Source organism: Tripterygium wilfordii, chromosome 12 (genome assembly GCF_013401445.1).
Source record: "Tripterygium wilfordii isolate XIE 37 chromosome 12, ASM1340144v1, whole genome shotgun sequence".
Taxonomy (NCBI): domain Eukaryota; kingdom Viridiplantae; phylum Streptophyta; class Magnoliopsida; order Celastrales; family Celastraceae; genus Tripterygium; species Tripterygium wilfordii.
In genome coordinates, this window is record NC_052243.1 from 10165342 (window position 1) to 10451950 (window position 286609).

The 286609-nt window shown below is 36.4% G+C and overlaps 24 protein-coding genes, 1 long non-coding RNA gene and 2 other non-coding genes across 44 annotated transcripts; 13 read left to right on the top strand and 14 right to left on the bottom strand.

Moving 5' to 3' along the window:
- The first annotated feature begins 1267 nt into the window (after nucleotides 1–1267).
- On the top strand, nucleotides 1268–3241 carry LOC120011348 (probable cytochrome c oxidase subunit 5C-1). The gene is made up of 2 exons (XM_038862446.1): nucleotides 1268–1420; nucleotides 2777–3241. Exon 2 carries the CDS (start codon nucleotides 2784–2786, stop codon nucleotides 2979–2981), a length of 198 nt encoding a protein of 65 aa, XP_038718374.1. The 5' UTR covers nucleotides 1268–1420; nucleotides 2777–2783; the 3' UTR covers nucleotides 2982–3241.
- A 1954-nt stretch (nucleotides 3242–5195) lies between these two features.
- On the bottom strand, nucleotides 5196–18284 carry LOC120010088 (polyribonucleotide nucleotidyltransferase 2, mitochondrial-like). Of its 3 annotated transcripts, XM_038860782.1 has the most exons (16): nucleotides 17854–18284; nucleotides 16994–17149; nucleotides 16732–16902; nucleotides 15906–16031; nucleotides 15668–15829; nucleotides 15417–15536; nucleotides 14589–14726; nucleotides 14346–14508; nucleotides 13275–13400; nucleotides 12827–12957; nucleotides 12282–12501; nucleotides 12092–12175; nucleotides 11325–11404; nucleotides 9489–9632; nucleotides 7392–8081; nucleotides 5196–5797 (listed from the first exon to the last, which is right to left on the bottom strand). In XM_038860782.1, the coding sequence occupies exons 1-16, from the start codon at nucleotides 18187–18189 to the stop codon at nucleotides 5693–5695; spliced, it is 2952 nt and encodes a 983-aa protein (XP_038716710.1). In that variant the 5' UTR covers nucleotides 18190–18284; the 3' UTR covers nucleotides 5196–5692. The 3 variants fall into 3 exon arrangements, with proteins under 3 accessions (XP_038716710.1, XP_038716711.1, XP_038716712.1); XM_038860783.1 differs by lacking the exon at nucleotides 15668–15829; XM_038860784.1 differs by lacking the exons at nucleotides 15668–15829; nucleotides 15906–16031.
- Nucleotides 18285–18891: 607 nt separating this feature from the next.
- Nucleotides 18892–20550, bottom strand: LOC120011310 (glutaredoxin-like). The gene is made up of 4 exons (XM_038862399.1): nucleotides 20409–20550; nucleotides 20224–20312; nucleotides 19336–19434; nucleotides 18892–19217 (listed from the first exon to the last, which is right to left on the bottom strand). The coding sequence occupies exons 1-4, from the start codon at nucleotides 20462–20464 to the stop codon at nucleotides 19138–19140; spliced, it is 324 nt and encodes a 107-aa protein (XP_038718327.1). The 5' UTR covers nucleotides 20465–20550; the 3' UTR covers nucleotides 18892–19137.
- Nucleotides 20551–36503: 15953 nt separating this feature from the next.
- LOC120010053 lies at nucleotides 36504–41328 on the bottom strand. 2 transcript variants are annotated; one of them, XM_038860736.1, is made up of 9 exons: nucleotides 40979–41328; nucleotides 40119–40454; nucleotides 39713–39746; nucleotides 39276–39494; nucleotides 38624–38713; nucleotides 37380–37445; nucleotides 37193–37284; nucleotides 37059–37106; nucleotides 36504–36945 (listed from the first exon to the last, which is right to left on the bottom strand). In XM_038860736.1, exons 1-9 carry the CDS (start codon nucleotides 40987–40989, stop codon nucleotides 36834–36836), a joined length of 1008 nt encoding a protein of 335 aa, XP_038716664.1. In that variant the 5' UTR covers nucleotides 40990–41328; the 3' UTR covers nucleotides 36504–36833. The 2 variants fall into 2 exon arrangements, with proteins under 2 accessions (XP_038716664.1, XP_038716665.1); XM_038860737.1 differs by having other exon boundaries at nucleotides 41099–41327.
- Nucleotides 41329–50304: 8976 nt separating this feature from the next.
- On the top strand, nucleotides 50305–54516 carry LOC120010063 (tRNA (adenine(58)-N(1))-methyltransferase catalytic subunit TRMT61A). 4 transcript variants are annotated; one of them, XM_038860755.1, is made up of 4 exons: nucleotides 50305–50633; nucleotides 52630–53101; nucleotides 53539–53783; nucleotides 54014–54516. In XM_038860755.1, exons 2-4 carry the CDS (start codon nucleotides 52653–52655, stop codon nucleotides 54247–54249), a joined length of 930 nt encoding a protein of 309 aa, XP_038716683.1. In that variant the 5' UTR covers nucleotides 50305–50633; nucleotides 52630–52652; the 3' UTR covers nucleotides 54250–54516. The 4 variants fall into 4 exon arrangements, with proteins under 4 accessions (XP_038716683.1, XP_038716682.1, XP_038716684.1 ...); XM_038860754.1 differs by having other exon boundaries at nucleotides 50305–50629; XM_038860756.1 differs by lacking the exon at nucleotides 50305–50633 and adding an exon at nucleotides 51576–51825 and having other exon boundaries at nucleotides 53920–54059.
- A 9060-nt stretch (nucleotides 54517–63576) lies between these two features.
- Nucleotides 63577–65879, bottom strand: LOC120011481 (transcription factor MYB34-like). Its single transcript, XM_038862605.1, has 3 exons — nucleotides 65650–65879; nucleotides 65373–65502; nucleotides 63577–64475 (listed from the first exon to the last, which is right to left on the bottom strand). The coding sequence occupies exons 1-3, from the start codon at nucleotides 65780–65782 to the stop codon at nucleotides 63710–63712; spliced, it is 1029 nt and encodes a 342-aa protein (XP_038718533.1). The 5' UTR covers nucleotides 65783–65879; the 3' UTR covers nucleotides 63577–63709.
- A 2026-nt stretch (nucleotides 65880–67905) lies between these two features.
- Nucleotides 67906–77222, bottom strand: LOC120010149. Of its 2 annotated transcripts, none has more exons than XR_005470826.1 (5): nucleotides 76893–77222; nucleotides 76029–76704; nucleotides 68603–68809; nucleotides 68500–68519; nucleotides 67906–68408 (listed from the first exon to the last, which is right to left on the bottom strand). It is a non-coding gene; the product is annotated as an uncharacterized LOC120010149 (long non-coding RNA). The 2 variants fall into 2 exon arrangements; XR_005470827.1 differs by having other exon boundaries at nucleotides 76029–76677; nucleotides 76893–77221.
- Nucleotides 77223–81708: 4486 nt separating this feature from the next.
- On the bottom strand, nucleotides 81709–89519 carry LOC120010819 (DEAD-box ATP-dependent RNA helicase 14). 2 transcript variants are annotated; one of them, XM_038861701.1, is made up of 9 exons: nucleotides 89362–89519; nucleotides 87336–87677; nucleotides 86947–87099; nucleotides 86722–86790; nucleotides 85904–86173; nucleotides 84821–85171; nucleotides 84403–84680; nucleotides 83200–83553; nucleotides 81709–82548 (listed from the first exon to the last, which is right to left on the bottom strand). In XM_038861701.1, exons 2-9 carry the CDS (start codon nucleotides 87651–87653, stop codon nucleotides 82218–82220), a joined length of 2124 nt encoding a protein of 707 aa, XP_038717629.1. In that variant the 5' UTR covers nucleotides 87654–87677; nucleotides 89362–89519; the 3' UTR covers nucleotides 81709–82217. The 2 variants fall into 2 exon arrangements, with proteins under 2 accessions (XP_038717629.1, XP_038717628.1); XM_038861700.1 differs by having other exon boundaries at nucleotides 87336–87679; nucleotides 89348–89518.
- A 5861-nt stretch (nucleotides 89520–95380) lies between these two features.
- On the top strand, nucleotides 95381–105073 carry LOC120010629 (peptide deformylase 1B, chloroplastic/mitochondrial). 4 transcript variants are annotated; one of them, XR_005470889.1, is made up of 9 exons: nucleotides 95381–95694; nucleotides 95874–96012; nucleotides 96557–96749; nucleotides 98552–98662; nucleotides 99445–99507; nucleotides 100001–100133; nucleotides 100862–100899; nucleotides 104515–104633; nucleotides 104844–105073. XR_005470889.1 is itself a non-coding variant. In XM_038861420.1 (7 exons), the coding sequence occupies exons 1-6, from the start codon at nucleotides 95478–95480 to the stop codon at nucleotides 100127–100129; spliced, it is 852 nt and encodes a 283-aa protein (XP_038717348.1). In that variant the 5' UTR covers nucleotides 95381–95477; the 3' UTR covers nucleotides 100130–100133; nucleotides 104515–104633. The 4 variants fall into 4 exon arrangements, 2 of the variants coding, with proteins under 2 accessions (XP_038717348.1, XP_038717347.1); XR_005470890.1 differs by lacking the exon at nucleotides 104844–105073 and having other exon boundaries at nucleotides 100001–100147; XM_038861420.1 differs by lacking the exons at nucleotides 100862–100899; nucleotides 104844–105073.
- Nucleotides 105074–106090: 1017 nt separating this feature from the next.
- Nucleotides 106091–106162, top strand: TRNAP-UGG. The gene has a single exon. It is a non-coding gene; the product is annotated as a tRNA-Pro (tRNA).
- Nucleotides 106163–106385: 223 nt separating this feature from the next.
- Nucleotides 106386–107239, top strand: LOC120010079 (50S ribosomal protein L12, chloroplastic). Its single transcript, XM_038860771.1, has one exon. It carries the CDS (start codon nucleotides 106455–106457, stop codon nucleotides 107010–107012), a length of 558 nt encoding a protein of 185 aa, XP_038716699.1. The 5' UTR covers nucleotides 106386–106454; the 3' UTR covers nucleotides 107013–107239.
- Nucleotides 107240–111562: 4323 nt separating this feature from the next.
- LOC120010858 (serine/threonine-protein kinase ATM-like) lies at nucleotides 111563–115600 on the top strand. The gene is made up of 2 exons (XM_038861753.1): nucleotides 111563–111719; nucleotides 111922–115600. Exon 2 carries the CDS (start codon nucleotides 111960–111962, stop codon nucleotides 115260–115262), a length of 3303 nt encoding a protein of 1100 aa, XP_038717681.1. The 5' UTR covers nucleotides 111563–111719; nucleotides 111922–111959; the 3' UTR covers nucleotides 115263–115600.
- A 1361-nt stretch (nucleotides 115601–116961) lies between these two features.
- On the bottom strand, nucleotides 116962–120219 carry LOC120010317 (universal stress protein A-like protein). Of its 2 annotated transcripts, none has more exons than XM_038861088.1 (4): nucleotides 119897–120219; nucleotides 118006–118127; nucleotides 117584–117702; nucleotides 116962–117507 (listed from the first exon to the last, which is right to left on the bottom strand). In XM_038861088.1, exons 1-4 carry the CDS (start codon nucleotides 120072–120074, stop codon nucleotides 117432–117434), a joined length of 495 nt encoding a protein of 164 aa, XP_038717016.1. In that variant the 5' UTR covers nucleotides 120075–120219; the 3' UTR covers nucleotides 116962–117431. The 2 variants fall into 2 exon arrangements, with proteins under 2 accessions (XP_038717016.1, XP_038717015.1); XM_038861087.1 differs by having other exon boundaries at nucleotides 117004–117281; nucleotides 119897–120218.
- Nucleotides 120220–123522: 3303 nt separating this feature from the next.
- On the top strand, nucleotides 123523–123617 carry LOC120011636. Its single transcript, XR_005471081.1, has one exon. It is a non-coding gene; the product is annotated as a small nucleolar RNA snoR1 (small nucleolar RNA).
- Nucleotides 123618–124151: 534 nt separating this feature from the next.
- Nucleotides 124152–126782, bottom strand: LOC120010397 (cinnamoyl-CoA reductase-like SNL6). The gene is made up of 5 exons (XM_038861186.1): nucleotides 126438–126782; nucleotides 126016–126197; nucleotides 125173–125367; nucleotides 124606–124759; nucleotides 124152–124491 (listed from the first exon to the last, which is right to left on the bottom strand). Exons 1-5 carry the CDS (start codon nucleotides 126703–126705, stop codon nucleotides 124193–124195), a joined length of 1098 nt encoding a protein of 365 aa, XP_038717114.1. The 5' UTR covers nucleotides 126706–126782; the 3' UTR covers nucleotides 124152–124192.
- Nucleotides 126783–128929: 2147 nt separating this feature from the next.
- Nucleotides 128930–132570, top strand: LOC120010410. 4 transcript variants are annotated; one of them, XM_038861204.1, is made up of 8 exons: nucleotides 128958–129078; nucleotides 130014–130104; nucleotides 130567–130614; nucleotides 130703–130749; nucleotides 131591–131657; nucleotides 131733–131776; nucleotides 132055–132115; nucleotides 132199–132570. In XM_038861204.1, exons 2-8 carry the CDS (start codon nucleotides 130102–130104, stop codon nucleotides 132247–132249), a joined length of 321 nt encoding a protein of 106 aa, XP_038717132.1. In that variant the 5' UTR covers nucleotides 128958–129078; nucleotides 130014–130101; the 3' UTR covers nucleotides 132250–132570. The 4 variants fall into 4 exon arrangements, with proteins under 4 accessions (XP_038717129.1, XP_038717131.1, XP_038717130.1 ...); XM_038861201.1 differs by lacking the exon at nucleotides 130014–130104 and having other exon boundaries at nucleotides 128930–129078; XM_038861203.1 differs by lacking the exon at nucleotides 130014–130104 and having other exon boundaries at nucleotides 128930–129078; nucleotides 132061–132115.
- Nucleotides 132571–138325: 5755 nt separating this feature from the next.
- Nucleotides 138326–139542, bottom strand: LOC120010551. The gene is made up of 2 exons (XM_038861335.1): nucleotides 138804–139542; nucleotides 138326–138483 (listed from the first exon to the last, which is right to left on the bottom strand). Exons 1-2 carry the CDS (start codon nucleotides 139540–139542, stop codon nucleotides 138446–138448), a joined length of 777 nt encoding a protein of 258 aa, XP_038717263.1. The 3' UTR covers nucleotides 138326–138445.
- Nucleotides 139543–143417: 3875 nt separating this feature from the next.
- On the top strand, nucleotides 143418–154298 carry LOC120011132 (probable phospholipid-transporting ATPase 8). The gene is made up of 11 exons (XM_038862191.1): nucleotides 143418–144295; nucleotides 145629–146983; nucleotides 148453–148563; nucleotides 148644–148920; nucleotides 149136–149224; nucleotides 149297–149405; nucleotides 149482–149691; nucleotides 150236–150361; nucleotides 151492–151590; nucleotides 152030–152221; nucleotides 153452–154298. The coding sequence occupies exons 1-11, from the start codon at nucleotides 143912–143914 to the stop codon at nucleotides 154049–154051; spliced, it is 3552 nt and encodes a 1183-aa protein (XP_038718119.1). The 5' UTR covers nucleotides 143418–143911; the 3' UTR covers nucleotides 154052–154298.
- Nucleotides 154299–163235: 8937 nt separating this feature from the next.
- On the bottom strand, nucleotides 163236–167193 carry LOC120010128 (endo-1,3;1,4-beta-D-glucanase-like). The gene is made up of 7 exons (XM_038860832.1): nucleotides 166927–167193; nucleotides 166634–166655; nucleotides 165320–165446; nucleotides 165036–165126; nucleotides 164635–164724; nucleotides 164010–164110; nucleotides 163236–163628 (listed from the first exon to the last, which is right to left on the bottom strand). Exons 1-7 carry the CDS (start codon nucleotides 167072–167074, stop codon nucleotides 163488–163490), a joined length of 720 nt encoding a protein of 239 aa, XP_038716760.1. The 5' UTR covers nucleotides 167075–167193; the 3' UTR covers nucleotides 163236–163487.
- A 1885-nt stretch (nucleotides 167194–169078) lies between these two features.
- On the bottom strand, nucleotides 169079–177606 carry LOC120010243. Its single transcript, XM_038860976.1, has 14 exons — nucleotides 177307–177606; nucleotides 176528–176672; nucleotides 176330–176397; nucleotides 176108–176161; nucleotides 175909–175992; nucleotides 175742–175827; nucleotides 174563–174643; nucleotides 173178–173308; nucleotides 171642–171683; nucleotides 170639–170715; nucleotides 170471–170561; nucleotides 170315–170396; nucleotides 169479–169551; nucleotides 169079–169336 (listed from the first exon to the last, which is right to left on the bottom strand). Exons 1-14 carry the CDS (start codon nucleotides 177393–177395, stop codon nucleotides 169168–169170), a joined length of 1272 nt encoding a protein of 423 aa, XP_038716904.1. The 5' UTR covers nucleotides 177396–177606; the 3' UTR covers nucleotides 169079–169167.
- Nucleotides 177607–192511: 14905 nt separating this feature from the next.
- LOC120011266 (L-aspartate oxidase, chloroplastic-like) lies at nucleotides 192512–198767 on the top strand. Of its 2 annotated transcripts, XM_038862342.1 has the most exons (9): nucleotides 192512–192554; nucleotides 192720–192760; nucleotides 194620–194766; nucleotides 195139–195496; nucleotides 195915–196157; nucleotides 196398–196454; nucleotides 196550–196630; nucleotides 197016–197077; nucleotides 197611–198767. In XM_038862342.1, exons 3-9 carry the CDS (start codon nucleotides 194630–194632, stop codon nucleotides 198629–198631), a joined length of 1959 nt encoding a protein of 652 aa, XP_038718270.1. In that variant the 5' UTR covers nucleotides 192512–192554; nucleotides 192720–192760; nucleotides 194620–194629; the 3' UTR covers nucleotides 198632–198767. The 2 variants fall into 2 exon arrangements, with proteins under 2 accessions (XP_038718270.1, XP_038718271.1); XM_038862343.1 differs by lacking the exons at nucleotides 192512–192554; nucleotides 192720–192760 and adding an exon at nucleotides 193946–194290.
- Nucleotides 198768–208064: 9297 nt separating this feature from the next.
- Nucleotides 208065–215131, bottom strand: LOC120011561 (protein farnesyltransferase subunit beta-like). Of its 2 annotated transcripts, XM_038862707.1 has the most exons (14): nucleotides 214894–215129; nucleotides 214721–214807; nucleotides 214222–214327; nucleotides 213731–213766; nucleotides 212482–212564; nucleotides 212332–212385; nucleotides 211939–211990; nucleotides 211146–211210; nucleotides 209834–209890; nucleotides 209553–209625; nucleotides 209330–209416; nucleotides 209065–209254; nucleotides 208856–208989; nucleotides 208065–208465 (listed from the first exon to the last, which is right to left on the bottom strand). In XM_038862707.1, exons 1-14 carry the CDS (start codon nucleotides 215013–215015, stop codon nucleotides 208232–208234), a joined length of 1380 nt encoding a protein of 459 aa, XP_038718635.1. In that variant the 5' UTR covers nucleotides 215016–215129; the 3' UTR covers nucleotides 208065–208231. The 2 variants fall into 2 exon arrangements, with proteins under 2 accessions (XP_038718635.1, XP_038718634.1); XM_038862706.1 differs by having other exon boundaries at nucleotides 212332–212564; nucleotides 214894–215131.
- Nucleotides 215132–224732: 9601 nt separating this feature from the next.
- On the top strand, nucleotides 224733–229941 carry LOC120010552 (serine/threonine-protein kinase STY13-like). The gene is made up of 7 exons (XM_038861336.1): nucleotides 224733–224786; nucleotides 224982–225252; nucleotides 226515–226636; nucleotides 227511–227707; nucleotides 227868–228042; nucleotides 229020–229154; nucleotides 229372–229941. The coding sequence occupies exons 1-7, from the start codon at nucleotides 224733–224735 to the stop codon at nucleotides 229576–229578; spliced, it is 1161 nt and encodes a 386-aa protein (XP_038717264.1). The 3' UTR covers nucleotides 229579–229941.
- A 24260-nt stretch (nucleotides 229942–254201) lies between these two features.
- LOC120011411 (homeobox-leucine zipper protein HAT5-like) lies at nucleotides 254202–257027 on the top strand. The gene is made up of 4 exons (XM_038862519.1): nucleotides 254202–254474; nucleotides 254839–254972; nucleotides 255431–255670; nucleotides 256267–257027. Exons 1-4 carry the CDS (start codon nucleotides 254387–254389, stop codon nucleotides 256645–256647), a joined length of 843 nt encoding a protein of 280 aa, XP_038718447.1. The 5' UTR covers nucleotides 254202–254386; the 3' UTR covers nucleotides 256648–257027.
- Nucleotides 257028–259372: 2345 nt separating this feature from the next.
- On the bottom strand, nucleotides 259373–273838 carry LOC120010069 (methyl-CpG-binding domain-containing protein 9-like). Its single transcript, XM_038860760.1, has 10 exons — nucleotides 273160–273838; nucleotides 270410–271088; nucleotides 269149–270234; nucleotides 268365–269051; nucleotides 267723–268028; nucleotides 266755–267090; nucleotides 265116–265214; nucleotides 263874–264308; nucleotides 261083–263374; nucleotides 259373–260460 (listed from the first exon to the last, which is right to left on the bottom strand). Exons 1-10 carry the CDS (start codon nucleotides 273618–273620, stop codon nucleotides 260158–260160), a joined length of 6684 nt encoding a protein of 2227 aa, XP_038716688.1. The 5' UTR covers nucleotides 273621–273838; the 3' UTR covers nucleotides 259373–260157.
- Nucleotides 273839–278999: 5161 nt separating this feature from the next.
- On the top strand, nucleotides 279000–283640 carry LOC120010233. Its single transcript, XM_038860958.1, has 6 exons — nucleotides 279000–279277; nucleotides 281420–281703; nucleotides 281883–281989; nucleotides 282150–282282; nucleotides 282398–282592; nucleotides 283078–283640. The coding sequence occupies exons 2-6, from the start codon at nucleotides 281437–281439 to the stop codon at nucleotides 283354–283356; spliced, it is 981 nt and encodes a 326-aa protein (XP_038716886.1). The 5' UTR covers nucleotides 279000–279277; nucleotides 281420–281436; the 3' UTR covers nucleotides 283357–283640.
- Nucleotides 283641–284629: 989 nt separating this feature from the next.
- LOC120010553 lies at nucleotides 284630–285034 on the bottom strand. Its single transcript, XM_038861338.1, has one exon. It carries the CDS (start codon nucleotides 285032–285034, stop codon nucleotides 284630–284632), a length of 405 nt encoding a protein of 134 aa, XP_038717266.1.
- Nucleotides 285035–286609: the final 1575 nt, after the last annotated feature.

The following is a 286609-nucleotide window of genomic DNA, read 5'->3' on the forward strand; positions in this document are numbered from 1 at the left end:
CAAACATAGCGGTGGAAGCTATAGCCACGTAGGCTTGAAAATAAATACATAAAATAAAAATAATTGACCAAAGTCATACTAAGAAAGCCGTAAAGTTTGTGGACGCGGAGTCTGTGTTTGATGAGGGGTGGGTGTGAATCTCTCTTCTTATAGTCTTCATGGTCTTCAGTGATGACCATCATCTCTTGTTTTCCTGACATGATCTTGACCTGTTATGTCGTGGTAGATCATGGAAAACTGTCTTCTTTCTTATTGTTTGAGTTGCTGGGTCAAAACTCTTCATAACCACAACATCTTCAAAATAATGGAGATCATGTTGAAAGTCTCAAGTCATGTCCCTTCTTCAAATTGGATATGAGATTACTAGGAACCTGTTGAGCATATTCATACTATCTTAAAATATTTTCTTGTAACTTGTCTTTAATAGGTGTTACTCTTACCTATGATCTAATAATTTCATTTCTTATTCTATATTTTCTAGTGTGACCACACATCCAATAAAATATTCACATTTCTGTTACATGTATTTTTTGGGATATGTTGTTTTTTGATAGCCGAACACTCAAAACCATACATCATTTACGGTTCATATAGCTGACCTATATAATTTTTCCTTCAACCTTAAGGGAATCCTTCGATTGCATAAAATTCTGGATACACTCTTTATCCATTTTTAATCCTAGTGACTACATCATCACTTATGTCTTCGTTTTTAAAAGTCTTACTTTTTGTTACTTTTTTTCCACCTAATTCGATGGCTAGTTTGTTTCCTTGTCTATTGCTTACTAAACTTACATTTCATATATTCTGTTTAAATCCTTTAGACTCTATTGCTTGTCTGCATGTTTCGAGTATTCAGCTAACAAAGTATTTTAAAATAGAATAAAACAAACTTAACAATAAATACCTAGATTTTAACCTTCTACACAAACCATTCTCAGATAATCCTGATTTTCAACAACTAACTCCTTAATTTCAACTCACATAATACCAAATTTTCTATAAAATGAACCAGCATTAACATAAAATCCCTTATTTCAACTCACATGATATCAAATTTTCTATAAAATGAACACGCATTAACATAAAATCCCTTTATTCTTAGCACGTGTTCGCTGGTGAGCGAATTTTCTTGGCTATTGGTGAGTCCAATAACGGCACGTGTAATTAAGTGATTGGAGGTATTTTTTGGTACAAACTTCTGAAAAAGACATGGTAACCGACTTAACGCATTTAGAGGATGTGGAACAACGCCGTTTTGTACCCGTCTTGGGTTTTTCTTTCTGTTTTTTTTGAAGAAAGTCTTGGGTTTTTCGAGAGCCATACCTTTGGCTTTATCTTCTCCTCTTCTGTGGATTCTTCTGAAATATCTAGTGTTTCTGCTTCGTCTCAACTTTGCCCACCCTGAACAAGGACACAGGTACGGTGGCATCTGCAATTTGATTTCCTCACTTATCCCAATTTTGCTCATTTGAAGGTTTTTGAGCACATTTTCGACTTGTTTGGAAGTTTTTGTTTTTGGATGAATAACTTCTAGTTTGTATATGTAGCTGCTACCTCGGCAGGTAAATCTATGATGAAATATATTAGTGGTGTTTCTGTGTAGTTCTAGCGGTATGTATGCAAAGGAAAACTCCGATACACAGTCTTACCCATATATATGCATGTCTCATTTTGCTCATCATTTACAAATTAGGAAAGATATAATTATGATGTAAATCGCTACTTTACCATTATTACCGTGCATAATAGGAAAGTTAAATGGTAATTCTGCATGTCTTGATATGGAAAATAAAGAAAACAAATTGGGGGGGGGGGGGAGCACGTTCCCCCTCTCAGACTGCATAGAAGATAATTATATTTTGTTGTAATATGAGACTGGTTTCTATTTGCTTACAAATGTTGTTACTAACTGAAGAAGTTGTTCTAGTTTGTGCATGTAATTAAGCATAGCAGGTTCTTTATTCGACTAGCGGTTGGTGGATAATCAAAGGTCAGGTAGTTTAGAAATAGTACTTGGCCTGTAATGAGCAAGAATCTCTTGCGGAAAAATGGACCACTTAAAAAGTTGACTTGGGTCATACTGGAACAATCATGTGACGATAGAAATGAACTTAACTAGTTTTACTATAGCTTCGTCATAGTTTTATCTCGGTCAAATAGTTGCTATAAATGTGAAAAAAGTAGTAAACAACCACCTTGCACAAGGCTCCTGTAGTGTATGGGGTTTGTGAAACACATGAGTTGTATAAATGCAAAAAAAGGGAGTCAAATTTCAACTGCCTATGCTTAAGATTAATGTTATTGGGCAGCTTAAGTAGGCTATGAAATTTATGCAAGACAACCATATGGCAGTGTTTTCGAGGAAGATTAAGAATTATACTATTGGCCTGGAAAGGGCAATTGTAGTGGAGTGAAATCTTGAGTCGAATTCCTTTGGATGTGATATTTTGTTAGTATGTTGAAAGCATAATTGAAAAGCTTTTGTGCATTGATATTACACTCCTCTTGATGTCACATGATCTTTATTTGGAGGGCTTTGTGAGGAAGAGAGGGAAGCATGAAAGCTTTGGTTGTAATCTATGTCCTGTATTCTATGATTTTTCTGGTTTGACATTGCCTAGATCAATATTGCTATATTAATCTGCATGACCCTCATTTACTTGCTTGGAGTTCAAAAGTATGTATTCTTGATGAATGAATGCAAGATGTATGCCTTCACCACCTGTGTTTTGACTTTTGAGGAAATAATATGGTTGTAATGTGTTTCTTACAGGGAAAACATGCCTGCTGCTCATAAGATTGCCCATGCTGCTGGTCAGGGCCCAAGTGTGGTTAAAGAACTATTTTACGGGTTAACTCTCGGCCTTATGGCTGGAGGGTTGTGGAAAATGCACCAGTGGAATACCCAAAGGCGAGTCAGGGAGTTCTATGACCTCCTCGAGAAAGGGGAGATCAGCGTTGTGGTCGAAGATGAATAATGTGTTTATATTGTGCTCCCAAGAAATGTGAGATCACTGTTGTTGTGTAAGATTTGTTGGTGCTGGAAGACATTACCTCTTGATATTTTTTCCTTCAGTGTTTTCACCTGGTGTTCATGTATAAGATAAAAGGTGTTTTCAACTGGCGTTCTGTATAAGAAAAAAAGTGGTTTTCCTTCAGTGTTTTCAATTGTGTAAGACATTTTATCGTATGTCTGTAAAGGGTCATTAATGTATAAGATATTACCAAGTCATGACCTTAAATTTTTTCAAGCTTCAACTGGTGTTCTCATCTACTTCTCTGTTCACAAGATGCATATCAAAACTAAAATCAGTTGAAGATAAAGACGAGATGGTGATTTTAGAGATTTTTTTGCTTTCATTGAGGAATCATCATTGATATCAAGTAGGATTGACCAAAACAATCGAGGCAAACCGAACCAACGGTCAAACCGATCGATTGGTCGGTTATTGTTAAATATATATTAGTGAGAATCGACCAAAAAATCGATCGAATAACTAAAAAAATCGACCAAACCATTAATAACCGATCGATTGGTCGATTAAATTTATGTTAAAAAACTGGTCGAAATCGACTGTGGACACCCCTAATATCAAGTGGTTGGTCATAAAACCAAGATACATAAAATTGAAACATAATTTGATGATCTTTGAGGAGGCTAAAGAAGATTGTCTATAATTGTTTCCCTTGAAAGAGAAATATGGGTACCAAGTCTCTCTCAAAGTATGCACTTTGAATTGCAACAATAGATACTTGATTGATTATTGAGAAAGACACTTATTTGAGCGTTTGAGTGTCCCTAGGTCACGAAGAACCGCCCACTCTTGTTCTTTGTAGGTTGGAGATTTCGTCATTTACGTCACAGTTTGGATCCCAATTGCTTACGTGTGGGTCGTGTAGATTTTGGTGTCGTCTGTGGGAAACGAGTATTTTTCTGGTGAAACCTCTGAGCTGCATCATGACAGAAACACCAAAGCGAGAACAAAGGTTGGAGGCAGGCCTTCCGAAGATGGGGAGAGGTAGGGAAGCCAGTTGGAGAAAGATGAAGACATGATTTTTCTAGAGGGAGAAATTGAGGAAGCAGTGCGTCGTAAGCAAAAAAAAAGCTCTAGCAAGGGCAAGAGGAGCTCAAGGCAATCATGGAGGAGCTTCACTCAATCAAAGGGACAATCGTCGTACGAGCATCATTAAATCAAGATACCGAAGTAAGGGTAAGAGAGTGGAGCATCAGGGCCGAGCAGTCCCAGGTCCATGAGAGCATGAGTATTGGAAGAACTCGTAGAAAGAGGAACCTTACCCAGAGGAGAATGCAAATGCATTCCCCTACTGCAATGAGGATGCGACACTGCTATGTGTCCCTGACTCTGGAGAGACCATGAGATTTGGACGTGGCACAGGTTGACATCTCAAAGTTTGAAAAGGTTGTGAAACGCAAGGAAGACTAGTGAGACGAGGTGGGGGCAAAGGCATTCCCCTGCTACAAGGAGAATGCGATGCCGCTCCGCGTCCCTAAGCCCGGAGAGACCACGAGATGACAAGTTTAGGACGCGACGTCAATCTATATCTCAAAATCTGGAAAGGTCACAGAACACAAGAAAGACTGGTGACACGAGATGTGGGCAAAGACATTCCAATGTTGTAAGGATGATGCAACACAACTCTACGTCCCTGAGTTTCGAGAGTCCACTAGACGACAGGTTTTGGACGCAACGTCGTTCTGTATTTCAAAAATCTAGAAAGATCACGGAACACACTGAAGACTGGTGAGATGAACTGAAGGCAAAGATGTTCCCCTACTACAAAGAGGATGCAACACCACTCCGCATCCCTAGGGTATGGTGAGACTACAAGACGACAGGTCTTGGATGCGGCACCGGTTTACATCTCAAACTCTAGAAAGGTTGTGGAACGCGAGGAAGACTACTAAGACGAGGTGGAGTGCTCAGAAAATATCCATATGCTCACAAAACATTTTAAAGCTTTCCTATGTAGAGGTTATAAGGGTCGCGGATCGTTTGAGGGGAGAGGAAAAAAAAACTACTTTCATTGCCGAATGTATCAGAAATCCAAGTCCATCTGCTAACAAAAGCCACCAGGCATCAGTAAATTTGGCACCGTCTGATACTCTTCTTTGATTGCGACAGCAATGGAATTAAGTGTCCACTTCGACAGATGCAAATACCACATATCAATAAAATAGCAATGGGATGTCAAAACTTTCCATGGAAATATATTAGACCTAACAAAAATTTACGGTTAGAGTTGGAAATAATGTGTTAAATTTGGCTGCCAAAGCATTGAAACATCTTCACATATTATGTGGGGGCAAAGCCTACACAAATTCTGCTTGTCCTCGATCACATTCACTACCCAAACCTTGTGCACAAGAGTTGTTTACCCTTTTTTAGCTATTTTCAAAGCATGACGGTGGTCCGTAAAGAACAAATTTCCATCTGAGAGGGACATTGATGCACCCAAGTCCAAGATTAGCCTTCTCAAATCAGCTTTGATTCAATCAAAGTCATATCCGGTAAAAGGTAGGTAAAAATTGAAGGGAGCCTCATCCAAATCCACTCAATTCGCCAGTATCATGTCATTCCCTCTATGAGCAGAGAATTCAATCAAAACGTGTGTCCTCTGGCCTTTATCCTTGTGATGTAAATCAAGGAATTGGGCAGCCAATATGACACTACTCATCGTTCACTGAAGACACAACAGGAACTCCTGAGGTAGAAAAACTTGAACACTGAACTCGGAGTTCATCACCCACCTCAAAGTGGTTCTTGCCATTTTTCTGCAGGGCAAAAAATGAGGGTGGTCATACTTTAACCAAAACAAGGATTTTGCATCAAAGAGAAAAAAAGGCGTGAAGAGAGCTTGGGTAGGCGATCCTTCGGTTCAGCAAAACAAACATTAGAGTGAAAAGCTTCAGACAGAATAGACATCAACATTTAGAGGACAATAAAATTACAGTTAGATTGATAAATTAAGAAATGACATTGTTACACCAAACAAAACTGTTTTATTTATGCTAGAAGTTGCCAGAGGAAAGAAAAGAAAGAAAATATTTATAAAATTAAGAAGAAAAGAAAATACAAATATCAAAATGCAAAATGATTTTACAAAATGAATTTGATTGACTAGAATCTTACACCATTTGATGTCATTAAACATATTAAAGAAGAGAAAAATACTTCTGCACGAGAACAGAACGTGTCAGAATGGAAATCTATTGCGTTATATCTCCAACTACATACATACACAAACAAACAAACAACACATAGGGTGGGGACGTAAGAGTCTAGATCTTTCAAGTCTAAAACCAAAGAAAGGGAAGATAGTCATAAGGATCTTCAGTCACAATACAGTTATTGCGGATCTTTCCGAAGGACAAACATTACCATGTTTATGCTTGAATAACGCTTCATATCTGTTTTTGCCAATAGAGAAACAATACAATCTTGAACATAAATTAAGGCTCTATCTATACTAGCTAGTCTAGTTGCCACTTTTGACTATTCCAAACATGCTTCTTTAGGACGCAGAGGGCAAAAGTCTTGTATACTAAAGATGTATCATTCTACATGCATAAGGCTACTACAGCTTTCATGCGTAGCTCAAATATATACAACTTAAGTAGCGGCTTAAGAGAAATAGTTGAGACTATTCATTTGACCACGTAATTTGGAAAGAAAACTGTTTTTCAAAGAAAAAAAAAAAAGAGACTAAATGTTTAACTTAAAGGACAGATGCATACACAAACTTTTGAAACTGGTTCACGGGTTAATTCCCATGCACAAGGCTCCCACAACAGAGATGGGGTTGGGAAAGGCAAAATGTATCCAACCTTACCCCCGCATTGCATAGACTAGTTCCAGGTTTTAAACCAGTGATAAGGTTGAGGTAAAACAATTTACCTCCAGGCTACGGCTCACCCTAACCTTTTTTTTTTTTCCCTGTATTCCGTATAATCAAAGATAGTGGACTACGAAAGTTCAATTTCGGATGTCATAAACCTTCTGAATCGTAGATACTCTGTGACTATGGAGAACCATCCTGTTATCCTCCCTTCTGTCATCACTAAATTTCATCATTCAAAAAAACATATTATTTTCTCTTATTGTGACGTATGTGGAGGGAGTGAGAGATCAGAGAATACTTACTCACATTAATAAGCAAAACATATAAACCAGAGGCAGCACCTAAGGCTCTAACTTCTAAGAACCTCATGCATTTCAAAAAAAATCAAGCACCTGTCAAAAGCATATCTTGACAGTTGACACTACTTACCATAACAAAATAAATGACATGTTGTTGTTAGTCGAAACAAATGATTACGTCATGGGACAAGCACTTTTAACAATTATGAAACATTGAGAAGAAGATACCTCAAATCGATACATTGCAAGTATCCCACCTCCCAAATCAAGAACCAATCCTCGTTCACGAATTTCATAGACCTTGGCATTAACCTTGGTTCCAATCTTAAGCTTTCTAACAGTAACAGGAATCTCCTCTTCAGCTTCTTTATCATTTGAATTAGCACTGGCTTTATTTTGTGAAAATTTTGATTTCTTCTTTATTGTAGATGGAAATAAATCAGAAATTGAAGAGACTGAATCCAACACAGAGCCTTCAGTTGGCGACTTTTTTGGCTTATGATTCCTCTTTGAAGCATCATAAGGTTTAGGGGTCATTTTAGAACTTCGACTTAAACCAGCACATTTTTCCTCCTCATCACACTCAGCAGCACTCCGAATCAAAATTGTCGGTGTTGAGGTAGAAGCTGTTTCACTGAGTTCATGTTTACCCTTTGGAATCCCTTTTAGCATGGATTTATGTTCTTCTCCTCCATCAGATATGTTATCAACTGATGCAGATATGTTATCAACCGATGCCCAAACATTAGGAGCTTCTTTGTCAGTAGGGGCATTTCCTTCAACCACATTATTGGACTCAGATCCTGGTCTTGGTAAAGCTGCTTTAAGGGATAGTTTAATGTTACCACGAACATCCTGTCCTATGCACATCAAAGAAAGCTGCTGACCAACAGAAACCACATCTGAAATCCGAGAGACCTGATGAAGGAGGATCACAACACATGAAAATAACATAATATGGAGACAATTCAAGACTGCTAGCAACCAATGGGCCAAAATTATCTAAACCACAAATAAATAAATTGATCTACCAGGTGCAATAAACACAAACACAATCCAAAAGCACAAGGTAAAAACTACAGAGCGGAAGGATGCCGTATCTACTGCTTTCCAAAATTCTTCACTTATTCTTTTTCAACAGCAAGTTCAGCCTTTTGTTGGAGCACTTTGCTTGAAAGAAAGCGCTTTCCTAGCGTCGCCCTTGTCCTGGGGGCTCTTCGGCTGGGGAGGGGCTTAACACTAGTATTCCCTTGCATTCAAACTTAAATTAATAACTCACAAATTTGACTTAGAATTTTGGTTCAAATATAGTAGATCAGCATAGATATCTCTTCGTCACCTTCAGTGATGAAAAGTATGTTCAGTTTGTTGATTGTCCGGTGATATCAAATTTTCTTTTCCCAACTGTTGTCACATTATGATACCATATTCCAGATAGTTACATTTGATAAGTGGAAAGGGTATGTATCATCATCTTTATAAAAATAATAAAATAACAAAAAATCAATTTGATTGAAGCTCGAAGCCCAGAACATTTAAGCACCATTTTGAGCAAATCGTCATCTGTTTTAGACACGTGGCAGCTTCTTCTGCCCATTTCTTCTTTAACTGGGATCAGATAATTAAATCCTTATATAGCTTTCCCTGTATATGCTTTCTTTCAGTACCCTATACATTTGAAAGTATCAAAATATGATGGTTTGGTATTAGCAGTTGCCAATATTGATGTGAGAACATATTCTTTCCTGAGATCATTTACTGGAAATAGATTGCAAGAAAAGAACACAAGAAGACACTTGTCCTTTTTTGCCCTTTCACTAAGAAGACACTCACCAAATATCGGCCAGTAAGTGAATCCATCAAGGCAGATATCATGTTGCCATAACTACAAAGACAAAGTTTAAGATTATCATAAAGTTCTAAGGATCACCAAATAACTATGTCCACCATCTAGGGGCATGTTTCTGCACGTTAGATTTAAGACACGGTACATGAAAAATCTAAAATTTAACTATGGATAGATGAAGACCAGATGAAGACCAATGTATATATTGTTAGGCATTAATTATTGGGTCTTCATGTCTATAGTCTGTACTATCATCTATTTCTCAATATTTTTGTGCTTACAGTTATCGAAACCAACAGAGATTAAGACAAAATGCTTAAGTCTAGTCTATGTCAATTTCTATCGAATTATATTATGCCAATTTAAGAATCACGCACAATTTCGATAATATTACAAGAAAGTCTAAAGAAAATATGCATGTCATTTGGAAGGGAGGGATGGAGAATTGGAGACCAATACTCCACCAATTTGAAACATACCGGTTCGTGTGACAACTCAGAAACGTGTAGCAGGCCTTGCTGGCCACCATTAAACTCTATAAAGGCGCCATATTCTTTGACTGAAGTCACTACACCTTTGTATATCCCACCTATTTCAATCTCACAGCCAATGATAAAATCAACCTGAGGAGTTAACAAAAACTGCTTAAGGCACTTAAAATGACTGACAACAGCGAAATACTAGCGAGTACATAATGCATAAGAAATGTTTAAACGCGCATAATGCAAGAGTCAGCTCTTAGTAGTAGTCAATCCTTAGGATTTCAAACAGGTCGAAGGTTCGAGTCCTCCCACACACTAAAGTAACAAGCATTAAAATCAATATACAACGTTCATAAAAAATGGAGTCATCAAGCGACTTTTACATGGATAACCAATGACATGGTAGTTGGTAATACGCATCTTCATGCAAAATAAGATAACTCTACCAAACAAAAAAAACCTATGATAACAAATATCTGGTTTGTACAGAAGTTAATTTACTGAAAGGAATAAACAAACTAAACTTTTTGAAAGCAAGAAAAACTCCAAATCCAAGTTTCAAGAAATTCCCTACAAACTATATACCAAATTCATGCCCTGCATTTTCAAGGAACTAATACAATCACCATTAAGATAACAAAAAGGAGACCGATAAGGAAAGACATTGACATACGACAATTGGCTACAAAAAGAATTTTGACCACAAGAGTTGGCCACAAAAATTGATAATGACAGCTTATTAAGAATATTAATATTAATTCAATGCTAAATTCAAACATGCCTTAGTGCCTATGAAACTTTATACCATAAAGTATGTATAAATAAAGTCATCTCCACAAAAACCCAACAAGAAATGTGAAGGCCAACCAAGCATGTCTTCTACAAGAGCATTCTGGAAGGCTAAGAGACACATCTTGGAAAAGCTTTAGATGGAGGGTTCAATACTATTTTATAAATGCTTCCCTGCCATCGAAGGAGCAGCCTCTACGATTTGTTAATCTCCTTGATATTTCTTGATGCTTTCATTTTTTGTTTCTTTTGCTTTTAGTATTGTTCAGACAAAGGTCCAGTGATAGAGTTGCAGGGGTACAACCTAGAGGTTACATGTTCAAATCCTAAAAACATTCTCTCCACATATTAGATAGAGATAAGGTCTACGTACATCCTACTTGTCCCCGACACCGCCCACTGCGGGAGCCTTCTGTACGGGAGTTGTTTACTCTTTTACTTGGTTTTTTTAGTATTACACTGAAGGGTACCCCCTCACTATTTAAATAGTCTATCTCCCGCACTTGTAGTGATTTATCATTCAATGAGTAACTGAAACTGGCAAACTGCTTTAATAATTTTTTTCTTAATCTTACATATACTTAACGTATTAATCATTTAAATCCCATTGAAAGCCAACTGCAATTTCGCGTTTTTTACTGCACATCCTATCCATGCATGTGTGCAATACGCCTGAATACGTTTGATACCCATTTGAACCCAAGAAGGCCTCAAGTTCTTGGTCCATTCATGTATGTGAAGCTTCACTTGTACCTCAACAACATCAATACCATGCATTTAGATGAACAAAATTCTGAAGCACCTCAGTAAGTGAAACTTCTACTGGTAATTTTTCTTTATGAGTAATAGAGGTAAGCAAGTAATGATTGAGACTTCTAAAAATTCTTTCTAACCAAATAGGATAGTTTCATTACATTTAAAATCCATTTTACTAAAAAAATCATCAAAAGATATAAAACATCAAATTGCCTCAAAGAATATCACCAAGGGGACCGTATTGAATGAAGCACAGTTTAGCAGCATCTCAGTAAAAGCAAAAGATACCTTTTCTTGCACTTTTTCCATCACAGACTGGTTTTTAGCGACAATAGTAAGTGTCCCGTCGCTTACAGACATACGTGCACCTGGATTATCAGGGCAAACAACTTTATCAGATGAACATGCATTTATCAAAGTATATATTGAATTTTAGCAATCCATTCAATTTAATCACATGCATGCATTAGATGTAATGCATTAAATGTAATCTAAAACTTACGTTACACCTAATGTGGTGTGGGACTAGGATAGAAATACTTGATTGATATCACAAGCCATTCTAATGTAATATCACAACACAACTTGGCAATAAAACAGTAGCATCACTGTAGATTTACCAGGAAAGAACTTTGCTTCTTGAAGGACAAAAAAAATATTGATCCCACTAATCAACCATAATTCCGTGTCCTAAAAAAGATGTAAATGTTTCAAACAATGATACCAAGGTCTTGCATATGGCACATAAGTTGGAATTATATGTTTTTGAAGGAAAGTGACTATTAGTGCCAAAGGGTGGGTGGTTCAAACTAAGTCAATCAACCATGGTCCAAATGTAGGTATTATTACAGGAAAAACAGAAAACTCAATTAAAAAAATCATTCCTAGTCAACTTCAGAGACCACAAAAATACGAAACAGTATTAAGGAATAACCACAAGGTACGGTGGAGTGACCAAATTACAACTCATTGATCCAAAGACCCTCTATAGTGGACAAGAAAGCTTAGCAATCTACAACAATTCAATGAAAAACATACATAAGTTTGAATGAGACCTGTTTCCTCTTCAATTTTTCTCTTAAGAGCACCAAGAGGACCAATCAAGCGACGAAGAGCATCATTGCTATATTTAAAACTAGCTGCATCATGAATCAAATTTAATCCAAAAACTAAGATTGAGTCTTCATAGAAAAGTTAACTATATTAGATCCAAATCAATGCATCAATGGATGTCGAAAACCCAACCTAACCGCGGGGAATTTCTATTAACATCAGTACGAGGTGCATTAATTTCTCGTTCCATGTGCTCAAGAATTTGAAGACGACCTTTTCGTGCCGGCTCTAAACTCTCACATATGATATCTAAAGGTATTCCAGCAGGTTTTATATCTAATTGAATTGCCGTAATTCCATTCCGTGTGCCTGCAATTTTGAAGTCCATGTCTCCAAGATGATCTTCCAGACCCTTAAAAAATTACATTTTCATTAACTTGCAGAAATAAGATGACACACATTGGTAAAGGCCAAAAGTAGACTATAAACAAGTACCAAAAAGCAATTAGAAAAATTGATCAAGTGAATTTGCCACTTAACAAATAAAGGTCTAAAAGTTTGAATTGACCAGATATAAAAAACAATGCAGAGATATAAAGAAGATGAAGAGCAACGGTTCCTAGAATTTTTCAAAGACTGAATTTTGGCATTTTACCAGTACCTGGAAGAGTACTTCACATCTTGCAATAGGAACACATTAGGTTAAAAGCTGAAGCCAGCAAAGGAGATAATCTCACCAAAATATCAGTCAATATACGATAGTCCTTAATTTCGCCAGTGGATGGATCAAGTTCACTGATAAGACCTACTGAAACACCAGCTACATGTTCTCGTAATGGAATGCCAGCCTCCATCAGAGCCATACTGCCTATAATAAAAGAAAAATGCATGTCATTCTGACTGATTCACAATTATATGTAACTAATCATCTTATCACAATAAGTATTTGAGGACAAAGGAAAAGAACTTTTAGGTCAGTCCATGAAACTGACATAAATCCAAAATTTTGAATCACTCCACTGCGAAGAATATCAAATTTCTCCTAAGAGATGCTAAAATTCATAATTAATTCTAAAGCTAAATAAATAATAAGATGGTAAGATTCTCAGTTCAATTGCAAACAACAAGCACGAGAAGAGTCCAAACAATATATAGTGCGAACATCTAGTGTAGTATACTGTATACCTCCACATACAGTTGCCATTGAAGTTGAACCATCCGAGGCCATGACTTCTGAATTCACACGGACAGTATAAGGAAAACTGTCTTCAGGTGGCAAAACAGCAAGTAAAGCCTTTTCTGCCAGGGTTCCTGAATATAGAAGAGAATTCAAAGTGTCAAACAGACAATTTGCATTATGAAATTTTGTACACCTTAAAGCATATTTATGACTCTGTGCAGCATACGCCATACAGTAAGGTACTATAGAGTATAGACTATGTTTATACACCCTGATGCCTAGTAAATAGACAGAAGAGGAAGCAAAAGCAAATAAATTTTTTATCTCTAATTTATTTTGTTGTAAAGAAAAATGATACAGTACACAGCTCCCAGATTAATGGATTGCTATTTTCTAGTGGAAAAGTAAACCACAAGAAAACATTTTTTTCCACAAAAAACAAAAAACACTAAACAGGAGTAATACCAGAAATCAGATCTGCAGAAATTGTTTATCACTTTCATGACAACTCTAGATCAAAATGTAAACAGTTGCTAGCCCGGGTTTCTTAGAGGTGATGAAAAGTTCTCTAGATAACCATCCAAATAAAGTCGGGGAGCTTTAATATCTCTATCCACCGTATCTTTCCATAATAGCGTTCAGGTGCTGCTAGTTTTATGTTTCTTTATCCCTTCATTGTTTTATCAATGAAGAGACCACAGTTTAAGAGCCGTCTTAACTTAAGAGGAAGATGCCTCAGTAGCCTAACGCCTAGCACATCTTTAGGGAACCCTTAATTTCAATTGCTTTGTCTCTGAATCTTTTGGCAAAGTAATGAGGTTTGGCCGTAGGATGAATGCCATCTCATTTTAGGGAACAGTTGAGTTTTCAACCCCAAGATGATGATGATGGTATGAATTTTTTTAAGGCTGAATTGTAGTTTGGAATTTGGACAATACAGACTTTTATCGAGACTATTCCTAGACCAATCAGACCCAAGACAAAACTAGCTCACCCTACCAACAGTAATTGCTTCTTAAAATTGTCAAAAATTGACCTTATAATGAAAAGAAATAACATGGTGTAAATTAGTTTACCATGTCCAACTTCACGCCTGTTCAAGCCACCTCGTTTACCAACTTCGTCAATACAGAACGGCGGAAAACTATAATGAAGCATGAAGCGCTTTGTTGGGGGACCAACCAGGGAATCCAGCCGCTGAGCATCTCTAGGTGCCCCGAGTGTCACAGTACAAAGAACCTACAACACATAGTGTTTAAATATATGATCAGGATTAATTCCCTCTATTTGCTTCAAAATTAAGTTTGTTTTTTCCCAACCTGTGTATCTCCACGAGAGAATAGGGATGAGCCGTGCAATATAGGTAAGTTCCCAGCTTCACAGTACAAAGGTCTAACTTCATCCAGACGTCTACCATCAAGTCTAATTTCTTCCACGAGAATTCTTTTACGTACCACCTGATATTTTTAGGAGACGTGAGAAATTGCAAACCTCAAGAGATTGAGAGCCAAGAAAGAAATTTATGTACAAAATAGAACTGACAAAAAGTGGAAATACCCTAACTCTACAGATGGGCAGTCCAATTACTACTCTTTTTTTTGGTAACAGAGAATTCCCCAGCAGCACAAGATGCCCACCAAACAGCTGGGTCAGCCCTAAACTCAGGCTCTCAACCCAGCCCACTCCACGCTAGTGACAGGAAAGACCGGGACAAAGCCCGTGCGGGAAATAACGCCGAAACTACTGGGTGCGGGAGTTGACCTTGCAACCTCCCGCATTTGCAAGAAGTTACAACAATTAACTTGACCATCCCAACCAAGCTTCTTTGTTGTCGAATTACTACTCCCTCACAAATATGACAAAACCTAGTTGACAAATTATGAAACTAGAGATTGCTCAAGCCAATAGTACCAGATGTGTAAGTCACCGCATACTTGACTTTACTATCTAAATCAAGACATGGTGGTTTCTTATGTCGAGATACTAACAAAAACAGCTGAGGAAAAAAGAAAAGATGGACAAAACCCCATAAATATTCTTTTGTTGAAACTTGAAGTCCCATCGCATTAATATAACAGTTATGTAAAACAAATTATGAGGAAAGTAAATATTATGGATCTACATTTAGATTTTCATTGGTAGCCCACCTTTTTCCGTACTGTGTCCACTGCCTTTGGAAGAACGTTCAAGCTGTCTTCATCACATTCTTCTTCAAGTACCTTTTTCACATCTTGTGCAATCTTATCTAAGGCCTCTCCTCGTTCAAACTGTAAAATTGATTATCACATAAACATCAAACTGAGATACCATCAATTGATGCTGGTATACTTGAACTGTTGAACAACACAGGATAACACATCCCGGACCAAAAATAATAATTTCTGAGGATAGTATATACTTTGCCGTAGGTTGGATCCGTAAAAATAGATTCAATACGTGCTGCAGCCAAGTTGCCAACTTTTTCCAATGTTCTTTCTGACACAATAGACAATTTATAATCCTTCTTTAGTTTACCAGCTTTAGTAGCAAGTCTGATTTGTGGTTCAATATATTTAACGGCCTGTATGTAATAAAAGGATATCAGACCATCGTAACAATAAGAATTTGTAGAAGATGTGAGAAGTCTAATGATAAACCTCAGGATGAGCCAATCTCAAACCAGCTTTTAAATCTTTCTCTGAGATATCACGAGCTTGGACATCTATCATTAAAGTTTTGTCCCTAGTACAGGCGTATACTAAGTTGAGATCACTTAGGATAAGCTGCATAGCACCAATATTCAAATGTTAGATCGAGGTAAAAATGTTACTGTGTAGTTTTAGATGAGAAGTCACTTGGAGACAAATTCTAAAACTCAAACATCGGGTAAAGCAAGTACCAAAAAAAAGATTCAGAAAACTATCACATTAGAGATGATACAGTAAGCACCCCAAAAAAATCAAATCACCCAAAAATGTAAAAGAAATTGAATTTCATTTTAGGGGGAACTGGAAGGGGAAATAAGAAAAAATTTTGTTTTCAATAAGGGAAAACTAGAAACTGTTAAAGAAGCTAGCACACAAACCTATATCATCCATAGGTTGAAACGTGGGAGACCCCTCATAAACAAGGACAAATAAATATGGAATTTGACTACAGGGAATCACATAGAAAAATTAAGTTAGAGTTTGTGAGGCAAATATTTGGAAGGATACGTGAAATCATATCGTGACTCAACCATACACTAAAAAACTTAAAATTAACGCACGGGCTCAAAGAGATTCTGAAACAAGCATTCTTTCAAAGGTAATCAACTTATGTAATCGTTAAACTTGGACTTGTAAATGTAGAAGCAATCAAGTATGACCCTGGAGAACCTATGAAAAAACTGAAAACATTGTCACTATTTTCCGGAATTATAATTCGTTCCAAATTAAAGTCAGAAAATAAGCACTGCAAATCAGAACTTGTGTCGAGTACTACCTCGTCCATGGTAGGGTTGACAATAAACTTCCCACAAATCCTTCCAATGCGAATCATCCCAATAGGGCCACCCCATGGTATATCAGACAACATAAGTGCAGCAGATGTTGCATTAGCAGCCATTACATCAGGATCTTGTTGCCCATCTGAAGAAAGAACACTTGCCATCACCTATGAGATAAGATATAATCAATCAAAAGACAATAACAAAAAGATGCAGGGAAGGAAACCTGCAAAAAAAGCCAAGGCAACAACAGAATACCTGAACCTCATGATAAAACCCAGGAGGAAAGAGTGGCCGTATAGGCCGATCAATTAGACGACCACATAAAAGTTCTCGTTCCTTTGGTGCACCCTCTCTCCGCATAAATGTAGTTGGAATTACACCTTGGGCAAATTGCTTCTCTTGATAATCAACCTAGCAAAATTCCAAATGCATGAATAATTGAAAACCAAAGAATGGTCAACACAGAATTCCTGAATACCAGGATAAAAGGGAGTGTCTTAAAAAATAAACAAAGGGTTCTAAGAATATCATCAAAAGTGCAATATTGGCCATCTCCGATGGCATGAATTCTGAGATTCTCTTACATAGCAATTTCTTAATTAAAAGAGCGAATTATCGTTTTTACTTTTCCTTATGCAAGTAAAAAGAAGCTTGCTCACCTCATTAAACCACTATGTGAAGAGCATATAAGTGCAATGATTTAATCAACTGATAAATGGCTCAGCTAGGAAATGAAACAACTCCTCAAAAACTAGTTTGGATTGGCCAATATTTTACAAACAGACACACGCATGTGAAATATTATTTCTTTTCCAATCATAGTACCAACTCTACCATTAATTTCTAACATGAAAAACACATTTATAACGTTAACCCTGTATCATATAACAGGGCTTACTCCACTCCAAAAAGAAGTCACAGTGAAGTGTCAATTTTCTCTCCAAATTTAACCAACTTTAAAAAAAAAGTTTGAAACTCTTCATTTATGCTGAAAAGCTAAAGATGACAGTATAAACACACAATTTATTTAACTTGTACGATAGAAAACTCCAATCATATATACAAGGGGAAAAAAAGAAAACACAAAGCCGTAATCAAAAAATAAATGAACTAACTGTGAGAGGCAAAAAATCGCGAACAGCATCTCCCCTGCCAGCTGCAACGGTAGACAACACCTTAGTCTCCTCCATGCCCAAAATAACAGAGCCGTTAGCAAAGCGAGCAATTTTGCCAGTCTCGAGGGTGATTAGGTGCGACCCTATCTCGAACTCCTCCTTGTAGGTCTCCAGCAACTTGGTGCCAGCGCTGAGAGAAGACTCTGAATCGGAGGAGGAGGGCTCGAAGCCGAGGCGACCGCTGCAAATGGTGCGGAAACGGAGGGCACGCCATGTAAGAAAGTGAGGGAGAGAATTGAGGAGTGGATTTTTTATTCGGGTCACTATGAAGGACATTGATCGACAAGTTGAGATCAGAAAGAGAGAATGAGAGGGTGAGAGGAAGAGGAAGAGGAAGAGGAAGAGAGTGTTGAAGAGGGTTTAGGCGCGAGAGAGATGACATGGAGGGTTTAGGGTTTTAGGGAATTAATGAATTATAGAATATTCACAATTTTTATTTTTCTTTATTTCACTATTTTTTTTCTTATTTATCTTTATTAAAACAAAATTTACCCCAAAATAAAAGGCTAAAAATCATTGGTTGAGATTATTTCTAACTACAGCCCTCCAATAAAAATTATTAAAATGATACTTCATTTAAGCATCATGGCACGTTTTAAAATTATGATCTAATGTGATTTGGGGCTGGAAATTAAGTATCATTTATTAAGAACATAAAACGGTGTCATTTCCTCTTGATTTTTATCATTTTTCATGTTTTGTTTTAAGGTCAAAATGACTATTTTAAGTTTTATTGGTCAAATAGCAATCAATGGATTGAGGTTGCGGGACATTCCGTGATGGATGCAATTTCCGATATCCAAATATTGTCTGGTCCAGAGTACATCTACAAGTTTTCTTACCTTCATCTCACAATTTTATTTGAAAGATATTCTTATTTTCTCGAATCTTTAATTATGAAAAAAGAGTACACATCTTATCAAAAACAACATACTGCAAACTCATGGAGCTAAGTAAAGATCTCAAGCAAATTCCAAAGCAAGGATAAAAGTAAGCCAATTTTACTGGGTCTACCATCAAGTCTCATTAAAACATCAAGTCTACAGAGTTTATATCCGAAAACAATAAACTGGACTTGCAAAGATGTCTCCTATGCCGATAGCCTCCAGTTGGTAAATTATGTCATTTTTCCTATTCAGGTGTATTGGTCTTCTCAAAGGCGCCAATGAAAAAGATAAAGCCACCATTTATTGCTATTATATTCGAACAGATAACGAAATCCTTTCAAGCAGATGGCTTGGCAAGAGCTCCAGCTTCAGTAAGGAGAGAAATCAGCTTTCCTTGCTGGTGCAGGCCTGTTGTGGCTGCAAAACAGGATATTCATTAACTAGTAACACAAGCATAAAGGATATAAGGATATACAAAGGTCTCTAAGCAACATTGCACACATCATAACAATAGTACAAGGGATTAGAATCATACTGTCACAGCCACCAATGTGGTTTCCCCCAATGAAAACATTTGGCACAGACCGCAGTCCAGTCCATTCCAAAAGAGCGGCTTGCATTTCACTTCCATCACCTTTGAAAAAATGATCACAAATATTATTAAGTAACTGGATCGGGTATCCATTTTCACTTTCTATGCAAAACAAGGGTAGTGTCCACTCAATAAATTAGTAGAAAGACATTGTGCATAATTTTTTTTATCTCTCTTATTCAGAGATGAAGTACTAATTCTCATATACAATATCAGATGATCTGATTTTCAAGAAAAACAATATACCATGTAGAATTGAAATTATCAAGAGCGTATCTGCAAATCCATTGACAAAAAATAGCCAGTGTATCATGTTGGAAGCCTTATGACTAAATTAACAGCATCGCAACTTCAAATCAATTGTACAATAATCAACAAATTCAAAGGTACTACCAAAGAAGGTTTCAGTCTATATTAGTTGTCCATCCCTAAACTTAAAAACTTGCTTACTTGCTTCTAACCTGGTCATATTCTCATTTGCACCCAAAATTTTATTTGTTCATCTGCTACTATGGAAGATACAAGAGGTTCTCCCACAACCCAATAAAACATAATTTAGAGTTCCACTATACTTGGGAAGTGAAATCTGTGATTGACTAATCAGATCAATCCCCCATCAACCATAATGAATAAAACTCAAAACAAAGCCAACACTGAAAGCCCTAATTCACAGGAAACAATAGAATTGACAGCAGATTCATCCTCCTCTACTAAAGAAAGGGTTTAATTCTAAGGAAAGCCCAAATGTTACAACCCTACCAAACAAATTATGCTTAAAGATACATGTAAACACAAATAGATAAATAAATCCAGAGAGGGACAGAGACATACTTTCAGTGTCCAGCTCGACGGTCATGAAGGAGGCTCCAACTTGCTGTAACAGATTCTTCACGCTGAGGCAGTAGGGACAGTAGGCCTTGCTGTGACACATAATTTCCAAAATTAATAAGAAATCAACAAATCATACACCATGTACGTATATAAAGAACCAAGAGGAGAGGAGGGGAGGGAGAGACCTGAAGACGACGACGGGATTGGCAGCAACAGTCTCCTTCACCTTCACTGACGCCATTTTCGATATTTCGATTCAAGCTTCCACCGTAGAAAGAACACCAAATCGAGATACGAGAATTGATTCGTGGCACCATTTATAGGAGGGGATAGAGGGCAGAGATCCGTCATGCTGTGTAGTATTGCACGTGGAATGATCTTGGCCGTTTATTTAAAGCTTCGTTTGATAGAGTGATTGTTGTGATTTTCGACGCTAGTTCAAAAAAAGTTGGCTCATAAGCTGTGAATTGGTTGGCGACAGGGGTGGAGAAGAGAATTTTCATTAGGGGGCAAAAAGTTGGTAGGGATTCGGGGCAATGCCCTCAAAAATCTTTTAGGGTTATTTACTGAAAAAGTAACTAATTTTTCATTGATTATATAACAAAATTAAAATGAAAAATAAAAATATCACGGACATAAAGACCACGTATTTACAAAAATCTCAACCTCCTCTGGTCCTTAGTCCTTGGGTCTCAATCCCCTCGCAGTCGCACTCGAATACGAGCCACAACACTTGCAATAAAATGGTATTGTTTAAAAAAAGAAAGAAATGTTGGTAGGTTTAAAAAAAAGGTAAGAAATACTAGTAAAAGGAAAATAACAGGTTTAAAAAGAAAGAAATGTTGGTAGGTTTAAAAAAAATGTTTGTAAAAGGAGAAGAAATGCTGGTAAATACCTCCTCTACTCCTCAATTCTTGGGCATCAATCCCCTCGAAGTCACACTCGAATACGAGCCACAACTCTTGCAATAAGATGGTATTGTTTAAAAAAAGAAAGAAATGTTGGTAGGTTTAAAAAAAAGGGTAAGAAATACTAGTAAAAGGAAAATAATAGGTTTAAAAAGAAAGAAATGTTGGTAGGTTTAAAAAAAATGTTTGTAAAAGGAGAAGAAATGCTGGTAAAAACCTCCTCTACTCCTCAATCCTTGGGCATCAATCCCCTCGAAGTCACACTCGAATACGAGCCACAACTCTTGTAATAAAACGATAGTGTTTAAAAAAAGAAAGAAATGTTGGTAGGTTTAAAAAAAATGATAGTAAAAGGAGAAGAATAGTAGGTTTTTAAAAATAAGAAATGTTGGAGTTTAAATTCAAACTCGATACTGTGCATCAAAATAAAGCATGGCTTTCCATTAGACCACATAGATATAATCTAAAATATAATGCATAAAAAATATATAGTAATGTTTTTTCCAAAATCCATGGGGCCTAGGCTCCCCTGATCCCCATGTGGCTCTGTCCTGGTTGGCGATGATGGTAGCTCATAAACCGTGAAAATTATTTTATATTTATTATTAAAATTATTTTTTCTATAAATTTAAATTGGTTATAATTTAGTAAAATAAAATAAAACAAAAAAATTTTACTAGCTTATCAAAGCAGAATCGCTCCACCAAACAGGTAAGAATATTAGAATTCAAATAAAATTGAGATGCCAAAGACTAAAGCCAACGTATTGTGACAGATACAAGTAGATACGTGGATGGAGTAAACCCTAATGAGGACAAGAAGAAGCCTCTCTGAACAATTCACATGACTAATTGAGTTGGTCAGTCCCTCAGCCGGAATACAGAGAAAACTAGAAGAAAGAACATACTGTGAAGGAACACCTTCATTTCTGATATCATTTCACTAACTGCAATTCACTAAAACATGCATTTATACTAAGTTTTTAACCGACTTAAGCTAGTATAACAGTTGCCACATCAGCAGAACTTGCGACTAATGAATAAAGGTCATAACACTTACAAAGTCATGTATTTTGATATGAAAATTATTGTTTTATGTGTGGACAATATTCTTTGTGTCAGCCGACAGAGTAGTGCAGGTACTAAAATATGTTGAGAGTGAGTAGGGTAGTAAGATATGGGATGAATGAACAATTGAATTGTGGGAGTTGTCAAGATGTAAATGTTATTTTTTTGTGATTGATAGATAGGCCTTGTTACAGCTCAATTTCTTACGTTTCAAACGTATCAGATTGGTCACTAAATGAACTGAGTTAATCCACAGGTTTTCTTTTGTTTAGACCAGTCAACATGCTGATCTATCATATTGACCAAACATTTATCGTTAATGTAATATCATGGCATGTACGACAATTTGACGTGTACTGTTATCGTTAAAGTTATATAATGTGGATTAAGGTTTTTTTTTTTTGTAAATCAGTAATGTATTAATAAAAAATAGTTACAAAGTACAAGGGGCATACCCCAAGGTTTAGACCAAAAGATCAAAACGGGGGATACCAACCTGTTAGAATAAGGCCACCACCCCAAGCCAAAAAGAAATATTGAAACTCTAAATGAAATCTTGTGTACAAGCAATTCAAACAAACCCAATCAAGTGTAGGATCAAGGAGGCAAATTTTGTGCCACAGCAAAATAAAATCCTCATCTGGATCTTGCCTCTTCTTGGCCTACTGCCAACACAAGCCAAAATGTGTGGATTAAGGTTGCAAGAGGATTGGCGCGAGAATGAAATTTTGCACAGAAAAAATCAGAGTAAACTGAAATTACTCCATGTCATACCTCTTAACACTAAATCGATGTTCATTTGTTGGCTGTGCCGTTGAATCTCCTTCGATTCGGTCATGTGCTGAACTTATTTTGCTAGAGATTATCACCAAGCTAGCGAACACATTGTTGCTCTGCCATCTAGTTGCAGCGAGTCACTGATCAACACAAAACAACTTTTGGTAAGTAGATCGACACTGTATTGTAAAAGTTGATGCTTCGTTCTGCATTCTTGGGATATCTATATGTTGATTTATTTTTTAATCAGTATATGGGTTTGTTTAGTCCAATGTTGGTGGTTGTGCCATGATAGTTAGGGTTTGTTAGAATAGTATTTCTTTATACACTGAAAAAATTGAGTAAATGTAACCTGTGTCGAAGATAATGCTAGTTAGGGTCACCCAAATTTGTTTTTTGTCTTCAGAATTTTGAATATGATGTCTCTGCTTGTGGTCCATATATGCATGTCACCTTATGGACAAACTTTGTCTTTTTAAACCGTCCTTTTATGTTGTTCTGTTTTGGTGTTTAAACTACAGTCTTTATCATGACATGTGTTGCAGGTGTTATCGTTCAATATGAGTTCCGATAATCATAAAAAGGAATGTGATTGTTGTTCTGATCGTAGTGATGAGGTTGATGATGGCAAATTTGAGGAGTTGCTAGATGACTATATGACCAATAATGTATAAAAGGAAAAATACTAAAGACAATGAACAAAATAGTAAAGAAAGTGAAAGACTCGTGAAGAGTGTCAACGGCATAGTTGATGAGGAGAATGGAGATAATGAAGAGGATGAGGATAATAAAGAGGATGGAGATAATGTAGAAGAGGGAGAACAGGGAGATGACAATTCGAGCTTAGATACAGAAGACGATGATCCAGGCTTTAGGATGATTTATGAATATGATGAGCTTGATAGTATGGCCTCTTCTAATGATGAAAATGGAGTTAGAGTTTGTTGAAAAGAATGGTGAAAAAGGGATCAAGTTGTTGCTGTATTTTTTTGTTATAGAGTTGCAATTGTCCGGACACCACAAGTGGTCGTCCAGGTGTCCGAATAGTCGACGTTAAATCAATCTCGGAGATAGTTTTTATACATGGCTGTCCGGACAGCTGATGAGCACCAGCAGTTGTGACGAATTCCAGTCCAATTTGGTTTCGGGTTTTTGTAGTTCTTTTAGGTTTTAGGTCAACCAAAACTCTTCCATATAGTATAAATAGGTTATAGGTTGTAAACCCAAGGGGGAGAGAACACAAAACAAGAGTTAGACATATTATTCTTTTTGCGGCAACCCTTTGACAACTTTGGGGTTTTGTTCATCCGTTTTGTTTGGGAAGAGTGTGAGAGAGTTGGTTGTTATTCCAGGTGAGATTTTGGGTAATTGTTGGCATATAGAACTTGTCTCTTGGAATTCTTTGTAATCTTTTCATTCATATTGTTGGTTGCTATATTTGACGTAGCAAAGTTTGAAGGAGAGAATGGGTTTGGTCTATGGCGTGTGAAGATGCATGCGCTTCTGAGACAACAAGGGCGTGCGAAGATTTTGGATGCGGTAGAGGCAGCCAAGTTGACCAAGGAGCAAGTAACAGAGATAGAGGAAAAAGCTCACAGCTTGATCCAGTTGTCTCTTGCAGATGTGGTGTCATGTCCCAACCCTCAGAGCGTGAGAGAAAGAAAGAAATGACCCAACAATGCCACACACAAAGACAAATCAACAGAAAATCGGACAGCATCTCCCCATAAATTGGAGAATGCCACCTTGAGAATATAAAGAAAATCTCAACATAATATGATATTCAGACAACATCCAAACCAAAGCCCTCAGGCCCACAACCAACTCCATACAATCCAACACAGGAGTCCTAACCTTCCAGGACACCCTCCTGGTCCTCAAACTGAAATCCAGGAATACATGCTTACAATGCATAAACAATCAAATCAAACTAAACATGGCATAATTAATGGCCAAAATACATGTGAGTCAACAGTCCAAGCCACCACGGTCACACCCCCTTCTGCTGATGTGAAGAATCCACATTAGAAATAAACTTACATGAAAGGATAAAGATATAGAGGGTTTGAGTCGAATGCCCAATAGGGATATAAAGAGTATAAATAAATGTTGAAGTTTAAAGAAAGTAAATGCAGCACTATGTCAATGAGAAAATATGCACCCGGACCATCCAAGCGAACCTCCAAACTCACCTCCAATGATCAACCAGCAGCAACTCATCATTCTCGAGCATTTACAAGCACCAGAATATCAGGCACAAGAGTCCCAATCACGGGGAACCCTCTTGTCCTAATATCCTCTCAAGAGTCCCAATCACTTGACACCCTCTTGAGTCCATAATCACATATATCCGCACAAGAGACCCAATCACAAGGAACCCTCTTGGCCCAATATCACAAAAAACCCTCAATCCACCAACACCTAACGTGAAACACCTGAGTCCATACCCGATGATCCACTATGCCGCTAATAATGCACAAAAAGAATGCAATGTCCACATACATCAACATTTCATGAAGAACATTTCAAACATGTCAAACAAGCTTGACATTTCCAAGGTTTCATGTACAATGAATAATTAACTATAGATATAGCAAATAACAAGACTAAAATAGGGGCTCGGCTCTCTTTGGAACAAACAAAGAGTAGTCCAAATGAACTTACCAAACCAAACAAATAATATGCGATAACCAAGAGGGGAAAATTCAAGGCACTTTTACGAAATTTGAAGAATCCAACAAAAAAGGGGGAAAATCCCTACCTCGATACCAATCCAAAATACTACGCGTCTACCATATCACCTCGATCACCTATTACAATATACCAATATAATACTAGTCAACAATATTCACACTTACATGTTAGTCCAAACTACCATTTTGCCCTTCACCAAAATTACCAAAATATCCCTAGTCAACTCTAGTAAATTATGGTCGTTTACTTTGGTCAACCTATCCCATAATCAACATGTTTATATAAACATAGATTAACTAAATGTTATTTGCTATCATTATTAAATAAACAAACGATATTCAATCATCCAATTTACTCTAATTCAATTTCTAGTATTTCTAGATTAATCGGTTAATACGCAAGACTATCCAATACCCCTCAAACTCGTCCCCCACCAAAATATTCGAGTCCACTATTCGTGGTCTACCATTAGTATATTTATCATACTCAATAACCCAATTTATCAAAACTATACTCTGAATTAATATTTATATCTGTACGTATATGGTTTGCATACGCGTATTTCGACATAGTTTTGGTGGAGTCATATTTGTCAATCATAATTATGTATATATATATATATATTCCAATTACCCAAATTTCTTCTAAATACTAATTTCAACCTCTTAACAATTTGTACATTCAATTTAGTCCTTATTGAAAATTTCACTTTAATTCATTTTAAAAGTCGGGGTATTACATGTGGTGCTCAAGGAGGTCTTAGACGAAGGGATAGCCAAAGGGTTATGGGACGAGCTTGCGAGCTTGTATATGACGAAGTCTATCACTAACTGGTTGTATCTGAAACAACAGTTGTATACTCTTAAGATGGATCCAGGTATCTCTGTACTTAAACACCTTGATAATTTTAATCAGATTGTATTGGAGTTGAAGAATATGAAATTCAAGGTAGACGAAGAGGACCAAGCTCTTATTTTATTATGTTCATTGCCTCATCGTATAGTTCCTTTGTTAATTTCATGCTTTATGGATGGGATTCGATCAAATTGGTTGATGTTAAATCATCTTTGAACTCGGTGGAGTTAAGGACCAAGTTGAATGGCGAGGGTAGTGATCCGCAATCTGTAAGACTGTTTGTTAAAGGTGGTAGTGGTTCTAAGAAAGGCCATGGTAAATCTGAAAAAAGTGTCAAGTGCTTCTATTGTCATCAGTTTGGGCATATGAAATCAAATTGTCCAAAGCTCAAAGGTCACAAGCAAGCTACAAATGCCCAAACAAATCTTGGTGAAGAAGATTTGTGTGATGTTCTTTCTGTTCCAGGTCCACGTGTTCTCCCCAAAAAGGAGTGGAATCTGGATTCCAAAAGTGCTGTTCATGTGTCCCCTCATTGGGATTTGTTTACTACCTATGAGTCAGTCAAAGGTGGTAAAGTTTTGTTGGGCAACAATAAGCCTTGCAAGATTGTTGGAAAAGGCTCGGTTCTGATCAAACTGCATGGTGGAGCTGTTAGAACTTTGGATGGTGTTTATCATGTTCAAGCTTTAAAGAAAAACCTTGTATCGTTGAGTTGTCTTGATTCCATTGGCCACCGGTATTCTACTGAATGTGGAGTTTTGGAGGTCTGTAGGGGATCGGTGCATGTGATGACCGAAAAGAAGATTGATGGCCTTTATGTTCTTTAAGGTGGTGCGGTTGGTACCAAAGGTGTTTCAAGTGGTGTTTCAGGGTCTCATAAACTTGTGAAATTTTGGAGGAGACGTTCAGATTCTCAGAAGCAGGTGGAGCTTCCGATGAGAGAAACAGTTGGAGTGTCAAAGTGTACTCAACTTTAGTTTGTGGCCGAGAGTTCCTAAAGAATACAGGTCAATGGTTCTTTGATGGGAGGTATAGCTTCGAAGTCACTTGATAAGGCGGTGAATGTCGAGGCAAGTGAGGCTAGTCAGCAGGCTTTTATCACTATAGGTGAGGTTCTTGTATCGATTGGAGAGTCCAAAGATGTCTTGGGCGTCGTCAATTTTCGTCCCTAGAGAATGGGGGGCTTTGTGGAGAAGGCAACTGTTGGAGTGTTCACTTGGTTGAAGAGGTTACTTAGTTTTAAGTTTTCGGCTCTCTTACGTTTGTGTTCGGTTTATTTGTTGGTTCAGAGTTATTTGATTCATTTGTCACCAAGTTGGAAATTGTTGAAAATAATGGTGAAAAACGAATCAGGTTGCTGCAGTATTTTTCTGTTGCAGAGTTGCAACTGTCTGAACACTACATATGGTTGTCCGAATAGTCGATGTTAAATCAATCTCGGAGACAGTTTTTATACATGGCTGTCCGGACACCATAAGTGGTTGTCCCGACAGCTGACGAGCAGCAGCAGTTTTGACGAATTCCAGTCCAATTTGGTTTCAGGTTTTTTAGTTCTTTTAGGTTTTGGGTCGACCAAAACTCTTCCATATAGTATAAATAGGTTATATGTTATAAACCCTAGGGAAAGAGAACACAAAACAAGAGTTAGACATATTATTCTCTTTGCGACAACCCTTTGACAACTTTGGAGTTTTGTTTGGGAAGAGTGTGAGAGAGTTGGTTGTTATTCTGGTGAGATTTTGGGTAGTTATTGGCATAGAGAACTTGTCTCTTGGAATTCTTTGTAATCTTTTCGTCATATTAGTGGAACTTTCGTTGACTTTGCCCGAGGATTAGGTAATTTTCTAGACCTCGTTAAATTTGTGTCTTGCTCTTTTTCTTTATTTCATTTCTACATTATTGTTTTGTCAAATTGAGTCATTCTTATTCACAACAGAGTTCATAAGAAAAGTAATCAAAAGTTCAACCCTAATGATGTATCAACATAATGTTATGCCAACTAGTGGATCTAGTTTATGGTCTTGGGTGACTGGTGACGTGGTTCTCCCACCTAAAGCTAAGGTTGTCTTTGGGAGACCAAATATAAAAGAAGAAGATTAAAGCACGATGAGCCGAAGACTAAGAGCAAGCTTTGAAGACGGTATCCTAAGCTAAGGTGCATGAAATGTAAAAAATAAGGGCGTAACAAAAGGCTTACGTAGACTAGAAAATCAGGTAGTAGCCTATTACATTTTTTATGCATTATCCATTATATCAACAATATTAATTTTTTGACTCCTAGAGAACTGTTGGAGTCTCTGCCTCTATATTGTAACCTCTACAACTATAGAGCCTCTGTCAGAAGGAGTGTCATTGTTGGTACCTATACTCCAATTACGTCAAAAATGGCTGTGAAAAGACCAACAACAACTGAGATCTTAAGAGTTACAACCTTGGGTTCAAGATACGCATTCATGCTCAATGCAATGCAAGAATCAAGCAATCGTGCTTCAAAGGATGTTTGAATTTTGTTTCTGTGATGGGTTAATAAATGCTATTTTAATGAAGTGTTTGGTCATTTGGGTATGTTATGGTTCATAGTATGTTTTTTATTTCTGGAATAGTGTTTAATTTGACAATAGAAGACTTTTTTCAGACTTGATGAATATGGTATGTATGGATTGCTATTTGTTCGAATTGATTTTTATGCATTGTCTTTGTTTGAACTCAGTGTTCTAAGAATTTTTTATACAAAATCAATTTTTCAGTGATTATTTTATCACAATTAAGAAAAGATAACAAATGCAGTTAGTTGATCTCACAGCTGTCATGAGCATACTGTGCCACATGTAATTGAGAGAAATTCACATAATTTCCTCATATGCAATGTTAACAAATGCAGTTAGTTGATCTCACAGCTGTCATGAGCTTACTGTGCCACATGTAATTGAGAGAAAAATTCACATAATTTCCTCATATGCAATGTTAGTTGGAAAAGCGATTTTTTTTTACTTTGTTTTTTATCGTGGAACGACTCAATTCATCCAATGACAAGTTTGTTATGCTTAGAACGTAATGGACTGAGTTGTAACAAGACATATCTGTTAGTAATCAAAAGTAATATTTACTTTAATATTGAAATCACAAAGATTAAAATGGATAAACAAGGATAATAATATGAGACATATCGCATCATGCCTGGTGTGTTTGTGGCTAGGGATGGCAACAGGGCTAGGGCGGGTATGCCATCCCCATCCTCGTCCTCGAACCCTATCCCCGCCCCCTTGAGATTTGGGGATCCCCGACCCCGATGGGGACGAGGAACCCCCTAAACCATTATTGGAGCAGCCCCCACTATGGGACTTGGAGCATTTCCTGCTGATGGAGCAGCACCTACTGTTGGAGTAGTCCCAACTGATCGATTCTCATTCTCCATTACAATTCTGGAACATAAATCATGTGAAATAATTAAGTTAAAATATATCATTGTCAATTTGTCATGGCTACATGCTACTATTATTGTCTTGCAAATCGGAATACAAATGATTAAATGAAAAGCAAATCAGTAACCTAAATAGAGATAGGACCAACCGGGCAAGTAGCAGTCGCAGAACTTGAATAGAAAGAGACAGAGACGCTGAGTTGATGAATTGATTCGAGCATGAGAAACTCGAGTTATTGAGTATTTGACCTAGTCGACATCGCACAAGTCACAATTTGATTTCATTATTTCAATTTCCAACTCATCCGATTATGTAGAGTTTATAGTATACTTTACTTAATTACTTTTGATGAATTGAAATGAAGTATTGAGTATATAATTATATATAATATGGACTTGGAGAGCATATCATATTTTTCATTATGAAAAATATAAGAAGATAAGTATATTAAATACAAATTAATATTCCTATACATATGTACAGTATATTATATATTATATATCTATATAAATATAAATTCTCTTATGCAAACGTTCGCCATTTAATAACTTACGCACTCCACTCTTTTAAAGTGAAATGACAAGTGGGACCCACTGCTTTGGGTCCCACATGTTTTAAATCAATGGTTAGATTGAGGTGCATGAGTTAATATAACCTGCAGATGTCCGGATAAGAGAATTCATGTTTATATAAATATATATTTATTTATTAAAGTATTAAGTTCGGGTCGGGTTCAGGGTCGAGTATGGCATTACCATACCCTACCCGTCCCCACAACAATTTATTCGGGTGGCACCCGAACCCGTATCCGAAATTTCAGGTCCCAACCCAAAATTTTGGGTCGGATTCCCACGGGTCAGATTGCCATCCCTATTTGTGGTTGTGTGAGAGTGACATTTTCTACAGCTAAGGTTTTTTGTATAAACAATTTTGTTATAAAAAATACGAAAATGATATGTGTCCCTAATTTTCCCATCCCTAAACTTCCCTAATCTATGTGGCTGTACAGCTCAACATGCCACATAGATATCCAATTAAATAACCAAATTGTCAATTAAGTAAAAGATATAATTAATTCTGTAATTTCTGTTTCTCTCTCATCTTTTTTACTCTTGCAGTTCTTTTCTCTCTCTCCTTGGGCTTCCTTTTTTACTTTTGCAGCTCTTTTTCTTCTCTCACATTATAGCCGCAGGTCATCACACGATCTAGCTTTATCGGCTGCAACGTCCGAGAGCAAATCATTGAGAATGTGTTTGAGCATAATCATGTTGCGATCTTGTTAACGGTCATGGGGCTGCTTTGGCACTTTGACTTGAATCCACATGCTTCTGAGATTACTCGATCGAGGTGATGCAGGCCAAACCAATGGATACATGAAATTACGGAAGTCGCCACTAGTAAAAATCAATTTCGATGTTGTTGTTCAATAGACCACTCAAGCATAGAGAGACTCGGCAATCACCATCACTGCAATCAAGCACCTCACTTGATCAATCAAGGGAAATTGAACCGATTGTGGGCATGACTGGGTTTGTCAATTGGGCTATACGTGAAGTCTGTCCATAGAGTTCTAATAGTTTATCAAAGCAGTTTTTCCGTATGTGTTTAATGATGTGTGTTGAGTTAGCTGATAAAACTTACAAATACTAACAATATTTGCTATTTAAGCATTAGAATCAAACATTCATTCGCACTAAAACTAAACGCTTGACAACCATCAAACACCTTGTAACAACCAACGCCAAGTTTACTTGCCAGTGGCTTATTACATTGACAGTGTAATTAATTATATTCAAAGTGTAATAAGATCCTGCCAAGCTTACTAAGTCACCAATGTCAATTTTATGCACAAGCGTCTTATAATATTGACTGAGTAAAATTTATATATAAAGTGTAATAAGTCTCTCCAAACAAAATAAGCCAACACTGTCAAATTTACTCACGAGTGACTTATTACATTTGACAGTGTAATTAATTACATGGACAATGTAAATGGTTACATTCTCTAATTTGATAGTGTGATAAGCTACTCTCAAATTTGTTTGCAACGTGCAAAATGGAGAAAGTGTTTTAGTACGATGTCCCAATTGAAAAAAATGATATTTAGTTACGTTATTGCAACTAGACAATGTAATAAGACAATGTCCTTTTGGGATGCTTTGCCCTAAGTAGAGACAGTGTCTTATTATAGTGTCCCAATTGGACAGTGTAAATAATTTGATAGTGTAATAAGTCACTGTCAAGTTTTTTTGCATCGTCCAAAATGAGAAAAGTGTCTTAGTACGAGGTCTCAATTGAAAATTGATATTTAGTTACACCGTTGCAACTTGACAATGTAATGAGGCAATCCCCTTCTGGGATGCTCTGTCCCAAGTGGAGATTGTGTCTTATTATGTTGTTCCAATCGGGCATCGTAACTAGTTACATTGTCCCATTTAATAGTGTAACAATACACAACATAGTATGATGCAAATCAAGTCTGCAAAAGAGAAGTAACGTAGTCTGTGATGACAAAGCACTTGAGGTGGCCTGAATTCACAGGCCGTACAAACTCTCAACGAAGATTTGGAGCTTGAAATTAGGTTTTGTTGAAATTCGGAAGCACTTGTACAAGCAACAGGGATTTCGAGCACTTGTATGTGCGGTGGATTTCAAGCATGGGTGAGGGTTTGTACAAGCACCATGGATTTTCGGTATTTGCGGCGGATTTCGAGCTTCGTCAAGAAGAAGAAGATTTGGGAGGTGAGGGTTATTGAAATTCGAAATTATGTCTTTGTCGCCACTAGTTGCAAGTGAAATTAGGTTTTGTTTTTCTTTTTTTGAAATTGTCATGTCAGCTTGCAAATGTGGCATGCCACATCAGTTATGTAAGTTTATGGATGTATTATTTATGGATGTGTAGTGCTTCCCTAAAAAATATTAGTCTCATGTAATTTTAACTCAACATTTCATTTTGCCTTAACAGGCCAGATCTTGACCCATTTCTACAACGAAAAGGCACTAAAAAAACTCAGAAAGCCCAGATCGTTTCCACCATTAATTTCGATTCGATATAGGACCGTACTTTCATAATGCTTATTCGATTTGCAGGTGATGTATATTCTCAAATGGATTTGGATAAATAAACCCCCTATTTTAAACCCCTCCCCTAGGTTGTCATGTCATGTCTCCTCTTTTCTTTTTCTTTTTTTTTTAATATATGTCATCTCACTCACATACACATATATACAGATATATACATAAATATATATATATATATATATATATATATATATATATATATATATATATATATATATATATACACATTTATTAATTTAAATGCTTTGATTAAGATTTTCTGTTTGGTTTTTTTAATTATTATTTTTCTTTTTAATTTTTTTTAAAGAAAAGAGAAATTATACTTTTTTGATATTAATTTCATAATTTTGTAAGACATAGACAATAATTTATTCAAGCACATGAATAAAAGTTTCGGATGAAGATTTGATGAATCCATATGAGTGCATGTACGCATCTAATCGTTCCGCATACGGAGTCGCCCATGCAGCTGCACAAGCATGCCTACAGTGAACCCATTCAAGTGTGATGGGAGGCATTGGATAATTCATTGTCAAACCAACTTTGACGTAGTGATTACCATTTACGTGCCCTATAGCGATGGCAACGCGTTGATAGGGTGATGGAGGAGCTGCACGTAGTGGTAGATATGTCCAACTCTCTGCATGATGAAGAACATGCAATATCACATTGTATGCAGAAGCAATCAATAGACCCATGTCTGGCATTGTCATCCAGTGCTCAAATGGTGCTGCAACATCATTTTGAAAAAAGTTTAGTGAGTGCTTAACACTGTATGCCCTCTCTTCACCACCAAGTATTTCAACATATTGTTTCCAAAATGCGTCCAACTCTGCCATCAGGTTATACCGAACATTGGTGGCTTGCATTCCAAACTCTGCCATCAGGTTATACCGAACACCGTAGTCCACATGCAGTAAAATGCATTCCAAACTCTATTGTCTTGCATTGATGGCTTGCATTTGGTTAAAATACTTTGATAGATTTGTCATCTACAGAGTAGTTTCAAAGCCTCGGGAAATACATTAGCATAGGCTTTCTATCCATAACGATGGAGAGGGTTATCCGTAACGATAACCCTCTCTATTTACACTGAGTATTTGCAAAAAAACAACAATAACAATATAATTTACATCAGTATATGTATTTACCTGTTCACTTGAACAACTTGACAAGTGGTAGTCGAAAATATCACTCAAGTAATCCATATCCACAATTGGTTCACTCTCTTTTTATCTCAAAGATTGACTACTTTGAGTCTCTCTCTCGTTTTTCTCTCACACACTACTACTATCTCTTGCAACTTCTTAAAATACTCTGCGAACTCTTCTCAATTTATAGATTTCTTACGTATTACTTGCATTGAATGCATGCATTTCTTTCGACCGTTCATATCTTAGCTTTGTCAAACAAAGATTTTAACCAAGACTTGGCTCCACACGCATGCAAGATCATGATTATATACATGTATGTCTCTTCTTTTTTTTGTCTTTTCTTCATTTAATGTACATGTGTACACATATATGTATATGTACACGCCAACAGAGAATATATTCTCTGTTGGCGTGTACATATACATATATGTGTACACATGTACAGACAGAATATATTCTTTGTCTACAAACATAATATATTCTCTATTCAAGACATAGACAGAGAATATATCACTCTAAACTCGTGCAGATATAAATGATGAATGGATCAACATTTCACATGCTGCAGGATTCAAACCAAAAATAATAAAATGTATCTTTTATTTACATAAAAATTAAAAGGGATAATAATAATTTAATAAAAAACCAAAAATATTAATCAAAATCAAAGCATTTAAATTAATAAAAAAATTGGGTGAAAAAAAATACAATCAAGAATGTGATATTTTTCTTTAATATATATATATATAATATATATATATATATATATATGTTTAGTATATGTGTGTGTATATATATATCTATATATATATGTCATCCCGCCCAACTCCCGTAACAGTATAAGATAGTAAGTAAGGGCATGTAACAGTATTGGTCTTTTTAGTTGTCTCCATAGTGAGAGTATCAGTATAAGTGGAAGTCTCTTTCTCCTCGGTCTGAGATTCCTTGGATGTGGGGCTAGGTGATTTCAGATAGCTTTCTAAGGGGTCAAAGAAGTGACTAAGCAAAGCAGGTGAGACGGAGAGATGACATTGACATTTATTTTTTTTATTTTTTTATATGTGAGATAAGGTAAAGACAATGACATGACAATTCATGATAACTAGAGTTTAAGAGAGGAGGGTTTAAAATAGAGAGGGTTATAATAATGCTACCCTTCTCAAATCCATGTTCCGGAAAGACAAAGAGGAGAGCGATTGTGAATACCGGGAATCTAATGAAAAGAAAAACCAGATTAAAGAAAAAGCAAAGAGGGGAAGCGAGCGAAAAGAAAGAATCTCAGTTCCGATCAAATAGTACGTTTTGGGAATTCAAATCTTTTCTTATTATTTCGATTCATTTCTTTTTAAATATTCCTCTTCAAGGCACATGAAATGCTAATTTGCTCATATTTGTTCCAATATAATTAACGTTTAAGGTTTGGAGCTCATATTCATTCCACTATAATTAATGTATAGGGTTTGGAGCTCATACACATAATATAATTACCGTTCAAAATTTGGAGCTCATATTCGGATTTCTTAGAATTACTAAATCCTAGCTTTGTTTTTCGTTTCACTCTAAAGCAAAGCGTTTAGGCTTGTATCTGGAGTCCCTTTTGGCAGTTCCACCACGAATTTGTTCCAATGTACTTACAAGGCATTTGGTTGGCATTTTGGAGGAGGAATGAGGCTGGCCGATGGTGAGAATCACTCATTACCTCGTTTGGTTGAGTTTGGGAGGGTGGAATCTCAAACTCATCCCACTCTCATTCCCTCCTTATGGAGATTAGCTAAGCTCATTAAGCTCATTAAAATGATGAGCTTGGCTAATCTCATAAGGAAGAATGAGTTTGACACTCGAAAAACTATTATATCCCTTAAGAAGTAATCACAACCATTAAATTAATCTACTCCTATTTTCTTTTTATGTACAAAAAATTGGGTAATATAAAAATTGTGCAATTAAAATTCTAACACTCATACTCACTTTTCATTTCATACCAAACATAGTAATGTTGATCTCATACTCACCGCACACTCGTCTCACACTCACACTCACTGGATTAACAACCAAATGCCCCGTTAAGGTTTACGTTTTGGAGCTCAAATTCGTTTTAATATAATTAAGATTTAAGTTCGGAGAAGATTTTGAGTCAAATTTTTATTAGAATGTTTTAAACCCTCCCTCCTCAATGCTAACACCCCTACCAAACATAACTAAATTACATGTCCCTTGGGGGACATAAGCTTGACTTCACCATCACAAACACAAATACTCAACAAACTATGATACAATCAAGCTTATCTTTTTTTTAAAAAAAAAAAAAACCCTAGAATGCAATGAAATCTTCAATTCGAAACTACTTATCTTATACATTGGTAATTACTCATGCCATCAAGACTTGGTCACAACAATAACAGTAACAAGGCCCCCTCACAGGGTCGGGGACATACATGGCTGTTTCAAGGAATTAAATTTGTGACTTCTAGGTTGCACCCCTACATCTCTACCACTAGGTCACATCCTCACATGTTTATCGCTCAATATATTACCGGGAAAACACCTTGAGGTGCAAAAAGGAAATGTTTCGCCAACCACTAGGAACTGTGGAAGAAACTGAATCCAACTTTGACATGGCACAGAGTACTACAGGCCAAACAACTGTCATCTTCACCAATGATTAGATGGAGGGAACCATTTCCAGAGCAGGTAATGCTTTGTTCTCACAATTAATGCAAATAAGCCATAGCACGGAATATGCAGCAACGCCGTCACTAAGTACCTGCAAATTAACAATCCCATGCATTATCAGAGAGGGTAGAGCAAAAATGAGTAAAGATGGTCCAGACTAGACATATGGAGCGCATAAAGTAACAGATGTTTGAAGTAACTTACCATAATGGAGCATATGGGGATGATAAGTCAAGGAATGGGTAAGGCCACCTGTAACCGAGAAAAATGATAACTACTCGATGCTCAAACCGAATTCCTAAGATGTTGAAAGCCAAATTGAAAAAAAAAGAAATTACCTAATTGAGACACAAGCATGAAGAATCCACTGGAAAATGGTGAAAGCACTCGTCCACAAGACAAAGTAAGCAAATCGAAACCAAGGGAAGGGCTGAAAGGGAGTTGAGGGCATTAATTTCAGAACAGTTACAGAAGGAAACAGCAGAAAAATAGGTGCTAGGAAAGAAATTAACTGATACAAATTACCAGGCAATTCAAAACTGTATCGCCGAGGATTAAGACAGCATTGAGCGTATGCATATTCACTGTCATCTGATATAAAGGGGAAAACAGGGGGGTTATTCCAATGCAGTGTATCACAAGCAACGATATCAACAAGACATTGAATATTTATAACAAGGATAAATAAAAATTAGATAATATAAACATCAAAAAAACAAGATTTACGATTAAAAATGATTGGCATGATTATGACATGTTGAATGATCTCAATCACAAAAGACAGACTAAAAGAACATTTTATCACTACTAGATGCTTCTAGAGCGAGGAGCAGTGCAATTAAGACCTAAGGCATTTTTCATGAAATCCAGTCTTTTGCTATCATAAAAACTTTTGCATGTAGAACTACAAAAGGAGAATCAAGTGAAGGCATTGATAAACTCTGAAGGAATTGCATTGGATCATCAGTTATAACACCAGGTAATAACCAAACTGAGTATCCTACAAAGGAGGGATGAAAAGAAAACACGTCACATACCAATATGATATCCCAGAATTAATAATGGCCCGGAATGTATAAGAGCTAGTCTAAGCAGTAAGCACTGATTCAAGTAAGTGCTAAACGTAAAAGCTGGATAGAAACCTAAGTATAGTAGAAATTGAAGAGCATTCTACTGAATATAAAAGCATCGAATAAAATGGACATAAACTAAGAGCACTCAAAATGAGTCAAAAGACAAATGGACAGAACCCCTGATAATGACCTATAAGAGGGAAAAAAAACAGATATCAAGAACATTAAAAGCACCATCATTCTTACTCTCGGAGTCCAATCAGATGCCAAGGAGCTAGAGTGTTTCAGGAGCCCCAACGTCAAGTCACACATATGCATACGGTACAATTGCAGATACATTTTCTGCCTAAGTAGAACTTGGCAATGCGAGCTTCCAAAAGAATAGTGCAGTTAATAAGTGATCCAATTCAGGATGGTCATGACTAGATGACATCATCAGCAGCACGTTGACCAACTCCCAGTCATTAAAGAAAATAGTACAGTAGTCTTGCACTTCAATACAACACAAAGACATTTCGAAATAACTAAATAAATAAAAGATGAATTTTCTAGTTGCGCCATGTAATAAAGCAAGAAATGAACATCATGATTGGTTTCTAACAAACTTTCAAAAATGATACTCACACACTCAACAATAAGCAACAAACACTAAAACAAATATAAATTGAGGGCTAATTTAGAGCATAGGTTACTTACGAAACTCAGATCATAATCTTTGATTGTAAGAAATGGATATATAATTGACCAATATATGCAATCTGTTAGCATCACTGCCCCGGCACTTGTCTGTTTACAGTAAATCAAATAGAGGGCATACATAAGTGACCTGTGAATGTGATTAACCAAAAAAAATGACATGGGAAATACGAATTTTGATGTAGGAATGCAATGTAATGGATAGTTTGGATGAGAGACCACATGCCACATTTTAAGAATGAAGATCCCAGTTCAGTAGATCAGGAACCATCAAGTGGTTGATTTCTGTATGCTCTTTAGAGACATTCCTCTGTCCACGAACTACAGTAGGGTTCGCCAGACATGTATCTTTTACTGACACAGAACTGCTTATTGAAAAAAAATAAAAGAGTGGAAGGCAAGGAATAAAATTCCAGCAATAAGAAGCTGGAAGGCAAGAAGAACTATGATGGAAACTCATTAATGAAAAACCACGTGACTTCTTATTGCAAAACCTGTTGATTGCAGCTTCCAAGTCTCTCTATTACAGTGAACCTACTACTTAAATTGGCAACTTATTAATGGTCAACTACATGTCTTTACAAGCAAAATGTGTTTATTACATTTATAGACTCTCCATCACAGTGAACAAGCCACTTGAAATTGGATCTACCTGGAATATAACTTGAAAGACATAACTTGAAGTCCGTATTGCTTGAGAAACATGGATTTCTTCATCCTTCCTCACTTCAGGTACATCTGTTCTTTCCTGGCATGTCAATGGTGTGTAGTATCCTTGCTCTGCATCTATGCTGACATGGTGTTCATTAAGATCCCTGCTGCTTATTTTGTGATACTGGAAACAGCCATAAATGGAAAGCAGTGCCCCAAGCTAAAAAGGAAAGTTTTAAGTCATAATGACATTGTGATATTGTCAGCAGAGATCAAAGAATAAGATGAAGGAACATCTATGCATCCACAAAATGGAAATGTTTTATTCAAGCAGAGTAAGCATGTGCAATTATTAAGCAAACAGAATACATGTGAGTTTGTTTGTGTGAAATAGGAAGTTTTGGCAGAAGGGTTTAAGAGAGGGATCTCGAATAATACCCCAAAATATATGGTAACCAAAGTAAAAGTCCACCTGCAAAGCACCCCAAAATCATCATAACTTCAAATTAGGAGGAAAAGAGGGGAAAAAAAAAGAAGAAGAGCATTTCACGGTCAACTAGGGATCCAGAATCAAACAGTCTACTAGCCAAATGATAGGAAAATATTCAAAGCACGGAAGAGCAACAAACTCACATTAAGCTAGTGATTAGTCAACTTCAATATCAAATGGAAGAAAAAGGCAGTGTAAAATAAGAATCACAAAGATAGGAAGCTGAATTGAGAATCTCAAAATGACCCTATTAGATGACCAACTAAGACTAAGAAAAGAACCAAGAGCTGAATATTTTCCTAATTAAATACTACTACATGATGATGGTGAGTCTAGGGATAAGAGGTAGCTCACTGGGTATAATAGAAAAATATGCTCGGTGCGCTAATTAGAACTTTGTCGACGAGTGATGCAAAAAGCCAACAGAACGAAATGACTCGGAAAGCTAACAACCAAATGGGGTGAATTCCCCTTAGACAAGGCCTCCATGCTTCATCAATATGCAAAGCATTAATTGCTTCTTGCTGAGCTTTTCCCTGCTCAGATTTCCGATGGTTCTGACCTTCATATTTCCCTATTACAAACAACGCTAAAATGGTAGGTGTAAGAACCCATATTGCACATAGCAAGAACCTCCAGTTCAACCAATAACTCAGGGCTGTCATATCTGCACTAACAATAAGTTGCATCCTGCAGAGATATAACAGAGTCAATCTAGATTCATCGATCATAGACCTCTTTAGTATTTAGTTTCACATTGTTATGCGAGGAACAATAGAAGGACTAAGAACTAATATTGAACACAGTGAAATATTAGTCCATAGAACTTTCTTCCTGTATTTTATATTCTGAATTTCCGATGAAACAAAAATGCCTTAACATTAATATTTAATGCAACCAATTCCTCCATGAAGTGATTGAATCCATCATGCCATATGCCCAAGAATTTCGATATAAGCAACGTGATTAAGATAGCCAATGCAAAACGTCTGTTGCAGCATAATCAAAAGCAAAATCAAAACATATGCCAAATACCCAAACAGGATAATTTCTTAAAGCAATGATAAACTACACAATTTCATCATTCGATTATATTTATATCCAGACCCATTATATATTTCAAGATTTTATGCTCTCTCTTTCCTTCATTTCCTCACAAACAAAATAGATATGTACAGGAAAGGAAAAAGGAAAGAAAGAGAAGGGTTACTTACAGAGCATACATATATGCAAATGTTAATTGGGTCTACGATTTGGAAATTAAGATAAAGGGGCTATGTCCGAAATTCTTTACAGGGGCCGTCATTTAGTGAACAAGAAAATCAAAATCATGCCTGTAAATTTCTCATGGGAAAGTCTTCGGTTAGGTTTTCTTCTTCAGCGGGACGATAGATGTGGAATTGGGTGTAAAGATTTGAGTGAAGAGGAGAAAAACATGGGTTTGCTTATCCATTGCATCCGCCTCTACCCAGTATCTCCGGGCGATAGACTTGCACTGATGTCATGAGGGACCCTTGGAGTTCGGTGCATTGTTCTTCACTTCTTCTCCTCCTTTTCTTTATTATCTTTTAATAGAAAATATATTTGTCTTTTTTTAAATGTTTCTCTTGAACAAATTTTCATAACATCCCAAATAAACTTCCTCTAAATTATATAATATAATAATTAAGACTTCGTTTGGAGCTCTGTATAAAATAATATAATTTTACTATTCAATGTATAAGTTAATCATTGCATAAGTGAATGTATAATTTAATCATATGTAGTGTTTGAAAAAAAACTGTTATTAGGCTTGTATAGTATGATTCTTATACAATACAATATTTGGTTTATGGTTAGACAAAATGATCGTATAAGATATGGGGTAATATGTTTGAAGTTTGAACTATCCTCAACTAAAACAATTACTATTTTTAAATTATTTTTTTCTTTATCATTTTTTATGAAAAATTAAAGATAAGAAATCGTTAGATTTTTGTGACTAGTGTCGCTAAATTTTTTTTAAAAAAAGTATGCAATGTATAAAATGGTAAGTGGATAGGTTTTTTTTGTTGAGAGGGTGTTTTTGTCATTTGTCATGTTATTTTTTATTCTATATGCTACGTATAAAATTAAAACAAGTTGGAGGTGTTTTAATATTATATGACATGCATTGTATAAGAGTCTCATTTTGTACAACATTATACTATCCTAAGTTTTTTAAAAACTACCAAACACCCGATAATTTCATTAAAGGATAATTTTATACTATACGGAGTCTTATCCTCTATTCCAAATGGACCCTAATAGCTTTATATTTTTTATAAAACTATATAAATATTGAGTTAAATCCGTGTAACTCACGGGTACAAAATTATTTTATGATAAGAAAATCACAAGAAAATTATTTACTTAGTTATCTGTTTATTCTCTTTTGCGCTGGACATGAGATGAGCCATTTCTGGCAATTAGGGATAGGAATGTTTGTGTTGTTGATGATGATGATTCAATTAAAATTATCAATGTGTTGTTGTACCGTTGTTTTAGATACAATTTATTCGTGAGAGACTTCGTCATATACAAGCTTTTTAACTTGTCTCATAACCCCTTAGTTGTTTCTTTGTCTGCGACCTCCCTGAGCACCGCATCCACAAGAGATAATTGAATCACACTATGCGTCTTCTTGTCCATCTCTATTACCGTCTCTTTAGACAATTTGGTTGTCTCTCTTCTGCAACCAAAATTTTCGCCAAACCTTGTCATAAAATTGCGTGTATCTTGATATGCCACGACCTAAAACCATTTTCTTCATCAAACTTTTCAATCTCAAATTTTAAGCTATTGAACGTTCATTCCGATACCAATTGTTGTGAATTAAAGACAAAATTCATATGTAGAAAAATATGTGGAAACAAAATAAAAGGAAGATACAAGATTTAACGAGGTTTGGAATAACTTGCCACGTCCTCGAGCAAAAAACGACGAAGAATTCTACTAATATAAAGAAGATTACAAAAGAGATGAGTTCTTGAACTCAAAAACTAATCCAAAATCCATTTCTTTGGACTCTGACACCACACCTCAAACTCTTCTATCTAGCATTCTAAAAGATTCTGTCTCACCTCTTAGAAAGTTGCACAAACCTAAAATCTTATAGGTTACACAAAACGTAAGAGAAGGAGACCCAAATTCCAACTCAAAACCTAATAAAATTCTGATTTTATTATTAAAAAAAGCAAGACACGTGGCTTCTTCGAGGAATGGCAATATAGTCTAATGTGAAAATTTAATTTTGAGTCGAAAACTCCACGGCAATGTCTTTGTGCATTTGTTTAGTTGATTGATTTTTTGATAGAATAATTCATCTTAAGACATGAGTCTATTGGACTCCGTCTTAGATAGGGATGGCAACGGGGCGGGGCGGGGGCAGATCATGGCTGCCTCGCCCCCGCCCCGCACCTCAATGGGAGCCCCCCGCCCCGCCCCGCACATCGGGGAAACTCTTTCCCCCCGCCCTGCCCTGTTACAATCCGCGGGTCTCTGCCCTGATCAAGGGCCACACAAATCCGTCCGAACTCGACCCGACCCGACCCGACGTAACATATACAAATAATGAAATAAACACCTAAAGTCTTCAATAAACATACAATCAAAATTACTACAATCCAAGCATCCAAAATAATCATCATACTACTTAATCCAAGTATCCAAAATAAACTTACAATCAAAGTTACTACAATCATCCAAAGTCCAAACTACTTAATCCAAGCATCCAAAATAAATATTCAAACAAAACTACTACAAATATCCAAAGTTCAAACTACTTAATTCAAGCATCCAAAATAAACTACTACAATCAAAGTTACATAATCCAAGCATACAAAATATACAAGTTCAATTAAATTAAAGTTACATCACCCAAAGTCCCAAACATCCAAAATAGATAAGTTCAAGTCTTCAAGACAATCAAATAACATCCACAAGCATCAAAAAAAATCAACCAAGCATGGTTACATCACTAGCTTCTCCTTCTTCATCATTACAATCATCAAGAATATTTTGAATTGTGCTTCCATCCATTGGTAGTTTTTTTGATGAAGAACCTAACACCAAAAACATATTACAAAATAAGATAAACTCAAATAAATAACTTCCAACTAATTTACATATTAATTTTACATACCTCTATTTGTAGAGATTTCATTCCATAGCCAATTTTGAGCACACATCAATGCCTCTACGGTCTTCGCATGAAGTTTATTATGGTGTGGACTCAACAATCAACCACTAGTGTTGAATGCAGACTCTGAAGCAACCGTAGAAACTGGAATGGCAAGAATATCCCGTGCAATACGTTGCAAAGTGGGATACCTGGGTCCATTAGTTTTCCACCAAGCCAAGATATCAAAATCATTAGACCGAGGCAATACATCATCCTCAAGATAGTAGTCCAGCTGCATTTTCACATTTCCAATTGTACCCTTTTTTCTACTATTAACAAATTGGTCAAAACTTGCAAGAGAGTCTTTCTTGACCACATTTATAATACCAGATGATGTTTCAGAAGAGTCACCATCCTTGTCCATATTTTGGGAACTATATTCACGCATCAAATCCTCACAAGTTCCCTTAATCATCCTAATTTGATCATCTCCCTTACCATAAATCATAGGAAAGTAGAATTCCAACAACATCATCTTATATCTAGGATCTAGGACAGTTGCAATACCCATGATCCCACTAATGACAACTATTACAGCATTAGGACTCAAACACCACTCCATCAATGCTATTTTAATTTCACAAACTTTTGGAAAATAAGAATTAGCGGTAGGATATGTGGTACCTGAGAACAATTCAGTCACATTGAAGAACAACTCTAGCTTCTTGCAAATATTTTCTACAACCTCCCATTCTTCCTCGCTTGGCATGCAATCATAGGATGAGTCACATTGTTTTAAGCGAAAGAAAACATCCTTGTACATTATAGCAGTAGACAACATCATATATGTGGAGTTCCACCGAGTCTTACAATCAAGTATCAATTCTTTATCTTTTCCCATATGTAACTGTAGTGCTGTCTCTTTAAATTTTTGTCTTCTCTTTGTCGATGTTGTCCAGAAAACAACACTATCCCGAATTTTTTCAATTGCTCCCTTTATTACATCCAACCCATCCTGGCCAGCGACGCAGCGAGACTACGAGAGTGAGGGTTTGTCGGTTTGGGGACTTTAGGGTTGTTATTTGTTAAGGTCACGACTCACATTGTCTCTTACTCTTAGTCAATACTCAATAGCCACTTACTGTTAGGTGAGCTGGCAGTGAGTTAATTGAATTAATTCATAATTAGATTTAAAATAATGACTTAATACTAATAAGTATTGATTTTTAATTTTATATTACCACTTAGGTCAGTTAGGTGAGTGAATGAGTGATGTTTTGATTTTAAATTTTAATTAATGAATTAATGACTTAAGGTTTAGAGATTATTTATATTGGGTTAAAATTAGGATTTAGGGTTTAGTGATTAGGTTTAGGGTTTATGGATTATTTAGGGCTTAGGGTTTAGTGTTTAGGGATTATTTATATTGGATTAAAACTAGGGTTTACTGGTTTAGTGCTTAGGTTTAGGATTTAGGGTTTGGTGCTTAGCTTTAGGGTTTATGCATTTTTTAGTGCTTAGATTTAAGGTTCATGGATTTTTTTTAGTGTTTAGGGTTTACGGATTTTTGTATTGGATTAAAACTAGGGTTTAGGGTTTATGGATTATTTAGTTCTTAGGGCTTATGGATTATTTATATTGGATTAAGACTAGGGTTTAGGGTTTTAGGGATTATTTATATTGGATTAAAACTAAGCATTCAAATGTCTATTTTAACAATATTAGTTTATTACTATATTAGAATGTGTTCAAATCAAGTCAATTTTAAGTTAGGTTAGGGTTTAGGGATCTTAAATTATTTTTTATCAACATCAATTCAATTGAATTAAGAGTAGACCATATTTAATTTAAGAATTTTTTTGAAAAAAAACTACATTAAAAAAACATAAGGATCATATGTTTTTATCAACATTTATTCAATAATCAATCTAATTAAGAGAATAGGAGTATTGTAATATTATGTTTAGGGTTTTAAGGTTTAGGTACTCAGGTACCTAGGTCTAAGACTTACCAAACTAGTTAAGGGATTATTTTGATTTTAATAATGATGTCAAATTAATATATGTTTAGATAAACAAATATTTATCTATATTATAAAAGAAATCTTATATATATATTATGTACATAAACAGGTATTGCGAGGCGGGGGCGGGGCGGATTACGGGGCGGGTGTACGGGTCGGGTTGGGTCGGGGCAGATTGGGAGGCATACCCGCCCCCGCTCGGGTTGAAATTATTTGTCCCCGACCCCGCCCCACACAAGTCTCGGGCCGGGGAAAATCTGTGCGGGTCGGGCATGAATTGCCACCCCTAGTCTTAGAGCAACTCTAATGAGAGTTGTTAAATTAGGTTGGTATAATTGAATTATAACACCTTTAATAGTGTCAAAATAGATTGATAAAATCTTTATATTACAGTTGAAATTATTATTACCCTTCCTTGCTCAATGCTTCCACTTTGGTTTAGCCTCTTAATCTTACTTAGACATCCTACAAACTTATCGCACTTCTTGTTGATGTCAGTACAATGAATTTTCATAGATAATTGAATAAAAGGAACTAAGGTTTCTCTATTGTCCTCAATAAACTTACATATCCTCCCTAAAAATGTATTTGATTATTGATTGGCTCCGAGGATGATTTCTTTTGTTGTGTTGAGATATGCTACCACGATTAAAATTTTTAATTTTTGATAATTTCTTCTCTTTTCTAGTACCATCTATGTTGAAATTTTCTGTACTAAACGCACGAATAAAATTTGCTTCATCACTAAGAGTGATTGGAAACTCGTCGCACATCAACATATGCTAAAATGATCTATCATATGGGAGATGATCCATCTACACAAGTTGAAAGAACACAGTAACACATTTACAAACTCATGAAGATGTCTCTGTAGATAGATGGTAACAAAATTATAGAAGGTAAATAATCAAATCAAACCAAGTTAATAAACTAAAAACTATAAGTCAAAAGGCTAGACTATGTTATTGCTTCTCTGATCACCTTAGTACATGTTGACATTATATTACAAAAAAATTACATTTTACTAAACTATGGCAAAGGCAATACACATTAATGATACAATTTTCTAATTAAAATATAGCCAAAGAAGCAGCACATATCTAGAATTCAGGTGAATGAATATTTCTCACCAAAAAAAACTGATATTGATAATTCTTATTTAATGTTCCCAACATCTCTACGGTATCTACAGAAAGCCTCTTTGGTCATTTTGTTTTATAGTTTAGATATCTAATATTTCGAGAAAAATATACTTAAATTATAATGTAGAGACCACTCAAATCACACAATTATTAAACTTCATTGGGCCATAAAAATCCATGCACATAGTTTGACTAGGTTTAACCACTATACAAAACACTCAACATAACAATCAAATCAAAATTATCACAAAAACCTTGAATCAAACCTGAAGTCTTATTCTTGGCTAGATCACCAAAGGCACCTAGAACAATAAGAGAGAGACACCTAGTATCGGGGACAATCTCATACTCTTTAGCAAACAAATTGCTCTCCTAATACTCAACCATTTCTCCATTAACCACTGACCCATATCAAGATCGATTTTAAAAAGAAAATCCAAACTCAAAAGTCATGGAGAATGGAGATCGAGATTTAAAGAACTATAAATTAGATCTAAAGCCCTCCATGGTAACTGTTGCCTCATCTACATCCATTGCATCTTATCTTAGGATCCTTTTGGTTATTCCTACATTGTAATGTTAATGGATGAATGGCATACTAATGCATTATACAATATTTGGTTAAGAATTTAGATAACAAAAATGACATGTAGCCCTTGGCTTTGGTAGCCCATTGCACCCCATGTCTAGGTGGCATGTCCAATCAACAATCTTATGTGGACAAATTTTAAATTTTAAAAATTAAACACAAATATTTTCTCTATCATCTTCTTCATCATCATATTTCTTGTTATCTCCTATCTCTCCTAGTTTTCTCCTCTTTTCAGCGACTATCGACCATCGATATGGGTCGTCGACCTACCGATCTGAAGCGCTGGATCACCATGACTCATCCCCAACCTTCGTTTGCTGCTAACAGCCACCTATTTCGTCGGAATCTCGCATTGAAGTTGCAGCAAACGAAACTTTTAGAGTTCGATCCTGCTACCATAGGGCACCCCTTTGTAAACCACCACCACTGTTGAACTTGCCTTGACGAGCTCTACATGTTTCAGCACTTGGATGACCAAAATAGTTGCCGAAAAGTGAAAACTCATTTGTAACTTGGTTTAATCCAATTTTAGACCATTAATTAGGTATATTTTTTGTTTTCCCTTCACGTTCTGAATGTATAGATGATTTTATTGTATAATCTATTAATTTTGGTGTCATTCTACTGGTTTTACTATGAGACAGATGGTTATTTCATTGTTTTTTTATCGTTATTCCATTGGTTTTAATCTGAGACAGATGGTTATTCCACTAGTTTTAATCTAAGACAGATTGTTAGTCTATTGTTTTTAATATCAGATAGATAGTTATTCCATTATTTTTAATATTAGACAGATAGTTATTTCATTAATTTGATGTCATTCCACCATTTAAAACAATGATTTAGTTTTTTTTTTGTTTCTAATTTCATTTCATTGATTTTTGAGTGTTGATAAATAATTTTTTTATGGATTTCAGTTACGATATGATGGTTAATAATAAAGATATTATGTTGATGGATGAATGAGGTCGTTGATAGGTTGAATAACAACAACACTAAAGTGGTTGAACGAATAAACAATGTAATTCAAATAAATCTCAGTGAATTTCAAGTAAAAAATAATGATTTACTTATTCCACTATTTTAAGTTAATGAAATAAGCATTGCTTTGGGACGAAATTGAGTGTAATAAGTTATTACACTGTTTTAATACAGTGAAATAACCATTGGTCTAAGACAAAATTGAAAGGAATAAGTTATTCCACTGTTTTAATTCATGGAATAAACATATGTCTGAGCCGAAATTCATTGTGTTTTGATAGCACAATCCATAATTCATTGTTTTTTAAAAGCATAGTACATAATCTATTGTTTTTTGAAAACACAGTTCAAAATCGATTATTTTTTTGAAAGCACGGTTCAGAATTCATTGTTTTTTTGAAGTAAATGTTTAGAATCCATTGTTTTGAGTCCAAAATCAATTTTTTTTTAAACTAAAATAAATTGTTTTTAGTGCAGAATATACCTTTTGAAATTCCATTGTTTTCGAAACAATGGAATTAATATCCGCCCGATAAAACCCATCGACAATGGATCTTGTTAGAAAGAGCTTTATGCGCTGATTCCATATATATATATATATTTCTAATTTTACTAATATGTATTTTGAGAGTTAAAACATTTTAAAATTTCTTTTAAGAAAGAGAAAAAAAAATCATATTACAAGATTGCCACGTCACATGATGAGTCAGTGTGCCACATGGGATTGGCTACATGGATTACCTAACACTATTGTTTAGATAATAACATTAGAATAATAAAAATGATAGGGATCCAAAATTTCTGGTGTCCCAAATATCTCAAATATATTGTGTGCAATGAGATGATTTGTGTGGGTTGTTCCATTTAAGTCGTAAATAAAGTAAATCATACACAATATATTTGGGACTTTAATTTTGGGATCCCTATCATAGTTGTTAGGGTAACTGTATTACCCGTGAATGAGATTTGATATAAAAATAAATAATTTTATTAGATAGTGTTATGTATTATGAGATGGACACTAAGGATGTCAAAAATATATGTACCCATCAGATACCCACATAACTCGCCCCAATTCAAACGGGTACGCCCATTTAATTAACGGGTCGAATACGTACTTGTATTTTTATGGAAAAGTTGTCGAGGCGGGTACAAGGACTAATTTGTCGAAATTCAACCAGCTCCATACTCTTACGTATATACTACATATAATATTTATAGTTTATTTATATATATTAGTTATACTAAAATTTCTAATTCACCTCACCTTATTTGATATTCTTTTTTTGGATGATTGTTAGTTTAAAACTTTATTTGTCATATTTATACGTTCAAAATTTTTTCTAATTTATTAATTTTTATATTTACTGTTAAAGTTGACGGGGACAGGTAAATTGATAGGGTTTACACACCCTAACGGAAACGAGAATGAGACAAAAATTTAAATATAACGGAGAGGTTAAAGATTTATCTAACAAGAATGGGGACAGATAAAGGTATCTCCGCCCCAAACCCGATCCATTGACATCCCTAAATTTAGCCTAATGATAAAGGAGAGATGTGAAACTTTCTATCGTTATGGTGTTCTAATATATTATTTAATAAACTACATGTCTAATACTTTAATGATAATTAGTTTTCTAATATTTTATTTGATACTCTCCCTCACCCTCCCGTCTCTGACCTGCAAAACCCTAATCACTTCCGCCCGCCGTTTCTTTTTCTTCTTCATTTGGTACCAGGTACCCAATATCCATCTCTTATCTCGCGACTCTCTCCCTACCAAGCTACCTACATCTACGTCTTAGGTACGCAATCTTCATCTCTTATCTCGCGACTCTCTCCTTACAAGGCTGCCTACGTCTCCGTCTTTGATCAAAATTCAAAAGTCATGTTTCCATCGTGAGGGCTTCGATTCAGGGCATTGTTCTTGACATCACAGTGACTTGTTTTGGAAGGTGCATATGTTATCGTTTCATCATACAAGTAGGTATTTGGATTTTTCGTGGATTCCAAGTTCAATTTTAAGACAAGCATAAAGTATTTGGATTTTTTTGTTGTTCTGTTTACAACTCTAATTTACTTGCATCTCATATTTTTTATTTCTAATTTCTTGCTTGAGATAGAGAATTTATAATTTCTTCTACGTGAGATAGAGTTTGATGGAAATTGTAATTCGTCCATCGTAAAGTTCATTCAGGACATAATTTTATGATTGTTACTAGTGTTGTCCAAAAGACTTGTCGATGTGGTATGATAGTGATTGGTGTAAACCATGCAATAGATTTACTATAACATGCTTACAAGAATATATGATTGGTGTAGTGATTTTTTATTTTCTAGGTAGGAAACTTGGACACTTGAATTGTTTGTGGAGCTGCCATGTGTATAATCTGAGGTTTCTTAAATTTCTTATTTTCGGTTTACATCAAAAAAATCGAAACTTTTCGATTTGGTTTGTACTAAATTTAGCTTTATTTTCGGTGCGATCGGGTATGAGATTATGTAAGTAATCTCAAACAAAGTGATGGACACGTCATTTTAAGAATTTTAATGTATGTAAGTAATATTTTAATGTTGTACATTGTTGAACTGAAATGCTGTAATTTGTCAAAAACTAGTATTTGAATTGGTAAAACAGAGAATCTGTTCATTAGGATGGATTGACTCATAGATAAATTCATCGTACATCCATCGTTACAAAAAAAGAAGTAGAAGATAATTCCATGATGTACATGATCATGGTCAATTTAAAGATTTTTTTTTTTTTTGAAAGAGGATCTTGGACCCATTTGTATTAGATAAGAAACCAATACAAAACCACTGCCCCGTGGTCAATTTAAAGAGTTGAACCTGAGCTCATTTCAAATTTATAGATTATTTCAAAATTTTATTCCCAATTTAGTTTTTAAAATAATAATAAAAAATAAAGAGAGAAAAAAAATTATCCAAGCGGAGGGTTTAGGCCTTTAGGGTTATCATGTAGTCTACCCAGGCGCAGCTATATTTCGATCTCGCTCCCTCCTCAACGGTCCAGAAAGTTCCAACCCGATCCAAAAGTGACCGATTATCGACTTGAGAGGCATGAAGGAGGAAAGCAAGAATAAACCTGGAACGTATGGGGTAGCGAAAAACGTGTATTTGGCTTGAATTGTAGGGAAGAACTGAAGAGACAACACTAGGTGGGTTAATTTGCTTCACTTGTTCGCGTAAGCTATCACTGTTTGTAAATTTTGGCACTGCAGACTCTGTGTTATTGAATCCCAACACACGATGGATGACTAAGTAGTGCTTGATATTTGATAACAAAGGATGAACTCTAGTTGAAGCCAGTTCACTCTGTGTTATGGTTCGAGTGGGAAGCAATTTTGGGTGGAGGGAATGGGAATGAATTTATCTTTTTTTCTGCAAAATTTGATTATGAGAAATAAAGAGTGTAAGGCGAAAATTGATGAAGTAGGGTCTGTCCATATAGCTAAAGATTGTGTCTTTACTGTTGTTGCTAGCCCACACATGCTCTGATGCTCCCATGGGATTAGCATTAGCAATCATGCTTTTTGTTTGGCAGTTTAGGGCTTTAAGTATCAGCTTTACCAACATTTATTGTTTTGTTTCATATATCATGAATGCCTTTTCAGCTCATACGGGGCGTCTCTCCAATACATATGTGACATAGGCATGTCAATTGAGATCTCTTATGTGTTTTTGTGAAGTATTTTGCCCCTTCAGTTCTATCAATGTTTTTGGGCTTCTGGTATTCTTGCATTCTAATGTGTGTGTGAGGAGTTCTAACTTAGAAGTTTGAGAATGTATGTTTCACCTTTCTAATGTGATAAGCAAAGGATTACATTTACTTCTGTTTCATAGTAGTTTAAGACAAGGTTGATAAAATTTTGAGTCAAAATTGGATGTGGTCTATTGCATTTAAGAGAATGCAATTCTTGTAGGTATTGTTTGTGCCTTGATTTCTGTTTGTTTCTTGGCAGATTTTTTTACCTATTATTAAGAGATGTTGCCTAGTGATTCAACCAAGAAGCTGTCTTTTACTCGTTGCATTAAAGATGGAGATTTAGTTGTTGTCTATGAGAGGCACAATGTGATGAAAGCAGTTAAAGTATGTGAGACTGCAGTACTCCAGAACCGTTTTGGTGTCTTTAAGCATTCGGACTGGATTGGAAATCCCTTCGGATCCAAGGTGTTCAGCAACAAGGGTGGATTTGTTTACTTGCTGGCTCCAACTCCTGAGTTGTGGACTCTGGTTTTGAGCCACAGGACCCAGATTCTCTATATTGCAGACATTAGCTTTCTCATCATGTATATGGAAATAGTTCCTGGTTGTTTGGTTCTTGAGTCTGGAACTGGAAGTGGATCTCTAACGACGTCACTTGCAAGGGCTGTTGCTCCTACAGGACGAGTTCATACCTTTGATTTCCATGAGCAACGGGCTGCCTCTGCTAGGTAAGAAAATCTAGTGTTGGATTTGAATGTGCATTTAGCTGTATGTATTTCCTGAAACCTACGGAACTTCAATATCAAGTCCAGAATTGCGAAAACAAGTATTCTTGTTTGGTAATTAAATATGAAGGAGCTTGATATCTGACTTGCTTGTCTAGCATTTTAAAGAAGTATGAATATTAGCAAAACCTAAGAGCCCACATGGTTCTATGCCTTTTTTGAAATTTTTATTCAGGATGTTAACAATTAAAACAGCTGAAACCACATCAAATTTAGAGGAGGAAGAAGCAATGCTTTATTTAGAATTAAGCGGGTTGTTTTCATATGCTTCATTTTACAAATGAAGTCCGGGGAGGGTTTTTTAGGGCAAGAAGATCTAACTACATTTCCCTGTATTTTGTTGGATGTGAGTCTAATGCCATTTTTCTTTCTTTTGATAGGGAAGATTTTGAGAAAACAGGAGTGAGCAACTTAATCACTGTGGGAGTTAGGGACATTCAGGGTGAGGGGTTTCCAGTAGAATTTTCTGGGTTGGTTGATTCAGTTTTTCTGGACCTACCTCAACCTTGGCTGGCCATTCCTTCAGCTGCAAAAATGTTGAAACCAGATGGCATTTTGTGCTCTTTCTCACCTTGCATTGAGCAAGTTCAACAGTCATCTGAAATGCTCAGGTCAAAATTCACAGGTATGCTGATATTCTATCAATTCTTCCATAAAATAGCAATTTGTTTTTTGGAATAGAAAATCATACTTCCAAGAAGCTCACCCCTCCATCACCCCCCCCCCCCCCCACCTCCCTCTCTTTTATATGTGAATGGTAGTTCTCAAGACAATTTCTAGTCGGTCAGTTCAGCGGCAAGTCATATTAAATTGAAATTGATGGATTTGGTGAACATATCTTGTGCTGGTATGTAGATATTAGAACATTCGAGGTGCTCCTTCGTAGTTATGAAGTTCGGGAAGTGAAGAATTTCCTTGTAGATGAAATTGGTTCCCCAAAGTTTCCTCCACGCAAAAGGAGACAGTGTTCAAGAGAAGAAAGCAACGCGCAAGGGAGTTCAAGTTCTTCAACCATCATGGCTAGACCATGTGGTGAGGCCAGAGGTCACACTGGCTATTTGACTTTTGCAAGACTTAAATGCCTCTTTTGAAGTCACAGTTTTGTCCATGTGGTCGTCGGGTAGAGTAGTATTGTACCAATGTGTTTTTCCATCAGGAAACACTCTATTTGCATCCAACATCTTGGTCACTATTTGGCCTTTTTTTAATGATTTATATGGTTTCTCGGGACCCTCATGACTCGTGTATACTTTTGTAGTGGTTTAGCTTTCTGTTAGTCAGGCATTATGATACTCTGTGTGGACACGCCCTGTTTTATTAAATGTTGGAACAGGTAAAAATTTTTTGAAGAATTTACAACAAACTCTAACCTGCTGTCATGGAGGGTGGCATTTTTTTTTTTTTTCCCCACTTTTGGGTGCTGTCATGGAGGTCTACTTTATTCATACAAAGCCCAGGTTTCTGATAAATTATATATAAGTGTATTTTTAGAAAATCTGAAGGAGAGGGTGCTGCAATGGTGGGTTACTTTATTATTCCTGATATCATATGTGCCTTGAATATTTCATTGAATTTCAGTTTTCATCCATTTAAATTGCATATGTTTGCAATAAGTCATGAGTGAGACTACTTCGTTTTTCCAGGTTGAATGGGGTTTAATATACCCCATCTTATCATATCCTTGACATTGATATGGAAATAATTGAGTGAAGACAATATTGTCTTATCCAAAATTCTTGACATTGATATGGATCAAACTGCACAGATCAGGTACCCCAAGATTGTCAACAAAAGACCAAGGTCTCTGATTTGCAACAGTGTCCCACATTTATGTTCCATAAAAACTTTGTCACCCATTCATTTTTGCGACGGCTAAACCATACTTTATACCTTGAAGTTGTAACTCTTTTTTTTATTTTTTTATTTGTCATACTTCAAACCCATGAAATTGTAATTTTTTGTCATACATGAAAGGAAAATGAGATATGATCAAATTGTTGCTTTATATCTTTGATTTATTTTGATCATATGTTTTAATTTAACTATTGTTATTGAGATTGAGTATTTGCATTGGGAGAAGTTTTTAGGGTGTGATTCTTCCATATAGCTTGCTTGCTTGCTTGTGTTCATCATCCTTATCTTATTGTTTAAGGATGTGGAAGGTTTAAGTTACTTCGGCACACTCGTTCGCCCCCAGTAGGTAGCTCCAATCAAGCTTGTACGCGTCAGAGAACATCTTCGAAGTTTGTTGGATGCCGCTCCTACATTTTGGTCAGCGCCCCTATGAACCACCCTCAACAGGGTGTGGTTGATAGATTGATTTGTGATTTTCTGCTGATGGCCTCCTGTTGCCCTTTCCGAAGTGCGTCTATTGAGACTAGTTATAAATACTCTCTTTTCTACGACCCTAGGCACCTCTTTGCAAAAATTGAAGCTTGAGAGAGCTCTCCAAAGCTAGGTTTGAGGTCCAATGTGTTCTAACCATCTACCACACAAATCTCTTGAGACATGAAGATTTTATGTTTGAGAGTATGCAAGATTATATAGAGAAGAGGAAACTCATTTCTTTGTTATGTGTTCTTGAGAGATCTAGAGAGTTTTTTTTTTTTTTTTTAAATTTAGAAGTTTTTGTAGTCAATAGCATCTTTGTGAGCTCAAAGGGTTAGTGGACTGAGAGTACCTTCATGAACTAACCGCCTGTTTGACAAGGCGGCTACCCCATGTCAAATAGGCAATTTTCGCCAGCAGATCCGCTTGGCGTGGATCCCATGCCAAAAAACTGCTGCTTTTTTTTAAAAAAATTTAATGTGTGGGTCCTATACTTATATTATAAAGTATTATTATTTTACTCATGGGACCCACCTAAAATTAAAGTTGTAACATTATTTAATAGTATACCTAATAGATTTTTAATATAAAAGTTGTGTTTAATGATTTAAATATAATTATATTTTAATAAAAATTATAAATTAATTATATTTATGCATTTATAATTATTATAACATTAAATTTAATATTGAAATAAAATAATTAAAATTTAAAAATACAAATAAAATATACTTTTAAATTAATAATTATACTTCTAAATTAGTAATTATAATACAGATAAATATCTTAATTTTATATAAAAATATTTAATAATGTATACCTAAAAATAATATAAATAAAACATATATTTATTTCATTAAATTTAATATTGAATTTACTAACGAATTTGATATAAAATTTATAAATCTAATATTATAATACTTTAATTCAACAGCTTTTCTAACATCAGTTTTTAATTCACCAAACACCTCACAACATATTTCACAGCTTTAAGCTCAACTTTTTTTCTACCGCATTTCCGCTAGCATTGAAAATCAATCTTTCTGTTCTACCAAACAGAGCCTAAATGTAGTTGTAGATCGATGATGGCGTTTTTGTGAGCTTGAGATCCGTGTACGTTTCTCTTCTTCAACAGAGCCAAGTTAATCGAGGAGTCGTTTGGAGCACCTAGGTGTAATTACTTGTCTAGGATTGTTCTAAGGTTTTTGTTTGTATACTTGTCTCATACAATGGATTTAGAGAGGGTAATTATTCATAGACCAGAGATTTTTCTTTATTGTTCGTGACAAAGTGGGTTTCCCATTGAATGGTATGCTTTGATATTTGTTTATGCTTCCACTTGAATTGGGGATGGGAGGGGCTCCAATTCTCCCCCAAAAATCATGATTTTTGTTTTTGAAAATGACATATTAGAGTTTAGGAGTTAGAAATTAGTGTTTAGGGTTTAAAATTTAAGGTTTAGGGTTTAAAATTTAGGGCATAGAACTTAATTTTTAGTATTTGGGGTTTAGAGATTAGGATTTAAGGTTTAGGACTTAAAACTTAGTATTTGGATTTTTTTTTCCCCAAAATCAACTATATTCTAATATTATGAACATCAAAATACATAATCACACATTTTAATTCATGATTTAACATAGTTTTGGGGGAGAATTGAAACCCCCTATCCCTTCAATTGACTCGGTTGTGGTTATAGCTTGCTATTGTTGTGATTGCCCATTGACTATTGTGATCGTTTGTATTAAATTGAAGAATCGGTGGGAATTGTCGTTGTTGGTATTTACTGTTTGGATTGGATTTGATTTGTGTTACCAAGTATTCCGAAGTGAAGAAAAGCTACATGTGAATATTAGACTTGGAGAACTATCATTTTCATACACCATAATTATGTTTATTTGCGTTCATGTATAAAACGTCAGTAGACACTGGTGCTGAACTCAGTTGACTAACAATTTGTGTATATTTCTGTCCAAGATGAGAAAATCTTCAGTGGTTTGTGCGCATCACATCATCATGCTAACGTGGTGCACACAATCCACTCAACACGCGACACATGAAGGCTTTTAATCCCAATCAGCAAAGTTCAATTTCCCAATCAGAAGAGAAAGATAAAGTATTGTTAAATTAAATATATTATCCTCTCTCGGTCGAAGAGACCGAGCTCTGCCGATGAGCCGAGGGCAACGACGACCAAGAGCAATGGTTGTGACGACGAATCTCTACAAATCTAGATTAGAGTGAGATGGGTACTAGCCGGGAGGATTCCAAACTCTTTTTTTTCAGTGTCCAATCTTTGTTAAGACCTGCAAGATTCGTGCTTTTGCTTCCTCTGTGGGTTGTGGAAACTCAATTTTGCAATCCAATCGACCAGAACACATAAGGGAAAGGTCCACAATATCTGCACGGTTTGCAAGTAATTCCATTTTTCTAATCAGAAATTTTAAAAAAAAAGAAGCCATTTGAAGTGCCAGATTGTTACTAGCCCTTTGAAGTGCCAGTTTAACATCTTCCGATCTTGATTGGCCGGACGAGGAAGACAAGCCAGTGACTCAGGCAAATCAATTGATATTAGAAAATCGACCTTGTCCCAAATTCCGATCTTGATTTTTTATTCTTCCATACCTTGGTCCTTTCAACAAATTTGTCCTTCGATGAAATAAGAATGGCGATAAAGACAGATCTGATAGATGCATTTTGTTGGAATATTTTCTTACCACGTGTTGAGTTTTGAGTGGTTTGTGCCCACCACGTTAGCATGATGACGTGGTGCGCACAAACCACCGAAGATTTTCTCGTCCAAGATGCGGGGTTTTGAATAATGCGAGCAGCATATTTATGAGTTGTATAAAACACCGATAATTTAGCACAAATTATCCAAAAAAATCAGCATTAATTTCACAGTTGAGGGTCGAGTCATGTTTCTTTGTCACACAATATTATTCTAGTAATGTAAAAAAAAAAAAGACAAACAGGATGACTCGAGAGATAAATAGGTTTAATTATCAAATAATTTCATCAAAACACAACCTGAATATCATTTCAGTACATCGATAGAAAAGAGAACCTGTAAAATATTTTATGTGTTATATGAATATTTGGTAAAACACTAATTCAATTTTGATACTAAAAAACTTTTTGGCTTTTGAATTGCTAAAACTAGTACACATGGATTGTGCCTCTCCACTACTCCACCCTTGTGAGGAGAGGACTCAAGAAATATTGCTCTCTTTAGGGACCAAAATGGGCCGAGGCGGGCTTTAACAGGCCCTTGGTTCTGCCCGTTCTAGTTAAACTCGGCCCGAGCCTTAAAAGGCTCCAAAAACTCGAGCTCAGGCTTAGCTCGTTAGAAAAGAGCTCGGCCCATTGAGCCTGGTCCGTTTGTAGGCTTGATCATAAATATTCAAAAAAAAAAAAACCTTGTAAAAATGCCACAAATAAAATCCAACATTAATACAAGTAAAATTACTTCAATAGCAGTCAACATTACATAAAATCCGTAAGTAAACTCCAAAATAATGTACGAGTCAAATACTTCATAAACAATAACAAAATCTTTAATTAAACTCCAACAATCCTTCTTGATTGTAAGCAGGCTTGAATCTCCATGTTTTGAAATGAACTCTGAACCTCCAAAACTCCAACCTAGCAAGTAGCAAAGTAGCAATTAGCCAAGTGAATTTGGTAACATGATCCATATCAATCAACCTATGCATTATCATGGGAATCTTTGGTAAAAGGGAGACCAACTTTCATATGTACATGGAACAACCATATTCAGTATTTACAAGCAAATCATGCAGAGTCCAAAACTCAAAAACCTAAGGAAGAAAATCAATATCCAAGTTAAAAACACACCCACACACACAGTGTTCACATCACTTGTGTTTAGAAATTAAGACATAGATATACTTATGTTTAGAAACTAACCTTCAATGCATGACAAACTGCTTCTATATCTTAATCAAAATTTGGCTTCTCTTTGATTGTTACAAGTTCTAGCATAGCACAACACGACATCCCATGATTTTCAAAGACTGGCAAGGCAATTTAAAAATTACAATAAACCCATTGCAGGAAATCCCCATTTGGGTTTTTTTTCTTACAAGTTGCTTATGTATCACATAATCTAATAGTATTATACTCACCTAACTTTTATGGAACATTGAGAACAAACTCTTCATCCTTTTCTTCTTTCAGCAAACAAATAGAGAAAACAATCATCAATTTAAAATGTGAGGTTTTAAAACTTAATATTATAGGAAGTTCAGTGATATGAAATGAAATGATCACCTTACGCGATTTCTTCTTTAACCCATGAAGATTTCGTATCCAATCACCTCCACACATCAAACCTTCAACAGTTGTTGGTGCTAAATTAGCCCAATATGTGTCGATAACTTTACTACCTACACTGAATGTAGCCTCTGAAGCTACTGTTGTGATGGGAATAGCTAGAACATCTGAAGTCATTTTTGACAAAATATAATACTTTAGGCTATTTACCCTCCACCAACCTAAAGCATTCCATTTTCCTCTTTCTTCTTGATAACATTTATAAACAACTTCTCCTAGGTAAACATCCAAATCAGATTTTGTAGGGGGAGCATTTTCAGTCATGTCTACAAACTTATCAAATTTGGACCATCCAGAATTAATATCAACTGTAGAGTTAGAACCAACATCATCTCCCTGAGATTTAGAAGATTTCTGACTACTACCTTCCTCGTTGGTTGAGGCAAAATTAGCTACATACTGCTCATACATTTCATATAAAACGAGTTTAAGATCGAGAGAAAAAATACCTGATAAAAGGCCGAGAAATGAGAGCTCAAGCGATTCCTTATTTTAAACCACACAATTTCAAATTCACCAGTCCCCAAAAAAGCATCTGTCGTAAATCTTTATGAGGAACAAGAAAAGGAAGCTTCTATGTTAGCTAGGAAGCAAAAGACTTATGCACTGATAGATGCAAATGATGATCATGCTAGTTCTTCTGGTACGATTGCTTCTCTGCCCATTAGAGAAGACCCACAAAAGAAACGTTTCAGGAAGAAAATCGAGACTCAAGAAGATGTTTTAGGGTTCCTTTGCTCTCTCGACTCTCGTTCTCTCTGCTAGAATTTTTTTCGTATAGGAGCAATTGGCATTACAAGGCCAGAGCCCATGGTAAGGGTAAAGGTAAAGAGATTATGGTTTAGGGAATTAGGGTTTCTTGAATGGGCTTAAACAATGGACAGTCTGTTTAGGCTGATATATGATGTATAAATATACATATGTGTATATATATATACAGGCCCGAGGTCTTACGGGCCGGACTTCTCCAAGCCCGGGCTTGGCCCTAAATATCAAATGAGCTTCCCATTAGGCCCGAACTCGGCCCATTTGACTTACGGACCGAGCTCAGGCCGAGCCTAAATAGGGCCTCCTGTGAGCCACCCGTGGGCGGCCCGACCCATTTTCAACCCTACTCTCATATATATATATAATGAATTCTTTTATGAGATACTAAAATGAGATCTTAAAATGGAGTCCTAATTTTTAGCATTCAAAACTTTAAAAAAAAATTGGAAAAAATATATTTATATATTGATCGGTCTTACGAACCCAACAATACATATTTTTATTCAAAACAAAAATCAAATTCAACATAAAAAGTGCATGATAATTCTGAATTGTTAAATATAAAACAAAAAATATTTCATACACTTTCTAGGTTGCATTTGAATTTTGTTTTAAACAAAAATTATATTATCGGGTTCGTAAAACCGATCAAGATACAAATATTATTTTTTCAAATTTTTAAAAATCATTTTGAACACTAAAAATTAGGAACTCATTTTAATACCTCATTTTGTGAATTGATAGATTTGGATTTGCAATTAGTGATATCAAATCTTTCATATCTACAATAAAAACTATCATAAAAATACAAGTTTTTTTATCCAATGCATGCGTGTCATTCGCTTATTGAGTGTGATGATTCCCATGTTTTCATTAATGGCGTGCTGGTTGCAACAGCCAGATCTAACATCATATAAATGTCGGAGCATTGAAGATGGGGTGCTGGGGGTCGGCTGTAGTAAAAATTACAGCAGACCCCACTCTAGCACTTTTGGAGCATAAATAATTTTTTGTTTAATTTTTAAAAATCGTAAATATGTAATATTCGATCTAACGAATCCAACGGCATATTTTTTTGTTCAAAATAAAAAACAAATTCCTCGCGATCGAGACATCGAATGTTTAGTGTTTATATCCGACGGTATAAAATTGTCATGTATTTTTCATGTTTAATATGATTTTTGTTTCTAACAAAAAATATACCATTGAATTCATTAGGAAGAATACTATATATTTATTATTTTTAAAAATAAAAATAAAATTTTTTATTAACTTAAAATTATATTACAATGGGACCTGCTGTAATAAAAATACACCCCGCCACCCATTGAAGATGTGGTCCCTGTCCCTTTATGTTGAAAGATTCTATGAACTTTCCAGCACTGCAAATGTCATAGTCATGCCAAAAACAAAAAAGACAAAGTCAGCTTTTTTTTTATTTGGGAATTTCTAAAGACACTTACCCTATTCACTACATAAATCCATCCTACACCTTACTATCTCTCTACCAGTACTGTCCTGAAATCTCCCATCGTCGTATGATCACAAAAAGCGACAAACAAAACAAAATTATACTAGTACTGTCTCTCTCCCCCTTCTTTGTCTAGGTCTGTCTTATAAGGACTCCTGAGTTGGGACACCCTTTTTGACTGTTCTAATCCTACCAGACTATTTTGCCCTACACTTTTGCGTTAAATTACCAATATCCGGACACGTAATATGAGAGTAATTTTATTAACATATTATGTTAATTTTAAAATGTTACCAATTTGAACAATTTCACTAGCATTTCTATTTCTATTAATTTTATGTCCTTAGTATTTCATTGTCATTTCCATTTTATTCATCACCCCATTAATTAATTATCTTTATTTAATAAATTAATTAATAATCTTTATTTTATAAATTAATTAATTACCTATAATTTATAAATTAATTAATTATCTTTATTTTATAAATTAGTTAATTATCTTTATTTTACAAATCAATTTTTATTTATAAATACATTTATATGTCTCTGTCACAACTAAAATACATAATACTCATACACGTAATTTGTCACAATATGCTACACAACATAAATGTTATCAGCAAAAGTTTAACCAAACACTACCAAACATTTTTACAGCATATCCGCTAATAAAATTATCCAGCATATCTGCTACTTTCCAAATATTTTATCAAACTAGGCCTTAATATTATCATTTGGTTGTCAAATATACTGAGGAAAGAAGAGAAAATGAAAAAAATAAAATAAAGTAAAATATAGTAAACACCGTGATGAATCTCGAAATGAAGAAAGAGAGAAAGAAGAATAAGAAGTAATCATATTTCTATTCGATTATGATATCAATTCAATTCTTTTAAAGATAAAAAACTGGATATATATTCATATACTCACTTTATGAGTAAAAGAAATAGACGTCATTAAGGCATTCGAGAAAATTTCTTCCTTATTCTAAATTTATTAAATTTTCCTTATATAATCAATTCTATAATTCTATAACGGTCTTGTCCATGTGGCTTGCATGCAGAGATTGTAAGGACTTTCTAACTCCGGATTATAAATACTAAATACTAATGATAACATTGATGATTTTCATGCACAGAAAGAGAGAGAAAGAGAGGATTTGCTTTGTTTGGTTCCTCCTCTGGCCTTAAATTTTGTTAGTCTAGAGAGAGAGAAGTAGCCTTTCTTGGCTTTTTAACTTTTTCTAAATAGGTATAAACGTAGAGTGGGTATAAATAGCAACACCCTTTTTATTTTTATATTTTGGGGTTTTTTTTTTTTTGCAACTAGACTAGTTGCCTTTCACAAGAAATTAACAAAAAATAATAATAAAAGGGAGACCCTCTATAATTTTAGCTTTATGATAAGGGGTGGCAAAATTTAAAAGGCTAATGAGGAGAAATACATGTATACATATATACACATAAAATTGATACGGAATGGGCTTAGGAATGAGGTAGGCAACTAGACTTAAGAATTAGGATTTTAAGACTAAATTTATATGGAATAAATTTAGTTTTAACTTTTGAGCGGCTCCTGCTTGAGTGCTCGATTCTTAATCTAAAATATAAGTTATAACTATTCACAATTAATCATCCAAACAAAGAATACTCTTGTTGGCAAGTGCCAAATAGCTCATCTGAATCACATCTTGGGACACAATCACTATTCGACTCCAAATATAGTATCGACATTGGTGACTCGATGTTATAGTTAACATCGGAAACGCCGCCGATGCCGCCGCCACCACCGCATTCGCTATCATTGGTACTGAAAACTTGCCAATCATTTAATAAATCAGGCGAATCACTTGTTTCGATATTATGACCATCGCTCCGAGTCCGACCAACTTCAGCTGATTTATTAGGCAGCGTTAAAATGGATTTTAGTGTACTAATCCCAAGCTGTGGCGAGCCGAGCCGCGTAGCCATTTTGTTAAGCAGCTTAGCCGAACCCGAAGAGAATACGGAGATCCGTGATTTAAGGACCACATCAGGGTCAGTATCGTCATTGCAGTTAACACCACCAGCGCTGGTGGTACTAGAACTGTTTGATGACAGCACTGAGTGGACAGCTTCGAGACGTCCAAATGGCGCGAGCTTTGAGGCAACTTTGTTGATAATGTGGGCCGACCTTGAAATGGGCCTGGAACAAGTGGACGGGAAATAGTTGGTCTCACGTGGGGAAGATCTGACAGGAGTCACGTGGTTGGTAGTAACATCAGAAGTGGGCCCAGTGGGCTTGTGTGTCGTTGGATCGATACGAATCTCAGTCAATCGTTTCTTAAGATGCGTGTTCCAATAATTCTTGATCTCATTGTCAGTTCGTCCCGGTAAACGGCTCGCCATTACCGACCACCTGCACAAAATCACAGATTCTTTATTGCGGAAAACAGAACACTTTAAAATGTAGCATAAATAGTAATATTTATATAATAAAAAATTATCTTACGTAGATGCTTGTAAATTATATCAACTAACGCACTACAATCTCATCATTAATTTGAAATATATGGAACCAAAAGCAATGATCCTCATTTGTCATTTCACTCATTTACACTCTCAAAAAGTATGCGTAAGTTAATATAATTTACGAGTGTCCGCATAAGAGAATTCATATTTCTATAATATCAATAGAGAATTTTTAAGGGGAAAAAAGATCTATTTCTAATTTCGCACTTGTTTATAATAATAATATTTTCCTTGGATTGGATTATAGAGTCAAAAGTGAAATAATTGTTTTAAAAAAAAACTATTAGATTGTAATTGCATCGTTTTGGAAAACTAAATCATTGAAGGGTAAATCTCTGTGGTTCGAGTCATTTCGAAGTACGTCTGTTGTAATTCCAAAAGATTGAGAATCATCCTATATACTTAGCCTTATCTCTTGTGAAATTCTTTTTATAGCACCTTTCATGGTGGAAGTGCTTTTTTTGTTTTTTTCCGTCAGAAAGTACACCTAAGCATTCTATATTGCCATAAGAAACTAAAAGTTTTACCACCAATAATTTTCCCCCTCCGACCTCCTTATTTGGCAAAAACAAGGTTGTTTTCAAACTTCGCATTGATCGGTCCAACAAAATATAAATTAAATGAAAGAAACTTGTCAGAGATAAATCCAAGTATAAGGATATCTATCAAAGTTTTTGAACCACTGTGGATACGTTTAAAAATGACCTAAACCACAAGAGATATCTGTAACATTTACCCATCACGAACAAAATTTCAAATCAAAAAAAAAAATAAAAATTTTCACCTGTTGCCTAAAGTAGCATGAAGGTTGATAATGGTTTGCTCTTCATCTGAACTGAATTGCCCTCTCTTAATGGTTGGACTTAGGTAATTAGCCCATCTTAGCCTGCAACTCTTACCGCACCTCGAAAGACCTACAAACAAAAGAAGTGCAAGTTTAAACACAAATATATATATATATATATATAATCTTAAAAAAATATCCCTCATTTTAATGAACTTCAATTCATGTGACACGTGAAATATCCATTGATTAATAAATCGATCGAGATGAGAGTGACCTGCTTTATGAGGCAAGGTGCGCCAGCCTCCCTCGCCGTGCTCGCTGATGTAGGCAACGAGTTTTTGATCTTCATCGGGTGTCCATGCTCCTTTCTTCAGGCCTTGTGCATTGCAACACGGAGTCCTCCCCATTGTGATCGATCGATCTTCTTGTCTTGTTAAGACACCAGCATCAGCACCACCAATCAAGTGAAAGCAGCAGCTACGCTAAATGGGAGCACGACTAGACCATTTATGCATGCATGACTACCCAAAAATGATTGATTTTGATGCCTAAATAGAGGCCGGGGTGACAGGAGATGCACCATTTAATGTCTTTAATTTTCTAAACGACAGAATCATTCAATCATGACTCTGAGTGGGGTCCGTACATAATTCATTTAGATATGGGAGACGTGTAATAAACTGATCCAATGAGTTTGAAATAGGGGAGAGATAGGATAATTTCTTGATATATAGTCTGTTAACCCACATAAGCTAATTTATAAACTAGTTTATAAAGCTCTAATAAGCTACAAATAATAAACTTCAAATCGAAGTTTATTTTAGAGTTTATGTTTGTTTTTTTCAATTTTTTGTGGTTCTTTTTTATTAAGATAACATTATATATAATATTATAAAATTTTTTTTTTGATCTTTTCAATTAAATTTAAATAGATATTTTTTTTATAGTAAGTGTGTGTTTGACAAAGTGGTTGTGTTAATTTTCAACACTAACTATTAAGTTATGGGAAAAAAACTGAGTTTAAACCTCTGAAATAAGTTATGAAGTGTTTGGTAGAGCTGTTAACTATTGTTAGCAGGGGCAGATCTATGCTTAGTCTAGCCCACCCTCACATTTTTAAAAAAAATTACCATATATAATATTAAATAACCAAATTTCAAATTATATTCACTTATTTAAATTTTTCTAAAAATTTTACAACAGGTATGGTTAATTTAAAAATAATAATTATTGATTGATATGCACTCATAATCATACAAGTGAACAAATATTGATTGCTACACACTCATACATGATGATAGAGGATTTCAACTCAATGAAAAATTGTTTAGCATAACTTAAATGATTATTTATTCCAGTCACTTTTTAGTATATAGATTTTGATGTTTAATTTTAAGTACTATATAGATATTTACTTAATTTAAGGACTAAATAGATATTTACTTATTCTCGATAACTTTTCATTAAATGCCCTAAAACAATTTTCGGGGCACTGACCCCGAACCTCCGTCAACCTTCAGCTCCCCTCTCATAAATTCCTACATGAACTGCTAACCAAGCCCACCAAATCCATTTCCTAGATCCATCCCTGGTTGTTAGCAGTTAAGTTGTGTAAAATATATGTTGTTTGTATTTTCTTAATTTCATTTCAATATAAATATTAATTATTATATTTATTTCATTTTATTAAATTAATCTATTTAATATAAATATAAATATATTTAATATTAATAATATAAATAGACAATATATAAATATATTTAATAAAAACTCCTAAACCCACAACAAAAAAAATTTTAAAAAATATATCCATCATGTTTTGGCGTGGGTCCCACGTAAAAAGGAGTGGGACCACCACAAAAAACAATACCTTTTGACTTGGGACCCACACTAAAAGGGCACTGCCCCAGAAAAAGCTCCTTTTGACTTTGATAGCTTTTTTTGGGAGGGTGATACCGCCCAATGGTACCCTGTGTTTGGTGAATCGGATCCGCTCACCAAATAAGGCCAAGTTAACTTATTTTTGACAGCTTATAAGTTAGATTATTTTGATAACAAATAAGATCTGTCAATCAGAGCTATAATAGGATAGCTTATGCTATAAATTTCGTACAACACCTGACAACTTATCTCACAACTTATATAAATATGTGCAACCTCACAAGTCTCAAAGCTTATAATACTTTTTTAGTAACGTGAAACCCACCCAATTGTCTACCGAATAACTGCCTAGCTAGTAAACAGAAGATCCCACAACCTCCATGGATTAGTTGAAACATGAGCCGAGGCCCAATATAAGAAATAAAGCAGAGTAACATTCGTACACGTTGAGATAAATTGAGATAATGGAAAAATTCATAAAGTTGAACTTACAACCTCCGGCTTATAATACCTAAATACTAAAGTAAGAAAACTCAGCATTAATCCCCTTGTGTTAGAGAGCCAAAATTACATTATTACATTGTTAATATATATATATATACACTAGATCGTAACCCCCGCGTTGCTGCGAGATCTTTATAATAGGATAATAACCAATTTGCACCTAGATTTAATAAACCTGAAGACAACCAAATGTAAAGTGATAAATTTTCGTGTAAGTAGCCCATAAATAAAATCGGATGACAACGACATGTTGAGCAACAAATTTTCGTGTAAGAAGCTCATAAATAACAATCGAACACTACGTAGAATATGGGAAAAATTCACAGGTCAGCCTGTATCAAAGATGCATGCATCTTGTATGCATCTCGTATGTTCCTACACATCACCGTGGGACGCTTGCAGATCGTCGACGGTTTCACGTTCTATGAAGGAATCTGCAGATTCTGATGCTGTGTGGAGGACTTTTCTGCCCTCTAATTGTCAGGACATAGTTTCCAAATCATCAGCTTCAACATCGTCGCCGTTGGTTCTTATGCCTAAGAAGGAGCTTTATTTCTACCTGTGCCAGAATCCCATCTTCATTGGGGTTACACTATTCCTTTCTTATTTTACTTACGTTGCTATCAGATTCATTAATAAAGGCAAATCCTGCATGACAACTAATGCAGATTGGTTACGGTCTCTAGGACGAACAACAAAAGTAAAAGGAACCCACTTTGGATGTCATAATGATGTTTACCTGCTCATCGTCTACACCAGCTGCACAAACAATAAAGCAAAAAAATTATCAAACGAAATTAACCAAGTTTTGAAATTTAAACAAAAGAAAGAAGTAAACATACTTAATAAAGATTTCACTTTATTGCTCTGCAAATGTCCAATAAAATGTCACTCGATATCCTTCGGAAGTTGCAATTTTTTCTCAAAGATCATCCAAAAACTCAGAATCCATATTCAACAATTTTGAACTCAAAGCAGCAGTTTTGAACTCATAGGTGATAAAATTCACAGCCAACCCAAGGCCTCCAAACCTTCCAAGATCGACCATCCTCCATATGATAATCTTCATTACAATAGAAAAGCTGACACAATCAGTAAATTAAGTTGTGTAGAATGATATTCAACATTCCAAAAAAAATCTAATAGTCACCACCAATAAAAGAATTCCAACTACCATTCAATACGAATGGTTAATCACTTTCACGTAAGTAGTGCAGCATAGCCGGATTCATTATAAGTGAAGACAAATTTAGTTACTACCGTAGAAATCCATTTATTGGGAGCCCTATAATTTTTTTTTCATGAGATTGGTGATGATTGAAGGATCCCTAAAGGTCAAAAGCAATCCCAAAACATGATTGATCCCAACACATGTGAAAGTCATGGTATTATCTAGTAGATGAACCAAGTTTCTCCAACAGCAAACCAAGACATATGAAGCAAACAATAGCTGAATACATAGTTACATACCTGCAAAGCTAAACCCGAAACCCTAAGCTAACTATGCACCATGTGCAATCTGAAGATGGCCTCCACACTTTTAAGTACTCCTTGTTGGAAATATAGCATGCAATAATCAATTTATTAATATTTATATTGCATGAAGAATGACTAAGTTACAAAACAGTAATATTAATAGAGACAGTAACATAGCATATTGTATGCATATCACAATAGCATATATGAACTCAAAAACTAATGCTTAAATTAAAATACCAAAAACCGTAAACAGCTGGATAGGAATTGTGGGAGCGAGGTACGCCTTTTACGAATCTCCTTAAAGAGAAATGTCCCAGCCACTGGTGCTAAGCTCTCCGGATAGACCCTTCCCAAGATACAACACTCCGCAAACCACTAGTAAGCAGCACTTTAACACTAATGGACTTAGACGAACCAATTTAGAAGTACACTCTCAGACAGATGATGACAGAGAAGCAGAGACTTAGAAGAGCAGAATAACAGAAGAAGAAGAGTTGTTGTACTGTGAAAGCCGCTGCCAAGCTCTCCTTATATAGGAGAGCCCAGCAACCAAAACTTAGAAAAATCAGTGAATAATCATTGATTTTTAGGCCAAAAATGTTGCAACCACTAGCTCATATTTTGGGTTGTTACGACTGCTATTTGACCAGGTCAGGTGCAACAAGACTTGACCAAGTCATGGGTTGCAATTTCGGGCTTGACTAGTCCGTATTCAATTCAGCATTTGGGCTTCTCTTTTACCAGCTTGTAAAAGAGTGCAAAAATATAAGAAATTGTTGGGTCAAGTAAGAACCCAAGTCTAAGCCCGCGTAAGGGCTTGGCCTTGCCACGCCCGATCGACCGGCCGATGCATGCGCGCGTGTGTGTTTTAGTCCAAGCTCATAATGTGGAGTCTCTCACTCCTACAAAAGCTTGGGTGCCCTTAAGCCCAAAGTCTTACTACAACACTTGAGCTTATAAACTACACATCCACATGGTATTTTTTCAATATGGGATTTCCATACACACACTTATTGCATTATGTTCACCATGCTCATCATGATCACTTTGGAGTCTTTTTACATTCAACCAAAAAATGATTTCGTCACACTAATTGCTCCAATTTATTGTCCTTATAACAAGAATCAATTGCCCATAAATTTCATTCAATAATTATTATTGAGCTTTCAATCAAGTCTTTTGCTCCCTGACCTTGTTTCTTTGCTATTTGAAATATCAGTACAATAGTGCCCTGTATTGTATTGATAACATATAACATGATAGACATCAAATCAATGATCATCTTCATGTATCAATAGACCAAAATAACAAAATAACAACCAATTATAGTAGGCTATCACCAAAATTTAAGCATTCTTACCAAAATGGCTTCTCCAGGTAAGATGGCACTCTGATTTGCGGTCAAAAAACTTTGGGATGTGGAGATAGAAAGCATTGAAGAGCGAATAAAGAAGAAGAACAGTAAATTACTTAATATGCATAGAGTTTTGAAGATGATAAAACCCGTAAACTCCATGAGAGGCCTTTGGTAACCAATCTTCTCAAAGAGAAACAAAAATTTTAACGCTAATCATCAAATAAAAGAGAAAGTTAAAGGGTTTTTTTTGGAAAAGTGGCACTTTTCAAAACTTATTTTTGAAATCTAACCCAATTTTTTAAAAACATGAAATCTAACACTTTTTTGAAAGGAATTGTCCCAAATACCCTTATTCCACATTGTATTTGACGCTGTTAATCTACGATTTTTGCCTCATTCGATCGCCCCTCTACACCTGGTTATTCATGGATATGTTTTATTTAATTTTATATTTGTGCTTCGAGTTTACAGTGGTTAGGGTATGAATTTTTCAATCTAGTAGTGCTTAGGGTTTCGAGTATTCATTCGAGCAGTTTAGGATACTTTGTGTGCTATGTTCCAGTATTTCATATTTGTTGTTCGAGTATTTTGTTGTATTTGTTCGAATATTTCAGATTTGTTGTTCGAGTATTTCGTTTTATTGTTCGAGTATTTCAGATTTGTTGTTCGAGTATTTTATTTTATATGTTCGAGTATTTAAGTTTTCTAACTTTAACCGTCCGTAACTTTTGATCCGCTTGTGTGTTTCCTTATTATAATATGTTTCCGAGGACTGATTTTGAAGACCTAAAAGTCAATTTGGGGTTTACTCTAGTTGAGATTCAGAAAGAGATTGAAAATGCGTCATTTTGAATTACATGTTAGAGTAATTGTAATTATTTATTCGAGTAATTGTAATTATCTGTTCGAGGATTTCAGATTTGTTGTTCGAGTATTTTGTTTTATATGTTCGAGTATTTCAATTTTTGAACTTTGATCGTCCGTAACTTTTGATCCGCTTGTGTGTTTTCTTATTATAATATGTTTTCGAGGACTGATTTTGAAGACCTAAAATTTTATTAGAAGTTCACCCCAGTTGAGATTCTGAAGAAGATCGAAAAGGCATCGTTTTGAAGTCCAACGGAGTTAATAAGAGATGTGAAGAATATTTTTTTGTTATACATTTTCTTGTTCGAGTAAATGGTGTATATGTTCGAGTTTTACAAATATTTGTTCGAGTAAATAGTTTATATGTTCGAGTAATACATTTTTTTTCTAAATGGAAATGGTGTATATGTTCGAGTAATACTATATTTGGTTCGAGTAATACAATCAACCGTTTCATATGCAACTATGTGTTATAGAAAAATTTCATGACCACCTCATTCGATGTTTGATCAATTCCTGTAATATTGTATATCTTCTCCAAAAAATCATCATAGAAAATTGGCTCATTCACTACTAAACATTTCTCAGTAACACCAATGAATTTATAAATTCCTCCTGAAAATTCTCAGTCTTTGCCGTATATAACAACAAGGTCAACAACACTTATTTTTGTAAAAGAAAATGTAAAATTCATTTAGAAACACTTTATAAATCCAAATACTCGAACAGATGATTACAATTACTTGAACAGATAATTACAATTACTCTAACAGATAATTCAAAACGACGTCTTTTTGATCTCTTTTCGAATCTCAATTGGGGTTTACCCCAAATAGACTTGTAGGTCTTCAATATCAGTCCTCGGAAACATATTATAGTAAGGAAACACATGAGCGGATCAAAAGTTACGGACGGTCAAAGTTGAAAAACTGAAACACTCGAACAATAAATCTGAAATACTCGAACAAATACAACAAAATACTCAAATACATATCATCAATGACTCGAACAAATAAACTATATACTCGAACGTATAAACTATTTACTTGAACAAATATTTGTAATACTCGAACATATACACCATTTACTCGAACAAGAAAATGTATAACAAAAAACTGTTAGACTTCAAAACGACTTCTTTTCGATCTCCTTCCGAATCTCAACTGGGGTGAACCATAAATTGACTTTTGGGTCTTCAAAATCAGTCCTCAGAAACATATTATAATAAGAAAACACACGAGCAGATCAAAAGTTACAAACGGTCAAAGTTGGAAAACTGAAATACTCGAACATATAAAACAAAATACTCGAACAACAAATCTGAAATACTCAAACAATAAAACGAAATACTCGAACAGATACAACAAAATACTCGAAATTGGACTCCTAATTAAACTAGAATTAAAAAATTGGAAACATAAAACGTGCAGAAACTTAATTAACTCAGTTGGACTACAAAACGATGTCTTTTTAATATCTTTCCGAATCTCAACCGGGTTTATCCCCGTTGACTTTTAAATACTCGAACAAGAATTTTAAAATACTCGAACATATATAATCAATTACTCGAACAAGAATTTTAAATACTCGAACAGATAACATCAAATACTCGAACAAGAATTACATGTATTTGTTTAAGTAATTACATATATTTGTTTGAGTGTTTGCCTTTGTATGTTCGAGTACTTACATGCTGCACTTTTCAGTAGTGAACTTCACAAATCCAAACTCCTTTGACTTGCCACTCACATGATCAAAGAAGTACTGTAATATCCTGGTCTAATTTTACACTATTCATAGTATCTTCTCGTGGTGGTTGAGGTGGAGGGAACCTCTGTGTTGGTGAACCGGTATTTGAAGGAGTAAAAATTAAATTGTGATAAAATTATAAAAATATTTTTAATAAATGGGGAATTTTAAAGGAAAATTTTTAAAGTAAGAATTACTTAAATCGGATTTAAATTTGATTTGTTATGAATTTTTGAAGTTAATTATAACAATTTAGTTAGGGGCGTTTTTGACAGATGGGTGTTTTTGGTAAGTCAAAGTTATTATAAAAGAAAACTTAAAATCAAAAAAAAATAAAAATTCTTACGCAGTTTTTTCTCTTCTTCCTTTTCTCTCTCCCGTACATCTTTGTTACTATTCATTTTCCGAGTCCGACGACGGTGAGCGACACCACCGGTACCAAAAGAAGCGTATTGACGAGACGAGTATAACCCAACTTGAATCACGTCGATCGGAGTTGTGGTTAGGGAGATATCGGAGTTTGAAGTTCCGATTTCCTCGGATTTCTTTTGGTCGATCCGGCCGATTCCGGCAACGGTTTGACGTGTTTCAGGTACCTATGAGTTTATCTCATCGAGTTCTTCAATTTGATATAAGATTTGACAGGTTTGGGTGGTCGGATCGCCGGCGATGGGGTTAAATGGGTTTCCGGCGAGTTGACCGAGTCAGGCCGAGTTGACTCGGTCAACCGGCGAGTTGACTCGGCTGGGTACTATTTGACCCGATTTGACCCGGTCGGGTACTATTTGACCCGGTTACTGACCCGGTTACTATTTGACTATTGACTTTGACTCGGTTACTATTTATACGTTGACTTTGACCAGTACTATTTGGCCGTTGACCATAGTTGACCGACCGTATTTTTACCGTATTTTCATATATCGTGTTTTTCGGTGTAGACGGTGGTCACGATTGAGATTCGGAGCGGGTTAACTTTTCGAGGTAGGGGTTGCCTGGGACGCGTGCTTGGTTTTAGCACTCTCATTTCCAGGTAGGGGTTTCCATTCTCTTGCATGTGACTTTAGAGTTCCGGTTTTAGGGACTCTGGTGATATTATGGTTTTGTCGGTTTCCAGGGGTGGAAATACGACCTGTTTGCATGTTGATTTATATTCCCTGTTATATATATCATTGTTGGTATGTTTTCTGAGAGTGGGGTGATTGGAGGTGTTGGATGAGGATATGGATGTGGATGTGGATGTGGATTGTGGGCCCATATAGGCGCCCAAATGATCGGATATGGATTTCTGATGGATGATATATATATACATATACAGACCGGATATATACCGGTGGACCGTCTGAGATGGGGTGCATCACAGGGGACGCCCTCTGGTGTAGGCTATGCTATCGGGATACTCGATCCTCATCCAGTTTCGGTGTAGACCTGGATTGAGACACCCTACGGGGATTAGGGTGGGTCCAGGGGTGATGGATTGTTGGAGATTGATGTGGTGATTACAGTGTTGGATAGCCTTATCGGCTACCATTTCACTTGATTGGATTGGTGTATGGATTTCTGGAGACCAGTGTGGGTGGTTCTAGTGTTGCTTGGCCTTATCGGCTATTGTGCTATTTGGTTAACTTACTGATGGATGTATATTTCCTGTATTGCATACTATGCATTTCATTTCTGGATTTATCATTATTATTTATGGATATTGGCGTTTCCTCTCTACGCCCTACTGAGCTTTGTGGCTCACCCCTCTTCTTTATCCCCTTTCAGGTGAGTTGGATGTAGGTGATGGCGGTCAGCGGCGGGATGCGTGAGCTGGTGTGTAGCCTTGGGCTGACTCTTTAGTGGGTGTGGGGACTTTTGATATTGTATTTTGTATATATTACTGGGTTTGATATCGGGTAGATATATTTTATTATTCCGCTGATGTATTCATACTCCGGTATTTCAAGTGATTTAGGTGGTGGTATGTATGATATTTTGGGTTCAGTACTGGGTATTATACATTGTGGGAGCTAGTATGATTATTATTATTACAATTTATTTTATTGAGTTTAATTGTATGAGTTGGGATCAGGTTCGGGGGACGGGGTGTCCCCTGCCGGTCACGTTCCTGTGGTATAGGTACACTTCGGTATACCTTAGGAGAGAGGGGCGTGACAAGTACAGAGCCAAAGAGACCTTCCACGAATGAGTGACAAACCGATAGCCATCTGGGGAAGGTGAGAGCACGTGAGAGAGGCAAGCAACTATTCGAACATATATATGTAAATAGTCGAACAAATAAACAACTTACTCGAACTTTTGTATAAAGTTGGAACTCGACATAACCTCCTCAGAGGCTCAAACCCTAAATAACCTATTCGAAAGAAGCCCTAAACTGCTTGAATGAATACTCGAAATCCTAGGCACTACTAGATTGAAAAACTCAAACCCTAACCATTGCTAACTCGAACCACAAATATAACATTAATTAATACATACCAAGAAATATTAGGTGCAGAGGGGCGATCGAAAGAGGCAAAAACCGTAGATTAACAGCATATTTGAGGATGAAAACTATCGGAGCGAAGCGTAGCGTTGAATACGATGGAAAATGGTGCCGAGGAAACATAACAAAAGTGAAAGAAGAACAATTTGAAAGGAGATGTCGCAAGAAGGGTTTGGGTTTTAATGGAATAAGGGTATTTGTGACAATTCCTTTCAAAAAAGTGTTAGATTTCATGTTTTTAAAAAAGTGGGTTAGTTTTCCAAATTCGTTTTTCAAAGGTGTTAGTTTTCCAAAAAACCCAATAAAGAGATGTAAGGTGTAAGAAACTTACATTGATTCCAGCGTTTGATCCTCAAATCTTTATGTTCAAAGACCCAAATCTAAATTCGGGCTTTCAATTGAACAGATCTTCATGTTCACAGGCCGGTACATGAGATCTGCCAAAGTACGTTCAAAGCACAATTGTGGAAAGGAAAAGAAGAATTCATTCGAAGCATCAGATTTGCAAGATGCACGAAGTATGCTCCACCAGCTTAGGAAATTAGCAAGAGCAGAATTTCAATATTCTGAAATGTAAACACAATCGTGGAAAGGAAATTAGCAAGTATATATGTTTTAATTGATAGCATTGTCGGTTGAAAAGAGTCCCTCCATGCTTAAGCGACATCATTATAACCACCACCAGAACAATTCATAAGAAGAGAAGTCATATTACGCAAACATAGTTGAAAAAGTTCCTTTTCACCTAGCGTAATTGCGTAAATTGAAGACCCCAGCTAGAGAGTAACCCTAATCACTCTACCCAAATGATTAGAATCGAAACAAAAGAGAAAGATATAGCGACCTAATCGACTGGAAAACCATACCTGGTGATGATCGAAGAATAATCAAAAGGAAAACCTAGAAAACCATACTTGGCCACGATCATGGATTTGAATAGAGGCTATTGGAGAACAAAAGAACCATGATCGAGTAGACCGCTGAGGGAGGTAGCAAAGAAGGAAGTCCTCGTGATGAGAGAAAAATGATCAAATAATCAAATAATCAAAGAAACTGAAGAAAAATATCAAATAATCAAAGAAACTTATTTAATTGAAGAAGCTTATTTCTGGGTTTTCTTGCTCTGCTATTCTATCTTACACTATGGTTCCCTCTCAATTAATTAAAAAAGAAGCACCATAATTTGGACACAAACCTGACAATAGCTTTTAAAGCATTCTTTGCACTTTGAAGGAGAGAAGCCCACGCGATGATGAAGCCCAGCTCCACCGTACACTCATGCATCAACCCTTAAAATCAATGATCTGATCTTAACAAAGAAGAAAGTGAGAGGAAAGGGGAGAGGAGAGAGCTTGAAGAAACCTGGGAACCACACCGTTCACCCGTACAAATACATGAAAAGCAGATACATGCACCTACAGATCGAGCGTTCGTGAAGTTTCTGCTATTTTCTTTAGTCTTATTCAAGCTTTTGGTAAAAAACAACCGAAGACAACGTCGGTTTGCTTGGATACACAATGGAAAGGGCACCAAAACGATGTCGTTTTGTTCGCCAAGGACCCCACAAAAAACCAACCACTCTTGTGAGCAGATAAAAAGTGTCGGACTAACCGTAGAATTGCGCGAAATCTTTGGATTTTAAGAGTATAGTATAAATATATTACGTAAACGTTTCATTATTAACAAGTACTAGGCCAGATGGTCAAAATAAGGAAAGAAACATTGAAACAAACTAGTATTAGTGGTGAACCCGCGCGGGCGATTGTTTATATTTGAATATGAAGCTTTAAAGTGACAGTTGATTAATAATTTCGCATTGATAGTTTATATTACAAATTATTGATCCGAATTTTAATTTGAAATTTAAATACTTAGCGTTGTTTTTAAAAAAATTTAATTTAGTTATTTTAAATACACTTTTGTGTAAAGATATATTCTAAAGAAAGATCACCTTGACAGTTTTAGCTCGGTGATTTGTAATTTTTTTAAAACTAATAAAATCACATGCAGTCAAATATAAAGCTGAATATGAATTTTCATAGTGCTGGTGCATTTTAAAAAACCTTACACATTATTCAACAATAAATAAAAATAACTATTTAGTTCTCATCTATCTCACTTATTTCCCCATTTGCACGATCATCCACTAAGGAATTATCTTCTACGGGATCATCCTGTATGAGATCTCCTAAGAATACATCCTCAACTGGATCTTCTTCATCATCAGAGTTTTCTTCTTCGGTGTCTCTTTGATGTCCCTCTAATATTTTCATGTATGCTTGCATCTCATTTAGGTTAGATATCATAATATGGTTATGTTGATGCAAGCCATCCCAGGACATTTTGCATTTGTACGAAAGAACAATGTTGTTCCTGTTAGATGTTTTACGTCTAGATTTCCTTGTTATTCAATATCCACAAGAAAATGTAACCCTTCATTTGTTAGCTGATGTATTTTTTTCCTCATTTTCCATATGTCAATGTGTCGTGCAACTTTTTTTTGTCTTTAGACAGTTTAAAAATATTTACACAACTGCGGACCCCCAAAAAACTCATATTATTCTTCAATTTTTTTATTGAAAATGCTATAAATAGTTTATTGAATTGTATAAAAACAATAAATAATGTATTATATGTGCACCTTTGCCTTATTGATCCGTAATAATTTGGTTGTTGTCTGACAACTAATTCCATGATTTGTAGGGTCAGACAATAATTTGGTTGTTTTATTGAAGTTGTTCATTTTTCTCATGAAGTTCTTGTAGTATCTCTTAGAACTTTATTGTGATCCTGTATGTTTTTATGTGTTATTTTATATCTATATTGTGAATACGTTTCATTTAAGCTTGTATCCTTTTGTTTTTCTATGTAATTAATAGGTGATAATTGATATGACTATTTGTTTTATTATTCAATATGATTTTAAAATTATTTGAATATTATTAATTGTATGTGGTTGTGAGTCTTAAAGTTATTCAATATATTTTAATTTAATTTTTTCTTTTGTCCGTTACATTTTGTTTTTGTTTTTTTAAATAATTCTCATCACTCAAGTTACCAATCATTCCCTTCTATTAGGTTTGATTAGAAAGTGCAACCTTTAAGTTGCGGCATCCTGATGAGAACCACACCGACCCACAGCCACAGACCAACCCCCCCTTGCCAACCAAAGCCCAACCGACGCCCTTTCGGGCCGGCTGTAACCAAGGCCCATGGGCTGAATCCCATGAAAACCTTGGCTGGTAGGTTGAGAAGACCATGCGCTTATAATCTAGGTTTGGTCCTCCTATTTTAACGATGTGGGATCTCATCAGACCTCCCCCCTTGGGGAGCCGACGTCCACGGCGGCTACGCTCGCCTGGCGGCTGCACTCGCCTGGCGGCTACGCTCGCCCTTCAGACGGCAGCCCTTTCCCGGACGGCAGCCCTCTCCGCAAACGTGAGTACCTCTCAACGAGAGCACCAATGATGAATACCACACCGGCCCACAGCCACAGACCAACCCCGCTTGCCAATCAAAGCACAACCGACGCCCTTACGGGCCGGCTGTAACCAAGGCCCATGGGTTGAATCCCATGAAAACCTTGGCTGGTAGGTTGAGAAGACTATGCGCTTATAAGCTAGGTTTGGTCCTCCTATTTTAACGATGTGGGATCTCATCACATCCACGCGGCGCTGGAAATTGCGGAGAGGACTTTTGAATCCTTCGTGTGTGTATATATTTATTGATGATTGATTGATGATGGTGGATCCTTATAATAAAGTTGGTTAGATTTCACAATCATTGTTTGATCTTTATTATTGTATTAGCAGATACATATATATTTATTGATGATTGATTGATGATGGTGGATCCTTATAATAATTCTCATCACTCAAGTTGCCAATCATTCCCTTCTATTAGGTTTGATTAGAAAGTGCAAGCTTTAAGTTGCGGCATCCACGTGGCGCCGGTAATTGCGGAGAGGATTTTGAATCCTTCGTATGTGTTTGTATATATATATTGATGATTGATTGATGATGGTGGATCCTTATAATAAAGTTGGTTAGATTTCACAATCATTGTTTGATCTTTATTATTGTATTAGCAGATACCATCAAACAACCTAATTACAAAAGAAATTATAGCATAAAAAAAAAGTAAATTGAAAAATCCTAATACTTACTATTACCAAACTAAATTGAAAAGTAAAAGAGAGACATTATTATTTAATAGGCACAATAATTGGAGTGTTAAAACATTTAGTAGGCAGTCCTTAGACATGTTTAGGGGGATTGAGGGGAGGTCTAGTGTTAAAAAAACACTGGACTCCTCCGGTGTATTCCTCTAGCCGTCGGATTAAATCTGACGGTTAGGAAAATAATCCCTCTTTTCTAAATCATTAATGCTCTTTCACATTTCTTCTTTGTCACAGCAAAGACAATCTCTGAAAACAAGTAATAAAAAATAAACAAACAAAAAATATATTAATTTCAAATCGAGAAATGCTAGAAGTGCAGAAAAAAATGGAGAAGAAAAATGTGAAATATATCGCATGCCCCCTTGCTCGAATCCAAAGATTCCATGGAAGGAGACGATAGGATGGAGATCTTCAACATTGGTTGTCGTCATCGTCGTAGTTATGCCTCTAGCCACCTCTTCCTTGACCACAGGTTTGAAAAAACCTTCAATCCATGCCTGAGAAAGATCACCAGCAACAGCAGTGCTGAATCTGTAAAACGCATAAAACAAATGAACCACCGAGCCCATGAAAAAGCGAGGCCTTTTCAGACCCAAAGAAGAGAAAACAAAGAAGGCTCTATCTTGGAGAAAGTTGGATCTTGGAAGAAGAAAGTAAAGAGAGAGATTGAGAAGAAAAGAAAAGGAGAGAAGACTTCGAGATTTTTTTGATTGGGAAAGGTGTTAAAAAATAAAAAATAAATTATTTTGTTAACCGTCAGATTAATCTGACAGCTAGAGGAATGCACCGAAAGAGTCCAGTGTTTTTTAACACTGGACCTCCCCTCAATCTGTTTAAGGAAATCCCAAACCCTAACGAGAGTTCAAAAGCCCAAATGATGGTCAGTAGTGGTCAGTGGTCACAAGCTTCAAAATTTTCAAAAGTCATTTTGACTATCCATCTTGTCACAGCAGAACCAACGCCTTATCAAACAGCAACTAAAATACTCCTTAATCCTCCAACTCCAGCAAGAAAGTCATGGTTGACAACCAACCTGCACAAAAACCAACACCAAAACATATAACTAGCATCTGAAACACAACATGGAATATCCACAAAATACTACTCGATTTAAAAATATTATATTCCTCTCATTAGCAAATGACAGTAACTAAAACAATACACTTTTATTTATCAGGGATCAACTATACACCAATAAAAATGCAGGCAAGAATGCAATCAAAAAAACGTGTTTTTGGGTGAAAATGCATTGCTACAAACATGACAGACAATTGTAACACTAATTAACATACCAATAAGACCACTCTCTGTAGCCAAATAAATAAATTAATAGACACAGGACAAATACACAAAACACATATAGAAATCCACAGTAACAGATACAAAGAAAGATGATAAAAGAGACTGTACAGAGAGAGAGAGAGACGGCCTGCCCACGGTGCAAGAAATTTTGGATGACTTCCCAAACTTCACAGCTTCGTCTTGTATCTGCGTAGTCAACTCCCTCGTCGGTTAGTGCCAGGCCCAACAGCCATCCGGATTTAAAAAAAATGATAAACATTAAATGCACCCCATTTTTTTACTAAATATACCCCACTCTAGTGTGTTTTTAAAGAGTTAACGAAATGTACTTAGTAAAAGATAGGATGTAAACGCAGGAGCAGGAGCAACCAAACAAACAATCAAATCGTGGCACATAACCCCTGCCCGTACAAGTAACTAACAAATTCAAACCCGACATGCAAGTAAATCCTGAAAGGCTTCTATGAACTGAAAAATTCAATAATCAATAGTGCAGCTTATGCTGATCCAAAAAAAAATAAAAAAAATCTGCACCAACAATCTAGAATACTTCTTGGGAAAAATCAGTAGCAAGTCTCCACAAGAGTTACCAACTCTATACAATTTAGTACTCAAAAAGGAAGGGAAAAACTACACTCCAACAACACAAGTTTTCTGTCAATGTTAAATTTACATTTGCACCCGCACATGTCAATGTAATACATGGTACTAGTTCTAGTTTAGTAAAGATTACATTAGACACAATTCAGTAAGCTGATTTTCCACCTATTAGCCAAAAAGAAGGGGAAACCAACAGTAAGATACTTCCACCATCCAGATCTCCAAAAGGCAGAAATCACCCAAAAACCAAAATTTGCGTTTGGATTACCCTACATCCCTCACTATCCAGTTGCTCTTCCCCACCTGACTACCTCCTTCCCTTTTTATGAAAAGGGGATTAAATCCAAAAAATACATGCCAGTTAAAAACGTGATCATTAAAAGTAGTATTAGTACAACCAGGTAACATTCGAAGAGTAAAGGATCCATCTGCTCCCCTCTACATACCACCCTCAACTGGAGGTAAGAGGCCATCACCTTCAATTCTGCCTTCCTCTTCTTCATCCCCAAACTGTGGCCGGTCAACAAATCCCCCATCATCTTTTTTAGGACTCCATGATTTTGCAGAATTTCTGTAGTCCTTTGCATCGTCACTTTTGTATGGTGGCACCAGATGGTTTTGAGCCATTGACCGGCCCCCTTCCATCATTGCCTGGTGGAAACTCCGCACTGGAGACCGTTCCCGTTTGGATTGAGCCCCGTCAAACCGTTCAGGGCTCCTACTGCGACTACGGCCTCTATCATTACCACCAAAATAACTGCGGTCATACCTGCAAGTACATAACACAAGGCCTTCATTAGTATGCATCTCAACATCCTTGGTTCTAATTTCAATAGAGCATTTAAGCATTTCAAAATCACATGAGACATCAACAATTCAACACTAGGTCATTAACAAAGAAACAAGTATGCAAAATGACATTTGACTGAATCTTTTGCTTGGCACTTGATTCTTACACACTTGGTATTTCCTTATAGAAAATGCATCATTCATTGAAGAAAGGGGAAGGATAGAAGAACCCTCTTACTGTATTTGTATCTTCTCATCCCATATTTTCGACATTCATTTGGCTCTTTCACATGATGTTGTCAATCATCTGGTCATAGAATAGTGTGTCAACCACGTGATCAAATCTTTATTTTCCACAACTTTGGGAAGATGTACTTGTCTTTTCTACATTTTTTCACATCTAATCTAACTATGAAGTAGTTTCTGCTTTATTTCTTTCCTTCTTACTATGAAGTATTTTCAGTGAATATTGTGAGAATTTGCTCAAAGCCAAAGATAAAATACAAGACAAATATTATTAAACTAAACGGAAGAAAAACATCAATACAAGCAAGAAAAAAAACCACCATCACATTACATATCAGGGAAATTCAAGTTTGAAAATTCAACAAAGAAACAACATATTACATACCTATCGCGGGACTCACGGCCATATCCACGACCTCCACCTCTTTCTGCCCTGCCAGAAGAGTAACTTGAACCCCTTCCACCATAACCAAAGTCACTTCCCCCACCATGGCCTCCATCACCAGAAGCCCAACGCCTAGCCCTTACCATGCCACCACCGCGAGAAGCCATTCCACGAATTTCTGAAGGGACTTGCTGGTTTGCCCCTTCCAAAACTTTGATGAGATCTGAAGCATGTTTTGCATCCTGGTCACTGAAGAAAGTGTAAGCCACTCCAGTGGCACCGGCCCTCCCAGTCCTCCCAATCCTGTGAACATAGTCCTCAACTCCAGTGGGGAAGTCGTAGTTGACAACAACCCTGCAAAAATATCAACCCCAAATGTCGTAACCAATTTACCATATAAATATCTTCACCAATTCTGAAAAGATAGGACTACATGAATAAAGCTAACTTTAAATGAAAGTGGAGGGCATATTATAAACGTACTCATAGTATTAGAATAAATCAATGGAAGCAGCTAAACTTCGCTTAAATGCTTTCTACTACAGGATGTCTTAAAATCGCTTAACAGAAACTTTAGAAAGGGAATAGCACCAAGGAGAGCCACTGATTGCAAACACAAACACATAACAGAGTACATCCAGAAGAACATGCTATTTACAATGGTTGGTTTGAGTCAAAAGACACTGTACTAAATATCTGAAATGCCAAAATCCACATCAAAGATTCCTCTCAGTTGAAGGCGCTCATATTTTTAAAGAACTAATAGAAGAGGTTCATCAGAGCCTTGCAGGAAGATGATACTACAGCCAACAGAATCCTTGTATGTGGGATAACAAATACTACTCTGATGACTTAATTTTTTCTAAGTAGTACCTTGCTTCACTCAGGCAGAAACTTCAACTTCCAAGGAATGAAGTTTTAGATTAAGTCAAAAGATTTTATGAAAATCTCTAACACCTAATCCACTAAATAAAAATAAGGATTTTGACCTTGTAAGCCCTCTACAACCATCTCTTGGGTATATTCCACATTCCACAACCATGTTATCCACTCCATACTTGAAGCAAAATATAAAACAGAGATTAACACTCGACACCATCAAATAAGGAACCCAGAACATGATCGTCCATAGGTGTCCATGAACTGACATGTCTAAACATTCCAAACATCTACTAGAACTTCCTAGAAGATGGCTAGTCCTACCTGATGTCCTTTACGTCCAGTCCTCTAGCAGCGACATCAGTTGCAACAAGCACTGGAGATCTCCCAGTACGGAATTGACTCAGCACGTAATCTCTATCAGTCTGTGACTTATCTCCATGAATGGCTGCAGCTCCAAATTGACGGGTAAGGTTGCGAGCTAGTTGATCACACATTTTCTTGGTTGAACAGAAAATAATTATCTTTGACCCAGGTTCTTGAGACCGTAATATTTGCTCCAGCCGTCTGTGTTTCTCCATGGGTGGCAGTACCTCGATATACTACAAGAAAAAAGGACACTCTAGTAACTTAGTCAATAACCCTGTGTATAACAAACAATGACGTTAACAGAGAATTGCCTGTCCAAGGGGCTTAAAAAAGTACCAATCCATAGAAATTCTTTTAAGATCAGAGTTTGTACCTGCGTGATCGACTTATTAGCCACGAGCTCATCGACATTCCCAATATTAACCTGAACAGGATTCACAAGCAAATCTGCTGCAATTTTCCGAACTTCCTTTGGCCAAGTGGCTGTGTACATAAGAGTTTGGCGACGAGCAGGCACCTCCTTAACAATCTTTCTTATCTGAGGTTCAAAACCCATGTCCAACATGCGATCAGCCTCATCCAGCACAAGGTAAGAAACTTGATGAAGGCTAACTCTCTTCATCTCGAGAATATCATTCAAGCGGCCAGGAGTAGCGACTACAATATCAGTTCCTCTATCTAGATCACGTAATTGGGGACCCTTAGGTGCTCCGCCATAAACACACTTCAACCAGTACAAAACATATATGTAGCATCAGAAACACAGCATGGAATATACACAAACTACTACTATTTTCCGAACATCGAAAACTTAAAAAATAATATTCCTCTCATTAGCAAAAAACAGTAACAACAAAAATACGCTTGATTCATCAGGGATCAGCACCATTCCAGAATTGCAAAGTATCAGAGAAACAACACTACCATCCATATCATTTTGCAATTGGGGTTAGGGTTACCAAAGTTTTAGTCCTGTTTTAGCAGCTCTCCGCTTTTTTTCCATTCCTTTATTGGTGGTTAGGGTCGGAGAAAAGGGTTGAAATTTTTTTAATAAAACTTTTATCTTGGCAGTCATTATTATTTACTTCCTAAAATGCTAGCAATTTCAAAACTCCACTGCAGCATGGAAGGGACTAAAAGAACAGGCAGGAGGGTTACATTGTTCTAACTGCAAATTAAGGAAGATATGAGGTATGCCCGTAAAATTGCAGGCAGGAATATTATTAAAAACAAGTGACTTTGAACAAATGCATTACTTAAAACATGAGGGAGAGAATTGTAACCCTAACATACAGCAAGACCAGCTCTCTGTAGCAAAAAAATATATTAAATATAAACACAAAAAACACATGGAAATGCAAATTAAGAACTACAAAGAAAAATAATAATTGACTTTTTTTTGTGTGTGAGAAAGAGAGAGGGAGAGAGAGAGAAGACAAAGACATGCGCAACGCACTGTGCAAGAAATTCTTGACGACTTCCCAAACTTCACAGCTTCATCTTGAATCTGGGTCGCCAACTCCCTCGTTGGTGACAACACCAACACAGTTGGACCCATCTGAGGGTTATTACGGCTGCGCTTGAGATTAATGAATCCTGGAATTAAGTAACCCAGAGTCTTCCCAGAGCCAGTTTTAGCAATGGCCACTATATCTCGACTTTGCAAAGCAACAGGCCATGATTGTGCCTGAATTGGAGTAGGGGCAGAGAAGCCAGCATTCTGTACCTGGAAAAGGCGGAAGAAAAATTCCAGTAACACCATAAGCGAGGTACTGGCTTCAATATTTCTGGTTTGTATTCTTTAGACTCATATAGGAGTGGCTAATGGCAGAAGAAGCATCATCCCCCCCTATGCAGTGAGCCAAGGCTTGCGATGCAAGCAACAGCAGGAGGAGGCCTCTTCTTCCGTTTGGACCGTGGCAGACTGAATCATCACCAACAGCAGTCCTGGCCACGAACTTGGGTGATTCGGAACGCCCACCACCAAAATTGGTCCACCATTCACCGCTCCAAATAATAAGCAAGGCCCCCAAACAGAGGGCACCACAGCGTACGACATTAGCTCCTCACAGGAGCAAATATCGCACCTGCGACAAAAAAAAGTAAAGATAGCAAAAAAAGAGTAACATAAGTCTAAATCTTAATATTGGTCCTCCATCAGTTACAGAACTTTTTACAATAATAGTCCATAAGTTTGGCAACTTACTTGGACACTGAGCTATCAATACAAGATCAAAAAAGGAAAACAAGAAAACAAAATATATAAGCCAGTACCTCTCGAAGAATCTCAGGAGGAAAACCAGTGGCTTCAAAAGACGTAAAAGGGGCAGGCACTTCACCTCCCTGTCAACAGAAGTAGTGAAAAATCATCAACATTACAAATAAGAGAATAAGAATGCAGGGCAAAAATATAAATAAGGGGAATACACCTAGCAACAAGAACTTGGCAATCCACAAAATAAATAAATTCTAAAACACTAATTACTATTAGACACTCACAATAACAGTGATTTCGTGCCGACGACGATAAGCCTCCACAGATAAACTACTTCCTCCATCCGATGATCCATACCCTCTAGTAGATCCTCCATGTACAGCAGCTATAGTCCCATTTGCATCATTGTGAGATTGAGTTAGTCCGCCCCTCATACCCTAGTGGGGAAATTTTAACGGAAAAAACGTAACAATTAATAATAAGTGTGGAAAGGTATGAGAAACACAGCTGGCAGAATCAGTTGAGGTGGAAAGAGGTATAATATTCATAAAAGAAAGCCCAACCAGAATATTCCGGTAATCTACAGTTAAATTGTGCACAAAAATTCAATTCCATGTCAAGCAAGGATCAGGAAGAAAGCATAATGATTTTGTTTACCGCAGATTGCAATTACCTGATTACCCCTTGAACCTCCCTCAAATTTTGACCCAACATCTTTGTCTCCATTATACCTATCATCTTCCTTTTCAGGAATGTAGCCCCTGTATTGTCCTTGAGAAGATTGCTGAACTTGAACTGAAGAACTTACAGAAAATGAGGAAGGTTTGAGTGGCACAGCCGAGCTCATAGGCCTCTCATATTGAGTGATATTGGTCTCTGGATTCCAAAAGTAAATATACCCAGTTTTACCGTCTACTAGACCTCTCCATGGCTTGGGAAGAGTAGGATCCTCTGGAGCATATCGAATAGAGGCCATTGCAGTAGAAGCCATAAAAAATATAGCACAGATAGAATACTGTCACCACAATAATGGGAAAGATATAAGATGATCTATGCTCAATAAAGAAATTCATCTAAAAACCTAATGAGAATAGTCACAATTTAACCAGCGAGTAGCTAGTAAGACTCCACATGCACATGCATATATTTTAAAGTAGGGGATAAAATGCAAATACATTAACAGTTTGCATAAGTCATTTCTACCCTTATGACCTGGGAAGAGAAACTACATCCTATGCCCCAAAATTGTCAGAATAGGTACAAATGAACTCATGAAATGCACAAGGCGTTTAAAATAAGGAAGCAATAAAAAAAAAAGGAAATGGCATAAAAAAAATGCAAGGAAAATAATATTTAAACAATGGATAAAGAATAAGCTGCATGATCAGGAAGAGTAAACATGCATTTATGGAGCTATATTAAGAGGTTGGCATTGCAAGCTTGACCTGTATCATGTTTGGAATGAAGAAATAATAGGGTGCACATACCCTACTACAAAGACGAATAGTTTTTCAAATCCATGCTATCAATGACATTGATCTGTGGCTATTACTTACACACAAAGGTTAGGTTAAGTTTTTTAGTTTCACTAGCTTCTCCACGTAGCTATTTGTTCCTAAGGCTGCTAAGTGTCCAAACTTCACACATTTGCTTGCATCTGATTGAAAAGTTTGGATATCCAAATATAAAACATTTGAAATTTTAACACCATTTCCTCCCAAAACTCCAATGCAAACGTTCTTCACAGTGAAATAAAGCATAAGATTAGCAAAACCAAAGGGAACGAACAGTTAGACTAACACCAAAACAGGGAGAAAAAGAAAAGAAAAAAGGAATAAATTCTCAGTGTCCCAAATCCAAGTCCTTCATTATTGAGCTAGACACTTTACAGTTTACAGCCTAACTCAAACCAGCATCAGTATTGTCAATAATCAAATAAGGGGGGAAAAAGCCTCTACAAAGGCTGCAAACTTCTCTAAATGTTAATTTAGTTCGGAAGGCATGGTTCAAATAACACCTAATTCCAAAAATTGAATGTGACGCAGTCAAGCAAATAGTGTTGTAGTTTTCAGATGATATCAGAACCAACATGAAATACATAAATATATATCGGACAGTATAATCCATATATTTCTGCCTCTTGATTAAAAGTTTGGATATCAAAAAATACAGCATTCAGAATTTTACAAATTTCTTTCAAATGCATTTTTCTTAGCAGCCAAATAAAGCCTAAGATGAGCAAAATCAAATGGAAACTGACAATAAGACTATGAAACCAAAAATATATTAAAAAGGAGCACCAACTCCCACGTATAATTTCTGCACGAATCAGGGAGCCCATAAATTTCTACCTCAAAACCCAATCATCCATCAATGAATGAGCAAGCAACCTTAGAATCTTTTAAAAACGCCGCAAAACCTAACTAGTAATGAAGTTTTAAATGCATGATTGAAAACTACACAGAAGTCCAAAACACAATGGTAAAACAACTCGTTCTGCACAAAAAACCTAGAATCGGAACTTAATTCCTTCTATTTAGGAAATCGATCTTATTTGAGCCCACATACTGACATACATACCCCAAACTACACTATATTCGGTTAGATCGTGGACATGCAAGCCAGATTCAGATCAAAGAAATGTCAGATTTAGATTTCTTCGAACAAAAACCGAAAATCATAAATGGGAAGGAGAGTACCTGGCGGCGTCGATTGGGTGGTGAAATTGTCGATGCTAAGAAGTAGAGAAATTCTGTCGTTATGCTGAGTTCGTCTCCCAACCTTCAGCCCTCGCAGCGAGAAACCTACGCTTTCGGAAGGCAAGCAAGCCGAGAGAGAAAAGGCGGAGAGAGTTGTTATAGGAGGAAAGCTGAAGATTTATAGAAAAGAACAATAGAGAGGAAATGACAACTGTACAAGAAACAGTAGCTGTGGTTAGGTTAGAATTTGACCATTGTTGGTTCAAGCCGTACTATTCAACTCTTCAAAATATATGTCATGATTTTTTAGACAAAAAGGTCTTTTCATTCCTCACCTATGGAGTGAGTTTCATTTTAATCCCTAAGTTTTTTCTCATATTTTCATTCCTCAAATATTAGACAGTACTATTTTCATCCTTCAAATGCGATTGGGGTCGGGAAATGCTTACGTAGTACCTATGTGGCACGTCGAAGAAATTTGATAAGACAAACAATAAGATGTCACGTAAGATTTTTCCGTCGCTGGATTTATTCGAGAGATAAACGGGATACTTTCCCATAGTTGAGAGATGAAAAAGGGAGAACAAAAGAAGTTAAGGGACGAAAATGAAACCCGACCAATAATTGAGGGATGAAAAGTATCATATTGACGGATTGTTTATGTTGGGTTTTTATAAGAGTAAAAGACACTAATACCCCTATGTTATATATCTAGAGAGCAGACCAAACCAAAGGACCACCAAAACCAACAAAACAATTCAAATAACAAATGGAAAAACTTGCTGCCATCAACAGCTCACAAAAATATTGTTGAACCTCTCACGAGATTTGGTCGTCTTCTTTGTTCAGCGAGTAGATGTGAAGATATATAGCTTTGAAGTAATCGGATTGAAACGACATCAAATACTCATGGTTGCCTGAGTCTGAGTCCGGGGTACATGCAGTCCCCACTACAGGCAGTGTTCCATCACACCATCTACTTTAAGGTTTTTAAATTTAAAAAACAGTGTAGGTCTCACACGATTCAATACATCAGAAGGCGATGCTGAAAACTACAGGAAATTGCAAGGATTTCCCACGGCAAGTGCTCGACTGGCCTGAGTCCAGTCTTAATAAGTTCACACAAAAACCAATCAAGTAAGTGGCAGAGGAGCTAAGCGATCTAAATTTCATATCATACCAGGAAGAAGTGAAGTGCATAATATAATAAATCAAATCTCCTAACCTAGTGAATGCATTTTCTACGCCAAATGACTCAGGTTTTGACTATCCCAAAGCAGACTACGAAAGGGCAGACTGTTAAAGTTGGTATTGGAGCTGAGGCCCTGGGTTGTAGGTGTGGACTCATGAGGACGTGAGCCTTTGAGAATGGGATATTGTAACACCCGACTTGAGTGGACGGGAGCACAAGTGTATGCAATGTCAAGTTTGATGGTGCTGAGCGAGTTACCGAGTGGTGAGGGGCTCAGTGCTCTAAATTCCACATTGCCTAAGGAAAAAAGTAAAGCGCATAATATAATAGATCAAATCTTAAATTCGTTTTCTAGGCCAAAGGTACGGATTGGCCAAAAGCAAACAATATGCACCAGGCTTAGGCAGGGGTGGGTTGTGACATTGCTTCTCAATGATAAACAAGGACAAATTCATAAAAAAGACAATCACAACCCAGAACAAGTTAGGGACATAGTAGATCGTATTTTATAACAAGTTATAAACCCTTTATGGAGAACACTAAATTCCAGGACCACCAAGAATACGGCTCCATTGGCACAATCTCAGAATCCACAAAACAACTTTTCCATCGTATGATCAGTTCCTTGGACATAAAAATATTGAAATAAAGCACACAAAAACACCAAAATCCCCTGCAAACTACTACTTTCCACCAAGGACAAGGCATCACCACAAAACGCCAAAACAAAACCCCCTATCTCCTCTCTGATTCCCCATAATCATCAACCTATAGATAGAGGTCAAGAACCTTACTTGTCACCTTACAGAAAGAAAGAAGCAATTTTAGACATATAAGGAAAAAGGAAGGGCACAAAAATATGGTAGAATATGCAACTATGAAGCATGAAGTCACACCAAAAGTGAAGTGGCAAGGAGAAGCTAAGGTATTTGTAGGAAAGAGGCCTAAAACATGTTAATGTGAGAGCAGATAAATTATCAAGACCCCCACTTTCAAACTTGGTTATCAGCTTCGAGTCAGATACCATGCCTGAAGCAACTATTATGATCTCTGTACTACTTAAACAAAACAATAGATTAGGCTGAAGATGATGGAATTATTCTATCTACTCATCCATGTCAGACTGCCAAATCGGGTCTAAGATGAAGGAGAATCAGGTATAGGTGACATTCTGGTACTGACTTCAATAAAATAGCATACAACATATGCCTTGTCCAGAAACTATTGCACTTCTTTTTAACGATCATTTTCCCAGTACAGAAGCATATACTTGAAAATTTTCTGAGCTTGCAAGCCATTGTATGTTAGCAAAGAAAGGGGAAAAACCGAAATTTCATCCCTACTAGTAATTTCATCTCCTTATCCTTATGTATATTAATATATTGCAGAAACCTCTATGTCTAATGAGTCTGCCCTGACTGTGTTGAGATCTTAACATTTTGCTAGGCTGACACCATCTAACAGCCTCATTGCTTTTGACTGCAGGGAGGCTCATGCTTAATACAAGGAGTTATGTTCTCTAATATTCAAGTTTCTGAAGTACAAACTCCATACTACTAGACAAGAGCAAATGCCATAATGAATCTTCAGTTGTGGCAGTATCATGCATAAACTATGTAAATATGAAAGGAACCTATAGTGCAAACCTTTACACTTTGCTTGCAGGGACAGCATGCCATGCACAGGCATATCTCTAGATACCATCCAGTAACAAGCAGTTCAAGAGAGTGAAAATTCCAATGAACCTTTTCGTTGGGAGGTATATGAAGACCTAAGAACTGCAACTGTCCCTCCATTAGACTGTTTAGAGTAGGGCAAGACATCCATTGCCGGACCTCGTAAAACTCAGAATTCCTGCTGAGTTTAGCCAACATTTTTATGCATACACGTCAGATGAGGATGGCACAATTTCTCCAATGCTACTCAAAGCATAGCATGTATCAAGGTCTTCGCCAACTTATGGCGAACCCTAATTGTCTTGACCAATATTTTGCTTGCTAGGGTTATAGCGATAAGTATACAAATTAGTCTATTTCCAGAACCAAACCACATATGAATGCATTCTTGCAAATTTTGAAACAAATAGGAGTTCTGTGGTCGCCAAAATTCTCTAGAATGAAAATGTGAAAGTAATTTATAACCATATAGATAAATAAGTAAATAAAATAGCCAAATTAGAATAATCAGGTTTCTAAAGGTTCAAGCAACCATAAATTAGGTTGGTTGAATGGGATATATATATATACAAAGTCTTAAATCAAAGTCAAAGAAATGAGCACCTAAAAGAAAGAGAAATCATATTCCCCAAATTTTATACAATTTTCTAATAGGAAACTAAATCTGACATTTCTTTGATCTGAATCTGGCTTGCTTGTCCACGATCTAACCGAATATAGTGTAGTTTAGGGTCTGTATGTCAGTATGTGGGCTCAAATAAGATCGATTTCCTAAATAGAAGGAATTAAGTTGCGATTCTAGGTTTTTTGTGCAGAACGAGTTGTTTTACCATTGTGTTTTGGACTTCCGTGTAGTTTTCAATCATGCATTTAGAACTTCTTTACTACTTAGGTTTTTGCGGCGTTTTTATGGTTGCTTGCTCATTCATTGATGGATGATTGGGTTTTGAGGTAGAAATTTATGGGCTCCCTGATTAGTACAGAAATTAGACGTGGGAGTTGGTGTTCCTTTTTAATATATTTTTTTAGTTTTGGTTTCCTAGTCTTATTGTCAGTTTCCATTTGATTTTGCTCATCTTAGGCTTTATTTGGCTGCTAAGAAAAATGCATTTGAAGGAAATTTGTTAAATTCTGAATGCCGTATTTTTTGATATCCAAACCTTTAATCAAGAGGCAGAAATATATGGATTATACTGTCTGATATATATTTATGTATTTCATGTTGGTTCTGATATCATCTGAAAACTTCAAGACTATTTGCTTGGCTGTGTCCAATTCAATTTTTGGAATTAGGTGTTTTTGGGACACTGAGAGTTCATTTCTTTTTTCTTTTCTTTTTCTCCCTCTTTTGGTGTTAGTCTAACTGTTCGTTCCATCTGGTTTTGCTAATCTTATGCTTTATTTCACTGTGAAGAACATTTGCATTGGAGTTTTGGAAGGAAATGGTGTTAAAATTTCAAATATTTTATATTTGGATATCCAAACTTTTCAGTCAGATGCAAGCAAATATGTGAAGTTTGGACACTTAGCAGCCTTAGGAACAAATACCTACGTGGAGAAGCTAGTGAAACTAAAAAAATTAACCTAACCTTTGTGTGTAAGTAATAGCCACAGATCGATGTCATTGATAGAATGGATTGGAAAAACTATTTGTCTTTGTAGTACGGTATGTGCACCCTATTATTTCTTCATTCCAAACATGATACAGGTTGAGCTTGCAATGCCAACCTCTTAATATAGCTCTATAAATGCACGTTTACTCTTCCTGATCATGCAGCTTTATTCTTTATCCATTGTTTGAATATTATTTCCCTTGCATTTTTTTTTGATGCCATTTCCTTTTTCTTTTTGTTTTTGTTGCTTCCTTATTTTGAACACATTGTGCCTTTCATGAGTTCATTTGTACCTTTTCTGACAATTTTGGGGCATAGGATGCGGTTTCTCTTCCCAGGTCATAAGGGTAGAAATGACTTATGCAAGCTGTTAATGTATTTGCATTTTATCCACTACTTTAAAATATATGCATGTGTATGCGGAGTCTTACTAGCTAGTCACTGGTTAAATTGTGACTATTCTCATTAGGGATGGCAACGGGGCGGGGGCGGATCATGGTCACCCCGCACCTCCAGGTGGTGCCCCCCCACCCCTCCCCTCATGTCGAGGCGACTTTTACACTCCGTCCCCACCTCGCGGATTCCCATGCCCCGCCCCGCCCCTATTCAACATTTTTGAAAATTGTAAAATTAAATTTCAACATTAAAGTGCACATCCTAGGTTTTGAACTTGATACTTCTAGGTGGTAGAGTAATGGACTAACCAACAAACCAAAGCTACTTTTATGTTACACTTGCCAACTAATTAAATTATTATCTTTACATACCACCTATTATATTTTTAACTCAATTAAATAATTTTAGTTTTATTTAATGGGTATTGATTTTAAAATTTATATTATACACTTCTATAGTTTTAAATTGTTTAATTTTATACTTTATTTTATAAAATCTTAGGGTATATGGATTTTTGGTTTAGTGCTTAGGTTTAGGGTTTAAGGCCTTTAGGGTTTTAGGGTTTAGGGTCTTTAAGGTTTTTGGGGTTTAGGGTTTAGGGCCTTTTGGGTTTTTGACATTAGGATTTAGGAGTATAGGGTCCTATTTAACTTAAGGTCCTATGTTTTTATCAAGATCAATTCAATTGACTTAGGAATAGAGACTAGAGAGTCATATTTAACTTAGGGTTTAGGGTAAGTTGACATTTATTTAATCTAATTAAGAGTATGATAATATTATGTTTAGGGACTTAGTATTTAGGTGTTACTGTGATTTTAATAATAATATCAAATTAAAATATGTTTAGACAAATAAATATTTTTTTATATTTTGTTATATATATATGAACATCTATAGCGGGGCGGGTTGGGAGGCATACCCGCCCTCGCACAAGCCTTGGTTCGGGGAGAATCAACGCGGGGCGGGTCGGATCGGGGACAAATTGCCATCGCTAATTCTCATTAGGTTTTTAGATGAATTTCTTTATTGAGCATATATCATCTTATATCTTTCCCATTATTGTAAAAATTATATTTCTAACCATTTTTATTAAATATAATTTACATTTTTATTTAAGGAAATATAAAGTAATTTTTTTGCAGAAAAACCTATATGTTCTAGTTATAGGCCTCTTACATTCGAGCCTGCAAGGCGAGGGAGTCCAGTGACTACTACTTCTTGCTACTCTGCACTTCACTCATGGTTGTGACCATGGCTTGGGCGACTTGGCTCCATTCATTTTCACTATCGCCTATTCTACTTCCAGATCTCTCTCGTCATACGTTTGGTGCCTTCAATCGGTTGTCTTCGACAATTTCGTCAGCCTCCTTGTGGAATCGGAAAAAACCTTATGTGTTGGCGGTTCGTGCGCAGGCCAGGCGTGGCTTCTCCCCTCTAGAAGATGAAGTAGCTTCTCGTAAGATTAATATGGTTTTTGGCTTAGGATTCTTGTTCAAGTACAGCGGTTTAAATCTTTGATTAACTCTTGTTTCCCTGGTTCTCTATTAAAATTAAGGAAATGAGTAATGGTTAACTGAAGAAAAAAGAAGAACGTCATTTCTGTATGAGTTCTCACTATTGCCTTTTCCCGTGTAGGTGATGTTCTTCACTTCGAAGCACCGCTCACAATTGTGGAATATCCGGATCCTATTTTGAGGGCTAAAAACAAGCGAATTGACACATTTGATGACAACTTGAAGAAGTTGGTTGATGAGATGTTCGACGTTATGTATAAGTAAGTAACTTTGACGTCAGTGATTGTAAATATGTAGCAGAAATGTTTGTATGCTAGTACATCTTGTAGATAGGAGACATTTAATATATGCTCAGATGTTTAGATGTCACTAAATATTGCAACCTATAGTTGTCCATTAATATCTGTATCTTTCTGATCAGAGCTTATAGATATCACTATATCAATATAATTGAGAAGGAAAATGTATTTTATGAGAGAAATTAAATTAACAAAATTGAAAATTCTAAAACATATATTATTGATTTTGTGAGATACCTTTATGTACTTCATTTGTTCCTTAATGCTTTCTGATTTTATTTGTATTTCTCCATCATCACTGGGTAAATGTTTTGAAAACTGAAATTCATTGTTTTGTATGTTTTTTTTTTAAACATGATGATTTTGTATGCTAGTTTATTCTTCAAATTTCACTAACTTGGGATTAATGCTTCGTGACTAGACTCTTTCCCTAGTTAGTTGCTTATTAAGAATCCTTGCTATGTACAAGAGTGTGAACAATTCTTGATGGCTTCCTTTTTAACAGAACCGATGGTATTGGCCTCTCAGCGCCCCAAGTAGGAATTAATGTTCAACTTATGGTATTCAATCCAGTGGGTGAGCGGGGCGAAGGAGAGGAAATCGTACTGGTGAATCCAAGAGTTAATAAATATTCAAAGAAAACATTGCTCTACAATGAAGGTTGCCTATCTTTTCCTGGGATCTATGCTGATGTGGAGGTATTTATATATGCTGATTCTTTTCTCATTCTCTCTCTTATTGAGTCTCATTGAATGTATTCTGCAGAGATGTTACTTTGTGTTTGCACATCTATTTGTTGTGTGCTAGATTTCTTCTCTAATCAAATTGATGATGCATAATGGACTTTCTATGAATTTTAAATCACTTGTGTGTGGCATTTAAATGATGAAAAAGAAGAGCTTGGAGGTTTGTACTGGTTTTGATCATTTAGAATACATTGATCTCAATGTGGACTTGAATTCAACTTACTGAAGGACCTGTGCCTTTGCTTCCACGTTCTTTTTCTTCATTTGCTTTTTTCCTGTTTCTTATTTATTTCGTGTAAAATTGATTTTCTATCTTGTGGATACATGTATGTGCTTTATGTTGACTCATAAGATTGATCCAAATGATCAAACTAAGTTTTGTATTGATGCTAAGTATGGGTTGGAACTATATGCGTGGATTTCAAAGGAAGAAAGAGAATATTACGGACTGGGAGTGCCATAAAACAGTGAGGTAGGGTGAATGGATCGGCATGCTTGATTCTGGAGGACCATTAATATAGTCTTTTATAAGTTAGTATATTATTGGGTCTCACGATACTTAGCGTAGCGGCGCTCATTGTTGTCCAATCTAAACATCAGAGAATTAATAGATGCTGCAATAGACCCAATAATATACAAACTTATAAAAGACTATATTAATTGTCCTCTTGCATCAATGCTCTTTTTTACTTTTAGGCAGGCAGTGGAAGTTTGGCCTGGTACATATCATTAGAGTGGCTCCTTTTAGAGTTCAATTCCCTAAAACAACCTAGTTGATGAGGAATAACAAAATTTAGAGTAGTTTTGTGCTAAAACAAATTGGATTATCCTTTTAACTAGAGAAGCTATGGATTTGGATTTGGGAATTAGTGATTTTCCTAAGGAAAAAATCTTGAAACAAGGATTTCCGAAGTTAAAGTGTATTATATGGCTCTTTTGATGAAATACGGGGACTGCAAGTTCGAGTAACATAGAGCAATGAAGTTAAAGTGTATTCAGTAAATGTGAAATATCTATGGTGAATAGGTTTTTGTTTTGGAAATAGGCAGGGTAGTTAAATAATTAAAAAAAATTTCCATTATTCTCAGGCTGGGATTGAACTTTTAAATGTGATGGGGTGTCAGAGGTAGTGGCTTGTACAGTTGAAATGAAGCTTGGTGCTTGGACATTAGAACAAATGAATAAGAAAGGAAGGAAAGAAAAAAATTGTTTTGAACAATAAGAAAAGTGGGGAAAATAGAAGAAATTTGTGGGTTTGATTCTCTTCACCATTGGTGGGTGAGATTTGAGGAGAGGTGACAGAAGAAACTTTACTATGTGGAGTGGAATCTTTGTCTTGGCTGTTTAGGGATAGCTAAAAGCTCTTCATATTTGGGAATATAGACCATGTTGATATAAATACGGGTATCTTCTGGATGTAATGGACTTGGTGTCCAATATAAGATTTGTAATTGGTAAGCAGCCCCTTGGTGCCCTTTCTGATAAAGTTTATCATTCAAAAGGCGGGAAATATTTTCTGTTTATTGGCTTAATTAGTGTTAGTTAAATGGTTGCTTTCAACTTCATTTTTCTGTGGTGCCCAATAATTTGTTACCACTATTGACAGTCAATTAATGATTGGATATAACAAACGCAATAGAAGATTTGTTCTTTTGTGATCTTAGTTCTGTATTTGGGTATTGGGGGGTTTTGTCTTGGTTGCTGCAATGTGATCTTTACACCAATCTAGAATTTATCTCATTTTTCACTTGCAGAGACCAGAAACTGTTAAGATTGATGCACGTGACATTAATGGGGCAAGATTTATGGTGAACTTTTCCGGTCTTCCTGCGCGTGTCTTTCAGCATGAATTTGACCATTTGCAGGTACTTTCTCCAACATAAATGTGTATTATGTCTTGGATTATTGGAGTGCCTGGAATAGGAAAGTTATGAGGAATAGGTTATATATTAAGCCGTTATGAATTTTGAATTTTATTACAGTTTTGTAAAATAAGATGTGGGTGCAAGATCAATAATATTTTCTATTTTGTGTGGTTGATTTCAACAATTTCATGGAATGTGAGATTTTTCAACCTACTTTCAGATCTATATCCTCTAGAAATAAGCCAAGGATGGGGCGATGCTTCATTTCTCTGAGCAATCTAGCTTAGTCTTTTAAAAATTAATAGCTTGACCCTGTCTGCACTATAAGTAATGCATAAGTCTGTACCCTATCAGAAACTTAGTTTGGTTTTTGCTTATCAAATAGAGCAATGTTTTAGTTATATTGTGTCTAATGCTGGAAAATGTTTAAAGTCGCCTTGCATTTTGTAATTTTTGTGAGACATCACATTTATGGTGTATTCACAAGTCGAGTTTTCCTCTTATGTGTATCTATAACAATGAATGTTGAGGAGCACAGCTGGTTTAGGATTGGCTCCTTTCACCCTGCCTAAGGGGTTTGAATCCCCATATCTGTTGAACAATCAAAAAGAAAATTTGTTATTGTGAATGTTAAGGTGGAAAAAAATCTGGTTAAAGCTTCTAACTAACACTAAACTAAATGATTTTTTATAAGTGCTCAAGTAGCTGATGTTTTTAGTATTCTTATTATAAATCATGCATATTCGCCTTGCCAAGTTATCTACATATCTTATGGATTTCAGGGGATTCTTTTCTTCGATAGAATGTCAGTACAAGTGCTTGACAGTATTCGGACAGAACTACAGGTGGGTACATGCCTAGTTAATGGTTTAAAATGATACTGGTGATTTTTGGGTGCTTCCTAGTATTCAGGGTATACTCCTCAGGGTTGGGTTCAATGAGGCCCTACCTAAGAGAAGTTCCACGGTTATCAAGCTCAATAATCCCACAAAGAAAATACCTCTACCATATGCTTATTTTTATCTTCGCACTCTCTCTGCTACCATTTGAGTGCTTAATTGAACTTTGAAACCAGACAAATATGTGCATCACATTTCTAATGCTTATAATTTTATCCCGTGACTGAAGATTAACATGACAACAAAGCAATCTTTAGTAACTTTTGTTGCCATAGTTGAGTATACTTGCAATTTGCTTTTTTAAGAGAATTTAGCTCTGCCAATATTCTTATTGGCATATCATTTTTAAGAAGTGTTGAGTACAAAGAGAATGCTGTCTTATGTTTTGCATTGACAAGGAAATATGTAAGCATATTCGTATTGCTGACCTTGTTGGCAGGCATTAGAAACGAAGTATGAGGAAAAAACTGGTTTGCCGAGCCCTGAAAAGTTTGAAGCAAGAAAACAGAAGAAGGTTGCTACCGGGTTTGGAAAACCAAAAGCACTTGTGCAACCTTCCACTCAGTGATCAGGTTTCACATAAAAAGTAATATTGTTAGCTAGTACTCCATTGTAGAGCATTAGACACAATGATTGTTGAATTTTTTAAAGAAGCTTTATTTGCAGCTGCACAGATTGAATATGTAATCAATTGAACACTGTAGTTGCAACAGATGGCTTACATGCTATTGATGTTGTATCAATTCATATATATTTTATTATCCCATATGTTGGCGGTGAATTTTCTGTGTCAAACCTTCTCATTATTTAATGTTTTATCTTCACAAAACATTGTAGAGATGGGGAGTATACTTCGGAATGATTCATGAACGTGAACCTTGGATTCTCGTTTTGTTTGATTATTTCATTCTCCACATTTTGATGTGAAAGGGTTAGAAATAATGAAGCAAAGCTGAGGAGAGAGAAGGGATAAGGAATACAGAATCTAATGTTTTCATCACAAGTAGATTTTGTCTCTTCGAATTTTAAATAATATTTCTAAGAAGTGGAATAAAAATAGAAGAGAATTGGAAATGCCTCACTTTTCTGTATGTCTTCATAATAAATTATAGGTGTGAACTTAGCGGGTGTTACGCTTTTTTAGGAGATCTTTTGCATATTTCAACTCTGTATCAGTCTGTGCTTGTCAAAAAATGGATTGACATTCACATATATGTCATTTTCAGTGATAGTTTTCAGTTTTAAAAATCGGGTTATAAGAAATTATCCCAAAGGTTATTCCAAAACGTTACCTGTGCAGGATGGCTTGTTGAGTTGCTGTTAAATGCTTTTACAAAGGTACATTTTCTTGACATGATCGTGTAACTGGCTTATTCTGGACATGTCACGTGTCTTGTTGTTGATAATTTAATGTTTTGCCAGTCATCATGAGTGACTCTACTTTCTTATTCTCCATGTTTGTGACTTTGTTCGGTTACTCTATTTTCTAATTTGTGTTTTGACTTCATTTCTTTCTCCCGTCTCTTGGGACATTTCTCACTCTTATAATTTTGTTCTCCTTGCAGTTGAAAATTTAGTTTCCTATTAGAAAACTGTATAAAATTTGGGAATTTGATTTGTCTTTCTCTTAGGTGCTCATTTCTTTGACTTTGATTTAAGACTTTGTATACATATCCCCTTCAACCAGCCTCATTTATGGTTGCTTGACCCTTTAGAAACCTGATTATTCTAATTTGACTATTTTATTTACTTATTTATCTATATGGTTATAATTACTTTCACATTTTCATTCTAGAGAATTTTGGTGACCTCAAAACTCCTATTTGTTTCAAAATTTGCAAGAATGCATTCATATGTGATTTGGTTCTGGAAATAGACTAATTTATATACTTATCGCTACAACGCGAGCAAGCAAAATATTGGTCAAGACAATTAGGGTTCGCCATAAGTTGGCGAAGACCCTGATACATGCTATTCTTCGAGTAGCGTTGGAGAAATTGTGCCATCCTCATTTGAAGTGTATGCATAAAAATGTTGGCCAAGCTCAGCAGGAATTCTGAGTTTTACGAGGTCCGGCAATGGATGTCTTGCCCGACTCTAAATAGTCTAATGGTTGGACAGTTGCAGTTCTTAGGTCTTCATATACCTCCCAACGGAAAGGTTTGTTGGAATTTTCACTCTCTTGAACTGCTTGTAGCTGGATGGTATCTAGAGATATGCCTGTGCATGGCATGCTGTCCATGCAAGCAAAGTGTAAAGGTTTGCACTGTAGGTTCCTTTAATATTTACATAGTTTATGCCTGATACTGCCACAGCTGAAGATTCATTATGGCATTTGCTATTGTCACAGTAGTACGGAGTTTGTACTTCGGAAACGTGAATATTAGAGAACATAACTCCTTGTATTAAGCCTCGCTGCTGGCAAAATTTATGAGGTTGTTAGATGGTGTCAGCTCAGCAGAATGTTAAGATCTCAATACAGTTAGTGCAGACTCATTAGATATAGAGGTTTCTGCAATATATTATATACAATTGGACAAGGGATGAAATTACTAGTAGGGGTGGAATTTCAGTTTTCCCCCTTTCTTTGCTGACATACAATGGCTTGCAAGCTCATAAGATTTTCAAAGTATATGCTTTTGTACTGGGAAATGTATAGTTTCTGGGCAAGGCATATGTTATATGCTATTTTATTGAACTCAGTACCAGACTGTCACCTATACCTCATTCTCCTTCATCTTAAACCCGATTTGGCATGCCTGACATAGATGAGCAGATAGAATAATTCCAGCATCTTCAGCCTAATCTATTGTTTTGTTTAAGTAGTATAGAGATCATAATATCTGCTTCAGGCATGGTATCCGACTCGAAGTTGATAACTAAGTTCCAAAGTGGAGGGTTGGATAATTTATCTGCTCTCACATTGACATGTTTTAGGCCTCTTTCCTACAAATACCTTAGCTTCTCCTCGCCACTTCACTTTTGGTGTGACTTCATGCTTCATAGTTGCACACTCTACCATATTTCTGTGCCCTTTCTTTTTCCTTATATGTCTAAAGTTGCCTTTTTCTTTCTGTAAGGTGACAAGTAAGGTTCTTGGCCTCTATCTATGGGTTGATGATTGTGGGGAATCAGAGAGGAGATGGGGGTTTTGTTTTGGCGGTTTGTGGTGGTGATGCCTTGCCATTGGTGGAAAGTAGTAGTTTGCAGGGGATTATGGTATTTTTGTGTGCTTTATTTCAATTTTTTATGTCCAAGGAACTGATCATAAGATGGAAAAGTTGTTCTGTGGATTCTGAGATTGTGCCAATGGAGTTGTATTCTTGGTGTTCCTGGAATTTAGTGTTCTCCATAAAGGATTTATAACCTGTAATAAAATACGGTCTATTGTGTCCCTAACTTGTTCAGGGTTGTGATTGTCTTTTTTATGACTTGTCCTCGTTTATCATTGAGAAGCAATGTCATAGCCCGCTCCCTGGCTGAGCTAGGTGCATATTGTTCGCTTTTGGCCAATCCATACCTTTGGCTCGGAAAACGAATTTACTAGGTTAGAAGATTTGACCTATTATATTATGTGCTTCACTTCTCTCCTTAGGCGATGTGGAATTTAGAGCACTGAACCCCTCACCACTCGGTAACTCGCTCAGCACTATCAAACTTCATTGCAGAGACTTGTGCTCCCGCCCACTCAAGTCGGGTGTTACAATATCCCATTCTCAAAGGCTCATGTCCTCATGAGTCCACACCTACAACCCAGGGCCTCAGTTCCAATACCAACTTTAGCAGTCCTCTCCTCCGTAGTCCACTTTGGGATAGTCAAAACCTAAGTCATTTGGCGCAGAAAATGCATTCACTAGGTTAGGAGATTTGACTTATTATACTATGCACTTCACTTCTTCCTGGTATGATGTGAAATTTAGATCGCTTAGCTCGTCCGCCACTTGATTGGTTTTTGTGTGAACTTATTAAGCCTGGATTCATGCCAGCCAGGAGACTTGCAATGGGAAATCCCTGCAATTTCCTGTAGCTTTCAGCATCATCGTCTGATGTGTTGAATCGTGTGGGAACTACACTATTTTTTAAATTTAAAAACTTTAGAGTAGATGGTGTGATGCAACACTGCCTGTAGTGTGATGACAACGCAATTCATTCCCCTCATTTCTTTCTTCTTTAATTGAAGTTTGTTGAGTGACTTAGGCCATTTATTTTAAATACAGATATGTCCTTTGTGGAGGCATTATTTCCTCTCGCCTTTGTAGAATCTTCTTGTTTATGCTCCAATACATACGCATCTCATTCTAACTTCATATAGAAATGCCTATGGCTTATGTTGAAAGCCAGTTACATATGTCATACTGTTAAAAAATTTTAGTTTAACATCTGTTTATTTTAAAATGGTGGTGTTGCGAATTTCAATGCTTTTCTTTAGCTAGTGGTAAATCTTTGTACTGCACTTTTCGATGATATCTCTTTTATATTTACTTTTATTTATTAGGAGGATATATCCAGCCTGACTTTAATTTTACATACTCACGACAAATGCTTTTCCATCGCACTTGTGCACTGTGATGAGTCTTAATGCAGCTGCATATTGCAGACATACATTTTCCAAATATTGACTTCTGTTGATTTTATTCCAGTGCTCTCATATTTGATTATCCTCTGATTGATTATCCTTTTGTGTAATTTAACGACGTTGTTCCATTCATATCAGCGATTTTGACGTTTAGTAATTCTAATCATCTCATGCATTGGGGATTTGACTACCAATAGTTCCAATTCTCTAATTCACTACGTTTGTGCCTGTGTTATCTGGTGTTCAAAAATTACAGTGGGGTGATTTCGTTTGAGCTGTGGTCAACTCTTATGCTTTACGTTAAAAGAAAAAAAAAGCTCTTATTTTGCCTTTTTGCCTTCAAGCAATGTATTAAACCAATGTTAATCTGGCTACAGGATGAGCTGAGGGAGGCTGTTTTGCTTGTATTTGCCAACAAACAAGACCTTCCCAATGCAATGAATGCTGCAGAAATAACTGATAAGCTTGGTCTCCATTCTCTTCGTCAACGCCACTGGTAAGTACATGTGATTTTACATGTATCTGGGTAATAAGCAATATTACAGTTGAAAACAGTACGAGCAGTATGGAGAGTTTTGAGATTAGGCAGTGATATGGATGACAAAGATTCGTAATTTGGGAAAACTGATTCAAACAAAAAATATTAAGATAAAAATGAAATGGTGGCACTCAAATTTCCCTGATGGATATTGTGATCGACTCTCAGGTACATACAGAGCACATGCGCTACTTCTGGGGAGGGTCTTTACGAGGGGTTGGATTGGCTTTCCAACAACATTGCTAGCAATGCTTTGGACCTTAGAGGGTAGTTCCTCATTTTCTCCGGTGACTATTTATTGTTATTGCACAATGGTGGTTTAGATTCACTTCTACACATAATATGTAAGTGCTATCTGCTTTAGCTTTATACTCTTACCAATGAAAGACCTGTTTGTATGGGCACTGGATCATCATTTAGCATTCTGTCTATAGCCTGTTTTCATTTTCTAAATTTTTCTCATTTGATGCTTTAAATTAGGCTACAACCAGATTTTTAGATGTAATATAGATTACTTGATTGCTCCAATTGAATCTTGCACCATAGGTGAATCCCTAGTGTGAAACATAGTATTGGGCAAAATGTAATAGGCCTCCATAAAAAATGTAGTAGGTAGATGGAAAAATTACCAGGTCCCAATGAGAAAAAAAACCAAGCCCAACATTGAATATATGATTCTTGAGCATCGACTAGAAATATACATAATAAATACACGAACACGAACAGATGAACTCCAAACCACCGCTGCTTAGGTATCCCCTAGTGAGTTCAGATTTGCACCTTGTGCAACTTAGAAGTAACAATCGAACTTTTGCTCCTTAATCCCAACGCTTAATCAACACAATAATCATGGGAGTCAATCTTAGTTAACCCCAACAGTGAAAGTGGGTATAGATCAGCAGAAAGGGCAGGTGTGGGCAATTGAGTCTAATCCTGTTGAATGACTATTCGTTCCAATAAAGATTGCTTCTTTTTTTTTTTTTTTCAATAAAGATTGCTTAGCTCTACACAACCACTACACAAGCTATCATCACACACATTCCATGTGATTACTTCCGTGATTTGCATAACTCAATTACTCAAAACTTGCTAGAGAGAGGCAGAGTACCAAATCCCTATAATTATATTTTTTTTAGTAACTGAAAACTTGCGTAGTCACAAGAGTATTGCTACCACTTGAATCGAATTCAGGATCTTATGATTCTGTATGGTTTGACCCAAAGAGATTTACCACTAAATTATCACTCAAGCGGTTTCCTATAATCGGCCTTCATAAGGCATTTTCAAGACATTATTTTATATGAACATATGATAAGTTCACATTACAAAGGAAGCAAACATGTCTAAGAAATAACTAGCCTTGTTGCGTAGAAAAAAGCACTAATAATAATACTTCTACTTGAAGTAATCAAAACGGGCGTTTGGTCTAGTGGTATGATTCTCGCTTTGGGTGCGAGAGGTCCCGAGTTCGATTCTCGGAACGCCCCATTTTGTTTTCTGAATTTTTTTTATCGTACATACAATACACGAAATACCATCTATGTCCCCTTTCAACATTACATGAAATGCTATCTATGCCCCTTTTCATCAAAGCGTTTCTGCCTTTCTCGAACATAATCCGACTTCTCTTATTCATTTGAGAAAGGACAAAGTGGTCCAAAAAATATCCACGAACCTGGAACAAGAAAATCGTCCATAAAGCTTCAAAGTTGAAAGGCCTTATCCTAATCTCCTGCCAACACTCTCTCGCTCTCTCGATTCCTGAAACCCGAAGATAGAATGGCGACGACTCTCTCTACAACACCACCACTCACTCTCCGTTCCTCTTTCCAATCTTCCCCTCACGCTCAATCACTAAAGCCCTCTCTCCAATTCCCCTTCACACACACCGCCACCGGCCTCTCCCACCGCCTCACCCATCTCCGCCCTATTGCGGCCGTCGAAGCCCCTGAGAAAATCACGAAGCTTGGCGATGAGATTTCATCTCTCACCCTCGAGGAGGCCCGAACCCTTGTAGACTTCCTCCAGGACAAGCTGGGCGTTTCCGCAGCAGCATTTGCCCCTGCGGCTGTGGTTGCGGGCCCCGGTGCTGCTGAGGCAGCACCCGCTGTGGTGGAAGAGAAAACGGAATTCGATGTGATGATTGAGGAGGTGCCGAGCAACGCTAGGATTGCGGTGATTAAGGCGGTGAGAGCGTTGACGAGCTTGGCTTTGAAGGAGGCCAAGGACTTGATTGAAGGGTTGCCAAAGAAGTTCAAAGAGGGAGTTTCGAAGGAGGAGGCCGAGGAGGCAAAGAAGCAGCTTGAAGCGGCTGGGGCTAAAATTGCTATCTCTTAGAGATTATGAGGGTAATTTGGGGTTAATTTTGTATTCTACTTTCATTTTTAGGGATTATTCTAAGTTTGATGTTGTTTAGTGAAATACAGTGGATGTGTTGAATGCTCAAATTTCAATGTAATTGAATCAGAATTGAAGTCAATGCTTGCTGCTTTTGATGTTTCTACTCTCTTTTGAATCTGAATCAGTGGTAGTAGTGAATGATATGTCTGTAAAACTTTTTGGCATGTCAAAGATTGTTGTTAGTTCTTGCTGAAAAGGTTTCTCCAATATCTGTTGCCACTTGATGAACTTAAGTTAGTTTTGCCACATAGCTTGTGGTGAATGTTGTGTTGCTCTATTGTTGTAATGGTTTAAAGCTGGTTGTCAATCAGTTGTAGTTGCAAATGTGGTTTTTAAACATTTTTAGCTTGTCAAAGATTGTTCATTCATGGGTGCGTGCAAGCGTCAACTCTTGTTGCAGTCTAGCCTTTTGTATTCTATTCATACTTCAAATGATATTGCTGACTGCAAGTTGCTTTGTATGAAAATATTGCCAAGAAGGTTGATTTTGCAAATCTCTGAGGTTCGATTCAGTTGGTTTCTGTATGTCTAACTTTGGGAGTGGAGTTTCATCTCTGTTTTATCTGTAAATGTGTTATGTTTTACTAATGTCATGGAGAAAGGCTATGTTTGATAATAAATTTGATGCACATGTTGTGGTTTGATTATTTGCTAGTCTGCAAAAGTTCAGCTGGCTGGTTCTAAATGTGAATGGTCATTCTGTCATTCTTTGTAGGTAACTCAAGATAATGAAATGCAGTATCTGCTTGTACTGAAATGTGGTGCATTCTTTTTGGTTGTACTACTATTTAAGGTTGTAAACTCTCATTAGAAAGGGTGCTTTGTTGAATTATAATAAAATCAGAGATCCTCTAACCCTATCTCGTTCAGTTTTTGGTATATTGAACAAGTAGAACTTGTCTTCGATTACGAATTCGCTTTGTTCTACCACGCACTGCGTTAATAACACTCTTGGATATCATACTTGTTAGAAATGATGTCAGATTAATGGTAAGTTCTTGAAAGTTGACACTGCTTACTTCCATAATTTGGTATATCATATGCAAATGTTGTGGTCAATGTTGCATTGTTTTTTAAGTTGTGATGGTTCAAGCCCTGTGAAAGAGTGGTTTCTGTCTTTTTAACAAAGATTTAGTATAATCTGCAAAAATAATTTCATAGAGTTTTCTAATTTTCTTCCTATTTTGCCATACCTTTGAATGTATCATATATTCATATTTGATTTGCTGAATCATATTTTTAACTATGGAGCTTTGTGTATCTAGATTAATGCATTTACAAATGTGTATAATATGTCCGGTACATTGTAGGGGCAGTTTCAACATATTGCGATCCCCTTCCATGTTTATTCTTTGCAATTCACCTTTTGCAGTTCATTGTGTGAAGCAGGAAAAGAGATACTGTTTAAAAATTTTGGTGATTAGGCTATCGGTAGTGATTGGCATTCTTCCCGGAAGAGAGGGATGAACAAATTGTTCTCGGTTGGTAACAATGATTACATGGTCGAGAGGACGTCTGTTTCTGCGCCTCTGCCGGCGTCTTTGGATCACACACACTCTTGAAGCTCCGAGCAATTTTGATGAGCACTGCGGCAAAAAGATTTGCCGAAACTTGCAGCATTGGCGCTCATCCATCAAATACCTCACTCATCGTCCCAAATTAGCAATTCCGATGATCGAATTAAAGAAATCCACAAAAGGCATTTCTGTCCAAATCATTTTTTAAAGTTAAATAAACAGAGAAGGCAAAAAGTGTTGATGCAGATGATATGATTGGTAATCTGATACAGTATTAGTAGAATATGAAATATGTAAGATAGAGAACAGTGACATTTTATTTGTATTTTAAGGGATCTATTAAGTTAAACATGCTCTTACTCTCAAAACCCACGTCGTCTCTTCTCTGTATACTCAACAACAACAGAGTACAAGATACAAATCAATCACTCCTCGACGTCCCCCAACCTTCTATCTATCTCTACTATTATATCAACAATTTTCCTGAGTATTTATTGTTTATCTATGTTATTTCTCTGCCTTTAGGTCTCCGTTTAGTATCCTTGCTGTCCCTTCGAAAATTACAGCTGCTTTGGAAGTCCCTCTTGAACCTAGGGTTCCTCAAGTCTCCTTGGGTAGTTTATCTTCCTCGATGAGTTTTCTTTTTCGTATTTCTTACTTTTTTTAGTTTCTCTACATCGACTATTGCTAGACTTTTTTTTTTTTAGTATCTACAAGTTTTCAGAAACTATTCTCTGACTATGGAAGTTTCAGATATGGAGAAATTGATTGATAAATTGGTTTGGCGGAAGACGAGATCTTGAAGAGAAGTTTTTAGAGCAAGTAAAGGAAAAACCTGTTGCAGATTTAGTCATGTTGTAAGTTTTTTGGCTGATTGGCATCTTAGATCTTCACCACCGGAATTTCTTTGGTGGGAGAAGAGAGACTTTGATGGATACGACTTCCTTGGATTTGTATATATCCCGAGGAGGCTTAACTACTTAAGAACAAGCTTTGACTGTTTTCTATGCGACTGCTCTCCATGGGTTCATTCCTTTGGCCGATTGATAACTTTGGTTCGAAGATGAGTGATGCAACCTTGTTGTTTAATTCTCCCTCCAAGCTTCTCATGTTTGTTTCGTCAGTATGGCTACATCTCGGCACAATTATGGTCATCTTTTGTGTGAAGTGGTATTCTCTAATCCAATCCAAGTCGTTTATATTGGTTCTCAGCTAGTTGGATTCTATCCAATTAGCATTTTCAATCCCAAAATGGTGGAGGGTAAAGAATCACACTCCTTGTGACATGCATTTTGAAATTTTTTTTTATGTTAGATTTAAAACTTCAAATTCTATGTTTTTTTTCCTGCAAGTGTAACCACTTTATTAGAATTATATTTTTAGTAATACAACTTCATGCCTTAAAAAAAAGGAAAGAAAAAAACTCAATCATCCAAAGTATTTTGGTTTTATAAAAAGTTAATGCTAAAACCTCCTGGCTAAAAAGTTTTTTGCGGGCTATGCATGAGTAGATTTATTCGGTGCACATGATGACAGAGATGTCAGAATAAAAAAGAAGCTTGTGATTCGAACAATATTTGAAATAGTCATTGAAAATTTCTATCGAAGACTCTCGAGTAAAACACCTCAAAGGCTCAAAGCCGGATGTCAAGTATTACTAAAAAAAAGTTGTAATATGCACTAAATGTGATTATGATAATTGATTAATCAATAGCTTATCTCTTGGATGTGGACAACGGACAACCACAAGCATTAATTTACCCTAAAAATCTTGCATTTTGACGGGCAAATCAATTATGATAGAGTTTCCAACAATTATTGTTATACTGCCTGTTTGGCAGGGCGACTCCACAAGTGGGGCCGCTTTGTGGCTCTGCCATGCCAAACATGCGAATGGGAGCTTCTTTTGTACAGCGGTAAAAACCGTTGTACTGTAGCTTTTTGACGTGGGTCCCACGCCAAAAAGCTGCAGTATTTTTTAATTTTTTAATATGTGGGTCCCACACATTTCAGGTAAAAGTATTACTATTTTATTAATGGGACCCACTTAATTGTGTTTAATGGTTTAAATATAATTATTTTTTAATAAATTAATTATATTTATGCATTTAATTTTATAGGTGTTTAATTTTAATACATAATGATAAATTAAAAAATACAATAAATGTGAGAAAATTAAGTTGATTAATTAAAAAATACTTCAAATTAATTTTAAATATTAATTATATTTGATTAATTAAATTTATACTTAAAATTAATTTTAATAAGAATTATATTCATTAGATTACTTTTAATATAAATATAAAAAACTAATATTATAATACTTTATTTCAATAGTTTCCGTTAGCCTCAGTTTTTATATCACCAAACACCTCACAGCATATTTCACAGCTTTAAGCTCAGCATATTTTTCACAGCATTTCCGCTAGCATTGAAAATCAATTTTTCCGCTGTACCAAACGGAGCCATAGTTATTTTAAGTGTTAAGTTGTAACACAAGATTTTATTCCAACAACTAATATTTCTATTGTTGAGTTAGAACACAAACTCTTATGTGTATCATGTGAAACACATAGAGTTAACAAATTCACTTAAAATATGTGCGTTCAAATCAACAATTGTGGCAATTAGGGGATACCAACGACTCGGGATCTTTGTCATTTTCTTATCCTTATCGTAAAGATTAAGCACATTTGTCAATCTAAAAAGAAAGCTGCCTTTTGTTTGCGTCATCCTCTTTTTAGAACATGTACGCGCATTCACCCTTGATCCGGTTTCACAGGACTCGAAACAACAAAATCGAAGCGTACACGTAGACAGGCTATTATGTGATGGCGAGTATGTTGAATTAGGCTACACTACGCGGGTCAAGTATTCGATGCTGCCACCGTGGACGCCACCGCGAGATAGTAGACAAATAAATGAACCTCAAAATTGAAAATTCTCGCGGCTAATACGATATTTTCGTTTCCTTGTCTCGATATTTTAATCCCATCTTGTGGAAATCGTTTCGTCTCTGTCTGTTTTGGGGGAAGTGAAGAAATAAACAGAATTATTTTCCATAGCAGAACCAGAACCAGAACCAGAAGCTCGAAAACCCTAGACCTCCCTCTTCGTCTTGTTTAAGGTAACCTCTTCTATTCCCCCAAATCTCATGATATTGCTTTTTCTGAAATTCTTATGCTTGATTTTTTGTCTTGGTTTTTTTTTTTTCTGTTGTTTTATCTTTACCTCTTGAGTGCTCTTCACGATAGCGGAGAATTCCTTCGAAGTGTTGATTTTGACGTTTATTCTTTTTGTTTTATTGATTTTTTGTGTGAAATATACAGAGCGGCTGATTTTCTCGAGAAAGTGTTTTTCCCAGAAAATGGAGGCAGTTGGGAACCAACCGAGAACCCGTAGTGGTTCTACTGCACCGAATTCTCACAACACAGACACTAAGCCCCTTAAAGAAGCTTCAGAAACCTCTATTTCTGCTGATTCTCGTGATTTCCGTGGGATTACACAAAAAAATGGAGTTAGGGTTTCTGTTAATGGAAAGGACGTTACAGCTGGTGGATATTTGGAAGACTCTGAGATGAAAGGAGTTTCTTCTTTGTTGAAGATGCGAGGGCATCAAGAAGAAGGTCGACGCAGTGGTGAAAATGGTTGTGCTATGGACAAGAATGATGAGAGTAAAGTAACCGGTGGTGATGGTTTCCCTGGAGAGGGCGACGTTTCCATTGTTGTTTCTCGGGCACAAGTTGGTGTAGAAGAAAGAAGAGGTTGTGGTGAAAGAGAGAATAGTGAGGATTATTTCAACGCAAAAGAGAATTTTGAGGAGATGAGTGAGGGTGATGATGAAGATGGAGAGGAAATTGATGATGATGATTATGACGAAGATGATGGTGGAGTGGATAAATTTAAAGTGGGTGATTTTGTTTGGGGCAAAATTAGGAGCCATCCTTGGTGGCCCGGGCGGATATATGATGCATCTGATGCCTCGGATTATGCATTGAAGATGCAACGGAGGAACAAGATTCTGGTGGCGTACTTTGGAGATGGCACATTTGCTTGGTGTAAGCCCTCTCAGTTGAAGCCCTTTGATGAGGAATTTGAGAAGATATCAAGGCAGAGTAGCTCTAAGAACTTCATTCACGCGGTAGAGGTGGCACTGGATGAAATTGGCCAGCTTGTGGAGTTGAAGCTTGTTTCTTATTTGATGAAAGAAGGGTATTCCGGGGGCTGTGATAGACCATTGGCAGTGAATTCTGGAATCAAAGAAGGAGTTTTTGTGCCTGAAGGTGGAATTGAGAAGTTTATAACTGATTTTCTTGAACCGGCAGAATTTCTTATGCAATTGAAATTAATTGCACGGGTTGGTAATGCGAAAAGTATGCTTGAGTTCACTGTCTTTAAAAGTTGGCTCTCTGCTTTTTATGGTGAAAAGGGGTTTTGCCAATGCCCAGTTTTCCGAGAGCCGCAGCTAATTCCAGGCCTTGAAGATAACATGAAGAATACGGAAGTCGGCATGATTAATGACAGTGAATTTCAAGTGTGCATCCCAGGGCCTGTTGAACAAGACTTGCTTACTTTGCCTGGGGGCACAAGATTTGGTCAAACCAACCAAACCTTGTTGCAAAAGTGCCCAGGGGTTTCAGAGGGTCAGCTGTATCATAGAAGGAAGCAGAAAAGTATAGCTGAAATCATAGGCATGAATGTTGAGGTTGAAGATGAGGAAAGAGAATTGGCTAAAGAGAAAACAAACTCGAACAAACTGGCATCAACTTCCAAGATGAAGAAGAGGAAAGACAGCGTTGAGGCTGATGGAGATGATGCCAATGATTCAGCTTCTGTGCGAAAGAGGAAGAGGAAAGCTACAAAGCTTTCAGAATCTCTTTTAGCTACAGAGAGCAAAGTGTCTAACATTGATCATGATGGTAGTGGAAGCAATGAGGGAACTGTAAATCCTTCTTTGTCGACTGGAACTGGAAGAAAGAAGAAATCCAGATCTAAAATTGACTATGACGGTGGTGGGAGTAAAGAAGAAACTAATGTCAATCACATCTCTACTGAGGACAAAACAAGTGGAGGTTTAGGTGTTGCAAGTTATCATGCCAAGGCCAAGGAAGAAATTGAGATGGAATCTTCACCAAGAGAAAGGAAGAAAAGCAGGTATCTATCCCCTCCTTACACAAATCTTAATCAGGGTCAAAGAAAGAAAGGCAGAGAAGCAGAATCCTTAAAAGTCTCTGAGGAGGAAGTGGGTGAGCGAATGAATAGAGTTGCCACCCATCTTATTGGGTTCCCCACCATTAAGAAGTGTAGTGGTGACGATCAGGAAAACCTGTTTAAAGGCGTTGATATTGCAACTCCTCAGTCATCGAATCAGGATCAGTGCAATATCATTGATCCAATGAGCATGAACGTATCTGCTAATGAAGTTCTATCTGGAATCCAGTCCACTGCTCTTTGTCCTCAATATCTGAAGGAAAATAAGTTTGTAGACTCGGACATGGTTTACCAATTCTTTTATGCATTCAGAAGCTCAGTTTATCATGATGGATCCAACTACCATGATTACAACTATCTACAACCAGGTATTAAGAGAAAAGCTCAAGACAGTGGGGCTGATACACCTGGAAAAGACCAAAATGAGAGCGATCTCAGTTCCCCTGAACGTGAATGCCAGCATAAGAAGATCAAAAGGACTGAAGATGCAAAGTCAAAGCCTAGGAACAAACCAGCTGCCAGCTTAGCAGATGTTGAGAGGAATGAGAAGGAAAGTGATGTGAAAGCTTCAATTGCTGTGCTGTTTGTGACATTTGGCGAAGGATCCTCTTTACCATCAAAGAATGACCTTATTAGTATATATAGCAAGTTTGGGGCCCTGAATAAAGAGTTAACGGATGTGCTGTGTGATAATTTTTGTGCTCGGGTTGTATTTGTGAACGCCTCTGATGCTGAAGCAGCCCTCAGCAGTTCTCAGTTGGTCAGCCCCTTTGGAGCTGACACAGGCACTTTCCAGCTGTGCTATCTCTCGCCTGATGTGGACGAGAAAGGTGCTCGTGAAGCAGATGTGAAGACAAAGGAGAAGGAATTTGATGTGGACAAACAATCTTCTAATTTAGCAGATACGAGGACTAGTGAGAAACCCCGTGAGGAGGATTCTGGAGCTGCTCTTTTTGTGACATTTGGCCCTGGGTCTTCTATACCTTCTAAGAATGATCTTGTCAACATATATAGCAAGTACGGGGTTCTGACTGAAGGTGAAACGGATATGTTTTACCAGAATTTCTGTGCAAGGATCGTCTTTGTGAGAACCTCAGATGGGGAGGCAGCATTTAACAGTTCTCAATTGGTCAGTCCTTTTGGATCTTCAAGGGCCACTTTCCGGCTTCGCTATCTCTCTTCGGCATCTAGGGCTAAGGAACTCATGGAGATACCAAGTGCAAAAATTTCTCCTTCACCCAAAAAGGAGGTCAAGACCCAGGACAAGGCAACAGCTCCACAGTTATCAGTTAACGAGGGGTTGCAGTTGAATTATATCAGGCAGAAACTTCAGTTGATGACCTCAATACTGGAGAAGTCAGATGAAAGATCATATCAGGAAACAAAATCCAGATTGAAGGGTGAGATTAAAGGCCTCTTAGAGAAGGTGAGCGCAATGGAGGGATCTTCATCATCTTAACTTGGGCATTTGAAATTCTCATCAGGTCTTTTAGTTTCCCTTTTATAAATATCCATCCTTGTGCAGTCGTAAAAATAATTTGTTTGACTTTATCTAGGGTATGTGATTATTTAGGGAATGCTGTCATATGGATATGTTAGTTTTGTGTTGTAGCTTCTATATCAAGTTGCATATGCTTATCCCTTATAGAGATCAACTATACTCGTCCTGAACTAGTCAGTTAAATATATGAATGAATAAAGATAGTTTCATTTAGGGGGGGAAAATTACAATGATTTGTACATGGTTTTGAGGATGCAACTCTAGTAAATTGATGGAGTTTAAATCTGTGTTTTCGACTTGTGTTGGCAGGAAGCAACTCTTACTTCTTTCATTTCAATTTATTTTACCTATATTTGATCTGGGTTTGGCATTCCTACTAGTAACTTTTATGTGCACACATCAAGGACGGGGACAGATGGTGAAAACGAAGCTGGAAATGGCCTAAATTCTGAATCATTTCCCTCTGATTCGTTGGCGTTTGGCAGTCCCTTTCTTTTTTTTACCCTCACTCTCTAGGTTCTGGCAGCACATTATACCTTTTTTTGACATTTGCTGGATTTTAATGACAGTTAACTAGCTATTTTGCCACCTTATTGTTGCTAATGAAACCGCAGGGTAGCCAGGCGTTATATGCTGTTGTTTTTTGGATTTGTTGTTGACTACTTGTTCGTCGTTGTCTTGAGAATGCTGTGTTTTTTCCTTTTGTTTTTCTGGGAATGCTGGTTTTCCTTTTGATGGAAGGATGGTATGTTTTAAAAGTGGAACAGTAACCAGAGAGATTGAGTTACAGTTATTGAACGTTTTGGAGAACTATGCCTGGGCTCTTGCTATGTCTACTTGTGACAAATTTGGTGAATGACTACCGAGAGGTCCAAGGATTGGATTGAACGACTGGGCAACTTCGCTCTGGCTTGAAGCAATATTTGCGTTGGAAAATTAGGAGCAGCATATGACTGGTTTGGACACATTCACTACATTGTCAAACTAGCATTACTGGGAATTAGAGCTGAATTCGATTTCTGAATTGGCAGGAGCTTCAGTCATATTTTGGAGTACCAGTGGTTGCTTGAAGATGGTTTATTCAAAAGAATATTCACAAATGTCATTAAATCATTTAGCCAAATACTGATTTTTTTTTGCCTAAAAATATACTCATGTTTCCTTGGAATTTACACCTACAATTTTTTTGTCGGAGTTTAGCATAAACCATATGCCTTCGGAATTGTGTGCGGTTGCTAACACCTTTCTGATGTGCGAGGCATAATCCATTAAGTTCATGAATTTTTAACAATAATCGTGTGTTAGGAAATTGTGAAATGTGAAATCTGAATATTTCTGATGTGCAAGGCATATTTTGATAGTACCGGCGATTTTCTTGGACTGATTTTAAGTGAGGCCAATCAAGGAATCAAGAAAGCAGGGTACGCCATACATGGCAAGGAAAGATGCGGATCCTTTTTGACAGTACAGCTTTGTAGCGGTGTATTGTGCAAAGGACGTACCTATAATATCATATTTTTACTCCCAAATTCACAGTATAAAGAGAGAAATTGGGAAAATTGAGTTCTGGTAAAGAGTTAATCCAGCCGTCTCTTAGGAGGGTATGATATGGAGACATATGCGGACGTGTATTTCCAACCTGACAAATGAAAGCATCTTATCCAACATTCCAACTGAATTTTAAAAGACAAGGATATGGTTCGCCCAAAGCTAACCAGAAAACATGCCATCAAGGAAAGAACAAAGACTACATCACACTATCGAATCAATTTGCTTCTACACTATTGATGTTTGATAAGATTACATGTTTCTGGTGTTTCAAAGTCCATGAACACAACAAAAACTAATAAACTCAAATCCAGAGAGAATCAGTCATCAACAGGGTCTTGAGGAGTTTCATCCGCACTACGCTTAATGGTGATTACTGGGCACTCAGCATGCTTCACACAGAATTCACTCACAGTTCCAACAAAAACCCTGTTATAACAATTTAGGAAGGAAAAAAAATTGTTGGATGCATCACCAGTGGTTATCCAAGTAAAGCCAACTTCTGCCCAAATCACAAAAAAACCTCCTCGCTTGACCAGTATGGCTATAAACTGGTATACTGGTATTGATACGGTAGATTCAACCAGTGTTCCAAATTTCTAACTTCAAATTTAAAATCAACAAGAGAGCTAGAACCTTGATTCCTGGCATCCCCCTAAACATAAAAAGAAGTAGAATGCAAATAACTGCAAAGACCAGGCATGTTCATAAACATAACATAACGCACATACCTCTGAAAAGGGCCAAGTCCTCGACTTCCCGTAACAAGAAAATCCGGATGAACTCGTTGAACCTCATAACAGATTTGTTCCTTGGGATCCCCTCTTTTAATCCATGCCTCACAAGCAACCTGCGGAAGTGTAGGCATTAAAAAATAAAACTTCCACCCAATATTCACTGCAAACCTAGGGATAGAAAATGTGATCAGTTGAAAATTTTCATTCAGAGGTCCATTCTACAAAAATTAAATAGATTTTCCTCTCATGTTAATAGTTCAAGTTGGATAAAACTATTTTTACAGGCAGCTGTATGTGTGTTTATTCATGTGTTTGCAAGAGAGTATTGCCACTGTGCTTGCAGTAGATAATAAAATGAATGTATGAGAAAAATTGTGAGAGAGTCAGTCATGAGACTTCTGGAAAGTAACTAATACCCCAATTTCATGGCATCGATTCACAAAGTACTCCAGTAGATGCAGCCCTCTAGCCCTGTCCCTGTACTTCATGCTTTTAAAATCTTCAGGGGATGCATATAGACTATCCATGTCATCAAAGCCTAGAGGAGAATGTAACAAAAAATCATCAAGTACTTTTGTTTTATATACCAGATGAAACAAGGAGCCACGTAAAGTCAGGAATTTCATACATATAAAACAATACTAGTTAACTTCCACAGGAAGTCAGCAAAAACATTATGCACGCTGGACCGCAGTGACGAAGTAGAACAGCACTTAAAAATCCATTTAACTTAACCTCTAAGAAGCAACCAAAATTCGTCTCTTAAAATCCATTGCATACAATCCTGAGGTCAAAGAAATTCTGAAAACGCATTAATCCAGAAGGATTTGGCAGAATTTACAGTAGAAGCAAACAAATCTCTGTTAAAAGGTCCAAGAATGCAATTAATTAAAAGCAAAAGTAACCTATGTACAGAGAATTACGAGCTAAAGTGACTCTTCCACTTCAGCACCAGTAAACACGCAAAAAGCGAAAGTGGGTAGACAGTGGGTAACAAAAGGAAGCAATTATCATATATGAACTGAAAATTTGTGACCAGATCGAGTACAAGTGTCATTAATAGATGAGAAATCATGTCCTTATTCTAACCTCAGCCTTAACCCCAGTTCACTTGTCCTTTTAGCACCTTCATGCTTAGTAATAAAACCACTCTTCATCGGTGCAAATGTGCAATAATTACTTTCAGAATGCACAAAGTTGTCAAAAACAAATTTCCTTTTTTTTGTGAGAAAATCATACAAGCTTAAGTTGCAATAGAACTCCACACACTCAGTAGTAAACAAGGAATCAACAATCCAAAGTAGCTAATTAAACTATAATTAAAAGGATAGACACAATCTCAAAACTGTAAAAGAAGTCAAATGTAGCACATATGCAGAAGAGACAAAAAAATTTCTAAGTTCAGTGACAATACTAAGACAAGCCTGAATACATAAACCTATACACACACCTATGCAATCAACATTTGCAACAAATTTTGTAAAACATCGTGGTAAACATAACCAACAGTAGCAGTTGAACTTGCAAACAATCAAGTCAACCAATGATTTCCCCAAAATCTTCATTCAGCACACATGATATTGACTGATTTTCTTCAGAGACAAATGAAAATGTACTGTATTTGTAAGCTATGCTTATTTATAAAATACGAGTTCAAAAATGAAGTGGTAAAACAAAAAGGGAAAATGTATGCCAATGATCACAGCCTACAAACTAAATGTAAATTACTACCTCCCCATATCTTCCTTCCCTATTCAATGATTAAAAATCAGACTTCTCATTAAATTCAGAAAACACTCTCTCTAGGATCATTGCTGATGGAGTACAAAATTTACATAAACCCTTCGCTTGTTGACAACAAAATGTGCCAAGCATGAATCAGCTCATTTTTCCATTTTTATCAAGATCTATTTTTCCTTCTCTTTCGTTTCCTCTGATTCTCGATAACTGCTGCAAACAGAGAGAGCACCAATATCTACTGAAAACAGTAGAAACTAGAAAGCATCAACGAGGGCAAAAGCAACCCAAAGTTTATACCAAATTAAGAAATGATCCACCATGTCACTTCAGATTATCCTTGACAACAAATTTTGCATTTCCAGCAAAATCCAGTCACGCTAAGCTGATTTCCCAAAAAACAGTACAAATATCAAAGGAATCGAAAATAAATGTCTCACAAACCCTAACCAAACAGCACAGTACACCTTCACATACTCAGAAAATTAACCACAAACACCATCATAAAAGGTGGCAATGACAGACAGAACACAGTTTGCGTGCAGATATAAATTGAGAGAGAGAACTAACCATCTTCATCGGGGACTTGGACGTGGAGAAAGAGAATCTTGAAGCCAGAAGTGTTCGAGCGAACGATCTTCTGCAGGGTCCAATCGAGAGCTCCTTTGCTACTAATGGAAGGGTGCGGATAGCCCTTGATCGTTGACTCGTTCACAGCAATCATCAATCGAGTAGGCTCGCCCTCCATTTTCAACTCTCTCGCTAGCGATTCAGCTCTTCTTGAGTTTCTTGTTTCCTCTTCCGGAACTCTCCCCTTGTAGAGCGTACGTTTATGGGGCGTATTGTGTACTCTAGTGGCGGATAGCCGACAGTGGATAGAGAATTAGAGATCAACGTTTTCTGATTTGCGCGTCGACTGTTGTGGACAACGGGCAATTTAAAAGGAAGCGTCGTCGTTTAACCAGAACAAATGGCGGGTCATGCTGAAAACGTATTCATAAAGCATAATGCATATGTACAAATTTGTAAAATCAAAACTACTATTCAAAAAGTAGGTCTTATCCAATAAATTTTTGCCCATGAGAATCCACTATAATTATTAGTTTTCAATATTCATTTTATTGAATATATATCATTTCTTATGAATTCAAGTAACATTGTTTTAAGTTTTTTCTATTCACTTTCTACTCTTTGTTATACAAATTCTTTCGATTCTCTTCCTCATCACACTGTTATTTTTATGATGTATATGCTCATAACATCTTAAATGGTTTCTTTGAAACTTATCTTCAATTGATGATACTCATATCTTATATCAAATAATCTAATTTCTTATATTATATTCCTTCACATGGCCACACGTCCAAAAAGTATTTGCATAATAGATACACTCAACAATTTGCATACTCTATTGCCGAACAAGTACATAAAAATTTCATATACAAGTTCGATAGAAATTAAACTCATAATCTCTAAATAGGAAGACTCACATAATCGTGGCTAGGAATTGATTTCTATAAAAATTGCAAACTTGATCATACATTTGAGTTACAAATCAATCATCTTGATCACAAATATTCGCCCTCTTGTTTTTTCTTTTTTGATTAAAAAAATTATAAGTTTTGTTAAAGTCTCACATCGTTCGGTGAAGGCCAAGCAATGTAGTTTATAAAAATAACCCAACATAATAAATCTTGAGGTGCCTTTTAGAAGGATAAAGTCCCACACCCCTTGAGTCCACAATGTGGACAATGCCTCAACTGGTTTGAGCCAAAACCTTTCTCTCACCTTCTTCTTCTATTTCTTCATACGTACTTCAATTATAACATGTTATCAGAGCATATGCTTGATACTAAAAAAATAATCTCTACTTGTTTGGATCGTCTATTGGATTTTTCGGATGTCCTTATGACTAGACCACCCATAAGGCGAGGGGTACTAGAAGGATTTTAATCCATAAGGATTATAACCCCTGTATAGTCCATTTGTTAGGTCTCGAATGACCGAGCACACAAGTGTGGGGGGTGTTAAATTCGCATACCTCTAGGTGAAGGTAAAACAATGTCGTTTATAAACACAACTCAACATAATAACCCTTGAGGCGCCATTTAGAAAGACAAGTCCTATGGACCTTGGGCCTAAAATGTGGACAATATCTCAAGTGCTTTGGGTTAAAATCTTTCTCTCACTTTCCTCTATTTCTCCCTACTTTCTTCAAATTGTAACATTGTTATACCACCTTCCTTTTCTGATTTGAACAGCTTTATTTGAATTACTGTGTTGGTCTCCAATGAATATCTTTTCATATAGACAAGTTTATACAATAAGAAAGGGGACTCAATCTTCAATCTCATGTTGGGGGGTTAAGGATTTTACCAGCTAAGCTATCATTTTCTCCGGCTAAATGAAAATTTACTTTAAAGAATAATATTTTGCTGATTTGATTTTTGGTGTAATAGAAGTGGGACTCAACATTGATTTTTGATGGAATTGTGAGTGTGGTATGAGTGTGTCCCATGTGTTGGAGCCAACAAAGAGGACACCAATCTTCCCTTCCCTCATGTTGTTCTCGATAAAATTGGGACAACAAAATTGTTCCATTGTGCACACTCTTGTATCCATACCCTATTAAAACTCCACCCATGTCCCATTAGATTAGCACCATTGCAAGTGCTCTTTAGTACTCAATTATAATTATATTTTCCATCATATACCTATATATTTTTATTTTAAAATTTAGTAAGTTTATTTGCTATGCAAGGGTTGAGAGTGCTCATGTAAGATTGAAGCATCATCTTGGATCAAATAAGTACAATTTCGAAGAAAATTGGGCAAAGATAGATACACTACTACAGCTACAATTCACAGAGGTGAAAATGTCTTTTGAGAGAAGTTTGACTATGGTGCACATGACTTCAAACCATCATAATACAAGAAATTGATAGGGTTTTTATCGTTGCACTAGAGAGGATAAGATTGAGCCACAATTATCTGCACAAAAAAATTGAACCTGGTGTGTCGATTTTTATCTCCACATTGCTACTGTTGCTAACCTTATCTAATCTGACCTCTCTCCACTTTCATGTATCAAACCGAAGTGTTTCAATGCTTTTGGGCTATCATTGGGCGGACATCATAGTGTAGTGTTCCATGTTGCCAAATCAAATTGATCTTTATTTACAAAAAGAAACTCTGCCTCTGCTGTTTTTCCACCCTTTGAATAAATGCCAATAAGAGTAGTCGATACAAAGCCATTAGCAATAGTACCATTTTTTATTGCATGAACATGAATCTGGCTACAGAGATGCAAGCCTTCCATATATGAGGAGCAAGCCCCGAGAACACTTGCCAATGTGAAATGATCTGGTCTTAGACTCTTAGTCCATTCCGCAATAGATCAATAAACAGAGTTAACGATTCATTTTCCAATCCACCTTGAGCACAACCTAATATACTCGTATTCCAAGAAATTGAATTCGTCTTTCCCATGTTAGCAAACCTGCTTCTTCTTGGTCAGAAATGAATTTTGAATTTGGTGTGGAGAATCGGTGGCAACAATCGTCTGGGTAGTGGTTAAATCGGTAAGAGAGTGTGAGAATGAATGTGGAGTTAAAGAGACAATGTGTGTGTAAACTTAACAATAGAATTTTTAATATTTTACACATCAATGGTAAATTAGTCTTGTCACTACAATTTTGTGTGTAGAATTATAATTTTTTGCTATAAACTTGTCAAAAAATTGATGTAAATATAGTGTTTTTGTGGTGTATAGATAAAATTTCCCTATCGAAATAATTTAATTGGCTCGTAAAAAAGATTAAAAGCCCAAAAGGCTCGCGTGTCCCACTTCTTCTGATTAAGGCCCAAAGACCAGATTGTTACTTAGTGGGCTATAAAAAGGACTAAAAGCCCTAAAAGTTAAATCTATAAATACATCACCACCCATATCTTATCTTAAGCATGTTCAAAAATCAAAACCCTAGCGCATGTAGCCGTCGTTGCCTCTGTCTTCCGTCTCGCGTTCAAAAGCTTTCGTTTTTGCTCTTTTGATCTCTTTGTACTCAAGATTTTCTTGTCGAGTAAATCCAGTAGGGAATGTTTTCTGGTTATGCATACATTCGGGTTTAAGATTGATGGGAACCATCTGGTTGCCGTTTTTTCCCCCCTTTGAAAATTTGAATCGAATCATCAATCAGGGCGTTGATGAAGAGTGCTTTTATTCTGACACCTCTTGTATGAGAGGAGTCTTAAACAGACTCTTCTTTGAGCACAGATAGCAACTCTCTGAGCCCTCTTTTATGCAGTTTTCTGTTTTTGTTTTTTTTGTTTTTTTCAGTTTTAATCTGATTGAGTTTTCATTATGTCCCTTTAATTAGTTGGAATTGTGTTTTTAATCTATTACTCTGATTTATAATTTTCTTTTTTTTAATAACTACTGAGAAATATGTTTCTGAAACGAATCTTGATATAAATGATTTTTGTGAATGCAATTTTTGAATCACATTGTCTGTTTCCTACACGGTTGATTATTTGGGTATTCACTTTCTCAAACTAAATATGTTATGATTCAAGTGGGAAGGTGAGATAGTTTTCTGAAAAAAATTTGTGTCGGGAGGATAGAAATGTCAGGTACTCACTCTTTCAAACTAAATATGTTGTGGGTTCAAGTGGGGAGGCGAGATAGTATTATGAAAAAGTTTGTGTCAGGAGGATAGAAATATCCGTAAAGATACTTTAGAGCAGACGATGCATCCACAATTTATATCTAGGACTTGCAAGTCTTAGTTTTGAGAAATTGTGAGCTACACTAGAATACATTGAAGACTTGTAATGAAAAATGCTTCTTGTTTTGTTATTAACATGAAATCAACTCTCATTGTGACAAGGTTTGAGAGTTCTTGACATTAGATTGGAGAGCTTCCTGTTTGACAAGTGAAACCTCAATGGTGTATTACCAAATTCACTCCCACATATCCTGTTTACCGGCAGACCCATTTGCTTAGCCAATTTTTCTGCCTCCTCTTCTTCATCTATTACTTGATCATAGCAGATAAATCTACCAACAGCCCTCCTGTTAGTTGCCTCAAAGACACACAAATGTGCCTCTGCCAATCTATTCACATCCACTGTCGCTAGCAACCCATCTGAAAACATTTCCCTTGCACCTGTATTTACCCATCATTGCTTTAGTCCCATGGCGGAGGCTTGAAAAGGATTGGTATTGATCAATAATATAAAGGATAAACTACAGATGCATGAAAAAGATAACATAATAATACCTTTTAGGTAAGCTATTGATGCTGTTGAGTTTTCATGAAAGAACTTGGGACCTGTAATGAGACCTGGACAGATGCTGACCAAGCTTAAACCCTCCTCCATGGCTATACTCCATGCAGCTCTCTCTGCCTTCAGCTTACCTAATGCGAGCCAGAGCTGCCAGATTTCAAAAAAAAAATGTCATGAATTAGGTCTTCATCTCATGATGAGTTTCCCTGAACAATTATGCAAGTGCTTGCTGCTGCTTCTTTTTTTTTGATACACCAAGTGCTTGCGTTTTTTTGGGTTAATGGCGCTTGCAGTAGAATTCTCTGTCATAGACATCCAGTCTGATTACCAAATCAAAAAAGTATGTGGATTCTCATCACAGACATCCAATCTAATTATCAAATTCAAAAACTAGTAAACATACATTGACGTCTGTTATACCATAAAAAATGGGGCTTCTGCTGTCCACTTATTTTCTCATATCTTTGAGTGACAAAGGTTGCAATGATCAAAGATAACTCTATGGCATCCACCTTATCACTAGGGATTGGCAGAAGACATAATTTGGAGGGGCCATGTACCTTTTTGTTTAGGCAGACTGATTCATCACTCCAGCACTCATGATCAACCACTGGAGAGAGGTTTTGGCGGCTGCCGTCTCTCCATAGGCAAGCCAAAAGTGAAGATGTGAGCACGCATTTCTTCACTGAGGGTGTTCTTGCGCTAGCCTTCATCACATTCTCGCACACCTTCGCTTCAATGTCAGCGATGGACTTCTGTACAACAGAATTTTATCATTAGAGAGGTGAAATGCACAAGTTCACATTCCTGCTGGCAATAGAAATAATTTTACTGGATTTCTATAGACATCGCTGTCTGAATTTAAAGAGTAGTAGTTGATTGTTGAAGCACCATAAATTTTTAGTTTCAAATCACGTACATGGTTACGCGTGAAAGATGAGCCTGAAGTGATTTGGAAGTTAGTATTAGTGTAGAAAAAAAGAAAAAAAAAGGCCTCACAGAATTGGTTTTTCTTATAAATCACGTTGTTTGGTGTCTCGTATGGTGTGCTCTCCAAGTGATGTGGGAATATGGAATTGACCCTTTTCTGCTTTTGTGGATTGGGTTATGTTAGACTTAACAAGTGTACACATAGAAACTAGTTCAAATGGATCGAGACATAGCTCCGATACTATATAAGAACTTGTAGAGGTATCGTTCACTTTGGGTTTAAGGCTAGCACGACTTTGTCCTTATTAAAAGAGCCATCTACTATTGACTATTGAGAGGTGTTAGATCTTAATTTTCTCTCAATTTTCCGATGTATGACTTATTAAAGGGGCACCTTTTCGGTTTATGCACGGTGACATTAATTGTGAATTGGCAGTATTAGATGATGGAGGAAATGAGAGAAAGAGACTCACAGTGTAACCAGAGACACCGGCAGAATCAGCAAATGCAGAGGTGTGAAATACTCCACAACACCCCTCAAATGCTCTCAATAAGCTTTCAACTTCTGTCAAATTCCCAATAACTGGCTCCACCATATTGTTATTTGGCCTTATCTCCCCAGATATTTCCATCTCCCTCAGTTTCTCTATGTCCTCTGTACTTTTCAAACCAAATCCCATATCGAACTAACAGAAAATCTTATAAAAAATGGAAAAGATAAAAATCCCACAATTGAGATTTCAGTTATCTCAATTGTTAAGGTGTATGTATAGGATTTAATGTGTATATGATGAGCTCCACATGCACATTAAATCCTATGCATACATCTTAGCAACTGGGATAATTGAGATCTTAGTTGCTGGAATCTGTAGCTGAAATGACAATTTTAACGAACCTTGGTTGTCGACGAGGGTTCGGACGGAGTAACCATGACATATGAGTTTGTTTACAATGGCAAGGCCTAAGTAGGAGACGCCACTAGTGACACAAACAATCTTCTTCTCCTCTTCACAATCATTCACTACTTTGGATGAAACTCGCCAGTCCTTCAATTCTTCCTCATCTTTTCTCCAGTGGACGCCGCCACCGGCGAATGCTTGCAGTGCGCGGTGGTGGTCTTCTAGGTCCGTCCCCATGATCTCCTCTGGCCGCACAATCCTCATTTTTCTGAATGTTTGGAGGAAGAAGAAGATAAAAAGACTGGAAGGAGTTTTCGAGCTTTAAAAGCTTTGCACGATTATTAATCTACAACTACTCGCCCATGCAAGCGTTTTATATTTACTGTCATTGCCAGAAAATAGATGCTTAGCCGGCTCGAGTATTTAATCAGCTTGACCAGAACACAAATTTATTTATTTTTTTTAAATTTGCCAAGACGATTATTCAACACTACAATCAAATTGTCTACCTAATCTAAGAAAAAAAAATTATCTACAGCCCAGCCATCAAAATTAGCTACCGGTCACAAAAATCGAAAATGTCTATGCAGAGCTGAACTAAACTTGTATGTTAGGGACATTAATGTTTAATTGATATTTAGGGAGGAGCTATGGTGAGCTACTTGTAGAAAGTTCGTTTTACAAAAATACAATACAAAACAAATAGAGAATTAACTCTCGTCATCACACCAAAGTAGGATTAAAAATAACAAACTTGCATCTGCATAACCAAATCTATGAGTTCGAAACCGCATCCAAAATAAATCTGATTATTTGAGGCAGTATCAAAGTAGGTCTGAAAACAGAAGCAGATCCGATTGTAGATCACAAAAGACCGACAATAATCATTATATCTTCTTCATTGTTACATTGATGTTGCCAATCATTAAATACACATGTAGAAAACGTAGAGAACTCAAATTATTCGACAAGCACACTAAGACTACCCCACTAGAAAGAAAGAAAATAAAGGAGGAGGCGGAGAAGTATGATCTACACTTCCTCCAATCTGACCGCCAACGAAGAGAGTTTTGGAGGAGTTGAGAGAGTTTTTTTAAAAGTTGAAAGCTTTGAAATAAACTTATTATATAATGATAATGACATGCAAATTAAATATTAATTATGTGTTTTATTATATATAGGGGTGGTCGAGCATAGTTTTGAATGAATTTTTTGCTTTTAAAAAAGAAGCTTATTGGTCTTCTAAAAAAAAGAAAAAAAAAGCAGCTTATTAGTAAAAAAAAAAAAAAGTTCCAAAAATAAATTGCCGAGATTTGGAAAAATGGCTCGGCGTCGGCTTGGACCGCTTAGTTGAAAATTCAGGGAGTCACGCGTTGAGGGACCGGTATACACGTGATTTCTAGCAGGTTAGTTTTTGTGCACGAGAACACACCACGAGGGTAGCTGAAATAAAATTAATTAAAGTAGCAAGTCGGCGACACAAAACTAAAACTTCTTGGCGACCGACGAATGTGATTTTGCAGGGAACAGCGTGTCTCTCCCACACGTGTGAGTGATGAGATTGATTCACATTCAATTATGAGTTATGGCTCGTCTGTCACATAGTCCAAAAATGGTCTACGTGGAATAATACAAGCCACTTTGTACACCAACCTCCACATACGCCGCTCTGATAAGCTTTTTATTTATTTTTTTCAGGCTTTTTTAGTAAGTGCTCTCTCATACTACAACTTTATATCACATTCGATTTTTTTAATACTTTGTGCAACTCTCATGAAGATAACATGCATAAAAAAAATATTTACTTCTTTTTTTTTTTACATAAAAAATTATCCAACTTCAAAGTTGGAATTTTTTTTTAAATAAAAAGAATCGAATACTTGTTGTACCCAATAGTACTGATACTTTATGATGTATTCAATAGATTCTGAGTTCGATTCTCACTGAGAATGTCAACAAATTGAGTTTCGACCAAACTTACATTATTGTCAGGAGATAAATTTTTGTGCGTAGAGATTTGAAGATTTGAGTTTAGGCTCATATCGAATATCTAAAGATAAATTTACATGGTGTTGTTCTCACAATCACTAAAAAAGAGGAAGCTTTTTGCTTGTTGTAAATATAAATAAATATAGAACTTAATTGATCAATAATTATGAAATAGAAAAAGACTAGAAGAGAATACTTCGTTATTGCTTTTCTTACTCCTTCAACAAATCCATTACATGTATTTATATACAAAATAATATCAAATGTCATTGAAGTATTAATTACTTATTAAAGACTAAATTAAATGTTATAATACATTCAATCTTTAATGAAGCGTTTTAATTATCTTCATGTGGGTCATCCACATTAAATGTTTCATAACATTGCTTAAGTTGTTGGATTATTGTTCACTTAATGCGGGTGGGCCTTCTGTTCTGATGAAGGCCTCAGATACAACCTAAGGCCCAGCGGACATTAACAAGCCCATTTTGGATTTGAATCAGAACATTGATGTCTTGTTCGCAAAGAAATAGCGACCACTTCGTCTCCGAGTGACTGGAACCCCTCTCTCTCTCGCAAACAGTAGTAATGGGCAGTAGAGCTCCATCTTTTCCTGTTCCCCACAAGAAGCTCACGTTGGAGATTAAGGTAAAAGAATTTTGCTTCCTAACTATGCTTTCGTTTTTTGTCCTGGTGTATACAACAGCTTACTTTTCTTCTTTTCTTTGGATTAATCGATCCGCGAATTATTTATGGAGTCATTTGACTGAGAATCTAAAATCAGTGCTGAAGTTATTGCAGAAAATATGATTTATATGTTTGATTTTTTGGTGTTTTGTTATTTTCTCTCTTGCGATTAACTTTACAGGTCTTGATAGACTTCTCCTTCAAATTTCAAACTGTAATGAACTAATAATTGTTTTCGTTTATAACTGTTGATTCCGCATCGATGCAATGTTTATATAGCTGCCTCTTTGGCTTTGTGATCTGATGCTACCCGTATGTACAGTTTAATTAATTAAGTGGTTTCTGGTAATCAAGAAGTTATATTTCCCAGTTAAGTAAAAGTAATGAACTAATGTGTACGTAGTTATGCGAGATATTCTTTTTTGATGCATAGTTTTATGGGCTATTTGAGTGTAAGAATCTGGATCAGGGTGGTGTTAGAGAAATTGATGGTTTAAAGCAGTTTTAACCATATCTCACTTTTATCTCTTTCAGCATTTTTATGGTGTTTCTCAGTTTGAACAATTTGTTAGGCGGCCATATATTGAGGCTTTTGTGTGTGTGTGTGTGTGTACTGTCTTACTAGTAATGGTAACTTATTTTTCATAGAAAAAGTTTTGTTGAAAGGCACCATGGGGGGGACTAAACCAAGGCGTTAAGAGTTACCTAAAGACAATCTATTGATGGTTTACATAAAGAAATATTGTTTCCTTTGCCTTACCTTGGAGTAATTGTATTTGGCCGCTGGTCTTGTATTTGCAAGAAAGAAGATCTCATTGCTCAAAAGCCATATTATACCTCTCTAGAACTAGTCCACCAAGTGGAGAGGGGATTAAAGCAAATTCTTTTTTATGCAGTTGATGTAATATTAGGTAGCAGAAGCCAGAAGCATCTAAACGTCTCATTTCAAGATGAAACCATGTTGAAGTCTCTTACTATCTCTCAATGGTAATTCAAAGTATTTCCAACATTGAGAAGAGGGTTAGTGAAAACAAATAATGTTGTTTAGTTATGAAGATATTTCCTATACAGCTCTATGGTTAGATCATTTAGTTACATAATGCAAGAAGGCAATATCGCACATTGTCACCTAGTTTGTTTAGTTGGTTGCTCCTCACTCCTCAGCCAATAATAGGTAAACAGGGTTGGTTAACGCAATAACACATTTTCCCACAAATTGAAATACCTCACATTGAAGGGTGTAATCTGGAGTGCTTAGTCTGAGGCCAATTATAGGCAAATAGTTCGTATCAACTCAAAGGTTCATATTTTTAAGCTAGAATATTTGAGTCTGTTGGTCAGAATGGAGTTGTTGGATATTATCTTATTTTGTTCCTTATCTACATTTCCATATCCTTAAGATCACTTTGGATGTGTAGATTTTCTGAGCTAGTTACTTCTTCCTGGCAGGGAAACAAAACAGACATTGTCATTTCCAGTTATGATGACTATTTCCTTGTAAGTTTGAGACTCTGATCTGTTTAACAAGTATATATTCATCCCTATATTTGTATGAACACTTACAAGGTTATGAAGTACTTCTCAGGTTATTGCCACTCAAATAGGAAGTATGGGGACAGTAATACATGCAAGGTCTGCTTATTTGTTTTGTGAAAGACTTATCTTCCTTTGTATGTTCAATAACATTTTTCATCTGGTCAAAATTTACTTCTGTGTGACGAAGCCACAATCACTGGTTTTAATTTGTGATGGTTACCAATCTGTAGACTTCAAGCTTTGGCTTATATAATGTGGTGTTGAAGCAAAAATCCAGCTTTGTTTTTTGAACTGAAATCTGGCATGATAGTCTTACAAATAAGAAATGAAGTTTGAATAAATGAATTAGATTTGATTATGGCAGCTTTAGTCTAGTGCTAACTTTTTAGATCATTTTGGGCATCTTGGTAAATTGATTTCTTTATGGTGCTACATATTATTTCCATGGGAGAAATTCCATTACTCTATCTCTAGACTTATTGTGCTCTCTCTTAGAAGAAGCATTTCATTCTAGTTGGAGCAATCCTTTAAATTCTGTCACGTTCAGTTCATTGATAACTATGTTCCAAACTTCTAATCCCTTCTGCTCTTTTACACTTTTTGGTCAGCCTGAGTTGCAGAAGCATTTGTACTCTCTCTCTCTCTCTCTCTTTATATCTATGTCTTTATATACCAATGGTTCCTTAATTATAAACAATAATGTTTTAATAGATGTGAGGTCCATTAGCCGTATGTATTTCTAGGTTAATAAAGTGGTAACAGGAAGAAAAATAAGTGTTCAAAGTTTTTGTTCCGACTAAAATGCTTTTGTATGAGATGAAAGTGAAACGTAACGATTTTTTATTGCCATTCAAGGTTTCCAGGATTGTTTTACCATTTTTTTAGTGAGAATCCTACCAGGAAAAGTGGCTGAGATATGGCTATGTTTCATTTGCAGTAAGGAGGAAGGAATGTCAATCCATCCAACTTTTGATGTATCAGTAGTATTGGGCAAAAGAGAAGAGGTATGTTGGCAGCCACTCTTGAGCCATTTCTTTAGATATTGACTTTGCTTGATTTGACAAATGCAATCTGTGCAGCCAATGCTTGTGGCTAGCGCTCAACAACTGATTGAACACATAAGGTATGCCTTGAAAGTATAGAAGAAAATTATGTTTATTCAGAACTATGTCAGAGAAAGACCTTTTATGCTTTTATTGGTACCAACATGTTGTTTAAACCATGGATGTCAATTGTGTTAGTAATCAATATCCACTCCTTTTTAAGTTTTCTGTGAAAATTTTCACTATAGTTTGCTTTTGGATGTCCATCATTATGGATCTCATAATTGTCTAAAATGATCATTTGCTCTAAGATCATCAATTTATTTATTCAGGGACTTATCATTCTTTGTTGTGTTAGCAGCAGCTCTGGCTCATCTAAGCAATTGGTGTTATCTCTTGGCCTTAAGGACCATTCTCCGGTACTTTTCCTTATCTTCTTATGTGTGTGCGCTTTTTTACCTACAAGCGAGTCTGAATTGGATGACATTCATAATGTTCACAGGAGACTCTGAAAGGGATCGTTTCCACAGTGATTGAAAATAGTTTCTGGTAATAAAATCTTCTGTGGAGAATCATATTCACAGATTTTTGTTGACCCTCTCCTACATCAGCTCTGTCAAGTTTTGGTCCAACAAAAATGGCCGCAGTATTAAATGGCTCTTACGATTAACAATTTATAGTCTGGGAGAAATGAAACTTGTGCATTACTATCTGGAAATTGGAAAGTATTGCCGCTCATGATTTGTATGCGGAGACTCTCTTTTTAAGTCCCAACTTACAAAGAAGATATTTTACCCTACTTTGGAACTTAAGAAGTTGTATTTCCATGATTAGCCATAGATGAACATACACAGACACTTCTAAGTTCCAACAATCTTAGTGCATCGATATGCTGTTCGATTTTTAAAATTATGAGCCATTACAAAAATTGTTTAGTGTACCCAGCCATAGCGCAGGGTTTTTTTGGTTTTTAACCATCCAAACCTAAAACCATCGAAAGAAAACCCGTTTTGCCATCCACATGCAGAAAATGGAGACTACCAGGGTCCCAAACTCTTGAAGTAGCACCAATGACTTGGTGTCGATGCCTCCTTGATCCATGAATGAAGCATAATTTCTGCTGCAAAGGAGACAACCTGGATGTGTTCATGTGTTCTTTTTCAAGACCAAGTTAGTACCATACAAATTATCTTGATCAACAAAAGGACAAAACACATGCAATATGTGCTCCAAATATCCTTCACTAGAAGCACATTGTTTGATCAACAGCAAGCTCACTTCTTGGGAAGTCAATAAACTTACGGTGATGACACTTGCCTTCTGTAGTACTTCGTAAATGACCAAATATTGAATGCATATCTAGTGCTTGAAAAGCCCATGTCCAGTACAAGTTACCCAAGCTATTTACCATGTCACATTCTCTTTGAAGGACAACATAGAAGAATAGAAAATGATGGTAATTATCAAGCATTTTTAGCTGACTTTCAAAGGGGATCAATGAACAAGACCTGTTCGTTTGCTCCAGAGAAGCATAGTGTTAACTTCAGTTTCAATCCTCTAACTGTGTTCAACAACCATTCTTCCAAGCCAAGAAGGAGTAGGCAATTTGATGCCCCAAGCAAGACTAGTAGAATGGATTTTCACCAAGTAAAATTTCACACAACATAGTTACATAACAAAGGAGCATACGACCATGTTGTGTTGAACTAGACTTAAAACCAATTTTTTTTGTAACTTGTCAGCATTGCTAGTAAAGCATTCAACAACTGTGGTATGAACAGAGTTTTTACTAGGTCTGTGTCCCATGAGGAATTGCTCCACTTAGAGGTCCACCGTCTTCTCTCCAAATACACATGCCAAAGAAAGAGTTGATGGTGCCTTAATGACATAAAAAAACATCCATCGAAGGAACATGAAGACCTTGAGCAAGTACGATATCTGATTTGCCGCCTTTGTGTGAAACATCCATGTTTGCTTTGGCCTAGAATTGATTACCCCCATGTTAGACAATTGACACATCTGTCTCACGTATAATTTCATATTTATGGGCTTCACATTTTGATTGAATATTCGCCCCCACAACTTCTTCATGAGTCTCAGTCATTAGCCCATTGTGTTCAATAATATCGAGAACCTCTGAAACCTCTTTCGGTTGGACTTCATGTTGTGTCACTCCATCACGGTTGTCAGGAAGGTTCTTCAATAACATGTTTAATTTATCAGTCATAGCACCCATTTGATGAGTCATCTCTTGAGTCATGGCCTGGAGCTATTCAAAAATACCTCGGTAGATACCATCTTGCTACTGCTATGATAGTATTGGGCAGTCATATGAAGCCATTGTGCGCTGATTGCTAGTCAATGAACTAGACTCTCCATATGTCGTGGTCTTTGAAGCACAAACTCGTTTTGGCATTTCGTCAAAAAGATTTTAGGCAATCTGTTGAGAAAGGCAATGCGTATTGATTTTGGAGGCATAGCCCCCTCTACCACTGCAACCATTAAGACTTGGTTTCTCCCCTCGGGATTGGTCATATATGGGACACACCCACCTTCTTTGTAAACTAGAAATTGGTGATAGTAATGAGCTTTGACATCTTGATCGTAGGAATATCGTCCGTCATATTGAGAGTAGCTATGCCCATTTTCTCGAACCCCTCTACAAACTGACCAGCCCAGTAGTCCCTATCATCGCAAGCTCCCGATTGATCGTACCAACAGGTTCCACCATAGTTTGAAACAAGCTCATCATCTTTATAACTACGTCAGTCGTCGGGCTTGGGATCGTGAGCAGGATTACCCCATTTGCTCATGGCCTCTGATACCACTTGATGCATTTTTGGGTCAGACCATCTGTCGGACACCTAGAGTGTGCTGCTGAATACTCGCAGCAGCAATCAAAAATAGAGAAAGGAACCCCAACAACGTAACCTCAACACCATAATCGTCACTGACCATGGTAACAAATGAAGCAACATTTCACAAACCAACTAATCTCCAACAAAAACAAGCATATTCATAGATGATAATACCGAAAATCCAATAAGAATGTGAGTACACCACCAGGATATAAAGAGATTGTAAGATCCTTGGGGAGAACCTCGAATATTGATTAACAATCGTGCAAGAGACAGAGATACCGACAACTAAAGAAACTAAGAACAACTACAAATATTACCATATTCCAAAAGCTACTTCCCCCAACCTCAGAATCCCCTTTTGTATCTCAAGAAGGAGAAGATAACTATTATGGGTCTGAGCCTTAAATCTAACCCAACCAAGTTGTTCCAATTTTCAAACCCCATCAGGTTTTAAAAGCATAAGCCCACTGCATCACATTGCCTAGACGGAGACATTTGCCATACATGGTATAGGATTACCATTTTAAGGTCGACCAAGTTCAAGAATTTTTAAGAAAAACTTGAAAGGAATACCAACTTGAAAGGAATATTCAAGAGAAGATTGTTTCGTATCACGCTTTATTTTTTTATCCTACAATCACTCTTATACACTTGATTACCCTTCAATCACTCCTATACAAATTATACAAATTGTTGACTTTGTAACACAAATCATTGACTTTGAATCAGTGATTGATTATCCTACAATCACTCTTATACAATTGATTACCCTTCAATCACTCCTATACAAATTATACAAGTCATTGACTTTGTAACACTTCCCCTCAAGTTGGTGCATAGATGTCATGCATTCCCAACTTGCCCAAAAATCTTGAGAACACCTGATTTGAAACAGCCTTCGTGAGAATATCGGTTAGCTGATCTTCGGATCGTATCTCAGGTACCTCTGCAATTTTCTCATCTAACTTCTCCTTGATAAAGAATCTGTCTATCTCCACGTGCTTGGTACGATCATGTTGAACCGGATTATGAGCAATATCACGTGCGGCTTTATTGTCGCAATATAACTGAATTGGTTTGCTAGGTGGATATCCCAAATCACTCAGGAGAAATCGTAACCATAATGCTTCACATATTCCGAGCGCCATTCCTCTATATTCAGCTTCCGCACTTGAGCGTGCAACAACATTCTGTTTCTTGCTTCTCCATGTAACAAGATTACCCCCAACAAAGGTGAAGTAACCTGAAGTGGACCGCCTGTCATCTACTCCTCCAGCCCAATCAGCGTCAGTATATACATTTATGCTTCGATGGTCTTCATTTTTAGTGAATAAAATACCCTTTCCAGGAGCAGCCTTTAAGTACCTCAACACACGCATCACTGCATTCATATGTTGCTCTCCAGGGTTATGCATAAATTGACTGATAATGCTTAATGCATATGCAAGATCTGGTCTTGTATGTGCTAAGTACATCAATCTTCCTACAAGTCTTTGATATCTCATTTTGTCAACAGGTACTTGATTAGGCTCAATGCACAACTTTAATCCTTCTTCCACCGGTGTATCGGCCGGCTGGCACGCTGACATACCAGTTTCTTGTAGTAGATCTAAGGCATATTTTCTTTGTGACAGAAAAATTCCGTTGTTAGATCGAGACACTTCAATCCCCAGAAAATATTTCAAGGGACCAAGGTCTTTCATTTCAAAGTCCTTGGACAAGTAACATTTCAGAGCCTTTCTTTCCTCAGGATCATTGCCTGTAACTACCATATCATCCACATATACGATCAGTGCAGTAATCTTACCTTGTCGTCTCTTTAAGAATAGAGTGTGATCTGAATTGCTCTGTCGATACCCAAACTTCCTCATAGACTTAGTGAATCTTCCAAACCATGCTCTTGGAGATTGCTTCAACCCATACAATGATTTCTTTAATCGGCACACCTTTTTACTATGTTCTTCTGGCATCATGTATCCTGGTGGGAAGTCCATATAGACTTCTTCAGTCAACTCTCCATGTAGAAAGGCGTTCTTCACATCAAACTGTTGTAATGGCCAATCCAAATTTGCAGCGAGAGATAATAGGACTCTGACTGTATTGATTTTGGCTACTGGTGCAAATGTTTCAGTATAATCAATCCCATAGGTTTGGGTATATCCTTTTGCCACTAATCTTGCCTTAAAACGTTCAAAAGTACCATCTGCTTTATACTTCACAGTATAAATCCATCGGCATCCAACCAATTTTTTTCCTTGGGGACGATCAACAAGTTCCCAAGTTTTATTTTTCTGTAATGATTTCATCTCCTCATTCATCGCGAATTTCCATCTTGGATCGGCTAAGGCTTCCTGCACACTGTTAGGAATAGATACAGTAGATAATTGATTTACAAATGACTTATTTGATTCTGACATACGATGAATAGACACATAATGACTCATGGGATATTTAACTCGACTAGAAAGTTCAGGTTCATATGTGGGTTTAGGAATACCTCTTGTGTGACGGAGTGGTAGTTGTTTTTTTGGTTGTTCAGACAAGTTCTTAGGAATACCTGAAGCAAGAGATTGGTCTGGTGATTTGAGGGAGTCCATATCATGGCTTTGGTCCAAAAGTGTATCACCACTTCCACTAATATCCAAGTCACCTATATCACTACTTTCAATTGTCCCACTAATATTCATGTCACCCGTAGTAGACTTATCACTTGTATCAGTAGTTGCATCCACACTAACATCCAAATTCTTATTACTCTTATCTGTAGCTGTATCCTTGCTATCATCTAAACTCAAGCCACCCTTTTGGTTATCAATGACAGAAGATTCCTCCTCATTTCGCATGCGAATATCATAGTTTAACGTCTGGACTTCTTCTTTGTACTTCCCCTGAATGTCAGACTCAGATGAGAAATACATAGAGTCTTCATGGAATCGAACATCCAGTGTAATAAACATTTGCTGAGTTGGAGGGTGATAACATCGGTACCCCTTTTGTTGTGATGCGTAACCAAGAAATACACATCGTAAAGCACGAGGTGTCAACTTGTTACGCTGATGTTGTTGTAGGTGGACGAAAACAATACAGCCAAAAACATGTGGAGGTAAGTTGATCATAGTTGGTGCCTCAACGGCTTCAAAAAGAGTCTCTGATGGAGTTCGAAATTCAAGAGTGCTTGAGGGTACTCTATTAATCAAATAAGCTGCCGAGGTGAGAGCTTCTCCCCAATAAGACAAAGGCATATGGGCTTCAATTAATGAGGCACGAACAATCTCCAACAGGTGACGGTTCTTCCGTTCAGCTACCCCATTTTGTTGGGGTGTATAGGGACATGCACGCTGATGAACGATGCCGTGAGTTGCTAAATATTGTTGAAGTTCAGAACTCATGTATTCGCCGCCATTATCACTACGGAGAACCTTGACCTGTGCATTATACTGTGTATGAATCATTTTATGAAACTTTTGGAATAGCAAATTCACTTCACCTTTGGTTTTCATCAAGCACACCCATGTCATCCGAGTGCAATCATCAATGAATGTAACAAACCAACGGGATCCACCCAAGGTAGTAACTTTGGAAGGACCCCAAACATCCGAGTGTATGATCATAAACGGAACTGAACTTTTATTGAAACTAGATGGATAATAGGCACGATGGCTCTTTGCAAGTTCACAAACATCACAACGAAAACTAGATATATCAAGTTTTGAAAACAAACTCGGAAATAATTTCTTTAGGTAACCAAAGGAAGCATGCCCAAGACGACGATGCCATAACCATACGTCAGAGTTCTTTCTCTGGTCCTCAGAGCTATCCACTATCAAAGAGTGACGCAACTTATCTGAACTTGTTGACACCAAATCCAAGTAATATAGCTTCCCTCGCCTAACACCACAACCAATCGTTTGCTTCGTTCGGATATCCTTAAAAACACAAAAGTTAGGCCAAAAAATCACAACACAAAATAGGGCAGCGGTTATTTGTGCAACTGACAATAGATTGTAATCCAAAGATGGCACTATTAGAACAGAATCTAAATTCAAGGAATCAGTAAGAGACAAAGATCCTTCCCCGATAACTGGGGCAGGAGTACCATTGGCAGTGGATACAAACTTTTGGGAGGATGGTTTGAAAGGTGAGATTTGTTCAGAATCAAATGTCATATGATCTGTAGCACCAGAATCAATTATCCATGTACTATTAGAAACAGATGCAGAAATATTTAAAACCTTACCATCATTACCTGCTGCTGCTATTAGTGCTGAGGCCTTTGTATCAACATTCTTGTCATCATCTGGTTGTGTTTCAACTAGTGCAGCGGTTGAAGTTCTTTTAGGATTCACCTTCCTTGAGTCACGTGTGTGATCCCACCATTCTGGATATCCCACAATTTCATAGCAACGGCTTTTGGTGTGACCTGATGCTCCGCAATGAGTGCACTTGTAGCTAGACTTGTCGGCACCATTGATGCCCTTTGGATGGTTGGACCGGGATCGATCTGGTCGACTTTGATGAGGTCGATTTCGTGCCACCATGGCAGAGGCTTCAGAATTTTCGGGTTCTCCATTCATAGTTGCACGGCGGTGTGATTCACGACGAACCAGAGCATAACATTCTTCTAATTCTGGAATAGGATCCTTCCTCAAAATTTCACCACGGATTTGGTCATATTCACCATCTAATCCGGCAAGAAAGATGTGTACCCTTTGTCGCTGAACAGATTTCCTATAAGATTCAATGTCCTTCTCACTTTCCATAATCACCTTATCACGATGATCCAACTCACCAAAGATTTCAGTTAAGTCTCCATAATACAACGAAAGTGCTCTACCATTTTGTTTGGCAGAGAAAGCCTTTTGGTGTAAGGAGAAAACTTGTAACTCGTCAGTTCCATCAAAAAAAGCTTTAGACAAAGCTTTCCAAATTTCTCGAGCAGTAGGCAAACGAATGTAGCGTTTCATGATTTCAGGAGACATGGACATCAATAGCCATCTCTTAACCTTCTGATTATCTGCATACTATCGCTCGTACCCATCATCAGATTCATTCGGGGCTGTGGTTTTTTCACGGATATAGGAGAGTTTCTCCCTTTCGGCAATATGCATCTCTATCAATTGAGACCATACATCATAATTTGATTCAGTGAGGGTAATTCCAATGTTGAAATTACCATCGGATTGGACAATCACTTGAGGGGATTTGAATCCAGCTAATTCAAGGGATTTTGATCCAGATGATTCAATCTTCTCGGCCATTATTCGGTAGTGGTGGTGAACGGATTTAATGGTGGTTTTGGTGTTCTTTTCGAGTGGCTCCGATACCAACTTGAAAGGAATACCAACTTGAAAGGAATATTCAAGAGAAGATTGTTTCGTATCACGCTTTATTTTTTTATCCTACAATCACTCTTATACACTTGATTACCCTTCAATCACTCCTATACAAATTATACAAATTGTTGACTTTGTAACACAAATCATTGACTTTGAATCAGTGATTGATTATCCTACAATCACTCTTATACAATTGATTACCCTTCAATCACTCCTATACAAATTATACAAGTCATTGACTTTGTAACAGAAAATCATGGAGGGAGTACCACCCAACATAGTTTTTAAACCTGACCCGCGCATCGAACAATTAAGGTTGACGATTCAAGGGTTTCGAGCTTCAATCGTGTTATGATTATAATGGAGGTTGAAGTGTTGAACCGTATATTTTATAAATAATAAAATAGTAAAATTTTTGTTATATAGTATATAGTAATTAGTAATTTAGTATATACTATATATAGTATTGATAAAAATATATATATAATTATATAATATATACTACCAGTACCATATAAAATATATAAGATAAGAAAATTAATAAGTTTTTTAATAAATTACTAATAAAACACAATGCAAAAGAATCCCTAAAAATTAGATGGTGGAACAAAACATAATGTAAAAGAATCACTAAAAATCAAAAAGAGAGATATATTGCTCTCACTTCTCTAGTGTCTCTCTCAACCAATCTCCATCTGTAACATTTCTCTCTCTCCAACCACTCTTCACCTGCAACCTCTCTCTCTCTTCATTTCTGTAGACGATGCCATAGATCTAGTGATGAGAAAGACGACGATACTACTTTTAGATGGTGATAAGGAAGTCGTGGAGAAGCACTAATGGAGGTTGGTGGTGGTCTTGAAAATCTATAAAGGTGATACATTTTAAAACAAGGGAAGAGAGTGTCAAATTTCCAAAAAATTGATTTTGTTTAGGATTATCACTGAGAATAGTGAAGACATTTGATTTTGTAGAGTAAGATATTGATTTTGTTACAAAAAATTGATTTTGTTGCAAAAATTGATTTTGTTTGGGAATCGGTTTGTAAATTGTAGGCCAGATATCGTGTAATTATCAACCTAAACAATGTAATCAAGGCCATATGTTGTGTAATTATCAACCGAAACAATGTAATTGTGACCTGTGTAAAATGAGACAGTTATATCTTCACAGCTTGGTTTGTTTGGGTTGGTGGGTCGCTGCGAGTCTTTCATGTTGTGGCTTTGGTGTTTGGAATCTTTGATGTTCTGGGTTTGTTTGTCTTTGGTGCTTGTGTTGTTTTTGCGTCAAAGCTGGTTGGGGTGCTCTCCTCTTTCACTAGACGTTCAAATCTCTATTAAATAATTACATTATTTTAATGCGTTATTACACATTGATAGCTTTAAGTACATTATTTCAATGCGTAATTACATTGATAACTTTTAATTACAAAACAAGTGAATAATTATATTATTCCAATGCGTAATTACACATTGATATGTTCAATTACATTATTGTGATCATACTTACACAATTCACAATATATTGCTTTAACATCGTAATTAAAAATTATTTTCTCAAATCAAATATCTATTCGAAGTAAATAATAACATTATTTCAACGCTTAATTACACTGATAACTTTTAATTACAAAACAAGTGAATAATGACATTATTCCAATGCATAATTACACATTGATATTTTCAATTATATTATTGTGATCATACTTACATAGTTCACAATATATTGCTCTAACATCGTAATTAAAAATTATTTTCTCAAAATTATATAACAATCTATGAAATTATACAAAAGACTGAGTTAAAAACATACAAATATCAATGTGAATTTAATTTGTTATCTCTTTTGATGCACTTGGCAATATATATGTTACATTGTTTGCAAGTCCAATTATACTTGATAAATTTATAATTTTTTATTATATTGTCTTAATTATATCTCATAAACAGTCTGAATGATTATCAAACACCAGTGGATAAATTACATTATTTCAATTTGGAATTACACATTGATAATTTCTAATTAAATTATTGTGGTCATACTGACACATTGGTTTATGCGTTGGCATGACTCTCATGGAGGAGACATAATAAAGTACATTTGAGTTGCAGATAAGTTAGAAGGAGAGAGAAAAAAAAGTAAATTTGAGTTGAAGAAAAGTATGAGAGAGAAAAGTAAATCTGACATAAAGAGCATCCACAATGAGATGATTTTAAAGTGCTTGAGATGATACTTTCTTGATAAATTAAGCGCTAGATGTTCACAATGGATACTTGAGATGATACTTTCTTGATAAGTTAAGCACTAGATACACACTTGTGATAAAAAATGACACTTGAAAAATTAGTCCATACTTGATCTTTGAAGTGTTGATAATTGATGAATAGTGAAGAGAGAGATGATGAAAAAGGAAGAGAGATGTGATGAAAAGTAAGAGAGAGATGATGGAAAATAAGAGAGAGATGATGAAAATGAAGAGAGAGAAAATAAAGAAAATGAGTATAGAGTGTTGGAATGTATGGAGTGATGATGAATAGTATAGGTTGTGGGACCCAATCACCCAATTAAATTGTGCCAAGTAGCACCACTGTGGATGCTCTTAAGCATGATAGTGCAAAATTAAATTAAAGTTGATATTTTGAAACTCGTGAGAGAGATCATGAGAGAGAAGTGGAGGAAGAAAGAGAAAGTGTACATGTCTAACAAAAGAGTTGGAGTACCGAGAGGAATAAGCGGGAGGAACGAGCGAGAATAAAAGAAGTTGCGGGTTTTGTCTGACAAAATATCTACCTGACATCTGATATGTACAGCTAGGTAGATTATGAAGTTTTATGGACCAAAATACCTATGGAAGATTAACATTTTCCTCGTGGAATTCATCCACTCATCTTGTCGTGTACCTTGGTTTTGCATGTTTGTAGGTCCTACAAAATTGACATCACTAGGATTTACGTCGGTCACGGTCAAGGGAGCCCACACACTCACATGCACCGTCACCAAACTACCGAGGCCTTCACCGATGCGCATTTAATATTTATTTAATATTTCATTAATAATTCTTAATGCCATGCTTACCCAAATTCTGTTATTTTATATAAATCCTTTTTTTTTTGCTTAACTTAATCTTCTAATAAATCAGCAGATAAATCTAAGAAAACACACGTAAATCAATTAATTCTGAGAATAAATCTAGCTTGCGTATTCTTACATTGGTTATTTTTCTAATTATTTATGTTTTTGTTTTAATTTTAATTTCCAGTATTATAGGATTTTGCCTTGTTTACGTAAAACCTACGACGTACTACCACTGTGTGTCCGTCGTCCAATGCCGATGCATCAGCATTATGTGTACGGTCAATATAAAGCCACGTCTTCCGGAAGATCTTACGTCAGCCATCCCTACATTTCGTCGGAACTGCAAAAGCATTAATCCGGTACTACGACTTCTGTTTGAGCTCGCTTTAGTTATTAAAGCGGCAAACCCAGCTACTCACAACGAGACAATCTCGCGCGCCTCATCTCGCTCGCTCTGTCTACAAGGAAGAGATCTCTGTAGCTTCTGCCGAAAGTAAGGAATTCTCGAACGCTATGTAGGGTTTTGAAAAGTTTCTTGGCGGCCTTATTTTACATCACATTATCGCTTTCTGAAATTGTATTGAGTTTGTTTGGAGACGAAGTTAAGTACTGAAAATCTGTTAGGTTTTTGTTTTCGATGATATGTATCGGAGCATTCGAGGCTTACGTGCTTGTTCTTAAGTGATGGTTCATTGCTTTGGTTGAACGACAGTATAGAGAAAACGATTACGTGCTAGTGTATTCCACGTCTCCGTTTTTGTCTTTTGTCAATTTTTATTTTCACGTTTCGCTGATTATGTAGTGGGGAAAGGGGGGATGTTTCTCGCTGGGTTGCCTTTTGATTTTACTGGAGAGTGATGAGTCCTATGTGGATGCGAGATTGCGAGGGGATTTTGATATTTCTTTGATTATAGAGTGGTGTATGGGGGTATAAGCTGGCAAGATGACGAGGAGGGGGATACATTTTAGCAAATTGTATTCATTCTCTTGTTTCAAATCGTCCTTTAGAGATGATCATTCTCAAATTGGGCAAAAGGGGTACTCCCGGGTAGTGTATTGTAATGACCCTGATAATCCTGAGGCTGTTGCCCTCAACTATAGGGGGAATTATGTATCTACCACTAAGTATACGGCAGCTAATTTTATTCCCAAGTTTTTGTTCGAGCAGTTCAGGAGGGTTGCAAATATATACTTTCTTGTTGTAGCTTGTGTTTCATTTAGTCCGTTGGCACCTTATTCGGCGCTTAGTGTTCTTGCACCTTTGATTGTGGTGATTGGAGCTACAATGGCCAAGGAAGCTGTGGAAGATTGGAGGAGAAGAAAGCAGGTAATATTTGAATTAGATATTTTACATTGTGCAATGTTGGTATAATTTTCATTATGCACATTTTTTGTCCTTTGCTTTTTATGGCATATCAAGTTTTTGGATATATTCTTCCTTGTTCACTTTTTTCCACCCATCTGTAGTGTAGAAAAGCTACATCCTAATGTGGCTTACCAAATAGCTAGTTTGTCTTTTCCTTGTGATGGACTGGGCACTGCAGGTTGGCTAGTATTAACAAATTATAATTATACAATGATAAACTTATTTATAAAATTGTTTAACGAGCACAAATTTCTGGCTGTTAGGAATGAATTTCATACAATGTTTGTTCTGGTGGTCCATAGTATCGTAATGTTTATTCATTGATCTTGTATAGCATTATTTTCATTCAGAGATATCATGGGCAGCATTTAAGCTACGACCAGAACACCTAGGGCATGTTGCATTATATATTTGAGGGTTGGAAAGATATTTTCTTAGTTCCTACTCAGTTGTTCACACTACTTGTAGATTTATAACACATATTTATGAGTTGTTCCTATCTTGTCTTGCTAAATAATTCGAAGATTCGATATCTTTAACCTAAAGAACCTTCATAGAACTTGATGCAACCATATGGAAAATGTTTTCATAGTAATATTTTATCGAACAGTTGCCTTAAGACCTCTGTTTAATTTTAGTGGTGTATGAACACTTCTGCACAATCATGTTGCTAACTTCTGACATATAATCAGAGGGAAGATGTGTGAATGAAGTTTGAAGAGGTTTCTTTAATGAGTTAGAGAGAAATGTAGTATACTACCCTATACTTCTTTCTTTGAAGGTGTTATTGATTATTTGTAACTTTTTTAATAATATATATATAGATATATATATTTTAATATAGTATACTTCTTTATTTTTTTCGCTGCAGCAAGTGGTTCATACATTCCAAAAGTATTCACATAAAATTTTTTTTAGGTCACCCGTCAGCCTAATAGGGTAAACTATATTCATTACTGAATTGAGATTTAAGGCTGCTCCGCATTCTAAACTTATTTTGCTTAGTGGTTTCCCTCAATTGGCATTTATTGAGCTAAATTTCTATGCAGTGGAAGGATACATCTATTTTTAGTTTAGGACCCATCTTAGATGTAATTTTGACCGAAATTGAAATGAAAACGTTAAAGTTTTGCCTGGATTTTTTTTAGAATTTTGTTGTATCATTATGCTCAAGTGCGCTAGGTGTTTTCTTGTTCTTTAAATGTATTTTGATGTTATATTTTTAATCTATTTATTCCAACAAAGGTCTACAAGAACTCCTATATGACATGCATTGGAACTTCAATGGTTTCAGGACATAGAGGCCAACAATCGAAAGGTTAAAGTTTATGGTAAAAACCATACTTTCTACGAGACCAAATGGAAGAAACTCCGAGTTGGGGATATTGTTAAGATACAAAAGGATGAATACTTTCCTGCTGATCTGCTTCTGCTTTCATCAAGCTATGAGGACGGAATTTGCTATGTTGAGACTATGAACCTTGATGGAGAAACTAACTTAAAATTGAAGCATGCCTTAGAGGAAACATCTTCTCTTCGTGATGAGGAATCATTTAAGAATTCTGTGATCAGATGTGAGGATCCAAATGAAAATTTGTATTCCTTTGTTGGAACACTGGAATATAATGGAAAATCATACCCACTTTCTCCGCAGCAGATTCTTTTGAGAGATTCTAAGCTGAAGAACACTGATTATATCTATGGTGTTGTTATATATACAGGGCATGACACAAAAGTGATGCAAAATGCTACAGATCCTCCATCTAAGAGGAGTAAGATTGAGAGGAAAATGGACAAGATTATATACATCCTTTTCAGTACGTTGATTTTGATATCATTTATTGGATCAGTGTTTTTTGGTATTGAGACTGCTAAAGATATTAGTCATGGAAAATATAGAAGGTGGTATCTGCGTCCAGATAATGCGACTGTATTTTATGATCCACATAGAGCATTGTTAGCTTCATTTTTCCATTTCTTGACAGGCCTTATGCTGTATGGATACTTGATACCAATATCATTATATGTTTCTATAGAGATTGTGAAGGTGTTACAGAGTATTTTCATTAACCAAGATCAGGATATGTATGACGAGGAAACAGATAGGCCAGGTCATGCTCGCACATCTAATTTGAATGAGGAACTTGGTCAGGTTGATACAATACTATCTGACAAAACAGGCACTTTGACCTGCAACTCCATGGAGTTTGTCAAATGCTCAGCAGCTGGAACTGCCTATGGCCGTGGTATGACAGAGGTAGAGAGGGCTTTGGCTAAGAGAAGAGGCGATGGACCATCAGTTGTTGATGATACTTCATCCGATATACAAGGCTATGATGGCAACAATGTTGACTCTGGGAAGTCAATCAAGGGATTCAACTTCAGAGATGAACGCTTAATGAATGGGCAGTGGATTAATGAACCTCATGCAGATGTCATACAGAAGTTCTTTCGAGTGTTGGCGATTTGCCATACAGCAATTCCTGATGTAAATAAGGAATCAGGTGAAATTTCTTATGAAGCTGAGTCACCAGATGAAGCAGCTTTTGTCATAGCTGCAAGGGAGCTAGGCTTTGAGTTTTTTGAAAGATCACAGACGAGCATTGTATTGCATGAATTGGATCCTGTGAGAGGTAAGAGGGTTGACAGGTGAGCTTTAGGAAACCTTTTTTAATTTTTTTTATTTAACAGGAATAAAAGTTTGCTGAAATGCCTTGTTCAATTTATGAAATCATGTGAACCTTGATTAACAGCTTTGTTGAATATAGCTAACTGACCTTTCCAAGTTAGATCTGCAAAGCAGATTAATGATACTTCTAATTGCCTCGTCTTTGTGGTTGTGACTTGTGAAAGACACTGATAGTTTCTTTTTCACCTCCCAGTTACTTGACTTTTTTCTTTTTTCTTCGAATTTGTCTCCTTTGCACCTCCCTTGGCACTTTAAAATGCCATGATTGAATTAAGGTGTAATGGTGTATCATGTGAAATGTATGTCTTTTATTGTCTATTTGTTGAGGTTTTACTATACTGATATTGAGGTTCTTAACTTTATTACATCATACAATTTAAATTCTTTGAGGACAGATTGCAAGTGCATCTTTGATAAAGAAACCAGGTTTTTATTACAATCATGGGATCTGGAAGTGCTTCTGGTTGAAAATAGTGAGAGAAAGACTAGAGACTTGATATTGAGTTTGTGGAAATTGGTTTTCTTTTCGTATTAGAGTTTTATAGTCATCATATATGGAGAAGAGGTCAAATTATCTCAGGTTGTTTTTAAAAAGTCTGAATTTGTCAGCATTGAAAGAGCATAATATGCACCTTGGTACATGTTAATGGTGTTTTTCTCTGTGGGGTGTTTTTTCCTCAGGGGTGGCAAAATGATTTACGGTTCTGTCTATCAAGCTAAAGTATCTGAAAGTGCAAACCAACTATAAAGCACTAGAGTTGAACTTATGGAAAATTTGCATAACATGTGGCTGGTGCAATCTAGAGGTCATATGTTCAATTCTTAGAAATAGTTTCTCCACATATTATGTGGGGGTAAAACCGGTGTACATTCTGCTTGTCTCTGACCCCGTCCACTATACGGGAGTCTTGTGTACAAAAGGTGTTTACCTTTTTTTACATGAGACATCCTAGAGGCGAACATGTGGCCCGGTGGTAGAATTGCAATGATACAACCGGGAGGTCACCGATTCAATTCTTGGAAAGTCTCTCCACATATTATGTGAGGGTAAGGTCTTCGTACATCCTTCCTTTTTCTCACCCGTGGGATCCTTGTGCGTGGGAGTTGTTTACCCTTTTTTATTATTATTTATTTATAGATGTATATGTGGCCCAGTGGTTAAGTTGCAGAGGTGTAATTTAGAAGTCACGGGTTCAAACCCTGTAAAAAGCCTATCCACATACTATGCGGGGAAGGCTGCGTACATCTTACTTGTCCCCGACCCCTCCCACTACAAGAGCCTTGTGCACGAGAACTGTTTACCTTTTTTGTATGATTTTACACATGTTTCTGTTTGCAGTTAGGTGCCTCTAGTTTGCATGCTTCATCCTTCCTCTATTGTTCTCTTAAACCATACTTGACCGTCCATGTGAATTGGTTTTATGTTCAGAGTGTACAAGCTTCTTCATGTCCTAGAGTTCAGTAGTTCTCGCAAAAGAATGTCTGTCATTGTGAGGAATGAGGAGAATCAGTTGTTACTTCTTTGTAAGGGCGCAGACAGGTTTGTCCTAAGCATAGACTTTGTTTGAACTTATGAAGTTGTGAAAATGGTCCATTTGATTAATTTTCGCCCCTTTATAGTGTGATGTTTGAAAGACTTTCAAAAGATGGGCGGCACTTTGAGGTGGAGACCAAAAAACACATCAAGAGATATGCTGAGTCTGGTTTACGAACCTTGGTAGTTGCATATCGTGAACTTGATGAAGATGAGTACAAACAGTGGGAACAGGAATTCCTTAAGGCCAAAACTTCTGTGACACCAGACCGAGATGCATTAGTGGACGCAGCTGCTGATAAGATTGAAAGGGATTTAAGTCTTCTTGGCGCTACAGCTGTTGAGGACAAACTGCAGAAAGGGGTAGATATCGAACTTGAGAGCTTCTTTTATGTGAAAAATATTGTGATTGGAGACCCATTCTTATCCTATCAATCATTAGTCTGCTACCATTACTTCTCCCATAATTGTGTTAATTATTCTTAAAAATGATAATCCAATAACAAGTTGAGAGTACAAGACTTGTTAATTTAGCCTCCTTACAAATGAAATAATTTGGTACTGCTTTTTGTACATAGGTTCCTGAGTGCATTGACAAGCTTGCGCAGGCTGGAATCAAGATATGGGTCTTAACTGGAGATAAGATGGAAACTGCAATAAACATTGGGTAAAATGAGAAATACCGAGGCTGAATTATTCTTTTTGGAGTACATTTTGTAAACCTCATAATTCTAAACAGGTATGCATGTAGTCTACTGAGACAAGGAATGAAGCTAATTGTGATCACGCTAGATTCCCCAGACATTGAAGCTTTGGAAAAACAAGGTGATAAAGAAGCTGCTGCTAAGGTACAGATATAGAAGTTGATGTCATAACTCATAAAATTTTCATTCAGGTTCGACGCTGACATGTTGATCATCTTAGGCTTCGCTCAACAGTGTAACAAAACAAATACAAGAAGCTAAATCTCAACTTAGCTCTATCAAAGAAAGTTCAGACGGAAGTGGATTGGTGATTGATGGCAAGTCGTTGTCTTTTGTGCTGGACAAGAAGTTGGAGAACCTGTTTTTGGAGCTTGCAATTGACTGTGCTTCTGTGATATGCTGTCGGTCTTCACCGAAACAGAAAGCACTTGTAAGTATCATGAGCGTGGTCTGATTTTGGCTTTCACATATCTAGTCCCTCTAAATTCAATGTCTATGCATTTTAGTTTTTTTCCCTGAAAAAGAGAACCCACTGTTTTGTATTTTCTTAAACCCAATGAAATACAGGGAGCATGTGCATGTGAATTTGCAGGGATAATATATGTTTAAATTTTGACAAGCTAGGGTATCAATTTGAATATAAGCAAACTTATTTTAGCTTTAAGTGAAGTAATTACATCACTAATATCATGTGCAATAGAGGTAATTGAAACATAACTGATACTAACTAATTTTGGTATGATTCAATATAGAGACGCATGACCTATCCATATAGAAGCAAATAAATTTGATGGACAATTTAAATGAGCTAACAAGGAAGATCATGGACTTTATATATTCATAATAAATATCTGCCTCAAACATTATTTCTCACTTTAAAAAATATTTATTCACAATATGAATTTGATTTTCAAAAAATTTAGTTTCTCCTAGTGGCATCCATATAATCTAATGGAACTGTAGGATATGTGCAGGTAACAAGGCTGGTCAAGACGGGAACTGGTAAAACGACATTAGCAGTTGGTGATGGGGCAAATGACGTTGGTATGCTTCAAGAGGCTGACATTGGCGTTGGTATTAGCGGCGCCGAAGGAATGCAGGTATGATTTCTATGTTGGTGTATACTTTTATCATTTTCACGATTTCTCAGCCTAGGAGCTGGTTCTACAATAATGTGCTTGATGCCTTTTCCTATTGATAACATACATGTAACATAATACTTGCATGGTTGCATGATAACATGCATGGAACATAATGAAACATCCATTTTCCATGTTCTTTTGCCCTCACAAAAAATTTCTTCCACCTAGATGTTTGTTGGAATGATAAATGTCCGATTACTGAAACATTTACCAGCAAATGGTCGTTGATCTTACAATTCGTGAAAGTAAACTCTAGGCTGGAGATGTTTTATGAATCCACTACAAAACTAAGATTAGAAAAGAGAAAGTGAAGACTGTATCCACATCCCTTTGAAAATTTCACTTGATAGATTAATACTTGCAGTAGCCTTTATGGCTGGAACTGGTGCTAGGTTGATGACTGGTTGGCTGGCCACATTTACCTTTGATCCCTTGCTCTCTCTCATACCTATCTTTGTCAATATTCTTCTTTAAGTTTCCCTTACTGGATGTTTTTTAGTGAGTTGAGATTATGTGTTTTTTCTGAAGTTCTGTTGTAGCCTTACCAGATACTTGTTACTATATTTAATCATCTTTTTTTTTTCTAGAGTGGTTAAGACTTAAGAGCTGGAGGGGGAAGCAAATCTAGAAACTCGTGTTGTAAGCTGATGACAGTGATATTCCCTTGGTTTAGATTTCACATTACCATTGTATGAAGTGGCAGTATTGTTGTAAGCTGATGACAGTGATATTCCCTTGGTTTAGATTTTACATTACCATTGTATGAAGTGGCAGTATAGAAATGCAACGATATCTAAGAAAGCCTTTTCTCACTATCATCATAAAGACATCAGGGAGAGAGGGGGATGATGAGGCAAATATTTGTGTGGACTGATACTCCTATTTTTATTCCTCTCTCTACATGCTAGGTCTCCTAAAAATTCTTAATCCTGTTATTACTTTGAGGAATCAGTAGCCAGCTGCATATTAGTTTATCATATGACATTGTAATCAAATCCTTCTGCACGCAGGTTTGGTATTATCATTCTTTTATTAATACTTTAGCTGGAAACAACTTTTGAAATTAAAGTCGGTTAAAAATGGTGCAGGCAGTGATGGCAAGTGATTTTGCAATAGCTCAATTCCATTTCTTGGAACGGTTGTTGCTGGTACATGGCCATTGGTGTTACAGGCGAATAACCATGATGGTAAGTTGGTAACTCCTTGCCTTGATGTGCATTTATAGCCTTTCTAGAAAGTTAATCTCACTTAAACATTATGCTAAGCATGTGGAGAAACCGTTATTGCTCTTGCTAGTTCAAAATCTTTTTATCTTTTCTGTTCCTATACCATCTTAAGATTCTTAACCGTCTAATGTCACAGTTTCAGTCTTTTACTGATGATAATATTAAAAAGAGAGATAAATTTTGAATATTTCATTTTCTTTTTTCATTCTCTCCTCTAAATTCCTCTTGGTTGTTGGGGTTAAGCTGCTTGTAAGACCATGGTTTTTAGTCTTTTGGGGACAGAAATAAGCCCATCATCCAAAAAGCTCTTTGTTACACATCCAGAGACAGTTAAGTAAGAATTATCCGTAAACCTGTACATCCATACTTAAAACATATTTCATTTTATTGGTTGGTGCAGATATGCTATTTCTTCTACAAGAATATCACATTTGGGTTTACCCTATTTTGGTTTGAGGCCTATGCTTCGTTCTCGGGACAGCCTGCTTATAATGATTGGTACATGTCCTTCTACAATGTCTTCTTCACATCACTCCCAGTCATTGCTCTCGGCGTTTTTGATCAGGATGTTTCTGCACGTCTTTGCCTAAAGGTATGCAGTTTTCTCTTGCAAAGATCTCTATGTTTGATGACTAATAAAAATAAATTAAGAAATTAGTCTAAATGTTGAAAAATACAAGCAGCTTTGTGTGAGATGAATGGTGAATCATGGATAGTATTAGGTGCTTCATGGTATAAATAAGACCTGCATCAGAAGATCCAATATAGAAAGGTCAATTGACGGTTATCGACAGTGGGAAAACTATTTGAGGACATGTTCTAGCTTCTAATATGCTATATGTAACTATTATAAGATAAGTTTAATTTCTGTCAAGAAAAGTCTCTTGTAAAGTTCATTTCCTGATTAGGTCTCTCATAATGGAAGTATTTATCTCTTGTTGTTGCTATTTTCTGCGTTATGTATGTTTGGATATTACTATTATTATGTAGTGTCAAAACAACTCCGACATTTTTCCTTCTGTTACAATGCCCCTCCAACTATTGTCTACTTTAGTCTTTGAAAATAGCCATAAAAGTTTCAATTTCCCAATCCATGAAAGTCTTTATGAAATTGCCTCCAATTTGTATTTCCCTTGTTCATTTTAGGGTATTTATTGCCAAAAAGGAACAAATCTGGGAATTGATTTCAAGGATGGATTGCAGTATCGCACCAAATTGTCCAAAAATATTGTGATTAGCCAATTCCCTTCCTCCTTGCCTTATTTTTCTCCCAATCACCTGCTCTAGAAAGCCCACCTTTTATAACATTACAATCAACCTAACAACAACCTATTTTCCCCAAATTGAATTGGCTTTGTTTACAAATCTTCATTTACAATTTCCTCGGAGTGCTTTGTCAAAGGTTTTAAATGATTTAATATCCAATTGCCCCGGCTTCTTTAATCTTTTAACACTATTCCAATTGAATAAGTGGTACTTCCTTTCTGAAATCTATCCATCCCAAATACTGCTAAGGAATATTCCTTGGATTCCTATGATCTGTCAAAATCATGTACAACTCCATTTCCTAATTTGCTTCAAGCCTCTGGTATTAGAAGTTTAGATCAGTGTGTACCTGTTTTGCGTGGCTGAAAAATGAGTTCTCCGCGATAATTTGTCACAGCTTTGTCATAATCTATTTTCTTACTGATTGAAAAGTTTATCATAATATACAAAACTCTCAAAAAGTGAAAATTTAGGTTTTAACTTATGTCATACGACCATTCCATTAAGCTAAGCAGCAGAAGGCCTATTTGTTGATATTGCTTGATCTGATTTTCAGCATCCTTTATTATATCAAGAGGGAGTACAGAATGTCCTCTTCAGCTGGCTTCGCATATTTGGTTGGATGGGTAACGGAGTCCTTAGTTCCATCATTATTTTCTTCTTCACGACGAACTCCATGATTTATCAAGCCTTCAGGAAAGATGGTCAGGTAGTTGACTTAGAAGTCCTTGGGGCAACAATGTACACATGCGTGGTGTGGGCGGTGAATTGCCAAATGGCTCTTTCCATCAACTACTTCACTTGGATTCAACATTTTTTCATCTGGGGAAGCATTGCCTTCTGGTATATTTTCCTAATCATTTATGGTGCTATGCCTCCCTTAATATCCACAACAGCATTCCAGGTTCTGGTGGAAGCATGTGCTCCAAGTGTTCTATATTGGCTTGTCACCGTTCTTGTCGTCATCTCCACTCTACTACCCTACTTTTCCTACAGGGCCTTTCAGTCTCAATTTCGACCAATGTACCATGATATCATACAAAGACAACGATTAGCACGCTCGGAGACTGAAATTTCTGCTGCAGAATTGCCTGCCCGGGTCCAAATCAGAATCCATAATTTGCAGGAAAATTTGAGGTCGAGGAGCTCTAGTTGACATCTTTATGATTAGTTCTCTTAAATCACCTCTTTTCCTCTTTCAAGAGTTCTGCATATGCCGTATTGGCTGGTAAATTTTTTTCATACAGGTCTAGAGGTGTATGAAGAGATGTCTTAACAGTTGTTCTTTTTATGTAAATTCTTTCTCATGTATATTAGTGGTCTGAAGCTGATTATAAGTTATAGTCCCTTTTTTTTTGTCCGAATTGTTATTTGAACTGTCCAAATATCTCACCTCCGAAGTCTATTTTGCTTTTCCATAATGTCCAGGTGAATGAAAAGTATGTGTCGTGTATACGTAAGCACATAAACCCAATAAGTTTTAAGAAATCGGTAAGATTGATCCATAAGATTGTACCATCTTGTCAAATTTGAGATTTTGGATAGATTCGGATCATCTTGGCTATCTATGATCTTACTATCTAGATCGCAATTTTGACAACTATGCCAATGACCCAAAAGGTTCTAAACTAATTAAATAACCAACCCAATCCAACCCAATTGACATAAACGATCAAAAGCCTAAAACTAAAAATTAGGGCTAAATCAATTGTCCCAACTCCTAAATTTGTTAGTCTCTCATTGCCTAATGTCGCATTGGACAACTTTGAGCGAGGTTCGGTCCGTCCACCGAAGTTCTAGAGAGATGTTACATCGTTGTTGTGTTGAGGTGTGGAGTAAATTCTACTTTGGTGCACTTGTGACAGATTTGGCCACTCGAGCGGGCGCCATTCTATACTTGTCGTCGAGTTAGCAGCTGACGTTATTTAAGTTGTGAAAAATATAGTATCTATTTAGGATTTGACAAATACACTTGAAAGGAAGGAGAGACGGACGACTCTGGTAGAAGAGTGATAGGCAACCTATAATCTTGATCCTTGTGATAGTAAAACCTAGCAACCACATTGGACGTAGCTTGTTAGGTCGAATTGACCAAGTGAACCACTATAAATCTCTCTGTTTTTTTCTCTGTTGTTCTTTTTGGTTTTGCTTGTTTGTAATTTTGGTTTTTTCTCTTGATTATCTGAAATATTGGTTTGGTTATTATCTCTTAAAATGATAGTCAGATTTAAACTAGGAAGTGTATTCATTTTTTCTACCAAATCAAACCCACAACCACAACCACCAGAAAATAATATTTCTTCTCCAAATTAAAGAAAGCTCAAAGCCTCCAGAAATCCATTATTTAACTTCATTTTATAATTTTTTTTTTTATCTTGGGGCTTTTTTATTGGTGATTGAGATTCTTTGGACTTCTTGTAGTACTTATCTTCATAGATAGAATTGGTAAAAGTTTCTATTTGGTATGATTCTAGATGGCCAACCTATAATGACTAATGAGCGATCTGAGAGATTCATTTTGCTGGCAAGTTCAATATTTTTAATATTAATTTTTCTGAAAATAATGTGTACTCCCTCGTGCACCATGTAATATAACATGCTAACTTAATCTCGCCCATTTTGCATTTTTAATTTTTTTTTAATCGAGAACGATATTTTCAAAGTTTACCATTTGGAAATCAGTTACACGTAGAAATTATCACCTAATGATATAATAAGTTAGACTCAAACTCAGCGCATGACCACAAGAGTATTGCTCTTAATGAGAAGCTAATTCAGGATTTCCCGAGTCCGTATAGTTTTGGAGTAGGAGAGATTCACCAATTACTAGACTATCACCCAAGAGATTAATCTTTTTGGGTCCAAACTGTACATATGTAATACAACAATACATGATCAACCAAAACCTAATTATAATTATTTTTTATCATATATATATATATGTATGATAAAACATGAAAAATGTATAATAATTTTGAATCGTTGGATATAAAACAAAAGACATTACATACTCTTTTCAGGTTACATTCGATTTTTGTTTCGAACAAAAAGTCTATCGTTAGATTCGTCAGACCGATCAAAATACAAATATATTTTTCTAAGCTTTAACAAAAATGTTTGAACCCTAAAAGTGAATCATAAAAGTTAGAACCTCACATTAAGACCTTAAGGGATAATTCCTCTAATATATGTGTATGTATGTATGTTCATATATATGTACAAACTTGTTTATTGTTTCTTATAAAAAATGGATGAGTGGATGTGATGGGATCTCGGATATTGTGTCGTGTTTAAATTTAACATGGTTTCATTTATGATTCGCAGTTGAATTTCGATCTCATACAAAAGGGATTGCTTAATGGGGACATGCACGTTATTCATGTGACCCATCCACCGCATGATCTTCATATCTTACTTCCACAATCTCTCAGATATAAATTCACTACTTAATTCCTTATAATAATAAGCTTTGTGCTTTGCGATCTATTAGCGAAGAACATAGGCCAGTCCAAAACTCCAAATACTAAAATTTGAGCATAACCAAATGACACATTTACCATATAATATGTAAATAGGAAAATAAAATTCCAACCTAACAATTACGAGGGGATTTTCACTCTCTAGGGATTGTGGGCTCGATTCTTACTATGAAAGTACTATGTATTTGTCTAACGTGCATGATTTGCAACCTATTACATGGATTCATAGATTTTTTACCTATTACACACTCAAAAGTAAGGCAATAGTGAATTAATCTTTCATGTTATCACTTTTTAGAAAATTACAACTAAGAACTCGTTAAATATGATTATTGATTGAATCTTTCATTCCTTCTCTGGAGATTGTGGGCTTGATTCTTACTCAATCCGTATATAAAAATGTTATGTATTTTCCTGACACGCATGATTTACAAGCTATAATGTTGACTCATAGATTTTACCTATTACACACTCAAAATTAAGGCAATGGTAAATTAATCATCCATTTTTTCACCACCTATAAAACTACAACAACTAAAGCACTCGTCAAATATGATTATTGAATTAATCTTCCATTTTATCACCTTCTAGAAGATGACAACCAACCACTGGTTAAATATGATTCATACGCGCAACTCCTCTAAGCTCCGGCCTCTCTCTAACAGAACGGAACTCCTCCCACTCCCCTCAAATCAAGACAAAATTGTACAGTTTCTCCAAATGCAGAAGGAAGAAGAAGAAGAAGCGTCTGCAGTAGCGATTTGTCCAAGCTTCAATAGCTACTCGTGTGACGGACTTGCAGAGGTTGCGGCTCGAGTACGGACGGAGGCGTCCACGTCAAATCAACAACTGTACGATGAGGAGGATACGTTTGAGTTCACTACGGATTTCGATTTTTCGTCTTCGATGATGGCTAGCCAGATCCGGCCGGTTTTTCCGGTCTTCAATCGGGATCTCATGTTAAGCGATTATTGCTTTGGCGATGAAGATGATCTTCATTGGAATCAGGATCATGATCGGGATACAGATTTTGGGGCCGGTGATGTAGAAGTGGAAGACGTGGCAAGGGCTCGGCTGTCGTTGAAGAATATGTTTGTGGATGAACCTGACCATTCCTCATCGTGCTCTTCATCGGAGGCGGATGAGCTCGACGAGGTGCCGCCGGGGACGCACTGCTTCTGGACACCGAAATCTCCATCACCTTCTCCGTTGCCTGGGAGATGCAAGAAGAGCAACTCAACAGGATCGTGTTCAAAACGGTGGCGGTTTCGAGACCTGCTTAAAAGGAGCATCAGCGACGGCAAGGCAGGCTCACTGGTATTCGTAAATGCGGAGGGAGAAAAGAGAACGAGGGTCAAAGCATCCGCCGCAGCAACAGCAGGAGGCGGCGCATTGAAAATAAAAGTGAAAGGAGAGACGGCGGCTGCGGCTCATAAAGCGATTTATGTGAAAAATAAAGCTGCAAAGGGAGGTGACAAACGACGGTCTTATTTGCCGTACAGGCAGGAACTGCTGAGCTTCTTCTCTCACAAAAATTTTCTTCCATTTTGAGTCCTGCAGGTTGGGTTTTTTGGGACAATTACTATAAAATATGGGGTTAATTAAGTAGCAAAATGCTCTCAAATCAAAATTTTATTCCAATAGGTTCAAAATCAATAAATGAATAAAATTTATTTCATTTAAGGATATATTATTTAAAATATTTTCTTATCAAACGTACTGCGTCAAGCTTGTTTTAATTCTAAATTTCAATAATCAAATATTTTATGTGGCGTGGTTATGATTTGACAACAATTATTTACTCGTTTGAATTCCGATGGGGACAATTTTTATGGCATTCAAAAGAAGAAGACTCAAAAACCCATAAAATTGTATTTAATACATTTTCGAAGATTCAAACATTTTAAAGGCCAAATGAGGCTCTCAAAGTTTGCACATCAGAGTTGTGTTTTTTACATTACTATGTTTGACGTCAGTATGTTCAAACAATCATAACTCACTCGTTTGACTTTTGAGCTCCGATTGAGACGATTTTTATGACGTTTGAAAGAAGACTCGAAGACTCATAGAATTATGTCTAACATAGTTTAGGATATTCGAACATTTTAAAAGTCAAATCAAGGATAAAAGTTTACTCGTCGGAGTTGTGTTTTCGACGTCAATGTGTTTGAACACTGATGTCAAATTAAAATAAGTTTCTTTTTGACATTATCAATTAACGCTTCTAGGGTGTTTGGTACTATAGCGGGTCCGTTTGGTAAAGCGAAAATATTGATTTTCAATGTTAGCGGAAAGCTATAAAAAAAAACTGATCTTAAAGCTGTGAAATATGTTGTGAGGTGTTTTGTGAACTCAAAACTGACACTAGCAGAAAAACTGTTGAAATAAAGTATTATAATATTATTTTTTATTTTTATATTAAAAGTTCATATTAAATTTAATCTAATAAATATAATTCTTATTTAAATTAATTTTAAGCATATTTTTTATCAAATAAATATTATAATATGATACAAGTGGGAATAATAAAACATTAGAAATTTTTTTATATCAAAACTGAAAATGTTAATTAGTAAAATAAATTGTAAATATTAATTAATTAATTAGTACAATAATATATATTATTAAAATTGTAATAATATATATATATATATATATATATATATTACTGAATTACTGATAATATAATATGCTAAATGTAAATTTATTACATTTATTATATTTTTTAATTTATCTTCATGTATTAAAAGTAAAAACGTATAAAACTAAAAGTATTTAAGTAGAAATATTTTATTTGTATAAATGTTAAATTAAAAGTATTTTATACAAATAAGAGTAATAAAACAAAGGAGACATGTGGGGTCACACGGTAAAACTCTAATCATCGCATGGCCCCCATCTGACAATTTTAATAAAAAAAGAGAAAAAAACGTCAAATGCTCTTAGACGCTGTGAAAGTACTCCTTTAAGGAGCTTCTTTTTCTGCAGCGGAACCGCTGTAATGTGTGCAGCGGTTATGCTACACCGTTTGGTGCAGCGGAATTGCACAATAGTGCCGTCAGTGGAACCGCTTTAGATTCCGTTGCATCAAACACACGGAACATCTCCCGTGAGCTTATATGCTCCAAAATAAGTTGTATCAAACATGCACGAGTAATGTGTTATGCCGATAAAAGATGATCAAATCGTCAATCGGAAAAGACCCAAATCCTTGTTGTATGCCACGCATCACAAGTTTCTTAACATTCATAGGTTAAGTACATTTTTCGTCACTAAAAGATTTTTCAAAAGAGAAGTGGTATCCCCACCCCCCAAATTGGTTATCCCACCCCCTAATAATTGATTTTAATTTTTTATTATTATTTTATATATGTAAACAAGTAAAAGGTAATTTACATGTTTCACGTACTTGTCAACTTGATTTGATTTGTCTCTGTCTTTTATTTGCCTCTGTCTTCTATCTCTATATCTGATTCATCAGAGAATGTCATCAACGGTGATGATGGCAATTGGACTACAGTATCACGAGATATACTATAGTATATCACGATGGCATTTGGCTGCTACCTTTAAAAGGCCACTTCTTCACTCAACTTCCCTTGTGGTCCGTTTGATTGCATTTTCGTGTTCGATTGAGCTACTTTTCAAGGTTAGTCTCCGTTTTTTCTTTCCATTCCTTTGTTTCTTAATGCGAAGTTGCATGCTTCTAGTTAAAGTTATTAGTTATATTACATTTATCATCTTGCTACTCGTAATGTTATCTTGTTTGAAGTGAAACCAAGCATTTATAACTTTTTCCATCGTCTCCTATGCTCTGTATATTTTGATTTGTGTACCGTGTGTTCACTTTGAATGACTTTAGCCTACAATAAGCATGCTGAGCCAAAAAAAGTATGAACTTGATAGGTTACCAAGCTAATTCATTATTTTCGTTTGCTTGCTCCTATACATTGACATTTGTTTTCTGCTCGTATATACAAGTTATATATTTCTTACCCAACCCATTTGTTTTTGTGCTGAGTAATTCATGTATATTTTTTCCAATGTTTGCAGAATTCAATTGCTTAATTTGATTAATCAGTGTGCTTACAATAATCAGTATGGATCATCCTAGAATTTGGGTCGAAGATTTAAGATTATCCGGTTCCAATGAGGTAAATCATTGGTTTATAATATTTTATAATTTTTCAAAAAAAATAGTAACATAATTTTTATTATTTGCAGCATGATTTTCTTAGGAATGAAATACAACAAGAGAAAGAAGTTGATGTGATAGAAGAAAATGAAGAAGAATTTAATATCGACACAAAGATGAATTTCTCACTGAAATGGTATATTCGTATATGAATTTGATATAGGATTTGTGAATGCTAATCACTTCGTTCAATTGATATTGACAGATGGTTACCCGATGCCTTCTATTATGATTTAGTAATTTAGATACAAGTATGATAATGCAAATGAATGGGTCACTCCGTACAGAGGACAACTTGCAGCATACATTAGATGTACCCGCTAATCTACATTGATGAAATGTAATAAGTTTGCTTTAATTAATTGATGGGGGTGGGAAAATCAATAAGGGGGTGGGAAAACTAATTTCTTGAATGAGGGCAAATGCAATAAGAAACAATTTACTGGGCCAACATTTTTGTTGGCCCGGTCCCACCTCTATTACACAAAAAGTCAAGTCAAACACGTATTCTAATACAGCCACATCAGCAAAACACAAATTTCTATACACTTTTTCTTCCCACACACTTTCTCTTTCCACCCAACCCAACAACATTCCATTCCTCCATATTATCCACAACAAAACTACACCAAAACATTAAATATCAATACATCCACATCAGCAAAACACTTATCCCAATACAGCCACATAAACAAAACACATTTTACAATACAGCCACATCAGCAAAAGACAACATCTTTGTTGGTCCAATACCACTTCACCATTGCATTTGCCCTGAAAATCAAATGTCAAATCACAGCAATTCAAAAGAATTAAATATCAAATCTTATATAAAATAATAATAAAAAATTAAAATCAATGATTAGGGGGTGGGAATGTGGGATAACCAAATCAGGGGATGAGAATACCTTTTCTCTTTCAAAATTCAATTTAGTCAATGAAAGTTCAAATGTTGCGACTTAGTAATTAGAAGTTCGTATTTGTTCCAAACTGATTACTCAGGCAGAATTTGAGATTTTCGGTCAGCCAACCCGCTTACCTGACGAATTGACCATTAATTACAATTGTTGAAGATGATTCTGTGGACTGACATATGTCACATGGATAATCAATATTTTTCAAAAAAATAAAAAAAATCCATAGAAAACCCTAGTCATCCTCTCCCCCATAAAAATTCATGAGGTCATAGTTCTAGGGCCTGTTTGGGCAACAATTTTAACTAGCATTTATACTACTTTGTTTGCCAAACAACAATTTGTGGGCACATAATCCGAGAGTTTTTTCTAGAGCATTTTATACTACTTTGCCAATGTTACTCCTAACAAACATTTGTATAGCATTTGACTTTCATTCTCTTTTTTATCCTCATTAATGGCCGTTATTCCAATTTTACCCCTCATATTAAGGAATAGTTTTATTAAAATATTTTTCATTTAATAAATTAATTGTTATTAAAAATTTAATTAATTAATTTATAATTTATTGGTATCTTTAATTTATGTCTAATATACCCTTATTTGAGCTAAGTTACGAACTTGACTCTCACCTCCAGTTACTGTCTTGCTCGTACTGAATAAATAAATTAAATTGGTACAGTTACCATCTTGCTCGTCCTTCTCATTTAATAAATAAATACATTAATTAATTAAATTAAATTAAATTGATAATTGATTAATTATATTATTTAATTATTTGTATGTTTGGATACAGCGTATACAACTAAAATGTATAATACCCCTGCACGTAATTTATCACAATATGCTATACAACACAAATGTTAACAGTAAAAGTTCAACCAAATACCTACCCGGTATTCAAGCTGCATATCTACTACTTAAATTGTCCAGCATTTTTGCTACCACCATTTTTGCTGGTATATCGGCTATTTTACAAATGCTCTACCAAATTAGCCTAGAATCTCCATATGAAATATCGATTAATTATGATCACAGATATAGGGACGAATTGGGATTATTTTTATTTGAGATTGTTTAGAAGAAAAAAAATACAATGCAACCGTCCCAATATTGTAATCCATTTAAATCCCAATCCAATTACGCGACATGTGAGATACCAATTGACTATAAACATATAGAATCTCCATATGAGACAAAATAGTCAACGATTATCATCTTATGTTACAAAATAGTCAGTCGCATAGATTTAACACAGTTTCGATCAAGAGTCCCACTGATGTGGAGTGTATTCCAATGAAGGCTAGAACCATACAAATGTAATCCTCCAATATTGTCCACATACAAACTCATACGTGTTTGTTTGTTGTTTTTGTAGGGTCACTCTTCCAACATATTCGAGTGGTGTCTAGAGACCATGAAACAGTCACCACACAGACAAACAACAATGAACAAGCCAACCCTCATGTGTTACTTCCAATCTTACAACTAATAGAATCAACAATTTTCTACATGGGAAGAACTTTCAACAGATAACCTGGCATCTATCTATCAACAGTTACAAAGATGTACATGTCCAAAACACACAGTTACTTAATTTGTTGGGAACTCTTTCTTTGCTAATCGAGAACAACTCAGCAAACCAATCTTTTAGACAACCCACTAAGTTCACACTCGGGTTGCACTAGGCACGCGCAAACCCGTCCGACATATTAGTCGGGTCAAATATGATAACCTGTAGAAATGCAGACAAAACAACCAAACCAACCATGGAGGAGCACATATTAGTCCCAGACTTATTTTCACAAGTATTATTATTGCACACAGAAGGATACTGAGAACAGCCCAGCTCTATCTATCAATGTCGAATCAAGCATACACTGAATACAATAGAAGAATAGGTGTTTCCTAAACATTTAACTCACATCATACACGAATTATTCTTCCGACTGTTCCAGACCTCATAGGGAATCCATGTAAGAGTGGTATCGCCTCGTTAGTTCCTCATTTAACATATTTGCTGACCCAATGCAGCATGTTTTGATGTGCCTCCTCTGCAGCACTCACAACTGCTGGATCATCGACATCGTATCTCACGGTCCAGCCATGTGAAACGTTGGGAAATACCTTGACAAAGCTCTCAACCTGTAATAAGAACAAATATCATCATCTCTGTCCCCAAACTAATATTGAAATAATTAATAAATATGGTTACTAGTTATGGCAAACAACTATACAATGCAAGTCATCATCGAGCCCTTATCCTAAAACAATTTAGAGTCTCCTATATGAATCCATAGGAGAAGTTACATAATGATAATAAGAATGATAGTTCTAGCATATAATAGCGCTTTCTGTTATTCATACCAGCCGCCAAACAATTTGGGATGATGATAATGATGATCGTCATTATCATCATGTTTCGGCTTTACTAATTAGTAATTACTGATAACCCAGAAATAACTTGCACATCAAAGCACTATAACTAAAAAAAGGGGGGGAGGGGTGGTTGCGAATGTTCCTTACCTCATTTTTGGCAGCTAAAACCTCTTCAAATTGTTTCAAGAGAGCCGGTGGAGAGAACTTGTCATGCTCAGCTCCAAGTATAGCAATGGGAACCTCAACACCTGAAAGTTAATCCAAATCAAGTCAACTGAACAAAGGAGGATGGTTACCTCCCTCATCCTTGACCAACAGAAAACCTTGCATATTAATACATAGTGGCACACACAATTTCGACTTAGATATTTACTGAAAGACTATGTAAAACTGCAAAATCATAATTTGAAACGATCATATTAGAACAACAAGGCATTTAGGAAAAGCCTCTACAGGTCAAAAAAAAAGTTACTGATATACTTCGCAAAAAAAGCCCTTAAAGGCTTAAACCCACCACAAAAAAACAGGAAAAAAGAAACACAATGAAGTCGGTGCTTCTTTGAATATTAGGATGAGATGGAAGCATAAAAAAAAAAGCGCAAACCAGTGAGCTGCTTGTATAGCGAAGGAAAATTAATGCAATAAATTTTCACTAATTCTCATATAGGTGCATGTAGCCTACTCCAACATTTTTTGCCATAAAGCCCGTGATGATGAAGAAACAAGTGTGCCACTGAACGTAATATAGTTCGGAATGGTATAGAGTTCATACCCTTGATAACATCTACAGTAACCATTGAAGGATGTAACATCAATGCAGCTTGGATAAACTGAGGCTTCGCCAATTCAACCACTACCTTGGCTGAAAGAAACCAAATAAAATCGCATTAGCCAACTCAGCATGGCTAAATGGGTGCAAGTAAAGATACATAAATTGGAAATATGACTGGCTGAAACTAATTTGTGTTGTGCAAAAATCATCCAAAATAAGCATGTGTAATGATAATGGAGCTATTAAATGTTGGGGAATAAAATCATCAAGATATATCGAGTCTTGATTCATCACAATTCCACGCTGGGAGCCCAGATAGATGTAAACACCCAAAAATTATGTATTGGAGCTACTAGAAGTCTAGAACAAAAGTAGAAATAACAGTAAAAGGTACATCTCACCTCCCCAACAAAAGCCTGCTGCCCCAATGGCAGACACACCCTTACTCTTTAAAGCTTCAACTACTAGCTTTGTATCTTCTACCCCTTTGTCCTGTAATAAAAGTGGCATGAGCGGGCATCAATGTATGAAAAGTAACTGTACGTGACAATATATAAATCATGGCTCTATATATAGCAAGTAATACAAACACAGGCCCTCTAAAGCAAATCCGAACACAAAAATGCTTCCAGTAAAATCAAATATATAAACAGTTTCAGTTGTGTATCACAAGTCGAGAATGAACCGGTCCATGGTCTTTTATCCAAACTTGTACGGGCCTCTCAGGGATGTCAGCCACGTAGGGATCCCCATAAAAGAAGTCTGGAACCACCACATAGAATCCAGCTGCTGCAATCTTGTCCGCAAGCTTCCTTTTACAGCAGAGAACAATATATATATATATATATAGTGAACAAGATATTAGCAAACTATTTGTCACAATTAAGTTATCATAGCAAACTATATTAAAGTTTCTCTAAACCAAAATAACAAAATTCTGGAGGAATGCAAATCTGCAACTCAGCAGTCAGCATCCTGAAAATAATGCTTCATGATAAATGTATTAACATTATTTACATCACAGGATAACTCACAGCAAATCAAATGAAGGAAGAAATAAAATATACAACACAAGCTTGAGAAATCAAAATCGACTTCCCCTCTATACTATATGTACTACTGTAATGTTGGACACCCCAATAGTTTATCATAAATAGCTAGTGGTTTTACAAGCAGTCTGTGTAACGACTCACCACTAACTCTATCTTTTTGACATAACGACCGTTTCAAAATGCAACACTTAAGGCTTCATATTCTTTTTTATCCTCTTAACTCTTTTCCAAAGGCAAATACAAATAGTTCATATATAATTTAAGGCTGAAGTAAATGAACAGCAACGAGTGCTACTGCTAGCTCTCAGCACAACATATCTAATTACGCAGAAGAATAGAGCTTTATTAGTCCATAATAGTCAGATGCGGTTCAGAAAAGCCTAAAAGCTGACCCATATTTACCAACTTGAAGATCAATGAACGACCCACTTCGATCTAAAGTGTGTGCAGAAATCTAAATCTTTATAAAAATTAAAGACAATAAATTTGGAAGGAACTAAGACCAAAACAGTTAAGAAATCGAAGTAGCGCATAAATAAAGCCAACTTTAGCAACAGCCTGGTACATCACATTGCCACCTTTTGGTTTTGTATTACTGGGGTAACAAAGTGAATATCAGAATATCTCAATAAGTAACAAATGAACAGATAAAGTAACAAGGATAAACAAATCAGAATACTTTTGTGGAACTTCCACAATCATAAATTCCTAATACCTGTCATCAATTAGAGATTTAAAGGTAGTAACCAAATTTTTTGAAAGGAAAAAAAAACCACGACTTCTCAGCTACAGTTCCAAAATAAAATGTTAGGCCAAACCACCACACCGGATTGAAACAAGGTAGGCTGTTGGGTATGCGAAAAAACAAACATGTAAAGCAAATCATTGTACCAAAATAACAAAAACCACCAATTGACTGAAGAAAATCGGAAAGAGAATAACCATACCTTAACTTTGGAGCTTCATATCCTATAGTAAGATGAAAGGGGAAAAAAATTAGAAAGATATCTTGATAATAGTTACATAAAAAGTCAAGATCTACCAAACGCACCCCAAAATTATCAGCAATATTTCATAAAAATTTTCAGTTAAACAAAGATACTCTTAGGGATGTCTGTCTGTAATTGAAGGAAAAAGAAGTATTTTACAAACTGCCGATAAACCCAAGTGAGTAATCAATCTTGAAGAAAAGAGAATCACAGAGACAAAGATGAAGAACGAGAAATGGAAAGGCTTTTACCAAAAACATCGGAGATAAGAAGAACCGCGCGGTTGGAGTCAGCAGGACCAGTGAGATAGGTGTCTAGGCCTCCAAGCTTCTCGACGTGACCTGATCCACTGCTTGGGTTCAGTGCTGGTGGGTTTGTACAGCATTCCGGTCCAGACATTCTTCGCTCTCTTAGTCGGAAAACCAAAACACACACTACACTTTCTCAAAATCGGCAGATCTCCTTCCTATACGGATGCATTTGATAGATAATTGTGACAGTAATATATGTATCATCCATAATAAATGATAACAGATATAGTGGTTGAAATATTGATTGGTGTTTGATTGTATTTTTATTGAAGTTATATATATGTTAAAATTGTTATGTAAATTAAGTGTTTTAATGGGTTTGAGGGAAAGGAGTGGTTTGAACTAGTTTAAGGTTTTTTAAGAGGGAAATTATATAAAAAGACGTGAAAGTATATCATTGTCTTTTTATGTGGTAAAAGGGTCATATTATTAATTATTTGAGAGGAGAGGTTACATTTAAAAATATCTTATTTACAGGGTCATTTTTTTTAAAAAAACTCTTTCTTAAAATGGGCAAATCTTCATATGGGTGCGTTTGGTAGATAATTTTGATAATAACATATATATTGTAGATAAAAAATTGGAACAGATATGGTGGTTGAAATATTGATAGGTGTTTAGTTATATTTTTATTGATAGCAGCTATGTTATATGTATTAAAATTGTTGTGTAAATGGCGTGTAGGGATAATATGCATTTAAATTGTAACATATGTAAATAAATAGAAAAATAAATAACAAATATTTTCAAAAATTAAGATAAATAATTTTCAAAATAAAAATTAAAAAATATATATCGTGTATGGTTTCAGAAGACTCTTTTGACTTATCAAATTGGGCTTCTATACATTATGGCATAAACTGATAAACCACAACAAATAAATGAAAAATAAATACTCCCTCCGTCCCATTTTAATTGTCCCCTATTCTTGGGATGTCTCAAAATGCATTGCCCATTTCAATTAATTAAAATTAATTTCATCCATTTTTCCTATCTTATCCTTATTTACCCTTAAATTGAAAAGCTAGAGGAGCTCAACAGTCAACTCAATAAATGAGGGTATAAATGTCAAATTGAAGGGGAGTAATGCAATTTCTTAAACTGTGTGTAAAATTGAAGGGGACAATTAAAATAGGAAGGAGAGAGTATTTTTAAAGGAAATAAAAATAACAATACAAGAAAAGCGAAGAGGAGGAAGTGATAGGCTGTGAAAGAGAGAGGTAACCGCGACACCATCCACGATTGGTTGGGGGAGGAAAAGAGAGAGGTGAAGAAGATGAGTATTTTCGTCAGTCTATTTAAAATCAATGATATATTTAGAAAATGGTGTCCAAATGTCTCAAAATTGTCCAAAATTATCCAATTTGAAAAATGACAGTATTAATATATGGTTAACAGATTGTCTCGGTTTTCGAGACATAAAATTGTTGTTTGGTGAGTGTAAAGTATTTATCGTTAAACAACAATAAATTGTTGTTCAAAATGGTCCACCAAACGGGGCATTAGTACGCTATCTCATGGAAGTAAAGTCAAATAGATTTCATGGAACCAAGGTCTTTCTTGCTCTATCAATTTGCTTTTTCTTGACTTTCTCGGTAACCAATCAGACTCTAATAACAAGTTTTTTGTTTTCTGTTTTTACATTATCCTTAAAGAAAAAAATGTTGATAGGATTGTTCTAACATGAATGTGATTATTTTCAGAGCATTCGTGCATGAAGGTTACGTTACAATCTTACAAATCTACAATGCGATCATTTGATCTAGATGATTTGGCATTTTCAGTTCTTTTTATTTTATTTTATTTATTTTAAACTAATTGTTTATAAATTGGTCCACATCAACAGTAAAATAATTTTATTAATTCTAAAATCTGTCAACTAATCTGGTCATTTGAAATAAATTCGACCTTTCAACTATTAAGCTGCAACGTTTGAACTTTCGATCACTAAATTGAATTTTGAAAAATATTTGAGTGATGAAAAATGCACGCACCCCTAACAACTATGGTCAAAAACAAGTCCGGGAAAAAACGCCAAAATAGCCGTTTGGTTTAAGCGAAATTATTTTCATGGCTATTAGCTCCCAACTCATGAAAGAACATGCACCTCCTTATCAAATCAAATATAAATTTGGTTCTGAATCCTATTAACGAAGTAGAACAAAAAAGGAGAATCAGAATTTACAAAATCTTGGCCAAGGGTCTCAATTCCTTAGGTAAGCCATCAAAATTTCCAGCATTTACATCTGATTGCAACATGGGTCTCTTCCCAATTTTCCAGAGAATGCCCTCTGCTAAATGCTCCTTGCTCGGTGTCAGCATCACAAAATTTGGATCAGCTCTTTGATAGCTGAAAATCATGAGGATAAAAAATAAAAAAAAAAACTCAGTAAAGAATATATATCATTACTCTCTGGTAACCTTTATATGAAAATGCTATATTTTATTAGACAATTGACAAAAGGAAAAGAAGAAGAAGAAGAACAAAGAACCTGGCTTGTCTAAGGTTTTCAACACGAATGCCAAATCCATACGCAGTCTTTCCAACTGTTCGATCTCTTGTAGCTGCAATCAATGGGATCAATCACGATAATTGAATGAATTCCAAGACGTATATCAAAAACTAAATGATGCATATGCAATACATAAAAACCAAGAGGAATGGCAGGATCACATCTATGCCTTTAAGCTGTATTCTTAGCCGATCTGGGAACAGCGCTGGAAAGGTGTTTATAATGTCCTTGGTCCAAGAATACTTTACAGCAACTTCTCAACGGCATTTGCCATTCATATTATGCAACAAAAAAAAAAACCCAGAATCTAATATCCATATTTACATGCCAACATATTATCAGAACACGTCGTCTTTACAGAAATGAATCCAAAAGTCATTTTCCTTGCTGTTCTAGTGAAGTTACAAGGGCATAAAATAAAAATTGGAAATTCTTAAATGTACTTTTTAATAGCATTTAACCTTGGCCTCTAATCTTAAACTCCCATTCATTATCTCAAACCATCACTCGGAACATTCTCATATTCATAAGCTCCGACTCAAATTATTGAATCCGATTTTCTGACCATATGCTAGTTTGGACTTCTGAGAGCAGACAAACTCTAGTCATGGCTGCACCAACTACCAGTGCATTCAGCCAATGTCGGCAATCATTTCAGTAGCAAGTAAAATAGGTAATACCCAAAAAGAAAAGTAAAATAGTTAATCAATGCAGTCCCATAATTACTTAACAATTGGCTAAACACTTCTCGCAGCATGTTGGGGATTATAAAGAAAAAAGTTGTTGCCGACTCATGAAAAAATCAACCAAGTCACCTGAAATATTGAAAGTGAAAGAAGGTTTCCACCATGACTTGAATGCCAATGCTACTGTTGAGCTGAGAGGTCCTATCTTCCCCTGCAAAGACAATGGAATTTCCGGAGTAATGACATTGGATACTACAAGTTAATACACCACATGTTAGGTATTACCTTTAGTAAAAAGTTTTTATTGGCTTGCCAGGATGCAGCTACTTGAAAACTGGAATCCGGGATATCCTTTGATGTTTTCACATCATCGACCCTTAGAAAAACATTATCATGTTCATATGAGACATCACCATAACAGATAGGAAATTTAATTTTGTAGTTTAGAATTACCTTGTCTGTAACTCAAAGCCAAAGTCTATATAATTTGTAATTCCAACAATTTCATTTTCTTCAAGGGGGTTCTTCACCTTTTCAGTTGAAGCAGTTCAAGGCTTTCATGAGCACTTTCAGAGAAAAAAAACACGGCAAGAAAATAACAACGAAAAGAAAAATAAAATAAAATCAATCATTAATAAATTCAGATCACTTTCTGATAGCATGGGATCAAAATAACCTTACTACAAAATCAAAGATGCTTCCCCTAAACAAATGGCTCATTATAATTTCAGTATAATGTTATATAAACAGATTGCTTTTCTTCAAAAGCTCTCTATTAATTTGTAGATCATTCTAAAGAGTGGTTGGAAAATTTTAACCATATGATAGGTAGATGCAAAGAGGTGAATTTTGAAACTAGGCCTTAATTCAAAGCGATGTGAAGATGAAATTTTCATTTCAATATTGATTGAACCACTCAGCAGCACATTGACATCAACATGCAAATTGCAGAAGAGATCCAAGGGATTCTCAATCCCAGATAAAAGATAGAGCCTAGCTTATGCATTACAAACATTGTCAACAAAATCTTCTCCATGGATGATAAAAGTCGGTGAAAGGGCATTATGGCATCAAGATACAAAATCTATATTTTCAATTTTATCAGTACATAGTACATTCATATTATCCCGAATTTAACAGGTGAATATAACTATATGTTGCCACCACAACAGAAATTGAAATTTGAATGTCATTTGCCAGATATTTTACCTTCACATGGGAAATAGAACAGAAGAGGAAAGGAGATTGACAAGAAAATTTTGTAAGCAAATACACAGAAGAGATTGTACGCTAGATGCTACACGACAAACTATGCACTATAGTCTATAGCATTGCCAAATGACGCAGCAACCATCAAGAATCCATATGGCTCAATTATAAAATATATTTGCAGGCTTCTAAATGCAGTACATCATGATACTTTTAAGAATCAATATGAACAACCAGAGGAGCATACCCGTCTCTGAACGACCACATGTTGATAAAATGAGGCAATGAACTGCAGTTCAAAAATAACTTCTGAGAATTCAGGGCAGTGCATGTAATATTATCATTATTCATTAGCATAATGCATAATAAGCATGCAAAGATAAACTTAAATGGCAAGAAATTCAGAAAGTGCAGCGGAAATTCCACTTCAATACGCAGAACAATCTAAAAGAAAAGAGATTATAATACGGTATGAATTTAAAATGTGTCCATCCACGGAACATCGACTTCCTTAAGATCCCACTTTATGCTACTATAACGCAAACTTCGTTTTCATGTGTACCTTGATCCAACAAGATGTACTTCACATAAAGGAAAAGCGCAAAGCCCAAAGCAACTGAGTACAATCAAGGCAACAGAACCTGAAGTAAAATTGACTCTGGTTCTTTTGTTTGTACACGACTCATCATATTTATCCACAACAACTTTCTAGAGAACGCTACAATCTTATACCAACATGCCATTTGTTATATATTTAGAGCGGCCTTAAAGACTCCATATAAACAAGAACCATAAGGTTCCAGCCTATCAATTGCCTCAGAAGCTCACATAAAAAATCTAGAAGATCGATAAATTATGTATAATAATCGTAATTGTAGACCTTTGAACTTGAACCAAAGCAAGGTTCGAGTCTCCTCTCACGCTAATAATAATAATATTAAAAAATGACTTATCAAAAAAGAATCGCAATTGTAGATATAAAAAAAAAAACAAATTTAGCAAAATCCAGTGAAGTCTTTCAAGTTTCAAACCATATAAGAAGCTCTGTGTAACATTTACTAAAAGATCTAAAAAAATAAAGAAAAAAAAAGTTTATTCTTTCTCATATATATCTTCCAATAGAGTTTTGTATCTTAGCTGATAAAAGGGAAACATAGGCCAAAAAAAAGTGATCTCCTTTTCCATTTTTTATTTCAGAATAAAAGAGAGTCAACAGAGATTTTTGCCTACGTGATGTTAGGATCAATCTATCCAGATTCAAGTGTTGATAAAAAATAGAAGGCTTAAATCAACTCTCAGATTCAGGTAGGTAGTTACCATTCTGGCCCAAGAAGGCAGGAACCTACCTTTTGCTTGCACGTGAAAGATGACAAAAAGCAGCCATTGCAAACTTTGCACAACAAAGGGAGGGAACTTGAAACATCCCCAATTCAAGTAATCCTTGACAGGATTTATATTGTAGAGTTCCATTTTAAATAGAGACAAACACAACTTGGATAAAAGGGCAAAACACTGAAGATAAGGACCAAAAACCTCAACTTTGCCTCTTTCCTGTTCCTAGTTCTGGTAGAATGCTTTTAAGTTTCTAGAAATTAAAACAACCCGTGCTAATGGGGAATAGAGGACAATGGAACAATCTCCCAGAAAGTTTCTCTAGATCTATTCATTACACTAAGGCAGAACAACAATTATCCTTTCTCTGTTTCTCATAGCTATGTAATAGTATAGTTATTCTTAGAGATAAAAGAATATCTACAACTAAATTAATCAAGCAAAGAAATACCTGAGAACTTTTGGCAAGTTCAAGACCAAAGTTGAAAGAAGGACTCAAGGGGCTTCCTGATCCAACTCCATAGCCAATTGCACAACTCCAATTCATCAAGTTTTTATATTTTTCACCATCTTTGCTTGCATCTGGCATTGTAAAATCAACCAACAAAAAATTAGTTTATCAGTACTCATTAGGGGGGCTTTGATAAATTATCACAAATAAAAGCAGCACTCTCTCACATATGACCGTCAGCAGAAAAAAAATTTTGGAGTGTAACGCTTTAATTTACAGCATGAAATTTACTTTAGTTTTGTCAACTTGAGATATAAGGAGTCATTCTCTGTCCCTTTACAAAGGTTAGAGTCACTATTACAGTAGAACCAGAACCTAAGGTAAGCCGGTTAAAATCAAGAGACAGTCTGCCCAAAACTGATTTCATTTCTCAACCGGTTAGAACTGATCATTCTCTAAAGTAACCAGAATCCATTCAATAAGTATATACATTTTATTAAGAACGGAAGGAATAACCTGGGCAATTAAAAGTTGGATTTATTGGCATCCTCTAAGGAAGTCCGCTTAGTGACCTAGCCCATACTCAATCCCAGAGAAATTCGCTGAACTTTATCAAACTTTATGAACATGGAGCCAAATGAGAAATTCGTCGGATCGTCCCATACTTTCCATGTGGTGGATCCGCACTAGTTTCTCATGGATTAATGTAGCCAACCCCAAGATTGCTTGGGATAAAGGTATTGGGGATGATGAGAAGGATTCCTTTACACTTGAACTCTGTAAACTTCATTGCACCAACGTTGTAAATTACGTACTAGATAACACTTCTCAACCTCTTCTTTTCATTTTCACTTTACTTGTACGCAACCAGATTGCCTAGATGTAGCAGGTACCCTCCATGAACATTTTTTCCATGCCACACAAATTTCAGTTTAATCTAAACTTCAACACTAATTTTCTCCTTTAGAACCCAACATCTGACTTCATGCACCTCAGACGTCCTGCTTTTGCCCCCTCTTGTCATGTTTCTCTTTTTTCTCTTCGCTTTAGATATATAACACAAAATAATGGCGAACAACCACACGGATAAAGTTGACTTAGAACAAACATAAAAGTTGTACTGAAACATATGCAAGGTGGAGAAACGCACCAGAGGTAAACTTCATTGGAATTGCATCTATAGCATTACTTATGAAAAAAATATTTCAAGTACATAAATCTCAGGAAAAAAAAAACAAAGAAAAAAAAACCAGAGATCAATTCAAGAAGAAAGGAACTTTTCAAGATCATAGAATGATTTAGCAATGGAGTATAAAAATTTCATGAACTGAGCTTGGAATTCAGCAGGGAAAAATAAAAAGGAAAATCCATCACATAAGGCTTACATTGCGGCTCATATTGCACTCCAACCGTCAGAGATCCCATCTTGCTCACCAGCCATGCACTCTTTGGTAATTCATCTTTCACTGCAATGTTATTTCAGATCCAGAAGTTTTCACCACACAATTTACATTTTCTGTTGCAAGTAAATAAACATTCCTCATATAATCTACATTGTTTGTCAAGCAAACTCATGTACGAAACTCATATCCTACTTAATGCATTTTACACAATGGCAGATCGTTCTTTTTTTCTTTCAGTCAGGTTGAGAGGTTGCAAAGTAGGCAAGTACCTTCTTAGCATAAATACATATCTCTTGTAAGAAGGAAGACTTACTCTGACACTGTCACATCTTCTCATTTACCAGATATCTCTATTCCCAATGCGTGCATTGGTAGTTATGATCTTGAAAAATATTTAAAGTTGCTTCTTTTGAAAGTGAATTTCAAAGATAAATTAAGACCCATACGTAGTGGGAGTTATGGAAGTCATTCAACAGAACAAGGATGAGAGCGGTATCATCTTGCTTCAATTAGACTGGGTAATAGATGGAAGAACAGCGAAGTAATGGCATGACAAGTGGATAGGGATTGCCTCCTTGAACTTTCTTCAATGAATATCTTTGAAATGGCTAGAAACCAAAATCACTTTATCAGGGAAGATGTTAAATAGGGCTTTTAGTTGGAACAATGTGTTTACCAGAGCATTGTGGGTTAGGAGACTGCAATGCTCATGAACTTTTTCGTAATCAAGTCATGAGTAGAATTTTCAAGTTTAAATCTCAACATAAGATTCTCAAAGGAAATACCATAGGGATGGCGACCAGAATAAAACTTTGCCAAACTTTTGTTCATGCTTTTGTATGTATCGAGGAACCCTAGGTGTCATCTACAACCTTCTTAAATAAATAAAACGAGAAGTTTTATAGTTGCAAACAAGAAGATAATATGTCAAAATATTCAAAGGCGGAAAACAAGGAAAGAAAATGAGATAAAAGAAATGCCAAAATTTACTCAGTGGTCACCGGTCACTTCAGATATGTGAATATCTCGGAGTAGCAATATTCCTTGAAGACCGAAAAAATGGTGATGACGTAACTACAAAAATCCTATTTCTTACAAACATGACCATTAACAAAACACAAAGAATAAAAAGAAAGTTATAAAAGTGTTTTGATAACATACAAGCAAAAGGTAAAATCGTGGCTCCTACGGAAAAATTTCCAGAGCCATATCTCAGTCCCATTATACCATAGTCCTCAGAAGATACTCTGCATCATCAGTTAGTTTTTAAGCATGAAGTGCACCGGCTCGCTCAAATACACATTAATGGTTTTAATAAAAGTTATTACCTTTTCTTCATTAGAACTGGAAGAATACCAAAAGTTCCAACTCCAAATCTTGGAGAGTATGCACAAGACCTCATCTGTAAAATCCTGAAGTGATAGCGAGCAACATAAAATTTATAGGAAATGGTCCATCAGAAGAAAACCAGAAAAGCAAACAGACAATCGGGAAGACAAAAATTGACACGAAGGAAAAGTTTCTTACGGATCAGAAGTCGATACGAAAAGGTCCATGAAAGTATGAGGATCATCAATGTCACTGCCCATACAATGAAGCATCAAACATAGTCCAACAACTCCATTTTGGGTGTGGGTGTGGGTGTGGGTGTGGGTGTGTGTGCATACCCATTTAACAAAGCAACGCAACCAATTAAAAGGATGGGGAAAGGAAAAGGAAAATGAAAATTATCTTTCAAAGTTTCAATACCTTTGCCAGCGAAACAATGCATTTCCTGCAATTTTTTCCTCGGGCTTATGATCAAGTGGGCCTGAGACCTATTCATGTTAAGGGGAAAGATGTTGCTTCTTGCTCCAATTTCTCAATTCTCATTTTTCAACAAAGTGATAACATATATATATATATTATCAAAGAAGTAAAGAAGACAATCAAACATCTGATGGATACTGTTGCAATTAAATCAACATGAGGATCATCAATCGGTTTCAACATAATTCTTGTGCTAAAATGTTTTGCTTCTTCAAAATAATCCTCAAAGAGGCATTTTAAAGCAAGCTTCCCAAATAGCAGGTTATATGATGAATCCAACATCCTGCATCAGCACATTGCGTCAATAAGGATATATTTCCAACTTCCTTAAAATATATGAAGAAAAGAACAAAGCTCTTTGACTGAATATGGAACACTAAGTTGCGAAGCAAACCAATAAAGAAGCCATTGTTAAGGTCAATTTCCTTCAGTCGAGGGTTTTGTTTTGGTTTTTGGTTGGTTCCAAGAGATGGGCTACGCAATGGCAAGGAGCCGTGCCTCAGCCCCTCTAAATCCCACAGTAATGGGTTATGACTGGAATCCTTCCCTAATCAGATTAAGGAATGACAGTGACAATTTAGTTGCAGGCTTAAATTAAACATTGTGAATTGTAAGCCGTAGAATCTGTTCCATACTCTCTGGCTCATTCAACACACTTTAACGTACTGAAGAAACCAAGATCATATCCATTAATCTAAATGGGCTACAGTACGCCCAAATGTCCCAGTCATACAGACACTGGACAGACCAACAAAAAATACTGCTCTCTTAAAGCATTAGGTATTCAAAAAAATGTACTAAAGAAGAGGAGAAAAGCCAAGCCAAGCTAAAGCCATCAACGGAAGGGATACAACAACTGAGAAACAAATGCCATAGAAAGAGCAACCGAGGAAACCGAAAGTTTGATGAATTCGAACCTGGTGCGAGCAGCGAGAGGAGGGAAATCAAAGAGGGGTGGAACCAGCACCATTGGCGGCGGTGGCTCCTTGTTCATCCAGTTACCCATACTTGCTCTCTTTCACGTCCTCACAGTGAAACTGCTACTTCTCTAGGGTTTCTTATCAAAATGATCGTTTACATAGAAACTGAATATAATAAGAAAGAAGGGGAGAAGACGACGGTGATTGTTGCAGGAACCGAAAGTTCTGAATCCTCGCCCGCGCATCTCTCTGACGGTTTCAACTTTCAACACCCCAGCCTCCGACCGACGTGGCACCGCTAAGGAATTTACAGTGGAAAAAACAATATTATTATTTTCAAAATTACAAATAAACAAATAACAAGAGAGCTGGACCTACATAGAGCAAAGCCCAAAGTCAAGGGTCCAAAGGTACACTCTTACAAGACCCATGGCCCAAAGGCTGAGCCGATTATCCATTTACAGGATCCATTAAAATCCAACATACCCATAATACAAGTCTATGCCCATGAAAGAATGCAAGCCCACAAAAGGCCCTAATAAGCAGCCAGAGCGAGGCACCACGTCGAGCTGCAGCGAACTTCGGCCAGTTGCGGCAACCCGGTAGCCCCGCCGCTACGACAGTCACCTCTATCGGCCACGAATCTATAAGCCAGACATTCGTTCAAAACAATTAAAAACAAAAACACTCACGATTACAATAAGCCATCGTTCTTTGAACCAGAACCACCAACCCATACAGAAGGAATTAATGGTTAAGCTCAGACTCTGGTAGTGGTGGATATTGGTCCCGTCTGTCCTTGAAGCCACATACATATCAAAGTCATTCCGTCATTGCTCGCTCGCTCGAAGCTACATTGTCAATTGTTCAAGCGCATGCTTTTAATCACAAACAAGTCGCGTAAAGGAATTTTCACTCAAAGGTGTGATTATTCTGCTACTGGCTCGGTAATTCCCTTATTAAAAAACCAAACCGAACACTTCAAAAAGAAAATCAATATTTATTCAGGGACGTGGATGTAAAACTCACAAACATTTTTTTAAAAAAAGTTTCACAAAAAAAACCGTTAAAAATAAAAATATTTTGGTTGAGTTTATTTTTTCAAAGGAGACAGAACCATCATGTAACCAATACTCATGCAGTCACGCATTATTACAATGGTTCAACTACAACGCAAATATACTCTCTTGTTTTAGATGGATAAGCGGGAGTCAGCTTGAATTTGGTTACTTTCATGGTCAAAAATCGGCATAGCCCATTTTGGTAGTCAACTTTGTAGGGGTAAATTACTACAATCGTTGAAAGGTCAACTTTTATCTTTGTGGGGTCCGTCTGTACTTTTAGATCCTGCAAACGTCATAACAAAAGCGACCGTGAGAGCTCCTTGACCGGTTTGGGGGGTGCGGTCGTAGAGGTTCCGACGATCAAGTTAGTGTTTATCGATGGTGGAAGACCGGTGATGGTCTATGTGTTTTGCCTGAATATATTTGGTGAGGGTTAGTAGTATTTTGGTTTCTAGCTTGTGATATTCATGGAATCGATCCCTTCTCCTAGATTGGAGAAAAGTATTTATATGAGAATCATGATTGGCCACGGGAATTGTGCTTCCCACTTGGGCCTTATTGGATAGGATGATACTATGTATGAGTATGAAAGTCAAGTATCTCGGTTGTGTCAGAGTTGACAGACGAAAAGTAAGATAAGGATGTACAAACATATGAAATGACTGTGACAGGTATCGATTGGAGTATGAGCAATATTGTGGACGGCAATTAATGAATAGATATTTACACGAAAGAATGTCATACCTAGGGATATGTGCCTGTCACATCCACGAATGTCGATCGTAACCTGAATTGGTTGAAACTCCTTTACAGGAGAATTAGTTCATGAGTTGGCGCTCGCATGTACCAACGCCCTCGCTATGGTGACGCCATTATGCAGGCGTCAATACAGTAAGATACTTTGAAACCTAGTTCCTGTTTAGGAAAGAGTTACTGTGAACATAATAAAGTAAGTAACCCAAAAGACACCAACCACAAGTGTCAGACAAGACCGCAAGTGTCAGACAAGGTGTCAGACTTGCCTCGCACGACTGTTACATTTACTTAACAATGATGTAAATGTTATATGTGGGCCTTGGATTGGGCCTAACTACACTAGTTAGGCCTGTGGACTGAAATAGAACAGCTTAGCTTTGTCGTTACGTGGCCTAGTGGGGCCACATGTTTTTTGGTAACCACAAACTTGAAATCAAGTCAGTACATTTAGACAAAGTAGATCCGAAGAACCAAATTTGGTTCGTTACTCACCTAAGCCCAAACTCGCAAGAGTCCAGATTCATCAAGACCCAAACTCGTTGAACCTAGGCGGTTAGGCCTATCAAGCCCAGTTCGTCAAACGAAACTCATGGGCCCTCAAGCACATCATTTTGGCAACACATGGGTATGACTTATGAACTGCCTCTGGTATGAACACTCAACTCGGATTTAATTTTACTGTTCATGCACATACATGCATTTAGTCTTTTGCCTACAGTCGTCGAAATCCATCCCATCATTGTCTTGTCACCTGCTACGTTCGCCTCAAACCTATGATAGTAGTTATCATGACATATTGCTGACCTTGGTCCTAACCAAACAAATGTCATCTAAGCCTTTGCCTGCCTGAGAAGATTTTACCCATAGCCGTATCAGTCCACTCACTGACATGGAATCGCCAATTCAGGCATATATATTTTCTCAACCAATCACATCAACTCTTTGTTTCTTGGCACATGTCAATTGCCAATCACTTCTTCCCATAGGCCATAATTGTTGTGTAACTTGCCTTCACGTAGCTTACGTCATTTTCTCAACCACCCAAAACATTATTATAAATACCCTCTCCCTTTCTCGTAGAAGGAGATGATGAAATCTTCTCACAAAACAGCCTAAAGACTTTGAACCCTCATTGCCCAACCTTAAACCAAATCTCTACAATTCATCTTGGATATTGCATTCTATATACACTTAAAAACATTGCCTAAACCAATTTTGATTACTGATTTATCATCAGATCGCTAGTTTCTTTAACAGACGTTCCATTGGTGTCAAAGACTTTTCATTGTTCAACCCTCTTTTGATTCGCAGGAATGTAGGTAACTCACATAAATTTCTATGACTTTTCAATGATCGTAGATTCGAGCATCTACAGTTATCACTCATTAGAGTATATGTCTTAATCACCTCGACTGAGGGGTTGTAGTAGAATAGAGATATACAAAAAAGAACAGCATACAAATATGATTTTGTCCACAACATTATCCCAAAAATTCTTTTGCCAACTCATAAATTAATAATTGAAAATGGCATGGAAAATTTGAAGGTATCAATCACATGACATATTACTTTATTCACAAGATACAAAGAAATACAAGTTATAGCCTATGGGCCATGGCAATATCTTTTCTTATTTATATATGTTCACAAAAAGACAAATCAAATTAGATGATATTATCAAAAGTGCCAGCTAGGCTAGCATGAAGAAGGAACTGAAGGGTAAACTTTGGTTCTAACTGAAGTACCTACTTCGGTCCCTTAGGAAACGATATTGAAGTCAACCAGTTTGACCCCACTTCTACCATACTAAAGTACAACCTTGGCAATGTCCCCACACAATCGAAGTAGGTATAGACCAGGTCCAACAATGAAGAGTCCCAATAGGACACCAATTCTCAGTAGAGTCCAACTCCCCTTTGAAGAGGGATACAGATGAAATTTAGCATCCGAGAAACCCTCTGAAAAACAAATGAGAGAGAGTCCGACTCCTACTACAACTCAAACACTTCAAACTAATATAAAAGGGGAACCTCTGTCCTTAGGTAAACATTCTAACTCTTGCACTCTGAACTATTTATTGAGCAAGAGGCGACGCTCGAAGCAATGAGCCATCCTCTCAAGTTTCGTACTGTACTTACTGACTTGAGCGTCGGAGAGGTCCCTCGAGTACACCCTCGGGGCCTTTCGAAGCTTACGTTCGCTTCTAGTGTAGGAAGGAAGGGAGTAAACACGTACCAACAAGGAAGAGATCTACCATCTCAGTCTGACTTGGTTGATTCGTCTGATAGGGCAAACCTATTGGTGTTTTGTATGTTGACTAGGTTTCCACTGAAAGATGACAAGGTTTCCCATAAACAAGTCTAGAAGAAGACATGCCTATTGGTGTTTTGTATGTTGTCCTCTATGCAAACATCCCAAAAGGACATGTGAATGTAGTCTTTTCTTGGTCTTGTGGTGCCATATGTATTTGATTATACCTTGAATATCCATCTAGGAAACAGTAATGGCTATGGCCAGCAAGCTTTTCAAGCATATGATCAATGAAGGGTAATGGAAAGTGATCTTTTCGTGTGGCAGTGTTAAGTTTTCTATAATCGATGCACACCCTCCAACCCGTTGTAGTCTTTTGGGGGATCAATTCATTATTATCATTTTTTACCAATATAATCCCAAATTTCTTAGGGAAGTGCATGAAGGGGTTTATGGAAGTCATATAGGAGGAAGGACACTAAGTTATCAAGTACTATGTTGTAGATATTACTGGCCTACGATGATGGCAGATGCCAAAAATCTTGTACAAAAATGTGATAAGTGCCAAAGGCATTCCAACGTACCCCACCTTTCTCCTAGTCAGATGGTGTCCACTCAGAATCCTTGTCCACTTGCTCAGTGGGGTATGGACCTCATTGGTCCATTCCCTCCAATATCAGCTTAGAGGACATATTTGATAGTAGCCATGGATTATTTTACTAAGTGGATAGAAGTGGAACCACTTGCAACTATCTCAAAAAACAAAGTGATAGACTTTATTTGGAGGACCATTGTCTGCAGATATGGGATACCAAAAGCCCTGATTGTGGATAATGAAAGACAGTTTGTTGGAGGGAAGATGAAGAAGCTGTGTAAAAACTTGGGGATTGACCTCAAAGTCACTTCAGTCAGTCACCCACAAGCAAAGGCAAGCTGAAGTGACAAACCGAGTAATACTTCAACGACTGAAGACCAGGTTAGATAATGCCAAAGGAAGATAGGAAGATAGGTAGAAGAACTACCAAGTATGTTATGGTCCTTTCGAATTACAGCACGAACTTCCACTAGAGAAACACCCTTCTCCCTTGCATTTGGTTATGAAGTTGTGATACCAATGGAGATTGGAATCCCAACTACAAGAATCATCAATTTCGACATCCAGAAGAATAATGAAGCAATTTTGAACAATCTAGACTTGGTGGAAGGAATTGAGGGAAGAAGCACGAATTCAAACTGCTGCTTATAAATAAAGAACAACTTGGTATTACAATCGAAGAGTCAAGGAAAGAAAATTCTCCCAAGGGGACCTTGTCCTAAGGAAGCATCCTGGAAAGCTTGGAGAGACATGACATGAACCTTACAAAGTTATTGAAACATTCAAGGAAGAGATTTACAGGATTGAAGATCTAGAAAACCCTGGGAAGAAGATGCGTCCTTAGAATGTTGATAATTTGCATAGATATTTTGTCTAGTTGAACTATAATTTTTAAGAGTTGTGAATTCCCTTTTCAGTTAGCTTAATAAAAGCAATAGTTCAGAGGTTGTCACGCAAATCCTCCCAAAAAGGACCAAAAAGGTCCCACATAGGCCGTTTCGGCCCACTTAGACGGCTTCAGCCCAATCAGGCCACTTCAACCCAAAATAACTTAGAAAAATTCTAAGTCTCGAATAGGCCACTTCGGCCCACTTAGACCGCTTTGATCCAACTAGGCCGCTTCCGCCCAATCAGGCCGCTGACCGCTTTGGGCAAATGACTTAGAAAATTTTTTAGCCTCAATTAGGTCACTTTGGCCTAAATGACTTAGAAAAATTTATAAGTCCCAAGAAGGCCACTTAGGCCGCTTCGGCCCATAGGGTCATTTCAGCCCAAATGTCTCAGCAAATTTCTAAGTCCCAAAAAAGAGACACTTCAGCCAAAGGACTTGCAAAAATCTTCAATTGAAGACTGAACTTAGGGTAAAATTTCTCACTGTAGTCACAAATCAATTAAGAAAAAAAGACAACAAAAAAGATATGGAAATATCATTCCAGAATAGTTGAAATTTGTCCATTTATAGTTCAAAAATAAAAAGGAAGAACAACTAGACTAAGCTTCTTCAGTAGAAGGGTTTGGTTCAGTCTCTTGTCGCTTTGGCACAACAGCTTCGGTTAGAGAGGCTTTGGGATGATCGGTCGAAGGGGCTTCATCCGAGATAGCTGGAAGAACTTCTCCTTAATTAGTTGAGTGGACTAGAGAGCTATCTAGGACTTGACCAGCATGAATAACTTACTGAGGATCCTCATCCGAAGTGATCACGGTAAGGCCAACAATTGAAGGAGGAGCATCCTCATTTTTGGGATACCCTTCAGACTCTGCTTCGGAGTCCTCCTCTTCATCCTCCTCAGTTTCCCATATCTTTTCCTCATAAGCTCGGGCAAGTTCAGCATATATCTCCTCCTTTGACTCCTCTAGATCGTCCTTCCTAATCAAGACAGGGCAAAGTTTGTCAAGAACATTGGGATCTAGTCCAGCATCGATTATGGCCCTCCTAGACATTTTGAAGGAACCTTGATTTTTCTTTATAGTACTTCAGCTCCATAGCATTTGTTGAAGCAAGGGATTCGATCTTCTCAGCAAGCTCAACTCGAAGCTGTCTCCAGTTCAGATTCGGCCTTCGTCTTCGCTACAGCAGCAACTTCGGCCCTTTCTAATGCCACAGTCTCATTATATGCTAAGTTCGCAATACCACCAGGAAGCGTGGCGAGGACTGAAAAGACCTACACAAAAAGAAGGGTACACATTACCACATTAGAAAAAATTTCAAAACAAAAAATTCTGTAAGTCATGAAGACCGAACTGAAATGGTATAACGACTGAAGTCAGTTACATTGGTTGAAGTGAAGTGAAGCTTTACATACCTTCATTGCAGCAATATTAAGTTCAGACACTTTGTCCAACAAAGACAGAGCTTCATAACAGTAGGAGCCTTCACCACCATTCGATAATCTGCGGTCAAGTTATTAGCTTAGTCACTGACAAAAACCTCCCAGTTCGGCTGATGAACAGTGAGGTCTTCAATGACCATCCTTCGCGGAGGCTGGGTCACCGAAAGGGGCACATTTGCATACTCAGAAGCCTGAGCCGAACCTGAACTCATTTGGGTCACACAGATCGAACTTGTCACAATGGTAGAAGCATTAAGGACAGCCGCCGCATCCAAAGTTTCCCCATAATTATTTTTCTTTGAACGCTTCAGGTTTGTCTTCCTTTTGTTCCCCTTACCGATGCCATGTTTCTTGCCCTTGGTGGCTCCAACGCTGAACATGCTTACGTAATCTTCCATGATCATCATGTATGCAAAGGAAGACACCGCACTTGTCAGTAAGGAAACCGAAGAGTACACATAAGTGGAGTCAACTTTATTGAAGGGTTGGGGGAAGGAAAGACTTTAACCGATCTAACAAGACTTTATCTACTTCAAGCTTAAGTTTGAGAGGATTATTGAAGAAAGAAACGAAAGGAATTCCGAAGTTAGTTCGGAAAGGAAGCTACTCTTCAGGCCGAAGGGGGGCCATCACGAAGAAGTAGCCCTTCTTCCAATCATTAATGGAAGCTTGATACCAAGGAGCTTCAATTGGACGGCAAAATTGAAAGTAGTATAGCCCGGCCTCCCTACCATGACAACTTATTCTAAGAACATGTTGGATAACAAGAGAATTGAAGCGTATTTTGTACTTAGCACAAAGATTAATAAAAGTGTTTAGGAAAAACTAAAACTTCAGGGTAAGAAGGGTTGGAAAAATATCGAAGATACGAAAGAAATTGGTTAGTAAAGGTGGATAAGGAATCCTAGCACTATACTTTAAAAAATGTAAAGAGATAGCAAACTCTCTTTCATTGGGACGAAGGGGAAGAATATGATGGCATGGCCAAGGGATACCATACTCCCTCTTGATATTTACCACCCCACGATCATCCAATCACGAACTAGACAAACAGGTCGGTTCGAAATCATCCTCGTCTCCCCCCCCCCGCTTGCTAATTATGAGGAACTCCACTTGGATCAACAACTTCGGGGTGAGCCAATCGAAGTACCAAAGCCCCACTAAAGCCTCTCTGAGGTGAGTCGATGATATTAACTTCAGAATTGAAAGTAGTTCGCCCGCTTGAAGTGGAGGAAGAAGAAGTACCCTTTTGGGAGGAGGCCGAAGTAGATGAACTTGAAGACATAACTTTAAAAAGGAAGAATGAAGAACTGATATGAGAAAGAACTGAGGAAATTTGAAGGAGGACGATCGGTCGAGAAGAAGTGACCTTTGGTCGGTTAGAGAGAAAGATGGCACGGTCGATAGTAAAAACTGAGAAGTAAAAATCAAGAGGAAAAAGTGATCTTCTATTTACATGATTGAAAAGGTTCGATCAAACTGAGAAAGCAACCCTTCACATCTTTCCATTTGGACCATAGAAACGAACCAACGCAACCATTAATTACCCTCATATCTAGTTCACCATAAGGCACCTCGATATGAGTGTGGGGGCATATGATATTACCAAAATACCTCCGCCAATAGAAATAGGCCAAATGGCAAGACATGTGCCAGCTAGGCCAGGATGAAGAAGGAATTGAAGGGTACACTTTGGTTCTAGTGGAAATACCTACTTCGGTCCCTCAAGAATCCATACCAAAGTCAACCATTTTGACCCCGCTTCTACCATACCAAAGTACAACCTTGGTAATGTCCCTACACAACCAAAGTAGGTATAGACCAGGTCCAACAATGAAGAGTCCCAATAGGACATCAACTTTCAATAGAGTCCAACTCCCTTTTGGAGAGGGATACAAATGGAATTTACCATTCGAGAAACCCTTTGGAAAACCAATGAGAGAGAGCTCGACTCGTACTATAACTCAAACACTTCGAACTCATATAAAAGTGGGACCTTTGTCCTTAGGTCAACATTCTAACTCCTACACTCTGAACTACTTACTAAGCAAGAGGCAACGCTCAAATCAACGAGCCATCCTCCCAAGTTTAGTATTGTACTGACTTGAGCATCGGAGAGGTCCCTCCGAGTACACCCTCGGGGCCCTACCGAAGCTTATGTTCGCTTCTTGTGCAGGAAGGAAGAGAGTAAGCACGTACCATCAAGGAAGAAATCTACTATTCCAACCTAGTCTGAATTGGCTGATTCGTCTAATAAGGTAGACCTATTTCAGACATCATCATCAGTAATTTCTGCTTCCAAATACATTCTTCACTGGGTGAGAGTTGCACCAAAACCATACATCATTGATTCATTGTCGCTGACAACTGTCATAAATTCATAATCAATAAAAAGACGAAGAAGAAGCTGCTTCGAATTGGGTGCCTGGGGTCTTGCTTTAGCTGTAGCCTCTCTCTCGATCCAATTTTTTATTTTTTTTTAAAAATCATAAATATATAATGTTCAATAATCTCACGAATCTAACAATATTTTTTTATTTGAAACAAAAATTAAATTCATCGCGATCGAAACAACGAATGTTTTGAGTTTATATCCGACAGTGCTTAATTTTTAGGTCTTTCCATATCGAAATTATTTTTTGTTTCGAACAAAAAAAATATCGTTAGACTAAAAATTATATAGAAGATTAGGCAACTATCACAACGGACCGCCCCTACTTCTTCAGGTGAAACTCCACCCTTGAATCCAACACTCGTTTTTTAGTCTCGGTCTATGGTGACCTAAGTCTCTCCCTACAATTCATGAATTAAAAATTTTTCACAAAGAAAAAAGTCACAAAGAACCACACTAGTGTCCAAAATTTTCCAATGTCCAAAATATTATAGGTGGCCCACATAAACTTCTTTGACTTTTCAACGATTGTATATTCAAATATCTACAATTATCACTCAACTCGAATATATGTCTTAATCACCTTGATTAAGGGGTTACACTGGAATACATATATACAAATAATAACCAAGTATAAAATATGAGTTTGTACTTTTGTCCAACAACATTGAGCCCAAAATTGCTTTTGCCAACTCATAAGTTAATAATTGAAGATGGCAAGGAAAATTTGAAGGTATGAATCACATCACATATTACTTTATTCACAAGATACAAAGAAATACAAGCTATAGCCTATGGGCCATGACAATATCTTTTCTTATTTATATATGTTCACAAAACGACAAATCATATTAGTAATATCTGTCTCCAAATACATTCTTCACTGGGCGAGAGCTCCACCAGAACCATACAATACATCAATTGCCCCTAAATAGTGCATGGTTATCGTAAATTCATGATCAATGAAAAGATGAAGAAGAAGATGCTTCGAATTCCCTTATTCCCGGGGTCTTGCTTTAGTCGTAGCCTCTCTCTCGATCCAATTTTTTTTTTTATTCAAAACGAAAATTAAATTCATCGCAATCGAAACAATGAATGTTTTGATTTTATATCCGATAACACAGAATCGTTGTGTCTTTTGCATATCGAAATTATTTTTTGTTTCGAACAAAAAAAACATATCGTTAGATTAAAAACTATATAGAAGATTCATCAACTACCTCGACGGGCTAGCGGCATTACACCTACTTCTTCATGCGGAACTCCAGCCTTGAATCCAACACTCGTTTTTTAGTCTCGATTTGTGGTGACCTCAGTCTCTCCCTACAATTCATGAATTTAAAATTTTCACAAGAAGAAAGTCTACAAGACATGAATTAATAGTTAATGAAACATTTCAGTACTTAAGCTTATAAGTTAGCTTATGAGCCTCAAAATAAGCTCTACCAAACAGGTGATGGCCCCGTTTGGTAGAGCGGTTGTGTTGATTTTCAACGCTAGTGGTTAAGGTGTTGAAAAAAAACTGAGCTTAAAACTGTAAAATAAGTTGTGAGGTGTTTGGTAGAGCTGTTAACTGTTGTTAGCGGTTAGGTTGGGTAAATATATTTTGTTTATATTTTTTCATTTTAATTTTTTTTATTTTAAAAAAAAATAATTATAAATTTAATAAATAAATAATGATTATTAATTTATAAATATACTTTATGAAGTAAAAATAATAATTACTTTAGTTTAATATTTAAATAAATTTGTAATATAATATATACTGCATATATAAATGAAAGAAAATGTCAAATTAAAAATATATATTATTATAATTATTAATATATATTTATAATTATAAATTTAATTTATTAAGTCTAAATATATCTTAGTTGGGGTTTATTAGTAATATTTATTATTCAAGTGAGTCCCATCATGTTTTTTTTTAATTTAAAAAGGGAAAGTTTGACTTTAAAATATGTGGGGTCTGCATAAAAAAAATTTTTTTTTTAAAAAGTGAGGGCGGTAACCACTCTCACAAGCATTTTGGAGCTTCTGATTTGAGAGCCCACCCTCAAATTCATGCTGTTTGGCACAGCGGTCTCGCTTTGGGGATCGTTGTGCCAAACAAGCACTATATATAGAAGATTCATCAACTATCGTATCGGGCCGGTGGCATTGCCCCATTTCTTCAGGCGGAACTCCAACCTTGACTCCAATGCTCGTTTTTTAGTCTCAATCTATGGTGACCTAAGAGTATGTTTGGATTGAGGGATTTGGAGGGAAGGGAAGGGAAGGGAAGAGAAATGAAGTTTCCTTCCAATTCCCTTGTTTGGATAGTTTATAAAAAATTGAGGGGAGGTATTTGAGGGGATTTAGGAGGAAGATTTCTTTAAATTTTCGTCAAAATTCTTTCCTCTCAAAATGGAGTCATTTGGAGGGAAGATATTACTAATTAAGTTACTTATAAGTTTAAAACCTATTTTACCATTGGACATAACACTTAAACATAAAAAATAAGGATAAACTAGTAAATTAAACTAGTTTTCCTTCCATTCTTTTTTTATCTATCCAAACATGAGAGAAGGAAATACATTTTCCCTTCCCTTCTCTTCCCTTCTCTTCCTTCCCTTTCCCTTCCCTTCCCTTCCCCCCAAATCCCTCAATCCAAACACACTCTAAGTCTCTCCCTACAATTCACGAATTAAAATTTTCGCAAGAAGAAAGTCTGCAAGACATGAATTAATAGTTAATGAAACATTTGTGTACTGGAGCTGTCGGACAGCATGACCCAGCCACTCCTTCGAATTGCGCATACTTACAGACTATAAAACTGAAGAATCGGAATCTTCAACTTTCAAAGTTGATGTGCTCATAATGACGTAAAAAAAACACGTGCCATAAACTGCTAAAGTGTATGTAGATTCGTATTATTTGTTCAGTCTCAATAATCTTATTATTATATGTGATGAGAATTGACTTTTTGACAAGGTTAATCTTCAAAACTCATCTCACTTACATAGTTATATGAACTATGTGATTTACGTGCCTTTTTACGTTTTAATTAACTATATTAATTAATTGATCATGTGTATTTGGTGGTTTTTCTTACGATGAACATTATTTACACCCCATTTTGTATTAAGTACACCATATTAACCCTTTAAAAATACACTACAATGGAGTGTACTTAGTAAAAAATGGGATGCAAATAATATTAATTTTTTCTTACCTATGTATGAAAAATAAAAAATAAAAACAAACGTACTTATAATGGTGCGTTTGGTACAAGGGTAATAAGGTGTAATAGTTGCAAGGGTAATTAAATTTTAAGTTTACTTGTGTTTGTTATGTCAGTATAACTTTTACTCCTGTAATAAATTTTAGTAATTGAGCTTATTTTTTACACATAAAGTTTACTAGTGGGGGGACCTGGGTAATAAAAAGTAATAAGAAGTTTTACTCCAACCTATTACCCCTTTAAATAAAAAATTCTAAAAACCCATAAGTTATATATACACATATATATTATATATTATATATATGTACATATATATATATATATATATATATATATATATATACATATATATACATATATATATGTATGTATAGACACACACATATATATATACACACACACACTCACATATGCACTGTCTGTGTGTATACACACACCCATATATATACATATACACACATATACATATACACACACATATATATACACACACATATAAATATATACATATGCACTGTCTATATATATATATATATATATATATGATACACATACATGTATACATATATACATATACACAGACAGTGCGGTCTGTGTATGTGTGTGTATTATATATATACATACATATTTTATATATATACAGATATAAATATATACATATTATATATATATATAAATAAATAATGTCGGGCTTGGGTCGGGCTCGGGCTGAGCCAAAATTGGCCTGAGGTGTCTGGCTTCGGGTTGGGCTGACCCAAAAAATGGAGCTCATGCCCGCCCAAGGGGTCGAGCATGGCCGAGCTCGGACCTAGGCCCACGGGCCAAATGATGACCCCTACTCTTGTGTTACGTCTTTGTCATGGATTTGAATGTTATCAGATTATTTTGTTGAAATTGTTAACAATTGTTATTATATATATATATGTCTGGTTGTGTGTATATATATGCATATGTATCTATATTTTTAAAATTTTGGTACATGATAGTCGTAATAATAAAAAACATAATCTCACTTTTTTCTAGTTTGGTTCATTACAATAATAACAAACAAGGGTAATGGTATTATACCAGTAATGTATAGTCGTAACAAACAAAAGTAATGAATACTTGGGTAAATTTTACCCTTCTTTACCAAACAAGGGTAACACTTATTCTCCATAATTATTATTACCCTTGTAATATTTACATGGGTAATAAATTATACCCCCAAATTCTTACCCTCATACCAAACGCACCCTAAATGTCGGGACTAATATCTCACATCATTTGGCGTGACCCAAACACAATGGATATAAGTAAAAGTCTTGCACCTCTCATACAAGAATGCATTTTCTAAGTTTAAGAATCAATTACTATTGTCCACAAAAACAAATCCAGGCAGGCCGTGATCCAAAATGGACAATATCATAAGCAAAAAAGGTACTTTTCATCCCTCAACTATGGGTCGTGTTTCATTTTCCTCCCTAAACTCTTTTTTTTTCCTATTTTGCATCCCCCAACTATGGAAAAGTACCAATTTCGTCCTTCAAGTGACATTGACGTCGGAAAAATCTAATGTGGCACATCGAAGACATCCAATGTGGCAAACTATTCATAATTTGAACGATATATCCCTAAAGTATTTAAGTTTGAGACCTTTAGTCCCAATGCCCCAAATAGAACTCAAGAATCCTAATTTTCACCAAAATTCAAGCTTCACTCGAATCTCCTTCCAAATTGCTACTTTTCAACTTGAAATTTCAGAAAAAAAAACAACTCATAGCCAGCATATTCCCGAATCCTACAGAAATAAGAATTTGGAATTCTCGATGGGACAACTTTCTCTTTTTCAGTAACACAAACTTTCTCATAAACTTGCGAAAAACCAAAGAATAATTAGGTCTTTTATATGAATCAGCTACCAAACCTCACAAATAGGTGAGCCAGTAAGAGAGAGGGGTAGAAGAGAAGAATCAATACTCTGCACGAAGATGAGCCACCAAACTCTCCTATCCTCCTTCGGTGCAAGATTTGTAAATCTTTTTCTTATATGGACTATACATGTAGCTCCACCATGAACAACAATAGCCAAGTCAGATGTCAATTTGGATTTTTCAATAGTCAGATTTTTTTAAAAGATAATTGGGGTCTTTTCTCATAGTTAAGGGATGAAAATTAAAAAACAGAAGAAAAATAGTTTAGGGACGAAAATGGAATTCGACCCATATTGAATGACGTAAAATAACCTTTCTGCCAAATATCATATATATGCACGTGTATCTCTCACTCTCAAAGGTTTCCTAGGACAACATTTTTGACCGAATAAATAGACAATCCATGTGACCATGGCCAATATATATATACATGTGTATATATATATATATGTATTATAAAATAATCGATAATGCACCAATAAGACCAGCTTGACTAGTGTTTATGTGGAACGTGACTATCATGCATTCCAAGCCCTTTAAAAAAGTGCAAAAAGAAGAAGAGAAAAAGCTAGGATACCGAAGCTGACTTAAAGAAGTAATCATTGAGAGATGAGTGGACTAATACATACATACATATGTGTGTGTATATATGTGTGTGTAAGAACCCATAATCTGAACACAATGACAGAAGAAGTTTATTGAACAAGTTGGAATCCATATATGTATGTATCTCTCCATCTGTTATTCTCTCTCTCTAGTCTCTCCCTCCCTTTTCATACGCATATATTTAAAATCCTAGAGACTTTGAATCTATATATATATATATATATATATATAGTTATATACCATATAACTTTAAATTTTCTCTTCTGTTTTTTTTTTTGCAGATCGATTTTAAATTTGCTAGGCTACATCAACATTATTCATTGTAAGCGATCTTTAATATTAGTGTTGTTTTGTTGTTAATTAGTTTTGCATTTCATTTTCTCTGTGTGTTTCTTTTGTAATTTTCGTATTATAATCAAATGGTAATTAGTTAGGTGGCAAAAGTAAAATTGTCTTGGAATTTTTAAAAAAATTATGATAAAATATACAAAATGAAAAATATACAAGATTTTAAATTCAATTTTATTTTTTTTATCAGAGCAAAAAATAATTAAAAAAACATAACAAATCTTATCACAAGTAGCATTGCCTTAACCGGCCCGTTTCTTATCCTCCTAACATAATAATGAGTTGTTGTTACTTATGGAAATTCACGAGTTATTGAAGTCCCACAATGAATAAGTCTAAAAAAATTAAATGATTGATATACCCACATGCAAGGGAGGAGCCAGGAACTGATGGTGGGGTGGGCTACTGTATTTTGATTTGTTAGAAAAAATTTACCGGGGGTTGGGGGCAACTCCCCCAAATTTTTTTTAGGTCTATTTTACAAAAATATAACTTATCGAAATGATATTATCCATCAACATTCATTTTAGTGTTTGGTCTCATAAAGTAATACAAACATATATATACACTTACTACAAAAAAATTAGCATAAAAAGATATGTGCACAAAAAAAATATATACAAACTATATATATATATATATATATGTATGTAGTGCAGTAGTGTATATATATCTACCTAAAAAAATATACACAACCATTTATTCCCTCTTATTCTAGCTTTTAGCCCTTGCACCTATTACCTACTTTTAGCCCTTACACCTATTAACTGCTTTTTAGCCCTCACTTGTTCCAAGCACTCTATCTTGTCATCTCCTCACAGACATGTCTCAAAGCTTCATTGTTTTACCTTTAATAGTGTACATATATATGTGTGTAGTATATGTAAAAAATTTGTAAAAATTTGGGGGACTACAACCTAATATAGTCCCCCTCCATCCGCCCTTGCCCACATGACTCTAAAACTTAATAACTTAAATTTTTTGCATCATAACATATTGTTAGCCCATGTTCGTACCATATGTGCATGAACACTCCTTTATAAAATTATCAACGAGAGATGGTTTGGTTAGAAATTGATTGGGTTTTGTATATGTATGTCCAAAATTCGATTTCAATGAAAAACATATTTGTCATACGTATTAAAAAAAAAGAAAACTCCTTTGTAAACATTTTCTCCGCAATATTGAAGTAGATGATGACGCAAGTGTGACGTGGATGTCAAATCCTTGTTACAAAGAGACGAGTAGAAATCCCCTTGAAAGGGCAAGACATTCCAGCTTAGAAAATGACAAATTAAGGAAATATTGTCCCAAATCCGAATGTCAATAAACGACAAATAAAAGGAAAAAAACAAAATAAAGAAAGAAAAAAAAAATAAAGGGAAAGAAAACAAAGAAGGTAAGAACGGCCACGCCACACGAAAAAGCGAGGATGCCGCGGGTGTGGAGGATGCTACTTCTGAGGCTAGAAATCACAGTGGTGGGTTCGCCGCCTCCAGAAGATGTAATTTCGTTCTCCTTTCGTCTGCTTTATTTTCTGTGTTTTTGATGCCTAGGAAATTCCTAATTTGCTCTTAATAGATTCTTCTTCTCCGATACTGTGTGTAAATCAGGTTGTCGTCTTAGTTTTGTCGAAATAGCTAGAAAATAAGATACGCACAAAGAAAGATTTTGCATTTAAACAAAAAAAAAAGGATTATAGTTTTGTCTGTTTCCGTTCTGTTCTGACTGCAAAGAGCGTTAGAGAATTTTGGTTGAAGTGGTTTAGCTGATATTGTTGTTGGGTTTTTCTTTTTTTTCCCTTTTTTTTTTTGTACTCTGATTGACTCGCAGAGTAATTGCAATGGCCACAAGTCTTGTTGCCCAAAGCAGCAACCTTCACTGCAATGCAAGGATCGGCAGGGGAAATGATTCTAGAGGAGCGTTTCGTGTCTCTTGCTTGGCATTCAATAATCAATCTCAACAGAATGAGCTTTCATGGTATTTGATAATTATCTTGTTATTTATAATTCATATGTTGATGGAATTCTTTGCATTTATTGGTATCAGTAAATTGCATCCTGTTGCAGTTTTCTTTGATTTATGGGTTGAGGATTTTTTATGTTCTCCACATGTTCTGCCTCTATGATGTTGAGAATACAGCTTTATCAGAATTAGGCTCCTAGACTTGCATATGCTTTTTAGTCTAATTTAATGCCACTAATAAACCAGTTCAATGATGTTGTTACTATATTTAAGCCATGACTTGATGGTACTGGACTATTTTCTTAATGTTATAGAATCGACAGAGGCTTGGACTTATGGACTTGATTTGCACGTCTGATTTCTTTCTATAATTTGTATAACTTCTAGGTCCTATGGAGTATCCAAGGTTTTGCATATCAATAGATGTAAATTTTCTCAGTCTCCTGTTACTGAGAGTCTGAAGTCGCACAGAACTGTCGCCACATTATACAGTTTGAAAGATGCTTCAACAAAGTATGTTGATTTTGCTGTCATTGGCAGTGGAGTTGCTGGTCTTCGCTATGCCCTTGAAGTTGCAAAACATGGTTCTGTTGCAGTGATTACAAAGGCTGAGCCTCATGAAAGCAACACAAACTATGCCCAAGGCGGAGTTAGCGCTGTTCTTTGCCCTTCAGATTCAGTGGAGAGTCACATGCAGGACACAATGGTAGCTGGTGCCTACTTATGCGATGAAGAAACAGTCCGAGTAAGTCTCAGGAATCTTTCCAATTTATTAATTCATTAGTCTTCATTCTGAATAGCCATATTTAGTGTTGTATAACTGGAATACAAATTTATCACTGGGATGACGGGTAAGAAAGACTATGCACATTTGCCCTCTCCTGCCCCTGTAGTTACTGGAACAATGTGAACTGGGCTTGGCCTTTCTTGTGAGCACGACATGATCCGGCCTTGATGGTTTGTTTACATTCTTGGAGGATATGCGATCAGATACTCTCATTTTCCGGAGCCAACTCTAGACATAAAGTATCCTTACAGACTTTTTGTTTGTTTGTTTTGTCTTCAATACCAGACATAGCATTTTGAGCTTGATTCCTCACGAACTTATTTTGCGAAGTATTTCTCAAGTACTTATGTTTTTCTTCTATTTGTTTCTGATCTAGGTGGTGTGCACAGAAGGCCCTGACAGGATTCGGGAGTTGATTGCTATGGGTGCATCGTTTGATCATGGGGAGGACGGAAACTTGCAGTTAGCAAGGGAAGGGGGACATTCCCATCGCAGAATTGTCCATGCTGCTGATGTTACTGGAAGGGAAATTGAGAGGGCTCTATTGGAGGCAGTTGTCAAAGATCCTAATATCTTTGTGTTTGAACACCATTTTGCAATAGATTTGCTTACTTCTCAGGTTCTTTTTTTCACTTGTTTCAATCTTACAAAACGTTTGTTTGACATCATTAACACAAATATCTATGGTTTGACTTGGGAATCCCAGTGAGCATATAGCAGTCTTAGCTGTGATATATTCTTAGAATACATGGATATGATGTTTTTTGTTAGTTCATATGCATGTAGATTTAGATTTCAGTAATTCTATGCACCAGAGCAGTGAGAATTATAATATAATCTTGATGTTTGTGGATTGCAGGATGGTCCTGACACAGTTTGTCATGGTGTGGACACTTTAGATACTGAAACAGGAGAGGTAACAATTTAATATGCCCTGTGAGGTTTTTCCTAAATTTTTTTGTGTGTCAGATTGGAAAATAAAATTAAGCCCCTTCCATTTTTTTCTTCCAGGTGGTTCGATTTATTTCGAAGGTGACTTTACTTGCATCAGGTGGGGCTGGGCATACATATGAAACCACTACAAATCCGCCGGTATACTAAATTTTTTCATGTCTTGAGCGAGTCATTAATTTCCTTAATGTTTTTCATTACTATTGTCTCTTAAAATATTTAAATAAATTTTACACTTAATTTTTTGTATACCATCCTAGCTACTTTAAGCCCTTTTTATCATCTTATGGCATCTCCTAGGGAGATGATCAAGCGATTCAAGTGTGTATTTAAGTATTTAACACATGATACTCTAACACACAAAGTGGAAGCTTGTTTCTATTGTTGTTCATTACATAGCTATTTTTTTCCATTTATTCATGTGTTCCAGTATTTGTTTTTCTTTAATTCTCTTCATATGTTATCTATTGTTACCCTGGTTTCGATCTGTCAAGTCTATTCTTATTTTTTCGTTATTTACCTATAGGTTGCCACTGGAGATGGAATTGCTATGGCCCATCGGGCTCAAGCTGTTATTTCCAATATGGAGTGAGTCAATCATAACCATATTTTTATGTTAAATTGTTAATGGTGAACGAGGGCATTCTGGTTCGACTTTCAATCCATTCATATTAGTATATAATTCCTTAATAGAAGCAGTTTAAAAGATTCTGGATAACTTGAATGCACAAGATCTCCATACCACTTAGTTTTTTCTTATGTCCTCATGTCATAAATAGAAGTCATTACCCAAAAGTGGAGATAAACTTCTTTTAAGGTTTAAGACTCTGGGTGTTAAGACGTGCCTTGATGGCAAGCCCCCTACCACATTACCAAGAGATCATGGGTTGGGTTCAACACCCGCCACGCCCAATACTTGCCTATTAAAAAAAGGTTGAAGACTTTGTTTATTAACCTAAAATGATGGCGGTATGAAACACTTGAGGAGTAATATCGTTCTCATCTTGTTTCAAATAGTAAACAATCTTGTAGGAATTACACATTACATTAGCTATGCCTTTCACTTTCAGCTTTGATTTATAACTCGGTCATCATGTGGCATTGTGGCAATATTTTCTCAGATTTGTACAGTTCCATCCAACTGCATTAGCTGATGAAGGGCTTCCTGTTAAACCAAACGAACCTCGAGAAAATGCATTTCTCATCACTGAGGCTGTCAGGGGTGATGGAGGCATCCTCTACAACTTAGACATGGAAAGATTCATGCCCCTATACGACGAAAGAGCTGAACTTGCACCCAGGGATGTGGTTGCAAGAGGTATAGATGACCAGCTTAAAAAGCGCAATGAGAAATACGTGCTACTTGATATAAGTCACAAACCCAGAGAAAAGATTCTCTCTCACTTCCCCAACATTGCTGCCGAGTGTCTCAAGTATGGCCTAGATATAACCCGCCAGCCAATTCCAGTAGTTCCTGCAGCTCATTACATGTGTGGGGGAGTCCGGGCTGGGCTCCAAGGGGAGACAAATGTGCACGGCCTATATGTGGCAGGGGAGGTAGCATGCACTGGCTTGCATGGAGCAAACCGACTTGCTAGTAATTCATTGCTTGAGGCGCTAGTGTTTGCACGAAGAGCTGTGCAGCCTTCAATTGATCACATGAAGAGCTCTAGCATATCTCCAAACGCTTTGAATTTATGGTCACGACCAATTGTGCCTAATTTACTTGGGAGTAGCGACATGCATAATAAGATAAGGAGGATGACAAGGAAAGTGAGGAAAGAACTACAATCAATCATGTGGAAATATGTGGGTATTGTTCGTTCAACAAGAAGGCTAGAAACTGCAGAGCAAAGAATCCATGAGTTGGAGCTGAAGTGGGAGAAATATTTGTTTGAGCATGGATGGGCGCCGACAATGGTGGGCCTTGAGGCTTGTGAAATGAGGAACCTCTTTTGCTGCGCAAAGCTGGTGATCAACAGTGCCCTTGCGAGGCATGAAAGCCGTGGACTTCATTATACAATTGATTTCCCTCATTTGGAGGAAAGCAAGAGACTGCCAACAATTATATTACCTTCTTCTCCTGTGAATGGTAGTAGCAAATGGAGTTCAAGGCAGCTACAAAAGCAGCCTTTGTGTTAGCAAGTGCAAGTTTTTCTGCCTAAACTTGTATTCTTATGTCATTTTACATATGAAACTTCAAATTCAAGAAAATGTTTACCTCATCAAGGCAACCTATGAAATGAAAATAAGTGCTATGTTCAGATCATTACCAGGATATGTGCGCTGTTCCTTGCTCGAACTAGTTCTGCTAAAATGGTTAAAACTTCAAATTCAAATGTCCTTTTCCTTGATCTCTTTTTTTCATGAAATACTGCAATACAAATTTTCTTTGTCTCTTATTGATCTGTTTTGTCATCATTTAACAAAGGGCCAAAAGGCCATGGGCTAAATTGAATCATGTGAAGAGGAACGGACTACACTCATTCCCTTCTCCAACTCCCCTTAATTGAGAGGGAAATCAATCATTGTGCGTGTCTGACTAGTGTACTTGTGAGATTTGCTTGCTTCAACTCCTTGAGGGGACTAATATGGTCCCCAGGAGGGAAATTTGTCTGGTTAAGCTTTTATTAGTCTTTTGGTTTGTGGCATTTTCAAGGGCTGTGGTGAGTGGTGGCAGTGGCTTTCAAAGTTGCTCCTTCCCTGCCATATGGATCTTTAGATACTCAAATTCGGACACTGGAGGGACATCTGTAAGAAACCAAAATTATGGACAAACAATCTAGTTTATAAGCGTAGAGCCCATCACCTTTTCACCGAGAGATCCTTTTTTAATAAAAGGATAAATTCATGCAGGCCACGGGAACTAGATAATTCAAAGCAAACAATATACGTGGTGGATTGGATTGGGTCAAATTATAAGAATATCAACAGTATCGTCGTTGAGCACTCCACCTAAGAGCATCTCTAAGGGTGATCTATTTTAGGACACTAAATGGAATACAACCATAGAAGCCACTCCAAGGGTGATTCTATATGAAATTCTAAAAATGGAGTTTATGATTTGAGATTCTAAAAATGGAATAGAGAGAAAAAGTTTGATGAAATCTTGATCCACACACGTGAGGAACAAGAGAGATAGAGAATTAATCTCAATTTTTTTATTAATATGTTTGATACCACCTAACTACAAAGCCACAGTTTATATAGCATTTGAAGTAAAACTAATACTAATAAGGGGACGTTTAAATACACTGTTGTTTTTGTTAAATACAACCCTATTCCTACAAATAATAGGATTTAACCCTATAATTCAGCCTCATATTAAACAATTCTTAACAAACTAGGAAACTAAATATTATCCTAATAACTTGATAATTATAAACGTTTCATAATACTAGTAGATATCAATCTCTTTGAAAATATATGGAAATCTTAGTCTACATCAAAGTTAAACAACTTCCTCAGCATGCCACGTCAGCAATGCCATTCTCTGTTGATGGACACGTGGCTGATAGAAATATACAGATAAATTAAATTATATTCCGCTTCATGGTCGTTAAGCGTTTGACACAGCGATTCCGAATGTTATTGCTTAACCATCAACGACAAATTGCGACACCTTTTATTCTTTGCACATTCATGCATCTGAATTAAGGCTTTTTCCTTATTTCAATGTATCGGTTGAGCTTTCAAAGGTTCCATTTATATACTTCGATTGAATTTCTTGGTTTGTTTTTCTCCTATCGTTTATTTGCTGTGGATCTCCTCTATTTTTACTCTTCTCTTTCGTTTTCTTTCCGGCCGTCGTCAGATCCCCTGGAAGAAATTTCTAAACGGTTCGATGTGTCGACTCTCACTGCCGTCTGATACAGATGCGGACGGGAGTTGTTTGATGGGGCAGTGTTATGGCATGACAAAATCCAACCAATGAAAATTATGGGAAAACTACCACGATGGTTTTCGTACCCAACGATCGAAACCAGGTTCAATTACACATATAAATGCGCCACTTCTTCGAAATGTTTTCTAATCGTTGTTTTTTTTTTTCGATGAATAAAGTTTTCAAAATTATTAATCTCATGCTCTGTTGGATTTTTTGGATGAATGAATACTTGGACCACTAAGACATTCTATTAGCATCATTTTTGTGGGGTGGGTGCTTCGATAGATAGAAGGTTTATGGGTTTAAACCGTGTCATTATCTTCAGTTATTGCCCCTGGAAAGGGAGAAAAGGATGGTAGGGAGGAAAGAAAGATGCCAATTAAAACTAAAAAAAAAAAAAAAAAAAACGAGTGTGGCGATAGCATTGGGGAAATGGTGATGTACCCATGGCAGTGGTGAGAGTATTGGGCATGAGTGACAGCATAATGGTAGTGATAGAGAAAGTAGTTAAGTGCCTTATATTGCAATTGACTCTTTAATTGGCATGTTTTGCAGCTGAAAGTAGTTAATTGCCTTAAATGGAATGGTAAATGGGTAAATACTAATTTTTTTTTTTAATTTTGGATAAGTTAAATATTTTTGTAATGATTTTGCTGGTCATATATGTTTCTTCAAAGCGGAATAATTAATTTCGTAAACTTACTTTCATTCAAAGAGCCCCTGCAGCCCTGGGACCATATCAGCTGAAGAACCTATGTGTTGCAAGAGTTGTTAGAAGGCTGAAATTGAAGACAAAGACCATGCAGCTGATAGGGTATCTCCGGGAAACCAGAAAATATTTGGCGTGAGGAGTAAGTAGGCCCCAGATGGTAGGGTCATTCCTAATGGCTTCCTCTCTTCTTTTCTCTTTCTCCCAAGGATATGGCCCTAATGAATGTATTGTTTTTTCTCCTTGTTCTTTTTGTACTAATGGATGATATTGTAGTGTTTTTTTGTTTGGAGTCGACGTCAGTACTACTTGTGTTCCTCATTATATCTCTGATGAGGATATTTATACCCCTTATTTAACTAAACACACCCCATTATAAATAAACCCCAACCAAAATAATAATATTTATGAGTATATATCCCTTTTTTGTATTTTTTGAAAAATTACACTCTACACCCCAATGCGTAAACCTTTCAAGCATTTCATCAAACACTTTGCATACAACTCAGATTTGTACTAAATTGGCCCAAATTCTCCAATGCTTTAACCACACAATCATGAAGCCAGCGACAATAAATAATTTGCGCCAAGAACCCAGCAACTCACATTTTGTACAAAATCATAAACCCAACAACTCATATTTTGCGAGGGATGGTTGTTTTGAAGTTGAGAAGCTGTTGGGCAACTCATTATTCGTCGATAGACTGAACCAATGCAACTTCTAGCAACATCACTTTGATTTCTCTCAGATTTGAGGATGAAAATGTGCATTTTTCAAAAACAACAAAGTTGTAATGATGGTGAGATTTACTTTACAATACTTACAGTTTCCATACTCCAAAGCATATCAGCGTTGGGAGCTTTATCTTTATAAATTTCAAGCACCTCAGCACGGGCTCGAGCTTGCCATTTTGGGTGTGCAGCTAACAACATTGGGCTCCATGTTGCAGTGATGGCAGTAGGAGAGTGAAGGGAAGAAGGAGAAAGAAGAGAATGAGGGAAATGAGATGTGGTAGGGTTAGTTGGGGTGTTATTAGATTGAGGTTTTTTTTTAGGTTTTTGGGGTGTGTTTAGTTAACTCTGGAGTGCAACTAGGCCCCATCTATATCTCTGGCTCTTTCTCCTCCTTTGCGGTTAGCTATTTGTCGTTCCATCAAAGCTTTCTCCAACACATCTAATTTAGCAAAACCTATCTCATAAGAATTTATATGTGGAGGAGGGTACCCATAAACCAACTCAAATGCAGTTGCTTGAGCTGTAGTATGATAGGCAGTATTATAAACCACTCAGCCCATGGCAACCAGTTCAACCATCTTTTAGGTTGCATGCTAGCAAAGCATCTGAGGTAGGTTTCCAAACACCTGTTCACCACTTCAGTCTGGCCATCACTTTGAGGATGATAGCTAGATGAAACAATATCACCACCTGGGTTGATACAACCACTTCCAATTCCTACTAGGGCCTGGATAGATATCAGTATGGACTTCATTACTTATCTGCCCAATTGTAGGGGAAAATCAGTGGTTATGGTGGTGGTTGATAGGCTTACTAAGTATAGTTATTTTTTAGCATTGGATCATCCTTATGCAACTGGAATAGTGGCTCAATTATAGTGGCTGATTTTGTTCAAATGCACACTTTTGTCTTTTCACCAAAAGACCACAACTCTATAATATATCAAAAGTCCTTTTCAATATTTCACTTATTTTGGAATTCCCGATAACCAAAAAGTGACGATTGTTTCCTTCAATGTTGATGGTGAAGTTTTATAGTGGTTTCGATGGGTTAATTGTATTCAAACCACTCCTGTTTGGGAAGACTTCACAAAAATCTTTTGTAGAGAATTTGGCCCGCCAGAATTGGAAGATAGTACAGAATCGTTGTTCAAGTTGAAGCAAGTGGGATCTTTAAAGAATTTTGTGATAGAATTCAGAAGATTGCAACCAGAATCGTTGGACTCAGTCCTGAGCAACTAAAAAGATGTTTCTTGGGTGGTCTTAAGCCTGAGCTCAGGTATGATGTTAAACTTCTCTTCTCAAGCCTGCAACTATCCATGATGCTATTGACCTGGCATTCCAAATTAATGCTAAACTGAGTCATCTGCGTGCAAATTTATCTAAATCATTGATGGGAAATAAATCTGTTGTTGTGCCTATTAATTCTGCTACTAAGAATTATAATACATTGCCTGCTGCCAATAAATTTGTTGAATTTCCTACTGTCAATAAATCTGCTGATGTCTGCTCAGAAGAATTCAATTGTTAATAGGAAAATAACCCCAGCAGAGTTTCAGGATAAAGGTCTAGGGGACTATGTTTTTATTGTGATGAGAAATATACTAGGGGACATCAATGTGCTAAGAAGCAACTATTGTTGTTGTAAATTGATTTAGAGGAGGAATATGATGATTTAGTTGAGGTTATTAATGAAGAAGGAATAGTTTCAGAATGTCAGAAAATGTAATTGAGCTCTATTGCCTATTATGGTATAGTTTCTGTGCCATCTATTAAGACAATGAAAGTTCGAGGGTGGATTAAGAATCAATCTGTGATAGTGTTATTAGACTCAGGCAGTACACATAACTTCATTGATGCGAAGTTTGTTAAGTATTTGGGTAGTTATTGGAAGAATAGATTTGAGTTTGAAGTCATGGTGGCTGATGGGAAGAGACTGAAGAGTATGGGACATTGCAAGTTTGTTCCTTTGACTATGGGTCAGTATAGCTATTTCTCTAATCTGTTTGTACTTCCTTTAAAGGGTTGTGATATATAGTATTGGGTGTTCAATGGCTATCTACTATTAGTCCAATTTTATGAGATTTTAATGACCTTACAACAGAGTTTAAAATGGACAGTAAGACTTATAAATTGAAGAGTGTGAATTACAATAAGCCATTTGTTCAAGGAATTTCCTTAAATAAGCTTGAAAATGTTTTACAAAATATTAGCATTGGTATGCTATTATATTCTACTGAGAAGATAGAGGTGAAACAGAATGATTTTGTGCTTATTGCAGATAAGAAAGTGGAATTGGAAGCATTATTAGATGAATATGAGTCAATATTTCAATCTCCAACATCTCTTTCACCAGCTAGGAAGCATGATCATAGAATTCCATTATTGCCTGGTTCAAAACCTCCTAGTATTAGACCCTACCATTATGGATCTTTGCAGAAAACTAAGATAGAAACGGCAATTGAGGAATTGTTGCAGGCAGGTTTCATTAGGGATACTCATAGCCCTTTTTCTATCCCTTTCTCCTATCTTATTAGTGAAGAAAAAGGAGGCAACTTGACGTATGTGTATGAATTATAGGGTATAAATCAATTGACAATTAAAGATAAATACCCTATACCATTGATTGATGATTTGTATGATGAATTGCATGGATCTAGTTATTTTTCAAAGCTAGATTTAAGGTGTAGATATCATCAAATTAGAATGAATGATGAGGATATTGAAAAACCTACCTTTAGAACTCATGAAGGGCATTATGAGTTTTTAGTCATGCCTTGGACTTACAAATGCCCTTGTTACTTTCCAATCTTAGAAGAATGAAGTTTTTAAACCCTTACTAAGTAAGTCAATGTTAGTTTTTTACAAATAGTAACATACTAAGATCCATGGTAATCAAATCAAATCAAAGCTTATTAATTATAAAAACAAGTTAAAATAACTAAATCACAAACTGATCACCCTTACAAGCTAACATATATTTCCGCTCCATTCACTAACCCGCTCTATGACTCATAACTCACAAAACGATGTCTTAAAATCAGAATAATATTAACAGAAAATTTAACATTAACCCAACTGGATCTAGATCCAAACAAAGCAACCCAGATAGAAAGGAAGCCAAAAAAACCAAAATTAAAAAAAAAATCAGAAAACCCATAACGAATGGCGGTAGAAGTTGATACAAACAAATGAAACCATAAAACACAAAACGAAACATGCAATGAGGGACGATCGAATGAAACAGGAGAAACCCTCTCCAGTGAATCGAGTGATAGAGAGAGTAACTAATGAAAGGTCGATTGTGATGCGTCTGTCAATTGTGATGATTCGAAAGGCTATTGTGAGTGATTGTGATGAATCGAAAGGGCGATTGAATATTTCAAGAGAATTTCTAAGAGAGATCATCGTGTGGCCCAGGGTACTAGGGTTGGGGTAATCGCAGTTAGAACATTATGAAACACCAACTATCCCTACTCAATCTGGTTAGAGCGAACTTTGTAACTGTTTTTTGACGCAGGCACAAGTTTAGGGTTTCCTAAAACCAGAGTGAGAAGGGATATTTTAATTGAAAAAGCCCCTTCCTATGATGGATAAGAGAAGCTTGAAGAAGTTTCTTCAGATGCTCAAGGAGCACATCTTTCCTTTAAAAGCATTTTTCCGATGCAGACCGAAAAGAAGGGTTTCTCTCCTTTTATTTCTGTTTTACAAAATGACAAAAAATAAAAATATTAAATTTACACATTTTTTTTACTTCTTTTTACCTTTATTTGGAATCCATTAACTCTTATTTTAATTTTCATCGGATGTCTCCGAAAGAACCTTCTTTGGGAAGGGAAACCTTTAGGAGGAGTTGCAATACCTATCTAATCATAAACTTCATTGGTGAAGGGAGCCTATAATAGCTCAAAGTGAGAAACTCAGTGACCGTCCCTTCCAGACTTAAAGCCATCAGTGTTGGGTCTAAATTAACCTTACTAGCAAGTGTACTAGTCGGCGACTACAGCACAATGATAAGCAAGGGTCGAATCCACAGGGATGGAGTTATGTCTAATCCAAATGTATACTTGTATGTATGTATGTACAATGCAAACGAAGTAAAGATCAACTCAAGATTGTTTGGGTTGGTAATTAAACTAAGACAAGTAAAGAGCAAAGTATTTTTTTTGGTATTTTCTTAGAATAGGGATGCAACTAATGCAAATGAGATGAACACCAAGGCTTTGGAATCCCCCTTGGGAAATGACTTGCAATGACACAAATTCACACACATATTTGCTAATTCGGGCATAACGAATCCGTACCTAAGTCGGTTTTAGCGCACCTAAGCCAAATCTCCCTAAAATCGATTACTAGCCATCTTATTGGTCTAGGTCGGATATTCCTAAATACATTCTAGCCATCTTATTGGTCTAAACATGCATAGGAATTCATGGAGTTCTATGGAGATTAGGATTCATACAAATTGTCACCTAATTAAAGGGAGACACATTCATAATCAAGTGTTTCAAGAAGCATAATCTACTTGACATATTATTGTCTAAGCAAATTCTCCAAACAATTTCATCCAAAAAAAACCTAGGTGTTGGCCAAACACCACAAGCATGAAGAAATTGCAATCAAACATAGAAACACAAGATTTATACCCAAATCAACTCATATATATGTAAATCAAGTCATAAACAAAGTCATCAAACCCAAGGCTTCATCCTAGCCTTGGCACAAGTGATTTAGTTACACATAATGAGAAAAAAACACAAGAGAATAGATGAGAAAGGCATGAATAAACCCAATGAGTTGAGTAGATCCAAGTGGAGTTGAAGAATCTCTCCTCCTAGCTCCAAGAATCCTCTTCCCCCTCTGTTTTCGCTCTCCAGAAATCTGTTCTCGGTCCAAAAAAAAACTCCCGCAGCTCGGACAAATCGCGACTTAAAACACCCCAGAAAATTGCTTTTCACGCCTAGGCGCGTTGTTTTCACGCCTAGGCGCACCACGCCTAGGCACACGCCTAGGCGCACGCCTAGGCGCAATCCTAGGCGTGCACAACTTAAAATTCAAGTCCAACTCTCTGGACTGGGCGTGCAGGAGTGATCCTGGGCGTGCACAATTTGTGCGCCTAGGCGCGCGCCTAGGCGCGTTACCCCTAGGCACATGATTCAAATGACCATAACTTCTCCATATGACCTCCGATTTGCATGATTTTAGATTCTACGGAAAGCTTGAGATGCCTAGTTTCCAATGCCTTTTGTTGCGCTCAATTCCAATAACGTGACAGAAAGTTATGACTATTTGAACACACGAAGGTCGGTGGACATTTTCTTCAATTCAGCCCTTTTTCCGTCGCTTTTCATCCAAACCGCAATCAACCTATCAAAATACAAATCAACACATAAATACACTCATTATTTATCAAAAGAAAGCTTAAGAGAGGATATTTCTACCAAAACTAATAGGTATTATCATACCTATCAATCAGCGCTTCATATTCCACCTCCTTTTGCGATGAAAGCAAACACTATAGTAGCATGACTTCGAATGTCGTACATAGAACAATCAGAGTTCTTGAATCAACCCACTGGAACTAGTTAAAAGTCTTTCCTTCTAGACATACCACTTCTACCGTAAGAAGTACTAATCGACTCAGAATAGCCACTTATGGGTGTCGCCTCCACTGAATACCGATAATTCAAGTTTTTCATATTTCATCTCTAGTTTTGTCTTTGTCATTCTCATTCTCACTTTTCTACTTACAAAAACTCCATTCTCCATCCAACTGTGTCTTATGCGACTCCTCTCTTTCCTCCTCCCGTCGTCTCATCCAGTCTCTCATTTCAATCAACATATCCTTCATAGAATCGATCTCCACTTTCGAATTGTCCACGTCCTTCTCCAGGGATTCATTAATCCCCATTCTTGTCTTGATCATGCTAATGATTTGCCACTCTGATACCACTTACTATAATGAGGATCCACCGCTTTGATACCACTATAATAAGAACCAAATCCCACATAACACAGGAAACAATAATAGAGTATGGAATATCGAGGAAATGGATATGTGATTGATGAAGAAAATAATATAATAATGACCTCAAATAGCAAGACAATTCTAGAATTTCGGATGTCGCCCCTATCCACATGACTCTTTTCTAATTCCACCCAGCATTTTGAAATTGTCAAACTATCATCTACGCCTCCTTGCGAAAACCTACAGGGCTCTATCAACCTGCAATCTCATTTAATAGATTGAATAGTACAAAGAAATCTCATTTAATAGATTGAATAGTACAAAGAGTACATAAATTACAGGAATTTACACCCCATTTTCATGTGCTACGGTCTAAATAGACATGGAGTGGATGTTCTTAAAAAGCATTGTACAACCACAACTACTACTTTGAAATGACTAAATGTCATTGCGAAAAAAAATCTTTCGCTTCGTGATATCGATATATGACAACGTTATGGAGAGGATGGATGGGTTCCAAGAGATTCGAATAAGGTCCCATAACCACCCTCGCTGAGGGGGGAGAATGCTCATTCTCATTCCAGCTGTGTTGACTCACTGAGAGGCCACTTAGACAGTAACATGTGTGATAATAGTCTCTATGCTTCCCAGGCTTATCTCTGAATCCTCCCTCCTGATCCTGCAGTGACCACATTTTGTGTGAGTACCCAGCTAGACTGACAAAAACTAAAAAAGAGAGGAAATAAAATGTCAAAGGCCACTGTAAATATCAGAAAGACATGCAAACTAAAGGGCGAGACAAATTATTAGCAACACAAAAATAGGCCCAGAAATGACTCCTTGGGATCAGAGGTCCATTAGCTAAAATGTATGTAGTGTCAGGTTGCTTTTAGTATAAATATGGCTTCAATTCAAGCTAAAATAAAGCCAACAAAACCATGTGTGGGTGGAGACACTTGAGGTGGTGCAAGTTTCAGGCTTTTTACAAATACTAAAAATAGCCAATAATGTAAGAACTAAACATTAAATCTCATCAAGTCAGGAATCCAGTTACCACTGCAATGCATACCTGGGAACATAGAAGTAGGAACTGTTGCAATGCCAAACTGTGAAAAAGAGGTTCTATCCCTGTATGCTTCTCAATATAAGTATAACTGTGACTAATATTGCTAGGATTCACAGAACAGGAAGCATTCTCCGGATCTGCAGAAATATATATCTCAACAATGATACAGGTAACAAGAATCATGGGATGGAAAAATTTTATTCAGAGCATACCTTCGTGTTTAAAATGGCTAGTATCATCAGTCTGAGATGAAATTCCATCTAAACCTTCTTCCCCTTCGGAAATATCAGATCCTGTGGTACTGTAAGGGCTATCTGTAGAGCAGTCTCCTCCAGTATCTTGCGGCACAAGGTGATTGTTGCCAATTGAACAATACTTTCGTAATAACGCAAATACACCTCCCTGGTCACTTGATCTAGTTTTAATCACTATAAATTAAATGGACTGCTAATACTAAAATACATTGAACTAGATCACCTGCCAGAAGGAATAGCAACCATCAACCAATTTATTTGTTCTCCCCTGAAATCCACCTTCAACTCCTTGTCGAAATACCACCCAATCCTAATAAAATGGCAATAACATGTAACTAATAAGATTATGTGTTCAATATCCAGCAATAAGTGCATAAGAAATAGTAATTGTCTGCAATGAGACTGCTAATATTTGATCAACACAGTGTAGACAAACAAGTTCTTACAATTAAACGGGACAAGTCCAAACAATGCACTTCATTGATCAGAATCATCGCAGCCAAGCCACAAAAGGTGTAACTGAAAACAAATAATCAAGGTTGTAATGCACTGATTGGAGCAATGATACGATACTGGCAAAAATTGCATGCATAGGCATGAGAAGCAAGCACCAAAGGGAAATCCCAGAAACAACCATGAGACGTGTTATCAACTAATGTTATGCAATAGCGCTTGCACCTAACACAAACACAAGCGCACACATACAAATAAACCGGCTGAAACATACCCACCATGGGCTTCAGAACCAGGTTCCCCAGAAATGCCACCTTCATAAGTCTGACAGCTGCAATGAGTGACACAGTTTGGCTTAAAAGTTAAATCACAAGCATGAATACGGTATATACAAAAAGACAGAAAGAAAAAGAATCAAAGCCACAAGGAAAAGACAGAATAAAAGCACAACATCCAACTGGATTAGTTTGCACCCAAAGAACTTTGACTTAGTCTGATAAGATATACCCGCAAAGTACAGCCAAGAGTTTGCAACACTATGCATATCAAGTCTCGAAGACAAATTGCACGAGTCATCTTTGATATTTGTTGCCACTCTCAATTCAACTAATATTTTACCCGTCCCATCCTACAGGTTCTACACACAAGGACAGCATTTTAACACCAAATTCTATTTGATCTAATTAAGATCGACACATCCTATTTTCTCATGAACATTTAGGCTTGCTTCTTCCTTAGATCAGTCAGCTTCCAAAGCATCTAACTACTTATTGTATGCTTACAGCTTCCAACTTCCAAACCTACATCATCTGCCTAAAACCAATCACTATTAAACCCACCTCCTTGAAGACCACGCCTTGTCCTAGACCACGGTCTCCTCACCCATAGAGACCTCATCTTCCAAACTTCATTCCTTGTTAACAACCAAATCTTCCATGTCCAGAACAAGGATATTCTTCCACCACTACAAGTTCTACAATCAACAGGCCATCTTATATTTCACCATCTAACACCAATTGTAAGGACTTATACGATTGGCACAAAACTTTCATATTCTTGCTTTCAATGCAACAAAGCACTATGTTAAGCTCAAAACCTGAGACCAGCAGCATGAATGTGAACAAGGACCAGACCTCATTCCAACTCTCAGCTACATCATGGCATACTACGTTACACCTTGTCTGTAGTGAGTCGTCCCTGAGCTTGGCTTCAAAATGGTTTTTCCTCATCACTCGAGAAGTTTCCTGATTGGGGAAAGTGCTTTAGGGGAAATTGCAGTATTTGTGCTTGACTGCTTGTGTGACGATGTGATCACTTCCTTGTCTAAAAGACATTGTGTAGAAACCATAATGGTGATTGCATAGGTTTATCTATTTCATTTTCTTTTTGACGAGTCATGGAGTTATATTCGTAATTTTTTTTGACAGGTCATCATCATGCCACTGCACTTGTACAGAAGAATTAGCAACAAGGTGACAAACATGTCAAAAAAAAACAGAGAAAGACCTGAAACGGGCACAACATAAATGAAAGAGAACCAAAGCAGAAAAGTGCCAGGACTGATATTAAAATTCATTTTGACGAACCTCAAGATATAGTTTCCAAGATTCTGAATCAGTTCATCATCCAAAATGTTCAGAAGACTCGCCACCTAGTCAAGGAAGAAAATTAATTCCAATTACAAAGCTCAAGTAAATATGCAACCAAATAGTAGTAACGCAATTAATCAGCAGATCAATAAGTAAGAAGCTAATGCATTCAAAAAACAAAAAGTAAGAAACCAACCTGCTTAAAAGCCTTTCACAATTTTTTAACCTATCTAACAATATAGAATATTCCTACAGCTGGCTAATTCAAGAGGCAAACGATATGGCAATCATAAATGAAAGCCAAGTGAAAAATACTGATTTGTAGGATACATGAATCAAGCATTCATCAGAAAACTCATGGAAAATAAGAAAATATTGGAACAGAAAGCTCAACCGATACAAAAATCGGCAGATCAAGGCAACGCATGAAGTAGTACTAGAAGATAGACATGATGGAAAAAGGTGACCCATTGAGTAAACTTTCACGTTATCTTCCCCTCACAACCAATGCCGCTAGTGCTGTGAGTGAACATCAAAAAACCCTTGTAAACAATATTCTAGGAAAAATTCAACTCATTCTTTGAACTAGATAAATTTTTTTAGAAAAAACCAACCAGGCTCAAGGGAAGGTTTTTATTCCTCCCTTATCGAGCTAGAAGCTAGATGAAACGATATGATATCCTTCCTACTGATCTCTGCTAGTAAGCCCATACCATAATCAGCCATTGCATATATTAAGAAGTAATTTGCTTATATTATCTCGATGGAGAGAGAGAAAAGCATGACTAACCGAAACAGCTGTATAGCAAGCACGGACGTCAATTTCCCCCGCATCATGCATTCTGAAAAAGTGATCGGATACTTTAGAAAGATTATAAACAAGAGCTCAAATCTCATTCAACGTGTATGTCTACGAAGGACTCCACAATTATCAAGCCATAAGATCTATTACTTTTGCATATTGAAAGACCAATATGTTTGCACATTATTTACAGATTGAGACCAGAATTACACTTTTATCCCAATGAGCATGCAACTAAATGAAAGAACGAAAAAGACATGAAGGGAGCAGAAAATAAGTTAGAGAGAGACGGTTCTGAATTTGACGTTATACTCTCTTAAAAAGATGGAGAGGGCGTGAGAATTTTAAAAAAAAAACAAAACAAAAAAAGTTCTGTCTCACCTGAAGGCCCCACTAGGGTCTTTCATTCGCCGCAAGAATGTATATAATTTACATCTGAAATTAACCCAAAACACTATTGTCAAATCACTTCCAAAATGCAGAAACACTGTTAGCATAATAACAAGTAAATTAGGCCAAAGGAGCAACCACCTATTAATTGACGATAGGGCTTTTTGACCACCCAGAGTAACCAGTGTATTGACAGCAGCATAAGTTGTTGCAAGATGAGGCATCTGGGTGAAATAAATTAATTAGCTAATGATTCGCAAGATAGTAGCCACCAGTTTTTCAAGGGGGACAAAAAGAAAAAGTATAAAACTAATAGAAGGTGATAATGAATAGAAAATAAGGTCATACTTCTAGCTTAACAGACCTTGTTTTAAAAGGAGTACAGATAAAAAGATCAGGAAGGACTACAACAAACAATCTGAGGCAAGGGTCTAAAAATATAACATGGGTTGTTGGTAGTAGGTTTTTTTATGAAATATATAATTTCTAGCCATTGTTAGTGTCAAACCTTCAACCTTATCCAAATCCTAAGGAGTGGCTACTACTAGGCCAAGAGCTCCTTACGTTATGGGTTGTTGGTGGTATATGTGTGGATCAAGAAATAGAAACGGGAAAGTAGAGTGCTTAGGGAGTCTAAAATTAGGTGGTGGAACTTGCAGGAACATATATACACAGCCTTAAGAGAAAATTTGTGAAAGTAAGCTGGGTGGGATGCAGTACAGATTACAGAATACAACTTTCATGTGGGGACGGATCATTGTTCACAATACCACCATGGCAAAATATATTTTTGGAGAGCATAAGGATCCAAGGCCTTAAGGCGAAGAAATAGGGTGGTGGAACAAAGAAGTAGAATCAGCCATTACGCCACAAAATGAATCCATGTAGCAAATTCCAACTAATTTTCATTATGGACTTAAAAGCCAACCTTAGATCAGAGTTTGACATTAAGGATTTGGTAGTGATGATGATGTGACCATATAAGACAACGTGACAGGAAATCAAGTGTCTTCTCCTATTTAAACAAACTTCAAGTCTCTGAAAATAGAAATGAATATCCACAGGATTTTAAAAGGATCACTCGGAAAATGATCGGCTATCGTACATTATCAAACAACATGCCTATTGACTTTGTCCCCGACTTCAGGCAACTAGTTTATAAATCTCTCTAATTAAATGCACTGCCAATTACAGAAGAACAGGAGACAAACATGTCATTTAGCCCATGTCGTTTCCGCTTTTATTTTTTCAGAATGACTGGAGAAAGGAAATTATGCTGTTGAAATTCAGGTAAAATCACTTCAAGTATAGAAGTTGCCAAAAAAAAAAAGAGCATCTAAACTGTAGCAATGACCATGGCATTTAGCCAAACAATAAAGCATTAACTTGCCTGTCCAGGTCCACCACCATATCCACCGTTTGAGTCCTGCCCCAAACATAATAAGAACAACATTAAAAATTAATACACTAGGAAATAATTAAAAGGAAAAAGAAAATAACAGAAAGCCATCATTAGTAATGGCATAAAAATTTCAATTGACTGAATATGCCCTGACCAAACGTGGAAATCAAAGGGATCTGGAACCATTAAGGTAAAAATAAAATATTTGACAGTGGCTGCCACCAGAAGTTACAAGTAAGAGATAAAATGGCAATCCCCCACCCCCCCCCCCCCACCCTCCCAAAAAAAAGTAGGGAGCAATCGATGTGGTGTTGCTTGAAAACTGAAACTTATGAGCTACCTGATGTGTTCAATCAGTGAATTTGATATTTAAAATCTAAACAGCCTGAAGAGCTAATGAGGGAAAAACTAAACACAAAAAGGCGGCTCTCAAATACCAATAGAAAGGGCAAATTTTTATGAATTGAAACCTTTTATACCTGACAACGGTTAAGAAAGTCAACGGCATTATTTTCCAGTTGATCGTCAACAGAATCCCCCAGTAAAGCAATTGAGTGCAGGATCCAGTAACAAAGCCAAGGTCGACTGCATTAGGCAATATTGGGGCACAAAAGAATTCCAAATGAGGACTGCATTTATCTGAAGTCTGAACTCTTATTTACCCCCGAAAGAAAATACATTTTATGCTTTGTCTAAAATATTCTAGCCCTAACCGAAGCATAAATTGACCATCAAATATTCTGATCACTGAAACAACTATTAGCTCAATTGCATACAAAATTAGAAGGGCTACAATCTGAACACCTATTTATCAAAAACAATACAAGGAACAAAATAGTCACAAATTATGCTGAGAAGGGGATGAAAACAAAAAAAAAATTAACCACAATGTTCTGTCACCAAATTCTGATTATTGAAACTACTATCAGCCCAATCACATAGAAAACTCCAATTTGAAGGGCAGAGCGAGAAACCTACTTAGCATCCAACACGCAGAAAGATGGAGAGAGTTTCCTGAGACCTTTTGTTAAGAACTCGGAGTGGTTATCACGCTGAATTTCAAGCCTATAAAAAAATAATCGAAAATCAAGCATTCTCACAAATCAAACAACACGAATCAAAATTGCGGAAACGAGAAAAAGAAGTTTTACAGTAACGTTTTGGCCTGTTGGTGAATATTGGCGAAGATGTCGTAGATTCCAAACACCTGATCCTGAACCATCAACTGCTCCACTTCGCTCGCTGTCCCTCTCCGAGCTTTCGACGAATCCATGGATCACTACTTCCACTTCCGGTACTTAATGCTCTGCGATTTGGCTTGGGCACGGATTCAGTTTTGCTTCTCGATTCACTTCGCAGCTTCGCCCTTCTCTAACAGTTATCTGTGCCTGATAAACACAGCGCGAATGTTCATCTTGTCGGGTTTTTGGGCCTGCTCTATCGTGGCCCATGGACCGTAGTATACTTTGGGCTTCAGCAAGCCCAGCCTTTAAAGGTTTTGAAGTTAAATCACTTTCATTGATTTACTAAGAAACACCACAGCATTATACATATACTACAGAATGTAAACGGTCGACTACAACGGCCATTAAAATGGCAGAGACCTAGAACACAAAAGAGAAGAATACCGAAATTACAATTATAGCCCATATAAAAATAACCAATCCACATCAGTAATACTTAAAAACTCGATTAGTACGCTATGCTCCCCTCTCGGGATTCGAAAGGTCCAATGTTTTTCAATACTGAACCCGTCCGGTCCTTCATTGGTTGCCATTAGATTCATCTATCGGCACCAATAAAACCCTTTTTTTTTACAATTTTTTGTGCATCTACCATGATTTCCCTCCCCCAATTCACGAAAACATTGAAAACCTATTTTTCCCCTATCACAGTTTGCCAAGAATAGTGACTACGGACTGGTGAAAAATCATGACGATCGTGATTTCATGGATCCTGTATATTTGACTTCCATGGGTCCTATATCTTCGGCATATCATGTAGTCCCAGCTGACATGGATCTTGAAAGTGATGAATGGATATTTGATCTCCTTTCAATTGAACCCTCAAGTGAACTTTGGTATTCTCAATCTTTCGTTCCTCTCAAGCATTAAGCCTCATACTACATCCTCTGTATTTTAATTTTGTGTTGTGGAGTCCATGCTGATTTGAACCATTTTTTCTATTCAAATATTATAGAGACTTGTCTAGCATGGAGGACATCAACCATAATATTATGGATGAAAGTCCAAAAGTAGATTGGCAACAAGGTTGGATACCTGAAATAGGTATGCAATTTGACACAATGAACGATGCTTTTGAATTTTGGAAAGCTTATTCGAAAAAAAATGGGGTTTGGTGTGAGAAAAGAGTATGTGAATAAAAACAAAAAGAGTGGCATTGTTACAAATCAGTTGTTTGTGTGTTATAAAGAGGGTTTCAAGAAAGAAAAAGAAAATGTTTGGGTGGTGGAGTGTTTTGTGGCAACTGAAAGGGTTCTGTAAGGCTAATGCTAAGAGTAAGTTTCTTTGTAATTACTCACATTTTGTAAACATTTACCAGCAAGGATAAATGTAGGTTTCTTTTATAATTACTTCCATTTTGTAAACAAATTACCAGCATTATGAATTTGCTTTGGATTTTGGTGAATGGAAGCTTATTTATTGTTAAGTGTTGGTCATATATTCAAAAGGGTTTGGTTTTCTTGGTTTAGACTGACTGACTTTCTTTATTTGTAGTTTAAGTTAATCAGTGAATCCTCTTTACCATTGTTTATTGCTTCAATATCTAAAATGTAGAAATAGAATTGCAAAAAAAAAAAAAAAGTCTTATTTTGTGTATCTGACAATCACCAAATGAATAGACAAATGAACGAAAATGTTAAATGGTCCAACTTTTTTTGACCCAAATTCTCTCAAGTCTAGGTAGCATTGTCACGTAGTATGATGACATGGAATTTATGTTGACATGGCCTATTTTTTGAAAATCAAATTTTCCTCTTCTTTTTTGTTTAAAATTTGAAAATTAAACACTCCCTCTTTTATCTTCCACCTCTCTTTTTCTCCCCCACCTTTATGATTTCATCAGCTGCGTTTGGTGCACCATTATGAGGCACAATATATTGCATTTCAACCATTTATTATATTGCACAAACAAACAGCATTTTTTGGGGTCCAAATTTCAATGCAATTTCAACACCATAAATTGTTCTGTTTGGAATTGTGATCTTTTGTACAGTTTTGAGACAATTTCCTTCATTGCTAATGTAAATACCCTGAATGGACCCATAAAATTACACAATCTGCCATCAAAGTACTCATCAATTTACACGACACCTTTTCTCTGCGACTGTACAATCCTTCGTAGCTGTGATTTTCTTCTCTGATCTCGACTGTGATTTTCTTCTCCGATCTCGACCTACGGCCTACTGGCAACGGCGTAGGCGAATCAGTCGAGTTTTGCGACGAAGCTTCACACATCGATAATCCCCTCATCTTTTCCTCAACCCTAGGTTATTTCGGTCTCTCTCTGTTTTCTTGGTTTAGGGCTTGTGGGTTTTGCTCTCTTTTCTAGATTTGTGCCAAGAACCATTGGTAGATAGAATTCTTTGTAGTCAATATGTTTTTTGTGTAAAACATGAATGTTGGAGATCTTGATCTTAGTGTTTGAAGATTGGGCCAGTGTCTTCGATCATTACGATTTGGATTTATATGATTTGTTTATGCTGGATTTGTTTACATTCCAATAAATATTTTATGGACATACAACTTCCCAAGTATGTGAATAATGGAGTTGACGAATATTTGGTCATTGATGATGTTAACATGGCTCAGTTTCGTGACATGCTTGCCAATAAACTATCTAGCGCAATATGAATAATTAATGGCCTAGTTTGGTAAGACATTTTGAAAATAGCAGATATACTAGTAGAAATGGTGGTAGCAGAAATGTTAGAGAATTTTAGTAGCAGAAATGCTGCTCGAATGTTGTGTGGTGTTTGGTTGATTTTTGCTGGTAACATTTTTACTGAGTAGCATATATTAAATGATAAATATTTTATAATATCAATAAATTTATTTATTTATTTATTAATTTATAATAACACATGAAGTGAGGGTATAAATGGAATAAAAAAATTAATGGGGATAATATTGACTTTTAACGGTGAAATGCTACTAAAATGCTTCATACAAGTAGCATGTCAAAAGTAGCATAAAATGCTGAGTAAAAATGTCTCGGATTACGTGTCAAAAAAACTCGTTTGGTAAGGTAGTAGCATTTATACTAGCAAGTAGTATAAATGCTACAAAAAATACTCCTCCAAACGGGGCCAATATATAAATTTTATTAATATGATCGTAAGGGGTATGTGAATTTGGACATGTATTTATCAATATATATGAGACTATCCAGTGTTGAATGAGTTATGGTATCTTTTCAATTTTTTTTAAAAAAAATTTATTTTTTTTTATGAAAAAAATTTAATTCTTTTAATGAGTTATGCAGTGTTTACAATTTATTTTATGATTTTTTTATTACTACTATATAGTTTTAAAAAATTATGCCCCTCCATGTAATTTACACAACAATATTAGGACTTTATATTGTTCTAGCAAAAATGTAACCAAACACTTAACAACATTCCAGTAACCATTTATGTTATCATTTATTACAACCATTTATTATCTGTAATATATGCTACAATATATACTACTGGCAAAATTGTGCACCAAATGGACCCATCATCTCTCATTAACCACAAATAGACAAGTAAATCATTTATATTCACGAATTACATTGAGAATGAATGGTATTACATTTTTTTTTACATACAGACATGCAATTGCTTTTTTTTTTATACATACAGACATGAGATTGCATTGTTTTTTTGTCAAACATATAATTACATTATTTTGTTAACATACATACATGTAATTGCATTGCGTTTTTTTGCATACAGACATGCGATTGCATTGTTTTTTAGCCAAACAAACTTGCGATTACATTGTTTTCAAAACAATGTAATTTTCAGAATAGACAAACATAAATTACAGAAAAATAGTCCAAAAATCAGTTAAGAATAAGAAGGTAGATGCATTGTTTCATAAGCATATCCATTCAAATGCTTGTAAACACAATGTTACACTGTTTTCAATACAATGTAATTTCCAAATATGCAAAAAAAAAAGAAAAAAAATTACATTGTTGCTGGAGGTGGCCGGAATATTGTTGGAGGTAGCTAGATGCCCGGATCGACAAATTACATTGTCTCTAAAACAAGGTCATTTGCTCATATCGCCAAAATCTGGTAGCTACCTGGCTGGAAAATGGATGGGTAAGGTGCGCCTCGATGCTTGGAATCCAAATATGAGGTTGGTTGTCGAAGGTGGTCGGATAGATGCATTTTGTGTCGTGATGACCTCCTCCTTTGAGAGCCTTTTTCCTTCGAAACGAGCGGCGATGGGTGATGTGGTGGGTCGAAAAATGATGGTGGTGGTCGAGGTTTCCATTTGGTGTGTCGACGGCTCCAATCGATGGCTGGACGGTGGTGCTACAATGGTGGTGGTGGTGTTTCGTGAGAGTGGGAGGCAGAAAATGAGAGAGGGAGTGAGTGTTAATATATAGAAAATTTGTTGAGGTGGAATCCTATGTGGAATGCCACCTAGGATTGGGATTTGTTGGGACAAAAAATGTTGGGTCATTTAGCACTATCGACAAATGAAAGATGGACTTTGATGAGAGAGTAGGACTCAATTGTATGCATACGACAAAAAATTGAAAAAAAAAAGTATTGGGTACGCATATGACGCTAGATGCACAAAAAATTGCAAAAAAAAGTAAGGGTTTTATTGGTGCCATTAGATAGAGAGTCTATCTAAATACACCATTGCTTTTACTCTATACACCCCCTCTCTCTCTTTTTTTCTCTATACACCCCCTCCCTCGGTCCCACCTCTTTTATATTTTTGTAATTTTAAATTTATTTGGTTAAAAAACAATATTATTAAAACACAATATCATTAAAATAAAATAATTATTAAAAAACAATATTATTAAAAAATAATACTATTGAAATATAATATTAGAATTTGATTTTAATACTTTGTGTTATGATGTGAATTTTTTTGTATATTTATAATTATTTTAATTTATTCACAATGCGCTTGTATTTTTCGAGACAAATAAACTAACACCAATGAACTGTTGGATGAATATGCCTGATATGAGAGACCTTATCGCATCAAAGTACAACATCATCTTGCATCTCATAAGCGATGTATAATCTTTAACTTTTTTACCATTGCAATCCATCCCACCTCCACATGCAAAACAGAGAGCCATCACTATTGGATATGTGAATGGTAACCACTTTGTTCTAATATTTATGAGTGAGAATTATCCGATGCCCCCTATTATGATATGGTTTTCATATAAGTATGATTGTGCAACTGCATGGGCGACACCATATAAGAAACAACTCCGTGATTATGAGAAGCTTGTTCATTCGATAAATGTACATCAATCCATTGTAGACATAACCTCTGAGTAATGTACTTGTATTGATAACAATATTGTTCTTTTACCAAATAAATTAGAAATTAGAAATATATAAATTATACAAATATAAAAATATAAAATAAAAATTATACAAATTTAAAATTTAATTATAAAAATATAAATTATACAAATATAAAAATATAAAAATATAAAAATATCAATAAATTGAGGTGGGGTTGGGGGTGTACAGAGAGAAAAAAAAGTTGAGGGGGTGTATAGAGTAAAAATATGGGTGCATTTAGACTTTGGGTTAGATAAATCGAAAGGCAACCAATGAAGGACCGGAAGGGTCTAGTATTTTTCAACACTGGACCCCCAAATCCCCTCTCTAGCACAACTTCCCCTCTCCTATAACTTTTAAATATTAAATAATACTTTTAATGTGAGTCATTATTTAACACTAATTCTTGCCTTGGGACCTCCATAGGGAAAAAAGAAAACATTGTGGTTACTCTCTCTGAACCCCCTGACTCCTCCTTCCTGAGTGTCCCAATAAAAGCCTTTTCTTTAGATGCTGCATGAGGTCAAAAAGGTTAGAGGCTTCACATGTATGAGTTATAACAGCAACAGCAGTAGTTATCGCAACAAGTAGTTGGAGCTCGGTGTGACTCAAGAATGCCTCATCAAGTTGTTTCACCTTTTCTTTCTTTTGTTGGGTTTTTTTTTGCTTACTCTTTTCATGTTTTCCTCATACATTATATGGGCTTGGATATTTTGTAAGGAGGTGTTCTGATATATCTAACTGCTATTAAATTCCTCTATTAAGTCCCTAGACGAATAATTAGAATGGTTGAGTTGGCCAAGAATGAATCGTTCCAAACTCGATACCAAATTTGACGGCATGGTTGGTAGGCTATCTCATCCAAGACCTTTGAGATGCTGGGTTCAAATCCCAGCTCTTAGAAAATCTAGCCTAGATATTAAAAGTTAATATTGTTTGTTTTGGAGTAAATATTCGCACGACTTCGTTTTTTTTGGACCTTTATTTCTTAGGCTCAAAACGCATTGGTTGTTAGCGAATGACTTGACCTTTATTTATATTTCATTCGGTCGGGATATATAAATCCGATGTGGTATAAAGTCTAGATTGGGATTTCAAGTAACAAAAAAACCCATATTCTGTTGAGTTCGAGGGCACTGCAATAGAGTGTCTACTACAAACCCTTTTGAGACTTAAAATAATTTTTAATAAATCATCAAAAAATAGTAAATGCAAAGTATTTGGTGTATAGATCAGCATCATGTATTTTTTTTATGGTAAAAAAACTGAATTCAGTGAGAAATAATAACAAGTCAAGTAGGCGTTTGATCCAATAGTATAAAATACTTCATATTTGTATCAATCTTTTGTCAACCAATTTAATTTTTTTTTCCCATAAAAAATACATGTAATGATCTAAACTCTAAGGCTCCGTTTGGAAAAGATGATAAGACTCTGAATAGTATAAAATTATCCTTTAACGAAGTTATCGGGTGTTTGGACGATTTTTAAAATATTCGGGATAGTATAACTTTATATAAAAGTGATTTTTATACGATGCCGACCGTATCATATTAAAACAACTCTAACTCGTTTTTATTTTATAAAGAGCGCTTAGTATAAGAAATAACATGTTAACTGATAAAAATAACCCTCATTCTCACTTTAGTTGGGGGTAATCCAAACATATTACCACAAATATTATACTATACAAGCCCCTTATATCATATTCTTTCCAAACACCAGATAAGATCAAACTATACATCAATTTATACAAAGATTAAATTATACATTGGATAATAATATTATATTATTCTATACAGAGTCTCAAACGGACCCTAAAAGCATTACATATATCATTTTTAGGTAATTTTTTAAAAAATTGTGACTTAAAATGGCCTAATGCAGGCCGTGCAGTAGATTGTCTACTGCAGGGCCCCCATATGATATTCTGCTATTGAAGGATGAGCAAGTGCTTAGGTCCTGTGTTACTTTTGTACTATTCGAACTAATAAGATTGCCCCAAAACCTAAAGTACGTTCAATCAAAACAAACATTAAAGCACAAGAAGGAATTAAAAGGCATAAGTTCCTTTCCAATGAAGGATTGCTGCAATTGCTTCTTTAGACTTTAATGTAGTCTCTAAATCCAGTTCCAACCTTCCCCACAATAACCATCTCTGTCCTTTATTATTAGGCACACCCTTTGCCATTGTGCTCCTGCAGAACCGAACTTACTCTAAATGCAAAAGAAGATGCAAATGTGGAGAATCGTTTATCACTCCTACTTACTTTATTGGTTTTCATGTCCCATTGTTAGAGCACGTTAACCAATCTCCCTTAAGATTCCCAAAAATAAAGATAAAATGTCATTGTTTTCTACGGATTCCATACAAGCAAATATCGGTAATGCTAAATCACCCAACAAATTTTATCCCAATTTCTCTTAATCCTATATGACATTCCACATCCGTAGACGCATCACTATTTTGTTTTTATATAAACACTCACATTCTCTCTCATTTTTCTCCCTCCCACTCGAAACACCACCACCATCATTGTAGCTCTTCCGTCCGGCCACCGATCGGAGCCGTTGACCCATCGAACGGAAGCGCCCGACCACCATCATCATTTTCTGACCCTGCACGCCACCCACTGTCGCTCGTATCGTAGAAAAAAAACTCCCAAAGGATGAGATCACCAAGACAGAAATCGCGTCGATCCGACATCATATTTGGACTTCATGCGTCGATACACATCTTACCCATCCATTTTTCGGCCAGATAGCTACTGGATTCCGACGACTCGAGCAAATTGCATTGTTTCAAAAACAATATAATTTGTCGATCTGAATATTCAACTATCTCTAACAACATCTCTGGCCAAGCAACGTTCACAGCCACCTCCAACAACAATGTAATTTTGTTTTTCTTTTTTTACATATTTGGAAGTTACACTATTTTGAAAATAATGTAACATTGTGTTTACAACCATTTGAATGATTGTGCTTTTAAAACAATGGATCTACCTTATTATTCTTGTCTAGTTTGTGGACTATATTTTTCTACAACTTATATTTGTCTATCATGAAATTACATTGTTTTGAAAACAATGTACTGTATGCAAAAAAACAATGTATTTGCATTCCTTTATGGCAAAAAAAAAATGTAATATTATTCTTTTCAATGTAATTCGTGAGTACGAATGATTTACTTGTCTATTTATGCTTAAATGAGATATGATGAAATAATGGAAGTATGGAAGAAAAGGAAAGTGAGAAATAAAAGAAGGAATATTTGATTTTCAAATTTTAAACAAAAGAAAATGAAGAGAAGAGAGAAATTTGATTTTCAAAAAAATTGGTCATGTCAGTAAATATTCCGTGTCAGTATGACTATGTGTCAATGTTACCTAGACTTGGGATAAAAAAAAAATTGCGTCATTTAACAATTTCGAGCAAATATTGCATTATTACCATCATATTCTTTCCTTCATTAAAATAATGATTTCTTCTTTCTTTTATTATTTTACCAACGTTTATGATATACAAAAAATGATTATCTTTAACAAATATTATTATTTTAATGGTAAATAATACTACAATGATTACCCAAATGTGGAGAGCCACTATAGCAATTATGTAAATAGCTAGGTAAAACGTAGATAATTTGATGAAAATAGGGATGTCTATCCGGCAGGTTTGGGGCGGAGATTTCTTTGTCTGTCCTTGTACCCGTTCGACAATCCCTTATCGTCTCTACTAAAATATCCGTTGAATATTTGAATTTTCACCCTATTTTTGCATCCGTCGATGCGGGGAATCTCCACCCCTTTATCCTTCTCCGTCAAACTCCAATAATTGTAAACACATGACCAATTGAGAATTCGTAAATGTAAAAAAAATAAAATGAAAGCAAAACATAAATATGTGAATGAAATTAATATGTATTTATATACAAATAATATATCAAAGTAGTAAACAATGAGTATTATAAATAATGTATATAAATAATAATATATACTGGTATGAAACGAGTTGGATTTCGACAAACTCGTTCTTGTATGTTCGGATAATGCTTTAGACCCCCAAAAAATAATCTCAAAAGACCCCCATTTAATGTGAAATGTTGAATGTGAAGTGGGTCCTACATGTATGTTTTAATGAAAGATTATTTTAATGTCACATAGATTTGGGGGTCAAATTTTGGGGGATCTCTAACATTGTCCAAAATAAATATTATTCAAATTTAAACCAATCTAGATTTGGTAAATTAACTAAGTCCAAAATTCAATTTACATTAAAGTCTAGACATATAAATATTTTGTAAATATAAGTTATTGTCCGACCCAAAACTAATATCAATTTTTTGTCACCCCTAGTTTATCCTTCAACACACTATAATTCACACTATAATTCAAACACACATGAAGTGGTGCAACTGGAGTTACTGGAATGGCAGAGAGACGGTGGTGGGTCAGAAACACACGTCGTGTTGGGGCAGAATCCGTGTGGCCACATGGACTTGATAGCAAATCCCAAAACAACAAATACCAAATAGGATTAGGATTTAGGAGTAGGATAGATAGCCTACCAGAAACTGAAAAACACCCACTATACCCTCTTTTATGTAAGTAATATATAGTACTACTTGCTGTACCTTCTATACTTGATTGTTGCTGTACCTTCAATTCTTGATTGAAGGAGAAGAGTGAAGGAGGTGGGTATGTGAGGGCAGATCAAATAGATCTGAAGAGCTTAGATGAGCAGCTGCCGAGGCATCTTAGCAGGGCATGGACCATGGAGAAGAGCAAGGACAAGAGAGAAGAAGGAGAAGCAGAATGGCGACCTACAAATGCTGCGACTAGGCAAGAGTGGGAGATTGACCCTGCCAAGCTCATTGTCAAAACTGTCATTGCTCGTGGCACCTTTGGCACCGTTCACCGTGGCGTTTATGGTGGCCAAGATGTCGCCGGTATTAAGTTCTCTCTCTGTTTGGGTTTAAATTGTTTGTTTTTGTTGTGATGACATTGACACCCATTTGGGAAAAGCACGATTCCTTTTTCCCAAAATGCAATCTTTTCTTGAGAGTTTATGTATTTCCTATTTCTTGTTGTGGTGAAGTCTGTGGTGGCTGCTGATTCTTGGGAATTCCTTTCCTTGTTTCATGCTGTCTGTTAGTTGTTGCGGCAAACCATTCCAGGGGTTTCTTTTGTTCTGCAAAGACTGCTATTGTTTAAGCATGTGATGGTATGAAACAAGCAATAAAAATAGCTAAAGCAATTCCATGATCGTGGTCTTTACCCCTTTTTCTTCTGCTAAGGCTGTCTGTAATCTGATGGGTCTGTGGCTGAAACTCTAGTCCTCTGCCGGGTCAATTGGTTTGGGGTCGGTTTTGGGATTTCACGAGTTCCTTAATCCTTAGTTTGTGTGTCTTAAGTACACTAATTCTCAACTTTCTATTTTGGGGTTGTGGAGGAAAGGTAAAATCTTGGACCTTAGACCTTTCAACGTAGTTGAGCCTCATACAAGTAAAGTGCTTTGCTATAGAAATGTTTGATGTCTCAAAAATCAAGCAACATAAACTTGAAACTATAAAATTGTTTCATTCTGATTCCTAAGCAAACAAACAAACAGAAAAGGTGTCTGCTCAATTCTGTACCATATATATGTGTGTTGATTATCATTCAGAACTTTTATCATTGAATTGGTATGAAAGATATTTAATTGCACTTTTGAATTATCATGGAGCTGTTCTATGATCGATTCTTCCAGATCTAGCCTTGCAAAATCTGTAATTCATGAGACTATTGGTTGAGTTAGTGTGGCAGTTAGATGCTGTAGTTTCATTGATGTCATTCTTTCTTCAAACCGTTCATGTGCTCTAACTTACTATCTACCTGCGCTATCTTTTAGCTACTTTTCTGATCTAAAAAGGTTCAAAATTAAATAGACTTGAATTATTTTTGGTGACTTCTTGTTTTATGCGGAGGTCTAAAGGTGCCAATTGGATGGTCTTTTCAAGTGCCAACAAAACGTTCACAAGCTATTTTGGTTCTGTCTCATGAAATTTAAATTGTCCGCATTATATGGCATGGAATTTTTTGATTTGCAAACGGATTTGTTAGATGCCTTTTTTAGCTATGGAATATGCGTTTTTTCTTTTCCCTTTTTGCAGTTACTGCCTATCTAAAAGGTCGAAGTAAATACTGAATCTTTTTTCTTAATAATGTTCAGTTAAACTTCTAGACTGGGGGGAAGAAGGCCACCGGTCAGAGGCTGAACTAGCTTCACTTAGAACAGCTTTTACCCAAGAAGTTGCTGTCTGGCACAAACTTGATCATCCTAATGTAACTAAGGTAACATTTCATGTCATAATCTTGACCTTTTTTCCGCTTGTTTATTGTCAATCCTGCAAGAAATTTCAATAAATAAAACTTTTTACCAATTATGGAACTTATACCTTTTTTCTTGGTCTAACCTTGAGTATATTAAAAAAGAAAGGAGTTCAACAATGTGAAAGCATCTAGTAGAAAAAGAAAATATAGTTTTTCTAACATTAAGTTTTGTTTATTCCATTATGCATTTGGTTGGCTAATGAAGAACGTCGGTTCCCACTTCCACATTATGTTGTGAATGACTTTCTTCTATATATGGAGGGTTGGAATTTAACAATTTAACCTTACAAGGTTGTCTTCTTCTTCTTTCTTTTTTTTTTTTTTTCTTTTCCTTTTTCTTGAATTCATCTGTGTGCCCTGAGGGCCCAAAATGAACAATACTTAGAAACTATTGGTCTGGGTAGTTTAAAAAAAGAGTCATTCTTGGACTTGTGGTAGATAACTTGATCAAACGTCTTAAAAGGTCCTGAGATATCATGTGTTTACAAGGATTCAGATAAATTATGTGAATTCCTATATTGTCAAATCAGAGTACCTCAAAGTCTGTTCTCTTTATTGCTTCGGATGTATTATTCTCTATATCATTAGTGATTTTGGAATTCCTTTGATGTGACTCATCTTGTAGGTGTAATTGGAATCTTAGATGTGCTTAGTTTTCTTCATGTCAGGAGGAAATTGTTTAAATGTTAAACACTTTCCTAATCCATCATTGTCTAATTCCTGTATCAGGGCCTTAAAGTTTAACTGCTGCTGTTTCATATATATTTTCTTGTATCCCTCTGTCGAAATCTTGTCGGTATCCTTGTTTGGAGTTCATGCCGATCCATTTTTGCAGTTTATTGGGGCGACCATGGGCTCATCAGATCTACACATACAAACAGAAAATGGTCATGTTGGCATGCCGAGTAACATGTGCTGGGTTGTTGTTGAATACTGTCCGGGAAGTGCTCTCAAATCCTACCTTATAAAAAACAGGAGAAAGAAGCTGGCTTTTAAAGTAGTTGTTCAACTGGCACTAGATCTTGCACGGGGGTTGAATTCTCGTCTCATAGCTTTTCTATTTAGTTGGTTCTTGGGATTCTTGGAATTAGATTTTTGCCATTGGCAATGTTGCCTTTTGCACAAGTATTCTCTTGTTATTTTAACACATTGCTCTTAGAACTTTTAGATGCTAAAACCTTATCCTTTACAGGTTGAGCTATCTCCATTCCAAGAAGATTGTCCACAGAGATGTCAAAACAGAAAACATTCTTCTGGACAAACAACGTAATGTAAAAATGGCTGACTTCGGTGTTGCTCGGCTCGAAGCTTCTAATCCTCATGACATGACAGGAGAGACAGGAACGCTTGGATATATGGCACCCGAGGTATGCAGTTATTATTTTTCTCTTATTTGCCCAAAATCTGTAGCTCTTTTTCTCGTCAGGTCAATACTGAGGCAGTGTGTGGTTTGCACATCAATCTACACAGCTTAAATGCCTCTTCTCATTTGAATCTCTAGATCTAATGCCCTCTGTTATTGAAGCAGTAGACAGCTGTGCATTTATCCGTCATCATGTCCTTGAAACCAATGTTTAACGGGTCCGACCAGATAAGGATGTAATTCCACCAAATTTTTTTTGTGTAATGCCATTTAAACATCTTTTTTAACTGAAAGGCTTTCTATTTTCCTGACTTGAAACTTGCAATTCAGTATGCAGCATCAATAAAGAAGCAAATTTAGAATTTTCATCAACTGCTGTCAAATGTTGTCTCAAATAAATTTTATTCAGGATTTTGTTTTGTTTTATAAGAAGCACAGTAGAGGAACATGTGACCAAGTGGTAAAGTTTAGGTCACATATTCAATTCGTGAAAACCTCTCCACATATTATGTGGGGTAACTAGGTAAGATTTGTGTACATCCTGCCTGTCCTTGACCCCACCCACTGCATGACCCTTGTGCACAAGAGTTGTTTATATATATATATATACACACACACATATATATACACAACATCATTTATATTTGGAATCTCAATTTCATATTTAGAAATTTCCATAGATGCATAAGGGATATGGCGTATTTGGCAAAAGTGGCTCTTTCTTGCTGGCTAGTCTTTCTGGAAGAGACTTGGACGGCATTAAAATGATGAGATTCATGGCTCTTGAAACACCTTCATATTTAAAGAGCATTGACAGGGTCGTTTGTGAATATAGCTTAATGAGCATTTTTGTTGCTTTCTGTCAGCCTTCGAACATCTACTTGTTTGGTTGTTAAAAATGTGTGGATAATATACCATATAGGATTACGCTGAGATTGTGAGCATTTCTGTCTAATATGTTAATGGTTTCGAATGGGACAGGTTCTTAATGGAAACCCGTATAATAGAAAGTGTGATGTGTATAGTTTTGGTATTTGCTTGTGGGAGATATACTGCTGTGACATGCCGTATCCTGATCTTACGTTCTCGGAAGTGACGTCAGCTGTCGTCCGCCAGGTATATTAAGTATCTTTAAGGCATGAAAAAAGAAACTAATATTTGTCTAAATGCTTTTTTCATATTCCATTGTTCAAATCCATTTTATTTTTTTTTTTGGTTGTATAGAATTCAATGTACTACTGAAACATGTACTGTATATGACTGGTATGCTCGCCATACCATGAATTGCTAAATGTAAAGTAAAATAGAAATAAATTTGTGCATGAAACTGCAGAATCTAAGGCCAGAAATACCTCGTTGTTGCCCGAGCTCTCTTGCAAATGTGACGAAAAGATGCTGGGACGCAAACCCAGACAAGCGGCCTGAAATGGACGAGGTGGTATCCCTGTTGGAGGCAATTGATACATCCAAGGGTGGAGGTATGATACCCGGTGATCAGACTCAAGGTTGCTTCTGTTTTAGCCGGCACAGAGGACCTTGAAAGAATCTCACTCGACCGAAGTGCCGCTCAGATAGAAGACTGTGAGTTGTGAAGCCCATTTTGTATTTAATTCATTGAAGACATTGGGATGTTAGAGCTGAGGCATTCAAAACTGGAGGCTACATGCCAAGAGAAACCTTGCAGAACCTTGTTTTGGTTTCGTTATAGGTCATGCCTTGTGTAAAGCTTTCTCTTCTTTTCTTGTCCCTGCTTTGTTTTGAAAGAATTATGCATCTGGTTGCCGGGTTTGGAGAGGGGACATGTTCGTCCTGTACCCATTAGGCAAACTCTTACCCGTCCCAGCTAAGGATATCTAAAATATTCGTTGGATATTTGAATCTTCATCCCATTCCGTATCCGTTGGTGTTGGTAATATCTATCCATTTATCCATCCCTTTATACGTTTGCATTCATATTTTATAAGTTTACATCAAATATTTAATGGATAACCTTTAGTATTTTTTTACTTGCAAAATTGTGATTAACAAAATGTTGAGTTTACACTTTTTTTTTTTGGTGAGTAAGTAAATTGCATTAAAGAAAATAATATATATAATAGGAGGAGCATATCCTAAGAATAGTCTCACGACGTCAATGGTTGAGAAAAACCCAATCAGAGACAGAGCCATAGCACAAAAATGGAGGAAGAAGAAGGGAAAAGAAAAAACGAAACATGCTGACTTCAAAAAATGATGCCAACACATTCACTACCCATTGAATTAAGTTGGATTATCAGCCTCCATAAGTCCCCAAACCTCTAGTAAGGCTGGGTAGTGATTGCCATCCTTGAAAGGAAGCATGCTTAAAAGTTTGCTCCTAATCTTGATCACTGTAGCCCACAAGAAAACTAGTTGGATGAGACACTTCATTGTGGTTAATATGTTAATCACCGAACTCATCACTTTTCAAATAATTCATTGTTTTCCACCACCTCATCTTCATCTAGCCCATCTTCCGAGTCTGAGTCTGAGTCTGAGCCCTCAATTGGTTTAGAGTTTCGTTTGGAAACCTTAATTCTTTTTTGTCCCAAAAAAATCCTCATATCTGGATACTAAATATGCACAAGTGAAGATCAGAATGACAAGAAAGTGATGGGGACTAGTTACACCTCAGAGTTAATTAAGTACACCCCAAAAATCTAAAAAAACCCTCAATCTAATAACACCTCAGCTGACCCTACCATTATGCCCCAAATTCTTTCAATTCTCCTTCATCTTCTTCCTTCTCCTTCTTCCCTTACATGAAAACAATGATCCCATCTTCACTCATCCTTCAAGAATCCCACTTCAATCGTCTCTCCTGAAAGTTTCTCTCCCTTTTTCGCTTTTTATCGTTCATTATTCACCAACACATATAGTGACCGAAAGAGAGAGGAAGAAAAAGGAGGATAAGGGTTGCGATGTTGATGATGATTTGTTGATGTACAAAAGAAGAAGAGTTGTGATGTCGATGATGATTTGATAAATCCATGGCGACACAGGCTGCGTTTAAAGGCTAGGGTTTGCTTAAGGGTTAAGGAACATGATGGCGGCTCTTTTGGAGGAGAATGAAGGGTTGTCATCAGAGTCCATGTTTAGATGTCAAGGTTTGCTGAAGAAGATGAATTATTTTGTTTGTTTGTTTTTTTTTTATTTTCTTTAATCTCAATCGTTGGTGAGATCCAACGGTTGAAATTATGGGGTGCGGTTTGTAAAACTTGAAAAAACTGAAATTGGGGTGTACTCATAAATATTATGTTTTTTGTTGGAATTTATTTAGAATAGAGTGTACTTAGTTAAGTTAATAGTGCAAATAGTCGTTATCCAAGAAAGTAGCTAGTATAACTTCTTGGAAAGGGAAAATAAGACAATCCGACAATCCATAAACTGATGTAGGAGTCACCATTTGGCCTGCGGGCCTAGGCCGGGTTTGGCCTGAAAATTTATTGGGCCTGGGCAACCCAACCTGATGCCTTGGGCGAGCCTGGGCTCCATTTCAGGGACAGGGCTGGCCCGAAGCCTAACATCTAGGGTCAATTTTGGCTCGGCTCGAGCCCGAGCCCGAAACCAGTCCAGAGGCCCGATCAATGTTCTACATGTATATGTATATATATGTATGTGTTTGTGTATATATATGTTATGTGTGTGTGTATATGTTCTGCATGTGTATATGTGTGTGTATATATGTTCTGCATCACTGCATGTATATACATATCACACGTATATATCTACATATATCTACGTAACACACACATATATTTTAAAATACAGTCCAAAAAAACAATCAAAAAAAATTTTAAAAAAATAGTCAAGGCCCGGGCCAAGGCTCTAGTTTTATGGGCCCAGGCCGGGCTTGGGATGCATTTTCCCAATCAGGCCCGGCCCAAAGCCCAATGATCAATATCGGGTTTGGGCCCGGCCGGGGCCTGGGCTTGAGAAAGTCGGGCCTGCCCGGCCTGACCTGATGCCGAGCCCTAAATTGATGGCAGCCACTTTAAAAAAATTGCAGTGACAATATGGTGATGATTGCAAATGGATTGCCATACAAAAAAAAAATGGATTGTCACACAGATAAAATGTAGGTGGAACAAACAATATCACGTAATTTTTTTTTTTAGAGAATTGCCGTGTAAATTTTTTTAGAGAATTGGTGTGTATATATATAAGTTTTTAATTCCATATGTAAAGACGTATTTAATATTTATTTTCAATAAAGGGTATATTTGTCATTCCAAACAAGGATTTATATGTAAATAAAAAATAAAATTTTTTTATAAACTTAATAGATTTGTGGTGTAAATAAAATTTCTCTTAGACTTTCCTAGATACAAGAGCAAGAGCACCCTCTTTAGTGAGACTATGAATAAATTTCCTGAACCTAAATATGTAATTGTCATGGGAGCCTGTAAATTACAGGCGAGATGTTCAATACCGAGTCTTATAGTACTGTTTGGAGAGTCGATAAATTAATTCTCGTAAATGTTTATTTGCCTGGTTGTGAGCTGTGGGCTTTGGAAGCCTTTCACCTATAAGGCACAAGTTAGACCTTGCTTTATTTTAAATAAACAATTGGGAAAATTCTAAGCTGGTATCACTTGTAAAACTTTTGGACACTTAAGTCCAGTCCAAAAAACTTTATCCATCTAACGTACCAGTAGTATCCTAATTGTTTTCTTACCCTTGTCTTCTTCATTCGACACACAACTACATTTCTCTTCTCTTTCTCTCTTCTTATTGTTGCCCATTGGTATCCAACATAAATTGAAGCTCACATCACCACGAACATACTCCGACCTTCCCCAACCACCAACGGCTGTCCATTTGGCCGAACAACGATTGGAAAGCCGCCACCACCACAAGACAAAGCATCAGATCCGATCAATTTCGACGATAGTTTGCTACACCACCACTACCGTTGGACTCCCCTCACTGAGACGCACAATGCCCAGCCAGATACGGCCCAAAATTGCCATCGGATATGGCTGTTTAAAACAATAACATTGGTCAGCCAATGTTACTGTTTAAAAAATAACATTGGTCGACTAATGTTACTATTTAGAAAAAACTTCAGATTGACCGATTCCGACGACAGTTTGTCGTATCACCATCACCGTTAGACTTCCCTCATTAAAGCATACAATGCCTAGCAAAATATGGTCCAAAATAGCCACCAGATATGTCCGTTTTAAAATAGTAACATTGGTCGGCTAATGTTACTGTTTTGAAAAAACTTTACATCCGATCGATTTTGACTGCGGTTCGCCACACCACCACTACCATTGAACTCCCCTTACAGAGACGCACAATACTCAGTCATATATGGACTAAAACGACCACCAAAAAAAGAGATGAGAGATAGAAAGATGTAGTAATAATAGGGAAGAGAGATGCAGCAGGAGAGGGAAAGATGCAGTGATGAGAGAGATGTAGTAGAGAGAGAAGATGTAACTAGATGAGAGAGATGTAACATAGAGAGAAAGTAACAAGAAATAGAAAACATTTTAGATTTAAACCTCTTTGAAAAAAGGGTAAAAAAATGAACTAGATAAATTTTAAATAATTATAAAAAATGAACTTATGAGCAATAAAGTTTTTTGGAGTGGATCTAGATGTCCAACAGTTTTGAAAGTGATATTAATTTGTCATTTTCTAAAAAATATTTGGACAACTTGCTCTTAGAGGTTTTATATAGGTTAGTCGGCCCACTAAAAATATGTCAGAAAAATGCGAAGTTTGGAAGTATTGGGCCACCAAGGGATGTCGTACTCTTCATTTCACTTATCAGTTCATTTTGTTTTGGGCTACCGAGCCCAAAACTCTCAACTTGTCGTGCTTCAACTTGACCAAAGCCCATTAGATTCATCACGACGTCAACCCACCCTTTCTCCTACTTAGGGTACGGTGCTATTGTAAAAAATTAACCCTTCCTCTTATTCTCTATAAAATATTTTTTAAAAACTTCAAACATTTTTTAAAGTTAATTCAATTTTTTATTCAATAAAAATTACAACATTATATTCAAAACCATTAATATTTATCATTTACTATTTTTAAAAATTACTAATATAAAAAAAAGTAAAGAAGAGCGAGCTTCAATTTTCCAAAAACAGCCTATCCCTAATCCCCTTCTCCTACTAGGCAACTGTAATGACCAAAAATCGTCATTAAACTTATTCAACAAAGCCTACGAGTCAACAATAGGTATGGTCGTATTACTTTAAATCTATTACTTTGTCTGTCATGACCTCTGATCATTTCCTTAGGTGCTACCTTGTCACTTACTTCATGTTGATATCAATCTCCCTAGTCATAGACATCGACCCTACACATCGACAACATTCTATATACACCCCTGATGTCAAACTCATATCTTCTCGACTGTAACTCTTTAGTTACCTCAATCCCAATTTCAATCTCGATCTCGACTTCAAACTCGCCTACACCTGATGTAATCCATCGTAACATCTTTCGCCAATATCTATTCACGATTTCGTCCCATCAATCATTCCATATTTATCTCGAGACGAGCACACATGACATCATTGACAATAAAACCGAACCGTTAAACCTTCTTCTGACATCGAGAAATTCTAAGAATTACTTCGAACACACGCCTAACATAAATCTTCTGAACATATTCAAATCCAAGATCCGCACCATCAATGAGAAGATCAGATACTCTCGCTATAAAAGGAGGGCCCCTTTCTGAAGGAAGCATGAAAAATTACCACTTACAAAATACCATAGAAAATATTTGAGAAAAGGCACATGATTGACTTGATCGTTGGAGCTTCCTTGGCTGAAACACCTCCTACCAGGAAATCTCTAACATCTTTTCTGAGTTTTGCAGGATTGCTGGTTGCCATCAGTTTCAAATCATTAATTGTGGAATTATTCTCCCACTGATTATAAAATTCAAATAAATTCATCAAAAAATGACAGATATGGAGAAAAAATACATTAGAATAGCTACCACTCTAAGTGACACACACATACACATATATAACCAGTCACAATATTCGCATTTTTTGCTTTCAAAAGCAAATTTGAGGGAGCAAATCAAAACACAAAGGCAGCATGCACTAGCTGCTTATGCTCCCACTTTCTTTATCTTTATCATGATCATGACCATACAAACACAAACAACACATACACATATTCACCACAATATATATTGGTCCTCTCTGGTTCTCCTTTTACATATACAGCTTTCCTATCTCTCCCCTACCCCACTAACATGATAGTTTTTGAGTTCCACACCTTTTCTAAAGCTTGGGGACAAAACTAAAGTTATAAATCCCCAACAAAATTTATGGTCAAAAAGATGTTTAATATGTAAAGCAACCTATCCTTTGTTGTGTCAATATCAATTTAAATAAGTACATCAAGCAATATATAAGATTCCAAGATTTGATTAAGGTCCACTTAATCCTACCATGAGTTTAAAATTTTGGGAGCATTTGCGACTAAACATCACTAATTATATGTCTTAGTGATCCAATAGATCATTTAATTATCTTGTGTAATATGGTGCATACAAAAATGATTTAACAAATTTTTGTAGTGGCCATGTTCTACATGCATGGTAAAGTTTATTCTTTGAAGTACTCAATTAGTCAATTGACTGATTGGATAAAATTTCTTAGACTATCCAATAGTATATGCTATTCATGAAAAGATATAGATATATGTATGTATGTATATACATGTGTGTGTATATATATATGTGAGAATTATCTTATATGGATGCTCGTAAATATTAAAATTTATGAAGTCCTCACATCTTAGCCGTTGGATCTGACCAACGATTGAGATTAAAGATGATAAACAAATTTAAAAAAAGTAAAACACAATGTTCGATTTGTTAAGAAAAGTCAAATGGTACTATCGATGATCAGAGGGGATGTCGAATTTGGCCAAATCGACGACGGGAAGAGTTGGCAATACCTCAACTTTAAGCTCAAACTTTAATCACTTTTCAGCGTCATTCAAGCTGTGGTTGATCGGTAAAGGTTTGTGGATAGGGAGCTTTGTTTCGATAGGTTGATCATTCGAAACAGTGGTCAGACGGTGATTTTAGGTGTCAGCAATTTAGGGTGTCGATGGTCTGGTCCAAAAAAGACGAGCTCGGTAATGTCATTCTCAATGGTTGTAAATGCCTTTTGTTTTACTTTTTTTTTAAAAAAATAATCATTTTTAATCTCAGTCGTTGGTCATATCCAAGGCTTAGATGGAAAACTCATATACTTTAGAGTTTAGAGCCTCCGTATAAGAGAAGCGTTATATATATACAAATATTTAAAATATGCTTTTAGGGTCCTTTCTAGCATTTCCCATCTATCTTAATTTAAATTGGCACTTTCAGGTGGAGAATCTACTGTCAAAAAAGAAAAGAAAGAAAGAGAGTTATAAGTATTCTACATGATCAATATCTAGAGTTTTGATTGGTAGGAGGGGAAGAAAAAAAATCAATGGTGTGCATGGAAGAAAGTAATGATAGGTTGTTTCCTTGATTCCATTAATTGAGTGAGAAAGAAAGGATGCTTATTAGTGAGATTAGATGGAGAATAAAATATTGATGACAAAAAGATTGATTCTTAATATAGACTTGTTATCTTTTGGGGAGAAAGTGTTATACATTCCTTCTTAAGATGGGAATTATATTTTTATTTTTATTTTTATTTCCAAAAATTAAGTTAAATAATAAAGGGAAAAAAGTCATGACTGTTTGGTGTACCATTTTGCACTAGCATATATGCTATCTCGTAACATATATGATTGTGATGCACCATAAAACAATATTAGAGCTCAAATTCCTAGCCAATTTGAAGACCATTTTATGATCATTCTCATATTGTTACGAATTGGACAATTCTCAAATCAATTAGGGTACTTGCTCTATGGTTTCGATAGCTCAATCGCGAACTTCTTTCCTTCAACTTGTATTGTGCAGACAACGACAGAGGTCTTCTTTAGTCGTCCTCCGACAACGGCCTATTGATTCGTTCTCCGACATCACAAAACCGTTACTCGTAAGGGTCTCTTGTCTTTGGTTGAAACTTTTATTTTCTATGTTTTGAGTTAGGTATTAAAATTAGGTATGTATGTTCTGGTTAGATTTGTGACCTTCCCCACCTTTTGCTTGTTTGCTACCCTCAATTCTTCCTTTGTTTCTCATTATAATTACAACGGAATTTTCATCTGGTATGAATCGGTTATATATATATATATGTGTGTGTGTGATTTTAGGTATAGGGTTTAAGATGATGTTCTCTCTGGGTCATTCTTGATTTTGATTTGATTATTGTGAAAGTAATTGGGGATAAGATTTCTTCTCTCTTGGGAGACTGAATTTCTTAGATGAAGCTATGGGTTAATTTCTTTTATTTGATTTCATTATGCTATTATCAATGCTTGCTGTATCAATTTGGTCATTGATGATGCAAGTATGACTCAGTTTTGGGGTATGCTTGTCGATCAACTATAGAGCGTATGATGAAGAATTTTATTTATATTTTGTAGTATGTTAAACAAAATATGTATGAATTTAGTTGTATAATATTTTAAATCTTAAGCTTCATATTTTAAAAATATATAACTTTTAATTTTATTAATATTATATAAATTGTTTCTTATTTATTTGAAACTATTATAACTTAAATGCATTAATATCCCTACACATAATTTGCCACAATATTTAAAGCAGCATATATGCTATCAGTAAAAATACAACCAAACATTATCAGCATTTGAGACACCATATTTACTATCATTTTTTACTAGCATATATACTACCACCATATATATTAGCATATATGTTACTATCAAAATTGTCTACTAAACGGACCCATCGATATATGATCTCCCCCCACATTACAAGCCAATCCATTACTTGGTAGACAACCTGCTAACAGATGGAAATGGGAATATATACTTTATTTTAATTTTTAATTTACACGCAAATTCAAACTTCTACATGCACATAATTAATTAATTAATATGTATGATAAATTGAATTAATTTGATTTGGATTAAAAAATATATACAAAACTAATTGAGATCCATCATTTTTATGAATGACCTTAAAAAATTGGACCAACTCGCCGGTTGAACCAGTTCAACCACTAGTACGGGTAGATTAATGTGTTGAATCAAATATGTAATTGACTTGTGATGAACTACAATGAACCACGAGAACCGCGGTGGACCGTGCAAACGACGCGGTCCACAATAAACACGTAATTAAGCATTGATCTGATGCAGTCCGACCAATTGAACCTTGTAGAATTGCTTCCCCGGTTCATTGCTTAGTTCGATTTTGATAACATCCCACTCAACTAAGGCCTAGTTTGATAAAATATTTTGAAAGTAGCAGGATATGTCAACAGAAATAGTGGTAGTAGAAATGCTGGACAATCTTAGATTTTAATAGTAGATATGTTGCATAAATGTTTGATAGTATTTAGTTGAATTTTTACTAATAACATTTATGTTGGGTAACATTATGTGACAAATTACATACAGGGGTATTATGCATATTAGTTGTAACATAGGTATATAAATGAAAATTAATTTATAAAATAAAGATTATTAATTAAAATAAAATACATATTAACATCAATTGAGATTGAGCTTTGCTTTTGTCCGCCTTCGTCGGAAGAAAGGAAGAGGACCGATAAGAAGGTGAAGAGAGGTGAAGAGAGAAGAAAGAGGGAAGAAAATGGGTGAAGAGAGAGAATAGCTTTTTAGGGGTATAATGAGGATAATAATGAAATATTGAGGATATAATTGGAAAAAGAATCAAAATGCTACAAAAATTGTTCTTTATGGGAGCATAAAATGCTCCTAAAATTGTGTTGATTTTAATGTCTAAAAATGATCCTTTGGCAAATAACAAACATTTATATTAGAAAGTAGTAGAAATGTTAGGTAAAATGTCTTATCAAACTAGCCCAAAACCTTATAACTTATAAGTAGATCAAGCCTAATCATTTATTGAAGTATGCACATGTAAAGTTAGTTGACTAACATTTATTATATTTTTTATTTTAAAAGTGATATTGTTTTCTCTTCACTATATGTGTGTATTTATTTACTTGTGCCTTTTAATTTATCATTTTCTTCCTCCGACTGCTAAATGAAAATAAATAAATAAAATAAAATAAAAGCGTTCATTCTCTGGGTCCCACCGTGACATGGCACACCATTGAGAACAATTTTTGAATACCCGTAAGAGCAATTGCAATATAGTATTTTAGCTTTTTTAGGGGACATAAATGACACTTGTTTCTTTTAGAGTCTGTTTGGATTGAGGGATTTGGAGGAAAAAAAAAGGGAAAGGAAGAGAAGAGAAGGGAAGGGAAGGAAAGGGAAAGAGAAAGAGAATGAATAATACTTTCTCTCTCCTATATTTAGATAGATATAAAAAGAAATTGACGAAAATTAGTTTGATTTACTAATTTATCCTTATTTTTATGTTAAAGTGTTATGTACAAGGGGTTAAATAGATTTTTAGCTTATAAATAATTTAAATAGTTTATTCCTTCCCTCCAAATGACTCTATTTTGCGAACAAAGAATTTTGATAAAAATTGAATGAAATTTTCCCCCCAAATCCCTTTCTTAATTTTTTTATAAACTATCCAACTAAAAGAATTAGAAAAAATCCACATTTTCATTCTCTTACTTTTTCCCAAATCTCTAAATCTAAACACACTATTAATGAGTCATAGAGATAACATTACTCCAATAATATCATTATATTGTCTCTATTTGCCGAGCCAAATATGAGGGCATGAACTTTAGCATGTCCTCAAGTTGACTTTCTTCATGTAAAAGTGAGGCCCACTTTAACTACCACTTTGCAATTGATATAAAAAATATGTTGTAACAATACAAGTCCGCACATCATTGTATGACATGTCTTTTCTCTTCTGTGTCACTTTAACCAAACACATCTCCCAAGATAATTTAATGGTTTCAATACCCCTCGCACCATTATGATTCGCGTTAAATGTGACTAGAACTTAGCTAATTCCCGGTACCCAACAATTCCTTCCACTTTTTATCCTTCTATTTTTTAAATTTTAGCAATGACTTTATTATTTTTCATTTTGTTTTGTGGAGTAACAACAAAAATATTTGATTATATTAATTTGATAAATTATCACTTTAGGGAATGAAAAATGACATACATACATAATATTTGATGTACATAATATACATAATCTATGTGACATGTCACATAGATGTTTTACACAAAACCCTAAGAAACAAGAGAGATTTCCCGCTTTTCTCTCCTTGGTCCCTCTCCTTCTCTCTTTTTCGATTTTTGTAAAATTGATTTGGCTTTGTTGCAGCTTTTTTGTACATCTTCCTTCTCTCTGCAGCTTTCTTTTCATATCCTTATCTCTCTTCAGCTTTCATGTTCTCTCTCATCATCTCTCATCACCCATGTTAATGCATTACAAATTAACAAGGTATTTAACATATATGTCAATGGCAGTGTCTTATTACATTATGTTTTTATAGTGTATTTGTATCTCATACGTTAATGCATTACGAATTAACATGGTATTTAATATAGCTATCCATGGCAGTGCTTTATTACATTGTCTTTCAGTAGAGTATTTATTACTCATTTGTTAATGAATTATCAGTGTATTTAACAAAATTGACAACGTCTTTGACACTTTTCAATACAATCCATGTCAACAAAAATAAAATCCTCAAGGCGTAATTTCCACGTGTTTCTTGTCCATGAACACCTTGAATAAATTCCAAAAAGGTGTCTTTCGCAAACTCCTTTTATGTTTCTTCTTCAAGCATACTAGTGACGTTAGCCCTTGCAAATTAGACCAATATTGCAATGAGATGAGTTTCTTCTTTGTGTCTTTGGTTTTGGCCATTCTGAAAAAGAATGTTCAATTACATTACGCACTAGTGCATGACGACCTTCAACAAACAAATTAGGTTGTGCAAAATGATATGGTATCGAAATACAGAAAATGCATTCGAAAAACAATTACATATCAAAATGTCAGTGTATTGAACGAGTGCATTGTGCATAATTTACAATGTTCCAAATACAATATGCATTGCCCGAAACCCCAATGGTTGCATCCCCATTTCTGCAGTGTCTAAAAAGAGCTTAGAATTTGATGTATCTATCAAGGTTGCTATATTTTTGAGACAATACCCAACAATCTTTGGGATAATTACATTGTACACAAATAGTGCAATAACACACTGGGCTAAATAACCTCCTAGGCTAAATACACTGCCATATTTCATTGTGTAATAACCCACTAGGGTAAACACACTAGGAGAAATACACTACCAGAAATCACAACATACATAAATAATGCAAACAAGTACACTATCAAAATAGCAAAGTGTAATCATTGGGATCTTGAACACAGCAAGCCAAAATAATCAAATCAACAATTGGTATCTATGTGAAACGAGTCCTCAAAAGTCTTATGCAAGAACAATAATCAAATACACTTTCATACTGCCAATGTATTTAGCAACTGCATTGTGTAAAATTTACATTATTGGGAATACACTATGCAATATTGCAAGGCCTACAAACAAATTAACTATATTGTGCATACTTCAATTGTATTACACTTTTGAACTGACAATGTATGCTTTCGACGAAAAAAGGATTCCAAACCTCATTACACTATCAAACTGACAGAGTATTTAGCCCCTGCTTTGTACAAAATTATAGATTGTCAAGATACATTACGCAATAGTCTAAAGTCTACAAAAATATGAATTACATTTTTACAAACGAAAGTATAAAACCAATCTTCCTCAACAAAACCTAATTAGATTGGCCTTACATTTGAATCCATGGAATAACATGAAATATGTGATAATTACGTTTTTCCTTCATAGTATAATTAATTTCAGACAGTGTAATAACGAATTGGAGCATACCTTTGAAGTGGGTCTCCATTTTTCGATGACGTTTCGGTCTACAAAGGACTGGGCTAGGTGCTCCTCACCTTACGGAGTTTATTGGTGGTGTTGGGTTGCCAAACCGACACTGGAATCCGTTGGATCGGTGTTTTTTGTCCTGTGAAAACCTAAGGCTTCAAGGTGGATTTCTGACAAAACCAGTGACAGATGACGATAAGTGGTGGTTGGGCTTTGCTTGTGGGAGCCGGGTGCTTCTTTTGACAGCAATGGTGATCGGATTGGTGGTCGGACGGCCGAGATCCGATGTTGGCCATGAGAGGGAAGAGAGAAGTCGTGTGAGGGAGGAGAGGGAGAGACAAATGAGAGAGAAAAAAATTGGAATCCCAAGAAAGATAACATAGTGATTTTAAGGGTTTGATTTTTTATTTTTGAATTTTGAATTTATCTAGTCAACATCCTACATGATAAGCTATGTCATTATATATCTTTATGTATATCAATATTATGTATGTATATCATAACAATTAGGGAATTGCTAAATACACAAAAAAAAAAAACTTTTTGTTAAATACACAAATTTTATCGTAATGCGTGCAGCTGTTTTTGCATGAATAGACACAAATTTTGTCGTAATACGTGCAATTGTTTTTCCATGACAATGATGACGTACTTCGCAATGATGACCGGCTTTGAATGCATAGTTTTCATATTCCTGCCCTCTCTCTTTCATAGTCAACACATGACACATGGATGACTTCGGCTTTGAATGCATAGTTTCAATATTCCTGCCCCCTCTCTCTCTCATATTCAACACATGACACATGGATACGTGAATACATATATAGGCCTAGTTTGGTAAAACATTTTGAAAATAACAGATATACTAGTAGAAATGGTGGTAGCAGAAATGTTAGAGAATTTTAGTAGCAGAAATGTTACTCGAATGTTGTGTGGTGTTTGATTGATTTTTGCTGGTAACATTTTTACTGAGTAGCATATATTAAATGATAAATATTTTATAATATCAATAAATTTATTTATTTATTAATTAATTTATAATAACACATAAAGTGAGTGTATAAATGGAATAAAAAAATTAATGGGGATAATATTGACTTTTAACGGTGAAATGCTACTAAAATGCTTCATACAAGTAGCATGTCAAAAGTAGCATAAAATGCTGAGTAAAAATATCTCAGATTACGTGTCAAAAAAACTCGTTTGGTAAGGTAGTAGCATTTATACTAGCCAGTAGTATAAATGCTATAAAAAATACTCTTCCGAACGGGGCCATAGTCATATACACAATGATGATCCTTTTTTCCACCCATGTCAGGAGCATGGGCTGGTTTAGCATGTGTCGGCCAAAGCAAAGAGCTAAGCCTCAATGGTCCTTTTTTTGTTTTTTCCACCCATGTCAGGAGCATGGGCCGGTTTAGCATGTGTCGGCCAAAGCAAAGAGCTTAGCCTCGAAAGAAAACCTTGGCCGTTTATAGAATGGGCAATAGACGTTATCGGGAACATAGACCCCCATATTCGCTTCGCTCGGACATTTAGATTGGTGGCGACTGATTACTTAACCAAGTGAGGTAAAAGGAGAGACCTTAAGCATTGGTTATGTATAAGGAGACCAATTGCATCCTGTATTCTATATATTTTATCTCACATCAATGTGCTTTACAATATTCTAGGTGTCCAAAAGCGTTTGGAAGAACTAATTAGAGGCAGAGGAGTATGAGAGGAAGAATGGAGAGGTCGCTCAATCTGCAGATTCTGGTGTGAAACAGAAACTGTTGCGATGAAGGTTTTTCTCTTTTTCTTTTCATTCTTTGCTAAAGAATCAGACACTGAATATGGACTTTTATCATTTGACTTATTGGTTTATGGATGTTTATTCAAGTCATTGCCTGAAATTGTCTATGGAACCATCTTCTATATGCCAAATATACCAAAAAAAAACACCTTATGGATTATGGAAGTACCTTTCTTTCACATTTACATCAGATTTTCTTCTTTATATCTATCTTTTTCGTAATCCAATCTGCACAGATTCCTATACAGTTTAAAGTTGTGGAGGGATAAGATCGCCATATCAATGTATAATCTTCATGAGTTGATTAGCATAAACAATCTTCTGGATGACCTACCATCTGTTGAATGGGAACAAAAATCAATGATTAATTAAATAATTTAATCATCTACTTAACTTCATCTTTGAACGAGAAATAGGAAGCAATCCACACCAACCATGTTATTTTAGATAAAAAAATGTTAAAGTAAGACTCAAACCACGAAAAATCCCGTGGAAGATTCGAGGACAGACTTCCTTTCTACAGTTTATGAACGGTAAATTTGCTTCAGTAGGGCGTCAAAGCCTGACTTCTCATTTGTTATGATTATTTTTTATCTTAGTTGCCTGTTGCCAAAACCCTTTATGCTAAATCTGTGCGCCTCTCCTTGTTTTCTCTGTTGAAACAAGTGTTCTCTCTTTAGACTTCTTTGCAATACTGTCCTAACAGGGGAAATTAACATCTTTTCTTTTTGACTCAATCAGTTATTTTTGCTCTTTCTAAAAAAAAGAAAACACAATAGCTTATATCCTTTTTTGATGGCTGATCAGCCCTAAAGCACAAGCAGGAATCTTCCAATGGCAGTATTCTATGTTTTAGAGTTTTACTGATTAAGTAGAATTTATATCTATATTTTTAAAGGATGATGAAAAAAAATTTATTTAACCTTTGATTAAGTTTGGTAACCATTTTTAAATGGGTGTTGTAAGATGGTAATATATTTCCTACCCTCAACCGACCTCTGGACTCAATTTTTGTTCTTGTGGATATGAACAATTTGGAAGAAATGAGAGCTTGGGCCAAAGATCTACGATTGTCAAGTAGTAATTCTAGTGATCAGGTAAAAATAGATACTGAATACATTTCTTATTTGTTTCACAAAATATTTTGATTAATGACAAAAACTCAAGTAAAATTTATTGTTGATGGGATTATATTATTAGAAACGAAATGAAAAAAGAAGAATAACTTGCGGATGATTGTGAAGAGTTAATTGAAGTTGACGTTACAAATTCATTTTTAACTGAGGCGATATAACAACTAGGAAAATAATTTGTCTTCTATTTTGAACATCTTTTGCAAACCTGTTTTAAGTTATAACATTTATAAATTATTTTCAGGTGTTCGATTCACGTCAATCGTTGATTGATTGGGTTCAAGAAACAGAGCGTAATTTGGGATTCATCATCGTTACAAGAAGCTCATCGTTATTGTTGCAATGCGATCGCAGTGGCACGTACAAAAAGAAGAAAACCTCCACGAAGCTAACATGTACGAGAAAGCTTGATTGTCCTTTCAGACTTAGAGGGTTGAAACTATGTGGAGCTGATGATTGGATGGTAAGAGTGTTATGTGGAACGCACAACCATGCCACTACATCATATATGGAAGGGCATCCATACGTCGATTGTCGTTCTCAGCCTAAAATTGAGATAATGGTTGATATGTCTAGCAATCTTGTGTAGTCACGAGACATCTTGGCATCGTTGATGAAACGAGATCCGAACAATGCGTCCGCTATTAAAACAATATACAATGCATGATAGAAGTTTCGAACTTCTAAAAAAGTCGATAAATCCCACATTCAGTCTCTAATGTTATTCCTACACGAGCACAGACACATTTTCTATTATCAAACCACGATATAACCAACGAGCTCTTGGATTTATTCTTTGCTCATCCAGGCTTGTTTGAATTACTACGTGTATTCCCGTATGTTTTATTAATGGACGCAACATAAAAGACGAACATGTTCAGGATGCCTCTTCTTGAGAGTGTTGAGGTGACTCCAACAAATATGACATATTACATAGCATTTGTGCTGTTGAATTCTGAGAAGGAGGAAAATTATACATGGGCTTTAAGGTGTATGAAGTAACCAATTGGGGAAAGCGTTGCCCCAAGAGTTAGTCACCGATAGAGAGTTGGTGCTGATGAAATCATATGCGCTGATATTTCTTGATGCAAAGAAATTACTATGTAGATGGCACATATATCGGAGTATTTTGACAAATTGCAAAAGATCATTTCAAGACAAGGAATCATGGGATGCATTCTACTTTTCCTAGAATACGTTGGTGGAATCTGAAAGTGAGTTTGCTTACGTGTATAATTTGTCGAGCCTAGAGGTAATATTACAAAACTATGAAGTTGCGGTTAGTTACATTAAAGATGTATGGTTGACACTATGTAAGGACATGTTTGTCTCTGCTTGGACGAATAAATATTTGCATTTCGATAACTTGACCACTAATAGGGTCGAGAGTCAGCATGCAAAGTTAAAGAAATATTTGGGATCATTACAGTCGGACGTTAAGTCCATAGTATCTTTAATTCATCAACTCTTCCAAGCTCAAACCACATCAATCAAGGCTAGTTTGGAGAAAAGTAGACATATCGTCCAGCATCGGTTCAACACAGATCAGTTCAGGAAATTACGTGGTTTTGTTTCGATTGATGAATTGAATCTAATTTTCAACGAATCTGAGCAATCTAAAGTCGTCAGAGAAGATTTGTACGCCTGAGGATGTAAACTTCATACAATCTATGGATTACCGTGTGTGCACAAGCTTTCAATATACATAAACGATAGTTAGCCTATACCACTTGCTTCCATAGATGCATTCTGAAAAAAACTTGACCTATCGCCATGTGTTTCTCTTAGAGACGATGACATTGATTGTACTGTTGAGCTACAAATGTTTGCAGAACAATTTAAGCGTCACTCACGACCAGGAAAGTTCAGTCTACTGCGAAAGATCAGGAATATAATTAAACCCTCAACTACTATGGTACAAGATCCGGTTGTTATGAAAAGTACACGTGGACGCCCCTCTTCGAAGGAAAAAGTAGACATACATACTCATTGTAATCCTATCGCACCCGACACCGTAGAACATGATTTTCTTTAGTCCTACCAACAAAGTAGACACAGTATTTCAATTGGACGCCCGTCCTCGATGAAAAAGGTAGGTGGAATAGCTCATACAGATTCGCGTCAATCGTTTCAATTCGTACACCACGAATTTCATCATTCTCATCAACCAGGGAGACACAGTTGCTCATCCCTCTATAGTACTCCACCACTCCCTACACAAAGGAGTTCCAGATCGAGTGACGTTACGAATGAACATATTTATGTTCGTCAGTTTCCGCCAATATTGCATCCTTACATTGGGTCTATACAAGATGTAATACCTGATGAAAATTGAGGCTTTCGGGCGATAACCACTTGTCTTGGTTTTGGGGAATATGCATGGGATACTATCTGTCCTGACTTGATAGGTGAGTTGGGCGCACTCTGGAATGAATATGTTGCAATGTTTAGTAGTGAATAACATGCATTGGGTGTTCACAACTGGCTGAACTTCTTTGAATTAGATAGAACAGTACCAGTTCAGCGCTGGATGACAATGCCAAACGTGGGTCTCTTGATTGCTTCGAGGTACAATGTCAAACATGGGCGTCCCACTGAAATACTGTGTCTACCTTGTTGTATGTCTGCGTTTTTCTTCGAAGAGAGGCGTTCAAGTGTACTTTTCATAACAAAAAGATTTGTACTATAGTAGTTGAGGGTATAATTATCTCCCTGATCTTTCGCAGTAGACTGAACTTTCCTAGTCGTGAGTGACGCTTAAATTGTTTTGCAAACATTTGTAGCTCAACGGTACAATCGACGTCATCTTCTTTAAGAGACACATGACGATAGGTCAAGTTTCTTCCAGAATGCATCGATGGAAGCAAGTGGTATAGGCTGACTATCATTCATGTATATTGAAAGCTCGTGCGCACACAGTAATTCATAGATTATACGAAGTTTACATCCACAAGTGTATAAATCTTCTCTGAAGACTTTAGATTGCTAAGATTCTTCGAAAATCAGATTCAATGCATCAATCGAAACAAAACCACGTAATTCCCTGAATTAATCGGTGTTGAATTGATGTTGGACGATATGTCTACTTTTCTCCAAACTAGCCTTGATTGATGTGGCTTAAGCTTGGACGAGCTGATGAATTAAAGATACTACGAACTCAAATTTGACTGTGATGATCCCAGGTATTTCTTTAACTTTGCATGCTGTCTCTCAACCCTATTAGTGGTCAAGTTCCCGAAATGCAAATACTTATTCGTCCAAGCGGAGACAAACATCTCCTTATATGGTGTCAACCATACATCTTTAATGTAACTAACCACAACTGCATAGTTTTGTAGGATTATCTCTAGGTGCGATAAATTGTACACGTAGGCAATCTCATTTTCAGAGTCCACCAACGTATTCCAAGAGGAGAATGCATCTCATGATTCATTGTCTTGAAATGATCTTTTGTAGTTTGTCAAAACACTCCTATATATATGCCATCTAGAGAGTAGTTTCTTTGCATCAGGAAATACCAGGGCACATGATTTCATTAGCGCCAACTTTCTATCGGTGATAATAACTCTTGGGGCAACGCTTTCCTCAATTGTTGACTGCAAACACCTTAAAGCCTATGTATAATTGTCCTCTTTCTTGGAATTCAACAGCACGAATGCTATGCAATATGTCATATTTGTTGGAGTCACCCCGACAATCTCAAGAAGAGACATCCTGAACCTATTTGTCTTGTATGTTGCATCCACTAATAAAACATGCGGGAATGTAAATAGTAGTTCTAATGAGTCTGGATGAGCAAAGATTAAATCCTAGAGCTCGTTGGTTATATCGTCGATTCGATAATAGAAAATGTACATGTGCTCGTGTAGGAATGACATTAGAGACTGAACATGAGATTTATCGGTTTTTTCAGAAATTTGAAACTTCTGTCGTGCATTGTATATTGCTTTAATAGTGGACGCATTGTTCGGATCTCGTTTACCTGATTACTAGAGCTACTACTTGACAATCGTAGATCTTCGACCCAAGCTCTCATTTCTTTTAAATGATCCATATCTGCAAGAATAAAAATTGAGTCCGGAGGTTGGTTAAGTGTAGGGAAGATGTTACCACCCTACAACACCCATTTAAAAATGGTTATCAAACTTAATCAAAGGCTAACTAAATTTTTTTTTATTTATCCTTTAAACCAATTGAACTTATTAAGACTATCAAACTCAAATAAAGCAAGCCAATAATTTATAAACTTAATCTAATCTGCACATTTGTCCAAAATTAAAAAGTATGGCTCATTTAATCATTACCACTGTATAAATAAAACCCATTTAATCTTTTTTTATTTTTTTTAAAAAAAACGCAAATGGGTTGGGTAAGAAATATATAACTAGTATATACAAGCAGAAAACAAATGTCAATGTATAGGAGCAAGTAAATGAAAATGATGAATTAGCTTGGTAACCTATCAAGTTCATACTTTTTTTTTGCTCAGCATGCTTATGGTAGGCTAAAGTAGTTCAAAGTGAACACACGGTAAAAAAACCAAAATATACAGAACATAGGAGACGATGGAAAAAGTTATAAATGCTTGGCTTCACTTCAAATAATATAACATTACGAGTAGCAAGATGATAAATGTAATATAATTAGTAACTTTAACTAGAAGCATGCAACTTCCAATTAAGAAACAAAGGAATGGAAAGATAATTATAACCTTGTAAAGTAGCTCAATCGAACATGGAAATGTAATCAAACGGACCACGAAGGAAGTTGAGTGACGAAGTGGCCTTTTAAAGGTAGCAACCAAATGCCATCATGATATACTATAGTATATCTCGTGATACTTTAGTCCAATTGTTATCATCACCGTTGATGGGATTCTCTGATGAATCACATGTACAGACCGAAGACAAAGACAAATAAAAGACAGAGATAAATCAAGCTGACAAGCACGTGAATCATGTATTTAGCAAAAATCAATACAGTGTGTGACAACCAACTGACGTGGTGATGTGACAACTACGTTGTGGTGACCAACCAATTGTCCCAGCACAAAAATCAATAGAGTGTATATTTAGCAAAAATAATTGTGTATTTAGATGTACTGTTAGCAAAAAGTTGTGTGCATTTAGATACACCTATCACTTTATCGCCTATCAATCTTGTCAGTTGTCACAACTGTCTAGTATGTACCAAATTTCAATTTTAAATTGAAATTAATTAATATGGATTTTAGAACAATATTTTATGGAGTTCAAATACTTATGAATTCATAACTTTATTTTTTTTAAGCGAGAACAACTCAAACGCGTGTCTTTTTGGGCAGCTCACTAAATTCAAACTCAAGTCGGGTTAGGCACACACAAATTCGACAGATAAGTTAGTTGGGCCTTGGGCCTACATAAATTACTTAAAAATAGTTGTACCAATTTAGAATCAAATTCCCGACTTCGGAAGAGACTCTTTATTCTCAGAATGTGGAGAGATAACCAGTTCAGTTATCGCCAAATGGTTTATGAATTCATATTTCTATTGGATTTGAGGGCTTCACAATTCGTTTCGAATTGTAGAGTCTATAATTTGAATCCAACGGTTTGAAGTTATGCCACATCACAATACATTTTTATTTTTCTATTTTTAAAACTTGTCTAACTTTATATTCACCATTAGATATGCATTGTAGACTCTAAACAGATGCAGATCCCCCAAATTCATTCTTGTTCGCCCAACAACAAATATAGATTTGTATACAGATAAGTTCACAATCACACATGATATCCCTCCAATTTGCTTTCAAGTGACAAAGCATCCCTTTTTCTTTGTTTTTCCTAAAGCCAGCCCTCCTACTTTATCTTTTTGTTCAAATAAACCCCTGCCTTCGACTTCTGTTATTTTATTTTTTTTGAGAAATTTTATCTACTTACCATCAAACTACTGAGTTTACAACATTGTTTAAATTTTTTCTTTTACATACATATCCCTGTTTAGAATGACATATAAACCCCTTTACAAAAAATAAAAAATTAATATGTATTTACGTATTGAATTAGAAAATACTAAGTCTACACAATATATGGTAAAAAAGACACAAGCTACCATTTTTTATGGGAAAAATCAACACAAATTACCTTTTTTTTTGCACAAAAACTACACGATGTCTCTGTTTCTCGGAGAGACAATCAGGCATGGTTTGTTGATAATAATTTGAATATATAATCACACAATCAACACATGGAGAACAACTATAGATACCCATAGATGCTATGTAACAATAAATTGACCGCCTTGTTCGAGAAATTATCACAACCACATATCGAAAATTAGATATACAAATTTGAGGAAATTTTTCAGACTTAAACCGTACATGTACTCCACGCGAGTATATGCTTGAATTGGTAAGGGTGGATATGCTTGAATTGGTAAGGGTGGTGGGTTTTGTTTATGTGTGTAAACTTAACAAATTCTTATCTAATATTTTACAAGTAAAGTTGCATTTTGATCTATTCATTAAATTTTGGGTGTAAACTTAAAAAATTTTAATGTAAACGTATAAGATTGGAATAAGTGGTGTAAACTTAGTAGTTTGATGGTCTCCAAATAAAATTTCTCTTTGTTTTTTCCTAACCTCTTAAATTGCAATGCCTAAACCTTTTTTTTTTCCTGTTAACTAATCAAAGTTATGTTTGATTTAATTAGCATTACAGATATATGCTTATGATAATTATTATATTATATCTATGCACGATTTATTCGTCAGATGTGGATATATTAATATGTGTAGATGGTCAGGTTTACGATTGATGATGTGTCGATGGAGGCCACCAACAACCTAAAAAGTCTAGAGAGAAGATGACTATTGTGAAGGTCCTTGATTGTGACACCGGTGTTGTGCTGGTCGATGAGCCTCCGACAATCAATTTAGCAATGTGGTTAAGAATTTAGAGAGTAGAAATTTAAGAGAGAGAAAGAGAGCTCTTAGTGAAAATATCTTGCTAATTGGAGAACCCAAATGATTATGCGACCATATCAAGGGCATGTGGAACGCTGTAGGCCACATCAATAGAAAATCCTAAATCGCGGCTTGACGTTAGGGATGAGATCGGTGAGCGGCTCAAGAGTGGCCCAAGGTCGAATTCTGCCTTCACAACTGGTACATGGAGTGGTGGCTTGCGCTGGCCGCTGGGTCATGCCTCTGTGCCAACATGGGGCTGTTGAGTTGAAATGGACTTTGGAACCGTGCTTGCTTGCTGATGAGGCCTTGTGCCTGTTTCTGCTTGCCTAGGCCATGGGCCCATTAGACCAATGAATAGGTCGTGTGCATGTTTAAGATGTTATTTAATATGGGGGGCCTATTTTATGTCATGAGCCTATTTAGGCAGTGGGCCTATTTAAGCTTATGGATACTTAGATCGTGCACCTGTAGATGCATTGGTCGTGGGCCTATTAAACTCGTGTTTGCTTGGGTCATGGGCAGTCTGAGCTGATGACTTTTAGCATAGGCCATATGCCATCTGATACCCATTTTGACCCCTACAATATGCTAATCATATGAATAATAATACACCATCTTGTCTGAATTTGATCCATTTATAGCCTTACTATGTAGTATTGTGGCAAATTCAAATAATGGAAGAAAATAATTCAAAAGGGCAAAAAGTTACTTTTCTTCCCTCAATTATAGGGCGAGTTTCATTTTTGTCTCTAAACTTTTTTTCCCTCCCATTTACGTCCCTCAACTATCGAAAAGTATCATTTTCGTCCTTTCAAGTGAGATTAAGGTTGGGAAATACCTTATCTGACAAATAATATGATGTCACATAGGATTTTTCAATAACCGGATTTATTCGAGGGATAAACATGGTACTTTCCTATAATTGGGGGACGAAAAAGGGAAGAAAAAAAATTAAGGGACGAAAATGAAACCCGATCAATAATTGAGGGATGAAAAGTACTATTTTGCCAATTCAAAAAGAAGAAGAAGTTGTGGTTGCGATCTATTATTGTGTCTCTTTAAGTGCATGGCACCAAAGTTCCCCATCTTATTATAATCTACCAATGTGTAGTTGACTTAACCATTACATTATATATATATATATATATATATATATATATATATAAGATCACTATCATATTTGGCAATAGAAATGTTCATATTGGATACCCTACCATGTGCACTTATAACCGAAAGAGGGCAAAATACTTATGGTAGTTCGTCTACAATACGCATCAATACAAACAACTATCAATTTTCGGATATGTAGGAAGAAAATACCATTTTTCCATATATCCACAAACCCTGTAAAATTATGAGACCATCAAGAAACCCTAATTAGCATGACAATATCGAATCTAACCGTTAACCTTAACCCAACAATTTGACCCAAACTGGTTCCAACAATCCTCTGATCTAGGAGTGATAGTGTTGTCCGTTCGGATGATCGAATTTGTCCGAAATCTAAGTTCAAACATAAAAATTTTGTTTGATTTAAAATATTGTTCGGGTCCAAACACATAAATTTTGTATGGTTTACTTGTCTAAACCCTAACTCTGATTAAGTTATTATTCGATGTACTTGTCTGAATTTAAACTGATTCGGGTTTGGTCAGTCAAGTACGCCCAAAATTCAATCAGGATTACGATTCGAACACATAAATATTTCGTAAATACGTGATCTTGTCCGACCCAAAACTAATTTAGAACCAATTTTTTTGTTATCCATACTCCGACCCCAAAGCATGGAATCGGAATCAACACACTGTGCCTTTCCCTCTAAATCCAACGGCTCTTATTCATCTGCAGCGTTAGTCCCCCGCGGCGCAAGTTAGTGGACAGCTTCCACGAACGATAATATCCAAAAATTCCCAACCGCAATCAACCAAAAATACCCTCGTTTATATTCACAAAATTCCAGATCAGAAGGCTATTTAAGTCATTCAATATCACGTCATCCGCTATAAAACCCGCCTGACCACTTAAATTTTTGCTGCGTACGACACTCGCAAGGCCTTCCAATCCCGCTCCGTAACCGGAACCCCGACCACCGGTGAATACTGGTTTGTCGTTTTTCTTTTCCCCCTTTCTATAGAAGCTTCTCCGTTCCAGTTTCAATGGAGATTTTTTGAATTTCTGATCTCAATTTGTACACTAGTTCACCTAAAACAGGCGCTATCTCGTAATTTTGTTCTCTAGTATATCAGGAAATTCTGGGTAAGGTTGGTGGTGTTATGATGGGGTTTTGTATCTGTCCGTTGGAGACTCCGGCGAGGTTACTGTGGAGTACCAGCTTCTTCCGCCACAAGATCATGATCTTCTAACTTATTGTTCTCTGTACTTATTCTGTACAAATATACACTTCCCCTACTATAAATTCTTCTTGTGTCCTCGCCGGCGAGATCTGGACACAGATACATACACGCACGTGCAAATTCAGGTACAGAGAGGGCTAAAAGGTTGCACAGATGGAGTCAGCCGGACGGTTTTTCTTCGATCCCTCAGCTTGCCAAGGCAACATGTTGGTCCTAGGGAAAAGAGATCCCGTTTTCCGAGGTGACCTCTCTTTACTGTCATTATCTCAGATGCAATCTTCTGTTTGGTTGATGAGAAAATATAGGGTAAGGAACTAATCAGTTTGTATTGGTAGACTTGGCTTGAGCGAGAGTAAGAAAAAAAAGAGCAATAGAGTTTCTTTTCTTTAAATCTTTCGATTGTTTAGTTATGTTCAAGTATCAACACTTAATTGAGCATTTAACGTAGGGAAATTGATTAGATTCAGCTAGATAGTAACAGTTTTCCAAAATATCCGGTCCGATTTTCATTTTTTTTAATTTTTTATTTCTCTTGTTAATATGTGGTTGATTTAAGTTTCTACATATCTGAAATTTGATTGTTATGATGCTTGGGGTTGTTGAAGGGCCAAGATCAATGATGAACATGGAGGAAAGCTCGAAGAGGGGGCTCTTTTTCAGCTCACCGGAGGACTTTTTCGAAGAGGAATACTACGATGAGCAGTCACCGGAGAAGAAACGCCGCCTCACTGCTGAGCAGGTTAGTGATTACTGACTCTAGCAGCCACCTCCACTTGCAGTGCGGGCCTAATATGGATCTAATGCAAATCTATATGTTCCAAAACCAACATATTCCTTCTAGATTTGGCATATACACATCTTGTACCAACATTTCCTTATTTTTATCAGCATCAAGTTCCCTTCATTTTAGTAAAGTTAGGTTTGTCCCATTAACTTTAGTTCTATACTTCACCATAATAGTGTTATTAGCTACGTGGAAAAGGAAAGACGAAGGGAATAAGCATATGTCATGTGAATTGGATGACAATCTATCTATGCTCTTTTGAGATTATAAGCTAAGCTAGCATATAATCTCACCTTATTCATAGCTTTTAAGTTTGTTTGAGGGTCAAAGGTGTTGAGAATTTGTACTTGATGATTTATCTTTTGAGGCATGCGTTTTAACTTTTAACTTATTGTGGGTTACTTTTAATTTAGGTGCATCTGCTGGAGAATAGCTTTGAGTTGGAGAACAAACTGGAGCCCGAGCGAAAGAGCCAACTGGCTAAGGATCTGGGTTTGCAGCCAAGACAGGTGGCTGTGTGGTTCCAGAATCGTAGGGCTCGGTGGAAGACTAAGCAGCTTGAGAGGGACTATGATCTCCTCAAGTCTTCTTATGACACACTACGGTCTAATTATGACTCCCTTGTCAAGGAAAATGAAAATCTCAAGTCTGAGGTATTTTTCGCAGCTGATTTCTCATACTTCCATATGCTTCTTGTTGATCTTTGCGATTTGTTTAGATTCCATGCACATGTTTTGATTACCGTACTAGATAGGATGAATGATCACTTGACCAGTACATTGTGACTTGAAGGGTTGGGGAAAGTAAGTTATATGCAAACTTGTCAATATAACCATAGGCAAATGCTATTCTTTTGTCCACTAGAGATTGCTATGAAAGTATAATAATGGATGGATCTAGATTCTAGACAGATCGGGTAATTTTCTCAATGGGATAGCTTTGTGTGGCTTTATCCATATTCTTGTGTACAGATAGCTTAATATATATGATAGGGAACTGTGCTGTGAAGTGGGTCATACATGTACCTATGAGATTCGACCTTATTATAAACAAACATGCGTATGCAAACAAGCATCCATTCTTAACCCCACCTTGATATAAGAGAGTTTTAGAGCCAGATAAGATCGAATATATCGCAGTTGCTTTCTCAGTTTTTCCTCAAAATATGCCTTTGGACTCTTTTGTTCATAAGAAAAAAAGCAATCTTGACTAAGACTCTTATGAGTTATGGTAAATATTTAAATTGCAGGTGGCCTCTTTGACCGAGAAACTTGAAGCCAAAGAAGCAACCATTACATCATCGCTAGGTCAGGAGTCTGACTCACATCCGGTAGGTATAGCTAATGCTTCTGCCCTCCAAGTCAGTGTGAAGGTTGAGGACCGCCTGAGCTCCGGCAGCAATGGGAGTGCGGTGGTGGATGAGGAAGGTCCCCACCTTGTGGATAGTGGAGATTCATACTTCCCTAATGACAACTACGTTGGATGTGTGGCTCCTCTTGATGGGTTCCACTCAGAGGACGATGATGGGAGCGATGATGGCCGGAGCTACTTCTCTGATGTTTTTGCTGCAGCAGCGGAGCCTCAACAACATGAGGAGGGAGAGCCTTTAGGCTGGTGGGTGTGGTCTTAAGCAAGCAGCTCCTGGACTTGTTACTGTAATGTTAATAATAACTCGGTGTTATTTCTTGTTGCAATAGTATTTGGTTACTACTTACTAGTTATAACCAAAGAGAGAAAAGAAAAGAGTAATGTGGTCGGCTGTTGGTGATGGGCTTATCCTGAAAGGATCTGGTGCCCATATATGTTAATTAAGTGAATAAAATAGACTGTTTTTGGTCAATGGCGTTAGGGTTGGCATGTATTGAACTGGCTGTAGCTTGTAGGGTCCAGGAACCCCCACCACTGGGACTGATTGTCTGATTCTCTCATGTATTGTCTGCACAACCTTTCCCAGTGTATGCCTTTTGTTAAATGAATTTGTATGATAATAAAACAAATGGTGAAAACCAACATCAATGGATCTAACCCAAATTTGAAAGGATTACAACCCAAAAAGACCTCAATCAGATTGGACACATTGATTCCCCAAACCTGCTCCTTTTGACAGATTCCACTGATCACTTGATATTTGGTATGCCAATGAAAGTTTGCTGTAGTGTTTTGAGTCAAAACTTACCCACACAACGTAAATTGAAGTCCAAATGCACGTACATAGCCTACAAAAAGTAGCAAGTTTAGGTTAGACTTTGTGCATAGATAGTGTGTTGGGGTGCCATTGTCCATATGAAATGGTTCAAACCAACGTCACAAACCACTCCCAACTCACAACACAAATCACTCTCCTGGAATATGTTCTTCCCACTCGCCACACTCTCCTTTTTTTTTTCTTTTTTTTTTTATGTTATGTCCCGTTCACTGCTATCATCAACCTCTCCATCTCTCACACACCCAAGTGCACCATTTTGAAAAATATTTTCAACCCTGTGAAGCTCTCACACTTGCAACTTAGCAAGCAAAAACTATTATAAATCGAACTTTTCAACATACAGACGCATTAACTAGGCAAATCATGGTGTTGTCCAGTAAACGATTAGTAAATCATACGGCACCTTGAAGCAATGCTGCAGTCTCAGCAGATTCAGAGGGCCAAAGAGGGAAAAAAAAAAAAAAACTAGAAAAGGAAAACCATCTAAATCCACACAAGGAGAAAAAAAATGGTGCTGTTAGTGCAAAATGAAGCAATCCCCCGAAGTAAACCAAGGTATGTGCATGAAGTAAGGAAAAATTTACAGTAGAACCCAAAAACTAAGACATTATACCACTGTGAATCATGGCTTAAGCCTATTATGATTACACTTCAAAACCTTATTGGGGCATTGCAGGTTACTTGTTGGTACTAAAATTGTTCTCCCAATGTAATTTCTCATAATATTCTCAGATTATGTATAAATAATCGTTTATCAACTGACAACTATCTGAAAAGAGTACACCAACTCTATATAAAGGCTGACATATATTTTTCTTTCTCTGAAGAAATTATCAAGTCTGTCTCGATTGTTTATATTTAGATTTAGAAGATTTTAAAAAGCAGGTGTCAGTGTCATGTAAGCTTGGAGTGGTAGATTGAGAAATATTGTGAGACGGATGCTAGATTGGAATATAATTGCTGTAAGGATGGTAGATAAGAAAAAAAATCCACTAACACATGAAACTATCTTCCCATAGACTTGTTTACTAAATCAGCACAGGCTTTAAGAACACTGACCATAGTCACTCCAACGGACTCAATCCTAACAACCGATATACCATCTCTATAAACATCTGCAAACCACATACAACTTTCCCACTCTGCACATAGCTTCGAATCATCACGTTCCAAGAGATGACATCTTTCTCACATATTTCATCGAACAGTTTATGTCATCATCAGCATACTCAACAATGAGTTCTGGACTGATGAACTAGCCCATAGCCCACTCTGAATTACATAACAGTGTTGTTTTAGTCCTTCAAGCTCAGCACCAAGTCTGCTACATGCCTGGATCGGTAGAACTAATGTGGAAATGTCGAGCTCAAACCCAGCAGCCCTAGCATTACTAAACCAACACAACCCTTTGTCCCTTCACCAAAAAGACCCAGATTACCAATAGAGCCCTGATACAACTTGGACTTTTTCTAGGACACCAAGGGGACTTCCCTATAAGAAGGGTAGAGACCATCAGGTATGGGGATTCTCTCCATTCTACACTGGAATATGACAAAATCTCAGCCCATAATTATCAGTTTTGCATAGGCCCCCATATTTCCAACAGGCCCATTAATTTATCGTTTGTTGGGAATGAGATTAGGGATGGAAATGCCAAAGCCATGTTTGGTAGCACTAGGAATATGAATGTTAATGATGATGAAAATATAGTTTGCAATTCACTTGTGTGTGATAGAGCCTTTGGTGAATCTCTCTGATGCCAAATAATCATTGGCGACTTCTCTCTGAGACCAAATCGTATTGAACATATCTGTGGAACTCATACCAATGGTCCCCGAATTTCAATTACTTTCATGTTTTCAAGAGGATTTCCATTTACATATATACTCTTCTAACATCTGCATAACATTTCCAGACAAATTTAAGGAACAAGCTTATCCTATCTGCTTGATTCAGTGTTTGCCGTCTAAAAGTGGTCAACGACCAAGATGATTTCTAGACTACATTGGTGCAGAAGAATTGTGCTTTCAAACTACAAACCATGACAAGCCAACCATACTGTTTGTATCACAACCGCGTGGGGGAAGGGCGAGTTCACGGTACTCTTACACCAAGATAACTAGACTACATTATGACTTCGAGCTCACTATTACACCTCAAAACCTTAATCAGCCTCGTACATTTCACTAAAATGCAGCTGGTTCTCCAAGAAGCAATTTAATACACTGATCCACTAAGTCTGCTTGAAAGAAAATGGCACAAGTCATGTAAACAAAACTATGAGAACTGATTAAAAAAAAAAAAAAACTATGAGAAAGTATCATCACACTCGCCAAAGAGCTACAAGCATACTGGCCCCACATCTGCAAAGCGCACACAGGGTAGGTAATGGGGTTTGGGGGTGGTGAGGGAGAGAGAGATCTATGTATAAAGAATGAAATATTGCCTACACTACTCAGCTACAACTCTTTCCATTCTTTTTCGTTCCCTGCTATGTTCTTTTTACATTGATTGCTTTTGTATATGTATATAGACTTTACTCATCATGAGAATAATATTGCTCCATCTCATCTCTCCTCCAAAACTACAAATCCGAAAGCTGCTGCAACATAAATCAGGCCAAAACTGGATGCATTCTTCAACATCCATTGTCCGTCAAATGCTTCCGACTTTCCAAGAAAATCATATGAACTCGGCCATCCAATCCAGCATCCACGTTAGAATGTCAGCATTATGTACATACAGATTTGTCAGTATCAGTAGCTGCAGCAACAGTGACACGGGCAGCAGCAATAACAGGAACCTCCAATTCTCCCAACATGTTGAATGTTCATCAAAACATTTTTCTCATAACATTCCAGTCCGACAGGACATGCCGCATCCAGTGGACTTACGACGGTTTTATCTCATGTGCTAAAACTTGTATATCTAAGATCAACCCTCTGGTTCCTTCCTTTTCTTGTTAGATTTCCTGCTTACCTTGCATTTCTCCCCTGTATCCAAACCTAGCAATGGATTCTGGTCTGATATGCCGCTAGAGTTCAAATTTTCAGTTGAATCTAAAGTGGGCGATGTCCTATCATAAACAATGGCAGCATCAAGTGAATATATCCGCAGGGCAAGTGAAGATATGGTAGAAGTTTTCACAGCTGCTGAAAGGGATGACCAATACCACCAGTAATTTCTCAAGTAATCTGTCTTAATCATGTCTTCCAGTACAATCGAGGCTTGGACAATCTGATAAAAAAAAGAGGACCTTAGTTTGACAGTCCATGAAGGAAAATACTGCATAATTGTGAAGAAAAAACTGATTAACAGATTAAGAACCTACTATAAATCCTAGATTCTCCTTTTTATTGCATAAACCAACATATGAGAAACATTTGATATATTCCCCTATACATAGGAAGGCAACAAAGAAAGAAATCGAAAATCTACAGAAGAACTAAGCTTTCAGCCTAATGCTAAGTATGTATATGCAAACACTCCCCTAAAACAAATGATGACCATGAAATATGAAATAAACACCACAATATCATAATATCATATAAACGATCTGACAACCAAGCTCATACCTATTGATCAAGAATAAACTGTTTTCTTTTCAAGCAAAGTATAGACAGTCTAGACAGAATCTTCAAGTAACAGATTAAGTATCAACCATTTCTTTTTCAGGAACCATAAAAACATAAGGTCAATAAATGTTCTTCGACAAAATGCAATAAATCCAACACGAAGGGAATCCTAAAGAGCATATCTGCGAGAATACAGCTCTGCTACAAGTTTAAGAGGCTCGTAAATGTTATTCACAAAAAAGGTGTATTTCTAAGTCCCAGAAGAACCAAGGAATGAAACTGACCTCATAAATAGCCTGTGAAGATTTTACATATGCACGCCAGGCCCATCTCCTTTCCAAGTGTGCCTTTGATGGTCTCAGAGCTTCTTCAGGAAGAGCAGCTTCCATGTCAAGTAAATTGATCTTAAGTCGCCTTAGAATCTGTGAAACTTTACCAACTAGGGGCCTCAATGCGGCTTGCGGAACAACACAACGACAAACACCATCTTCTGGAATACGAGCATCAAAAGAAAGTTGTCTGTTTCTTTGTTCCGAGCACCGCAAAACTGATCTGTTAGTCTTTAACACTTCACTGATTTCAGTAGAAGAAATTTTTTTCAAAGAATTACCAAAGATTTGTTGATGGCAACCATTGCTATTACTGTTTTTTTCCGAAAAGACTAGCCTTTCATTAGGGTTAAACTCATCCGCCGAAATGCTTTTATCCCCCCGAGGGGCAATTAGCATCACTGGTGAGTCATTAAGATAAGGGAATATAGATGGGACAAATGAAGGGATCCCGTTTGAACTAATAAAGCCAATATCTCGAACCAATTCTTTGTTAGAATCCTTTGTTATAAACTTGGTTCTAATCTCATCAAAGTCAAATGGGCTAACTAATCCTTCATTTTGAAATTTGATCAACCTTGAGCTAAGCTCAGAGCATGAGTTTCCCGAAGCTTTAGCTAAGTCCACTCCACTGATACAATCATCTGGACTTGTTGAAGGAGTTGAATTCCCTTTCCCCTTAAATGAATCAATCAGCTCCTTGCTCTTCTCATTAGCTGATAACGCACCAGATAAGCACCTACCATCATTGTGCCCCTCCAAATCAACAGCCGTGGAAAAAGTCCTGTGGCATGAGAGGCAGTGGTATCTGGAAGGACAAATGGGCTCTAAACATTCACACCTATACATTTTACCGTCACCCATTGTTCTTGCTCTTTTTCCCCGCTTCTTTAAAGTCTCGTTGCTATCAAACTCATAGCAGGGACCATATTTCTTCTCCAGAATCAAAGCAGCCATAGTAACAAGACGATTACAAGGTGCACATTCTCTATCCACAGGCTTTGGAAAACCTGCATGCTTGTCCACATTTTGGCTTTCAGATTGTTGCATTTCACGAAATTTAGACTTTTGCCATTGCAAAATGGACTCCTTCAGTTCTCTCTCTTTCTGATCAGTGTCTTTCAACCACTTGAAGAGTGCTTCAATTTCTGCATCAGTTTGATAACAGACCCAAGTTGAACATGCAGTCAAAATATCATCTGCATCATACAGGAATGGACAGGAAGCCTTTGACCCCTCCAATTTCAAGCAAGGGTCAGTGGAAGTAGAGTTCTGCAAAACTGATCCACCATTCACCATACCTGGAAGATCCAGAACTTTTCTTCTCTGCTGCTCCACCAAACTTCCATCAACAATAAGCTGAGGATTCCCATCAGATGTGGCTGAAGCCCAGTACAATCTCCCACTAGAATCAGTACCTAAAAATTCCCTCCTCATAGATAGTTTCAAAAGTTGTGACTCTACACTGGCGATTGAGTTCTGCAGAATAAGAAGATCATTCTTAACAGTGCTCAACTCAAGATGGTAACCTTGTGGCTCATGCATAGTAACTGAAGATGCATCCTCAGCTGCATAAACCTTTTGTTCTCTCTGTGGGAAGCTTCCTTGATATTCTGCAGGTGGTTGCAGAGAACCACAACTTCCTTTACCTTCTTGCAAATCACCCTGAAAACAGATTTTCCCCAAACAATTGACTTCCTGGGACAAAGAGCTAGACAAAGGAAGCTCATTTGGTTTGACGGATTTATCATGCATTTGGGAAGGTAACCTACTATCATTGGCAGCCTCATGAACATCTTCTGATCGAACTTCGTTGTCTATAGAATCCATAATCTGGCTGTTACAACAATGTTTTTTCTCAGAATTTGTCACTGATGGGTGTTTACCAAAACCATTAAGTCCGATTTCCTTTGGACCACCATGAAGTGTTGGCACCTCATCTGAGACGCCAGAAAGATTACCAAGTTTTCCGCCTAGGTTAGGCAGCTGTCCCATGCACTTATCATTGTTTGTACTGGCGGAAGCAGGCCCATCCTTCGATCCTATTTCTCCAACTGCATTAGTTTCAACCTTTGCTGCTCTAGCAGCCATGAACTCGTCCCTGGACTTCAGATTTCTCCATTCTATTGAAAAAGAACGCAATTTCTGCTGCAATTCAACTGTTGTTTCAGCACATTGCTCAAGGTGTTGACGAATAAGAGATGAGTCAAGCAACTCGTCACAGAGAAATTTCAGTAGAAAGGTTCTCTGCATTAAGTGTAACTTTATTAAGCAATCACCACAAGCGGAAACAGAATAAAAACACAAAATAGAAGTAAAGGACATGATAACTTGCGGCAGTAGCAATTGATGGTCCTCGTCTCATCATTTATATCTTATGATGCCACTGGAGAATACAACTCCAGGAAGAAGCGAAATGAAATTCTATTTGACACTCAAGACAATATTCCTTACATTCACCATGCAACAATATGATTCGCTCTTTCTTTGGCCAAGAAGTCACTACCAGGATATATTTATCTCCCAAAAAATAAAATCCACATTGATTATGCATACAACATTTTTCTATGGCAGTAAAAATGCAATAATTTCCAAGACACAGACTAAATTTTCCATGCCTCATGCATGACACAACTCGAGCTTTATTCAACCAAATGCAATCACAATAGTCAATAATTAATGCAATCACAACAGTCATGGCACACAAAACGGGAACATATATGCAGCAAGGGATCCACAGACAAACCTCATCTACACTGAACTCCCAGTACTCATTTTCTTCCATTACAGCTGCCAACTGAGATATTGCATCCAAAAAAACACGGGTAAATTTTCCCTGGTCCTTTTTAACCCCATGTTGGCTGGTAACCTGTATACCTTTTGATGCCTCTTGAACTACACGCACACCACTTGCGCAAGATGGGCAATACCAATTTCCTTCAGGAATCCTTGAAAGTGGAGGATTCAAACAGTAAGTATGATACTCCGCGTCGCACTTATCACACAGTAAAACACTGTCATCATCCTTATCAATACCACACACTTTGCAAACTCCTTCATCCCAAGGGGCTTTGGGGATCTCATTTGTGGAAGCAAGAAGATCATCAATTTCCTTCTTGTCTTCTGAACTAAGACACTCTGATTTAGCATACCCCACAATTTTCTGAACAAATGTTACCACCTGCGCTTTCAAAAGTATTACATAAAAAAAAAGGAAATGTATGGAACAAGCGAACCGCACAACAGGGCAGGAAGACATAAATGTGAAAAAACGAAGGAAGATAAAAAGTGATTATATATCAAATGATATAATTTATTAGAAGCACCAAGAGAGATTTTTGGTGACCAATTTCCACAGAACATGAATATGATTTTCCTCCTATAAAAATAATATAACATTCAGGTCTATTTCTTTTTCACTATGAGCATACATTCTAGAGACACGTTGGTTAAAAGCATCATAGGTGTTAGTAAAGTTAGTTTAAGCAACGGTTTTTTTGAATGCCGAAAAAGTTCTATTAAAGGGCCACTAAAAAGGTGGAACCCAGAAAATAGGATAACGAAGTTCAAGATCCAAACCAAAAGGAGAAAAAGACAATAGTAAACAATTAAACGAACAGACCCTAATAAGTTTGTTTCAGCCACATTTATCATATGATTCTCTCTTGGTTTGTATTTTCAATTTATATGCTAATAAAGGACAATGCCGCTTACCGCTTACACATTCATCTTTTTTTATCCTTCTTTGGTTTTTATGTATATAACCAAACAACAAAAGTTGATATGCAATTTTTAAACAAATGTTAAAATCTGTGACACGCTTGCCAAATGATAACTCATTGGATCACGCTCAATTGTGACAATCCATTTTGACAAAAAGCTTCATCATGGGATTTCAAAATGAAGTTCAAGCACCATCTACATATTTGTCGCAAGTCAAGAAACAAAAGACTAAAACAAATGGAATGACTGATGTGGCCGCACGAACCTCATTTTCATATAGTAATTCAAAATTTCGGGATAACTTCTCAGCCAGTTCAACCATATCAGGCTGGTCCCTAAAAGCAGCGAGAATGTTATTCCATAACTGCAGATCAAAACAACATACCCTACATAAGGAGTAAAACAATAACAGTGATGAAATTCAAGGCAACATCAAAGCATGCATAGTGGTATAGCCATATAGCTTTGTAAAATGCTCCTCACTGGAACAAAAGGAGATGTTTGAGAAAGTAAACTTATTCTAAATTACAAACAAAGAGAAGTCCATTCATAGAACACAACACTCATGGATGAGATGTATTTGATACAGTAAAGTAGCTGTAGACAGTAAAGCAATTTCAGAACTTTCAAGAAATTCTTGGAAGAGCACATTTCTCAGCAGCTGTGAAGCATGCAAAACTCTTCATGTGGACAAATTCCAAAAACAGAAGAACCTTTAAATCCATGACTGATGAACAGAATAGTATCACCTTGAGCTCCTCAAACCATGAATGAAGGCTGAAGTGAGCCAAAGAGCAACAACTTAACACTAGAAGGAGAATCCAAGGGCAAGAGAGACAATAATGCAAACTCTATATACCTTTTACCGCAATATATTCCATGAAATTGCTTAATACAAAAGGCTCCACTTACATTAATTATTACCCAGTTTTTTCAAACTCCGATCTAAGAAAGATATTGAGCTTTTTTAACAAGACCAACCATGCCCAACTTTTCATTTAAACCTAATTTCTAGATTGGCAAAAAAATTAATCATAGTAAAAATTGAAAAAAAAAACCCTTAACTGGCAAACAAACAAATAGAACTCATTGAACTGATCTTCAATCAGACTTCTACCTAACCAACGATATTTGAATTCTTCTTCATACTTTTGGCTGCCCTAAATTTATTCTTTTACATTTCTAATACATATGCCCAACCAGTGTCAGAATTCAAGGTGAGGACAGCACAACTTATTTGAATAGGTGAATGCTTAAATAACATTATGTTGTACCAGGATTGGTCATGAATATATATCAAAAAGCAATCTCTTAAATAAATTTAAAGTACTAGAGCAAAGTGCATTAAGATGACATCTCCCTTCATTTAAAGGCATTTGAAGTGGTTCTGGGACAAACACGATATGATTTTATTGATTACCTAAATAATACAATTCTACAAGTATCAGGTCTCGCTCTCTCATTGACTAAATATAAAAAATCCAACAGTTCCTATTTCTTCATCATACATACCTTCCAAACACGTATTACTAAGCTAGTCAGAGAGTAAAATGACCATGTCAAATCAAAGATTTCACCCCACTCTCACAAGAGAACTATTTGAATTCTCCATTATTTTCAGTCCCCTCACTGGAAGTAGACATCAATAACATGTCTTTAATATTATACTATGAATCACACATAGACATATACTAACACATACAGGTGCATCCAGGTTGCTTGCTCTGCAAATAACATCAAGAGAAATAATAAAGAAATAACCAACATAAACCCACAAAAGGAAACTCACACTGACACAAACGATTAAATAATATGCATTCAAGAAACTTCATGACTCCCAAATGAACAACAATTACAAAGTAAAAAAGATCCCTCGTTCAAAAAAATGGGACAAGAAATTCAACCTCATGAACATCCTCAAGAAAAGCTTCATGCGATCCACCATAGGCCCCAACTGCTAATCGTAGATCAATAGTTCTAAAATCGAGAGGACGAGATACCATGGCTGGAGACCCAAGAAGTCCCTCATCATCATTGTCACCAGAAATTACGAGCTTTCTGCCTAGTAAAGTGCAAAAAACTTTCTCATCATCGGCAGCAGCAGCATGGCGTAATATGATACGACATTTTTTCATGATAATGTCGGATACAGATAAACTTCTCTTCCTTTTGCTGCCTTTGTTTGATTTCTGTGACTGTGTTTCACTGCGTAGATCTGCTAGAACTGAAAGAACAGCTTTCTGTGTTCAATCAACAATAAAGAGCAACCACATAAGATAGATGCTTGCTATGAGATATCACTTACTTCAAAAGAATGTAAACCAAGTTCGACATTTAAAAGATCAAGCTCCGTGCAAGACTATAGATAATCTATAGACAGTTCATAGAAATAAAAACAAGCTCAAAAATTATGTTAGGTGACATTCCAAACCAGATGTAACATAGTCTCTTCAAACACGAAAGGCATGAAAGAAAAGCAAAAAACATACAGCACTTTGGATTCACTTGATAGACTTGCACGTATTTGAGGAAAAAGAGGTTGACACCATTAGTGCAACAGACCTAAAATATTACCCTGTTCCATTATATACTGTGATAGAAGCAATAATTCACAAAGCAAAATTGATCATAATACCTAATTTCTCAATATTTACCCCAAGAAGCTTAAAAAGAAAAAGGCAGGGTGGAATATTCAACCTCCTTGGAGTTCCAATTGGGTAAATTAAAAAATACTGCCCACTTTACTAGATTGTATCCACCAGTTTTTATGAAGATTCTGAAAAGACATGCATACAGAGAAAAACACACATTATGCACAAGCATTCAGCACATAAAAGAACTCGCAAGAAGTTACTGTTACTGTCACTGTCACCTTTGTAGGTCCTGATGCATTGCCCTTGTAAACTTCTTTACTAATTGAATGCTCCAGTATCTTCTTCGCCCACTCTGGTGGACCCTTGTCCAAAGCTTCATAAACACACTTTCTGATTCTGGTTCCCACATTAGTGGGTAGCTTTCTAACTGGTTCCAGTACCTGTGCCCACTCTGGCATGTCACCATCACTAACGACATTCTTTTCACAAGGATCGGTTGGCTCAGGTCCTTCATCTATGATGGTGAGAATGTTATTTTCTCTGTTCAAAGAACCAAATATTTTCTTTATAGCCTCTGCAAGCAACTGAAAGTAAGGAAGTTAAATCATTAGTATGGTACATATTCCCATCTCAAAAAATTAGTATGCTAGATGTTCCCGTTCCAATCTTCTTCACATATATTTAAAGTTAACACTACAACCGCAGCCATATGAAGACATGCATACAAAATTACAAATGCACATGCGCATGTTTGCTTGCAAAAGTATTCAAAATATGCAACGAGAACAAAGAACAATTCTAGCAATGCAATGAATCATTCCTGAGATTTATCACCAAAGACATTAACATTACTTGGTTCTTTTAATATTTCTGCAAATGATACAACTTTCAGAGCACAATAGAAGAAGGGTCAAGCTTACCAATGCATCTGTTTCCATTCCAGCAACTCCAGTTAGTGAGCCACAAAGCACCCCTCCATCACCTTGTAAGCAACGAAACACTTTACCACTTTCACGACCAGTAATTTCCACAGAGTCAAGGTTACCTTCCACGGATAAGATGGCCAAAATGTACCTCCGAGCTAGTTCTGGCCAAGTCAGTTCATTGATAGGGAGCATATTGAGTTTGGTTCTTCTTTCCCAAATTGAGGTATCCACATCTTTCTTCCTTCCCCTCTTGGATTTTGACTCTCCAATATCAAAATTTGGATCAAAAAGTACAGCAACTTTGGATTGGAGCTCACTTATTAGCACATCCAGCAGTGAGAAGTGAGCCTTCGTCAAAGCAACTCCGCAGCACCTACTATAGGTAACAGATGCAATTTTATCTTGGGCTGCTTCCTTTGATGCCTCTGTTTCCATTTGTATAAACACGTTTGGATTATCAACCGAAACACCTGTATGAGATTCACGACTTGAAGATGATATTTGGCCCACCCTTCCATCCATATGGGAATCTAGGACTTGATTTCCCTGTATCTTCTTCTCCGAATTTTCAAGATCTGAGCCATCAGACCATGGGTTAATAAGTTCATCTTCAAGTTCCCCCAACGAAAAAGGCCTTTTCAAACCTAATATCTCATGAAAACGCCAAAACAGTTCCCATACCTGAAAACAAAACCAAAATATATGATGCAACATGTCATTGAAACTACTGAAAGCAAATTATTTTAAACAAAAACTACTTCAAGAAGCAAAAACATACCTCGTAAAGGTCACCAACAAGTGCAGGAGGAAGCTTTAAGCACAAAAGATTGCCAGGTGGTTGAAGATTATTATCAATTTCATGATCCTCCACCAACCTGCACTTTTTGGACCTTTTGAGAATATCATTTGGAACTTCTTCTGACTTAACTTCTACTCCCCTCATCTTTTGGATAACTAGGACTCCATTTCTAACAGTTGGGAATGCCGAAGAATGATTCCTACTACCAAGTGTTATATACTTTGAGCAGGTTTCAACACCAGGAAGCTGTTCTATCATTTCTTGAACAAACTCTGCATCCAGTCCAAATCTATCCTGGTCCAGCCATTTAGCAAGCACATTAGTCAAAGTCTCAAGCTCTTTGTCACCCTCATACTTGGATGGTACATTGACAGATCCAGGAGAACTGCAGAACTTAGTTAATGAAGTGGGCGTCGCATTGCTCTTCTCATCGTGTTCATCCCAGCAAGAGGATCCCAATTTGTCATTAACATGATTGCAGCAAAACTTAAGAATTCCATTCCGTTTTAAGATATCACAACAAGCGTCAATAAATCTTTGAGATAAGAGTCCCCAAGCTGCAGATGGGGAGCACTCTTCCATAGATACCTCAACAACTCCAGTTTCCCAGTCATTAGGTTGCAAGCCGCCAGATGACTCAGAGGCATATGTTTCCTTTGCACTACTCTGTAAGCAGGTCACAATATCATCCTCTGATGGAGGAGAAGGGTCCAAAAGGACCATTTGAATATCGTCATCATTATCACAATCCATAACAGAATGAGTTAGATTGTAACATTCTTCATTGTTATGCACGGTAGACCGATCAGGTTTTGATCTAATGAGAACAGTCGATCCATTTGGAATTGGCAGCACCGAGCAAGGGCACCTTTGGACTTTAAAAATAGGACCAGAATCACCACCATTTAACACTTCACATAGAAAAAGAGACCCAGTAACCTTGTCATGCCAACATGATCTATAACCCACTGGCCAGATCTGGTTGACACCGTGATATGAATGTCTCACATCAACCTCTCCCACAGAAAGAATAAAGAAATCTTCAAACTGGACTGGGAATCCATCCTGAAAGAGTCAGGCAAGAGAAAAATCAAACGAGAAATTGATAGAAAATAAGGATCCAATTGTAATCACTTAAAAAAAATCACTATGTTGAGTCATTGATAGACCCCAAAAGATGAAGAAGAAGAAGAAAGTCGGCCAAAACGATGAGGGAAAAAAACAAGTGTGTTCTACTTACATCAGTCTGCCGAGAACCACAGCCACCATCTTCATCTTTTCCTTCTTCCATAACTTCACCATACTTACTAGGAAAAGTTTCCGTGTTCTGACTATGGAAGAAAAGCTCCTTATTAGAACAACTTACCAAAGATTCTTTGCATTCATTATTGGTAATAGACGATCTTGTTGACTTTCTCTTTTTAAATAAATGTGACCTATCTTGTAGAGATGGCTCCTCAATAGTCATTCCGGTGTCTTTGAGATTGTAGCTGGACATCAAACCTAGATAGCGAGCAACTTCGGACATTGAATTGAATGACTTTCCATCAGGAGAACAGTAAACTGCATATACTTCAAAACTACTCATGGACTGCCTGAGCTCCACATGCCAACCTTCCTCCAATTGGCCATGCCTTTCAGATATGAATTCTTTAAGAGCTGGCAAAAAATTATCACTTGGATTCCGAGAAGGTAATCTATTAGCTGTGTTACCATTTCTATGCCTTCCTAGTGGGAAGGCCAAATCTACTTCCTCAATACTTCTACCCAATGTTTGCGTACGATGTAACAAATCTTCCAAACCCACTTTCACAGTGTGCATCACAACCCCAGAAGCTTTTTGCAAGGCAAACCCATTTCTTGCATACCCATTTCGAGCAGTAAATGCATTGCCACCAAAAGAATCACCCGGGGTGCTCCTTCAGAAACAGAACAAAGATAACCCATAATTACTCAGATATCAAACATTTCCAAAACTTAGTTAATGGTTTAAAACAGAAGAAACACAAAACAAACTGACATGAAAGCAGAACCAGCAAGGAATTATGGTTTCAGTAAGTACAGTATAACAGCAGAATAAATTTTTTGAAAAAAAAAAATCAGGCACTAAAAAAATAAATAATTTTTTTAGGGCTAGTGGCAGGAAAGCATGATTCCCTGTATTGTTCATGCTCTAAAATGCCAAAGGATAAATCTTGCCATGCACAGCAAAGCAAAAAACAAAGCATCAAGAGGTCTCCTAGTCCTCCAAGTCCTCCACTTCATGAACTTTCTCAAAAATCAATTGAGTATTGTCCGATAGAAATTAGACCTAGAGATAAATGAAAGAGAGCTTCTGGAACAAGAAATCAGCTCTCCAGACCTTTTGGGATACAGCAATGCATATTCCAGTCCTTTTGGGATTGAAAATTACATGTCAATTTAAGAATGTGCCACTTCTTTGTAGCATTGTTTTCTTGGATTATGTGAAATCTACTCCAGATCTTGAAGAAGATCCAATCAAGATCAAATAAATTATTTAGTTGGCCAACTCCTGAAAACCATTCATGGCATGCAAAGTTTCCATGAGCTGTTTCCATCTTCTGCAAGTTTATCAAGGGATGGGGGCCCTGCAATCCATATTTCAGGAAATTTCCTGAAATTTTAAATCTTAGCCATTCATTTAAAATGGATGGCTGAGATGAGTTTAGTGAATGACAACTCCAAACATGGGTTTACTTCCCCGGATCTCCTCCACCAGCCACACAGCCGCCGCCACCATCATCACCACTAATCATTCTCTTCCCTCACAACCGCCCCTCTCTTCTTTAATCTTCCAATCTTTTTTGTTATTCAACTCTCTCTCTCACTGTGTTTATGCTTTGATTTTGATTTTGATTTTTGATGAGTAAATGACAGCTCCAAACATGGCAGCCATCACTGAATACATGAGATCTTTCTCCCTACCCTAATCAGGTCTCTCTCTCTGTGTTAGTGGGATGGGTCTGCTGACAGTGCGGAGCGAAGGATGAGTTCAGTCGAAGGGGAGAGAAGAGGCCAGAAAGAGAGGAGGGAAGGGAGAGTCTGCTCGCTGAGAGTGTTTCTACCTTTGATGAGTTGTCATCCCGCACACCGTTAGATGAAACGGATTACAAGGATTAAAACCATTTCCTGAAATATGGATTGCAGGCCCCCCATCCCGCAAAGGGTTGTATTTATTCAATGACTCAGCACTTAAAGAGCAACTCGCTCCAATCAATGCATTAGGCACAAAAGAATTTAAAAACTTATTGAGGAAGGAACAATGAATCTCCCATTTTTCCAATGTCGACTTCTGAAAGGAAGTTTGATGCGGAATGATACCTCACATATAGGCACAAGAATTGTTCACTAGTACGAAGAAAATTCAATTGCCAACTTTAGCAAGAAGTTGAATGATTCTCAAAGAAAGTGTTCCGCTTAGGACAACGAATTCTGCAGTCCATTGTTCGAGTTTTGCTTTAATAGAGACAATTATTTGCTTCCAAAGGCATTAATATTTATTCCGATCAAGAAATCTTTCGTAACTTGAATAGCCAGAACAACCTCAATACTAAACAGGCAAAATGAAGATGCTGGGGGCATATGAAACTGATATTGCACAGTTGCACTAGATGACAATAATATAGCAAAAGACTATTCCCATCTCCCAATGTAGGAAGTATCATCTAGAGACTACAATTAAAGTATCAAACTATAACATCCAAAAAATAAATGAAACACTGAAAATTTCTGCTCACTTACTTGAAATCGAGTTATTTCAGCTCATTTAGTAAAAATTAAATTATGTGCCTCTACGTGTATATTCACTCCCTTGCTCCCAATTTCTTAACTCCATTCTCACTCGGGTGAAATAAAATTTCAGCATTTAAGTACATTATTATAGTTTAAAGTACCAAATATTACAGAAACCCGAAACCATATAATGATGATCATGCAAAGTTGCATAAACTAACACTTAAACCTTCGTACCTGGAATCTAGCAACTCCACACTCCCCTCCCCATCTCCGTCGCCTTCACTCGGTGGAGAGGCGTTGATGTCCAAAATTAGCTTGGACTTAACGCCCAGGGGCCACCGCTTGCTCTTGGACCCGTTAGTCGCACACTCCCCGCACACCCACTCCGGGAAATTGGCGGCGAGAGGTCCATGCATTCCGGCACAGTCAATGTGGAACCCACGCTCACACGCGTCACACACTACCACATGACCCTGCTCCTCAGGCCGGCCGCAAGCCCCGCAAGCCACAGAGGGGTCCCCCACCGGCAACCCGGCTAGAGCTAACGAGGGAGGGTCGGGAGCCTCGCAGTGCGAGCGCACGACATCAACCAGGTCCAGTAGGGTTTCGGCGGAAGAGGAGGAAGGGATCTCATTGAGATCGATGCCAAGAGGGGACCGAGCCGCCTCGGACGCCGTCGAATCGGTGAGTTCCATTACCCCTTTCGTGCTAGCGATTCCAGTTCCGAATATGAGAACATGTTTTGGAAAGAGACTCACGAGTTTCGATCGAGAGGGAAGGAGAGAGAATCGAGGCGAGGGGTTTTGCCGTTTTGATAGTTCTGCGTTTTTAAGCTTCTGATGCTGCGTTTTGGAGTTCTGGAAAGGGAGAGGTATGGGACCAAAGGAGGGCCGTATCGAGGGATCTGACTTTAGGTTAAAGCAGAGTGAAATTATTGAATTGGATAGAGTGAGTGGGATTTATTTGTACTCGCTCTTTAGCAAGTGACACGTAGGCAACTGCAAACCTAAAACTGTGCGCAGAAACGTAGAGGCTTCTGGGTTCATTTCTTCCTTAAAAAATGTGAAAGCCACCACCCCGATCGGACGATCCACGACTTCCAAGTCCAGATTTTTTTTAGGGTTTTAATTAACCAAAGCAACGGTAAATATAAGAAGCAAATTGCCAATCACTTCCAATCTTCGACAAACCCCACCAGCCAGCGTGTTAGAGGGTAACGTCGCATTTGAACTGACATATAATCGCCCATTTCTGCAATGAATCATATATGAATCCGACTTTAGTGATTGTGAGGCATATAATGCTCCGTTTCAATTTTTAAAAAAATAACACCATGAACAACAGTTAAAGACAAAAATTAGCAAAATCACTATTGTAAATATATTTGATTTTACTTTTTTACACTAATACATTTTAATAATGTTGTGCTTTCAATACAACAGCGGCATCCCAAATAGAAAAATATTTTAATGATGCCACACTTTCAAATAACGGTGTCCCTTCAAATGTAAAACCATCGTCAACAACAGCGACATTAGGCCAATATTAGGGAGGGGCAAATAACGGTAGCATTTCAAGTAGTAGAAAGGTAGCATTTTAAGTAGTATTTTTCCAACTTGTTCAAAAAATAAGGGGTTAACACACTTTTTGGTTACTACATAATATAATCTAATTCAACTTGATCATCCATTTCTCAAGCGTTTCAAATTGAGTATCGAAATTTTAAAGTTCTGCCAGCTTACTCATGCGGGCGTTTTTTGGCTTTTTGGGCAATCAAACAGCTGACGTGATAAACAAAAGTCAAATTATTTGGTGTTTGCTTATGTGGCCTTACAAATTTTGGTGAGTTTGATATTTAATAATTCAAAAAAATGATGACACATAGGACAATAAACAAAAAAAAACATACACAACGGTTTGAACCTAAAAATCAAAACCTAAATTTCAAACCTTTATTCTTCTCCACACAACTCCAATTTCTTCTTCTAGCTTGACCTCAACTAAATCGTTATGGTTGTTTCTTCTTAGATCATTGCGACAAATCAAGAACATTGCGCTACCGATTTCGCAATCCTCATCCGATAATCTCAATTTAAATTTTAGTTAATCCCCAACCCAAAATGTGCCTAAACTCATGATAGAAAGTCTTTTTTTCCATCCCATCGATGAATTTATTTTCTAAGTACATTTGCACTTGGCTTGGCCAATATTCATTTGATTTTTTCTTTCGGGCTTAGTTCCTTCGGTCACCTGCTAGAACTGTTTCAGTTGTATTCATCATTACTTGCTCTAATATATATAAAAGAAAAAATCTCAATTCTCATATCTCCCTCCCTTCTCTAATGAGTTATGCAGTTACATCTCTCTGAAGGATAGATACAACTACGGATGGTCAACTTCTCGGATGAACAATTGGTCATTTGTTGACTCGTTTGATTATCAATCTTATGTTTCCTTCTTTGTAAGAGTCAATGCTATTATGCAAGATGGCCTCTTCTCTACAATTCCAATCTCAAATTTGATTTTTTTTTTTTTTAGGTTTGTGTGTTGCAAGAGAGAGAAAATGAGTATTTGAGAGAAATTAAAGGATAGGGGGCTGGAATTGTTTTTATGGAATTGTGTGAAATTAATTAAATCTCAACCATCTATTTCATCTGATGGCTGAGATTTAATACATTAAATCAAACTCTTACGCTATGTTTGGTTAGTCGTGGGAATGAGAATGGGAACGGAAACGGGAATGGAAACAAGAATGAGAACGGGAACAGGAATGGGAATTCCAATGATTCCGATGTTTGGTTGGTGAAGGAATTGTGATCGGAACATTGAAGAATAGGAATGACAATAAGTGACAAAAGACTATATTATCCTTGATAGCATATTACACTTATATGAGAATCTTGTATTATATTTAGTTGGATAATTATTTAATGATAACTTTTTCCTCAAAAACAAAAATTGTTTAATGATAACTTTCATATTGGGCCAACAAGAGGAGAACAACAACAATCAATTTATCTCTCAACACTGTCAAGAACAATCAATTTCTTGGTTGGTATTTGTCTATGATAAGGGATAAATTTGTCATTACATGTGTCAAAAAGTTCCCATTCTGGTTGGAACCATAGATTCCTTAGGAGGAGATAGGAACCATAAGTTCCTGAGATGAGGGGAATGGAACGTTCCGTTCCCGTGGTTTATGTCATACCAAACAAAGGAATCCCTTGAAGAACGGAATTCAAGGTTCCGGTTCCGACCGGAACGATGCAACCAAACATAGTGTTAGAGTGTGTTTGGATTGAGGGATTTGGGGGGTGGGGAAGGGAAGGGAAGGGAAGGGAAGAGAAGAGAGGAGAAGGGAAGGGAAGGGGGACTATTTTTCCCTCTTCCATGTTTGGATAGATAAAAAAAAGAAGGAAAGAAAATTTGTTTAATTTACTAATTTATCCTTATTTTTATGTTAAAATATTATGTACAAGGGTAAAATAGATATTTAACTTACAAATGACTTAATTAGTAATCCCTTCCCTCCAAATGACTACATTTTGGAGAGAGAATTTTAGCAAAAATTTAATGAAATCTTCCTCCCAAATCCCCTCAAATCCCTCCCCTTAATTTTTAATAAACTATCCAAACAAAGGAATTGGAAGGAAACTCTATTTCCATTCATTTCCCTTCCCTCCAAATCCCTCAATCCAAACACACTCTTAAACTAGAAGAACATTTTCTCTCTCCCATCAATCTCTTATAAATCGAGAGAACTCTCTCTTCTCGACCATCAAAGCAACAACGACATCGACGATTATTGCTCTCACCCAACGAAGATGGTGACTCTCACTGGCAGGGAGCATATCCTTGTATTTGGACTACTCTGTTCTCCCCTTTTTGGAGCAAATTCCAGTTATAGACTTCCTTAGGGAGCATATCTATGGCTTTAATTTGAACAATTTCAAAAGGTTTATGCAAAAAAAATTGAGAATCCTTTGAGAGGATTTATCCAATTTCAGCAGGGTTGTGTCACTCTACTCTATTGGTGGAGAAACAATTTTGGAAAGAGAAGTAGAGAACCCTAGGCAGGAGAGAGAAAAAATGAGATCTTTTAATCTCATCCACAAGGTTAACCCAATGGTTCAGATTTAAAAAAATTTCACAATTTCAGGGATGGGCAATTCTGGCCCCCATCCTATAAATTAATACAATCTTGCTAAATAACCCAACGAAAATTGTCCCAATTTTCCTCAATCCCATGTGGCATGCCACTTAGATTCCACATCCTCATTTTGCCTCTATGTAAACCCACTCACTCTCTCTCTCTTTATTCTCTCTCCGCTTTTTCTTTCCTCTCTCATTTTCTCCCCGTCACTCTCAAGAGCACCACCACTACTTGCCAGAACTCCTCCATCCGACCACCGATCGGAGCCATCGACCAACCGACCAAAAGCGCCCGACCACCATGATCATTTCCCAACCCTCCACACAAATCGCATCGATCCGGCCACCTCCGACGACATCTCCGTCAACGGTCCCATATTTGGACTTTACGCGCCAAGGCGCACGTTACCCAACCATTTTTCAGCCAGATAGCTACCGGAATCTGACAGCCCAATGCAACTTACATTGTTTAAGAATAATGGAATTCGTCAATTCGTGCATCCAACCACCTCCAGCAACAGTGTAATTTGTTTTCTCATTTTTTATTTTTTTTTGCATATTTTGGAAGTTGCACTGTATTGAAAACAATGTAACAATGTGTTTAACACTTATTTGAATGAATATGTTTTTGAGACAATTTATTTTACCTTGTTATTCTTGATTGGCTTGTAGACTATTTTTTCTCTAACTTATATATGAAAAACACTGAAAATTGCATTATTTTGTATATATGACAATTCACATTATTCTAGAAATTACATTGTTTTGATAAATTTGACAATTTATTGGGAAAAACACTGTAATAGCAATGTTTGTGTGAAAAAAAATAATGTAATCTCAAGCTTGTATACAAAAAAACTGTGTGCATAAAGCCATATGAGAGAAGATGAAAGTATGAGAGAATATGAAGATAAAAGAGGGAGATTTGATTTTCAAATTTTGAACAAAAGAGAAGTGGAGAGAGAAGAGTGAAATTTAAATTTCAAATGTGTTCTATCCATGTAAGCAGGCTTAAGTGGCAATGCCACATGGGATTGAGAAGATTTGGGACAAAAAGTGTTGGGACAAATAACATTTTCAAAGTTAATATATTTTTTATTTTTTAATGCTAGATATATATTTTGTATTTTTTTAATGCCACGTAAGAAATTTAATTGCCTAAGAGGTTTGAAATCTGACTGTATGAGAGTTCTGGAATATTTTAAAATTTTCAATACTTAAGTTGTAACGTTTGAAAAATGAATAACCGAGTTGAATTTAGTCATATTTTTCAATGATTAAAAGGTGCATTAACCCAAAAAATATGCATTTGAACTTTTTAACCATCAAATACCTAAAATATCCCATCTTTATTAGTGATATTCTAAATATACTGAACTATAAATAAACAAATATTATATATGTAATAATTCATTATAATAATTATTCATATAAATAATATAAATTTTTTACATATATAAATATGTAAAAATTTATTGTTAATTTTTAGTGTTGAATGTGTCCCTTCATTGAATATATGACTAATTCACTTGAAATGTCGAATAATTTGACGATTGATTGTCTTTGTTTTATAATTAATTCTTCCTGTATATAGTTTGTCACAACATTTGAGACGCCATATATATGCATATTATAATAACTTTTTACATATATATATATATATATATCAACAAAAATTGAAGCAAACACCCACATCATTTGAAACAACATATATATATATATATATTATAATTTGAAATAGCATTTTAAAACATGATATACTTCTCAAATTATTTCCCAAAAGCACCTTAATAATCAACCCATAAACATATGATTTCGAAAATTTCAATTATCTGGAGCGTAATTTCAAATTAAATTTGTGTACATTTTAAACATCTTGTCAAAAGTGGCAATTTCGAAATTAACCGGAAACAGTAAGGCAATTACGAGACTCAGAAATGGCAACGATACCAAATCGCCAGCGTCCAGGCGGTGAATCACATGTGTAATAGATCCCGTCGTTGCCGGCCCAGGTCGGATACCATCCCCATACGGTGTCGTCTCCTTTGACTGTGAAGTCTCGCCAGTTATATCTCTCAAAATTCCTTTACAAAAGTCTCACCATTTTCAGAGTGAGAGTATCACAGAGAGAGAGAGGGAGAGAGAGGACTGTAGAAGTAAAGCATCACTTCTTTGGCCGTCACTGTTTGCTCTTTCTGTGGTATTGTTTCTCTATCGTCTTCGTCTCCATTTCTACTAATGTATTCGCACACAGTTATTTTGGTATGAAATCCCTGCTTACTAGATTGATTTTGTTTCTGTCGCGGAATCCTGTTGAAACGTGAAATTGCAGAAGATGAATCACGATCTGTGAGGGATTTTATGGCGAGATCTTGACGTTCTGTGATTTTATATTATAAATTTGTGTTTGTTCCTTTTGTATTTATTCTCTGGTTTTGAATTTTTGAGTTTATTCTGGATATTTGTAGATCCTTATTTCGTTAGGTGTTCTTTGGAATTGAATTGTTTTGATTGTAGCTAGATTTAGTGACAAGGGCTTGATCAGTAATACTCAACTTGATTAGTGATATTTGTTTACCATATGTGAGTCCAAAAGGGGGCATAAATCAAGAATTATTATGCTGTAGATTGGTTGTTGAATTGTAATTGTTTTGCCTAGGAAATCAGATTATAAACCCATAGATTCTTTAACAGTGTATGCAATTGACAGGATGTTTTTCGTTTTTGTTTTCATTTTTATTTTAAAATGGTGTGAATGAGGATTTTTTATGGATTTTTTTTTCAATTGGAACTTTTAATGGACGTTTCACATGTGATAGATTCACCATACACTGTCTTGGAGTGTGTATATATTGCACATCCATTTTGTAATCTACATTGCTCTTTGAACACAATAGACTATGAGTAGAGTAGTAGACTGTGAGTCTGTTGCATTAAGATCTATTGATGTTGCCTGTTTATTATATTTAGTGCCAAGTGATGCTTATACGAGGGGGATATCTTTGTAAGTTATATACGTAGGTAGGCGGAGCAAGAACTGCGCCAGAAAGAAATGAAAAGTAGTAAGTGAAGCGTTGGGTTGAGTGGATAGAGGCTATAGATAGTGTACTAGTTTCGGGCAATAGGGATTCAGTTAGAGGAAATGATTAGAAATCATTCATGATCGAGAAGGATATAGTTTCAAAGTGCTCAAGTGGAGAAGATTGTAGCATTAGAAGATGACATATGTCAGCTTCTAGGCAGCACCGACTCGGATACGGCAACACGGGATGCGGGTGCGGGGACACATTGATTCGTAAATCCTCAAAGAATCCAGGATACGGGTGCGGGAGGACTCGGTAAATAAAAGATTTTTTTATATATATTAATCCAAAGTTTCATTGATGATTATGACCATTGTCATCTAAATATTGGTGTCGGTAAAACTCAACTATCAAAAGTTATTAGCTATATTAAGCCTTAGGCAAACCCAAGCCCAAGTTCTAAAAGTTTGTGCCTTAAATTGTTGTCTGCAAAGGAGTTTAGGTAGACTCGAATTGTCTGCAAAGGCGTCTGTCTAATATTTATAAGTCAGACTGAAATTGTTCTAGTGGAGATGACAGTTGGCAATTGAGTTTTACTGAAGATGACAGATGTCTATTGGGTTTATATGTTGATAACAGATAAATCCCATACGATTGAAATTGTTATTCAATGCCAGGCATCCCACACGAGTCATCATACGTATTATGCCGAGTCCCTGCCGCATCCGCGTCCTTGCCGCACTCAGTGCGGGTGCGACGGCAGTTTTGGCGTGTCGGTGCTGCCTAGGTCAGCTTGTTGTTGGGCAAGATGGTTGTGTTTCTCCTTCACCATGTGCTCTCAACAGTGTCTTGTCTCAGGAAAAATAGGGATAGACTGCAGGTATGCCATATATCATAGAGTTGCAAAATTAGTACAAGACATGCTTTAATTAGGTATAAATATGTTTAAGCATGGAGTATTTATATCATTGGATTTGATGTACTCCTTTACCGTTAGTAAAAATCTTAAGAAAAAATAGGATCTTCAGTTCCTTCATCTGCCTGACACGGATTAGATTTTACCCGCACGACTTGATTTCAGTGGAGATCATAGGCTAATGAATTCAATTAAAGAAATGAAATGAAAAACTTTCTTAGAAAACTGGTTTTTCTTCTTGGGTTTAAGTTGAGGTTTTTACGCACTTGCCCCACATTATCAATTCTATGACCCTTCTCATGTTCATGAAAATATTTTCTATTTGTTTTTCTTTTGTTGGCATTTGTCATTATTATTTATATCCTATAGCATCATATCGAGGTAATTTTACTTTTTGTTTCAGATTTATTCTGAACAGTGATGTCAGGGAATGCTCTCAGAGATCTTAACACAGTACCTGCATCTGAGGTAAAGAATGGAATCTGCAGTAAAGGGAGTTTCACGAAACCGTGCAGTGGAAATGCTAACAAAAACATTGGAGAGCGGCAGGCTAAAAACTCTATCCCTTTGGTTTCAACTCCTTCTAATGGAGATGTGAATCCTGGTGTAGAGATAGGTAACTCGGAAGTGGAATACATTGAATCAGAGAACTTGAGTGATGTAGAAGATGTTAGCGCCAGTCTTAAGGTATGAGTATTGCTATTACTTTCTTTGAAGTGGAGAAAAATAGGTCTTTTCTTCCTCTCCCTCGTCCTTCAGGGGTCTTGGGTAGATAAGTTTGGTGCTGATTAGTATTCTTTGAATTTTTCTTGAATTTTTCGAACTTAGATTGCCATCTCTTATGATAAACTTTATGTCATTTCCAGACAATCCTTGCAGGACTTGAGTCTAAAGAATGGGTTATGGTTTGTGAAGCTCTGAATAATGTTCGCCGATTGTCAATATTTCACAAGGAAGACATGCTTGAGATGCTGTAAGTGCCAACTATTATTTAGTGATGAGTGATCTGAGAAAGGACAATGCAATTGTGATTTCCTATGTATAAATCAGGCTCTCTGTGTTTATGCATGTATGACCTATACTTCCATTTATTCTGATGATTCCATATATGTCATCATTTTTTTGTCGAACAGAGGAGACATTAGCCCTTTGATAGTGAAGTCTCTGAAGAATCCAAGAAGTGCTGTTTGTAAGACTGCATGTATGACATCTGCAGATATCTTTAGTGCATACAGTGATCACCTAATTGATTTACTTGATCCTCTGGTAAAATTTTCCCTAAATTTATTCCTCAATTATTATTTTGTTCATTTGTGAATGGTTTCTGCCTCACATGGAATACTACTCTGATTTTTTTTTAATTGAATGTCCATGAGTCCAGCTTGTACAGCTTCTTCTCAAGTCTTCTCAAGACAAAAGATTTGTTTGCGAGGCAGCTGAGAGAGCTTTAATATCCATGACCAGTTGCGTTTCCCCTATATTGCTGTTACCAAAATTGCAACCGAACCTTAAGCATAGGAATCCACGAATTCGAGCAAAGACATCAATGTGCTTTTGTCGAAGTGTTCCACGATTGGTAAGATGTAGTAGTTAGATACACCTCGCTTTGTCTATAAAATTCTTGTATGTCTCTTGCTTTCTTGTTTCTGTGACATTCGTGTGGAAATAATGAACTGTTATATTTTTTTGTCTTAGCTATTGTTTGTCTGCAAGCTTTCATTTACAATTAATAATGTTGTTATGTATGCTTTGTGTGAATGAATCTTTGAGCATCCAACTAGTTGGACAGGTATTATTAGTGAAAAACCTTGTTTGCCAGCATGGAAGTGTTTGTTTTGTGCTTTGTCGTGATGCATGGATTGCTCTCTTAACCTGGAAAGGGATTTTGGAAAGCAGCTTGTTTTAGAATAATAAATTTCTTGTCGAGATTTCCTTTTTACCTAGGATGCTTATGTCATTATGTGGTGTTGGAATTTTTTTGAGATGGCGATTTAGTAGGGCGTGGATGCCCAATATATATTCCACCCACAAAGTCTTAATTATTTAATGTCATACCCACAGGGAGTTGAAGGTATTAAAGCATATGGCATCGAAAAATTGATCCAAGCAGCTGCGTCACAGCTCAGTGACAAGCTTCCAGAGTCCAGGGAGGCTGCACGAACTCTCCTCTTGGAGCTACAAGCTGTGTATGAGAAATGTCATGACCTTACTCCTACAGCTGTTTCTGAAACTCCAGGCTCTTGGGAGCATTTTTGCCAGTCAAAACTCTCTCCTTTAAGTGCACAAGCTGTGCTTCGGGTCACCAATGTTGCTAGAGAGGGTCTTGTTTTGAGTTCCTGACGGGAAGCTATACAATGTGAGTTTTAGGATATTTCTTTATTCTACCACATATATGAGAGAGCTTTAGCAAGAAGTAGCTTGCATTGTTTTGGTTTATTATTATTATTTTTGTAAATACGGTGAGACTTTGAGGTGTTTGGAACAGCAGTCAAGCATTTAGTTGTTTTTCTCCCTGATATTCATCAGCAGATAATAGTCGACTGCATAGCCACCAGTTTCCTCATTCACATGTATGGTGCCTGTTACTTCATATTTTCTTGCTCTAGTCATTGGTCGTTACTGCATTTTCAGCTGCTGTGATTTTAACTCCCTCCTTGGTTCACATTTATGCGCGTACCAAGTTAAAAATTTTAAAGGCCATGGTGAAAGCAATTGATGAAATTAGCCAGCCTGTTTTGGTGCCTTTTTGCAGTTGATCATATTGTTTTACTTTAACCATCAGAAATTTTACTTATAGTTCATCTCTCAGTTTTTCTTCCGGGTTTGCAAGTCTTCTTAGATTGTCGTCACTACCTTCGAATCATGCATTTGGGCTTGGCTTGTAGTTTCGTTTGTTTGCTTCTAGTTCTGAGAAAGGATAAAAAAAAAAAAAACGACTTTGTTCGTAGTTTAGGTACTAGAAAGTGTTTCAATTTTCAACCCAAGAAAAATGATAGCAACAGGTATAGAGATGCTCTGTTTCGATACCAAGAACTCGTTTTGTTATAGATTTTTTTGGCCATATTTTATTATCTCATAAGCATAAGTCATATATATATATATATATAGGAATTCTCCTATAAGTACTCAAAGTAAGGACTTAAAATAAGTATACATGTTTTCACCATTGATTTAAGTGAAATGACTAGTGGGATCCATTGTTTTGGGTCCCACATGTTTTAAATCAATGGTGAAAACATGTGTACTTATTTTAAGTCCTTACTTTGAGTTCTTATAGGATATATATATATATATATATATATATATATATATATATATATATATATGTATGGATATCTCCATTTCATGTCAAAATAGATCTTTTTTTTATACATAGGGTTGTAGAAATCAGATCGATTTCTATCCCGCTTTATTCGAAAGTTTGGAAGTTCGACACACAGACCTACCATTAGGTGTGATTTAATATCAGATGTTGCCACTTGAAGTGGTCACTTTCTCTACCCACTGGGTAGACGAAACGATGAAAGAACATAAACTGCAGCTAACCAAACGTTCAAGGCTAAAAGAGAGTAGACAGAGCAAAGCACTACTATCCAAATAAGACTTGAGCATCCTATGCATTGATTGCATTGATGATTGTTAAAGAGTCACCTTCTAAATGGACATCATGTAAACCCAAACCCTTGGCAAATTGCAGCGCTAAAAGGGCTGAGGAGGCTTCGGCCATTAGCGGGTTTAAAGCCACAAGTCTTATGTCAGAGCATGCCGTCATTGGGAACCCTTGATCATCCCGAATAATGCACCCAAGACTTGTAGTATTCTGATTAAGTCTCACTGCTGCATCAAAATTAATTTTAATTAAACCCGACTGAGGAGGACACCAAGTTGAAGACTGACGAATTTCGTGTGAAAGAATTCTTTCACTTTCCACCGGAATCATTTGCTGCAAGCTACAAATTGATTCTGAAGCCAAATTATAAAATTCTTGAGAGGGGGAGAGCTTCCCCGGTTCCCCCATGCATAAGAGAATTCCGGAGATGCCAAATCACGGAAGCCTAATTTGCAAGCAATGATTCATTGAAAGCCCCAAAGTCATGGAAGCCTAAACCTCCCGGCTCCCATTAATTTAGATTTACATAGCAAGTCCCAGGACAACCAGAAAATACCTTTACGATCCGTAACTCCCCTCCACCAAAATTGATGAATAATACCACTCAGCTCCTTACATAAACTATCTGGGAATCAAAACACCTGCATACTATAGGTGGGTATCGCCTGTAAGATCAATTTAATAAGAACTTCCCGACCAACAAAGGAGAGAGCGATTCTTCCCAGTTTTGAGCTTTCTTCCCCACCTTATCCACCACAAATCTTAGAGATTCGGTCTTTGATCTTCCAATCACAACAAGGAGCCCCGAATAGTTCTCATATGATTTAATTTCTTGCACACCAATAGAAAGTTTCAATAGATCTTTCACCTCACTATTTGCATGTTTGCTAAAAAATTAAAGATGTTTTTTCAACATTTAGCTTCTGCCTTGAAACATCCTCATACTAATCAAGAACTGACCGAACACACTCCCAAGCTTCAATCGTGGCTCGACAAAACAATAGACAATCATCAGTGAAAAACAGATGTGATACCCTGATTCTATCTCCTCCGAAAGGAACCCCCTCCATTTGGCCCATAATCTCAAGTTGAGATAATCTATTACTCAAAGCCTCAGTACAGATGACAAACAAAAGAGGAGAAAGAGGGTCTCCTTGCCTCAACCTATGGGTTGGAATTGCCGGATCACTATAAACACCATTCACAAGGATAAAATACGAAACCGTTCGGATACACAATGAAATCCATCTAATCCACTTGATGTGTCAAATATATACATACATTTGTGCATCCTTTACACATAAGTTCATTGCATTTTGAGTTGATTAAGAGTTAATATTGCCTAAGAAAGCTATATTTGCATATTGTAGGTGTCAAGGCAAGAAAGGGAGGAAAAGAGTGCAAAATGAAGACTTGGAGCCCAGGACTAATTTCCGATCGATCGGCCATAATTTCCGATCGATCGGACCTGCCAAAACACCTAAAAATATCATCGAGACAGATTGTATTTCCGATCGATCGGACTATTCCCGATCGATCGGAGTACTATTCATAGCACTGCGCAGTTTCGCGGAAAAGACCCGAATTCACGTGTTTCTAAGCCAAAACGACCCCAACTTGTTTTGGAAACGACATAAGAGTTTGGAGAAGTATAAAAGGACATAAGATAGGGTTTTGGAAGAGAGTTGGGAGGCTGGGGAGCTGGATTTCGTGCTGCCTCCATGGGAGAGCTTGGAGGTCACCTTGGAGCTTGGAGAAGAAGAGGATCTACAAGGGGGTTTCCTCTCTCCTTTTCTATCCTAGTTTCTATGGTTGATTTCCTTTGTTTAATGATGTATTTTGCTTCCATGAGTGGCTAGATTTCCTACTAGGGTCTTAATGTAACCAAACCTTGAAGATTCAATAAACTTGATTTCCTTATTTCTTGATTTCTCTTTCTCTCTTGATTGTCTATGGGTGTGATTAATGCTTTTGAGTGTTTGG

Bases quoted from the DNA above. Each gene is read 5' to 3' on its own strand.
- LOC120011348 (XM_038862446.1), top strand. From the start codon at position 2,784: ATGCCTGCTGCTCATAAGATTGCCCATGCTGCTGGTCAGGGCCCAAGT.
- LOC120010088 (XM_038860782.1), bottom strand. From the start codon at position 18,189: ATGTCCTTCATAGTGACCCGAATAAAAAATCCACTCCTCAATTCTCTC. The intron at 14,509-14,588 runs GTTGGGAAAAAA...TATGTGTTGTAG, and splicing joins TCTCTCGTGGAGATACACAG to GTTCTTTGTACTGTGACACT. The intron at 12,502-12,826 runs GTGAGATTATCT...TAATTTTTTAAG, and splicing joins GTATATTGACTGATATTTTG to GGTCTGGAAGATCATCTTGG.
- LOC120011310 (XM_038862399.1), bottom strand. From the start codon at position 20,464: ATGGCGTCAGTGAAGGTGAAGGAGACTGTTGCTGCCAATCCCGTCGTC. The intron at 20,313-20,408 runs GTCTCTCCCTCC...TATGTGTCACAG, and splicing joins AATCCCGTCGTCGTCTTCAG to CAAGGCCTACTGTCCCTACT. The intron at 19,218-19,335 runs GTATGATTCTAA...CCTGTTTTGCAG, and splicing joins CCACATTGGTGGCTGTGACA to CCACAACAGGCCTGCACCAG.
- LOC120010053 (XM_038860736.1), bottom strand. The intron at 39,495-39,712 runs GTATTATTCGAG...TTTCCTTTTTAG, and splicing joins TGGTTACCATATATTTTGGG to CTTGGGGCACTGCTTTCCAT. The intron at 36,946-37,058 runs GTAAGTTACTTC...GTTAATTTGCAG, and splicing joins TCCCCATATGCTCCATTATG to GTACTTAGTGACGGCGTTGC.
- LOC120010063 (XM_038860755.1), top strand. From the start codon at position 52,653: ATGTTGCCTAGTGATTCAACCAAGAAGCTGTCTTTTACTCGTTGCATT. The intron at 53,102-53,538 runs GTAAGAAAATCT...TTCTTTTGATAG, and splicing joins CAACGGGCTGCCTCTGCTAG to GGAAGATTTTGAGAAAACAG. The intron at 53,784-54,013 runs GTATGCTGATAT...GCTGGTATGTAG, and splicing joins GCTCAGGTCAAAATTCACAG to ATATTAGAACATTCGAGGTG.
- LOC120011481 (XM_038862605.1), bottom strand. From the start codon at position 65,782: ATGGGGAGGACTCCGTGTTGCAATGCACAAGGCCTGAAGAAAGGAGCA. The intron at 65,503-65,649 runs GTCACTCTCATC...TTTTGTTTGTAG, and splicing joins CACCTTGCCTCATAAAGCAG to GTCTTTCGAGGTGCGGTAAG. The intron at 64,476-65,372 runs GTGAAAATTTTT...GATTTTGTGCAG, and splicing joins CATGCTACTTTAGGCAACAG to GTGGTCGGTAATGGCGAGCC.
- LOC120010819 (XM_038861701.1), bottom strand. From the start codon at position 87,653: ATGGCTTCTACTGCAATGGCCTCTATTCGATATGCTCCAGAGGATCCT. The intron at 84,681-84,820 runs GTACAAACTCTG...TTTTTCTTGTAG, and splicing joins CTAATAAGTCGATCACGCAG to TATATCGAGGTACTGCCACC. The intron at 83,554-84,402 runs GTAGGACTAGCC...ATATTTTTGCAG, and splicing joins CTGGACGTAAAGGACATCAG to GGTTGTTGTCAACTACGACT.
- LOC120010629 (XM_038861420.1), top strand. From the start codon at position 95,478: ATGGTTGTGACCATGGCTTGGGCGACTTGGCTCCATTCATTTTCACTA. The intron at 95,695-95,873 runs GTAAGATTAATA...TTTCCCGTGTAG, and splicing joins AGAAGATGAAGTAGCTTCTC to GTGATGTTCTTCACTTCGAA. The intron at 96,013-96,556 runs GTAAGTAACTTT...CCTTTTTAACAG, and splicing joins ATGTTCGACGTTATGTATAA to AACCGATGGTATTGGCCTCT.
- LOC120010079 (XM_038860771.1), top strand. From the start codon at position 106,455: ATGGCGACGACTCTCTCTACAACACCACCACTCACTCTCCGTTCCTCT.
- LOC120010858 (XM_038861753.1), top strand. From the start codon at position 111,960: ATGGAGGCAGTTGGGAACCAACCGAGAACCCGTAGTGGTTCTACTGCA.
- LOC120010317 (XM_038861087.1), bottom strand. From the start codon at position 120,074: ATGGAGGGCGAGCCTACTCGATTGATGATTGCTGTGAACGAGTCAACG. The intron at 118,128-119,896 runs GTTAGTTCTCTC...ATTCTCCTCTAG, and splicing joins CCAAGTCCCCGATGAAGATG to GCTTTGATGACATGGATAGT. The intron at 117,282-117,583 runs GTATGTGCGTTA...TTGTTATAACAG, and splicing joins GGACTTGGCCCTTTTCAGAG to GGTTTTTGTTGGAACTGTGA.
- LOC120010397 (XM_038861186.1), bottom strand. From the start codon at position 126,705: ATGAGGATTGTGCGGCCAGAGGAGATCATGGGGACGGACCTAGAAGAC. The intron at 125,368-126,015 runs GTGAGTCTCTTT...TCTGTTGTACAG, and splicing joins CCGGTGTCTCTGGTTACACT to AAGTCCATCGCTGACATTGA. The intron at 124,760-125,172 runs GTACATGGCCCC...GAAATCTGGCAG, and splicing joins CAGTCTGCCTAAACAAAAAG to CTCTGGCTCGCATTAGGTAA.
- LOC120010410 (XM_038861201.1), top strand. From the start codon at position 129,019: ATGGGCAGTAGAGCTCCATCTTTTCCTGTTCCCCACAAGAAGCTCACG. The intron at 130,615-130,702 runs GTAAGTTTGAGA...AGTACTTCTCAG, and splicing joins GTTATGATGACTATTTCCTT to GTTATTGCCACTCAAATAGG. The intron at 130,750-131,590 runs GTCTGCTTATTT...TTTCATTTGCAG, and splicing joins GGGACAGTAATACATGCAAG to TAAGGAGGAAGGAATGTCAA.
- LOC120010551 (XM_038861335.1), bottom strand. From the start codon at position 139,542: ATGTCCATGTCTCCTGAAATCATGAAACGCTACATTCGTTTGCCTACT. The intron at 138,484-138,803 runs GTAATGATGGTA...TGTGTTTTTAAG, and splicing joins AGCACTAATAGCAGCAGCAG to GATATCCGAACGAAGCAAAC.
- LOC120011132 (XM_038862191.1), top strand. From the start codon at position 143,912: ATGACGAGGAGGGGGATACATTTTAGCAAATTGTATTCATTCTCTTGT. The intron at 146,984-148,452 runs GTGAGCTTTAGG...TTTTATGTTCAG, and splicing joins AGAGGTAAGAGGGTTGACAG to AGTGTACAAGCTTCTTCATG. The intron at 149,225-149,296 runs GTAAAATGAGAA...AATTCTAAACAG, and splicing joins GAAACTGCAATAAACATTGG to GTATGCATGTAGTCTACTGA.
- LOC120010128 (XM_038860832.1), bottom strand. From the start codon at position 167,074: ATGTCTGGACCGGAATGCTGTACAAACCCACCAGCACTGAACCCAAGC. The intron at 164,725-165,035 runs GTGAGATGTACC...GGTTTCTTTCAG, and splicing joins AGCAGGCTTTTGTTGGGGAG to CCAAGGTAGTGGTTGAATTG. The intron at 163,629-164,009 runs GTAAGGAACATT...TTCTTATTACAG, and splicing joins TTTTAGCTGCCAAAAATGAG to GTTGAGAGCTTTGTCAAGGT.
- LOC120010243 (XM_038860976.1), bottom strand. From the start codon at position 177,395: ATGGGTAACTGGATGAACAAGGAGCCACCGCCGCCAATGGTGCTGGTT. The intron at 175,993-176,107 runs GTAAGAAACTTT...CTATCACTTCAG, and splicing joins TTCGTATCGACTTCTGATCC to GATTTTACAGATGAGGTCTT. The intron at 169,552-170,314 runs GTGACTTGGTTG...CATTGATTGCAG, and splicing joins TTTCACTTTCAATATTTCAG to CTACAAGAGATCGAACAGTT.
- LOC120011266 (XM_038862342.1), top strand. From the start codon at position 194,630: ATGGCCACAAGTCTTGTTGCCCAAAGCAGCAACCTTCACTGCAATGCA. The intron at 196,631-197,015 runs GTATACTAAATT...ATTTACCTATAG, and splicing joins AAACCACTACAAATCCGCCG to GTTGCCACTGGAGATGGAAT. The intron at 197,078-197,610 runs GTGAGTCAATCA...ATATTTTCTCAG, and splicing joins GCTGTTATTTCCAATATGGA to ATTTGTACAGTTCCATCCAA.
- LOC120011561 (XM_038862706.1), bottom strand. From the start codon at position 215,015: ATGGATTCGTCGAAAGCTCGGAGAGGGACAGCGAGCGAAGTGGAGCAG. The intron at 209,891-211,145 runs GTTCGTCAAAAT...CACTCATTGCAG, and splicing joins CTTGGAAACTATATCTTGAG to CTGTCAGACTTATGAAGGTG. The intron at 209,417-209,552 runs GTAAGAACTTGT...CCATTTTATTAG, and splicing joins TGGACTTGTCCCGTTTAATT to GATTGGGTGGTATTTCGACA.
- LOC120010552 (XM_038861336.1), top strand. From the start codon at position 224,733: ATGGCAGAGAGACGGTGGTGGGTCAGAAACACACGTCGTGTTGGGGCA. The intron at 225,253-226,514 runs GTATTAAGTTCT...AATAATGTTCAG, and splicing joins TGGTGGCCAAGATGTCGCCG to TTAAACTTCTAGACTGGGGG. The intron at 226,637-227,510 runs GTAACATTTCAT...CCATTTTTGCAG, and splicing joins ATCATCCTAATGTAACTAAG to TTTATTGGGGCGACCATGGG.
- LOC120011411 (XM_038862519.1), top strand. From the start codon at position 254,387: ATGGAGTCAGCCGGACGGTTTTTCTTCGATCCCTCAGCTTGCCAAGGC. The intron at 254,973-255,430 runs GTTAGTGATTAC...CTTTTAATTTAG, and splicing joins GCCGCCTCACTGCTGAGCAG to GTGCATCTGCTGGAGAATAG. The intron at 255,671-256,266 runs GTATTTTTCGCA...TTTAAATTGCAG, and splicing joins ATGAAAATCTCAAGTCTGAG to GTGGCCTCTTTGACCGAGAA.
- LOC120010069 (XM_038860760.1), bottom strand. From the start codon at position 273,620: ATGGAACTCACCGATTCGACGGCGTCCGAGGCGGCTCGGTCCCCTCTT. The intron at 270,235-270,409 runs GTAAGTAGAACA...TGACTCTTTCAG, and splicing joins GTGGTTCTCGGCAGACTGAT to GATGGATTCCCAGTCCAGTT. The intron at 264,309-265,115 runs GTTCGTGCGGCC...TTGAAAGCGCAG, and splicing joins AATTACTATATGAAAATGAG to GTGGTAACATTTGTTCAGAA.
- LOC120010233 (XM_038860958.1), top strand. From the start codon at position 281,437: ATGTCAGGGAATGCTCTCAGAGATCTTAACACAGTACCTGCATCTGAG. The intron at 281,704-281,882 runs GTATGAGTATTG...TGTCATTTCCAG, and splicing joins ATGTTAGCGCCAGTCTTAAG to ACAATCCTTGCAGGACTTGA. The intron at 281,990-282,149 runs GTAAGTGCCAAC...TTTGTCGAACAG, and splicing joins GAAGACATGCTTGAGATGCT to AGGAGACATTAGCCCTTTGA.
- LOC120010553 (XM_038861338.1), bottom strand. From the start codon at position 285,034: ATGGGGGAACCGGGGAAGCTCTCCCCCTCTCAAGAATTTTATAATTTG.